Genomic DNA, 288,358 nt, shown 5'->3' on the forward strand with positions numbered 1-288,358 from the left:
TCTGTGTGTGTATGTGTGTGTGGTCTATTATTTATTTATTTTAAATTAATATCATTTATTTTTAAATCAGTTCTAGGGTTACAGAAAAATATTTCAGAAAGCATAGAGAATTTTCATATTCTTCCTTTCCACCATTACCTAGTGCTCCCTATTTTTAAAATTTTGCATTGGTGAGGTATGTTGTTATAATTGATAAGCCAATCTTGATACATCATTAACTAAGCCTCTTAGTTTACAATAGATTTCATTTTTGGCATTGCACATTCTGGGTGTTTTGACAAATGCATAATGTCATATATTCATCATTACAATTTCATAAAGAATAGTTTTACTCTCTTAAATATCCCCTGAGCTCCATTTATTTGTCATCACTCTCTGACCTGAACATTCACAAATTTTCCCCCTGTCTCTACACTTTTTACCTTTCTAGATCATCATACAATTGGAATCATACAGTATGCAGGCTTTTCAGATGCTCTTCTTTCACTTACTAATATTCATTTAAAATTCCTCCATGGTATTTTTTTTTTTTTTTTGGACTTAATAGTCTTTTCTCTTTATCACTGAACAGCATTCTATTGGCTGGGTGTACAAATGGTTTGTTTATTCATTCACTTACTGAAGAACATCTTGATTGCTTCTAACTTTTGGCAATTATGAATAAACCTGTTTTAAGTTTTTTTTTTTTTAATGTAGCTTTTGTGTAGAAATACATTTTAAGTTCACTTGGATAAATACCTGAAAGAATGATTCCTGTATCATATGTTAAGCCTATCTATTTAGCCTTGTTCAGTTCAGTTCAGTCACTCAGTCGAGTCTGACTCTCTGTGACCCCATAGACTGCAGCATGCCAGGCTTCCCTATTCATCACCAACTTCCAGAGCTTGCTCAAGCTTATGTCCAGCGAGTCAGTGATGCCATCCAACCATCTCATCCTCTGTTGTCCTCTTCCCCTACTGCCTACAATCTTTCCCAGCATCAAGTTCTTTTCCAGTGAGTCAGTTCTTTGCATCAGGTGGCCAAAGTATTGGAGCTTCAGCTTCAGCATCAGTCCATCCAGTGAATATTCAGGGCTGATTTCTTTTACGATGGACTGGTTGGATTTCCTTGCAGTCCAAGAGTCTTCTCTAACACCACAGTTCAAAAGCATCAATTCTTCGGTGCTCAGCTTTCTTTATAGGCCAACTCTGAAATCCATACATGACCACTGGAAAAACCATAGCTTTGACTAGATAGACCTTGGTTGGCGAAGTAATATCTGTGCTTTTTAATATGCTGTCTAGGTTGGTCATAGATTTTCTTACAAGGAGCCTTGATCCTTTTAATTTCATGGCTGCAGTCACCATCTGCAGTGATTTTGGAGCCCAAGAAACTAAAGTCTTTTACAGTTTCCATCATTTCCCCATCTATTTGCCATGAAGTGATAGGACCAGATGCCATGATCTTCATTTTTGAATGTTGAGTTTTAAGCCAGCTTTTTCAGTCTTGTCTTTCACTTTCATCACTTTAGTTCCTCTTTGCTTTCTGCCATAAAGTGGTATCATCTGCATATCTGAGGTCATTGATATTTCTCACGGCAATCTTGATTCCAGCTTGTGCTTATCCAGCCCAGCATTTCACATAATGTACTCTGCATATAAGTCAAATAAGTAGGGTGACAATATACAACCTTCACATACTCCTTTCCCAATTTGGAACCAGTCTGTTGTTCCATGTCTGGTTCTAACTGTTGCTTCTTGACCTGCATACATATTTTTCAGGAAGGTGGTTAGGTAGTCTGGTATTCCCATCTCTTGAAGAATTTTCCACAATTTGTTGTGACCTACACAGTCAAAGCCTTTGGTGAGAAACTCCAAATTTCATTTAGCTTTGTAAGAAACTGCAAACTTCTTCTAAAGTGGGTATAATATTTTGCATTCAGACCAGCAGCAAGTAAGAATTCCTGCTGCTCCATATCCTTTCCAGCATTTGATTTTATACGTGTTTTGGAAGTTAGTTATTCTAGTAAGTGTGTAGTAGCATTGCATGGTTGTTTTGCTTGTAATTCCCAAAAGATATATGGATATTGAACATCTTTCATATGTTTATATATGTATATTTGAGCACTGCCTTACTTTCTGGCATCACTGCATGTCTCAGGCTTATCTTATACATTTTCTGCCTAAGTCCTAGAATCAGCCATTCCTCCAGGGAACCCTGGTTCTTTATTAATGGATAATGGTATCAGAAACCAAGATCTGGGTGTAAGACATGCTGTTATTACTGAGTGTCACTGCTTCTAAGCCATCACAGCTGATAGAACAAGAACATTTATATGTCTATACTAACCTGTATAGATATGCATCTATATTGATTGCTCTATGCAGTCTTCAATATATACATTAAGCTAACATGCTGCTGCTGCTAAGTCAGTTCAGTCGTGTCTGACTCTGTGTGACCCCATAGATGGCAGCCCACCAGGCTTCCCCGTCGCTGGAATTCTCCAGGCAAGAACACTGGAGTGGGTTGCCATTTCCTTCTCCAATGCATGAAAGTGAAAAGTGAAAGTGAAGTAGCTCAGTCGTGTCTGACTCTCAGCGACCCCATGGACTGCAGCCTTCCAGGCTCCTCCATCCATGGGATTTTCCAAGCAGGAGTACTGGAGTGGGTGCCATTGCCTTCTCTGAAGCTAACATGAGTTCACATCAAATCAGTCAATCCTAAAGGAAATCAGTCCTGAATATTCACTGGAAGGACTAATGTTGAAGCTGAAGCTCTAATACTTTGGCCACCTGATGCAAACAACTGACTCCTTAGAAAAAATTGTAATGCTGGGAAAGATTGAAGGCGGGAGGAGAAGGTGACAACACAGGATGAAATAGTTGGGTGGCATCATTGACTCAAGGACGTGAGTTTGAGCAGACGCCAGGAGATGGTGATGGACAGGATAGCTGGGCATGCTGCAGTCCATGGGGTCACATAGAGTTGAACACAACTGAGCAACAACAACAACCCTTGTTTAGGGGCTTCCCTGGTGACCCAGTGGTAAAGAATCCACCTGCCACGGCAGCAGATGTGAGTTCAACCTCTGGGTTGGAAAGATTCCCTGGAGTAGGAAATGGTGACCCACTCCAGTATTCTTGCCTAGGACAGCCCATGGAGAGAGAAGCTTGGCAGGCACAGTCCATGGGGTTGCAAAGAATCGGACATAACCTAGCAACTGAGCACACATGCACCCTTGTTTTAACTCTAACTTCCCACTTCAAAAACTGTCTCCCACAATCTGCAAGAGTATGCTTATCTGTTCAATTACAGTACACTGTATAGGGGGTGTCAAAATCATTAACCATTACTCCCATGTGAAACAGTTTTGTCAGCTAGAGTGAAATGCTTACGCACAGTTGGTTTTGCCTGTAGTCTTACAGAATTCACTTATTTCCAAAATTACTTCTCAGTAGCTTTATCTTTTTTCTTGACTCCCTTCAGTGATGTTGTTTCATATATTTGTAATACAAGTAGACTGGTCACATTCTGGTTTTGATTCTCAGATACTCAGAACTTCTCAATTATATTTCAAAATTTGCACGTATAAACGTTTTACTCTTCATGCTGTAAAGTTCTGTGATTTTGAGTATTGTATTCTGTTATGTACCCACCTTTACAGTATCACACAGAATAGTTTCATTTCTCTAAAATGTGCCCTGTGCTTCACCTATTCAATCACACTAGCACTCCAAACTCCTTAAAACTGTTATTCTTTTTATTATCTCTATACTATTGCCTTTACCAGAAAGTCATAGAATTGGAATCATACAGGCTACAATGCACTGTTTTCAGATTGACTTCTTTCACTTACCAATAGACAAGTATTTGTGTGTGTGTGTGTGTGTGTGGTTTGATAACTTATGTGTGTGTGCTCAGTCACTCAGTGTTGTCCAACTCTGTGCGATCCTATGGACTGTAGCCTGCCAGGTTCCCCTGTCCATGAAATTCTTCAGACAAGCATACTGGAGTGGGCTGCCATGCCCTTCTCCAGGAGATCTTCCTGACCCAGGTATTGAACTGGGGTCTCTTACATCTCCTTCATTACCAGGCAGGTTCTTTACCACTAGCACCACCTGGGCTATTAGCAATCCATTATATGAATATACTAAAGCTAGTTAGAGGAATGTGAATTCTGCTATTATTGGATGGAATGTATACTAGAAGTGTCATTCACATCTAGCTGATTGATGGCGCTAAGTCAACTGTATTGTTATTGATGTCCTGCCTACTTTATATATCAATTACTGGCAGAAGACTCTTGAAGTCTTTAATTATAATAGAAGATTTCTGTATACTTCCCTCAGTTCAATCAGTTTTTGCCTCATGAATTTGGTGTTCTGTTGTTAGTCGCATAGATGTTTAAGATTGTTTTGCCATCTTGGAGAATGATCCCTTTGTCATAATATAATGTCTTGTGTGTTTGTTTTTTCTTTTTTTTTTTCTGAAGTGTGCTTTGTCTGAAATCAATATAGCTAATACAGTTTCTTTTTATTACAGTGTACATGGAATATCTTTATGTTGCATTACTTTAGCTTGTTTATTAGTCACATACAGACAAATGGTTAGGTCTTATTATTTCTTATGCATTTTGATAATGTCTTTTATTTGGTGTATTTAGAAAATTCACAATTAAAATAGTTATTGACCTAGTTGGACTAGTATCTATCATGTTGTAAGTACTTTATATTCATTATTTTTCTCATTTTCCCCTTTATTTTCTGCCTTGTCTGGTTGTATTTGAACTTTTTATATTATTACATTTATCTATTCTCTTTGCATTACAATTATATAACTTTAAAAATGTTTAGTGGTTGCCCTAAAATTTCAACTATACATTTTTAACTAATACAACTGTACCTTCAATTGGCAATATTCCACTTCATATAAAGTAAAAGTACCTTATAACAGAGTAAAACTGGAATTCTTAATTCCTTCCTCCCATCCCTTATGACATTACTGCCATTCATTTCACTTATATATGCTATAGTTAATCAATATACTATTACTATTATTCTCTTAAATATCTTTTAGATTAATTATGAATAAGAATAAAAGATTTTATTTTTCTTCATTTATCCATTTCCTGACATTCTGCCTTTCTTTATGAACATTCTGACTTACATTGTTTTCTTCCCTCTTAACAAACTTTTTAAAACATTTCTTGCATGACAATTCTGCTCTTCATGAATTCTCCGAGTTTTTGCTTGTCGGAGAAAGTCTACTTCTCTTTCACTTTTGAACACAAATTATTTTTTCAGAGATTTCTTGGTTGACAGAGGGTTTTTTTTCATGTTTTCCAACAATTTAAATGTATTAATCCATTCTCTTCTGGCTTGCATAGTTGCTTGGTTATTGATAGAAGGTCCATTGTAGTGTTTCTTTTTAAGTAAGGTTTGTTTTTCCCTGGCTTTTAAGGTCTTCTCTATGACATTAGTTTTCTGCAGTGTGAATAGACATGTTTGTTGTTGTTCAGTCACTAAGTCATGTCCGACTCTTTTTCTATCCCATGGACAGTGGTTTGCCAGGTTCCTCTGTCCATGGGATTTCCCAGGCAAGAACACTACAGTGGGCTGTGATTTCCTTCTCAAGTGGATCTTCCCAACACAGGAATCAAATGCTATCTCCTGCATTACAGATGGATTCTTTACTCCTAAGCCACCAGGGAATCCCTGTGAATATACAAACGTAGGTGCATTATTTTTTGTTTTGAATTTATTTTGCTTGATGTTCTCTGAGCTTCCTAAAACTGTAATTTGGTATCTCCTTAATTTTAGAAAGTTCTTGGCCATTATGAATTCAAATTTCTTTTTCTGCTCCAATCTTGTTTTTCTCCTTTCAGTGTTTCAATGACATGTTCCACCATTTTAAACTACCCCACATATCTTGTGTATTCTCTTCTGTTCTTTTTCTTGTTTGTCATATTTTATGTTTCATTTCAATTTAGAAAGTTTCCATTGAACTTTCTTTCAACTCACTAATTATTTCTTTAACTAAGTCTGTCCACTAATGAATACCTCCAAAACTTTATTCAATTTGATATAGTGCTTGTAGTTTCTAGAATGTCCTTCTGATTCTTTCTCAGTTTCTATCTCTCTGCTTATATTACCCATCCACTACTGATTTCATATTTCCATTAGAGCCTTCATCATATTAGTCATAGTTACCTTAAATTCCCTGTCTGATAATTTCAGCATCTGTGTCATATCCAAGTTCTGATACTTGTTCTGTGTCTTCAGATTTTTTTGTTTTCTTGTCTTTTGGCATACTTTCTAATATTAGTTGAAAGCCAGACAGGTTTAATGGATCCTCAAAACTGGGATTAATGGGCCTTTACTATGAGGATTTATGTTTTCAGGCTGGAATTAGATTGTGCATAGTATTTGCTGTAGTTGTAAATGCCAGAAGCTGTAAGCGCCTTTAGCGCTTTTGTTGTTGAAGTTGCCATCTTAACATGGAGTTTCCCTTAGTACTCCTCCTTAGAGGCAGTCTGCTTCTTGCTCCTCTTTCAGCTGCTGTATACTATCATTATGCTAAAGCCTGTTAGTCTGGTGGTCAAGTGTAAGGGAAAGGAAGCATTCTAAAGTCTTATGATTAAATCTCAGAGTTTTAGTGGGCTTCTGTGTCTGGGTTGTGACTTTAACAGTATTTTGTTTTGTTGTTGTTAGGTAATATAGTTTTTTCCTTTCCTTATCTGAGATGGGAAGTCTATGGGAGATGAAATTGGAGGAAAGAAAAGTTCTTCTCTCATTGAAATAAGGCTCTGAAAAAAATATTTTACCCTGGAGAATTTTTTTTTGTAATGGAGAATGCTCTAGGCATATTTCACAATGACTAATCTTTTCCCACTGTCAGCATTATGAGGGTATCTTTGAGAACTTGGTGAGTTTTCTGAAGATAAAGTTTACAAACTTGTGGAGATTAACCAAGACCATAGCCCCAGGTATTTCTCATTCACAACCTAGTCCACATTTAAACTCCAAAAATTCACCAAAATTACCTTTAAACATCCTTTCAAATTATGGCTACAGTGACTGTTCTCCAAGTAAGCAGATCTCAGCTCTGAATCTTTAGATTTGTCTTTTTCTAAATTTCAGAGTGGGTGGTTTACGCTGCAATCTCAGTCCTCTGACAGGTTCAAGAAAAACTATTTATTTTTGGTTTGTTAATTTAATTCTTGATATAAATACAGATGTGATGACTTTCAAGTTCCTTATATATTGGGACTGAAGTCCAAAATCGGAATTATTTTTATAGAACCAAAATTTATATACTTTTCTTTTTGGTTTAAGAAATAGTTGTCAACCTGAAGGTCATGAAAATTCTTTCTTATATCTTCTTTCAGAAGTTTTATAGCTTTAATGTATACATTGAGGTTTGCCATCTATGTCAAATTAATTGCTATGTGTGGAATTAGGTGAGGATTTAGAGTCTTTTTTTCCAACATTTATCTAGTTGATGCAGCATCATTTGTTGAAAAAACATTCTTTCATCCTGAACTTCTTGCACTTTTGTTGCAAATCAATTGTCTATACAAATGTGAGCTATTTCTAGTCTCTGTCTTCTGCTTCATTGATCAAGCTTACAAATCTTAAGTCAGTACTGCAGTGTAATCACAGAATCTTTAAAATATTTCAATATTTATCAACAGTCATTTATTTTAAAAAATAACTTAAAAAAACAAAAGTATTGTCTTTTATATTTATCCATATATTTACTTTTTTTGAGTGTTCTTCATTTTAATCCTCTAAGTCCAAATGTCGATTTTGTACAATTCCTCTTTTATTCTGAAGAGTTGTATTTAGCATGTTTTGTACTGCAGGGATTTCTTCAGTGTTTGGTTTTCCTAAATTGTCTTTATTTTGTATTCATTTTGGAAGAATGTCATTATTGTGTCTTGTTTCCTGGGATGGCAGCTACTTTTTGTTTTGTTCTGTTCTGTACTGTTTTATTTCTGATTTAAAATTTACTGTATTTCCTATCATTGTTTCTTGTATACAATGTGCTTTTTAAAAATCAATTTGAAAAATATTTCTAGCTTTGGTTTTCAGAAGTTTGCTTATAAGTCCTTTCTTCAACTTATATGAGTTTTACTAAGCTTCTCAGATTTTTAATAAAATATTTTCATAAATTTACAAGGCTTTTAGTAATTACTTTTTCAAATAATTTTTTTCTTTCCCATTTTCCTTTTTCTCTACTAATGTGGTTAATCCAATTAAATGTATGTTAGCCCAGTTGACAGTCACAACTCAATGAGGTGCTGTTCCATTCTATTTTTTACTTTTTGTTTTGAGTCTCTGTTTTAATTTTATATTGGATCTTCAGTCAAATTCATATTCCTTACTTTTGTCATCTCCAATCTACTGTTGAGTCCATGCATTTTTAAAAAATATTTAGACATTACAATTTTCATGTGATTGGTATAATTTATACTTTTTTCTGAAATAGTCTATTATTACTATAATTTCATTTAATTTCATGATTTAAGAATTGATAATACCTACTTTGTATTATCCTGGAGAAGGAAATGGCAACCCACACCAGTATTCTTACCTGGAGAATCCCATGGATGGACTTTATATTATCTTCCTATTGCTCCATACAAATTAGCTACTTTAATACCCATTCATTATCTTATAGTTTTGTAGGTCATCAACCTGGGTTTGCTTTGTTAACATCTACTAGATACATAGGGTGGATGTATTTCTTTACTAGATACAAAGTTGAAATCAAGATGCGTGCTAGACTGGACTCTTATCCAGAGTTTTTAGGAAAATACCCACTTCCAAGTTCATTCTTGTTTTTGACATAATATATTTATAGTTGTAGGACAGAAGTGCCCTTTTTTCTAGCTCCTGGCCTAAGGCTATTTTCTAGCTTTTAGAGAACTTTCTCACATTCTAGATTGGAGTGGTCCAATCCTTTATAGTGAGCTATTTCAAATCCTGAAAGATGATGCTGTGAAAGTGCTGCACTCAGTGTGCCAGCAAATTTGGAAAACTCAGCAGTGGCCACAGGACTGGAAAAGGTCAGTTTTCATTCCAATCCCAAAGAAAGGCAATGCCAAAGAATGTTAAACTACCGCACTATTGCACTCATCTCATACGCTAGTAAAGTAATGCTCAAAATACTCCAAGCCAGGCTTCAGCAAAACGTGAACCATGAACTTCCAGATGTTCAATCAAGCTGGTTTTAGAAAAGGCAGAGGAACCAGAGATCAAATTGCCAACATCCGCTGGATCATGGAAAAAGCAAGAGAGTTCCAGAAAAACATCTATTTCTGCTTTATTGACTATGCCAAAGCCTTTGATTGTGTGGATCACAATAAACTGTGGAAAATTCTGAAAGAGAGGAGAATACCAGACCACCTGACCTGCCTCTTGAGAAACCTGTATGCAGGTCAGGAAGCAACAGTTAGAACTGGACATGGAACAACAGACTGGTTCTAAATAGGAAAAGGATTATGTCAAGGCTGTATATTGTCACCTTGCTTATTTAACTTATATGCAGAGTACATCATGAGAAACACTGGACTGGAAGAAACACAAGCTGGAATCAAGATTGCCGGGAAAAATATCAATAAACTCAGATATGCAGATGACACCACCCTTATGGCAGAAAGTGAAGAGGAACTCAAAAGCCTCTTGATGAAAATGAAAGAGGAGAGTGAAAAAGTTGGCTAAAAGCTCAACATTCAGAAAATGAAGATCATGGCATCCGGTCCCATCACTTCATGGCAAATAAATGGGGAAGCAGTGGAAACAGTGTCAGACTTTATTTTTGGGGGCTCCAAAATCACTGCAGATTGTGACTGTGGCCATGAAATTAAGACGCTTACTCCTTGGAAGGAAAGTTATGACCAACCTAGATAGCATATTCAAAAGCAGAAACATCACTTTGCCAACAAAGATCTGTCTAGTCAAGGCTATGGTTTTTCCAATGGTCATGTATGGATGTGAGAGTAGGACTGTGAAGAAAGCTGAGCACTGAAGAATTGCTGCTTTTGAACTGTGGTGTTGGAGAAGACTCTTGAGAGTCCCTTGGACTGCAAGGAAATCCAACCAGTCCATTCTAAAGGAGATCAGTCCTGGGTGTTCTTTGGAAGGAATGATGCTAAAGCTGAAACTCCAGTACTTTGGCCACCTCATGTGAAGAGTTGATTCATTGGAAAAGACTCTGATGCTGGGAGGGATTTGGGGCAGGAGGAGAAGGGGACAACAGAGGATGAGACGGCTGGATGGCATCACCGACTCGATGGACGTGAGTTTGAGTGAACTCCGGGAGTTGGTGATGGACAGGGAGGCCTGGCGTGCTGCGATTCATGTGGTAGCAAAGAGTCAGCCACAACTGAGTGACTGAACTGAACTGAACTGAACTGAATCCTTCATGTGGCCCTTCCATCTTAAAGGGCAGTAGTAATGGGTCAAATCTTTCTTTTGTTCCAAATCAAGCAAGTAAAAACTATTTGCTTTTCAAGGGTGATTTTGCTTATAATAGTTCCAAGCAATAGGATATGTAGATGCAAATACACAAACATGAAGAACTTCATTGTAAGAAACTAGCTCACATGGTTATAAGCTAGTAAGTCCAGTCCTGCTTTGTGGCCCTACAGTAGAGCTAATGATGTTGTTTCAATCAGAAGGCCAGAATTCCACAGACTTTGGGGGGTTAATAGTATGGATAATGTACAAAGCAGTCTCCTGGATAATTCTCCCTTGTTCTGGAGGCCTGTATTTTTCTTCAGTTCAGGCTTTCAACAAATTGCACAATGCCCACCCATATTAGGGAGGATAATCTGCTTTACTCAAAACTCCACACATCCCTGGTGGCTCAGTGGTGATGAATCTGCCTACAATCCAGGAGCCACAGTATCCCTGGTTCAGGAAGATCTCCTGGAGAAGAGCATGGCAACCCACCCCAATATTCTTGCCTGGAGAATCTCATGGAGAGAAGAGCTTGGTGGACCACAATCCATAGAGTTGCAAAGAGTTGGATACAACTGAAGCCACTTAGTGTGCCCTGATTGAAATGTTTCTCTCATTCAGACGTTCCCTCTAAACTGATTTATAAACTGAATCACCATAATCTTTAACCTTAATTTTATCTGCTTAATCTCTTTTGCTGTGTTGCATGAAATGATCATTGTTGTTACATCTTATTATTGTTTTATACCATAAATATAGTCCCAGAAATTACAATGAAAGAATTTTTGGCCATTTTAGGGTTCTACCTATTACATTTTTAAAAATTCTTGTCTGTTCATTTTAACTAACCCATGTTATTCTCAATCCTATTTATATTGATTGCTTTTCTATGTACTTTGATAACATTTTCATGGATAGTATGTATGATAGGGTATACAGATTCTGAACTCTACTGTTTTCTTTGAACATATGTTTATGTTTGTTCTAGTATGAAATTAAGTTACTGATTGTCATCTTCAACTTAGGAAGTTTGGTATTAAGCTTTTGTTTTATGTATTTATTTTAGGACAATTCTTTTACTCAGAAAATGTAGTCTTGATTTTAAGATGTGGGAATTCTGAGTCTTAAATAATAAATCCAAAATTTTTACCATGTCCCTTCCAAAGTTTTGGGGCTCACACTCCATACTTTGTCTCTCCAAACCTTAGAAGTTTTAGCCTTCCAGTGGTTATCTTTGCACGGGTTTCTTGAAGTCTCTCTTTTACATGTGTAGGTCAGGATCCATTATTTGGCAAAACTAATACAATTATGTAAAATTTAAAAATAAAATAAAATTAAAAAAAAAAAAAAGAAACGTGTAAAAAAAAAAAAAAAACCCAAAAAAAGCTGCTCCTTTTGGGTGGCTTCTTTCTTTACAGAATTTCCTTCCTCAATTTCCAGCCAATCTGGGACCCAAGAACTCTATATTCTTACTCCTCAAATTACTTAGACTGCATCATTCTGCTTGAGTTCTAATCAATTTGTGCAGCATGGACCCAGAATTTCACTAAAATTTAAAGCATTTTAAGAATTTCACTTAATATGTTTCCCTCTTTCAGTGCTTTCGTTTTAGTGATTTTTCTATTTCCTTCCTTCAAATAGAACATTTTATTCATTTATTCATTTAATTAATATTGCATTTTGTCCAGAGGTTATAATTGCTGTCTGTGAGAAGATTTGTCTGATATTAGTTGATACTGAGCTGTGTTGCTATTAGCAACATCCTATTGGCATTTTATTTAACATACTAACAAGTATTTAGATAATTATGATAATAATAGAAATATTCATAAATTCTAAATTTTGATTTGTCCTTAAGTTTAGTTTGTCATTTAAGTTTATACACACAAACTTGCATATGCATTCACATATACATATACATACATACACACACGCTTGCTTCTTTAGTAAAAATAGAATGTCATACAGCTGCACTTTGAGGAAGTACTGAAATTATTATATGCCATTCAATTTGCACTATTCAAAATAAGTACAGCTGGTCTTTGCCTAATCATACATTCTAAACTATTCAAATTGTTGGTTCCTTTAAGATCTAATTCAATTTCTATCTGCCAAATAAAGAATAATTCAACAACTGTTAACACTCACTGATATTTAAAACATGATTTAGCACTATTTTTCATATTGGGTTAGCTTTCTCACTCTTTGAGTCATATACATTACTCATGCTACCTCAACTTGAGAACATACCTCTTCATAATAATGACAAAGTTAAAGGCTATTTTTTAAATGGCTCATAGAGGAAGTGAAAGAGATTAAAATTTATACTTAAACAGATATAAATCACAACTCTGGCTTAATGCTTGGCTTTGTGACTTTGACATATTTCCTATATTTTCTGGGCTCAGTTTCCCCTTCTGAACAATGTACTTCAGAGTGTTCTGCAGTCTAGCCTAGCTATGTTATTATTTTTCTAGGAAAATATTTTAATGTTGCAAACATACTTTGCTTTCAATAATCTTTGCTGATTGAATGATAATTCTATTTTCTTATTTTCTTCACTGTATTGTGAATACCCAAAGCTAATTAAATTTGTGTGCTTATGTTTATTGAAACACTTTCAAACAACCAAAATTTCACACTTTTTGAATAATATTGCTAAATGATAAATCTCTGTTATCAACAATAAAGATGACATAGCTATTTTAAGATCTTCACAGGAAATGAAATTGGTTACACAACTGTGGCTGAAAAATTTCAATGTGAAATGAGTAGGATGGTGAGAAACAGAATTTTTAAAACTTTAAATTTGCTTTGAAAGTATACCAGGCTTTATCAGTTTTGTACTTTGCCTCAAATATATGGATGAAACGTCTGACATCTAGTAAACAGATTGACCATTAAAAAATTTAAAAATTTTCCTTTAGGAAATTTTTTCTTGGAAGTGGGGTAGAGAAAACCAGTCTTCTATTTATCTTCCCCCCAAACACTTAATTATTATGCAAGCCATTTAAATTGTAAAATCTCTTAACTATAATAATTAAAGTTAGAGAAAATGGAAAGATTTTTTAAGATTACCATGCTAAATAAGTTTATATGTGATATGCTTTATCCCAAGACACTAACTTACCCAGTATCTGAAAAGTGTGAAATTATTTGCACAAATGCCATATTATATTTAGCTTATGATTTAGATAAGTTTAAAACATTCAATTGATTTAGTTGTGCTGTCATAATATCCTTCTATATTTTACTGTAGCTCTCTGTTAATTTCAGTCTTCTTATTGATCTGTTTTAGGTGAAAGCAAATCTGGAAAAATGTGTAGACCATATCCTGTCAATTATGGAAAGATAAAACAGATTTTTCATAGTCATGTTCATGCTTACTTAAATGGGATGATGAAATTATATTTTTTGGATTAGTGCATCTTTATAATTCTATGAAATTCTAATCAAACAGAAATTTGCAAGCATTCAGAATACAACTAAATGAAAACTTCAGGGAGATATACTAGATTTTGATCAATGCATTTATAACTACTAAAAAACATGTAGGGGTAATTGATAAAGCTAGAACACATTTTAATTTGAAGCCATTAATTATAAAAAATCTTCTTCCTTCTGTTTAAACAAAAATGTTATATTTTGTTATTGAACAGAAAAAGCTGACCAATTTTTAGTCTTTTTGTTGTTGTTGTTCCCATTTTTTCTTTCCTCTAAGCTCAGAAATAGCTAAATGGATTTTTCGAAGGGAGATAATGATGATAATGATGATGGTGATAAATATGATTTTTATCAGTTTACTTGAGGAGTGCTATATTATACTATGGAGCTTCCCAGTTGGCACAGTGGTGAAGAATCTGCCTACTGATGCAGAAGACACAGGTTCAATCCCTGGGTTGGGAAGATAATCCATGTACAGAGGAGTCTGGTGGGCTATAGCCCATGGGATCACAAAGCGCTGGACACAACTGAATGAGCATGCACGAATATTGTACTGTTGTATAATTGGAAAAAAATGTAAATAAACATTTTTTTTTCCTTTTGTCACTATTCTTTGGACAATAGATCACTAAAATTGTATTTGACAAGAAGAACAATTATGATGATATTAGTAACAGAAGAAAACAGAAAGATAAATTTCATTACACAGAAGCTGAGATTAATTATTGGTTCCATATACAGGCAATTTTCAGATGTTGTGTGTGGTGAAAACAGGCTTACATACTTCCTTTTTATTTCCATTAGTTACTTTATTCTGAGTATATTTTAACTCTTTTCATTTTTAAAACAAAGCTATGAAGTAGGGACTATTATGCTCTTCCATGTTATAGTTGAGAAAAGTAAGTTGCTGAAAAGATAAATGACTTCCCTAGCATCTCATAACTAACACAAAGCAAATATTTGGACTCTGGTATTTTGGCTGCTGGATCCATGCTTTTAACCATTTCATTATGCTACCTAAGAATAGGTGGGCTTTTCATGGACATGAGCTCTGAAAGAGCAGTTTGCTAAGCATGAATAGACAGAAGCTAAATGCTGAAAGGCCATGATGTGTGGCATTGAAGAAACACTTGCCTTCCTGTTCTGGGAGACTTCTAGGCTGCTCAAGTGATTGAAAAATAATGTTATCTGGTTTTTTCTGTGTGTGTGTGTGTGTGTGTGTGTGTGTATGCACTTAGCCACTCAGTCATGTCCAACTCTTTGATACCCCATGGACTGTAGTCTTCCAGGCTCCTCTGTCCCTGACAATTCTCCAGGCAAGAATATTGGAATTGGTTGCCATGCCCTCCACCAGGGGATCTTCTCAACCCAGGGATAAAACGCAGGTCTCCCTCATTGCAGGCAGATTTTTACCATCTGAGCCACCAGGGAAGCTCTTCTATGCATAAAACTGTCCATAAAACTGCTAACCACTAGGATAGATACTTTGGTAATTTTATTTTTTAACCTGGCATGTCCCTAGCTAAAGTGAAAAGATATATGCAAGTATCATAATGATGAAGAAAAAAAAAGGGGGAAATGCATTGTCAATACATTCAGCTAAAGATGGACACAAGAAAGAATAGAAATGGCAAGAACCTAACAGAAGCAGAAGCGATTAGGAAGAGGTGGCAAGAATAATGCACAGAAGTATTATACAGAAGAGGTCTCTATGATCCAGAAAAATAAGCTGGTGTGGTTACACAATCTCACCCACCTAGAGCCAAGACATCCTGGAGTATAAAGTCAAGTGGGCCTTAGAAACATTACTAAGAAGAAAGCTAATGGAGGTGATGGAATTCCAGCTGAGCTATGTCAAATCCTAAAAGATGATGCTGTTATTAAAGTGCTGCTTTCAATATGCCAACAAAATTGGAAAACTCAGCAATGGACACAGCACCAGAAAATGTTAGTTTTCATACCTGTGGCAGATTCATTTTGATATATGGCAAAACCAATACAATATTGTAAAGTTAAATAAAATAAAATTTAAAAAATAAGAAAGAAAACCAATGCAAAAAATATTCACACTATCATAGAGTTACTCTCATTTTACATGCTACCAAGGTCATGCTCAAGATCCTTAAAGCTGAGCTTCAACAGTACATGAGCCCAGAACTTCCAGATGTACAAATCGGATTTAGAAAAGGCAGAGGAACCAGAGATCAAGTTGCCAAAACCCATTGAATCGTAATAAAAGCATTACAGAAAATCATCTACTTCTGTTTTATTGACTATGCTAAAGGCTTTGAATGTGTGGATCACAAAAAACTGTGGAAAATTCTTAAAGAGATGGGAATACCAGACTACCTTACCTGCCTCCTGAGAAACCTGTATGCAGGTCAAGAAGCAACAGTTAGAAACAGACATAGAACAATGGACTGACTAAAAATTGAGAAAGGAGTACATCAGGGCTGTACGTTGTCACTCTACTTATTTAACTTATATGCAGAGTACATTTTGAGAAATACTTGGCTGGATAACTGACAAACTGGAATCAAGATTGCCGGGAGAAATATCAACAACCTCAGATGATACCGCTCTAATGGAAGAAAGCAAAGAGAACTGAAGAGCCTCTTGATAAGGGTGAAACAGGAGAGTGAAAAAGTAGGTTTAAAATTCAACATTCTAAAGACTAAGATCATGACATCCAGTACCATCACTTCATGGCAAATAAGTGGTAAAAAAGTGGAGACAGTAACAGATTTTATTTTCTTGGGCTCTAAAATCACAGCAACGGTGACCACAGTCATGAAGTTAAAATATGCTTTGTCCTTGCAAGGAAAGCTATGACCAACATAGAAAGCATATTAAAAAGCGAAAGATATTACTTTGCCAACAAAGGTCTGTATAGTCAAAGCTATGGTTTTTCCAATAGTCATGTATGGATGAGTTTTGGCCCATTAAGAAGGCTGAGTGCCAAAGAATTGATGTTTTTAAATTGTAGTGCTGGAGAAGACTCTTGAGAGTCCCTTGGACAGCAAGGAATTCAAGCCAGTTAATCCTAAAGGAAATCAGTGCTAAAGATGCATTGGAAGGACTGATACTGAAGCTTAAACTCCAACGCTTTGCCCCTCTGATGAGAAGAAATGACTCATTCGAAAAGACCCTGATGCTGGGTAAGATTGAAGACTGGAGGAGAAGGGGATGACAGAGGATGAGATGATAGAATAGCATTACTGACTCAATGGACATGAGTTTGAGCAACTCTGGGAGAAAGTGAAAGACAGGGAAGCTTAGTGTGCTCAGTTGCAGACTCAGACAAGACTTAACAAGAGTAACAACAGCAAAAATAAGAAAGACGTTTGTGAATAAGGGTTGATTAAGAGGGTAACTGAGGGCATATATAAGTAGCTACAGAGTTTGAGGATAATTCATGTAAGATAAAGAAAAACAGTAATATAAGAAATATTTCTCTCAATTACCAGTTTATTTTAGTTTTAATACATATATGTAAAAGCATAGAGTTGTTCATAAATTATTTTGTATCTTTTTAACACACTCTGATGTCGAACTGCAGAAGGAAAGCATGTATAGATACACATGCACACACACACTGACAGCCACATATGGCTCTCCACTCCCAAAAAACTCCTATTTCTGCTTCTGGAGCATACATCTTTAACATTTTCCTATGTGAAATCCCTGTGGCCACTGCTGAGTTTTCCAAATTTGCTGGCATATTGAGTGCAGCACTTTCACAGCATCATCTTTAAGGATTTTAAATAGCTCAAATGGAATTCCATCACCTCCACTAGCTTTGTTCATAGTGATGCTTTCTAAGGCCCACTTGACTTCACATTCCAGGATGTCTGGCTCTAGGTCAGTGATCACACCAACATGATTATCTGGGTCGTGAAGATCTTTAATGTACAGTTCTTCTGTGTATTCTTGCCACCTCTTCTTAATATCTTCTGCTTCTGTTAGGTTCATACCATTTCTGTCCTTTATCGAGCCCATCTTTGCATGAAATGTTCCCTTGGTATCTCTAATTTTCTTGAAGAGATCCCTAGTCTTTCCCATTCTGTTGTTTTCCTCTATTTCTTTGCATTGATCACTGAGGAAGGCTTTCTTATCTCTCCTTGGTATTCTTTGGATACGTGAACCGTGAACCGTGAAATTCCAGATGTTCAAGCTGGTTTTAGAAAAGCCAAAGGAACCAGAGATCAAATTGCCAACATCCGCTGGATCATGGAAAAAGCAAGAGAGTTCTGGAAAAACATCTACTTCTGCTTTATTGACTATGCCAAAGCCTTTGACTATGTGGATCACAATAAATTATGGAAAATTCTGAAAGAGATGGGAATACTGGATCACTTGACCTGCCTCTTGAGAAATCTGTATGCAGGTCAGGAAGCAACAGTTAGAACTGAACATGGAACAACAGACTGGTTCCAAATAGGAAAAGGAGTACGTCAAGGCTGTATATTGTCACCCTGCTTATTTAACTAATATGCAGAGTACATCATGAGAAACGCAAGCTGGAAGAAGCACAAGCTGGAATCAAGATTGCTGTGGAAAATATCAATAACCTCAGATATGCAGATGACACCACCCTTATGGCAGAAAGTGAAGAGGAACTAAAAAGCCTCTTGATGAAAGTGAAAGAGGAGAGTGAAAAAGTTGGCTTAAAGCTCAACATTCAGAAAACGAAAAATCATGGCATCTGGTCCCATCATTTCATGGGAAATAGATGGGGAAACAGTGGATGACTTTATTTTTGGGGCTCCAAAATCACTGCAGATGGTGATTGCAGCCATGAAATTAAAAGATGCTTACTCCTTGGAAGGAAAGTTATGACCAACCTAGATAGCATATTCAAAAGCAGAGACATTACTTTGCCAACAAAGGTCCATCTAGTCAAGTCTATGATTTTTCCTATGGTCATGTATGGATGTGAGAGTTGGACTGTGAAGAAGACTGAGCACCGAAGAATCGATGCTTTTGAACTGTGGTGTTGGAGAAGACTCTTGAGTCCCTTGGACTGCAAGGAGATCCAACCAGTCCATTCTGAAGGAGATCAGCCCTGGGATTTCTTTGGAAGGAATGATGCTAAAGCTGAAACTCCAATACTTTGGCCACCTCATGCGAAGAGTTGACTCATTGGGAAAGACTCTGATGCTGGGAGGGATTGGGGGCAAGAGGAGAAGGTGATGACAGAGGATGAGATGGCTGGATGGCACCACTGACTCGATGGACGTGAGTTTGAGTGAACTCCTGGAGTTGGTGATAGACAGGGAGGCCTGGTGTGCTGCAGTTCACGGGGTGGCAAAGAGTTGGACACAACTGAGCGACTGAACTGAACTGAACTGATGTGAAATCCCATCTACATGTCATTACGAAAAACTTTGATTTGAGTGAATGTGTCATTGAGAATCTGGGAAAGGAGTTTTAGTACACAAGAGAGTATTCCCCAGCTAAATCTCATTAGACGCACATCTCATACCAGCTCTGTCTAGGGAGCCTTCCTCCAAAGAGATTTAAATGTGAATTTTTGCTTTGTTTCTTTCTATACAGGTTAACTCACGCTCAGCTTCTTCAGATCTAGTTCCTAGTTGAACCACCAGACTAGAAGCCTGTCTGAACTAGTTTACAATGATAATCATCCAACAAAATTAGCTCCCTTCCTGGAAGGAAGTGTGTTACTAATCATTAAAAAGGTTATATTTGACCATATTGATGTATAAACATAAATTGAATATATGGTAAAATATAAAAATCATTTTTCAAGGAAATATATATGATATAGTCTTCTTATGTAAATAATTTAATCATGGATATTTAAGGGCTTTTTCTCCAAGAACTCTAAGAAACAAACTGTTATGTTTCTATATCCTTTAATTAAATATTTTATTTTATGTAAACAAAATACTGATTTTAGATATTTATATCTTCTGTCAAATGAAGCAAATCTAAAATCCTTTTAAAATACTAATGACGACTCAATTTAGTGTTAAAAAATATATTTGATTTTCTGATAACTAATATTCATATAGTCATTTTTGAAATCAGAAATAAAATTACCTTGGTTTTCAGAAGCTATTAATGCAAATAATTATGTATTTTCAAAAAATAGTATACTAGGTCTTATTTTCAAAGACTATTGAAATGAACTTACAGATATTTTAAAGTAAGCCAAAATATTAGAAAGTTTTGCTATATACCAATGAAGCAGTTGATTTTCAGGAAGACTAAGATTAACAAGCATGTTATGAAAGCAACACTATTTTTCACCAATGCAATGACCTGGCTCATTCCCATAAAACTAATGATTTCAAGTATCTTGTCAGGCTTTTGCAATGTTTTAAGTTTTATTTTATTGTGGTAAGAACACATAACATGAGATCTACACTCAAATGTTTAAGTGTGTAATACATTATTGTTGACAGTAGGTGCAGTTTGGTATAGCAGATCACCAGAGTTTACTCATTTTGCGTAACTGCAACTTTATTCCTGTTGAATAGAAACTCCCCTTTTCTCCCTCCTCTAGCCTCTGGCAACTACCGTTCTATATCTCCTTTTATGAATTTGGCTATTCTAGATACCTCATAAGTACTTATCTTTCTATGACTGGTTTATTTCACTTAACATAGTGTCCTCCAGGTTCATCTATGGTGGCACATTTTGCAGAATTTTCTTCTTTTTTAAGTCAGAATAATATTCCACTGTACATATGTACCACTTCTTTCCTTATCCACTCATCTCTTGATGGACATTTAGATTATTTCCACTTCCTAGCTATTGTGCATAGTGATTACTGAATGTAGGCTTGCTGATATATTTTTGATATCCTGATTTCAATTCTTTTTCTTTTCAACAACCCTGAAGTGGGATTGCTAGTTCTACTTTTAATTTCTTGAGGACCCTCCATACTATTTTCCATAGCAGCTGTTGTAGTTTTAAAGCAGTAACATTGCTGCAATAATACAGAATGAGATAGGGATATTTTTTTCCCCTCCATTTCATAGATAAGGAAACAGAAGTAGAGGGAGTTTAAGTCACCTATTCCATGTCTTGAAGCCACTGCATGACAAAGCCCAAAAGCTGAGAAGAGACCTGTTGTACCTATTCTCTAAAGTAAGATAATACAGTGAAACTTTTCACCTGTTCCGATCTGACCTGCTAAACTCTAATCACCACCATTATATCACTATCACTGTTTCCAAGATGACAGAGAAAAAAAGAGACATGGAAAAATAATACAGAGCTCTGCATAATATACTTACCTTTCCAATTATACCAAGATTGATACCTTATTTCCCAAACAAACATATCTCAGTTCAGACATTATCAATTAAGCACCAAAGACACATATAAATACTTTAGTCAGAATAGACCTTCTTAAATGAAACATGCTTATTCTACTACATAGACCCAGTCAGTGTCTACATTAAATCAAAATTTGCATAACATAGGACTAAAATCCAGTGGAATTTTTTCAAAAGCTGCTAAAAATGTTATTTGATATTTTGGGGAAAAAAGTTTACTGCATTTTTTTCAAGAATTTCAAGTAGTTATTGTGTTCTTTTGTTGATCCAGCCCCCAGTATATAAGTTGGTGTATTTTAAAACAGCAAAGCATCACTTTACATAACAACATTTTCTACATACTGTGTTATTTTATATAATCTCTTCAATCCCCTAAAAGTGTCGTTGAGTAAGTGGTTGTTTGGCAGTTTTACATTTATAATTGACCAGTAATGAAAATGTAAATGAGAGAAAAAATATAAAATGTTGTCAGATGGTGATCAATTTATAGCGGAACTTTTCCATGTAGTGTTCTATAAATGAAACAATATTTGGAAGGAATTATCTTAGAACAAATTTTTCCTGAGGGCATGCATATGGAGCATTTTCCAAATTGCTTTTGTTAAAATTTTATTGAAAGCAAATTATTTAAAAAGTTTATTAGTATTAACCCTTCAGAAAATGAGTATTACTTTTATTATGATAATAATATTGAGTATACAAACATCTGAAAATAACTCTATGCTTAAATATGGGTCTGCTATAAGAATATGTACTGAAAAATAGTTTCATGTAAGTCTCTCTAATTCTTAACTTTGTGTGTATTAAAAAAAAAAAACAACAACAAACAAAACAAACCCCCAAATTTGAACTAATAATCTCCCACAGGTCTTCATTATAGCTTCTAGCGTCTTCATTCAGTCCAACACATTAGAAACTTTCAGAACCTAGATTTGGGTGAGTTTTCTTTTCTTTTCTTTTTAAATTTTATTTTATTTTTAAACTTTACATAATTGCATGGCTTGCCTAAGAAAACTCACCCAGGTTGGGTGAGTTTTCTTAGGCAAGCCATGAAAGTAAAGAAACTGGAATCAACCGCCATTGGCTGCATTCCAGTTTATATATGAAAAATAAAGGCCAGTGTCCTCTTAAATTCTTCATTTGTTTTTGTTGTTTCTTGTGTGTTTGCTTTTTTTTGGGGAGGAGCCGGGGGGAGATGCATTACCTTAAGATAAAACTCTGTATTATTTTTGTTTCTTTATGGACTTATTATTCTATGTTTAATGATAAAAACTTCTTTAGGGAATTGAAAATACCCTGCACAAAAAATAATACTTCAAAATGCTGTTTCAGGGGAAAATTATCATGATGAACACTACTTTCTAGTATACATTGACCCATGTACCTTAACCTTTGTCAAATAAGTTACAGCTTACAGAGCCACAATAATTCTGCATAGTACATAAATACTGGTTTTTCAATTGGCGAGGTCACATTAAATCAGAACAAAACGGCCAAGGTCATTGGTTTGATTTCTACTGTCCCATTAATTTCACCCATCAGCTATGGAGCAGTACCCTAACCTTGGAAATTGAGCTTGAAAGTGTGAAAATATTTTTTCTTCGTAAATTTGGGGAATGAAGTAAGAGTGTAAATGGAAGTGTGCAAATAGATCATCAGTCTTTCATTAAAAAAAAAAAAAGATATAAAACTGCAAAGTCTACAAAGGAGGTTGATGAGTATCACTTCAAGGTATCTACAAAGTGTGCATTATTTACACACACACATGGTCTTGAAGATTTAATCCTATACTTCAAACAGATGACTCCAAGTTGGCTTTCGCCTTAGACCCAAAGGATATGTGATTTAGTGTGCTTTTAAATAATTCTGTGGTAGCATGCACAAGAATAAATAAATCCTAAAGTATCTGGTTATTTGGTAGGTCTTGATTTTGCTAAAAATCAACATTTTAATATCAGGCAAGGAGTAATACTTTGCTGACTCTGCTTATTCAACTTTCAAACAATGATTTTGGAGAGGCTCTCTCTCAAGGTTCCCACTCGACCTAAGATTTTATGATTTAGTGAGTTAGTTAACAGTTAATATGATACAAAGGAGGTCATATAATGTAGTCAAAGAATAAAATTAGAAGAAAAAGTAATCATGCAGGAACCAGAAAATATTTAAATAGCACAATTAGTCCTTTCTCAAAAGACATCAGGAAAATTTTGAGTTAAAGTGATAGACAGATGCCAATATAAAAACTAGTGATTTAATCTATAACTAAAAGGCCTGTCACAAACATATGGAATAAATTAAAATTAGTAACTCCATGATTTACTTTGGTGGAAAAAGACCTATACAGAGCAATTATTGATTAAATATATAGAGAGCAAAACTGACCATTTTAATTTTGATATCACTAAATTTTATTTACAGGAAAAAAAAAGAAAAAAACCTTGTTGACTAATGATAATCTTAACATGGGTAAAATTGTGGTCTCCTTCGCATGGCTATTGATCACTTTTCACATTAATTTTTAAAACACAATAAGGTTAATAGAAGCTATTCTGGGTTATTATATTTTTAGATGAGTTCAACAAATTAGCATAATGATAATTTAATTCTATTATTGAATTATTGTTTAAAAGTTCTGAATTTTGTAGAATATCCATGTTTTGTTGTGAAATAGAATTAATTATTTTTTTGGTATAAATTATAGTTTTATATTTAGACATAAATTAGTGAGCATATTTTATTATTATGTTATTAATTCAGTACCTAGGTAATGATTCAACTGATAGTAATATTTACTATAAACTGTTTATTATTTAATAGAATATTCTTTTTTTCCATCTACATGGTGCTCTTCATATTATATACTTATAAGAATTCGCCCAGATGTATATGCCTACATGACATCATCAAAGGTCAATGAATCTTATACGAATACACATTAGCCTACAGAAGGCTCACATGCCCAAGTAGGGAGAATATTATTGTTTTTCTTTCCTATAAGAACTTCTAGATAATACTTAGGATATTTGATGATAATCTACAAAATATACAATCAAAATAATTTCTTATGTCATTAAAAATATTTTCTCAATTGACGAGGTAATGAGTGTTTATGTTGACCAGTAAATGTTTAAAAATACTAGTTTACTAAAATATAGTAAGAAATATTCACATTTCAGTTACATTACAATAAATCTTATTTCGTGTATAATTTTTAAATTTATGTCTACATGATCAGGTACTACTATGTCTACGTCTTGGAGAAGGCAATGGCACCCCACTCCAGTACTCTTGCCTGGAAAGTCCCATGGATGGAGGAGCCTGGTAGGCTGCAGTCCATGGGGTCACCAAGAGTGAGACACGACTGAGCGACTTCACTTTCACTTTTCACTTTCATGCACTGGAGAAGGAAATGGCAACCCACTCCAGTGTTCTTGCCTGGAGAATCCCAGGGATGGGGAGCCTGGTGGGCTGTCATCTCTGGAGTCGCACAGAGTCGGACATGACTGAAGTGACTTAGCAGCATGTCTACGTCTATATGGGTCTGGAGAGAGTTTACTATTGAGATCTATTTTTCAACAATTGACAATTCTTGTAGATGTTTTCATTAACTACAAATTACTTGTGACTTTATTCTGGTTAATTTACTATTTAATAGTAACTTTGCAAATCTGAGGCCTTTGCTGATGGCTCAGCTGGTAAAAAACCTACCTGTCAATTCAGGAGATGAAAGAGACGCAGGTTTGATCCCTGGATCAGGATGATCCCCTGGAGAAGGAAATGGCAACCCACTCCAGTATTCTTGCCTAGACAATTCCATGGACACAAGAGCTTGATGGACTACAGCGCTTGCGGTCACAAAGAGTTGGACAAGACTAAACACATATGCCCACATGCATGCATGCAAATCTATGCCAACCACTCCTAGTACAATATTTTTGTAACATATTAATATAATGCTGACATTTTTAACCCATGAAAACAATAATTATTTTTAATGTTTGAAACCTATCACCTAATAGGACAAAAGTGCTCATTCTCATCTGGGAACCAATTGCCATGGCTAACAAAATCAAAGAGAAGAATTTTGTAAATCCGTCATTTTTCCCAATGAATTTTCATATACCTTCAAATATCATCTTTATTTAGACTTTCAAATCAGTTTTTGTCTAAAAAAGCTTTGACTGCAAACTAATCAAATGAAAAATGTATGATTTGCAGGGTGATTAGGAAGGCAAGGTAAGCCGAAAATGCACGAACTTACAAATTTCCAGGTGAGCAGTGCAGAAAGGGTGCATGCATGCATGCTCATCTGCGGAGGAAAAGACAGATAAATGCAATATATGTGAGGTATGGAAAAGAGTCATGTAAAAATAACAAATCAGACATTTTCAAATATTTTGAACAGCCCCAAATCAATTTTTCCCTCAGTTCTCATCTCAGTATGGCGATTCTATTCTGCAGCCAGAGTCATCTCTCTTTTATTTTTCCTAACACTAGCATATAATTCATCAGCAAGTCATATTATATTTATAGTCTATGTAAAATAGAGCTGTTCCTTCATGATATTGTCATCTTCTACTTGAATATCATCAAAGTCTTTATTTGTCTCTCAGTTTGACCAGTTCTACTGTTTTCTTTCCTACAGTCTGTTCTCCATGGAATGATCAAAATGACTCATTTTAAAATCTAATCCAGATGATGTTTTTTCTCTGCCCCAAATCTGCAAAATCTCCCTATCTCAGTTAGAATAAAATGCCTGGATGTAACCAGCCCCAGCAAACCTGACTCCTTGATGCCAGCAGTCATCTCATCACAGAGTTCTTTACTTTCAACTTACTGCTTTTCAGGCCTGATGGTCTCCTTGCTAGTCCTCAAACAGCTGAGCAAGTTTCTGCCTCTGGGCATTTGCACTGGCTGTTCCCACCTGGAGAGTTCTTCCCACATGTAGTCAGATGGCTGGCTTCACTTCATTCAGCACTGCTCAAGCATCACATCATCAAAGACTCCTTCTCTGCAAAAAGTCTCTCTTGATTGCCTGTATTAGTTTGCTATCACTCCTAGAACAAAGTACCTCAGATTTGATGATTTAAACAACAGAAATATATTCTCTCATATTTTCCATAGGTCAGCATTTCCACATGAGTCTCACTAGACTAAAATCAAGGCATCGGCAAGAGTTATGTTCCTTACTCTCTAGGAAAGAATCTCTTTTCCTGTGTCTTCTGGTTTCCAGAGGCTGACCACCTTCCTTGGCTTATGCGTCTTCTCATACCACCATCACACTGGTTCACTTATTCTATTTTCACACTGCTTTTTGAGCTAAAAAATAGTCTCTGCTTTTAAAGGCTCATGTAACTATATTGTCTGCCAGAAACATTCAGGATAAACTCTGCATCTCAAGATCTTTAACTTAATCACATCTGCAGAGTGCCTTTTACTATAATGTAACATATTCACAGATTTCAAATGAATTGTAGGCATCTTTGAGTGTCATTCTTCTGGGTGTCTTATTTTTACCTATAGTACTTATCACTATTTTTGGCATTATTATATGCTTGTTTATTTGTTTACTTTCTGTTTTCCCTTACCTGAATGCATTTTTTTTTATTGAGAATAAACTTTTCTATATTTTCTTTACTGCTCTATCTCCAAGTCCTAGAAGAGTCCCTGGGATACTGGAGGCATTAAAGAAATACTCGTTCAATGAATAACTAACATAGACATTTATGAGCAGGAATAAAAGATTTGATTTTGAAATTAAGAAATATTACTCAAGAAATCTGTAATTTATTTGAATCTAAGAACAGAATTCCAAGGTAAAGTGAAATAATATATATTATACATATTTCATTATAACAATCTGCCTGCAAACCACCACTCCTCCCATATCTATTCAAGGAATGGTAGGCTAAATACAGAAAAATGAACAAATCTCATATTAAAAGTCAGCAATCAGATGACACTTTCATTATGTAAGAAGAACAAAACACACAATAGCATATTAACCACTAAGCTAGATGGTACACCAAAGATACTCAAGTATAAATGGATAGGTGGTGGGGTCACTGGAGAACAAAAAATGAAGTCTAAACATTTCATACTACGAGCATAGAAGCTCACTGTCTTCTCATTGAAAAGTGTTAACACTTATTAAAATAATTACCATCTGAACTTTTCCCCTTTGGCTGTAATTATAAATCTATTTCAGATTTTATCATTTAACTCTTGATTATATTTTATTTTTTGAGAAATTGCATATAAGCAACATTATATTTTTGAGAGATTGAATGTAAACAAAAGTCTACATATTTATTTCTACTGGCTTAAAAAATGGGCATTTATAATCTTACTTGTGCTGTACATTGTAAGCTAAGAAGAACACAGGATAAAAGGTAATAATATTATGGGAAAGATTTTCAAAGCTCTTGTATTAATATTTGGAATGTATTTCCCTTTATGACAGCAAATAGCCATTTATATGTGACTGTACATTGTGCTAAATTTAAATACATTCATATATACGGTTCACCTAGCTGTGTCAATACTACTAAAATAATAAAGATTTAAATTTTCTAATCTGTATGTGGTTACCAATTGTATAATTGTTTTAGTGGCTTCTATTCATGTATAATTTTCTCCCTTCACAGAAAAAGAGAATTAACTAAATGACAGAGTATATTGATCATAGAGACAGAGATATTTAAGAATGTATGTGGAATGTTAAGATTAAATGCTAGGATTAAATCCTTATTTTAACTTGATCCTATGGATATTTAACTTGGTACTTGGATATTTTAACTTTTATCCTATATCTTGGTTTAATGAGGAGAAACAGCCCACTCTTGTGGTGACAACCACCTGTCCCAAGCCAGGACCTTCTGTGATGACGTCAAGTTTGGAAGCCTCCTTATCCTAGGACTTTGATTAAAGCAGTTATCTCCCATTTCTAGGCCCCTGCTTATGCTTCTCAATTCACACCTTCTCACATCACTACTGTCCTCTCTTAACCCCAGTGTAAGATATAGGAGCTGAAAACGTCTAGATTAATTAATATGACAGCAATCGGGAACTTATTCAAAAATATATCAAATATATCTGGAAGACATGAAGGGAGGTGTTTGGGAGAGAGAGAAAGGCAGGATTAAAAGACAGGAAAGAATTCTTTTTGATAAATAAAAATTAAAGATTATAAAGTTTAAACATACTTTGATGATTCAGTCCAGTTCAGTCACTCAGTAGTGTCCAACTCTTTGCGACCCCATGAATCGCAGCACGCCAGGCCTCCCTGTCCATCACCAACTCCTGAAGTTCACTCAAACTCATGTCCATCGAGTCGGTGATGCCATCCAGCCATCTCATCCTGTGTCGTCCGCTTCTCCTCCTGCTACCAATCCTCCCCAGCATCAGAGTCTTTTCCAATGAGTCAACTCTTTGCATGAGGTGGCCAAAGTATTGGAGTTTAGGCTTTAGCTTCAGTCCTTCCAAAGAACACCCATGACTGATCTCCTTTAGAATGGACTGGTTGGATCTCCTTGCAGTCCAAGGGACTCTCAAGAGTCATTTCCAACACCACAGTTCAAAAGCATCAATTCTTTGGTGCTTAGCTTTCTTCACAGTCCAAGTTTCACATCCATACATGACCACTGAAAAAACCATAGCCTTGACTAGATGGACCTTTGTTGGTAAAGTAATGTCTCTGCTTTTGAATATGCTATCTAGGTTGGTCATAACTTTCCTTCCAAGGAGGAAGCGTCTTTCAATTTCACCATCTGCAGTTATTTTGGAGCCCCTGAAGATAAAGTCTGACACTGTTCCCACTGTTTCCCCATCTATTTCCCATGAAGTGATGGGACCAGATGCCATGATATTAGTTTTCTGAATGTTGAGCTTTAAGCCAACTTTTTCACTCTCCTCTTTCACTTTCATCAAGAGGCTTTTGAGTTCCTCTTCACTTTCTGCCATAAGGGTGGTGTCATCTGCATATCTGAGGTTATTGATATTTCTCCTGGCAATCTTGATTCCAGCTTTTGCTTCTCCAGCTCAGCATTTCTCTTGATGTACTCTGCATATAAGTTCAATAAGCAGGGTGACAGTATACAGCCTTGACGTACTCCTTTTCCTATTTGGAACCAGTCTGTTGTTCCATGTCCAGTTCTAACTGTTGCTTCCTGACCTGCATATAGGTTTCTCAAGAGGCAGGTCAGGAGGTCTGGTATTCCCATCTCTTTCAGAATGTTCCACAGTTTATTGTGATCCACAGTCAAAGACTTTGGCATAGTCAATAAAGCAGAAATAGATGTTTTTCTGGAACTTTCTTGCTTTTTGATGATCCAGCAGATGTTGGCAATTTGATCTCTGGTTCCTCTGCATTTTCTAAAACCAGCTTGAACATCTGGAAGTTCGTGGTTCACGTTTTGCTGAAGCCTGGCTTGGAGAACTTTGAGCATTACTTTACTAGCATTTGAGATGAGTGCAATTGTGCAGTAGTTATGATACTGTAATTCTCACTCATGTACAAACACTTTAAAAGCATTAGGGCTATTATGATGCCATTTGATATGAGTTCATGCTGAAAGTCACGAATAATTCGGCATTTTAAATCATTCCTGTTGTTTTGGAATTCTATGTATAGCACTACTTATTTTATTAAATGATGTCGTTCTCTTATTTTTCTTAAATATTGATTATTTTGTTTGTTCTTCACAGAGACCAGTTTACTTTATGAAAATGATGACAAATAACAAAAATAAAGTGGATATAGAATACACATAAAAAATGTCCACTCCTGTAGCAGTATTTACAGAAACAATTAGGAATTTCACAAGTAATCATTCTTATGCTTTGATTTATTTTGTTTCTTAAATTTGAATTTAATACTTAAAGTAGGCAGTAATTGAATTGCTAATAATTTTAACAAATCACCTAGAAATTGCTTTTGATTTTGTATTTTTTTGCAATGACGTTGAATCATTTGCATTAATTGAGCTAGGATAAGAAATGCACAATGTTAAGCAAATGTACTTAGCTTGAAATCTTGTATCTAGTTGAATAGTTGCTGTATCAATTAAATGAAGAGATTTATGAAATATAAATCTTTATCTAAAAATAAAACTCTTCTAATCATTTATTTCATTTCTTGGTCTAACCATAGGCTGAATGAGATTGTGTTTTTATTTTTATTTTATTTTATTTTTTTTGATTTGGCCCATATTTTTATTTATTTTTTATTTTTTTTCTCTTTTTTTTCCTTTATTTTTTAAATTTTATTTTATTTTTAAACTTTACAAAATTGTATTAGTTTTGCCAAAAAGATCTAAATACTTGATAAATCTTGGTGACTTTTCAGCCAAAGGATATTTTGATTCACGGATCATGGTATCAAAAGTAAAAAAATCTTCACATAAAATCAAACAATGGTATAGTCACTGCTGCTGCTGCTGCTAAGTCGCTTCAGTCATGTCTGACTCTGTGCGACCCCTGAGACGGCAGCCTACCAGGCTCCCCTGTCCCTGGGATTCTCCAGGCAAGAACACTGGAGTGGGTTGACATTTCCTTCTCCAATGCATGAAAGTGAAAAGTGAACGTGAAGTCGCTCAGTCGTGTCCACCTCTGAGTGACCCCATGGACTGCAGCCTACCAGGCTCTTCCGTCCATGGGATTTTCCAGGCAGCAGTACTGGAGTGGGGTGCCATTGCCTTCTAGATGAATGAATTGCCCCAGCACGGATATATATATTTTTTTTCCTCCATGATTTTCATAATATATGATCTGATGCCCAAGAATTAACATATGGTTCAATAGATGTTTTGCTTTTGTTTTTGTGTGTTGTTTTGCTTGTGCTGAAAAGTGGCTGAAAAGCTGGCAAAGATTAAAGTACTCCTTTGGCACATTGCAGGAGCTGAAGTATGTTTTGTTCTATTCCAATGACCTATATTCCTGGCTTCCTTGGTGGCTCAGATGGTAAAGAATCTGCCTGCAGTTCAGAAGGTCCTGGTTCGATCCCTTGGTCAGGAAGATCCCTTGGAGAAGAGAATAACTACCCACTCCAGTATTCTTGCCTAGAGAATTCCATGAACAGAGGAACCTGGTTTGCTGCAGTGCCTGGAGTCACAGAGTTAGACACAACTTAGCCACTGAACAAACGGCAAGGGCATGAGAGCGCCCCCTTCTGGCTTCCTGACTATTCTGACCTAATGACTCCTAACATGATGTTCTTAGGTCAACAAAAGGGATACATATATGCTTAAAGCGTCTGGTAAATTGGGAATCCTTTGTCGCTGTAGTGGTTACATATATCTGCAGTAAGGAAATTATTTATACGTGGCCAATTAGGCACCGATGCTGCTAAGTCGCTTCAGTCGTGTCTGACTCTGTGCGACCCCATAGACGGCACTAGAAGGGTTGATTTTTAAGTGTCCCCAGGCAGCGCATACAATGCTTTCTTCTAACAGTCAGTATAGTAAAGGACATCCCCTCATGTTTCTAATTTCACCTCAAGCCTCACCCTCATCTAGGAAATGTCTCTGACCATCTTTCTAGCCCTTGTCATTTAAGACCCTTATAAGATGCAATAGAACTGTGTCTTCTTTCATAACACTTATCACAGTGAACAGTAATATAATCATTTGTGAGATTAAACAATGATTCTTTTTTGTACTAGAGAGTGAGCTCTGTGTAGTTGAGAACTGAATGAGCAATTGACTGTATCACCAGTGATAAGGAAAATATATGACACCGTGTAGCAGCTCCATAAGTAGCTGGAGAATGAATCACTGCATACATGGAGGAATGAAATTTTCCTACTGATATCTTTGAGGCTTGATGCCGGTGACTTGACACTAGAGAGCAAATGTCAAGCCCAGCTTAACAGGAGTCAAGTACACTTTATTGTCCTTGTTTACTAGTGGCAAATAGATTTATTGATGTGTTTGTCTGTTAAATGTCAACACTGATTACTGTTCAAACACTCACCTATGATGGGAACTTCTCAGTTCATGAATGACATCATAATGCATTAAAATTATAAGTAGTTCAGCTGCAAAATCATGGACCCCAGAGCAAAATGAAAATGTGGAACCTTTTGTTCAGAAATTATCAAGGAACTCAAGACTGTACTGGCAGGGCATTAAACCAAGTGTGTGCTTCTTCTAAGCATGACTACACAGGATACATGCCCACAAAACCAGCCCTCTGTATAAGGAAGAAGATATTTTCAGTTTTCTTTAGTTTTGGAATCTGAATTTATGAAACTCCTCTTCCTTCCCCTGTTCCTCTCCTTGTTTCTTTCCCTCTTCTTCTTCCATATTTTCACAAGAAGGATTACTCAGGGCTGAGTGTAATCACAAAAGGGACTGGAGTAAGAACAGACATTTGTATGCAAAGCAAGCTACCATCATCACTGGAGAGTGTAAGAGAGAGTTCAGAACCCCTCCTCCTCTGTTTGTTCTCCTGGCAATTCTGGTGGGACTCTGTTTAATCAACATGCTGCCAGAATGGAACATCATCACCACGCATTTTCACCACCATCCTCCCCCTAGCATGTTGATTGCTGAAATTAAAACCCAAACTGACATTTATCAGAGTTGTAATACTATATTTTGAAACCTCGAGAGGAACTACTTCCACATTCATGATACACTTGGCCAAGTTCCCCCTTTCTTCCCCTTCATTTACTTTCCTGTATCACTTGTCTTCATTTCTGTCTCTCTCATTAGATGGTTAAATCCTTATTTAGCCAGGATCATGATTATAGCTCTTCCCCACACTCTCATAAATAGCACAATGTTTTGCAGTGCTTCTGCATATAATATATATGTGTTAAAAATAATAAGTGATTGCATAAACAATTCTCTCATTTGTAAATCATGAGTTTTAAACTGGGGTTTTTTCTTTCCTAGACTGCTTTATAGTAACTCTAAGTCAGTGACTCTCAAATTCCAGCTTTCAGAATCACTTTAAGACATTTGAAAACATGAAGTATTGACCACCTCCATAGTTTCTGAGTCGGTAGGTCTGAGACAATGAGAATCTGCCTTTAAAACAAGGTTCCAGGTGATAATGATATTGTTGGTCCATAGACTACATTTTATGAACCGTTGTTCTAGACATTTAAAGAAAAGAAAATTACTACTTTTCCTCCAGTATTGATGTGTAATTGACATACAGCACTGACTAAGGTGTATTATGGCATAATGATGTGCTTTGCATATATCATAAAATGATTACCATATTAAGGTTAATGAAACTTCATCATCTCATACAGATGCAAAATTAAAGAAAGAGAAAAAAAGTATTTTCTCCTGTGATGAGAACTCTTAGAATTTATTATCTTGACTTTCAGATATAATCTATAGCAGTCTTCATTATATTTATCATGCTGTACATGACAACCCCACAACTTATTTATCTTATAAAGTTTTAACAGAAAAAGGTATCCAATGATACTTGATAAAGTACAGTAAAGAAGTCTTTATTCAAGGGGGCCATCAAGACGGATGTAGGGACCACTGCAATGGGGTCTGCTGTGGAGAAGAAAGGTTGGCCTTAACTCTGAATATAACATGTCTCAGTGGGAATAATTGGAGAAGGAAATGGCAACCCACTTCAGTGTTCTTGCCTTGAGAATCCCAGGGATGGGGGAGCCTGGTGGGCTGCTGTCTATGGGGTCGCACAGAGTTGGACATGACTGAAGTGACTTAGCAGAAGCAGCACTGGGAATTATAGAGAAGGAGCAGAATGAGGCCAGGAGATGGAAGATTACTAAGAGGAAAGAAACATCAGGGAGAAGCTGGAATTTGGGCTAAACTGACCTAGTGGGATTCTTACTGAAGGTAGAAAAGACTAATCAGACATCACTTGGGGAATGATGGAGCATGAGGAATTGAATAAAAAATTGAGGGTGATCAGGAAATGAGGGTGGGGAAATTTTGATTAAGCTGACTCAGCAGGATTCTTGCTAAAATGGAATAATGCAGAGATGAAAACACAAGTCCAAAAGGCAGGACTGGTTGTAAAAGAGTTCAGGGGAGCTGAGTAAAGTTTGATTAGTGACAGTCTTTGTTACAGGCCACATTGTTGATTCTATAGGAAGAATACCCTGTCATGTGCATGAATTTTCTAAAGACTAGGGTGACCACATGCTCATACAGGTGAGCTTCCAGTGGATATTTCTCATTGAATCAACAAATACTAATTTTGGACACAATTTTCCATATGTCTCTTTCACATTTTGGAATAAACTCCCTTTTCTTTATCTTTAAAAGACATTTGTACAGAAACACCCTTGAATCATGAGTTAATGTTCCCACCAGTGTAGAGAGATTTGCATGCTGTACAGCAACATAAAGGCAGTCTCTCCCTTTGGAGTTCAGGCAGTTTTGCTCGCAGTGCTTTATATAAAAAGCAGGGTTCCCTATACTTGGTGTCCCTCAGCTATAATGCCAACCCACTGCCTGTGCAACGTCCACCTGCCCGTCTTAGGCATTGCCCAAATGAGATGCGGGATAAAGAAAATTGACACAGATAAGCTGCCTATGCTGCTCCCTGTACCTTTTGTCTCTGACTCAGGAGTCTTGTTCTTCTGTCAACTTCCATCAAGCTCACAAGCTAATTTGATAGCTTACACATAGGGTGAAATATCACAAAACTAACATTTATTGACAAATAATAAGGAAAGGAAGAGAAGGAATGAAATATTTTGAAAGAAGAAATAAACATGTAGTTGTGACTTTTCTAGGCTTTTATAACATATATTTATTTTAAAATAATGCATTTTCTTAAAAAGATTCTAAGAATTCTTAGAATGGCTTTTCAAAGTGAAAATATTAATTATTAAAATGTAGTTTTAAACCACTCAGACCTAGTCTCTTATTAACTACACAACATAAAATCTAAACATAATGAGATATTTTTGTTCGTTAAATACAATTGCAAATATATAAGAATTGCTTATTGTTTCCCACTTTTTTATTTGAAAGTTTTTTCCTTTATTCGCTTTCTCAGGCATGAATATAAATCACAACCAAACAATGGATAATTCAGTCCTGATACTTCCACTTTACCAATGATTCAAAATGTAAAATAAGCCACTATCCTTATTCAGGTAGAGTTGGAAGCAGTCAGATTAAGTAAGAATTTACTTTTAAATCAACATGAAAATTATTCAATCTATTTTTTTCCTGCCTTGCAAAGATGATAAAAGTCAATTTATTTGTAAATCTCTTCATATGTAACCAAAATTTTTTTCACTAAAAATAGTTGAAAGAAAGTCAAGTAATGCAGTTCAGATTTTATCTAAGAAAGAAAACCAGCCCTGATCTTTATACCTAAAGCACAGAACACAGAGGCTTATAAACAGAAGGGGTTAGGAGGGTCAAAATAAATTTAAGATTAGATGTTCTTTCCTTAACTCTTAATTGTTTTTCAAAATAATTACATTTTCAGAAACATAATTGGCTATGTAATACCTTATTTGTCCCACTCCCAAATTAAACGATTTAAGAAATGTTGACACATGGTTAAAGAGTAGTAACAGAGGTTATCATTACCAATGGGTGTTAGTAACAGTTCAGTTGCAAATAACAGAATCCATTGAAGTGAAGTGCCTGCTTCAGGCAAACTAACTAAATAAAATAGTAATAACAATTCTTATTATTATTTCATTTTGAATGATAGATGGTAGTTTACAACATGGATAGAAAGAGAGGACTAGGTGAATATGAAGAGCACTTCTAGCTCCCAAACCACACATCTATTGGTGTGGTTCAAACCACTGCCTACACTGCATCAGGAAGGGTGACTGAAAAACCATGCTTCTTCAGTTATTATCTGCGGTGGCTGAATCAATGCCTCTCACCTTGCTTTTCTCTTTATTCACTTCAATTTCCAACTCAAAGATAATTAAGGACATTTGAGTAAACAGAATATGCATCACCCTAGACCACTCATCGCAGGACACTGTACTTTAAAATTTTGCAGCCTCTAAAGTCTAAGAAGCCAGATTGGTTAGAGATAAGAAAAAAACATGTCAAACATACGACGCCAAATTATTTTTCTGTCAATGTATTTGTGGAGAGTGAAGCAGTGTAGACAATCTCCATTCTCATTTCATAGCTGTAGAGAGAGAACCAGGTTTGATTAACCTCCTGTTATAGTGGAAAGTGATATAATCTCTAACACCATTAAAATAAACCTGGAAAATGTGACTAAGAAGCTATTGTTTAAAAACAAGTATGTAGCTGTTTAGCAAGTGGCACTTTAAGGATTGATGCTTATTGTTTAGTAACACTGAGACAACTTTTAGGCATACAATTCCACATGGAATGGAAGGTTGTTTTATTTAATTGGTTTTAACCAGATTGTGTCTTTTACATTTGAGCTGAAAGGGATCAGCCTTCAGAGGGTCCCTTATTGTAACGGAGGTAGCATGCTCTTCCCTTTCTTAGGATTTTACGAGTATAGTAAGGAAGTAAGGAATTTTCTGTGTAATTTAACATTTAGCTTTAAAAGTATGGAAAAATATATTTTTTTAAGTTTTCATCAGCTTATTTGCTTATAATGGTCATGTGGCCTTTCCCCACATTGAGGGATACTTTTGTGAGGCATTGACTGATTTGTCCCATTTATACAGAGTTTACTATTCCTTTTCCTGACTTTCTATGGGGTAACATTCCTAAGGTTGGTGACCATAGGGAAGAGTTACCCAATTCACAGGACTATGTTGCATACCATTTCCAGAGAAAACAAAAGAAAGAGAAATTTGCAATATCCCAAGTGAAACCACTTATAAAAAGACACAAAGAAAGGGAACTGAAAATGATATTGCTTAATAAAACTAAAACTATCAGAAGTTTTAATTTTTAGCCAGTTTTGTTTATGCTTTATTTTAATTTTTATTACTAAAGCTTTTATTCAATAGGATAGCTCAAGAGTCTCTCCTGCACAAAGAGGGCATTAAAAAAAAAAAAAAACAGGATAAGTTTTAAAATACTCATTGTTCAAATTCTCTCTCTTTCTCTCTCATATCTGCTTCTGTACATCCTGAATTTTAGGATACATGGATGTTTTGTTTATTATTTATTTAATACAGTGAAACGTGAAAGTGAAGTCATTCAGTCATGTCTGACTCTTTGGGATCCTATGGACTGTAGGCTCCTCTGTCCATGGGATTCTCTAGGCAAGAATATTGGAGTGGGTTGCCATTTCCTTCTCCATCTAATACAGTACCTGACCATAAAGTGGAAAATGCAATAACTGGCAATATCATTGTTTCAAATGGCAACCCACTCCAGTATTATTGTTCACAGAGTTGCAAAGAGTCAGACTCATATGATTGAAGTGACTTCACACACACACCATTGTTTCATACTTCAAAGTTCTTAAATGTTAGTAAAATGCATATTGCAATGGATACCATTCTGTAACATCATGACAAAATTTTATTTTTAAACCAAACAAAATTTTGCTTTATCTCTCTAAATACTTTAAAAATATGCTGCCATATGCTACATAGATATGGTGGCATTGCTGCTATTTTATCCAATTCTGTCATCTTCTCTAATAGTATAAGTAACTTTTAGCTGATCAAGTAGCTTTCCAGAGTAAATACTGTATCTCCAAGCCTCCCTTGAAACAATTTGTGGACAACTCTCTCATTTCCAGCAAATGAAACCATAGAAAATTCCAATGAAGAGGGCATCTTTTCCTTCTTTATTTTAGTCCTCTTTCTAGAAAGCAGATGTGGGTGTGATTGCTATTGTATCAAATATATGAGTTCAAAAAAGTAGTTGAGCATTAAGAGAAAAGTAACCCAAATTTCTGATGACTTCACAGAGCACAGCAATCATAACGACCCAGAAATTTATGTAAGAGAAGAATAAACTTCTATCTTGCTTAAACAAAACAAAGCAAAAAAATATTATTTGGGGAATACATCATTTCAATATGTATTTTCATTAATAAATGAAATGGTTATTTTCTCAACTGGACCAATTAAAATGTAAGCAACTCCTCATACTATGCAGTCATTTATTATGAAACTAAAAACAAATATACAAAAATAGTTAATCTAGTAAGAGACCATCATCACGTATGCACCTGACCTGTTGCATTTAATTAAACACTATAAAAATTTACATATAGACTAAGACATTCTATAGTTTCTCTTGACAACCAATTTTAATATGTCAAAGGCAGTATTATATTGAACAAACACATACATCATATTAACACAAATATATTACAGAAAAAAATGGAATTTTTATCTGACTCTAAGTTTAGCTGGTGGTGGTGGTTCAGTCACTAAGCTATGTCTAAATCTTTTGTGAATCCATGGACTGTAGCTACCCCCCACCCCTCCCTGGCTCCTCTGTCCATGGGATTTCCCAGGAAAGAATACTGGAGTGGGTTGCCATTTCCTTCTCCAAAGCATCTTCCCAACCTAGGGATCAAACATGAGTCTCTCATCACAGGCAGATTCTTTACCACTGAACCACCAGGGTAACCTCAAAAAACCAGCTGGCAACATTAAATGAAGTTGCTCAGTCGTGTCCAACTCTTTGCGACCCCATAGACTATAGCCTACCAGGCTCCTCTGTTCATGGGATTTTCCAGGCAATAGTACTGGAGTGGATTGCCATTTCCTTCTCCAGCGGATCTTCCGACCCAGGGATCGAACCCAGGTCTCCTGCATTGTAGATAGACACTTTACCATCTGAGCCACCGGGGAAGTCCTAGCTGGCAACATTGGTCCTATCATAACCTTGTAGTATACTAAACCTTCTTTGAAATCTTATTTATTAATAGTATCCCCATACCCTCTTTCTCCCCCAGACTGAGTTGCTTTCCTTTCCCATTATGCTAACTTTCTAAGGGGCCTGTGGCTTCCCAGATGACTCAATGGTAAAGAATCCTCCTACCAAAGCAGAAGATACAAGAGACAGGTTCAATCCCTGGGTCAGGAAGATCCCCTGGATTAGAAAATGGCAACCTGCTTCAGAATTCTCACCTGGAGAATTCCATGGACAGAGTTGCCTGGCGAACTGCACAGTCCAAAGAGTTCCAAAGAGTCCGATGTGGCTGAGCACCCCCCTACACACACATGTAAGAGGCCTACAGATGCTAGAATAATAAAATATGTACCCAGGCAGTAGTATGACATCTCAGAAACAGTACTAAACTGAAATTCTAAATACACTTAAGTATATATGTTATATGTTTAATATGTCCGTATAAATATAAATGTACTGTCATTCTAGTTTTTACTCTGTCACGAGTTAGCTCTGTGTCCTTAAGTATATCATTTACTATTTCTGAGCAGTAGTATGTATTCTAAAAAGTTATCTTCATAATCCTCCCTCAGCTTTACAGTTATTTTTATGTTATATTATTATTTTATAGTATGTTAATGTAATTTATTTATTTAAAAAGGAATCTACATGAAGCCAGAAAAATATAAAAACGCTCATTATTTTGTGGAGCTATACTGACATCCTTTGGTAAGGTTTTGGTTGATTCCAATCTAATGTTGAGATAAATAAATAGAGCGATGAACAGTTAGATGGTTAAGTAAACAGAACCACCCAAATGTATTATCTGCCCTCCTCCCCCCACGTTTGGGCATGACACTCAAGTTTCTGAGAAAACAAAAGTTAAGAAGAAGAAGAAGAACAAGAAAGGAGACGATGTCCAGCCCCAAATCTAAATATTTTAATAGCATTAATTGCATATTTACATCATGAATAAAATATTCTATCTATAAAATCAAAAGGCAAAGCAAGTAAGATTAAGCAGACAAGACTAGCTCACGAACATCCCCAAACGACGAGCAAGGTATGTTCTCCTATGACCATAAGCGATAAAAAAATAAGGTATTTGAAGAACCAAGGAAAAGAAAGTTCACTGAAAGCAAAAATAAATAATAATTCAAACCGCAACCAAAATCACTCCGGTAACGATTCAGATCTGGTTGCAATTTGACTTGGCACTCGCTTCATGGATTTCGGCGATCTGGAGTTAAGGATGGTGCAGGGATATATATGTCAGATGAAGAAGAAGTATCTATTAAAAAAGAATTGCGAGAAGCAGTCCCGTTCTTGAGATTGTGTTACGGACACAGCCGGATTAGATCGGGCTGATTACTTTAGCCTTGAAACAGAGAGTCTTTCTGCCCTGCGGGGGAGGGGACGCCTTTCATCCGAAGCCCTCCTCTCGGATGCGCCCTCCCCTCGCATTCACTTGCAAATCGCTGTGTGCGAGCAAAAGCCAGCACTTCCCCAGTCTCTAACCTTCCCATGGCGAGTGCTGCAGCTCTATCAGCAGAACCTTTCTCTCCGAGTGAGGAAGGGTTTTTCCCCCCTCCTTCCTTTTCTTTTCTTTTTTTCCCCCCCTTAATCAGAAGCACTGAATGAAAGCCAATCAGAGAGAACTCGCCCCCCGGTTTCTTCGGTTCCCTGCCGTCCAGAGTTAAAAGTGATGCTGAGAGAAAGCTTGAGTTAGATTGAAGTAGAATCAGTGATAGGAAATAACAGCCGAAAACAAACAAAAAGGGGATATAGTGACAATTTCTCCAGGGTTATTTTGGCTGGAACCAACTTCCGTTATCCAGAAGCTGATTAAAAAAAAGGTAGGAAGATTTCATCTCTCTCTCTCTCTTTTTTTTCTAACTCCCTTAAGGTCTCTTATTTTCTCTCCCTGGGGGAAAATGTTTGTTTTTAAGTTGTATTCAGCAGTTATTTTCAAATACTTATCTTTAATATGTAAAAAAAAATTACTAAGCATAAAACTATATATTGTATTCTAGAAACCACTGCTTTGAATAGCTGAAGAGGTAATGTGAAACTGAATAAATTACATATTTATGCTCAACAGTGGGTCATGTTGTTAGAGTTTGTGAATTCATTCACTCTGATCAAATGCTAAAGATATATTATGGACGGTAATTTGTTATTCTCATGCTTGTTCATCTTAATGTTAAAAATCCCTTGAAGAGAAGATTGTTGCTTTGAACTCTATCATTGAACATTACTTTGCATTCCATATGAATGGATCCCCTCTGCACTTATTTATAGTCATAGTTCATTGTAGGTTCAATATAAGGAGAAATGACAGGCAGAAGACAGATTCCTTGAACCTGTCAATGGTCACTAAGCATCCACATAAATAAGAAAGATTGGCATTTATCAGAAATAGAATAGGCATAATTCCTAGATTCGCATTTCGTATCTGAGTCAGAAGTATGAGAGAGGAAAGATGAAGAGGGGAGATGAAATGCATGTAGTCAGCAGTTGCAGCATTTATTGTCTCTGCTGCAATAAAATCCATATTTTATGTGGTTTTAAATTAATGCAGCACATTGCAAGACTAAATGCATGTCCCCAACAAGTAACTATTGATAGCACTGTAAGTATGGGCAAAAGCAGTAGTCCAAAAGTGTTTTCCTGCCAATGCAATAAAAACCTACCATCTCCTTATCATTAAAAAGAGGAGTCTACAGGTGCAAAGACAAACATCAATTTTAAATTGACCTCTCATCTTTTGCTTCCAAAAAACAGATCTATTTCCTGTAATTGTGGTTCTTTATTCCAGTAAAATCTTCTATTATCCAAAACTGCACATGTCTTGCTCTCAGCTGTTCGGAGATGCATGTTTTGTTTTCTTTTTTTTTCTTGTTGTTGTTGTTTTCTTGAAGGATTTCTATTAAAAATAGTCTGTCCCTCTGATGCTGACAACTGGTAAACCTCAATGTATATGTTAGTAGACTTTCTCCCTCTGCAGCATCTTCCTCTGGGTCCTCCTTTAAAATGTAACTACAAGAGCTTCTCTGTGGTGAATAACACTTGGCAAGAGTGTGCTCATTTTTTAGGTCTGGTATGGTGAGGATTTTTAATTAGTAGAACTTTCATGAAAACATTATGTCACTGACAAGAGCTCTAGATTCATTTTTAAAGTGATGAAGAAAATAGGAAGAGGGCTGTATCATAAAGAGGTAAATGACAAGTTGTATAGCAAATCTTCTTGCCCTTCTCCCTACAGCATAATAAAGGTGGCACATTTGTATTTAATGTGTAATGCATAAGGAAATAGTGATTTATTGGAAGTGGGGGTGGGCTGTGGAGCAAAGGCATTGGAGTGTGCTCCGAGCTAAGCAGAGTGTGTTTGTGGCTTAGGAACATAACAAACACAGATTCATTATGATCATGAAAACATAAAGAAATGCTTCTTTCATTTGCTTTCATTTAAAAAAAATTTTTATGTGTTTTTAAAGTATAAGTCAATGTCTGCTTTCATTAAATCAGATACTTCTTTGGTTTCAAATACTTGCTGCTAACAAATTGACTTCCCTAGTGAATGCGTATGTCTTTTCTGACTCCAATCAAAGAATAGAATTCCATACACTTAGATGCCTGAAAAGGGGGGAAGAAGAGAGAGAGAGAAATCCCAGGGACTTATGAAAGGAGCACATAATCTGTATGGCATCACATATGCATGTATATGTGTGAGGTCAGTGGTCAGATTGCTTGATTCCTGATTAATACTTCAGGTGATAGACCTAGATGTTTATAAAACCCAGCTGTTTATTGATAAGAATGGTACTATACAGGTATCAAATTTAGTATTATGCTGTTATATTTTCACCTATACTAAGATTTTCTAAAAGGAAAAAAAAAAGATAGAAAATTGACTTTCTATCTAGAGAGATATACATACTGGCACAATATTAAGAAACTTAGTGTATTGGAAAGAGGCTTTTTTTTTGCTTGAAGGAGAGTGTTTGAGACTGAAAAGGTTAATTAGCTGTGTGAACTCTGTTCAGAGTCTATAATGCCATTTTTTGATCTTCATTTAATAACACATGTAAACAAATGACGGAGGCAAAGTATGTATTATCTGGGGGATTCTGGACATATGACTTATTTCATATGTTTCTTAACCTACTTTGCAGTAAGTGATAAGCCAGTGCTCCTGGAATATGTCATTTTTATACCAAATCATTCCTCTAGGCTGCAGCACAGGAACAGCCTTCGCCCTAATGATGCTGAATCAGCAGCAAAGTGAACCATATTTTTAAGTGTTATTATAGGTAATAGTGTTGCATAGTAAGCAATTAATACAAAGCAGGGCTGTAAAACCAACTACCTCTAGTCTAGCCCTTTGGTTTCGAAAGCATTGTCCATAATTTAGTCTTTTTTCTGCTGTGCAAATTATATTCTAATGCTGTTGCCACATTAAGAAGTACTCATAAAATACTGAAACAACAAAGTATTAAGTAGAGAAATATACAACTGATTTATGCCAGTCATAAGTTATTGTACGCAGCTATTTGGTCTCCAGGTTCCAAATCTATTTTTGAAAACTCCACTTTTGATTAACCCAAAATCGTATCTGGAATAGGGCTTCAAAAAAGTGACTTCACTCACCATATTATGTTTAACAGTCGTGCCTGAAACAGGCTGAAGTTAAAACCCAAGTAGCAAGAAAGGTGCCCTTATTCTAGTTAGGCTTATACTGAGCAATGGTGGTCTCAATTAGGCCTTGTATTAAGTGTGTGGTCCCTATTATGAATATTTTGGAAAAAAAATCTGAGTCCAAAGAATAGCTTATGAATTTACAATTGAGAAATGCAAGTTAGCATAAAAATGATTTTCCTTTTCTTTACAAAGTGAGTTCATGAAGAAAATTTTATTTTTTCATAATTACAATAACTATAATAGGGAGATAGAAAAGCCCTGAATTTAAACATTTTAAAGTCTGCCTTCCCCACCCCCCCAATTAAAGCATTTGAATTATGTCTACAGAATAGTGGTATAACAGCCCATACTTTTACATCTAATAATATTCAACACTCAAAATTACAGATATTTTTATCACACATCTGAATGAAAAAATTTCAATCAACAAGGAGCGTCTGTTTTCTAAGATAACGGTATCAGCTCGGGGTCACCTCTTTCCTCTTCTATTCTTATCCTACAGCAGCTTCACCTCACTTGATGTTTCAGTATGAGACCTCGAGCCTTTCTATAATCCGGTTGTGCTGTCTTTCGTAAGGGTATCTAAAACCAATGAGGCCATTTTTGCCTTTGCCATAGCTTCTCTGTCCAAGTAACTCAAGAGGCAAACATTGTAAGAAAATCACATCTATCACATTAAAAGATATATATTTCTGGGAATGCATTATTTTAATGTCATATTAGCATTGATTGGTTAAAATTATGTTTCAGCATAACTTTTGCTTAACTCTTTATTATCAGTGCAACTTCTCACAAAAAAAAGTAACTTGATTTTTTTTTTTAAAGAATAAAGGTGCTTTGTTTTCACCGAAGTCTTTTTACTTTTATCCTATGTCTCTCTTGCCTTACGTGTGATTTTCTCTATATCACTAAGAGATGTTTGTTAAATATCACCATACTGGTGATGGATTTAAAGAAAGGGAAAGCTGAAAATTGAATAAGAATGAGTAAAATAGCATTACATTTTATGATATAAAGTGTAACATTCCTTGAGAATAATGACTGTGGGAGGCTGAAGTGCCTTCATATAGCAGTCCCTTATAACAGAGAGAATATATCCTTAGAGAGTTTGTCAGTAGCAGAATAAGCACTTCATCAAACCATGTGATCTCAGTGTTAAGCACCCCCTGCTTTTGTTGTTTTAGGAAGCAGCCTTGATACTACATACCCTAAATGATGCAGAAATATAGTTTAACAACACTTTCAGTTTCAGGACAGGATTAAGCAATAGGCTATCTGGGATAATATAACAACATTGCTTCACAACAGGAAATTCAGTATTAAAGGATGTGTCAAAGCATTTCAGAGCCCTACTGATTTCTCTTTTCCATTCCTGCCCCCATCACCTCCTTCTCCCTCTCCCATTTCTTCTCCCTTCCTGCCTTCTCCTCTTCCTCAATTTAGGACAATTACAAACATCTTTGAATGAGTTTTCTCTTGAGCTTTTTTTTTTTGTTGTTATATTATCCTATTGGAAATACAATTTCTGTAAATCTTGTGATTTTTATGGTCAGTATTCTATCATCTGCCACATTATACATTGGATTTATTATATTATCCTTTGCATTATACCATTAAGTATATGACAGTTCAGTTGACTAGAGCGTGTCCTTTCAAATGGAAGCAATTTTTATAAACATTATAACACCTAGGCGTTTAAGGAATTGAAATTGGCACCAATGTAGTTTACTGCAGTAGCAAGCAAAGTATGGGAATTCAACATGTATTAATGAAGTGACTTCTCTAATGTATCAGAATGTGGAATGCATAGGCATGAGTTATTATACTTAGTGCATCAGTTATTGATTGGGAATCTTTGTTGATTTACTGGAACAGAGGATATTGAAACAGTTTGAAAGAGACTTGATTTTAGATATAAATTAAACATCAATTGCATTCATTAGATATGTTGGTTCTTCTTTGTTGCAAAATAAAGATATTACCAGGGTGTAATGTAAAAATGTAAGCTGATTTAAAAATAAGCAAATGTCTATTCTAGATATTGTAAAGAATTGTCATTGTTCCTACTTCTTTCCAGCTGAAATTCTGGGAAACAAAAACCATAACAATAATCAAGGTTTTTCCTGGTAGCTCAGCTGGTAAAGAATCAGCCTGCAGTTCAGGAGACCCTGGTTCAGTTTCTGGGTCGGGAAGATCTGCTGGAGAAGGGATAGGCTACCCATTCCAATATTCTTGGGCTTCCCTGGGCTCAGCTGGTAAAGAATCTGCCTGTAATGCGGGAGACCTGGATTTGATCCCTGGGTTGGGAAGATACCCTGGAGAAGAGAATGGCTACCCACTTCAGTATTCTAGCCTGGAGAATTCCATGGACCAGCCCATGGGATTGCAAAGAGTTGGACACAACTGAGTGACTGATCAAATTAAGCAGATCATGTAGGTGATTTAAATAATCAGCAAACTGAATAAAGTAAGTGTTTTGACTTGGGTTATTCTAGTAATTCTCTGCTATGTTCACATGGTATATATAAACACAAGAATTGAAGTTGAATTTTGGCATAGTTATTTGAGTAGATCAAAGGCTATCAATGTATTTGCTAGGCTATTGAGTGCATTTTTGCATAATGCTAGTATCATAAGTTTAAAAAATGTGACTGATTCTCCTCTTTTTTGTGACTTATCTCCTAATAAAATCAGGTTACGTCAACTCCATTTGATACCCATTGTAACTTCTGGGACTTTTAAAAGGAAATGTAAAGAATGTTTCCATAACTCTTGCATCAGACGTCAAATTTAGATGAAGTACCATAGTGTTTCTTGATAATTTGACTTCTTAGCACCAGGTTGAAATTAATAGCCTCGTATATAGATTGACTTGAAAGCATTTGAACTATCTAAGGGCCTTTAATGGTTTTGTGTATACCATGTAAATCTAACTGTGCTGCTCGGTGGCATTTGACTCTTTACGGCCCCATGGACTGTAGCCCACCAGGCTCCTTTGTCCATGGATTTTCCAGGCAAGAATACTGGAGTGGGTTGCCATTTTCTTCTCCAAATCTGAGTGTATAGTATATTAATTAATTATTTCTTAAAATTATTTAAATATAATTTAATATGAATATTTAAATATAAAAATATTTTTAAAAATAGACCAGAGGTTAAGATTTATGACCTCAAACTTGCTGGTTTCAATCTAATACTAATAAAATAAAGACTATGAATTGCATATTCTTTTCATGCTAACAGTGATATTTATTTGCTTTGCAGTGACACAAAGAAAAGGTCCCATTGGGATAAAATCAGGTGTATATCAACTTATTTCATCAAATTGAGTACATAATGACTATCAGCCTAGTCAAATATAATATTTTGTTTTACTTCTTTCTGAAGCATTCTAAATTGGAGGTGATTCCTGTTCTGTAGCCTTGGTACCAGAGTGACTTTTTAATGTGTAGTCTCAGAGAGTGAAAACCAGAAAGGTACACATTTATTCTGTCTGCATCTAGCTTCCTAAATTTGAATAAAATCCTTTCCCAATGAATAAGTACCTATGGAAAGTCTTTATTGCTTTATCCACTCCCTTCAACAAGGCTTCAGTTAGTCTTTTGGAGATTTGTTGAAAATTGAATGCCAGCTCCAGGCAAATAATACTTAGAAGTATCCTTTTCTATTTCCTTTTTTTTTTTCCTTTTATTTATTTTTTCCTGATTGAATGAAGAATGGAGATTTTCTATAGAATTTCTATATTTTAACCTACCTACTAAGTTTTTGGATAGATGCATTTTAAAGAGAACTATGTTTTTCTAAGATTCTCTTCTGCCTTTTAAAATATGCTCTAATTTTTCAGTATTTACTAACTAGATAGTTCTACATCAGATACAAGTATTCACTTTTAATACTAAAAAAATTACTGGGGAAATGAAATGTCCCTAATATCTAAGTTAAGAAACATGATTTCTTGGCTAGACTTAGAGTTGGATTGTCCTTCATAATTGAGTATCTGAACAAAGTAGGTAAAAAACATGTTTTCTTTTTTAAGACAAAGCTATGCCAGAGAAGGCAATGGCACCCCACTCCAGTACTCTTGCCTTGAAAATCCCATGGATGGAGGAGCCTGGTAGGCTGCAGTTCATGGGGTCACTAAGAGTTGGGCACAACTGAGTGACTTCACTTTCACTTTTCACTTTCATGCATTGGAGAAGGAAATGGCAACCCACTCCAGTGTTCTTGCCTGGAGAATCCCAAACACCGGGGAGCCTGGTGGGCTGCCGTCTATGGGGTCACATAGAGTTGGACACGAATGAAGCGACTTAGCAGCAGCAGCAGCATGTCAGTGTTAGGTATATGACCTCTTCTGGACATCCAGTCTAGTGGAGATGTGAAGTTATAGACATGGCAACCACAATCTTGACCTCAGAGCGAAGACCTTAATTCACCATTTTATAGGTAAAGCTTGGATCCAACCAGTTTCTAGGCAGATTCAAGATGAAAAAAGTGTTAATGATAAATGCCTTATCTCCTCTAGAAGCAAACTGAAGCACACATATAAACCACTGCCCCCCAAAAAAATTACTAAGAGAAATGTTCTATTGTTAATAGTGTTAATAAACTAAATTATGATGATGAAAAATTCACGATCATTAATTTAACTGTGTTTTGATTTTAAGCTATCATATATACTTAAAATATGACTTTCTTGTACATGTATAACATTTTTATTTTGCCTTTTACTCAATAAATTTAAATGATCTCCTGGGTATCTAAACAATCTTTTTCTTAGCTTCTAAGTAACTGTATTTATTTTGGGGAAAGTTCTATCAGTGCCACACCCAGAGGCTCAATCTAATATAAATTTTGAGCCTGAGGGAAAGTGGTTTTAATGTGAGATGTTCACAATAAATATCATATAATTTATAATAGAAATATCAGTATTTATGTTCTCAATGTGTCAATTACTGTGGAAAAGTGGTAAATTAGCAGAATGTCATTGGGCAGTTACCTATTCCTCCACCTAACACAGATTCTTTAATTTTTATTTTCTTTAATGCAAACTACCTAATAAACTTCTCAGTATCTTATTTAATTATTTCATTTTTCTGTTCACTATTCTTTAAGTGCCTACCATGAGCCAGACTGTGCCAGCAGCCAGAGATATAAGATTGAGGAGAGAGAAAGACAAAACAAAACCTTTTTTGCAGTGAGGTGGGTTGTGTTGATGGTTCCGACGGTAAAGACCCCATCTGTAATGCTAGGAGACCTGAGTTTGATCCCTGGGTAGGGAAGATCCCCTGGAGGAGGGCATCTCAATCCACTCCAGTATTCTTACCTGGAGAATCCCAGGGACAGAGGAGCCTCTCAGGGTACAGTCCATGGGGTCGCAAAGAGTCAGACATGACCGAGTGACTGACACTTTCACTTTCATTGAATAATTACTCACATTATTCGGTATTATATTCTAGATTTGATTAATACAAGAATGATGAGTATCAGTTACTTTTCAGATGATAATATGAGGCTCTAATCTCATTTACTTTTTTAAGCCATATTGTTGTATTCAAGGCCACATGACATCATTCAGGAAACTATCAAAATGAGTAAGTAGATTAGTCCAAGATACATTTTTGAGGTTTGACAGAAAACAGCAAAATTCTGTAAAGCAATTATCCTTCAATAAAAAATAAATTAATTAAAAAAAAAAGATGCATTTTTGTGTAACCTCAGGTTCAGTCAGTGGAGGCCTGAGGGTGGGTTCTGAGTTGGAGCTTCAGTTAGGGGCAGTCATGGTAGTTGGTGATCCATGTTTGAGCTTTATGTGTACAATAGCCAATTGTCATCTTGCAGCAAGGCCTCAAATTTGAGACTAACATTCCAATCCTAAACAAAAAGCCCAAATGAAAAGCCAGCATATCTGAAAACCGGGTAAATCCTCAAATTATATTGCTAAAAATTCTTAGGAGCAAAAGTTTCCACACCCCCACAAGCAATTAAAATATTCACTACATAGAAGCCACTGAGTCACTCTGTCAAAAAGTTTGTTCCATATAATATTGTTTAATAGAGAGATAACACAATCATAAGGCTATATGCCAGAAGCACTGAGATTGCTTTTCTTAATAAATATAGTAACTCTTGCCTAAATATACTCACAAAAACTTTTGATGGATAAAAACATGAAAGGTGGCACCCAACTGGGTTCAAACCCTGTGTCACTTACCCTGTATTTAATATTCCTGGTAGTTTTTCAGCTGTAAAGTGGGATTAATAATTGAACTTCTGTGATAGTACAGTTGCCATGATGGTAAGAAACAATAACTCTAAAGTACTAACAATTCCTGTCACATAATAGGTGTTCTAGTGCTATGCATTATTATTACCTATTATTCTATTGGCATTGTTATGACTTATCTGTAAATTTATGTGACCTATGCTTTTTCATTGAGTATGTTTTATTTTAACCATAGCATGTGATGCAACTTGTATTTAACATGTATCATGTAATGATAATTTTGTGTTTATGTTCAGGTGAAAGCTACATAGCATTTTAAGTCTAATTTCATCACTAATTCTACCACCAGTATCATAAATTTCTCATTCCAGATTTTTTGTTTGTTTATGAAATGGGAGTTTGAACCATACAGTTTCCAAGGACACAGTTTATCTATTGTTCCCACTGGAAAGGGCTAATACAATCTATTGTGAAACTGGAAAGGACTCAATATATTACTGTTAAAATGCTGTCATTCCCTAATGATTGTGAAAGTGTCAAGAGAATGTAACCTGAAAACTTAAGCTCCTACATTCTCAGAATCACATTCAGTTAACTGCGTGAACTAGGGAATTAATGGATACAAGTTTTGAAAATGATGTGAAGGACCTAAAAAGGGGACAGAGGAGGGAGAAAACATTAGAAAGATGGACACTAAGTGTTGTGAGTTCCATAAGCCACATAAACTCACTCAGGTGAAACATGAACCGTTTCTGAATATACTGCAGTAATGATTCCTTTCACAGATTCTCCTTCTTGAGGTCAGAGTAATGAAAATTAGAACGAGAATGATGAACAGAGTCAGTGCATTGCAGAAATAATCCCATTAAAGTTTTGATACCTATAAATCTCAAGAATAGTTCTGCAGTCTGTATTACAAGCTGAAAGGTCAGTGGGTCAGAAAGACTATATTACAAGCTGAAAGACTAGGTTCAAGAAACCTTGTGATAGAGACAGCATCTGCTGCAAAATGTGAAAATTTTAACAGATTTTACTTATATAATTCATTTTTTTTAATTCTTCACATTTAAGGATATATGAGAATCAACTAAAAATAACTTTTTTAGGCCTTTTTGTGATTCTATTTAATATGGCTATTAAAAAGTCTCTGGAATTACATAAAGAAATCAGGATATTAAGATTAAAAAATATACACCTCTGTGAGTCCATAAGCTCCTCTCTCTTTAAAAGTTCATTTTAAAAATCAAGGATTGCGTCACATTTTTTATTTTTCAGTTTTATTTATAATTCAAGATCAATTATGTTTAATTTAGAAATTAACATATTTAAAGAATAAACTTAGCACTTTAATCCACCCACGTGTAGAGGTTAGGTGAGTCATAATAGAGACTACTAAACCTAGCCAACAAATACAATTTTGTGAACAAAGTAAAGATAATTCTCATTTTTTCTCTTAGCTATATATTTAAATTTCTTACATATTTGTTTACTACTTAATCAAAGACACAGTTTCCATATCATCTTCTTTAATGCTGTGGTCACTTAATCGTTTTGTCATGGCTTCCCTATAATATTTGACTAAATGATTTAACTTTATGGATGATTAATTAGAATGGCTATATTTTAATTTAGCCATTCTAATTAATCAGCCATAAAGTTAAATCATTTAGTCAAAATATATAATAAGATATATTTTATTTTACTTGATTTTCTAAAGACATGCACATTAGACCCAAGGGCTAAACATTAGGCATTATTTTCCTTTAGTTGTAAAATTCTTTATGCAAGAGAAAAAGTTTATTAATTTGTATATGTATTTCTTTTTACTTAGTTGGGAATCAAGTGAGAATAAAGAAGTGCAAAACTATAGCAGAAATTAATTTTAAAACCTAAGAAATGAAATGTCATACATGTATATAGACTAAATCGTTTCCTTTCAAAATCCATCAAATTCTTCAAGGTTTTCAGCCATTTAATGTGTTTTGAAAGACTGCATTTGAAAATAATATAAATTCTACCTAAAAACTTAATCAAAATGTTGAAATGAGTTTATATTTCTGAAGTATTGACCCATTTTTAGGGTAAATTGCTGCTTATTCTTTTTGGTAAAATTCTGTTTGCCTTACAAGAGGTAAAACATACTTAGGTGTTTGGAGCCACCTTGTGGCTGTCTCATAGTATATTAGGGAAAGTTCCCTGTCCAGATTCTGTCCAACTGAAGGTTGCACTTGGGAGCATTGAAATCAACATTGTGAACTTATATTACAGGCTTTACAATAGCATTACAAATGGTTCTTGTTTAGGCTGATGCAACTTCATATTTACATGTCTACATGAATTACAAAAATATTGTTTTTCAGAAGTCTAACAAAAATATTTTAACCAACCCTTTTGAGGCAATATATAATTTTTAAACTAAAATATATTTTTACTGTGCAGCTGCAAGTCGACTCTAATGACTCCTTACACATTTCACATTCTCAAAGCAAAATTCCATCCAGCATCCTTTGGTTTCCAACACAAAGAAACCAGGGGCTATGTTATTGTGATTTTTGCATTTTGTAAAACTTAAATATAAATATTCAGCCTGCATGAGAAGCATGGGACTGCTGCCAATAACCCCTGGTCGTTGAATGTGTTTTTCAGGAGGCTCACTGAAAATTCAGAGGGGCAAACTGTTTGCTCTCATTTTACATAAATATTAGGATAATTTATAATTTGTATAGTGCAATGTACATATTCACCAAATATATCTTTTCTAGGTTTTTTGTAACCTAACACAGGAGAGCAGGGCCCATGGTTACTGCTTGTCTTATAATTTTATAAGGAAGTGCCTGAATTTAGAAATAAAACAATACTATTATTTGCTTGAAATTCAGAATAGTCACTTTTAGAGTTTTAAATCCAGAGCTTTCATTGATTTATTACATGGTCTTACTCTTCACTATGTAATTTATTATCTGAGGACAAAAATTAAAAAAAAAATTGATCACCCATAGCAGTAGATGAGCAGAAGTTCTCTAATTTATTGCTAAGTCTATAGCTTAGACTTAGCTTATAGTTTCTCCCTCTCTCTCCCTCCCTCTCTCTTTCCATCTGTCTCTCTTTCTAGACATACTTGGTTACCATCATAAACGATTCCCGTTCATCATCATCATCATCATTAAAACCTCGGTAAGACTTCAGTTCCAAGACTGGACAAGAGTCTAGTCACATTTACAGGCTCCAGTGTGAACAGCTCTTAAATTGCCTCTCTTTGGGGGCACTGGGATGATTAACTGATTAACTTTAAATGGATGGAGATTAATGGAAACTGAAGACAAATTGATAAAATAGCAAAAATCTTGTGAATATTACCTGTATGTTCTGCATTAAAGCCATGAGTCGTCCATCTTTATAAAGGAAATCATTTTCTCTATTTTGAACATGCTAGACTGCCTCTTAATGTAAAACAAGTGGTCAGAGCATATCATTTCTCATGCACAGCCCAACAGTCTGACTGAAAGCAAAGATTACTTTGCTTCCCATTAACCCACATTCCCTCTGTCAACAAATGTGCTTCTACTCTAAGAGAAGAGATATTGCTGTTGATTTGCTTTATTCTCAAAAGACTGATAGGGTTTTCATTCAGTGCAATGGTTCACACTGTGTAATTTAAAAATATTAATATATAAAGTATATATTTCAATTCAAAAGGGAGACAGAAATTGAAATTGATGTATTTAAGAGATTAAAAATGTTTAAAGTTTAGAAGAATTCTTGTGATGATGTCATATTCATTCACATTTGATTTCTAGGTTGGGAAGATTCCCTGGAGGAAGAAATGGCAACTCATTCCAGTATTCTTGCCTGTAAAATCTCATGGACAGAGGAGCCTGGTTGGCTACAGTCCATGGGGTCGCAAAGAGTCAGACATGACTTAGCAACTGAGCACAGTTATTGCTATGGCAAAGTCTTTTTTGCAAAATGAATAGTAAATGCACAATCATAGATATCAAAAGAAACATATAGAACACTTTCCTCTATTGAGTAAGAACCAAGAAGTAATCCAAGACACTTTAGCCACATTTCTAAATTCCTTCTCAATTTTAGTCTAAAACATAGCATATCTATTTACCCAAGATAATTTAGCCTCAAGTGATAGGGGAGATTTCCGTAATTAACCATCATCCTGAGATGATTTTTAAACCTCTTAAAATTTTCTTCACTGTTCTAGAGCTAAAAATTCATTGTCAATGATCTTGTCTCCTCCACGCCCAATATACTTACTTGACAAATCTATTTAATTCTAACCATATAACAAATATAAAATTGGTATTTTTAAAACTTCAATTCAATACTACAGGAGAGGTTAAAATTACATCTTTCCTTCACAATTCAACCATATTTTAGATTTCTTAATACATATTCCAGGGTTTGCTAAGAACTTCGAGAAACAGTTGTAAATCATATGATCCCTTCCTCAATGAGATGAAAATACTGTAGGAAAGAGCAACATTTAAAGGTTAATATGTTGTAAATTACTTCCTTGGTGGCTCAATTGTAAAAATTCACCTGCAATGCAGGAGACACAGGAGAGACAGATTCAATCCTTCGGTCAGGAAGATCTTCTGGAAGAGAAAATGGCAACCCACTCCAGTATTCTTGCCTGGAGAATTCCATGGATGGAGGAGCCTGGTAGACTGTAAATTAGTGTTTTGCTTGTAGGATGGGTGAAATTTTAGGGGAATGTAGACAGGGGAACATGGAAATTTAATCCTAGGGGAGGCTTGAAAGGTGAAATTATGTAATTGCTTATTAAGAGATGAAATTAATGAAACAAGAAACATAACTTTCTGCATATCCAAAGACCTCTTAACCATTCTTCTCTTTTTTCCCCTCTGAAAGTCAAAGTATCAGTTGTTCAGTTGTGTCCAACTCTTTCCAAACCCATGGACTGTAGCCCACAAGGCTCCTCTGTCCATGGAATTTTCCAGGCAAGAATACTGGAGTGGGCAGCCATTCCCAGTTCCAGGGATCTTCCTAAAATATATTTTTCTTAATTTATTTTTCATATAATTGTTAATTCAATAATACTTAACAGTTTTCCATTGTGGAGAAGGAAGCATGTTTACAACCAAGATGTGATGGAAAATAAGTCATATTCAGACTTTTTGTCTTCTTTCTTCTTCTCTACAGGAGAGACAATCAAAACAGAAGCTACAGGATAGCCTGGTACTGGCAAGGAACAGTGTCAGCACAGGGCACTATGACATTAAAGATGTGGGCATATGCCATTGTCTGAGTGCAAGAAAGGGCTCTTTCAGGGAGGAGATTAAAGCTAAGCCCTTAGAACTGTGACATTCTGTGTATGTGATCACTAGCTCAAAAATTCTTCTGCACAAGTTCGTTTTGAAAGATATTGTTACCTAGTGGTAAATTCTCACTCCAGAGTTGGGCAGATGTATGTATTCTGTCCTACTTGAGAATCTTGGCCAAGATATTTAATCTAGCTAAGCCTCAGTTTCCTTGCCTGAAGGATGGGATCAACTGGCTACTTCTTAAACCTGCTGAAAGTATTAAATGTAACTATACTCATGAAGCACTTAGTAGAATTAACAAAGAAAACAAAAGACAACCTATGGAATGAGAGAAATTGTTTGCAAATGATGTGACTGTCAAGGGATTAATCTCTAAAATATACAAAAGCTCATACAACTCAGTATCAAAACAACAATAACAAAAAAATGCAATTAAAAAAAAAGGAAAAATAAAGGACAGAAGATCTAACTAGACATTTCTTCAAAGAAGACATATAGATTGCCAAAAGGCACATGAAAAGATGCTCAACATACTACTTATTAGAGGAATGGCCATATATATTTAAATTTTTGCTGAATGATTTAAATGTGCACACCAGAAAATTAATTGCAACTAGAAATTGCTATACTGTTTTTTATGTCTGAATCCATACACTAATTCTAAAATCAATTTTTAAAAAGAAGTTTTCATAAATACATTTACAGTATATTCTTGAAGGCAGGTGCATTAAAGGGGACATTACTCATTTTGAAATATGCAGATTCTTATTTCATTCCTTTTGACTTGTTTTATAGTCACTTATTGGAGAAGGAAATGGCAACCCATTCCAGTATTCTTGCCTAGAGAATCCTGTGGCCAGAGGAGCCTGGTGGGCTGCTGTCCATAGGGTCATGTAGAGTCGGACACAACTGAAGTGACTTAGCATGCATGCATGCATTGGAGAAGGAAATGACAACCCACTCCAGTATTCTTGCCTGGAGAATCCCAGGGACGGAGGAGCCTGGTGGGCTGCCGTCTCTGGGGTCGCACAGAGTTGGATGCGAGTGAAGTGACTTAGCAGCAGTAGCAACATAGTCACATATTGGTTTAAGCACATATGTACAGCATTTTATGTTGTACACTGAAATGAATATAATAGACTAAGTAAAAAGCATTGTTATTGATAAACAAAATAGCACAGGCTGTGAAATCTAAGCATTAAAATGACTCTAAACCAGTCAGTGTTAGGATTCATTAGTATAAGTCCAAAAGCTGAAGTAATGGGGGAGAGGAAATTGTTACTTGACCTTGGCTTGGAAGATGTATAGAGTGTGTGTAAAGGGCAGGCATTATAGAACTTATGCCTCTATGAGCAATGGTAGGAACAAACATGGGGGTATGGTTGGTCACTGAAGAACCAAAGTGGGTCTATGCTGAAGAACTATATTTGTGAAGAAACTTATATATTGGGTTAAGGAGTTTACATATGATTTAAAAGTTCATTAAAAGACCCTTTTAAAAGCTCATTTAAAAAGATATTCTTTTACCGTTAGCTCAACCAAAAACTGTTGTCTCCCCAAGGAAAGCCAACCTGAGAGTGCCAGTATAATTGTGCTAATAATACCATATCTGATTCTGCCCATTCTCCATCCCTAACAATAGTGCTCAGTTGCTCAATCATGGCTGACTCTTTGCAACACCATAGACTGTAGCCTGCCAGGCTCCTCTGTCCATGGAATTTTCTAGGCAAGAATACTGGAGTGGGTTACCATTTCCTCCTCCAGGGGATCTTCCCAACCCAAGAATCATACTCACATCTCCTGAATTGGCAGGCAGATTCTTTACCACTGAGCTAATATTCTCATATGTGCTCTCAAATACATATATGCTGTGAGTTATCATTTGATGTCTGCTATTGTCCTCCACTTCGTATATAGTTCCTCAAGGTTGATTGCTCTCTAACATTTTCTCCTACTGATAAAAATGTAATTTTCTCTGATCTATGCTTGCTCATAATATTCTGATGTCTAAAGCTGATGGTCACGCTAATGAATTAGCATCTTTGATGTATCAGATAGTTTGGTTTAAATTCTCCTTTAATATAAGCTTATTTGCGTGATGGGATTATTTATATCAAACTCCATTTTGTTTTGCTTTATTTCCTGAGGAAACTTGTTCTTAGTCTCATAACTAGTTATTGGCAAAATACAAAATAGAACTTTGTTATCATTACAAGGTTATGAGAATAATCAAATATTTCCTTACTTCAGAATGAAAGCTCAGACAATATTAATGTCATAACCTTACCTTCCTTTTTTTTATAGTTAACTGAGATAATATATGCAATACAGTGTTATATGGTATACAGTATGTACTCTTAATATAATAATTAAAGCTATCATTGTGATTTCACTATAATGATTATTTGTAAGAGATGTTATGTTATTACAGAGTTTTAAAGCACATGATTAAATATTGATAATACCCATAATATAGATAACTGTCATTTATTGAGAACTTAATAAATGCTGTACACTGTAGAGAATGGTTTACATCTATTATTTCTTTAAATCACATGATAAAGGAAACAGGTAATCTTATGATCTCCATTTTATAAATGAGAGAACTGAGGCACAGAAAGTTCATATAACTTTCACAAATTACAAAGCTAGTGAGAGACCCGGAGTGCAGACTCTGAAAATATGGTCCCTGCTCTTCTATTCTTCACCTCTACCCCATATTTATGTAAGTAATGTGTGCATTCCTTCAAGGAGATGTATCATCTTTATTTCTACTCCTATTTTACTTTTTATAAAATTTCTATTTATTAATAACTTAATTTTATTACTTCAAAAATATTTTTTTCAATAAGATAAGGTGGCACTCAGTTGTGTCCAATTATTTACCCCAGTTCAATTCCTGGGTCAGAAAGATCTGCTGAAGAAGGGATAGGCTACCTACTCCAGTATTCTTGGGCTTCCCTGGTGGCTCAGCAGGTAAAGAATCTGCCCGCAATGCGGGAGACCTGGGTTCGATCCCTGAGTTGAGAAAATCAGGCTACCCACTCCAGTATTTTGGCCTGGAGAATTCCACCAACTATATAGTCCATAGCGTTGCAAAGAGTCGGACACAATTAAGAGACTTTCACTTCACTTCTTCACTTCACTTCAAGGTGGCATTAGTGGTAAAGAAGTTGCCTGCCAATACAGGAGACATAAGAGATGCAGTAGATGTGAGTATGATCCCTGGGTTGGGAAGATCCCCTGGAGAAGGGAATGGCATCCCACTCCACTACTCTTGCCTGGAGAATCCCATGAACAGTTAGAGCCTGGCAGGTAGCAAAGAGTGGGACACAACTGAAGTGATTTAGCATGCACACAGCCTAAAAATAAGTAGGGTTTAGGATGTAAAATATTGATACAACAAATGTGCTGTATTTTAAGCACTGTTCTAATAATGTGTGCAATTCAGTTGTCAAAATATTTGGATGATAAAAACTTGCCTTTTAGGCCAGAAAAAGTTCACTAAAACAACTTAATTACTTAAAATAGCCATACCTTGCAATGTAGCCATAAATTTCTTAGTGGGTTTTTACAACATTCTCTTAGCATTATTTAGTAATTTTTTTAAAATGCTCCCTCTTGGAGAAATACGGCATATAATGATGTTTTTTAATTACGTAAGGTACTTTTTCAAGTAAAACTAGGAAATAGTCACAGAAGTTGCTTCTGTGAAGAGAGGTAAGGGATTCATATGTTGACAGAGAACCATTTTCATTGTATACACGTAATTTCATTAGAAAATATTATTGTAAAAGTGGAATAATTTTGGACAAAAATTAATTTTAAAACTTGTCACTTATCATGAATTGTATTGAGTATATGAAAAATGAAAGATTTTTTTACAAAAAAAACAAACTCTAAAAATTGTTTTTATAGCATACATTAATCTATTAATTATCTCTATATAAAGCAAAATAATACAATGAAAAATTAGCAAGTGCTTGTATATGCAGATACTAGTCACTGAGTTTTAGTAACTGAATAGAATAGTTATTATGATAAAAGCATTCAGTAATATTTATTATTCACATGGCTTAATCATAAGATTTTATGTATTTATTTTAAATAACTGATAAAATCATGTTAAAGTTGTGACATGAACCAGCTTTTCTCAAACCTGATTCAGGCTATATGAATTTGAAAGCTGTGAGATTTTGTATGATAATTGAATATAGTTCATATAATAATATATTTAAGGTGAATAGCTATCTTATAAGAAATACTTTTGTTATTTCAGTATCCAGTTTTCTGTTGTGATCATTGTTGCTTTCATATCATTTTTAAGTTTCTAATAAAAAGCAGGTAGAAATATTTTATATCTTATAGCCTTTTGCCAAATGGACTTCAAACAATACTGCAATGAATTATATGAAATTTATTTGAAAATTTTGCCACCTAAAGAAAACTGAACCAAGAGGTTACTTCCCTATATGTGTATTAATCTCTAAAGAATTTTTGTTTTAATTCTGGTGCCATATCCACTTATCAAGCACTTAGTTTTGGTGAACCAAAAGTATTTTTTTAATTACATAAGGTACTTTTTCAAGTAAAACTAGGAAATAGTCACAGCAGTTGCTTCTGTGAAGAGAGGTAAGGGATTCATATGTTGATAGAGAACCATTTTCATTGTATACATGTAATTTCATTAGAAAATATTATTGTAAAAGTGAAATAATTTTGGACAAAAATTAATTTTTTTACAAATAATATTATTAATATTATAATAAAATAATATTAATTTGAATGCTATTAGTTTTGAGAGCTTTGATTACAGTTATTTATTTTTTATGTTGTATTATAGACACAAATATTTATAATTTTATGAAAAATGTGTATAAGCTCTTATGCTTAGTTTATACATGTTCCAGTATCATTATTCTACAAATCATCATATCAGTGAAGCAGCAAGTATCATGATACAAGAACAAGATTCAACATAAATGCCCTTGATAAATTTGAGGTGATCTTTCAAACTTGGAAAAGGTTTCCATTAAAAAATTACTGAGATAAAGTAATACATAATGAAGGGATTTTATTCTGCACATGAAATTTAACATTTAAGAATGTGATGGAATGCATGGTATAAGAAAACTTGATAGATTCCTAACTGCAAGAGACTAAGATGCTTCAAAACAAACCTCTCTGTGTACCAAAATCTAGAATGTCTCTTTGGTTGAGATAGCCTTTAGTACATTTTCACGTCTGTGAAATTTGTGAATATATGTATGTGTGTGTATATATATATATATATGTGTGTGTGTGTGTGTGTGTGTGTGCGTGCGTGTGTGTGTGTGTATACACATACACACATCACATGTTTATAATGCTCATTTGGAAATTTTACCTTGACTGTAGAAAATTAATTTCTTCAATGCCATTGAGTCCTTGTTATTTGTAGAACATGTTGCCCATCAACTCTTGCTATTTAGCCCATGTTACTGAGACACTGGTTCTTTAATTTCAGGGTGAAAATGTTCAAGCTCAATCACTTCAAATATAACTATGGAACAAGGATAGCCCTGTACTGTGGCAAAGATAAAAGCCATATTAATGGCATATTGGGCCACTTCCCTTGAATAGTCTAGAATTGATTTATTGTATGTTTTTTATCTAAAGCTTTTATGAGCCTATTATATTCTCAGCCTGTGTTACTTCCATGAGCACTCCACCTAATAAATAAAGTAGTATGGCACTTTCCATTATTTGTCCTAAATTTATCTCTTTTAAACTTCAAAGAGTGCCCTCAGACCTAGTATAACTGAAGTATGTAGAGAGCTTGACATTTGCACTATCCACCTTCTTCATGATTTAATAGATGTCAGAGTTTTCAGATTGAAGATTCTAATTGTTGCCGTCTTCCTATACAGAGTGGTTCCATTTTTTAATGATAGTTCAATTGTCTTTCTATGAGCATTTTCTAGTTTCTTTGTATTTCTTTAAAGTAATGCAGTCAGCATTATGTGAGAACATTCAAGCAAGTGGTTCATAGAAGCTCATAATAGAAGGAGTAAACCTTTCAGAGTATGTGTCCTAATTCTGCACTTTTCATCAATCAAGGACTCTTTAACACTTATCTTAATAACCCTTGAGTTTATTTTGCTTTCAACAAAAATTGAGCATTTAGAAGAGATGACTCCTAAGTCCCTTTCCAAATCTGAAATCTCAGAAATGAAATTACAAAATTATTATTTATTAAAAAGAAGAAATAACTTTTGGATGTAGATAATACAACAAAGAATACAATGAACTGATTTAGACTTTGCCTTCCTGTAGTGGATAATGTGGAAATACTAACACAATTCTGTATACTGACATAAGAACTTCATACCTCAGTTATCACCATGGTGGTGGTGTTATTTAGTCGCCAAGTTGTGTCTGACTCTTAAGTGAAAGAGGAGAATGAAAAAGTTGGCTTAAAGCTCAACATTCAGCAAACTAAGATCATGGCATCCAGTCCCATCACTTCATGGCAAATAGATGGGGAAACAGTGAAGACAGTGGCAGACTTTATTTTTGGGGGTTCCAAAATCACTGCAGATGGTGACTGCAGCCGTGAAATTAAAAGACATTTACTCCTTGGGAGAAAAGTTATGACCAACCTAGACAGCATATTAAAAAGCAGAGACATTACTTTGCCAACAAAGGTCCGGCTAGTCAAGGATATGGTTTTTCCAGTAGTCATGTATGGATGTGAGAGTTGGACTATAAATAAAGCTGAGTTGATGCTTTTGAACTATGGTGTTGGAGGAGACTCTTGAGAGTCCTTTGGACTTCAAGGAGATCCAACCAGTCCATCATAAAGGAGATCCAACCAGTCCATCATAAAGGAGATCAGTCCTGGGTGTTCATTGGAAGGACTGATGTTGAAGCTCAAACTCCAATATTTTGGCCACCTGATGTAAAGAGCTGACTCATTTGAAAAGACCCTGATGCTGGGAAAGATTGAAGGCAGAAGGAGAAGGGGACGACAGAGGATGAGATGGTTGGAATGGCATCACTGACTCAATGGACATGAATTAGGGTGGACTCCGGGAGTTGGTGATGAACAGGAAGGCCTGGCATGCTGTAGTTCATGGGGTTGCAAAGAGTCGGACATGACTGAGAGACTGAACTGAACTGAACTGTGTCCGACTCGTTTGTGACCCCATAGACTGTAGCCGGCCAGGCTCTTCTGTCCATGGGATTTCCTAGACAAGAATACTGGAGTTGGTTGCTATCTCCTTCTCCAGGGAATCTTCTCAACCCTGGGATCAAACCCATATCTCCTGCATTGGCAGGCAGATTCTTTACCACTGAGCCACCAGGGAAGCCCAGTTACTATCATAACTCGTCCTTAATGTGTCACCTCATCATAGCTGTCTTTAAATGACTCCGACAATTTATGTTTTCCTTCCCCATTGCTTATGTTGTTTTCTCACTATTTGATTAAGTAATCTTAGCAATATTTGATATTTTTATTGATCCATTTAAATATTGATTGAAACAATGGAAAAAACTCCATATAAAAAATAAACTAAAATCTATAATTTTATGGACTTTACATTCCAAAATGGGATTCAGACTATCAAAACCTGAATAACAAACATATTTAATATGGCTGATTATAATAAATGCTGTGGAGGAAACAATGCAGAGAAGCTGGTATTATTTGATCAAAACTGATTTATTTCTTACAATAGGATGCTGCTTCTTTATGACTGGGTTTCTGTCTCTTACTATACCTTGGAGCACCTAGTGAGTTCTTTAAAAAAAAATGGTTGCTGTATGGTTATCTCTCTACATCCTTTTTTTTTTTCCTTCTAGTTGTTCCTGTACTTTGATAGTGAAGAAATCTTATAGAAATGTATTTCTGAGAAAAAAAAAATGAAAGAGGACTTTCATTCTCACTAGATAAGGTACAATTCAGAAAATGCAAACAAAAAATAGTTTTGAGTGATACATTTTTCATTTTCATCACTGATATAGTTGACAGTTGGGTGAAGGGGAAAAAAAAAGACATGAGCCGTGAGACAAATCTCTAAAAACACATATGCGGCTATTTAAAAGTACAGCTTACCCTGCAATTGCATTTGGAATTCAGCGTTGCCTTCTGCTTGCTTTGTTGTTGATAGCTTTCCTTTTCTGCAAGGTAAGAGATACTCTGACCAGAGGGTTGTTTGCTCTCATAAATATTTTTGTTCACATGATGCTTAAACGTTGTTGAAAAGCTCCTGTCAGACCTGTAAATCTCTCTGTTTGGGATTTTCTGATTCTCTGTTGCTAACTTTGCATCATTTTCCATTCACGTAGCTCCGAGGAGATTGAAAAGAGAGCATTTCTCTGATTGTTTAAATTATTTCTGATTTGAAAGAAATACCTTACTAGAAGCATGCTCAACGATGGTTCTCTTTCAAAATTTGTTATGCAATTTACACGTTTTGAACTGTCACTGCACGTTTGTTCTGTTGTATATTGTTATTACCTTTGCTCCTCATTGCATGGCATATTTTATATGCAATCATCAGACACTTTCATGCTCAAGTGGTCGTTAGCTCTGTGCTCTCCAGCTGTTCAAAACTGTTAAATAAAACTAGTCCCCCTGTCAGGAGTGTGCGTGACTGCCTTCGCTGCGTCTTTAGGAACCACTGGCTAGGAGCTGGCTGGGAGTGAACACATGCTGCCCGGAGCCAGTCGCTCCATTTCTCAGTCCTGTACCTGCTTCCTGTGTGACACAAAAGAAAGGTGAAATAATACTCACTTCTGGCAGAGGCATATCATTTTCTTTCTTCTTTTCCAAACACTTGACATTATAAGCACTGCACACTTTGAAGCTATCTCTCATTTTTTTATGTCCTCAAATGTGCCAGAGCTAAGGTCAAATAGGCAAGTCGCTTAACTTTATTTGGCTCAGAATCCTCTTTTTGAACTCAAAGAATTGAACTGGATGATTTCTGTTTTTTTTTTTTTTTCTGAGTTCTACAAAATGAAATGATTGGAAGCAAATATTTTATTTGAAAAATATGAAAGTAAAATATAAACCTGACACTAGAGGGATTTGTTTTCCCCAACTACCTGTTTGTTTGTTTTGTCATTAAAATACAGGAAGCAGTGTTTGATGTCTCATGAATATTGAGAGATGCTATGCTCTCAGTTCCAATACATGCCTCTTCCGTGCTAAAATTTAAACACCTGGGAACCTGAAGAAGAGTTATACAGAGTCTGTGTCCAAAAGTTGATGTTGCCAAATTTAAAGTTCATCATGATTATCACTGTCAAACTGGCAAAGATTGGGAATGGTAATCCATTCTCTAATCAGAAACTAGAGTTATTTGCCTAAAGCACATTTCTGATTCTGCACATTCTCATCCATCCTAATGTATTCCAAATTTTGCACCTGTCTAGAACACATCCTTTGGTATCAACAGAGATAATGAATCTGATGTAGCTTATCTAGGAGAATGTTCCTTCTTTCTTCATACTCCTATCCACTCCCTCCTGGCAAATTCTCACAGCCCTCTTATGATGAGGATCTTTTTTAACCCACTATTGTGCACTCTTGCCAACAACTTTCAGAAGCAGAATAAATTTGGTCATCAGTCATTCACCAAACCCCTGGAGGAGGGTATGGCAGCCCTCAGGCTCAAGAATGTATGTAAGGCTAATCTTTACCTTTGAAACAGAATTAGGAGTCTTTGTGACTAATTTATTGGATCCCTCTATGCTGTAGTTGGGGCTTCCCTGGTGACTCAGACTGTAAAATATCTGCCTGCAATGCAGGAGATAGGGGTTCAGTCCCTGAATCAGGAAGATCCCCTGGAGAAGGGAATGGCCCTCCAGTATTCTTGCCTGGAGAAGAATGAACAGAGGAGTGGTGGGCTTCAGTCCATAGCATCGCAAAGTGTTGAGCATGACTGAAGCGACTGAGCATACATACACACATTCACCAAATCAAGTGAAATGTTTTGTCAAAGGTCAGCTGTTGACTCCTGATTTTGATGTTGTGCTAACATTTTCTGGAGTCTTCATCCTGACTCAGTCAGTCAGTTCAGTCGCTCAGTTGTGTCCAACTCTTTGCGAACCCATGGACTGCAGCACACCAGGGCTCCCTGTCCACCATCAACTCCCAGAGTTGACTCAAACTCATGTCCACTGAGTTGGTGATGCCATCCACCATCTCATCCTCTGTTGCCCCATTCTCCTCCCACCTTCAAACTTTCCCAGCATCAGGATCTTTTCAAATGAGTCAGTTCTTCACGTCAGGTAGCCAAAGTATTGGAGTTTCAGCTTCAACATCAATCCTTCCAATGAATATTCAGGACTGATTTCCTTTAGGATGGACTGGTTGGATCTCCTTGCAGTCCAAGGTACTCTTAAGAGTCTTCTCCAACACCACAGTTCAAAAGCATCAATTCCTCAGCACTCAGTTTTCTTTATAGTCCAACTCTCACATCCATACATGACTACTGGAAAAACCATATCCTTGACTAGACAGAACTTTGTTGGCAAAGTAATGGCTCTGCTGTTTTATATGCTGTCTAGGTTGGTCATAGCTTTTTTCCAAGGAGTAAGCATCTTTTAATTTCATGGCTGAAGTCACCATCTACAGTGAGTTGGAGCCCCCAAAATAAAGTCTGCCATTGTCTCCACTGTTTCCCCATCTATTTCCTATGAAGTGATGGGACCAGATGCCATGATCTTCGTTTTCTGAATGTTGAGCTTTAAGCCAACTTTTTCACTCTCCTCTTCCACTTTCATCAAGACGCTTTTTAGTTCCTCTTCACTTTCTGCCATAAGGGTGTTGTCATCTGCATATCTGAGGTTATTGATAGTTCTCCCAGCGATCTTGATTTCAGCTTGTGCTTCATCCAGCCCAGCATTTCTCATGATGTACTCTTCATGTAAGTTAAATATGCAGGGTGACAATATACAGCCTTGTATATTGAACAATATATATATAAAGGACAATATACTCCTTTCCCTATTTGGAGCCAGTCCGTTGTTCCATGTCCAGTTCTAACTGTTGCTTCCTGAGCTACATACAGATTTCTCAAGAGGAATACAGGTGGTGTGGTATTCCTGTCTCTTTAAAAATTTTCCACAGTTTGTTGTGATCCCCAGAGTTAAACATAGTCAATAAAGCAGAAATTGATGTTTTTCTGGAACTCTCTTGCTTTTTCAGTGATCCAGTGGATGTTGGCAATTTGATCTCTGGTTCCTCTGCCTTTTCTAAAACCAGCTTGAACAACTGCAAGTTCATGGTTCATGTACTGTTGAAGCCTGGCATGGAGAATTTTGAGCATTACTTGACTAGCGTGTGAGATGAGTGTACTTGTGCTGTAGTTTGAGCATTCTCTAGCATTGCCTTTCTTTAGGATTGGAATGAAAACTGATCTTTTCCAGTCCTGTGGCCACTGCTGAGTTTTTCAGATTTGCTGGCATATTGAGTGCAGCACTTTCACAGCATCATCTCTCAGGATTTGCAATAGCTCAACTGGAATTCCATCACCTCCACTAGCTTTGTTCATAGTGTTGCTTCCTAAGACCCACTTGACTTCACATTCCAGGATGTCTGGCTCTAGGTGAGTGATCATACCATCGTAATTATCTGGGTCATGAAGATCTTTTTTGTATAGTTCTTTTGTGTATTCTTGCCACCTCTTCTTAATATCTTTTGCTACTGTTAGGTCCATATCATTTCTGTCATTTATTGAGCCCATCTTTGCATGAAATGTTCCCTTGATATCTCTAATTTTCTTGATAAGATCTCTAGTCTTTCCCATTCTATTGTTTCCCTCTGTTTCTTTGCACTAAGGAAGGCTTTCTTATCTCTCCTACTATCATCATTACTGAATAACCTCAAATAGATCTAACCAACCGTAAAATAGTTTCTGTTTGGACTTCTAGATGGCGACCAATCCTGGAGAGTTCAAGAAGATCATATCATTTCCGTGATTTTCTTTCTCCTCTCTACTGCTCTAACACTTTTCAGTTTTTTGGGTGAGGGGTGAGTGGCAGGGGCACTTATGGACCCCCTAAGGAGTTGCTCCCCTGACATGGCATTCTTACTTTCCTTGGATAGACAGCTGATGTTGGAGGCTCATTCCTGAACTGCATTCATCAAAGCTACCAATATTTGCTGCATGCTGGCAGATATATCCTAGTTTCAACCTCAGACTATTAAGTCAAATGCTGATAGGTTCAAATGTCTTGTATATTATGCTGGCAGCTAGACCTTGACGATAGGAAGAAACTAAAAAAGAGTTTTCCATAAGCCTTCAAAAGTTAGAGCAAACTGTCTAGAGCTAGTCAGACAGTGGAATTGATTGTTGCTTTATGGGGTTTGTATATTTTTTCTGTGCCTCTTCTGTCAACATTCTTTATGTCTAATATGAATACTGACTGCTACAGGGACCATTTACAAAACTGTGGCAATGAGAGAGAAAAAAAATTTTTTTTCTTTGTTTCTTAACTCTGATAATATATAACTGGCATATTCATAGTTGATTACTAAGAGTAATTCTAAATAATATATAAAGGTCAGAAAAGTCCAACTTGGACAACTTTTTGTCCTGTCCTTTCTACTTGCCTTAAAAAATAGTTGGATTTATATAATTTTTAATAAAATGCAGTGTTAATGTGCTTCTGCATTTTTAGAGACTTTCCCTCGTCCAAAGGTCAGATTTTGAGAAGAATACATTTTATATCTTATGCAAGGTGTTTTCTTATCATGACTGGTCCATAAATAAAGCTTCTTCATTTTAGAGAAAATGAAGACGTTTGCTTTTTAATACTATTATTTCTCTGTGTATTTGGAGGCTTGATTATTAAAAAAAAAAAAAAAGATTATTCATACCTTATAGGAGTGTGGAATCTTCTTGTAATGTACATAAATTTGTTGAAATGTAATAGATGTAAATAACTAAAGGCCACATTTTGAACTGTCTGACAGAAAGACAATAGGAAAAAAATCTAAATTCAGGAATATTCGAAAACCTATTGCTATGTATACAGTAGGGAAAATTTAGTGCTAGCATCTGTGAGAAATAAGGGCTTTATGTTTGTGACAGTAAGGTAAGATTGAAAAGAAAAGAAATTACAGTGTATTTTTGAAGAAATGTCTGTATCAATACATGTTAGTATACTTTATTTATTTTACTGCTATGCTGCCAAGCCACTTCAGTTGTGTCCGACTCTGTGCGACCCCACAGACGGCAGCCCACCAGGCTCCCCCGTCCCTGGGAGTCTCCAGGCAAGAACACTGGAGTGGGTTGCCATTTCCTTCTCCAATGCATGAAAGTGTAAAATGAAAAGGAAGTCGCTCAGTCCTGTCCGATTCTTAGCGACCCCATGGGCTGCAGCCTACCAGGCTCCTCAGTCCATGGGATTTTCCAGGCAAGAGTACTGGAGTGGGGTGCCATTGCCTTCTCCGATTTTACTGCTATAAGTATACTGCTAATAAACAAACATCAATGTCCGTTCCTCAACAAAGATTTAACCTCAACAAAGATTAAAAAAATAATAATAGTAATCCCAGTATGGTATTATTTAAGTGGAATGAATACAATATTAAATTACATGTTGTTTTTGGATATACACATTTTGGTAAAAATAGAAAAAGATGCGTATAAACACATACAATTTAATGATGCTAGTTATTTGTAGGAGAAGAAGAATAAGCCTTGGAATAAGGTTTATTTTGATTTATTAGAAAGAGACTTCTGAAGCAAATATGCTGCTTTACTAGCATGTCTAGTAAAACATTGTTTTTGGTTATTTGAAGTTTTGTTGCAGCATTTGCTATATTTAAAATATAGTCATTAACATAACCATACTTGAATGAATGGACAATATCATATACATTTTTAGAAGTTGTTACAAAATTTTAACTATTAAGCATTCCAGATATGTATAATTTCCTCTCCATGCATATTATTGAGAAGAAATTTCAGATTTTCCTTTTTCCAAAGTATTTATGATCACACATACAAGTATATTATAAAATTGTATTTCTACTTGAAACATAATTTGCTTTCTAGATACCAATGCACATCCCATATTTTAACATACAATATTACCAATATTATAACTGCTTATACTCTGATATAAATTCTAATATTAAGATATATATTTTTTCTTTTTAAAGGCATAAAAGGAGAAATATTTATAGTTTTTACAGTTGTCTTCAATTTTCATCTGAGAAGAATTCCAGATGCTTAAAAATATTAAAACTTTTAGTGATTTGTGTGAGTGTGTGTGTGAGGGTAGGGGTTAAAGTCATTGACAGTAAAAGATTATATCCTTTGTACCTTTATTTCACTTTATACTATTATTATTTTTCCAGATTTTTTATTCATAAATTTTACCACTTGTTTTAAAATCCTTTTAATTAACATGATATTTAATTAATAATTTAAATATCACTATTAAAACTCTTATGACTATACTGTTTTTATGTGCATGTATTAAGTGGATAAGCAGGAAATTTTTAGTGTGTTCTTTTAACTTTATATTTTCATTAAAATTCTAAAAGTTTATTAACTGTATCTTTTAAACCCTGGCCTAATTTTATTCTGACGTAGTAATTTCAAGAGGATACTGGTCCACCTAACTGATAATCATCTAACTTATTAAACAAGTGGTCAGTTAACTAGTTCTGGCCACTACATAGAATCAAAAAGGAGAACAATTATATTGTGTAATTATCTAAATAATATTTGAGTATTACAGCAGTTAAATCAAATGTTTGTCCATGGTCTTGGAACTTAGTGTCTACAGGAACACACCCTTTTCTTCAATTGGATTTCTTGTTCCTTTATAGAGGTTATTTTATACTGAAATTAAATGATATATTTATAAGTATTTAGAGTCTGAGTGAACTCCGGGAGTTGGTGATGGACAGAGAGGCCTTGCGTGCTGCGATTCATGGGGTCGCAAAGAGTTGGACACGACTGAGTGACTGAACTGAACTGAACTGAGAGGCATTTTGTCATGCCAGTGATAAATTTCCTATCATCTTAATCATCCTCAATATGTATTTGATAAAATAGTTACTTGATTATTTAATTTTGAGTTATTTGCAAACTTCAAAGACCTCTGTCAAAAGTGTGTTATTGTTGTTGTTCAGTCACTAAGTTGTGTCTTACTCTTTAATTATAAAAATTAAAAATTTTAATTTTTGTAGTTGTTATTCTTTGTTTTAGTATACTTAAAAATAACTCAAAGCATGAGTTTATTTTTGAATTGATGAGACCAGTTATATAAAATAATAATGCTAATTTTCCAATCCTTAAATATTTATTTGTTAACCTACATCTTTAAATTGGAAGGGCAGGAACACAGAAAAATATCTAAGCACCCATTTGCACATTTTAGCAAGATGTGCATTACACTCTCTTTTATGAAATTGAATATAAATTATATGTGAGCATGTAAGTTTTAGGAAGAAAACATAAGCATTAAGTTATTTAACTTAAAATAGTCGTCATTGTGTATTAAAAATATGAATTTTATTAATGAACTTGTAGGATTTAAACTGCTGGCTGGATAAAAATTGTGGTTTAAACTTAATATTCAAATATCCAAAGTTTCAAGTCCTTACTTATGCCTTTTTAAAATTATTTTTTAAATCTTCAAATAACAGGTTAAAACTAGGACAAAATGCTAATAAGTCCACCAATAAATTTGAAAACTTTCACAGAATGTCCTGGGAATAAATCTTAATACTACTGCTTCTAATGAGGTAGATATTACCTGTATTGAAACACATCCTCAGGGATTCAAATGGCAAATTCTTAGAAAGTATTAATCCCACTGAAGTGAACATTAAATGTCATTGTGGCTGGAAATTTATTTAGAAAAATCTCACACTTGCCAAGTAATAAATGATATTAAGATTTTTTTTTCAAAGTATTATGTTAAGATGGCCAACATTCTTTTTGCTTAATGAGAAAATTGCTTTCTTGTGAACAGAACTTTTGGAATTTTTTGAGAACAAAGGAAAACATTCAGAAATTAAAAAAAAAATACTTTATTTTATATGGAGCTAAACTAACAAAGATTGTTTCCTTTCCAGTTATACATCTAGAGCTTGTCACGGGAAGTTAAAATGATTTGTTTTCAAGTTTTAGTCAATCTCCAGGTAGTGAATATAGTTAGATTCTTAAAAAAACCTATTGGATCTGTAAAGTAGAAGGCCAGAGATAGATCAACTGTACAGTTGCCGAGAGTAGGGATTCTGTGCTAGTCAAGGAGAGGCGTTCTTCTGGCTCTGGTCTCTTCCACTCACAGTTCTGAATTCCTCCAGTGATAAGACCCTGGGATCTATCAACCAGAGATATCACTAAGAACTGCTAAGATCCTTTCAGAATCCTATGCATGAATCAGTCAGGAGCTAAGGACATGAAATTATAGGAATTTATAGATTTCAATGTGGTGAAGTCTCTGCCTGTGAGATAAGAGCTGATGTGGTGTAATATATAAAAATCTAAATATGAGATTAAGAAAATGGTAAAAGAATGAATACCATCTAGCTGTTGGAAATTTTCTTCTAGTTTTTGAGCATGTTTATTCCAACTAACATTCCTAGAAACTGTCACCATTGTTCTTGGATTGGGTTTGAGGCCTCACTGAGTTGATCATGAAGTGAAATTTAGATAAAAAGACCACTTTAACATATCGATCCATGTTGGGAAGATCCCCTGGAAAAGGAAATGGCAACCCATTCCAGTATTTTTGCCTGGGAAATCTCATGGAGTTAGGAGCCTGGTGGGCTACAGTCCATGGGCTTGCAAAGATTCAGACATGACTGAGCAACTAACACTTTCAGCTAATGGATCCAAAAATCTTTTAGGTACCAAGATATTATCACGAACTTGAAACTTTTATTAACATTCTCAAAATGTCCAGTTTTTTCTGTCTCCCTAGTTCATAGTTAGCCTGGAAAATGTCCACAGTCTCATTTAGAAATCTAGGGAGCAGATATTTGTGCTGTTACCATGTTTATCACTCAGGTGTACTTAAATAGTTAATCATTCCCCGGAGTCTGAAACTTTGAAATGACTCAGGTCCACAATTTGGCTGAAGAGCTATACATCTTTGTTTTAGTTCGAGCATCATTTTTTTCTGCCTGACCAACCACAAGGTTTTCCTGTTATATAAATCATGTGAACTTTAGAATTCTGCACATATATTTCAGTTCTAGAGATTCTATGATCAACCAGCCATTGAAAAATGCACTTTTGTGGCACCACTATTTAATTACAGAGATTACATTTTGCATCTGATGGTTTATTGATATTATTTGGTCTCAACACCCAAGAATTTCATTCTGCCATGGAATAAGTGAGCCTATTTACTGCAGAATCTCTTAGCAGCAGTTGTAGCTAGGAGAACAAGCTCTACAATACTTTAAAAGATATTGATGTGCGATCATCCATGTATTTCTAAATACACAGGATAGAAAGCATTTGCCATCTTCTCTTAAGAGATTTAAGGAATCGTTGAGTGAATTACACACAAGAAAACCACTCTACCATTCTTACTTCTGTAATTAAATGACATTTTTAATATACAAAATGTCAAAGAGTTTGGGGTTATCTCAGAGTATTCATTAAGTCCATATTTTAATTAGCTAACTAAGCAACAAAGCAAACCTATTTATGTGCTGAGGTTAGCACACCAATTCTAAATTTCTAGGAGAGACAACCATATTAATAAATGTTGCATTCTAAAATGATGTACTGCAGTTTTTGCTTTAGTACATTCAAAATGTATTCCTGTATATATTTTCTAGATTTCTGTTGATACAAATCCAAAATTATTACAATGTTTTCATGCTTCATCATCTCTTCTAGAATTTTAGTTTGTAATTGGTTCCCTGCGGCATGTTGAGTTCTGATTCTAATTTAGATCAGGAGATAATTAGAAGTGGTGGAGGATGGGAATAATAAAAATAGCTTTCCCTGTTAAGGGAAATTTCAGATTAGGTTGTTATTGGATTTTAAGCAAAAGAGGCCTTCTTGGACTTGGAAAAAAAGGCTGTTTCTGCTAACAGGGAAGACTCAGAGACGTTTGGGATTTTGGGGGACACTGAGTCATCTAGATCCTACCACATTTTTCTGCTCCAGTATTCAGAATCTCTCTTAGTCTATATCAGTGCATTAGCTTTCCTCTACTGTGGTGGTAGGGGCATCCCAGGTGGTGCTAGTGGTAAGGAGCCCACCTGCCAATGCAGGAAACTTGAGTTCCAGCCCTGGGTCAGGAAGATCCCTGGAGGAAGGCTTGGCAGCCCACTCCAGTATTCTTGCCTGGGAAATCCCATGGATAGAGGAGCCTGGTGGGCTACAGTCCATAGACTTGCAGAGTTGGACACAACTGAAGTGACTTAGCACTTAGCATGCACGAATACTGCAGTAGTAATGAGACTGTGTATGCAGCAATCTTTTAAATTTTATAATTGGTAGGATTAAACTTTTGAGTTTGGAGTTCTGAGTTAAGTCTACAGTTATAGGTGATACAAGATTATTTTATCAATCATAAAATTCCCATGGTTTCTCTCTGTGCCTTCAGCTAAGACTTAGGGATTCATACTTGTTATTTGTTTCCTTCAAGCTGTCAGTATAGCTTGAAACAACAAATTCACCTTCACAGTTTACACATTCCTTCTGCCCTTTAATATTGTTCTCTGAGAACAGCCACCTGATCCCTCAAAGTTTTGTGGCTCAATGGGCATTTTACTCTAGGTCATAATTTAATTAACTATTTTGCTACTGCAAACCATAGGGTGATTAAAATTTTATTGTTAATTTCAGCCAATTTTTTGTTTTGTTTTGAGCCATCAGCTGTGTCTTGCCTTGTAATAAAGTGGACGTTTCTTCTATTGCCCTGAAGTTCTGTTGCCTGCAGCCACTCCTACCAATGTGTGTATCACTGAGAATTTTGATGCATCAAGTTTGTAGAGATGAATTCACATATGGATTTCTGAACTGTAAAAGAAGCTAAGGAATCTATTGTTTGGAATTCTTCCTTGGGAGTCAGGAACTATGAAGCAGGATATTCAGTCTACATTGGAAGGCTATTTGAAATAAACTTGTCAGCAAAAATAATGACAGACATATAATACTCTGATTCTTATCTTTCCATTGGGCATTGTCTATTTATTTTTTCCTTATTTTTTCATTGTGATCCTTAGTTATTTTCTTATTAATTTGTCAAAGTTCATTGAATGAATTACAAAGTCCCTTAGAGATATGAGCTCCTTTATCATATATTTTGCTGTATTTTTCCCAGTGTGCATTGTTTTTAAAATGCATAGGCTTGTTATTATTAAAACTTTTACATTTATTACATTTACATTTATTACTTATTACATTTACAGTTATTTACTGTCTCCTCAGTTAATGTATTAAATTTTTCTTTAAAGACCTTTTAAAAATCCCTTAACTTTATTTGTGGTATGCTATTTTCATAATTACCTTTTGATTTATTTTGATTTAGATTCCACTAGGATCCTAAGTTGTGTTATGTTCTTTTCTCCAAATGTCTCTTAAAAAGTACCAGTCATCTTTTTTCTACTGATATGAAATTAATGTATATTTGGAAATATAGCCAAAACTTATATTTAAGTTATTTCTTTGTTGTTTTTGTGTAAACAAGACAAAATCCTAGTAGTTTTCTTGCTCCTGGTTCTTAAAGGCAACTGACCCAAACAAGTTATGTGGCCAAGATGAAAGTGAGTGGCGTGAGAATGTGGGTGTTATTAACCTAACAACTTCCCTTTGGAGGTACATGGCAAAGGGTATAGATATATAATCCTAATAGAAGAAGCAATTGAAGACTTAGCAATGCTTACTTCTTTATTTCTTTGTACCATCTTCCTTTAATTTATAGCTAGAGGTTTCTCTATTCTTTTGTTTCATTTTCATTCTGCCATCTGAAAAATATTAAACAATATTTTCCTTTTACTCTTTTTTCTTCCAGTTTTATTAAAATGTAATTGACACAGTACTTTGTAAATTTTAGATGTACAGCATAATGATTCAGATGTACATCATGAAATGATTATCACAGTAAGTTAGGGAATGTCCATTATCTCATATGTATACAAAATAAAAGAAAAAAATATTTTGCAATAAAAAGTCTTAGGATTTACTCTCAAAATCTTTCATGTATATTTACTCTTTAAGTCATTTGGATTTTGTTGACATTCCTAGGTGATGAAGATCTAATTTTATTTCAAATAATCAACTAATTTTATCAGCCAACTTAAATGCATGTATGTATTTTTCATGCTTTAAATTAGTATCAACTGTTTCTTTTTGAATTTGGAAAGGTATTTGTGAGTATTGAAAAATATCAAATAAACCAAGATCACTTTAGTCATCAAAAATACCACAAAAGATATTTTAATGTCATTATTCACCAACACCAAAAATCAATACTTTTTCACTTGTTGAGTAAATGCATTTCAGTGAAAACCAAGATGAAAATAAAGATAGAGACTGAGTCAGGATAAAACCTCTAATAAATGTATTCTGTATGCTGTTGCTTACTGAAAGTCACTGAAAGTGACTTTTTGGACCCCTCCTAACCTAAATTATTCTTGACTCTGCCTTCTCCCACATAAAACTTCCTGTCAATTTTTGCAGCTTGTGTCTCTGCCAATTAAAACAGAATAGAGCCTTACTAAGCCTTAACAACTACACACTTGAGTGTAAAGAAACTTTTCAGTATTTTTCTGAGTTTTGGTTCATTGTATTTCTGGAGAGATCCTATGTGTAAGCTTGAGGGTATACAGAATGTTTCAAGGATTTTAGTGTGAGACTGGTGTCTTGATTTTTGAGTGACTGGATCAGCTGTACTAGTATGAGCCTTTGGGGACTGATGACTCATATTTTGCATTTGTACAATTACTGATATGGATTAAATTAACCCTGAGGTCCTTTTGAAGTACATGCTTTTATGAAAATAGCTTAGAAATGGAAAAATAGAAAAATATGCTATAAAAATATTGGCTTCCTTTGTAAGATTGCATACAAATTAATTAGCAAACATATGCTTAAGGCCTACTTCTTTTTAGGACTTTAGCCAGGTGCTGATTTCAGTCTTCTTTTTCCTTTAAATGTGCACATTTTGCTTAGAGTTTGCTTTCAGAGCTTAATTAAATTATCCATCTAAATATAAATATTCTAGGCAACTTTGCAATTTGTGGTTCTTAATTGGGGGCGGTTTTCCTCCTCCTCCCCCAGAGAATGTTTGCACTATACAGAGATATCACAGCTAAGCAGGGGGCATTGCCGCTGGCCTTAGGGTTTGGAGGCCAGGGATGCATTCTATAGAATGGCCTCCCACAAACAAGAATTATTCAGTTCAAAATATTACCAGTGCTGTTGTTGAAAAACTGCTATAAGTTCTCTAGGCATACACAACTTGCATTTGCAAGGGGCTGGATTTGCCATTCTTTTCAGGAATGGCCTTGCACAAAAGGGATATGGGTTTTAAAAGGATGAGATGCCTTGGAGAGATGGGATGGAGAGGGGAGGGGGACTATTGAGAGAGCAGATGTACATATAATTATGGCTGATTTGCATTGTTGTTTGGGCTTCCCTGATGGCTCAGACAGTAAAGAAACTGCCTGCAATGCAGGAGACCCCAGTTCAATCCCTGGGTTGGGAACATCCCCTGGAGAAGGGAATGGCAACCCACTCCAGTATTCTTGTCTGGAGAATTCCATGGACAGAGGAGCCTGATGGGCTACAGTCCATGGAGGTGCAAAAAGTCAGACACAACTGAGCAACTAAGCATGGAAAGGCATGGCAGAAACCAACACAACATTGTAAACACTTGAAAACCATATATATATGTGTGTGTGTGTGTGTATATATATATATATATATATATATATATATATATATATATATATACTGCATGGCATTTAAAAAGAAAAAGACATTGCAATTAAACTAGTTTGTTTTTTTTTTTTTTTTAAAGAAATTCAGGAAAAAAAAAAAAGGGGGATGTTAAATTAAATGGAATCATACTATGAGAGATTTGGGTTTTTCTAAAATCACTATCTTGCTTAGACATTCTTGAAAAAGAAAGAAAGCATGCTCATAAGAGAGATACTAGAGGAAAGAATGATGCATGTACTCTGAGCATCAGTGTAATCTGTGGTCATAGCATAGAGTAAATTTAGCTGACATACAAATGGGTAAGCACAAGATTTTGGCCTTAGTCCAGTGGTCTATTTGATATATAAATTTGATACTTCTGTTTATCTGGAATCAATTAAAGCATCTGAAGGCCTACCAAAACATTCTGGAGAACAAATTTCATTTTGTTTCACACCAAATTCTCAAAGAATAATAATTGATCATATAATACTTTTTTATTAACATGGAAAGTATTAGTTATGTTCAGATTTTCCAAAGCAATTCGAACTTAGTAATAACTCTTACACTCTAGTGACTTCATTGATATGTATCAGTGCTAGACTTGTTTTTATATTGATTTATTGTGTACTTCTCCTTTGTTTTATCATCTTTCATCTTTAAGACATTCTCAAGTGTAGAACACGTATTCAGTGTTCTTCCCTTAAAATGGAAAAAAAAAAAAAGACCTCTTAATACTAACCATAATATTAACCATAATACTAACCACAATACAAATGTATTGCTGAAGAAACAAATTTCTGATGCTCATTATCCTCAGAAAACACATAAAATCATTCTCCTTTCAGTAACTTAGTGAACATTTAAATATTGTTTGCAGCAGAAAAATGAAATAACTAAAGTCCACCTTTTTACTCAACCTGGATAACTATTAAAATTGCTAAAACTAGACCCTCCCTCTTTTTTTAACTCACCAAAGAAAGCCTAAGTCCATGCATTGTAATGGAATATATACTTTTTTTTGAAAAAGTATAACAGATGATTATAAGCAACATTTGTGTTAAAAAGTTTAGTTGTCATGGATATAATCTGGAGTAATTAAAACAGAAAGCATGCTTGTACCTTAGCAATGTGAAAAGATACATTAAAAATTCTATGCTGCTAAGTCACTTCAGTAGTGTCCGACTCTGTGCAACCCTATAGATGGCAGCCCACCAGGCTCCTCCGTCCCTGGGATTCTCCAGGCAAGAACACTGGAGTGGGTTGCCATTTCCTTCTCCAATGCATGAAAGTGAAAAGTGAAAGTGAAGTTGCTCAGTCGTGTCTGACTCTTAGCGACTCCGTCGACTGCAGCCTACCAGGCTCCTCCATCCATGGGATTTTCCAGGCAAGAGTACTGGAGTGGGTTGCCATTGCCTTCTCTGAAAAGAAAAACAAAACTCTATTGTCAAATCATAATCTGTATTTGCCAAACATTTGAGTAGTGAATATCTGCTATGCCTGATCACAGTAAGAACCACTTATTGCTTCAAGCCATAATTTCCAAAAGATATGGCATACTCAACCTTGACCACTAAGTTGAATTACATAATGAATCAATTTATCACATAAACCATATAAAAAGAATCAGTCTAATGGGTAGATTTGAAAGTGAATCCACATTTAATCAGAAATCAAATAAAGATTGAAGTCTCAGAAAGCACCATCCGTGATAAATATAAAAAGTTTCAGGGAAGCTCCCAGGCCTTAGAAAAGAATTAAATTTATTCTTCCTTTCTTTGTTTTATTTGATTTGTTGCTAACATACATTGTTCTGCAAACATGCCAAGACTGCTTTGTGCATTGTGGCTGAAACAAAACATAATAAATATTAGTTTCTTGTATTTGTGTAGAATGTATCTTAGGGACAGATAATACATAAACAGTAGACCAAATTAACAATAATATTACCCTGTGAAAATATAAAAGTAATGAAGGATATGAAGTGAAGGAAAATGAAAAATATAAAAGTAATGAAGGATATGAAGTGAAGGAAAATGTCTCAGGGCTAGTTTTAAGTAGAATCATCAGACATTTTTGAGAAGGTGATATTTAAGTTGAGATGAGAAATGTGAAATGTGAGGTATGTGAAATGTGAGTAGAAGAGCTCTCAGTGCAGAGGGAACAAGAAGCGTAAAGATCCTGATACAAAAATGGACTTGAAGTATTGGGTGAAATGAATGGAGTCCACTGTACTAGAAGAAGACCAGTCAGTACGAATAGATGGGAAATGAATATAGAGAAATAGGCAGGAACTGTATGATAATGCATTGTGAGTACTTGTCTAGTCTGAGAAGATGTGGCAGAGGAAGAAATGAGGAGCTGTTTAATGGGTATAAAGTTACATTTATACAAGATGAATAACTTCTAAAGATGTGCTATACAACATAGAGCCTACAGTTAACAATGCTGTGTTGTGCATTTAAAAACTTGCTAAGGAGGCAGATAGCATCCTCTAACCACATACACACAAGAAAAGCAAGGAGACTCTAGAAATCTTTTGGAGGTGAAGGATAGGTTTATTATCTTGTTTACAGTGAGGATTTCATAGATGTATGCATATGTCCAAACTCATCAAAATGCATGCATTAGATATATGAAATTTTCTGTCTAATGTGTCCTCAATAAAGTTAATTTAAAAAGAAAGCAAGCAGAGTTAAGAATGAATGTTAATGAGTTGTGGAGGTGGTCACATGTACCAGTGACATCAGAAGGTGCAAATACCTGCAGACACTTGATCCTACAGTTGAAGGTGACCTGATGGTTGAAGCCAAAGACCACATCTTCTTTCCCTATTATTCTAGGCAGTAGGAAAATGACAGAGAAGGCAATGGCACCCCACTCCAGTACTCTTGCCTGGAAAATCCCATGGATGGAGGAGCCTAGTAGGATGCAGTCCATGGGGTCGCTAAGAGTCAGACATGACTGAGCGACTTCACTTTCACTTTTCACTTTCATGCATTGGAAAAGGAAATGGCAACCCACTCCAGTGTTCTTGCCTGGAGAATCCCAGGGACGGGGGAGCCTGGTGGGCTGCCGTCTATGGGGTCGCACAGAGTCGGACACGACTGAAGCTACTTAGCCACAGCAGCAGCAGGAAAATGAGGGAGAAAACTGTAGAAAATGAGCCCTACTGTCTTGGATTTTCACAGAAACAGCCAGTGGCGAAATGAAAAAATGAAAATGAAGGTAAACATAAGTTTTGTGCTACACCTCAGTATAAACAGATTCCCAGGATCCATCCACATATACAACCTTTTAGTCTAGTAGGCAGAGAGAATTATTATAGACATCATTAGCCTTTTCAGGTGGCTCAATGGTAAAGAATCTGCCTGCCAATACAGGAGACACAGGAGATGTGGGTTTGATCCCTGAATGGGGAAGATCCCTGGAGAAGGAAATGGCAATCTGCTCCAGTATTCTTGCCTGGAAATCCCATGGACAGAGGAGCTTGGCTACAGTCCATAGGATCGCAAAGGGTCGGACATGACTCAGCTACTGAGCACACATGTGCCTGGTTCTCTATTTACATTGTCTGAAAAACAAAACTGAATTATTGCTTCATCAGATGGTGACCCCAACAATGAGAAGGTTGTGAAAGGCAACAGCAGAGAAAATATGGTGAGATTGATCCCTGACCCATTTCACAGGCTTCTGCAAATGTAAAAACAAAACCAAAAAAAAAAATGGTGAAAAAAAGTTCATCTGTGCTGTGTATTGTATCTTCATAAAAGACTGATTCATGAATACCATTAAATAATATGCCCCCAAATTAGTTTATTTTAAGCTTGAGATAATCACCAGGATGCCCTAGGTAACAATATTGCCCAATTCCTAAATACCAAGAATGTCTTCACCACCTACCCCCTATATTTCCAAGGATTTTTCTTTCATTTTTGTGGTAGATTAAAGCTATCAATTCCATTTTTTCAGTGAAGAGGATGCTTGCAAACCAAACAATAGAAGAATACAGTGAAAACAATGAACCAAATTTTGAAAACTGAAGAAAAGAAAGCACATAGAAAATAAAGATGATTTAGTCTCTCTCTTTGCAAGAAAGGCTATAAAAGTGAATCATACTACAATGAAAATGAATCTTATCTAACCACCCATTTATGTAAACTTGCTCATAGATGTATTAACAGCAGCAAGTACAAATGTATCATTTCTCCTGAGTTATTTCAAGGTGCTTTCACTAACTGCATAGTCAAACAAAACAAGTAGTAAAGATTTGGTGTTGATACCTAAGTGACTCTCCACACATTTTCTACTGCTGATTTGCACTTCAATTATCCATTTTAGATTTGAGAAACAGACACCTCCAGTAAGAGTAGAGTGAAAATCACTGAATTGCACTCTTTAGCATTTTGTCTCTATGGAAAAGCTGTAGGATTATCCTAGATGATGACAACAAGTTCCACCATCAGTTACTTGCAGTTTGTCTCAGAGCAGTAGATGTGAGTTATATCTCTCAGGGGTGTGTCTTCAGGCTTTGCAAATAGGTACTACACAGTCTTGATAAAGAAATCCAATCATCCTTTTAAAAAGACTCAAACATATAAGAGTAGTATTCCATCAGAAGATGTTATTACCGCATGTGTTTTTGATGGACTACAAAACTATCTTATTATTCCCAAAGTTCAATTTGTGTCACATCAGTTTCACTATATTGATTAAATGGGATCACACCAATATACCTGAACAAAGGCAAAAAAATTACTATTTAAACTGCTATAAGAAATATGTGTATAAAGTTGAGGGCTATATATTTTCAGGAATTGATTTCTTAATTTCTAAATACCATTGTTTTCATGAACCTTTTTTTTACACCAATATTATAGAACTATAAAGAATATTGAAAATGTATATTAACACATTTGTAAGTTATTATAATTCATCAGATGTGTGAGCACTGTTATTTTGTGTTAATTGAAAGAGATTTTCTGTGTTCAAAGATGGTGAAATGTGGAAAAAAAAAATGTATCTTTGAATTAACTGGATGAATCCATAAGAAATGGAATTTATACCCAAATAATTTTTGTTTTTAAAAAATGGCACACATTGCAATTAGAACCACAATAATTACAGCATTTATTGGGGTTTAGAAAACCATTGTCACTTCCAGTGGGCCACTAGGACACTTTGTCTCTTTCCTGTTTTTGTATAATCATAAGCAACTGAATAGATAGTTCTTGGCAGGATTCAGTTCCTTACTGGTTATTGGACTGAGGGTCCCAGGTTTTTGATGGTTACTGGCCATAGGCTGGTGTCAGCTCCTTGCAAATGATTCTTCCCTTCATGGCAACTTAATCATGCAAACATGCAAGCAGAGGAGAGAGTAGAGAGAACCTCTTAGTAAGACGTAAGAGGCAATTTTTGAAATTAATATCCCGTCATTTTTCCTGTATTGTATTGATGAGAAGCAAGTCACTAGGCCAGCTCACATTCAAGAGGAAGGAGCTACACATGGGTGTGAAGACCAAAAGGAAGAGATCTTTGGAAACCATTTAGATGCGTACCTACCACTACTATTAAAAAATCTACTCTGGAAAATAGACAGGAATTTAACAATTTGTCTAATGATCCTGTTTATTCTCTCTTTTATGTTTTTGCTGTTGTATAAGTAATAAACAGTCTACTGTTAGAAGATAGTATAATTAACAGGAGAGAATGACTTTTAAAATCTGAGTTTTGCTATTTACTAGCTGTATTGCATTAGATATGTTACTTAATCCCTCAAACTTCTTTATCAAGTCAATGTGATTAATATTTAATATAACTTAGTTGTAAGTATTCTATTAGGGAAATATATAAATTGTTTTGTAAGAATTTGTTGAGTGACTATGTGTTCAAAGATCCATGCTAGATCTTAGGGATAAATATTAGAACAGTAAATAATCTAAGATGAAAAACAGCATTTAAACTATGTAGAAATGATATGATAGCAGTCAGTGTTGGCTCTGAAGAAGCTTTTTTGTACTTTTTTCTGTTTTCTTTTACTAAACACTAATTGTTGATCCTTCAGTGACAGCAGAGAAACAGTTAACATACCTTGAGATCAATTAAAGGCCCAGCACCCTCCCTCAATCTCACCTCTTAATTTACATTTCTTTACCTCTTTATCATATCCCATCTTTCTTCCCTACCTTCTAAGTGCAAGTAAGTACAAGGCACTTAAAATTTTGGGGTTTAGACTGGGAAAAATAAAACCTTGAAAATGAGAATATTGCCAGAAAATATTGATGTTAGTATGAAGATTTCACCAGAAATAAATTAAATCAATATATAATCTCTATATTCAGGGATCCTAATTCCATTTGGTGGATCTATTTAACTTTGCCATTCAGAGGAAATGTAATGTTTTATTCATAAGTGTTTTTGAAATAGAGGCCAAGCATTCGTATTTATAATATGAAAAAAACATTAATATTTAAATATCTATCTCTAAATTTAATCAAATGCAATTAGCATAATGGAAGCAAAAATACAGATGACCCTGGTTAATATTTTCAGATGGACTATAAAACTACTGTTTATTGAAATTAAGATTATATAATTCAATTTATATTTAAGAAGTTATTTAATATGATGCTATTTTCTGTAGCCCAACTCATGTATCTTGAAGATTCTTTGCCTTATTTCTCTGATTTGTATAATTAGAAATTAATTTACAGTAGTTTAAGAATGAATTGAGACTTCCCTGGTGGCTCAGATGGTAAAAGCATTCTGCCTACAATGCGGGAGACCCAGGTTCCATCCCTGGGTTGGGAAGATCCCCTGGAGAAGGAAATGGCAACCCAGTCCAGTACTCTTGCCTGGAAAATCCCATGGATGGAGGAGCCTGATAGGCTACAGTCCATGGGATCGCAAAGAGTCAGATAGGACTGACTGAGCGATTTCACTTTCACTTTCTAGCACTTGTGAAAATACCTTGCTCAAAAGTTAGCATATGATAATTGCCCATATAAAAGTTGGTTTTCTAGAACTGTCTCAAAACAAAACTAGTTCTGGAGTTTCTTCCTCACAATATGCTCAGTTATATAGAGCTCTGTGAGGCTAGAAACATTCTTCATTTTTTTTTTTCTACCACCCAGTCTGTGCTTCTAACTTTTCCTCCTTCAAGCCTCAAGGATGTTGACTTAGTCATGGAAAAGGAAGAAGGCGCCAGGGGCCAGGAGACTGACACCATTTGACCACTGGCCATTATACATTCTATTTCTTATCACGGGAGCCATTTTTCAGAATCTATGGTGATCTCTCCCTTTCCAGTGATGTGGGAATTATCCTACATTTTATCGTTAGTTCTCTCCACACTGAGGTAATTAGGAAAGCTTTGCAAATACAATAATTACTGACTTTCAAGGCACTTATTTTGCAAATACTGATGTTTTTGCTGAGGAAAATACAATTTAAAATTCCATGCTAAGTATTCACAATCTTATTCTTTCCACACCCTCAGAGCCTGATACTTGAAATCTCTAGCCCAAAGAATAATGTTAAATCAGTTGGGGTGTGGTAACAAGGACATGTAATGGGAATTTTTTAAATGCTCAAAGTTTAATAACTTTAAAAATGCTGCTTATTCATTTTCTTCTATTTTCCCTAATGAATTTTAAACATAGGTAAAAGAGTATCATTATACCTTTTAAATCCTGATTATTTATCACAGTATCTGGTTTTTACAACATACACTATTAAAGAGTTGTTCATTAAAATGTTTAACAGAATGATAGAACTGTTAATGGTTTCTTTTCACTGAAAGATCAGAATAGTAAAATTTGCACTATTTTGAACTTGTTTGCTAAAAAAAATAAAATAAAATAAAAAAGTAAGTTAAAACATTAGAGAGCAACATGTATTGACAATAAGAAAAGTCAAGAGAGATGGCTTAGTTTCCTAACAAATCAATTATTATTCCATACCTTTTCTCATTAGCCCTGGTTTAAAATGGGATCATGCTGGGGATTTCCGTGTCAGTCTAGTGGTTAAAACTCCACATTTCCAATGCAGGGGACACAGGTTCAAAGTCTGATCAGGGAATAATATTTACCATGTGGTACAGCCAAAAATTTAAAAAAAAAAAGGAATGCCTTTTTAAAAACAGGATAATTCTGTCTACAATTTACTTTCTTTTGTAAGAATACGTCCTCGTTAGTATTACAAAAATACAAAACATTACCTCATACACAATGTTTAGTAGTTTCCTTTCTTCTAATAACATTTCCTGTCAAAGTATTTCATAGCAAACTGAGGATTCAAACTTTACCAGGCAACTAAAGTTTCCATTTGATGTTATCAAATACAAAACAAATGAATAAAAATTGAGGGCTTGCTTTAAAAATATAAAATCATCTTTATAATAATACTGAGTAAATAATTTTTATCACCAGATAATCTTTAATATTTAGGTCAGGTTATGAGATAAAATATTTAAAGTATTACAACCCTTTAATGAAAATTATCACAGAGATTTGCTTTTGCTTCAGTATGAGCAAAGCTTTCATTTGTATGATCTTAGGTGAAAAGCCTCTCCTAACTCTGTGACTAATATATAATTCAACTTCTTTTGAGATATCATTCATTTGACTTTTTTGAACATAATCATAAAAGGTAAAACTAACAGATGTCCTGAGATAACAAAGTGTAAAGTCCAACATATGGATTTCAGCTCAGAGGTCTTGAATTTTTCTAGGATTTACAAGGAGTTGTTAAAAAGCTTAGCACGTAAGCCATAAAAATATTAGTCCTTCTTCATAATTTATGTTAGAAATTTATGTGGGAATAAAGTAGGAACAATAGAAGCCTGGTGGTGACTTTTATAACTTTTGTTCTTGTAAATAATGCAGCTGTGTCGAGTTCATTTCCCTAGTTGGCCGCCCCTGCAGTGTGCCTGTTCCTATTTTGGTTCTGTCCCATCAAATACTTGTAAATTGAAAATACCTTTGAGAATAACTCTCTCGCCTTTGTGTCTATCTCCAAGGGAAATATAATCTTGCTTCAGTCATCTAATTAGCAGTAGGAATCTCTGTGCTGCAGGCTTCGACATCAACACAAGTGTGATGAGTCAGTGTGCTGACATCAATGAACACTTTATTAAATTACACACTCCCCTAAGCAGGCATGGGCTTTCAGAGCCCTCATATTTTATGCACTATTGCACTGACTCCCTCATTTTGGAAACTGTGAGTGTCCAGGTCAAGCTGAGGAAATAAAGTCCTGAACAGATTATGGAGGTTTCTTTCCAAAAGAGATTTGGCACACTGTTAGGTGCTAGGTTTAACCAGTTGTTTTGACAACTGATAACTAGCTAGAGTAAAATAATAACAGGAAACGAGATGGGGCATAGAATTTAGGACTTTTTTTTTTTTTCGTAATGCCAGCCTCTCAAAGTAAAATAAAGGATCCATTGATAAGAATAAAATTTCAGAAATTATAAACTTTTTCTAGAAATTGAATATTTAGATGTATAAATATTATGCAGTACTTTTTTGTCTCCTGAATAATTTATACAAGTGCACATTCTTAAATGCTTAATTATTAAAATACTTAATAGTCCATAACGGAAAGTGCAATAAAGGTGAATATACTTTTTAAAAACTGGCATTTATAATAGTATTTATCCTTTTACATAATAGGCCTCTTGACAGGTGTGAGGTGAGATTTCAATAGTGGTCTTGATTTGCATTTCCCTGATATTTAGTGATGTTGAGCACATTTTCATTTGTCGGTCATTTGTACCAAGATGTAATTTGCAAACCGTAAAAATCATCCTTTTTAATATAAAATTCTATAAATTTTGACAAATTTGTACAGACTTACAACAACCATAACAGAATAGATAGAGAATGTTGCCATCATCATCAAAAGTTTCCTGATGTCAATTTGAGATGACTGTGCTCTAGAAACCATTATTAATCTGTGGTGTATGTATCTCTAGACTTTTACTTCTTCAATAATGTTATGTAAATGAGATCATGTACCATATATGTATTTCGAGGCTGGTTTATTCTACATCTGTCATTTCAGTTACTTAGTCATGTCCGATTCTTTGTGATCCAATGGATTGCAGCACACTAAGCTTCACTGTCCATCACCAACTTCCGGAGCTTGCTCAAAACCACCTTCATCAAGTGGGTGATGCCATCCAATCATCTCATCATCTGTTGTCCCACCCTCCTCTTGCCTTCCATCTTTCCTATCATCAGAGTCTTTTCTAATGAGTCAGCTCTTCACATCAGGTGGTCAAAAGTATTGGAGCTTCAGCTTTAGCATCAGTCCTTCCAATTAATTTTCGGGATTGATTTCCTTTAGGATTGAATTATTTAATCTCCTGGCAGTCCAAGGGACTCTCAAGAATCACCACAGCTCAAAAGCAGATTCTCACTGCTCAGCTTTCTTTATGGTCCAACTCTCATGTCCATACATGAGTATTGAAAAAAACATAGCTTTGACTAGACAGACTTTGTTGGCAAAGTAATGTCTCTGCTTTTTAATATGTTGTGTGGGTCTGTCATAGCTTTTCTTCCAAGGAGCAAGCATCTTTTAATTTCATCACTGGAGTCACCATCTGCAGTGATTTTGGAGCCCAAGAAAATAAAGTCTGTCACTGTTTCCATTGTTTCCCATACTATTTGCCATGAAGTGATGGGACTGGATGCCATGATCTTTATTTTTTGAATGTTGAGTTCTAAGCCAGCTTTTTCACTCTCCTCTTTCACTTTCATCAAGAGACTCTTTAGTTCCTCTTTGCTTTCCACCATAAGGGTGGTGTCATCTGCAGATCTGAGATTATTGATATTTCTCCTCACAACCTTAATTCCAGCTTGTGCTTCATCCAGCCTGGCATTTTGAATGATGTATATAAGTTAAATAAGCAGGGTGACAATATGCCCTTGATATACTCCTTTCCCATTTTGGAACCAGTCCATTGTTCCATATCCAGTTCTACTTATTTGAACTACATATAGATTTCTGAGGAGGCAGGTAGGGTGGTCTGGTATTCCCATCTCTTTAAAAATTGTTTCAGTTTGCTGTTATCCACATAGCCAAAGACATTAGTGTAGTCAGTGAAGCATATGTTTTTCTAAATTTCCTTGCTTTTTCTATGATCCAGCAGTTTGATTTCTGGTTCCTCTTCCTTTTTTTAAATCCAGCTTGAGCATCTGGAAGTTTTCAGTTCATGTGCTGTTGAAGCCCGGCTTGGAGAATTTTGAGCATTTCTTTGCTAGCGTGTGAGATGAGTGCAATTGTGTGGTAGTTTGAGTATTCTTTGGCATTGCCTTTCTTCATGATTGGCATGAAAACTGACCTTTTCCAATCTTGTGGCCGCTGCTGAGTTTTCCAAATGTGCTGGCATACTGAGTGCAGCACTTTAATGGCATCATTGTTTAAGATTTGAAATAGCTCAGCAGGAATAGCTCACCTCCACTAGCTTTGTTCTTAGTGATGCTTCCTAAGGCCCCCTTGACTTCCCACTCCAAGATGTCAGGCTCTAGGTGTGTGATCACACCATCATGGTTCCCTGGGTCATTAAGATATTTTTGTATAGTTCTTCTGTGTATTCTTGCCACCTCTTCTTAATCTCTCTGCTTCTGTTAGATCCATACCATTTCTGTCCTTTATTGTGCCAATCTTTGCATGAAATATCCCCTTTGTATCTTTAATTTTCTTGAAGAGATCTCTGGTCTTTCCCATTCTATTGTTTTCCTTTATTTATGTGAATAGACCACTTAGAAAAGCTTTGATTACCACTGGCCATGCAATGTTAGGAACCCCTGTCCATAGTTCTTCAGGTACTCTGTCTACTGGATCTAATTCCTTGAATCTCTTTTTCACTTCCACTGTATAATCATAAGTGATTTGATTTAGATCATACTTCAATGTGGAGAAGGCAATGGCACCACATTCCAGTACTCTTGCCTGGAAAATCCCATGGATGGAGGAGCCTGGTAGGCTGCAGTCCATGGGGATGCTAAGAGTCAGACACGACTGAGCGACTTCACTTTCACTTTTCACTTTCATGCATTGGAGAAGGAAATGGCAACCCACTCCAGTGTTCTTGCCTGGAGAATCCCAGGGATGGGGGAGCCTGGTGGGCTGTTGTCTATAGGGTTGCGCAGAGTCGGACATGACTGAAGTTACTTAGCAGGAGCAGCAGCAGCATACCTCAATGGTCTAGGGGTTTTCACTACTTTCTTCAATTTAAATCTGAATTTTGCAATAAGGAGTTCATGATCTGAGTCACAGTCAGCCCCCAGTCTTGTTTTTGCTGACTGTATAGCTCTTCTCCATTTTCGGCTGCAAAGAATATAATCAATCTGATTTTGGTATTGACCATCTGGTGATGTCCATGTGTAGAGTTATCTCTTATGTTGTTGGAAGAGGGTGTTTCTCTGAGCAGTGCATTCTCTTGTCTAAACTCTTGTAGCCTTTGCCATGCTTCATTTTGTACTCCAAAGCCAAACTTGCCTGTTACTCCAGGTATCTCTTGACTTCCTACCTTTGCATTCCAGTCACCTATGATGAAAAGGGCATATTTTTTTAGTGTTATTTCTAGGAGGTCTTCATAGAGCCATTCAGCTTCTGCTTCTTCAGCATTAGTGGTTGGGGCATAGACTTGGATTACTGTGATATTGAATGGTTTGCTTTGCAAACAAGCAAAAATCATTATGTCATTTTTGAGATTGCACTCAAGAACTGAATTTCAGATTAATTCGCTGACTATGAGGTCTACTCCATTTCTTCAAGGGGTTCTTGCCCACAGTAGTGGACATAATGGTGATAGCTTATGGTGAATGTTGTCAGATTTGTGATCTCCAAAGTAACGAATTTTGCTTCAAGATCAGGGACTCAGCTTCAGTCACTCAGAGCTTTGTATGGCAAAAGTTTTATTACAGTGTAAAAATGATACTTTGGCCACCACATGTGAAGGGTTGACTCATTGGAAAAGACTCTGATGCTGGGAGGAATTGGGGGCAGGAGGAGAAAGGGACGACAGAGGATGAGATGGCTGGATGGCATCACTGACCCAATGGACATGAGTTTAAGTGAACTCTGGGAGTTGGTAATGGACAGAGGGGCCTGGCATGCTGTAATTCATGGGGTCGCAAAGAGTTGGACATGACTGAGTGACTGAACTGAACTGAAAAATGATACAGAAAACTTCTGACATAGACATCAGAAGGGGGGTGGAGACTGACCCACTTACTAGTTTGCGTGGGGCTTTATATACTTTTTCAATGGGTTACTAGCAATAGAAAGGTCTTACCAGACCCACTCTCACATATACATATACATATACATCTTAAGATAACAGGATTATTCTGAAGTTTCTTGTTAAAAATAAGAAACATGTCCTCCAGTGAGACACATTCTTGTTATATAATCATTGTGAGTGAAAATCACTCAGTCATTTCCAACTCTTTGTCAGCCCCATGGACTGTAGCCCACCAGGCTCCTCTGTCCATGGAATTTTCCAGGCAAGAATATTAGAGTTGCCATTGCTTCCTCAGGGAATCTTCCTAACCCAGGAATTGAACCTGTGTTTCTTGCATTTCCTGCACTGGCAGGCAGATTCTTTACCACTTTCACTAACTAGGAAGCCATGTGGTGGTAGAAGTCAGGAAAATAAAATGGCTCCAAAAGGAAATGCGTGGTATATAGTATTGATACTTCGTTTGATTAACTTAGTCCATTGCGGGCCATTTATGGCACACAGACACACACACACACAGACACACACACACACACAAAACAGTAGGAAAATGGTGTTTCCTCAAGATGCAGAATACCTATTTAGAGGAATGATTTAAATGTCAGGGTATGTGAAATAGAAAGCCAGTGGGAATCTGCTATATGACATAGGGAGCTCAAACCTGGTACTCAGTGACAACCTAGAGGGGTGAGATTGGGTGGGAAGGAGGTTCAAGTGGGAGAGGACGTATGTATACCTATGACTGATTAATGTTGATGTATGGCAGAGATTAACACTATTGTAAAGCAATCATCATCTAATTAATAATAATTTTTTTAAAAAAAATCAGGGTATAATGCCATATAATAAGTAACTTCATGTAAAAATTCAAATTTTTCATGTCCACGTGGATGGAGTATACATAGAGGTTATACCAATTATCCCAGGGACCTAGGAAAGGTTGAGTAGCACTCTGCCTTAAAATGATATTTTGCAATTAACTGAATAGATGGCATTTTATAGATTGAGTCCTAATGGTCCAGTTCTGATGTACTGCCTTTTTTCTGACACTGGTCTTTACCTGCTGAGTTCTTATTGAAATGATGAATCCTTCTGGTTCCCACAGTGATTGTGACTGAACGTATGTCAAGTATTTAATTGTTTCAGGGGCCGGTGCATAACCTCTTTTAATGTCTAAAAGCTTCCGGCTTTAGTACCTTCAATAAATATAGGGATTTTTGTTATAGTGATTTTTTTTCCATTGGATTTGGATATCAAATGATTCAGTGAAGCTACTGTAAAGGTTAAAAATAATTGCAGGTAATAATTTCCCCATTGATGTTTCCACTACCAAAAAAGTCATATACACATATGCAGACACCAAAATTTTCTAAACTGGGTAATCATAAAACTTATTATGTGAAAGACTGCAAGTTGTATTTCATTTGGAGTTCCAAGAGACCTAGGAGGGGATTGGTGGTAAGGCCAGGACCTGGATATGAGTTAACGAGGACAGGGAATATCAACCTCTGAGTGTAATCATGCTCTTAAAGGAAAATTTCAAAATTCTGTCATTTTTGTTAATTTTTATTGGGATACAGTTGCTTTACAATGTTGTGTTAGTTTCTGTCGTGCAGCAAAGTGAATCAGTTATATGTAAAAAATCCCCTTTTTAATAGCTACTTTACAGTCTTAACCAATTCCAACTTGCTTTCCAGAGACATATTCCTTAGAAAATAAAAATTATCTGTTGAATCTTTGTTCTCAAGGGGACTTGAATAATAAATTTATACATAAAATTCAACATGTCAATGATGTATTTCAAGTTAAAAGCAATCTGTAGAATTTATAAGTCTTCACACAATATTTTAGTAACATTTTAACTAGATATTCTTTAGGCATGGCAACCCACTCCATTATTCTTTCCTAGAGAATCCCATGGACAGAGGAGCCTGGCAGGCTACAGTCCATAGGGTCGCAAACAGTTGAACACAACTGAAGCCACTGAGCATGCGTGCACGCACCCAGAAGCTTACTGCATGTGTCCCAAGACATCCATGGTCTGTAGTTCCCACACCTCCTGCGGTGACAGAAATCTCCCATTCCCAATGGATCTGTCTTACTTGTGCTCAGCACACTGGAAACTAGCCAGGATGTCTTCTAGATAGAGCATTAAAAGTGTAAGTTTTAATCATAATAACATCTATTCATTACTAAACAATGCAGGACATTTCAGAACTGTGCAAGGGAAATCTGGTGACCTGAGTTATATCTCTGGTTATGACACTAACTCTTGGAGACTGAGCACATCACATAACATTACTCTTGAAATTGTTTCCCTATCCGTCAGCTTAAGTTCTAAGAGAATAAAATTATCTCTGAAGTTCAGTTTAAAAGTACTTGATAATATATTTGCTGCTAAGGTCAGGGTTGATTTCTCTATTAGGTAGAATAGGAGGGCTACAGTCCATGGGCTGGTAAAAAGTTGGACATGACTGAGCGACTAACCACACTAAGCACAGAGTAGGCACAGAGCTTAGGATCCTCATTATTTTGGGGGAAGGGGACCTTGAAAAAATGTTTGTATTTTTTAAGTCAGAGGAAATATTGAATTTTAAGTCAAAGATAATATTTCAATAAATAATATTAACATGTGTGTCTTTATATGAATACTGTTGAAAAATAAATTTTCTAATATTATTTTATCAACAAAAAAGCCCATGAAGGCAAACTGTCCATAGAAGTCATAACACAGCCCTAGCTATGATGGAGAAAATTGTGGCTGAAAGGTTAGAAGATTTGGAATTCACATTGTAATAGACCTGGGCCTAAATTTAGATTTGAATTTAGTCATCTTAGAATTGTGTCAAAGAAAGTGAAATCATTTCCTTTTATCAGTGCATAGTCTTCTTTTTTTCTCTGAGCTTTGCACATTTTCCCCTTATTCATGACCCATCATGTACTTATGACCCATTTTTCTAATTCCTGGAACACAATTCCATCCCATTGTGTTCCCACAACTCAGTTTAATTCCTGCACTTATCTGCAAACTTGTGCATATGTGTGCTCACACAACATGCACACACATACACACACAGTGACACCCTGCTTCCTTTTCCCTATGTCAGCTAAATCATGATTTCCTCCAAAAAGATGTCTCAGACCACCTGTGTTTAGATTAGATGTTCCTTTCACCCATCCACACTGTTCATTCTTGGATGCTGAGAACCATCTAGCTTATCACTGAAATGTAACAACTTTCATATTGCAAAATATAAGGCACAGAGACAATACTCCATAAACACTGCCAAGAGAATAATTCTGAACCTCAGTAGCCTCATTTATAGAATGAAAATTCTAAACCTACTCCACTGAGATGGGTAAAAACACATGCACACGAAATTCTGTGACTTGTTCATTGAGGAGTTCATCATACTATCACATACTACACCAGGATTTAAAAAAAAAACAAAAAACAATAGTATGCTTTAGTCTAGAGTCTATACTTAGGCACTGATAGCTTTTTAAAAAGTTTAATAAGTATGAGAAGATAAATCTTATATTATATTTTTGGTTCAGTTGAGAACTATGATGAAATTACTACTTAGAATTGAGCCAAGCATTATGAAAAATAGACATAAATGATGACTAGTCTCTTTATGTCCTTGGAAGTTGAAATATAACTCATGCAATGCTATGCCAGTTGTATATTTCAGCTATAGATACATAATTTTGGAGTTAATTCTTTTCATTTAATGGGCCTCCATATAGAGGTAATATAGGCTGTCTACAATGGCCTTTCTAGTAATGTGCAAATATTGAAACATGTTTAGGGTTAAAAAGTACTGTTGACAAAATTTACTGCTTCTTTAAGCCTGACCATCTAGCTCATCAGTGCCACCAAGATCTATCTTTTATCACTGTGCTTATACTCATGTAATAACTATACTTTTATGTTAACTATATTTTATTGATCCATAGTGTATCTCCATGTGTGCACTAATTTTGACTAATTTTCACAAATGAGTATCAGGTATAGTTTTTGCAGTTTCAAGTCTAACGATAAGAACTCATTTTGCAATACTCAGTGAAGTACCTATGTCACACATTCACATAGTAAAGTAAGCTGAAGTAAGCAGTGATTGTTTATACAGTATTAGTGCATGCACAGAAGGTCTTTATAGAAACAAATTTGAATGGGAATGATGTTTAATGGGTTCTTTTTTCAGCTATGGATATTTTTTCTTACATTCTATTAATAATGTGAAAATGAGAAATGACACCCATTGTGGGTAGAAATTCCTAATCAAACTCCCAAACTCTCTCTCCCTATCTCTTCACTCACTGCTTCGTAGAAACAGTTCAAGTCCTGGATCAGAGAAAATTGGGTACCAGATGGCTTTTATCCTAACATCTTCAAGTTACCCTGAGAGCATTCTTGCTACCAATTGCCACGTAATGAAATAAATCCTACTAGAGCAGAATAAGACTTCCAGGAAGCAGCAGGTGTAATGTCACAGCTGTATTAGCAGTGCTAACTTGCTCGTGGATCAAGTTACATCTGGGACTGTCACGCTGGCTGCTGAAGTTAAAAAGACTGCTGAGAAGGTAGCAAAAACTCTTGGGTGCTATTTTTACCTTATTAGCAAGAATCTTAGAGAAAAGTGGCCTCACTAAGTTACATGTTTCACTCGGCAGCGCTTCTCTTTACCCCAGCATGAGCTTTATCCAGCCATTGCCTAGGATTTATATGGGTTATATCTATTTTTGCAAATTATCTTGTTAGGATGTTAGCATGTATAGCTGGAGAAGTGTATTGCTGGTTTATGTGCAAGCCATGTGCCTGGAGAATAAAATTCATTTGGAAAGATTTTGCTTGAGTGGGGAATCTGTGAAGATTTTGAATTGGAGAAGAATAGCAGGGATCAAGCTTCTTGGAATTCTGTCTGTATTGACAATAATCCTCACAATTTTTGGTAATTTATCTGAGACTAGCAAATCTTAGAGTTTATTTTTCATTCATTAATGATATGTCGATTGTCTGTTTGACTAATATCTTGTGTGAGGGCTGTGATGTTATATATAAAGAGAATATAAGCATAAAATGGTACAAATGGTCCTCGACATGTTGTTGTGATTTTTTTTTCTTTTTTAGGTGGAGGAACCACATTTCCCTCTCGTTGAAATATTTTAGAAAAACAATAATATTCAACCCAGTTCAAAAAAATTTACTGAACACTTGTTGAATCTCTGGGCTTCTCTGGGTGGCTCAGTGGTAAAGAATCCACCTGCTAATGCAAGAGACACAGGTTCCATCCCTAGGTCAGGAAGATCCCCTGGAGAAGGATATGTCAACCCACATCAGTATTCTTGCCTGGGAAATCCCATGGACAGAGGAGCCTGATGGGCTGCAGTCCATGGGGTCACAAGAGAGAGGGACACAACTAAACAGCAATTGTACAATCCCCATATTAGCAACTATGGATGCAAGACATAGATTCTGCTTTAAACTTACAATCTAAACAGAGATACATATGCAAATACATACTTAAAATAGAGTGATAAATATTCAATGTAGAATTATGTATTTTCTATGACATTAGAGCACAGTAGGTAATATGTAATGAACTCTTGGAAAATATGATCAAGCATATGGACTCATATTATTTGAGTCCTTAGTGTAATGCTTTGATTCAATTATCTTGCAAAATGCTTCATACTAGATGCACAAAATGGTATCAGCTGCATAAAAAGGAAGTATTTAGTATGCGCTGGCTCATTTTAATTGTATAAACACACCTGAAAAATGTTCCTTTATTTCTCAGTGCTGAAATTTCATTAAATTGTATTGGTGCTATGAAACTCTAAAAGGATTAAAATTGTTCATCCATGGAGGCTTGGGTTTGGTCTCAATAATATTTAGCACTTTCTATTATGATTACAAATGGTAAAATTAAAGGGAATAAAAACTGGAACATTAAGATTCTAATCAACATAATCAACTGACTCGAAGAATGACTAATTCCCTTTATTAAGGATGGATTCTAGTTTAATTGATCACCTGTTATGTATGGAGACCTAATTAATAATTGAGATAAGTCAAAATGCCTATTTTATTTTGTGATCTGCTGTTCTTGGCTTCCTATGTAATAAAATTAACATTCTATAGAAAAAATAATGGTAATAATAAATATTTCAGAAGAATAATAAAGGCTGTGATTACAGAAATAGAATAATATTCAATGGGACAAATGCATCAAAATGTACATATAGAGGAAAGCATAGTTTGTAATATGACCATGAGAATAATTGCTGTAATGTGTGTTGGTTTGAATCAAACAGATTTTTCTAGTTAAACATATCCAAAAAATGATTGATTATTTAGAAAACATGTTCTGATCTTCCTACAATTGGAATACAACATCTTATGTGTTATTTTTATTTTTCCATCAGTGTAATAAGCAGCACACCAGGTCTGTAAAGCATTAAATAGGAAAACGTCAAATGTTTTCATGATGAACTTCCAAGCAGGTGGTTCAGCTGTATTGACATTACAGGGTGGTTGTTAGAATTGCAAAATCTATGCCTCACCCAAGACATGCTGAATGAGATCATGGATATTTAACAAAAGCCCCGGGAGATATGATTATGCATTAAAGTTTAGAATTGTGAGAAGGCAGAATGCTAAGGGATGCTAATGTATTGATCTTAAACTTCACGTGGTATTTGTATTAAATTATTTTTGAGAGTAAATAAATGTAGTTTTACAAGAAGTTCTTCAAAATAAAATATGTTAACTAAATGTGAAGTTATAGAATTTCATTAATTTTTAGCATTTTTTTAACACCAAGCAATATTTCAACTGCAGTCACAACCCAATTGATTCCTTCTAATTATAACTGTTTAAAATTTCAAACAAGTGTAGCTTCTTTATATACTATTTTTATACTCTAAATTTAGCTTTAGTTTTTTACTGTGAGTAGCCCAACTTATTCAGAAAGGCTATTTTATAAACATATGAATTACTTAATTCAAGAAATGTTTAATCACACACACACACACACACACACACATATATATATCATCACCAACTCACAGAACTTGCTCAAACTCATGACCATGCAATTATCTAATTCTCTGTCATCCCCTTCTCCTCCTACCTTCAGACTTTCCCAGAATTGGGGTCTTTTCCAATAAGTCAGTTCTTCACATCAGGTGGCCAAAGTATTACAGCTTCAGGTTTAGCATCAGTCCTTTCAATAAATATTCAGAATTGATTTTCTTTAGGATTGACTGGTTTGATCTCCTTGCTGTCCAATGGACTCTTAAGAGTCTTCTCCAACACCACAGTTCAAAAGCATCGGTTCTTTGGTGCTCAGATTCTTTATGGTCCAACTCTCACATCCATACATGACTATTAGAAAAACCATAGCTTTGACCATATGGAAATTTGTTGGCCAAGGACTTTGTTGAAAAGTACTGTCTCTGCTTTTTTATATGTTGTATAGGTTTGTCATAGCTTTTCTTCCAAGGAGCAAGTATCTTTTAACTTAATTTCTATAGTCACCATCTGCAGTGATTTTGGAGCCCAAGAAACTAAAGTCCATCCCTGTTTCCATTGTTTCCTCATCTATTTGCCATGAAGTGATGGGACCGGATGCTATGATCTTCATTTTTTGAATGTTGAGTTTTAAGCCAACTTTTTCACTTTCCTCTTTTACCTTCATCACAAGGCTCTTCAGTTCCTCTTTGCTTTCTACCGTAAGGTTGGTGTCATCTGCATATCTGAGGTTATTGATATTCCTCCGGGCAATTTTGATTCCAGCTTGTGCTTCATCCAGTCCAGCATTTCACATGAGGTAATTTGCCTATAAGTTAAATACACAAAGTGACAATATATGACCTAGACCTACTCCTTTCCCAATTTGAAACCAGTCTGTTGTTCCATGTCCAGTTCTAACTGTTGCTTCTTGATCTGCATACATATTTCTCAGGAGGCAGGTAAGATGGTCTGGTATTCTCATCTCTTTTAAGCATTTTCCACAGTTTGTTGTGATCCACACAGTCAACAGCTTTTGCATAGTCAATGAAGGAGAAGTAGATGTTTTTTTCTGAAATTCTCTTGCTTTTTCAGTGATCCACAGATCTTGACAATTTGACCTCTAGTTCCTCTGCCTTTTCTAAATCCAGCTTGAACATCTGGAAGTTCTCAGTTCACATACTATTGAGCCTAGCTTGGAGAATTTTGAGCATTACTTTGCTAGTGTGTGAGATGAGTGTAATTGTGCGGTAGTATGAACATTCTTTGGCATTGCCTTTCTTTGGAATTGCAATGAAAACTATCTTTTTCCAGTCCTGTGGCCACTACTGAGTTTCCCAAATTTCCTGACATATTGAGTGCAGCACTTTCAGAGCATCATCTTTTAGGATTTGAGATAGCTCAGCTGGAATTCCATCATCTCCACTAGCTTTGTTTGTAGTGATGCTTCCTAAGGTCCACTTGACTTCACACTCCAAAATGTCTTGCTCTAAGTGAGCTTCACATCATTGTGGTTATCTGGGTCATGAAGATCTCTTTTGTATAGTTCCTCTGTGTATTCTTGCCACCTCTTCTTAATATCTTCTTCCTCCTTTAGGTCCATATCATTTCTATCCTTATTGTGTCCATCTTTGCATGAAATGTTCCCTTGGTATCTCTAATTTTCTTGAAGAGATCTCTAATCTTTCCCATTCTATTGTTTTCCTCTATTTCTTTGCATTGATCACTTAGGAAGCCTTTCTTATATCTCCTTGCTATTCTACATTCATATGGATATATCTTTCTTTTTCTCCTTTACCTTTCACTTCTCTTCTTTTCTCAGATATTTGTAAGGTCTCATCAGAGAACCATTTTGCCTTTTTGCATTTCTTTTTCTTGGGGATGGTTTTGATCACTGCCTCCTGTACAATGTAACAAACTTCTGTCCATAGTTCTTCAGGCACTCTATCAGATCTAATCTCTTGAATCTATTTGTCATTCCTACTTATAATTGTAAGGAATTTTATTTAGGTCATACCTGAATGGCCTAGTGGTTTTCCCTACTTTCTTCAATTTAAGACTGAATTTGGCAATAAGGAGTTCATGATCTGAGCCACAGTCACTTCCTGGTCTTTTTTACATTTTTGCTCACTGTATGGAGCTTCTCCATCTTCAGCTGCAAAGAATATAATCAATATGATTTCAGTATTGACCATCTGGTGATGTCTATAATGTAGAGTTTTCTCTTGTGTTATTGGAAGAGGGTTTTTACTATAATCAGTGCTTTCTCTTGGCTAAACTCTGTTAGACTTTGCCCTGCTTCATTTTGTACACCAAGGCCAAACTTACCTGTTACTCCAGGTATCTCTTGACTTTCTACTTTTGCATTCTAGTCCCCTGTGATGAAAAGGACATCTTTTCTTAGGTATGTGTTAGTTTTAAAAGGTCATGTAGGTGTGGTGGCACATTAAGGGGGGGAGTGGGGTAGGAAGAACTTAGAGCCATGGAGGGAAAAAAAAAAAGCAAGGGACTATATTGACTGACCATGTAATAGGTGTACTTGGTTAAATGGAAGTATCAGTGTGTGTATGTGTGTGTGTGTGTGTGTGATTCCATCAGTTGTGTCTGACTCCTTGAGACCCTATGGAGTATAGCCCACCAGGCTTCTGTGTCCATTGGATTCTCCAGGCAAGGATACTGGAGTGGGTAGTCATTTCCTTCTCCAGAGGATCTTTCCAACCCAGGGGTAGAAACTGGGTCTCCTGTACTGCAGGCAGATTGTTTACTATCTGAGCCACCTATTAAAATTCTATATTTTGAGTCTGGTTACTGGAGGAATGTTTAGTCCCTAAACTGTGTTCGACTTTTTGCAACCCCATGGACTGTAGCCTGCCAGGCTCTTTTGTCCTTAGGATTTGCCAGGCAATAATACTGGAGTGTGTGTCCATTTCCTTCTCCAGGGAATCTTCCCAACCCTGGAATTGAACCTTCATCTCCTGCGTTGAGAAATCAACTCTAAATATTCATTGCAAGGACCATTCCTTTGGCCAACATATGTGAAGAGCTGACCCATTAGGAAAGACTTGGATGTTGGGAAAGATTGAAGGTAAAAGAAGAAGGGGACAGAAGAGGATGAGTTCGATAGATAGCATCACTGACTCAATGGGCATGAATTTGAGCAAACTCTGGGAGATGGTGGAGGACAGAGGAGTCTGGCATGGGGTTGCAAAGAGTTGGATGCCACTTAGCAACCGAACAACAGCAAACTGGAATAATGATTATTTGTAGCATTTATAATGAAGTAATAATGTTTTGAAAAAGTTAATGAGTAGGTTTCTAGCAACATAGAACATACCTGGAAAGAATTAACATTAAGCAAACTAACCTGGTTTGTTTTGCATAATTTCCTACTTCTATTTCATTTTGTGTGTGTTATGAACTGCTGATTTTTTTTTGGAGTAGTTTTGTGTTTCCAAGAAAATTGAGAAGATGCAGAGTCTTCCCATATACCCACTGCCTCCACAACTGCATGTCCTCTCTCATTATCAATATCCCTCTCCAAAATGCAACATTTTTTTTTACTGAGGAGGGACCTACTCTAAACTATCCTCAAGGTCCTTAGTGTTCACTCTTGGGTGCTGTGCATTCTGTGGATCTGAACGAATGTTTAAGGACAAATGTATAAGCTTTTTGAAGATTCTGTGGATACATCCTTTTGTTCAGAGATTCTTTCCTCAGCCAAACTGAATCTACCAATAAGCCCATCAGATGTGCTCTTTACTTACAGTGTTTTTTGTCTCTCATGTTTATTTTTAGTTCTTTCTTAGGATTTCCATGATTCTGCTTATATTGATCATCTGTTCTTACATGCTTTTATTTTGTTCTTTAGAGTCCTTAGAATATTAATCAAAGTTGCTTTAGATTTCTAGTTTGATAATCCCAACACTCCTGCTATGTCTCATTCAGATGCTTGCTCTTATCTCTCCAATTTGCACTTTTTTGCCTTTTGGCATGCTTTGTAATTTTTTTTTTTTTTTTTGATAACAGGATATGATGCACTAGGAGATGGAGCTGCTGTAAATAATGCTTTAGTAATGCTAGTGGAGGTGATAGAATTCCAGCTGAGCTATTTCAAATCCTAAAATTTGATGCTATTAAAATGTTGCTCTCAATATGTCAGCAAATTTGAAAACCACAACAATGGCCACAGGACTGGAAAAGTCAGTTTTCATTCCAATCCCAAATAAAGGCGATGGTAAGGGAAGTTCCAACCACTGTACATTTGCACTCATTTCACACACTAGCAAAATATTGCTCAAAGTCTTTCAAGCTGGGCTTCGACAGTACATGAACCAAGAAATTACAGATGTTCAAGTTGGATTTAGAAAGGCAGAGAAACTAGATATCAAATTGCCAGCATCTGTTGGACCATTAAAAAGGCAAGGGAATTCCAGAGAAGCATCTACTTCTGCTTCATTGACTATGCTAAAGCCTTTGACTGTGTAGATCACAACAAACTGTGGAAAATTATTAAAAGAGATGGAAATACCAGACCACCTTACTGCATCCTGTGAAACCTGTATGCATGTCAAGAAGAAACAGTTAGAACTGGGTGTGAAACAAATGACTGGTTCAAAGTTGGGAAAGGAGTAGGTCAAATCTGTGTATTGTCACCCTGCTTATTTAACTTATATGCAGAGTATATCATGTAAAATGTTGGGCTGGCAGAATCACTAGCTGGAGTCAAGATTGTGGGGAGAAACATCAAAACATCAGATATGCAGATAACACCACCCTTATGGCAGAAAGTGAAGAGGAACTAAACAGCCTCTTGATGAAGGCAAAAGAGGAGAGTGAAACAGCTGGCTTAGAACCCAACATTCAAAAAAAAAAAAAAATGACTATGGCATCTAGTCCCATCACTTCATTGCAAACAGATGGGGAAAGAATGGAAACAGTAACAGACTTTAGTTTCTTGGGCTCCAAAATCACTGCAGATAGTGACTGCAGCCATGAAATTAAAACATGCTTGCTCCTTGGAAGAAAAGATATGACAATCCTAGACAACATAATAAAAGGAAGAGACATCAGTTTGAAGACAATGGTTCATAGAGTCTAAGCTGTGGTTTTTCTACTAGTCATGTATGGATATGAGAGTTGGACCATAAAGAAGGCAGAGAACCAAAGAACTGATGCTTTTGAACTATGGTGTTGGAGAAGACTCTTGAGACTCCCTTGGACTGGAAGCAGATCAAACCAATCAATCTTTGAGGAAATCAACCCTGAATATTCTTTGGAAGGACTGATGTTGAAGCTGAAACTCCAATACTTTGGCCACATGATGCAAAGAACCAATTCATTGGAAAAGACTCTGATGCTGGGAAAGATGGAGGGCAGGAGGAGCAGGGGGCAACAGATGAGAGGGTTGGATGGCATCACTGACTGAATGGGCATGGGTTTGAGCAAACTCTGGGGGATAGTAGAGAACAGGGAAGCCTGGTATGCTGCAGTCCATGGGGTCATGAATAGTCAGAGACGACTGAGCAACAATGTGATAGATCTTCCTGACCCAGGGATTGAACCAGCATCTCCTGCTTTGCAGGCAGATTCTTTACCAGTTGAACTGTCAGGGAAGCCTAGGGATGGGGCAGGAGAAGCATTCTATAGTTTGTGACTAGTTCTTAGTCTTTCAGTGATTCTGTGCCTCTGGACTGAACTTCACAAATGTTTCTCAAGGTTTTGTTTCTCCTTAGGTGGGCCAGAATGTATTTCCTCCTTCCCTCTGTAAGGTGGTACTAGTGGTACAGAACTTGCCTGCTAGTTCAGGAGACATAAGAGACATGGGTTCAATCCTTAGGTTGAGAAGATCCCCTGGAGCAGGGCCTTCCAACCCACTCCAGTATTCTCACTTGGAGAATCCCATGGACAGAGGAGCATGGTGGATTACAGTCCATAGGGTTGAAAAGTCATTACTGAAGTGACTTTGCACACGGGCAGTACTCCAGCAGGTTAGGCTCTTATTGATTAGTTTCCCCTGAGGGCTGGCCTTATTAAGAGTAGAATGATCTGACATATGTAAAAATATTTCCTTTACCCTCTCCCTGGGGAAACACAAGGGGATTTTTCTGATATTTACTGTGGAAACTTGGAGGTGTTCTTGATGGTAAATCTCACCATGTTGAGGACTTTCCCCTTGGAGTTTTTAAATTTCCGAGTTATCCTCCCTGAACCTCCAGCAGTTTATCAATTACAGTTCAGGTTTGCCACTCCATTACTGGTTCCGGCTGATTTCTGCTCATGAGTCTCTGGTCAGTTAAGCCGCTCTTCCTTCTGTTCATTTATCTATCTTCAATCATGGAGGCAGTAGTCCTTGAGTCCCCCTCCATTGTTATGAATCCAAGAAGAGTTGTTAATTTTTTAAGTCTGTTCAGGTTATCTTTGTTTTTAGGATGGAGTGGTATTTTTCTAAGCTCCTTCCTTGCTTATGAACTTAAAATATCATTCTTTTTTAATTGCTTAGTAACATTCCATTGTATATAACACAATTAGTTTATCCATTCACCTGTGACATTGACTTTTCTCTAGCCTTTCCCTATGCACATTTTAGATGAATATCCTTTATTCCACTTGCATAAATGTCTAAATCTGCTTATCTTATTGGTACTGTAACAACTCACAAACGGAATGACTTAAAATATTACAGATGTATCTATTAGATTTCTAGAGGTCAAAAGGGCTGCCCTGGTAGCTCAGTAGTAAAGAATCTGCCTGCCAATGCAGAAGACATGCACTTAATCCCTGGACTGGGGAGATCCCCTGGAGAAGGAAATGGCAACCCACTCCATTATTCGTGCCTGGAGAATTCCATGGATAGAGGGGATTGGCGGGCTACAGTCCACAGGGTCACAAAAGAGCTGGACAAAATTTAGCAGCTGAACAACAGCAAGAGGTCAAAAGTCTAAAATCAAGATTTCTGCCTGGGTGGAGGGGAGGGCGATGCTCCAGGATAGTATCCATTCTTTGGCTTCTTTAGCTTCCAGGGTGGCCTGTAATCCTTAGCTACTGCACTCTTACTTGGGACACTCTATCCTCCAGCATCTGCGATCATCTCTTTTACTGACTGATCCTCCTACCTCCCTCTTATGAGGCCCCCTCTGATTACCTTGTATGTGTGTGTTCAGTTGCTCAGTCGTGTCCACAGTTGTGTTCAACTCTCACAACCGCATGAACTGTAGCCTGTTAGGCTCCTCTATCCATGGAATGTTTCCAGGCAAGAATAATGGAGCGGGTTGTCATTTCCTACTGCAGTTGATCTTCCTGACCTAGGGATTGAAACTGTGTCTCGTAAATCTCCTGAATTGGCAGGCAGATTCTTTAGCCCTGCACCACCTGGGAAACACCTGTGATCATATTGAAAGAAAATGAAAGTGCTAGTTACTCAGTTGTGTCACAAAGTGACTCTTTGTGACCCCATGGACTGTAGCCCCCACAAGCTCCTCTGTCCATGGGATTTCCCAGGCAAGAATACTGGAGTGGGCTGCCATTCCCTTCTCCAGGGGATCTTCCCAACCTAAGGACTGAACCCAGGTCTCCTGTATTGCAGGCAGTTTCTTTACTGTCTGAGCCACCCTTGATTTTGTCTAAATGACCCAGGATAATCTCCTAAATACCCAAGATTTTCAGTGAATCATATCTCTAAAGTTTCCTTACCCTGTAAAGAAGCATATATATAGATCCATATTTTAGAATTCAGGATATAAACATCTTTGAGGGGCCATTTTTCAACTTACTACACTGTGTTTCAAAGAGTTTATCTTATTTGACAATCCCATCAAAGGTGTAAAAGAGTTCTCATTCCTCTACATCCTCACTGGCATATGCTAGTCATCGGTCATTTTAGTTTAAATTTCTCAAATGATGAATGATGTTGAATATCTTTCAATATATTTTTTGCCCTCTGTCTTCTTGTCAATTCAAATCTTCTTCCAATTTTTATTGGGTTTTGTGTGTTTTGATGATTTTGAGAATTCTTTATATATCTGGATACAAGTCTATAATTATCATATACTCATGCCAGACTCAGATGTGTCTGTATTTCCTCTTAACAATGTCCAAACTCATCAAGTTGTATACAATGAATATTTCAGGTGTTTATATTTCAATCTCACCTCAAAAAAGTGGTTAAAAACAAAAATGTGATAAAGTGATAGCATGAAAAAAATGAAAACACTCGGGTTATATTTAACTAAAGGTGGACAAGGCTTATATACTGAAATATACAAAATATGCCTGAAAAATACGTATAGTGTTCATAACTCAGGAGAGTCGATGTCATTATGATGTTCATTTTTCTCAAATTTATCTATAGATTCAATGCAATCCCCATTAATATCCCCACAGATTTTTATATATAAAATGCAAGGTAACTATAAAATTTAATGGAAAATGCAAGAAGTTCTATAATAACCAAAAAAAGAAAATTAAAAGACTAAAGTTGGAGGACTAAGATTATTTGATTTCCAGACTTACAAATTATAGTGATCAAGAGAGTGTTCTATGGGTATAAAGATGAACAAACCAGCAAATATATTTGAGTCCAAAAATATATAAACACACATAGATATACAACTGATTTTTGACAAAGTTACAAAAGCAATTCAGTGGAGAAAGGATGCACTTTTCAGCAAATGCTGCTAGAAAAATTGGATATTCATAAGCAAAACATCAAACTGCAATTCATATATTGAGCCATATACAAAGCTTGATTCAAATTGGACCATACATGCCAAGAACTTAAACTATAAAACTTCTAAAAGAAAATATGAGAGAAAATGTTTTTGACCTTAAAGTTATGCAGAGATTTTTAGATATGAGACCAAAAGCCCAATCTATTAATGAAATAAATTCATATATCTAATTAGTCATGGTTAAATGTATTTTTATTTAATCTTGTCATTGCTTGAGATGGTTTTATCAAATACATTTATGGAAAATATATTTAAATATATTTTAATTATCTTCAGTTCAGTTCAGTCACTCAGTCATGTCTGACTCTTTGCGACCCCATGAATTGCAGCATGCCAGGCCTCCCTGTCCATCACCAACTCCTGGAGTTCACTCAAACTCACGTCCATCGAGTAGGTGATGCCATCCAGCCATCTCAAATCCCTCCCAGTATCAGAGTCTTTTCCAATGAGTCAACTCTTCACATGAGGTGGCCAAAGTACTGGAGTTTCAGCTTTAGCATCATTCCTTCCAAAGAACACCCAGGACTGATCTTCTTTAGAATGGACTGGTTGGATCTCCTTGCAGTCCAAGGGACTCTCGAGTCTTCTCCAACACCACAGTTCAAAAGCATGAACTCTTTGGCGCTCAGCTTTCTTCACAGTCCAACTCTCAAACATCTTAAATCAGTATTAAAATGCATTTAACTATATATTCTTCAGAAAATATTTTATGAAATAATATAAACTAAAATAATAAAGAAAAATGGTGTCTGTATATATATATAGCTCCAATTGTTTACTAATAACTTTTAAAAATGCAATGTCCTCATCCTGCTTCCTAAAAATATTGATAATTAAGCTTCTAAACTTATAGGTAAAAGTTATATTGTATAGAAAATAATCAATAAAGCAAGTGCTAGCAAATAGTTTTAAATTGAAAAAAAAAAGAGTTGAAATGAGAATCTTGCTTCAATAAGTTTTAAAGCTTTCATAGAAGATTAAAGAAACCTTCAATTATGCAAACTCTCCTCTAACTCTTAGGAACAGTATAAATTTCTGGAGAATACTGACTAGCGTGTTCTGATGCATTTAAAAAGTCAAATATCATTTTGGTAAATGTTCGTATTACTTAGAATCCAATCAATCTGAGTTTCTGTAAAGTCAGTACTTTGTGATGTAAAACCATTTTATGCATCAGATAATTTCCTTTCTCCCAAGTATAGCATTACATGACAGATTTTAGTACAGGTTATATCTGTCATGTTGAATGCTTCATGTGCTGTAGGGAGTTCCACAGTCATTTAATACACTCTGGGGAAATACTGCTTCATCATTAATCTTACTTCTGAAGCATATTTGCATTAACCTTTAAATCATCTGAATAATAAAACAAACACACAAATAAGTAAACATATTGTTTAGAAATCTTTGTGAATGAAACCATACATGTAAATGCTGGAGCACTTAAGAATACATTGTCATATTAAAGAAATGAAACTCAATCCTCTTGGTCCTCCAACCACTTTTTATAACATTTTTGGTTTCCCAACCACTTTGTTGTATTTTATCATATCCTGAAATAAAATGCATACCTAACTGAAAATAAAAAGAAAATAGGAAATTTTAAATAAAAATAGCTTAAGAATAATATAAACAAAGAATAAAAGTAATTATGATTTTAAAATATTATTTTCATACCTAAATATTTGGGCTTAACTTTATAGAGGAGTTAATGATGCTCAGATGTTTGAATCAATATATAATTCATGCATTCATTCAATCAGATTGTTTAATGAACATATACCATGTGCAAGAGTCTGTTCTAGGTACTGTGAAAACAATAGCAAGGAAAAGAGCAAAATTCCTTTTTTTTCATGATGACAGGCAGAATATGTGCACAATAAATAATAAATAATACAATAAATAAATAAATAAAACACATGTATATTGAAATCTAGAAAATATTAGGGGAGGTTTCAAGAAAGATCCAAAGGAAACAGGGGCTCTACCTATGTGGATAACTACATGGAAAAACATTCCAGTTGGAGAGAAAATGTAGAGGTCCTGGTTGAAGAGAGGGGTATATGAGGTATGTTGCAGGCTGAAGCAAGAGGGACACTTTGGCTGGAAAAGAGTCAATTTTGAGTAGTAACCTGATGATTGAAGTATAGCATGAGGTTAGAGAGGAGACCAGCAGTTATGAAAAGGAATACTCAATTGTAGGTCTTCATGAGATGCTGGGTTTTAATCAAAATGAGGTGTGAAACCATCAGAGTGTTTTGTGCAGAGAAGTGACATGATCTGATTTACATTGCAGTGGGACTACCGGAAGTAATTCCTGGGTAGCTCAAATGGTAAAACAAACAGTAAAGAATCTGCCTGAAATGCAGGAGACTTGGGTTCCATCCGTGGGTTGAGAAGATCCCTTGGTTAAAGGAATGGCAGTCCACTCCAGTATTCTTGCCTGGAGAATAACATGGACAGAGGAGCCTGGTGGGCTACAGTCCATTGGTTCACAAACAGTCAGACATAACTGAATAAGTAACACACACACACAGGATTTACCAGAGATACACTGCTGAGAAAAAATAATTGCAGGTGGAGAGCAGTGAGAAGGCTGGGGCATCATGGAATTCCAGATTAGCATAGGGGCAAGTCTGTGGTGATACATTGTGCAAATGTATCAAAGCTGGAACTTTCAGCATGATTAAATCCTTATAGACAATAGTGTAAATTATGTCCCATGTTGATTTACTGTAGTTGTGATTTTTATTTTCTGCTCTAGGAAGCCCTATTTGTTTCACAGATCTACCTAAGAGAGGAGAGAAGAAAAGTCTTCAGCTGAAGACACTTAGATTTTTTTTTTATTTTGGCTTTACTTTTATCTTTGAGGTGGATGAAAATTGAAGAAACTGTGCTGCTGTTTAAAAAAATTATTTAAATATCATTGCATTGCATTATAAGTGTCTATTTCCTGTAGTTATTAAAATAACTATTTTGTTTTCAAAATTTTAATTTATGTTAAATTACTCTGGGAAAGTTGATATGTAAAATTAACTACATCTCCACTCTATACAGGGGTTATAATTCCTAAAAACTAGTAAAGTTCCAAAAGGAAAAAAAAAAGGCTTACTATGTCCTTTCTTTGGAATTTGTTTGAAATTATTTGCAATCATCTTTTCTTATATTATAGACATCTTACTAGACAAGTCATGTCTCCAAAACTAGCAATTACTTTATGTAAGAGAGGGAAGGTACATATTTTGGTTGCTATCATTAATTAATCTTTGTCACATTAAATTTAAAGTGACAGGTAACATTCATAATGTTGTCAACTGACTTTTTTTTATTTATTTGTTTGTTTGAAGCTTTTGGAAACATGTCCAAAACATTGATGAAATGTTGGAAACCAGTTGAAATACAGTAAAATTCAACCGAATAAAATAAGACTGCTTTTTCTTCATCCACGTTGGAAATTGTCAAGAAGTGAACTATGACAATATATCAATTTTTGCTACTATTTCTACTCTGGGTATGCCTGCCACATTTCTGTTCTCCAGAGATAATGTTCAGAAGGACTCCTGTGCCTCAGAAAAGAATTTTAGGTGCACGTGTACCGAGGAGTGATGGCAAAATACTTCATCGTCAAAAGCGTGGTTGGATGTGGAATCAATTTTTCTTACTGGAGGAATATACAGGATCTGATTATCAATATGTGGGCAAGGTAAGTCTGTATTGAAATTGCAAATATTTACATTCTTTTATATATGTATGTATATATGTCTCATAAGGAATACTTGAAGTTTATAAAAATTTCCATTCTTACAAATTTTAATCTTTAGATATTCCTAAAGCGATATTTGATTATGGAATACAAACTATGTAATGAATATGGAATGATAAATGTAAGAGTTCACTTACTAGAATTAATTCTGCCTAAAACCTCATGGATTAGAGGTAACAAAATTGCAGTTTCAGAATTTGTATTTAAAAATCAATGATTGGAAGAAAACTCTATGTCAATCTAGTCACTTAAATTGACAATGCATGAATATTACACATATCTCATTGCTGTTGACTTTAGTGAGGAAGAAAAGATGTATTTAGAAGTTCTTTGATATTTTGCAGAATGAGAAAGCAAATGTCATTAGAAACATGACCTAAGGCCAAAAAAATACTTACTTCTAAGAAAATTCCAGATATAATATTCCAGATATAATATAATATAATTCCAGATATAATATTCCAGATATTAATGTTACTTATTTTTCTAAAGTCCTACCATGGGGACATTTATGTAAGGAAGAAACAAATGGAAAGACAAGCAGTTAAAAGTAGTTTTCTAATCAGGATATGATCAAATGAGATTTCATGCTGTTCAGTTATAAAAGTTTGGGAAGAAAATGATCTGTGGTTAGGAATGGAAGGATAAATGTGACAAAAGTAACAATGCTTTTATACACTGGGTTGTATTAATTTCAGTTTTCTTTCTTGACACTATCTGAATCTAATCAAAATTAGGTAATTTCTTAAAGAAAGAATTCTTTTAATGGTGTTATTATTTTTATGGACAGTTTATGAAACTATGTTAAAGGGAAAAAAAAGTTAAACACACTCACAAAAGGCAGATATAATCAAATGTTCTTATAGCTCAAGCAAAGACTATAAAATTAGGATAGCTCCATGACTGTGTTAGCATTTATTGCATCAACCTAATGCTTTTGTACTGTGGTGTTGGAGAAGACTCTTGAGAGTCCCTTGGACTGCAAGGAGAGCCAACCAATCCATTCTAAAGGAAATCAGTCCTGGGTGTTCTTTGGAAGGAATGATGCTAAAGCTGAAACTCCAGTACTTTGGCCACCTCATGCAAAGAGGTGACTCATTGGAAAAGACTCTGATGCTGGGAGGGATTGGGGGCAGGAGGAGAAGGGGACGACAGAGGATGAGATGGCTGGATGGCATCACCGACTCAATGGACATGAGTTTGAGTGAACTCCAGGAGTTGGTGATGGACAGGGAGGCCTGGCATGCTGCAATTCATAGGGTTGCAAAGAGCAACTGAACTGACTTAAACTTCAGTAGAGTCATTCGCATAATTAAATTCATGCTTGAAGTTTTTGTCTTCTAAGAAAAAGAATTTGAGAAAATATATGTTCATTGATTTTTTTAAATACTTTGGTATGTTTTTTCATGTTCCAGTTATTTCAATCCTTTTAAAATCTCTGGCAATATAAGAATGATGGCATTAAAGGTTAAATGTCATATTGACTGGAAGGAGAAAAAAAGAAATGGCAACCTAAGCAATTTTACCAGAAAGCAAGCAGTAGTGGACTTATCACAGGTGTCATCTGATCAAATGCCTGAGATCAGAAGGTGAAGGCAAATTTTATGGTTGCTGCAATAGGCAGCTTTCAGTTTATGAAACCAACCACATGAAAATATAATAACTGAAATTTGATCCATAGAAACTATAAATGGTTTCATTTGGTTCTTCCTAGACATAGCAGTTATTTGCATAGATTTTCCTTCATCTAGTCCTTAATGAGTAATAAATGTTGCTAAATTGAATTGCATTATGTGCTGTTGTGATGATAGTCAAGCTACTTTATGTGCTTTCATTTGTTCTTTCTCCAAAGAATATCAATAACATGAAATCAAGAACTTCATATCTCCTTTTCTATCTCTTAGATTTTAATATATAGTTGATTGGATTAACCTGAGTTGTATTGAACTGAATTCTCAGAGTGGTCTGGTACCACTTAGCTCTTTGGTGGGGAACACTAATGTAGAATTTACATTACTATGGGGTATTAAAGCCGGTAAATACTTAAAAGATGTATGCATTTTGATAAACAACTCAAATGCTGCTTCCATAGTCTGCTCTATAAAAGCAAGTCAGAAAACTCTTTAATAAGTAGAGTCATAAGGAACTTAAAGAATGTGCTCACCAGTTTCTTCTGTGTCCTGAGCTACCAGATCAACAGAAATAAATATATTTGATGTTGTAACTCTGACTTGACTTCTGATATTCAGAGCATCTGTTATTTAGCTTATATTTCAAGTCCATTTTGTATTTCTATCATTTATTCATGTAGTGATCTGTGAGTGTGTATGCTTAGTCTCAGTCATGTCTGATTCCTGCAACCCCATAGACTGTAGCCTGCCAGGCTCCTCCATCCATGGGCTTTTCCAGGGAAGAATACTGGAATGGGTGACCATTTCCTTCTCCAGGGGATCTTTCCGACCCAGAAGTTGAGCCCAGGTCTCCTGCATTTTAGGTGGATTCTCTAATGACTGAACTACAAGGGAAGCCCAACCTGTGAGATACCTATCTTTAAATGTCCCTTGTCTATAGTATATATGTGTATTATATATACTTGTCTATATATATATAATATATATATTATATTGCCTTGTACAATATAATATATATAGTATATATGTATATTATCATTGAATGTTTATATTGCATTAATTACTTATATAAAGATCTTATTTTAGAGATAAACATATCAATGTGTGTATGCAAAAAAGATAATATGCAACATAGAATATTTTTAAATGTGCATTTTAATGAATATAATAGGAAGCTAAGATATATTCTCTTCATGAGATATAATTTTTTTTGAAATTTCCTAGATAATCTTTCCAACATTACTTATAATAAATGTATTACATATTCATCCTTTCAGAAATTCTGGTTCTAGTTTTTACTTTGTTTAAAGTAAATATGTGATATTGATGCTAAGTGATTCAATGAATAGTTTAGTTTAGAGGTAGAAGTTATAATTGTCCCAATTACTAGACACATGGGAAGACAATGACAGAGACTCCATTGTTGTGGGGAACAGTGGGAGCTCTGAGTAAAGCCAATGAAGAGACTTACAATGGGGAATTGAGGACAAAACTGAAAAGCACATGCATAAAGAGGGGGACGTTTAAATACCGAGCAGCCAATGTGAGCAAATGAGAAAGTGAAAGTCGCTCAGTAGTGTCTGACTCTTTGCAACCCCATGGACTATGCATTCCCTGGAATTCTCCAGTCAAAACACTGGAGTGGGTAGCCTTTCCCTTCTCCAGGGGATCAAACCCAGGTCTCCTGCATTGCAGGCAAATTCTTTACCAGCTGAGTCACAAGGGAAGCCTGTAGAACAGCCAGTCGATCCTGTAAAAAAATGGATGGCATATAATTTTTTAGATAAAAACCCATTACTGCTTACAGAATTAAAGCAAGGGAAAGAACCCCTTAGTCCTCATTGGGTTAAAGCAGAAAAAAGCTTAGGAAAAACATGTTACTGCCAGTCTAAACATTCATATATATCCTTGCTACTGCCACTATTTTCCTCTCTCAGTGGTTAAATCAGTTAACTTCTTCTAGCCTTCATTTTCTCACCTATTGTATGATCATATCAGTGGTTTTGCATTATATATAAATATATATTTATATATTTACCACTGAGCCACCAGGGTAGCCTATAAATGTACATTATATATATATTCAGTTCAGTTTAGTCTCTCAGTCGTATCCGACTCTTTGCGACCTCATGAATCGCAGCACACCAGGCCTCCCTGTCCATCACCAACTCCCAGAGTTCAATCAAACTCACGTCCATCGAGTCAGTGATGCCATCCAGCCATCTCATCCTCTGTCGTCCCCTTCTCCTCCTGCCCCCAATCCCTTCCAGCATCAGAGTCTTTTCCAATGAGTCAACTCTTTGCATGAGGTGGCCAAAGTACTGGAGTTTCAGCTTTAGCATCATTCCTTCCAAAGTAATCCAGGGCTGATCTCCTTCAGAATGGACTGGTTGGATCTCCTTGCAGTCCAAGGGATTCTCAAGAGTCTTCTCCAACACCACATTTCAAAAGCATCAATCCTTCAGCACTCAGCCATCTTCACAGTCCAACTCTCACAACTATTCATGACCACAGGAAAAACCATAGCCTTGACTAGCCGGACCTTTATTGGCAAAGTAATGTCTCTGCTTTTGAGTTGGTCATAACTTTCCTTCCAAGGAGTAAGCGTCTTTTAATTTCATGGCTGCAGTAACCATCTGCAGTGATTTTGGAGCCCCCAAAAATTAAAAAAAAAAAAAAATATATATATATATACTATATATATATATACACACACATTATATATATATATACATATATACATTATATATATATATATAATGTATATATTATATTAATGCACAACATTATAGGCTACCCTGGTGCCTCAGTGGTAAAGAATCTGTCTGCTAATGCAGGAGATGCAGGTTCAATCCCTGGGTCTGGAATATCCACTGGAGAAAGAAATGGCAACCTACTCTAGTGTTCTTGCCTGGGAAATACCATGTACAGAGGAGCCTGGTGGGCTACAGTCTGTGGGATCACAAAAGAGTTGGAGGGAACTTAGCAACTAAACAACAACAAATGTACATTATATTTTTAATTTTATATGATTACATTATAAATGTGAACTGAATAAGCATTTAAAAGCCCATTTATTAAGAAAAATTAAAAAGAATAAGAAGAAATAAAGGAAGACTGAGGAAAAAAAAGAAGAAAGCCAGTGGTGGAATTGCTACTGCCATGGCTTTTATTAAGAAACTAGCTAAACCCATGATGAACTCAAAGCTTTTCTTTGTTCACCTCTCAGTGATAAAAAAAAATCTTTTCCTCTAAATAATTTAATCAAATGTATTCTAAACCAAAATACATTTCGCATAAGTTTTTTTTTTTTCAGTGAAATTATCACAGTATTGACCTTTAAGATGGGATAGTGTCTGCTAACCTTTCTCTACCTTCCAAAACAAGGGGTTTAAAACTTGAACTTCAGGTATCTAGTTTGCTCTATGCTGCTTTTATATCTCAGCTTCCTATGAACATTTTTAAATTCCCCAATTTAAGATTTGAGAAATATTGTGTTTATCAACTATTTTTATTAGTTTAATTTTTTTTTACATATAGCTTATCACAGATTTTCATTGCCTGTTTCAGTTGCTCTAAATAATTTCAAATCTCTAGGCTTCCAAAAATTCAAATAATGACATTAAGCTAGATATGCTTGAATTTACTTTGAGCTGTAATAAACACACAGTTCTAAGTGAATTACTAATTCTATTTACTGTCCAAATTTTTCAGTTTATATAATAATTATTCTGAAGTTGAGAAAAACATGTTAAAAATATATTTTGAATCAAAAGCAAGAGAATGAGAAAGATCCCCAAACACCAAAAACTTAATAACATAATTGAGCAACAATAAATATGATTTTGAGTCAGCATAGTATCAATAAAATAATTCACTCTAGGAAGTCAAAACATAATAATTTTAATAAACAATTAGGACAACTGTCTAACTTCTTGACTTAATGTAAAAATATACCATCTGGACACATGAAAGAGATTCTTGGGGCCTCCAAGTGATTCAGACCTGATAGTCTCATTGATGTCATCATTCTCTAAATGTAGAATACATTTGACACATAGATTCTTTTTTTCCTGGTGATTGATTTTTTTTAATTATTATTATTGAAGTATAGTTGATTTACAATGTTGTGTTAAATTCAGGTATATAGCAAAGGGCATATATATATACACACACATATATATTCTTTTTCAGATTCTTTTCCCTTTTAGATTATTATAAAATATTGGTGTGTCTGCTACATCTCCTGCATTGGCAGGATAACAGAAAGTTATGGGACCCTTTCTGTCTTAGATACCGCACAGACGGCAAAAGCCTGAAATACAGCAATATTTGGCACTTACTATTTTGTCTAAGGCTTTTGGGATTTGTGCTCTGTCTGAGATAAAAAGAGTGTCATAACTTTTTGTTATCCTGACTTAATTTGAGATTTGCATTACATGAATCTATGCTACTAAATGTCGGAATGGGGAGGGAGGAGGGAGGAGGGTTCAGGATGGGGAACACATGTATACCTGTGGCGGATTCATTTTGATATTTGGCAAATCTAATACAGTTATGTTAAGTTTAAAAATAAAATAAAATTTAAAATAAAAAAAAAAAAAATAAATAAATGTCGAGCCTGGAGAGGCAAGTTATTTTTATTTGTTTATTTCTTTGGAAGGGGCTTTTAATGTGCAACAGTTTATAATTAAGTTATCATTGGAAATTTCTAGAAGAAAGGTGTTCCAAAAACTGGAAAACAAAAAAAGTGTTATTCATAAGAGAATCACCTGACTTTAAACATTCACAAAGTCAGAAAGTACCAGCTGCGCTCACCAAATTAGACTGTATGTGTTTTGTCCTTAATAATATGGGTACAATCAAATCAAACCTAGTTGCAACCAGGGAAGGACTAGTTGGAACTATGGTAGAATAAACTGTCCTGACCTCCCCACTGCAATCTTCCTATGGAGGAAGAAGTTCTCAGGTGAACTTGTGGAAGAACTTTATATCAGAGTTTAGAGAGTTAGAAGCACTCCCTTTGACATTTTAAAAACTGTGCTGAGGCCGAAAGTTCCCAGGTGATTTTTTTCTTTTTTTTAAAATACAAACATAATGAAGAGAACCTACATAAAACACACACACACGCACATTTAGCTGTTTCATACATATAGGCTTGCTTTAGTGCTGAGATGGGAGAAGGAACGGTCTTGTGATAGAGTTATTTTCTATCTGAACCCCAGTAATGAAAACCATAAAAGGAGTGAATTTAGTTGGAAAATATCCCGGAAGAAAATAAATCAGGATGACTTGATAGACATCAACAGAAAATCCTTTAGATTAAATGATTAATTGAAACCTTCCTGATGAGACATTTGGACTTTTGAGCTACTTCACTTTCACTTTCACATAAATGTTATTTCCCTAATATAGGTAAAGGGAATTTGCTCAGTCTTGTCTGACTCTTTGCGATCCTCATGGGCTGTAATCTACAAGGCTCCTCTGTCCATGGAATTTTCCAGGCAAGAGTACTGGAGTGGGTTGCCATTTCATTCTCCAGGGGATCTTCCCAACCCAGGGGTCAAACACGGGTCTCCTGCATTGCAGGCAGACACTTTATCATCTGAGCCACCAGGGAGGTTAATATAGGTAAAGACCACAATTAAAAAAGATGAACCTGAATTAGAATTTATAAAGATTCTACTAATCCTCAAGCATTTTTAAATAGAGACATGTCCTGCAAAACCCTGATACTGTTTTCCAGGCAGACCACCTTTGGTTTTTCATTTTCAGAATGCATCCAATGTCTATATCTCTCAATATTTCAGCTAGAAGTTACATTGGAAAATTATGCTCACATCCTCAAAGCTCACTATAACATTTTAACAAAGTAGTTAAATTGAGGAAGATCTTAAGCTGTGTTCCACATATATGTGGTAGAAGTTCAAAACCACCCATAGGTGGTTTAAAGATAAGAGAGGCTATAAAATAGAACGTGTACCTAAAATTTTGTAAGCTTTTTTGGGAAGCCATACTAATTCATGTTAACTCATAAGTGATCAGGTAACACCGATTTAAGCATTTTATGTATTAATGTTATAGCATGCTATTCTTACATAGAGATTTTACTATGTTTTATTTACTTTTTAAAGAAATTGGTTTTGAATTTGGGTTTAATGTGTAAGCATTCTATTTTTTCCCATTTAAACTAAGGGGAAATAGACTTCTTGTTAGCATTTTCCAATAAAATATCCAATGCCAAATATCAAGTTAAAAAAAAAGATAAATGGAATTAAGTATGGGATACTTATATATAAAAAAACAACTTCAATCATTCTTTTACTTAAAAGTTCTTACTGGTAGTAGTGACAGTATATAATTACTAAACTCTTCCATGAACTTATTTACATAACATGCTATATCACCGTATAACCCTCACAGAACAACAGTACATCCACATCACCTAAATAATTTACCACGCTCGCTGCCCTTACCGTACTCTAGTGATCTGTGGGAAGTCTATCTTTCCACTCATCTTTATACCCTTGATTTAGTAACCTGGAGAAGCTGTTTCCATCTTTTCTTTCCCACCAGCCTTATTTTTATATACCCTTCTCTTGGACTTACCATTTTATAATCCCATCCACACAGAAGCTCTCTTGTCTCTTTTTTCTGCTTCTTCAGTTTGTCTCCCAGCATCTTTTAAAATCTACGTCTCTATGCTGTGTCCCCTGAATTTATTTTTATTGGGTTATGTTTTATATAATAGATAATTATGGATTTATTTTCTAAAAATATTATTTCTATGCTTTTAGACCAATCAATTCACAAAGATTAGTAACAGTTGGAAGTAGATAGAAGCACTTTGATAATAATAATAGATGGGTAATAAATTTTTAAAAATGACTCAATTTCTCTGTGCCAAATAAACTTTTAAAAACATTAACTATTATTTTAAAATATTAAATTTAAGAAAAATTTAGATATACAATTTAACCCATCATTTTTCAAATATGGAACTTCAAGAAATATAATAATCTTCTAATGAAGATTATGTGAAAATTGAGTCAGACTTTTGGCTAAAGTTTGAGAGAAATTTCTGTAAATGAAAAATGTATTTAAATCTCACTTAAATTTGTTCTGTAGAAAATCTCTTAGTATAATTAATCAGTAAGAGGTGAGTGTATAATGGCCATGAAGCATAGGAAATTATTATTATGGCATTATGAATTTCTACCAAAGCCCTCTCATTTTCTTTCTTTGACAATATACAATTATATTGTCAATTAAATTTTTGTCCCCTTTGTACTAAACAATAATGTTCTTTTTAGTAAAGAAAATGAAAAAAGGGGATGCATGTTATTATGCTTGCTCATCAATGTCTCATACTTGGAATATGTTCAAATATTCAAATTCTCTGTTGCTTCTTATGAAAATCTGAATAGAAAAGGACAGTACACTTCAATAAATTTTCTGAAGTGAATTCTTAAATATTTACAGAATATAGTTATGTCTTACTTTTTGCAACCCCATGGAATATATAGTCCATGGATTTCTCCAAGCCAGAATACTGAAGTGGGTAGCCTTTCCCTTTTCCAGGGGATTTTCCCAACCTGGGGATCAGACCCAAGTCTCCCACATTACAGGCGAATTCTTTACCAGCTGAGCCACAAGGGAAATCCAATATAGTTAAAATTCTACTTTCATTTTATCAAAGAATATGATTTAATCTGAATTTTATTATCATTATTAATATTGTTGGTGGTGGTATTACTATTTTGCTAATTGAGTAACTGCATTTCATGGGCTCCTGGTAATTATAAATAGAAGTTAAAGAAAAACATATTAGTTTGCAGGTAAATGAACTAAGTTTATAAAAGGGAACAATGAATTGCTGGGATATAATATACAAACCTTTGGTTTTCTCCCTAGAACTCTAATCCACAGGAAGCAAAAACACTTTATGCAAATTTCAGATTCTCTCTGGTAAAATTCTTTCACTAACCTCGCTTTTAAAGCTATACTTTATGCATTTATAGATTACATAAAGTTATTAAATTTAGAATTTTAAATGAAGATATTAAATCTCAGTGCAGGATTAAAATTATTTTATCAAATAGGAAATTAAGCTATAAGAATGTGTACTTCTTGAGATAGCATTTATCTCAAGGAACATTTCCTATTTTGACTGCTGTTTAGCTTAAATTCCCTCAGTGAACTCTTCACTTCAGTGTTGTATCTTCCAAATATCCCCAAAAAACTCTAACAAAATTGAATTCTTCAATTTTCCCTGATACTAGTTCTGCCACTGGAGAAGGCAATGGTACCCCACTCCAGTACTCTTGCCTGGCAAATCCCATGGACGGAGGAGCCTGGTTGGCTGCAGTCCATGGAGTCACTAAGAGTCGGACACGACTGAGTGACTTCCCTTTCACTTTTCACTTTCATGCATTGAAGAAGGAAATGACAACCCACTCCAATGTTCTTGCCTAGAGAATCCCAGGGACGGGGGAGCCTGGTGGGCTGCCGTCTATGGGGTGACACAGAGTCGACACGACTGAAGTGACTTAGCAGCAGCAGCAGTTCTGCCACTATGTACAAAACAACATCATAAGCTTAGCACCAAATCTAGTTTGTAAATGTTGGGTTATCCTGAGATCAGAGAAGCAGAGGGATAATGTTGTGAATCATGAACTGAGTGTATGCATTCCTGAGAGGCCATATTCCATTTCAGGGCAAAAAGATACACTTCATTTTTAAAAGCATTTAGTAGCTTTATAGTATTATTTCCAGTGAATATATTGTAATTTATTTTACCATTTCCTTCTGAAGGACTTTTATTATTAAAAAAAAATTAAGCGATATAATCATATGTTATTTCACACAGTGCTGGTATAGCTTTAGGAATATGACTAGACTTGAAATGTTGAAGCAAAGTTTGGAAACTTTAAACTTTCAGAGGGATTGCTAAATTGCTCTCCATTATGTTGTTTGAATTTATCATGCTAACAGCAAGGTACTTCAGCAACTTTTGTTGTTCAGTTGCTAAGTCATGTCCGGCTCTTTGCGACCCCATGGACTGCAACACACCAGGCTTCCCTGTCCTTCACTATCTCCCGAGTTTGCTCAAATTCATATCTATGTAACTATTTAATTGTTTAAATCTCTGTACTATCAACATTTGAAATAGTTTTTCAATCTTGTAAATTAAAACACTTCTCTTATTTTAAGTGAGAATGAACATTTCTTCATGTGTTTAAAGCATTTTTTATTTAAATTAGTGTTTATATCCTTCACCAAATTTTCTATTGTTAAACTAGTTTTTTTTTTTTGACCTGTAAGTTCTCTTTATTAATTGACCCTTAATTCTTTTTTTTACTTTCAATGTGATACATGCTGAAAGTTGAATAAAACACACATATAAACTTTAACAAATAAATGTATGACCTCAACTCCAGTCAAGAAATGGAAAATTAGTGACCCCTAAGAACCTCTGTGTGTCAGCAACAAAATCATTCCTCCTGTATAAAAGTGGCAATTACATTCATTTGGGGTTAATAATGCCTTGTGTTTCCTTATAGTTTGAGCCAGTCATAAACAACATGTGAGTTTTAAATGTTTCTGAAATTTAAAGTAATCATTGTTCACATATTCTTTTGTGTCTTTTGCCCAAATGGGGTTATGAAATTAAACCATATTTTGTGCAGAGGATCTCTGTGTTTGGATTTACTTCTACATTATTATCAGTAATGGAGATACAGTGTTGTGCCTTCACCTTACTTTGGTTCTTGCTCACAGTACTTCTGTGAATGTTTCTGTACATGCACTGTCTTGCTTATGTACATTGAAAGAGTATATGATTAAGAGTAAATGTGCTGATCTTTACTGGAGAAGGAAATGGCAATCCACTCCAGTACTATTGCCTGGAAAATCCCATGGACAGAGAAGCCTGGTAGGCTACAGTCCATGGGGTCGCAAAGAGTCAGACATGACTGAGCGACTTCACTTACTTAATGTGTGCCTAGCTTCAATTTTTCCAAGTATTGCCATTTTAGTTTCCTCGACTTTAACCAGTGCATACTCCCACTGTCAGTATACAATGGTTTCTTTTATTCTAAGTAGAGATTCAATTTTGTTATTTTTAGACTTTTCTCTTTTTAAATCTGATGTTTTAATTGGCATTTTCCTGAATAACAATGAACTTTGTGTGTGTGTCAACAAGTTTTTCAAGTGTTCTATCAACCATTTCTTTTATTTTTTTAATTTTATTTTATTTTTAAATTTTACATAATTGTATTAGTTTTGCCAAATATCAAAATGAGTCCGCCACAGGTATACATGTGTTCCCCATCCTGAACCCTCCTCCCTCCTCCCTCCCCTTACCCTCCCTCTGGGTAGTCCCAGTGCACCAGCCCCAAGCATCCAGTATCGTGCATTGAACCTGGACTGGCAACTCGTTTCATACATGATATTTTACATGTTTCAATGCCATTCTCCCAAATCTTCCCACCCTCTCCCTCTCCCACAGAGTCCATAAGACTGTTCTATACATCAGTGTCTCTTTTGCTGTCTCGTACACAGGGTTATTGTTACCATCTTTCTAAATTCCATATATATGCGTTAGTATACTGTATTAGTGTTTTTCTTTCTGACTTACTTCACTCTGTACAATAGGCTCCAGTTTCATCCACCTCATTAGAACTGATTCAAATGTATTCTTTTTAATGGCTGAGTAATACTCCATTGTGCATATGTACCACTGCTTTCTTATCCATTCATCTGCTGATGGACATCTAGGTTGCTTCCATGTCCTGGCTATTATAAACAGTGCTGCGATGAACATTGGGGTACACGTGTCTCTTTCCCTTCTGGTTTCCTCAGTGTGTATGCCCAGCAGTGGGATTGCTGGATCATACGGCATGTCTATTTCCAGTTTTTTAAGGAATCTCCACACTGTTCTCCATAGTGGCTGTACTAGTTTGCATTCCCACCAACAGTGTAAGAGGGTTCCCTTTTCTCCACACCCTCTCCAGCATTTATTACTTGTAGACTTTTGGATCGCAGCCATTCTGACTGGTGTGAAATGGTACCTCATAGTGGTTTTGATTTGCATTTCTCTGATAATGAGTGATGTTGAGCATCTTTTCATGTGTTTGTTAGCCATCTGTATGTCTTCTTTGGAGAAATGTCTATTTAGTTCTTTGGCCCATTTTTTTGATTGGGTCATTTATTTTTCTGGAGTTGAGCTGTAGGAGTTGCTTGTATATTTTTGAGATTAGTTGTTTGTCAGTTGCTTCATTTGCTATTATCTTCTCCCATTCTGAAGGCTGTCTTTTCACCTTGCTAATAGTTTCCTTTGATGTGCAGAAGCTTTTAAGGTTAATTAGGTCCCATTGGTTTATTTTTGCTTTTATTTCCAATATTCTGGGAGGTGGGTCATAGAGGATCCTGCTGTGATGTATGTCAGAGAGTGTTTTGCCTATGTTCTCCTCTAGGAGTTTTATAGTTTCTGGTCTTACATTTATATCTTTAAACCATTTTGAGTTTATTTTTGTGTATGGTGTTAGAAAGTGTTCTAGTTTCATTCTCTTACGAGTGGTTGACCAGATTTCCCAGCACCACTTGTTAAAGAGATTGTCTTTAATCCATTGTATATTCTTGCCTCCTTTGTCAAAGATAAGGTGTCCATATGTGCGTGGATTTATCTCTGGGCTTTCTATTTTGTTCCATTGATCTATATTTCTGTCTTTGTGCCAGTACCATACTGTCTTGAGAACTGTGGCTTTGTAGTAGAGCCTGAAGTCAGGTAGGTTGATTCCTCCAGTTCCTTCTTCTTTCTCAAGATCGCTTTGGCTAATCGAGGTTTTTTGTATTTCCATACAAATTGTGAAATTATTTGTTCTAGCTCTGTGAAGAATACCATTGGTAGCTTGATAGGGATTGCGTTGAATCTATAAATTGCTTTGGGTAGTATACTCGTTTTCACTATATTGATTCTTCCAATCCATGAACATGGTATATTTCTCCATCTGTTAGTGTCCTCTTTGATTTCTTTCACCAGTGTTTTATAGTTTTCTATATATAGGTCTTTAGTTTCTTTAGGTAGATATATTCCTAAGTATTTTATTCTTTCCGTTGCAATGGTGAATGGAATTGTTTCCTTAATTTCTCTTTCTGTTTTCTCATTATTAGTGTATAGGAATGCAAGGGATTTCTGTGTGTTGATTTTATATCCTGCAACTTTACTATAGTCATTGATTAATTCTAGTAATTTTCTGGTGGAGTCTTTAGGGTTTTCTATGTAGAGGATCATGTCATCTGCAAACAGTGAGAGCTTTACTTCTTCTTTTCCAATTTGGATTCCTTTTATATCTTTTTCTGCTCTGATTGCTGTGGCCAAAACTTCCAAAACTATGTTGAATAGTAATGGTGAAAGTGGGCACCCTTGTCTTGTTCCTGACTTTAGAGGAAATGCTTTCAATTTTTCACCATTGAGGATAATGTTTGCTGTGGGTTTGTCATATATAGCTTTTATTATGTTGAGGTATGTTCCTTCTATTCCTGCTTTCTGGAGAGTTTTTATCATAAATGGATGTTGAATTTTGTCAAAGGCTTTCTCTGCATCTACTGAGATAATCATATGGTTTTTATTTTTCAATTTGTTAATGTGGTGTATTACATTGATTGATTTGCGGATATTGAAGAATCCTTGCATCCCTGGGATAAAGCCCACTTGGTCATGGTGTATGATCTTTTTAATGTGTTGTTGGATTCTGATTGCTAGAAGTTTGTTAAGGATTTTTGCATCTATGTTCCTCAGTAATATTGGCCTGTAGTTTTCTTTTTTTTCTTCAGGTCATCTATTCCTTGCTTATTGGTTGTTTCATTCTGAAATCCATAATAGGTGTGTAGCACTTATTATTTTTAGATACGCTCTAGGTTACCAGGTTACATCTCTGAATAAAAGACAACACATCCTGCGTCATGAAGCTCACTTTTTTTTGGGGGGGGGGGTGTGGGAAATGCAGGAAATTAAAAATAAATATAATAAATATAGAAGTCTTATAGTATGTTAGATGATAAAAGTTGCTATCAGAAAAGAAGAGAGAGGTACTTCTCTGGTGGTCCAGTGACTAAGACTCCATGCTCCCAATGCAGGGGGCCTGGGTTCAATCCCTGGTCAGGGAACTAGATTCTATATTCCACAGCTAAGAGTTCACATGCTGCAACTATGAGATCCCACATGCTGCAGCAAAGACCCAGTGTAGCCAAATAAAGAAAATATTTTTTTTTAAAAGAAAAGAGGAGAGAAAGCCAGGTAATAAATATTGAGAGGTGGAACAGATCAGATGATGGTAGTCAATACTTCATCACTAAAAAGGTGATATTTAAGCAAAGGATTTGGAGGAAGTGAAAGGGGTAACTAACAGCTATTAATGGAATACATTTTTCTTTCTTTTTTTTTGCATCAAGATGAAATAGTTACTACAAACATTGTAAATCAAGAGATTCTCCATGAATATTCAAGGAAAGGCAAGGAGGTATGTGTGCCTGGGGCAAAAGAGGCAACAACAACAGTAACAACAGAAGGGGAAGACAGAAAGGTTAACAGTATGCACAGATGCTACAGAATGTGGCAGACAGAATAATTCCCTCAAAGACTCTTGTTATTGTTCAGTCACCCAGTTGTGTCCAATTCTTTATGACCCCATGGACTGCAGCACGCCATGCCTCCCTGTCCCTCACCATCTCCCAGAGTTTGCCCAAGTTCATGCCAATTGCTTTGGTGATGCCATCCAGCCAAAGCATCCTCTGACACCCAAAGATATCCACATCCTGATTCTCAAAATTTGTGTATATGTTATTTTAAATTGCAAGCAGACTCGTAGCTGTAGTAAATTTGAAGCTCTTGAGATAGGAGAGATTATATCCTGGATTTCCTGTGTGATCCCCATGTAGTTCCATGGTTCCCTGTAGGGGAGTAAGACAAGAGGTTTAAAATCAAAGGAAAGGGATGTCACAATGGAACCAGAGGTTAGAGTAACAAGCTTTGAATGTGGAAGGAAGGAACAGGGGCCAAGGAATACATAAACCCTCCAACAGCTGGAGATGGCAAAGAAACAGTCTCATCTGGAGCCTCCAGAATGAGCAGAGCCCTGCTAACACCTTGCTTTAGACTTCTGACCTCCAGAACTGTAAGAAGATAAATTTGTGATGGTTTAAGTAACTAAAGTTTGTGATTTTACAACAGCTATAGGAAGCGAAGACATAAGATACTGTATTTTGTCTTTGACTCTGAGTTGAAATGGGATGATATTGTAGAATTTTTAGCAGAAGATTGACATTGTATGAAATAAGTTGTTAAAATATCAGTCTGACTTCTGGCATTAAAGTTGGCACAGTAGAAACCGGTGTAGTTTCATGCATAGATGTTAGGGAGCATTGTTACAGATGACTCAAAACATTTTGGGCTGAGCAACTGAAAACTGACTTGCTTTTATTTGCAGTAGTAGGGCATTAAGAGTAAAACCTCGAGTTCATCTTTGGATATGTTAAAATAAATGGAATTTTGTGATTATATGAGTTCAGGAAAGATTTCTAAACTGATCTCTTAAAAGTCATCAGCATATAGATGAGAGATGGGACTGTAAGATATCAAGAAATTGAATGTAGTCATAAGTGGAAATAAAGCTGCTTTCAAGGGCTAACCCACATTAAGATGTATGCGTGAGAAGGAGGAGGATGTGGGACAAAAGAACAGAAAATAACAAATACAATCAAGAAAGAATATTCTTTGAACTGTGAGGAAAACTAAGACCTTGGAGTGTCTTAGAAGACTGGCAAAGAACATATTTGGAGAGGAGAATGTGTTAACTGAGTCAAAAGCTGCTAAGTCAAGTACGTGGAGAGTCCTATTGACTTTAGTTTCATGGAGATTCTAGGTGAACTTACTTTTATGGTTCCAATGATGTGGGTCCAGAATTCTTACCATAGTGGATCTCAAAGGGAATGGAGAGAGAGAAATTGGAAAAGTCACACACAGGGAACATTAGAGTCTTGCTGTAGCAAGTCTCTAGTCTTTTTGTAGCACTATCTGATGGGGAGAGTGTGAGTTGGATCAAAAAAAAAAAAAAAAAATAGGAACAACTCTTTTTTGACTTGTCTTTCTGCATTGAAAAAAAACTCCAATAGAATATTGAATAGATGATATGAGAGGGACTATATTTTGTTCTTAATTTGAAACAGTGCTCAACAGTTCAGTTCAGTCACTCAGTCGTGTCCGAGTCTTTGTGACCCATGGACGATGGCACACCAGGCCTCCCTGTCCATCGCCAACTCCCAGAGTTTACCCAAACTCATGTCCATTGAGTTGGTGATGCCATCCAACCATCTCATCCTCTGTCATCCCCTTCTCCTCCTGACCTCAATATTTCCCAGCCCCAGGGTCTTTTCACATGAGTCAGCTCTTCACAGCAGATGGCTCAAGTATTGGAGTTTCAGCTTCAGCATCGGTCCTTCCATTGAATATTCAGGACTGATTTCCTTTAGGATGGACTGCTTGGATCTCCTTGCAGTCCAAGGGACTCTCAAGAGTCTTCCCCAACACCACAGTTCAAAAGCACAGTGCTCAGCATGTTATCATTAATTGTGAAGTTTCTTAAGGTTGTTTTAAAATATATTTTTATCGGACTAAAGGATTTTCTTTTAATCCTAGTTTGCTTTGCTTTTAAATCATAAATGAGTATGAAATATTGTCAAATATATGTATCCATCTGTTGAACTGTTTATTTTCCCTTCAGTATGTTACCAAAGGATTGCCTTATTTTTCTTATTTGAACTAAACTTGAAGATTTGGAAATAGGCCATACTGGTAATGATATAAAGCTTTATATTGTCAAATTCCATTTGCTCTTTCTTTGTTTAAAATTTCTACTTTTATAAAATCATTCATTTTCATACAAGATATCTCTCAGTAAAATTACTGTTTCTATTATATCTAGACATCAAAGTTACAACACTCATATAAAATGAGACCACTTTTTATTACCACTTTTTCTGTTACCTTATGTATTAATAATTTGTGTTTTGGTGTAAACACCAATACAGTATACTAACGCATATATATGGAATTTAGAAAGATGGTAACGACAATGCTGTATGTGAGACAGCAAAAGAGACATAGATGTATAGAACAGTCTTTTGGGCTCTGTAGGGGCAGGGATGATGTGGGAGAATGGCATTAAAACATGTATAATATCATATAAGAAACGAATCGCCAGTCCAGGTTCGATGCAGGATACAGGAAGCTTGGGGCTGGTGCACTGGGGTGACCCAGAGGGATGGTATGGGGAGGGAGGCGGGAGGGGGGTTCAGGATGGGGAAAACGGTTACACCCGTGGTAGATTCCTGTTGATGTATGGCAAAACCAATACAATATTGTAAAGTAAATTAATTAATTAATTAATTAATTAAAAATAAAAATAATTTGTGTATGCAATTGTATTAATGCTTTCATGAATGTTATCTAGAATTCATTTAGAAATTTCTTCTGTACAATTGTTTTATTATAGGGAAATGGGGGCGATTGACTTATTTTCTTTAATGGTTATAGGACTTCTCAAGTTCTCTTTCCTTCTTGACTTAGTTTTTTCTAAATTTCATTTTTGGCATCTGTTAAATATTTGGACATATAGGCTGATGGGGTAAATCTAGAAGGCTTCTTAGCTCATGGTCTAAAAAGAATTTGTATATGTTTTTAAGGCTAGATATTTAAGAGGAAAAAGAAGAAGGATATGGTGCAGAAATTGTGTGTAGCCCTCAAAGTTAAAATATTTATTCTCTGCTTCTTTACACAAACACAAAAGTATGTGGAGGCTAGGGTTAGAGGCTTTTTTAAGAGGAACAGCACAGAAAGTCCTCTTTTTCTATGGTCATATGGGACTATAAAAAGGTTTGTGCAAGCTGAAAACATACAGTATCATTTTAATAATCAATGAGGAAAATTAAAACTGTTCTGTTATGTTAGAAGTTTTTTTTTTTCAAATCTTCAAAACCCATTTAATATTTGCTACTAATTTAGTGAGTGAAAGTGAAGTCACTCAGTCGTACCCGACTCTTTGTGACCCCATAGACTGTAGCCTACCAGGCTCCTCTGTCCATGAGATTTTCCAGGCAACAGTACTGGAGTGGATTGCCATTTCCTTCTCCAGGGGATCTTTCCAACCCAGGGATTGAACCCTGGTCTCCCACATTGTAGACAGATGCTTTACCGCCTGAGCCAATAAAAAATATATAAAACTCATATTGTTTCAGTTCAGTTCAGTTCAGCCGCTCAGTCGTGTCTGACTCTGCGACCCCATGAATTGCAGCATGCCAGGCCTCCCTGTCCATCACCAACTCCTGGAGTTCACTCAAACTCACATCCATCGAGTCGGTGATGCCAGCCAGCTATCTCATCAATCTGTCGTCCCCTTCTCCTCCAGCCCCCAATCCCTCCCAGCATCAGAGTCTTTTCCAATAAGTCAACTCTTCGCATGAGGTGGCCAAAGTACTGGAGTTTCAGCTTTAGCATCATTCCTTCCAAGAAATCCCAGGGCTGATCTCCTTTAGAACAGACTGGTTGGATCTCCTTGCAGAGAGTCCCTCCAAGGGACTCTCAAGAGTCTTCTCCAACACCACAGTTCAAAAGCATCAATGCTTCAGCGCTCAACTTTCTTCACAGTCCAACTCTTACATCCATACATGACCACTGGAAAAACCATAGCCTTGACTAGACGAACCTTTGTTGGCAAAGTAATGTCTCTGCTTTTGAATATGCTATCTAGGTTGGTCATAACTTTTCTTCCAAGGAGTAAGTGTCTTTTAATTTCATGGCTGTAGTCACCATCTGCAGTGATTTTGGAGTCCCCCAAAATAAAGTCTGACACTGTTTCCACTGTTTCCCCATCTATTTGCCATGAAGTAATGGGACCAGATGCCATGATCTTTGTTTTCTGAATGTTGAGCTTTTAGATAACTTGTTCACTCTCCTCTTTCACTTTTATCAAGAGGCTTTTTAGTTCCTCTTCACTTTCTGCCATAAGGGTGGTGTCATCTAGTATGCTATAATTTAAAAGAAATTATGCTATAATTTGGAGAAGGCCATGGCACCCCACTGCAGTACTCTTGCCTGGAAAATCCCATGGACAGAGGAGCCTGGTAGGCTGCAGTCCATGGGGTTGCTAAGAGTTGGATACGACTGAGCGACTTCACTTTCACTTTTCACTTTCATGCATTGGAGAAGGAAATGGCAACCCACTCCAGTGTTCTTGCTTGGAGAATCTCAGGGATGGGGAAGCCTGGTGGGCTGCCGTCTATGGGGTTGCACAGAGTTGTACATGACTGAAGTGACTTAGCAGCTGCAGCAGCATGCTATAATTTAGAAACATTGATAATTAAATAATTTTATTTTCTAAAGAAAGAGTAGCTTGAATAGTGCTTACATTCTTTTCTTCATATATATGAACTTTTTTTTATGCCTTGGCCAGATTCTCATATTCCTTCCCAAGTATTTTTCTAGTGAAATATCTTTAAGAGTTCCTTTAATATATAATGTTACCTGGAGGCTGAATTGTAAAAGTACCACAGACTATTTTAATCACTGTTCACCCCCTGTCCACCTGACTTATACTGTCATTGACTTTTATGTTCCTTATTTGTTTGGATTTATTCACACATTTTACATTTTCTTCACTATTTCTCCTTACATATTAGACTTTCAGTGAGAGATCATTTGCTTTTGCTATGAAATAATTATATTCATTAGTGTATGTGCTAGTGATGGTATCTTCAACTTGATTTTATCTGAGGGTATTTTTGGCTTTGTGTTAAAAAGTTAATTTTTGTGGCTACAGAATTTGAAAGTGATAGCCATATCAGGTAACATTTCTCTGCTCCCTGGATTATGAATGGATTGCTGTTTCTGAGAAATCAGCTGACCTCCTTCTTCTTTGAAGATAATTCACATGTTTCTATCTGACTTCTTTCAAGTTTTATCTTTAGGGTTCTCTGGTTTACTGAAAAAAATTTAATCTGGCTCAAAATATTGTTGAGGGTCATCTTGTCATGGTCAGTTTTTTTTTTTTTTTCTTTACCTTTAATTACTTAACCCTTTTCCCCTCTATTCCTCCAAGTTTGCTTACAGTAAGGCAATTTTCTTTCTAATTCCATAGCATGAGCAACTGGTTTTAACTGTTAAATGTTTGAATGTTGAGTCTACATCTTTGGGCTTGAATTGTGTACCTGTTACACAAGAAGTGCAACAAACCTGAAAAACAAATTTTCTCTTATAAACATATTCACATAGTAAAAGCAGCTTTAGGATTTGCTATTCTACTTACAGACATATGTGACCTAAGGTGTTTATTTCCCATTATACGTGGTTCTGTCATCTCACCTTGTCTTTATTACTTTAAAAGAACTGTTGTTTATATTCTCTCCAGCATTTCAAATTGTTTTTAAGATAATTTTTTCCAAATAACTTCTCTACCATTTCTGAAAATGAAGATTTCTTCCTATGAGTTTTATTAGGAATTGCAAATATATATTCCCTAGTATAAACTGTGTTTTACTATTTGAGTGTGTATCTGTAAATAAATTATTCAGTTACTTTTATGGAGTTAAATTATTTATTTCTTTTGTTTTCTAAGTTGTTTCCTTTGTTGTTCTGATCTCTTCTTGGAAGCAGCTTCTTTCATTCTTTTCATTTCTCTCTAAATCATGTTATTCCAAACTCAAGTAATTTAGTGTTTATTTCCTATATAACCACAACATACCATCAAATCAGGAAATTAACACTGGTGCATTATAGACATTACTTCAGACCCCATTCAAAGTTTGCCACTTTTTCCAGTATCATTCTTTATGGAAAATCGAGGCAGTTAATCATACATGGTTTTTAGTTGTCATGCCTCTTTTTTTTATTTCTGTTTTCTGACATAGTTCTCAATGATTCTTTGATTTCATGATCCTGAGACTTTTGAAGATTACAAGCCACTTATCTTCTGAATTGTGAAATGTTCTTCAATTTGTTTGTGTCTGATGGTTTCTCATGATTAGATTTAGGTTATGCATCTTTAGCGGGAAATCACGCAAGTGATTCTGTTCTTCTCATTGCCTCTTATCAGGGGGTGCAAGGTTTCAAATTGTGCCATTCTTGGTGATCTCTATGATTATTGGATTAAAATGGCATCTTCACTATAAAATTATTGTCATAAATTATTTTCTTTTTTTTTTAATTTGCTTTTTTAAGCCTTTTATAAGAGCAGTTATATGTTCACAAAAAGATGGAGAGGATGGTGCACATATTTTACATATATCTCTTGCCTTGACATGTGCATACCCTCCCAGTTATCAAGATCCCCTACCAGAGTGGTGCATTTTTATGACTGATGAACCTACAGTGACACATTGTTATCACTCCAAGTCCATAGTTTACTTTGTAGTTGACTTTCCATGCTGTACATGCTATGAGTTTGGGCAACATATGACGATACATCTCATTGTGATGAAACCATAGGGACTCTACTCTCCTTATTCATCCCTCCTCATCCCCTAAATATGACAACCAGTAACCTTTTACTCTCTCCAGTTTTGTCTTTTCCAGAATGTTATATAGTTGGAATCACACAGTATGTAACCTTTTCAGATTAGCTTACTTCATTTAGTAATATGAATTTAAGGGTCTTCCTTGTGTTTTCATGGTTTCATAGCTCTTTTTCTGTGTGTGCTGAATGATATTTCTTTGTATGGATGTGTCATAGTTTTATCCATTCACCTACTGAAGGGTATCTTGGTTGCTTCTGAGATTTGACATTTATAGGGAGAACTGCCTATAGGTGTTTTGTGAACATCCGTGTGTACATGTTCTGTGCACATAAGTTTTCAACTCCTTCCTTGAAATACTGAGTTGGATCAAATGGTTAAAGTTTGCTTAATTTTGTAAGAAATCAACAAAGTATCTTCCAAATTGGCTGTACTATTTTGCTTTCCCACTAGCAAAATATGAGGCTTCCTGTTGTTCCACATCCTCACCAAAATTGGGTATTGTCAGTGTTCTAGATTTTGGCCAGTTAATAGATAGTGGTATCTCATTGTCATTTAGATTTGCATTTTCCAGATAACATATGATATGGGAAATCATTTCATATATTTATTTCCTATCCATGTATCTTCTTCAGTGAGGTGTCTCTTAAGATTTTTTTCCTATTTATGCTTGAGTTCTTTGCTTTTACTGTTGATGTTTAAGTGTTCTTCATGTGTTCTGGTCCTTTATCAAAAACGTCATTTTCTCAAATATTTCCTTCAGGTCTGTGGCCAGGCTTCTCATTCAGTTGCCATTCTCTTTCACAGAACAGACATTTTTAATTTTGATGGAGTCCAGCTTGTCATTTATTTATTTCATGGTATTATATCCAAAATATATCACCATATCCAAGGTCATTGAGGTTTTCTCGCATGTTATTTTATAGGAGATGTATGGTTTTGCTATTAGGTCTGTGGTCCACTTTGAGTTTGGTTTTGTGTTGGATATATGTCTGTGTCCGGATTAATATTTGCATGTAGATGTCCAGTTATTCTAACACCAATTTGCTGTAAAGACTATTGTATTGCTTTTGCTCCATTGACCAGTTAAATATATATGTAAGTCTATTTGTGGGCTCTTTATTCTGCTCCACTGATCTATTTGTCTCTTCTTGCACAAATACTTCCCTATCTTGATTACTGTAGTTTTATAATAAGTCTTAAAGTTGGATAGTGTCTGTCCTTCAATCTCATTCTTTCCCTTAAGTTTTGTTTTGGCCCCAAGGCTTTTACCCTTCTATATAAACATTGGAATCAATTTGTCATTATCCACAAAATAACTTACTGAGATTTTTATTGAGATTGCATTGAATCTCTAGATCAAGTTGGGAAGAACCAATATCTTGATTTTATTGACTCTATCCAGGAACATACAATTTCTCTTCATTTATTTAGTTCTTATTTGATTTTAGTCTTCAGAATGTTTTTAGTTTTTATTCTGTGGATTTTGTACGTCCTTTTGAGATTTATATACAGGTTTTTAATTTTGGTAATGATACTGGGGCTTTCCTGGGGTCTCAGTCAGAGGTAAAGAATCTGCCTGCCAATGCAAGAGATGTTGAGCTTGATCCCTGCATCAAGAAGATCCCCTGAAGAAGGACATGGCAATCCACTCCAGTGTTTTTGCCTGAGAAATCTCTTGGACAGAGGAACCTGGCAGGCTACAGTCCCTGGAATCCCAAAAAGTCAGACACGACTTAACAACTCAACAGCAACGACAAATGTGATGGTGTCGGTGTCCTTACTTTCAGATTTTACTTGCGCATTGCTGGTGTATAGGAAAATTATTGACTTTTGTATGTTAACCTTGTATAGCAACGTTGCTATAATCACTTATAAGTTTCAACAACATTTTGTTAATTCTTTCAGATTTTCTATATAGTTGGTTTTGTCATCTATGAATAATGCTATTTTTTTTTCCTCAATATGTACACCTTGTATTGCTTTCTCTTGTCTTACTGCACTAGCTAAAACTTCTAGTATCATGTCGAAAGGCATGGTGAGAGGAGTCATCATCTCACTGACCCTGATCCTAGTAGGAAAGCTTCAAGTTTTCCACCTTTAAGTATGATGTAAACTGTAGGCTTTTGTAGATAGTCTTTATTAGGTTGAAGTTCCCCTCTGCTCTTTATGTACTTAAATTTTTTGACATGAATGGGTGTTGTATTTTGTCAAAAGATTTTGTGCATATATTGATATGATCATATGATTTTTGTTTTTCAGCTTATTCTTGATGAATCTTTTTTACTTTTTCTAACTCAGTTTGCTTTCTTTCCAGATATAGTCTTCTCTTTTATCTACTATTTTTATAGCAAGTTCTACTGTCTATTTTATTGTTTCCTTTATTGTTGTCCCATTTTGTTCTCTTCATTCTTTTTGCATAAATTCTGTTTATATTTTAATCCCTTTCTCTGTTGTTAGATTATCTAATATCAACTTTTATGTCAATATTTGGACTCTTGTTTCATGAAACTCATTTTCTGTTACTTTTTCAAAAATAATTCATTCCTGCTATCCTGAATGTTGTGCTCATCATTCTTATGTAGTTTAAAATAATTTATTATGTAAATCATTATCTGTATGGTATTTTGGAATTTCACATAAATTGCTTTATACTTTGAATTGTTTTCTTTTTTTTAAATTTTATTTATTTCTTAACTTTACAATATTGTATTGGTTTTGCCATATATCAACATGAATCCACCACAGGTATACATGTGTCCCCCATCCTGAACCCTCCTACTTCCTCCCTCCCCTTTACCATCCCTCTGAGTCGTCCCAGTGCACCAGCCCCAAGCATCCAGTATCATGCATCGAACCTGGACTGGCGACTCGTTTCATATATGATATTATACATGTTTCAATGCCATTCTCCCAAATCATCCCACCCTCTCCCTCTCCCACAGAGTCCAAAAGACTGTTCTATACATCAGTGTCTCTTTTGCTGTCTCGTATACAGGGTTATTGTTACCATCTTTCTAAATTCCATATTTATGCGTTAGTATGCTGTATTGGTATTTTTCTGTCTGGCTTACTTCACTCTGTATAATCAGCTCCAGTTTCATCCACATCATTAGAACTGATTCAAATGTATTCTTTTTAATGGCTGAGTAATACTCCATTGTGTATATGTTTTCATAAAACAAAACAAAGTACATGCTTGTTACATCATAATATCCTAATAACCACTTTTTGTATTTGTCTATTGATCCTATTTTTTGCTCTTTTTTTTCTTATTCCAGTACAATTATGCAGATTTAAAGCTGGTCTATTTCTACTAATCAATTATTATGTGTGTCCTAGTCTAGTTATTTACAGGCAATGTGTGAAGCCGAGACAAGAGTGCAAGTCAGTAATTCTGTGTACATGTGAGTATGATGTGAACAAAATGTGAGTGTGGTGTGAATAAGATACAAGGCTTTCGTTTGTTTAATTTTACTTCATTGCAGCCAGCTCAAATTAGTGGCTCTCAGACTTTTCAAAATATAATTTCTTTCCCCTTCATCAGTCTCATGCTTGCATAGTTTCCTACAAATTATGACTTTCTTGTTTGATTCATTTTACTGCCATTTGTGTGTCAAAACTGATCCTCTTTACTGCTGTCATCAGTCCATACAGCCATTTCCTTTTTGCTAAATAAGGGGGTCTTGATTTTTTTTTTTTTTTGGTCATGTAATATCAAATATTTTGTCAACTTGAATTCTGCCAAAATTTTCTTACATCCTCAGCTCCAAGTATTCTTTCTTAGTGTCTTTTCCTCCTGTCAGTTAAAAATCCACCACATATGGGTAACTTTAGGGCATTTTTTGGTTTCTTTAAACGTGAGGCTGGCATTTTTCCTTCTTGATCTCCTAAATTTCTTTATGTGTTTTAAAGAAGAGGAAGAGGGAAATCCTCTCTACATATTGTTCTTTTTAAACTAGAAGTTGTAAGGCAAGTTTCAAAGGCTTCATTCTGGATGTCCAGAGGATGGTGGACTTTATTCTTCTAACTCCATTTATTGGGTTTCTCAGGTGATTTTAAGTCTTTAATTAATTTTAACTTCTAGCCCAGCCAGAGTACTAGGAATATATGATTTCTCCACCCCATTCTAGACAATTTTTTGTTTTTTATTTTGCTTTTCCTAAAGACTGGAGAAGGCGATGGCACCCCACTCCAGTACTCTTGCCTGGAAAGTCCCATGGACGGAGGAGCCTGGTGGGCTGCAGTCCATGGGGTCGCTAAGAGTCAGACATGACTGAGCAACTTCCCTTTCACTTTTCACTTTCATGCATTGGAGAAGGAAATGGCAACCCACTCCAGTGTTCCTGCCTGGAGAATCCCAGGGACGGGGGAGCCTGGTGGGCTGCCGTCTATGGGGTCGCACAGAGTCGGACACGACTGAAGTGACTTAGCAGCAAAGACTGGTTAAGTAAAAATATCATGTAGTTTTGAATCAGAAAAGCTTTACATAAAGTCCACCCTTGTCTGCCTGGATTTATAATTTGTATTTATGTTTTTCACTTTTAAATAGACATAGAAGTAGTAGTATGCTGGAGCTAATTCATGCCTACTAGATCCCATGCCTGTTAATGTCTTGGTGGTATTTTAAAGTGAGCATGGTGTGGTATTTACAGCATGGAAATTGGCAGACTGTAACAATCAGGCCTCCTTCCTCCAGAGAGTTAGTTGCTAAAGATTACCACTCAGCAGCAACATTCTTTTCATGAACATATTGCTAGTATTGAATATATTAATTTATGGAATATATTAAGTGTTTTCTGGCATGCTGTAAATACTCAGTAAACATTAGTCATTTCTTGCTTGCTTGCTTTCCTATTTCTGTTCTCTAACCAGTGTCTTAACTTCAGTTCTTATGGATCTCATGGAATTTCCTCTTAAGTTTTTCATTGTTCTTATACTGACTTTGACTCAAAGCTGAATAATATGCTTGCCTGGCCTCTGACTTAATTTATTCTCCTTTCATATCATTGTTTACTCTTTCCTTTCTCTGAAGTACTTTCTTGATGCTGACCCCTGTGGCTTTTAGCATTAATCAATTTTTTTTTAGTTTAATTAAAGCTGTTTCTGTTATTTCTCACATCTTTTTGTCCAAGTTCTTTAAATCTTTCCTTCATCTCTACGTCAAGGTTCATCATGAATCTCACTGTAAAATGTGGTGAAGCATATAAATTATTAATATATTTACCCTATATATGCAACCCACAACTGACCACTGAAATGCTAATTATGATGAATGCCACAATAAACTGAGAGAAGATTGAAAAGTGATTCTCCTCCCACACTCTTAAACTAGGTCTTTTCTGATGCAAAATTCCTTTTCCAGTAATTTGCAACCTCTAAGAGATGAAATGAGCTAATGGACACTGCTTCTTTTCTTTTTCTCAGAACACATTTTGAAAAAGGCTAGATCAGGAACAAATCTTTATTAAAATAGGTAATAAGCTAATAGGATTTCAAAATCAGCAGCTATGAATAAATTCTTCATCTCACACTACCATGAGTCTGGCCCAGATCATAACTTCCTTTGGCAAAGTCAATATTATTTCAAACCTTTCAAAAGAGTAGTATTTTTCCTTGTTGGAAAAACTTAAATGGTTCCAAAGCAAAAACGTATCACAAGCAGACATTTTCTAGATATTCTCTAGAGATAGTCTTTAAATTTTGGATATGATTAGATAAAAGTGCAGAGAACATTTTTCTGTGTCAATTTTAGCAGTAATCAGGTAACAATCAACAATAGTATATATTTTACATGTTGCATGAGATAACCTTTCAAAACATGTGTGAGGAGTTTCTTAGGCATAAACACTTGTGAAAGAGAGATGTGAGAATGAGGAGAATGAAGAGAATTAGTAAGTGATGCAGGCCCTATAGCCTCAATCCACCTCTTGGGATCTCTGGAGTTTAAATATCCCATCAGATGTAGGATTGAAATGGCTCAGCCCTTACACCTCTGTCTCCATCAGATTAGCGATGTGAGCTTCCTTCACAAATGTAACTTTGGGTGAGATGGCTCTCTGAAGTTGAGACAATTCTTGAAGGTGATTTCATACAGTTGGAGCAATATTCCCTTCTTCCAGGCAGAACTGGGGCTGATGACTCTACACAGACCCCACGTAAATATTTTTAGCCTTATTGTTTTCAGTGAAAACGAATTGAATACAAAGACTTCCATCACTGTTAAAAACATACGCAAAATGAATCCGCCACAGGTATACATGTGTTCCCCATCCTGAACCCTCCTCCCACCTCCCTCCAAATAATGGATTCACAGTGCAACGAAATTTGGATCTTTTTCAGGCAAAAATATATTTCAAAGAAAGCAGACATCTGCCCACATAAACACACACAGATGACAATATCCCCACAATAAAGAATAACAATTTGGAAAAAAAAAAAAGGTAGGAATTTGAAATATATTTAGTAAGTCTACTAAAATTTTGTAACAATAAGTAATTGAAATTAGGAAAAGGATGGAGTCATTTGAAATAATATAAATGTGCACAAATTATTTTAGAAATTTCTCTTAATGGTTCTGAGGCAAAGCTGTGTTTCTGACAATAAAAGTTATTTTCAAAATACCTCAATAAAACTTTAGAAGCATATGTTTATTACATTTCTTTTCACATAAGTATAAGCAGCATTACACATCAGCTATATTAAAATTAGTATACTAATAAAAAGTTTCTAAAATAATTTGTTTTATTATTGTGGTAAAACATACATAACAAAATTTACCATCTTAATTATTTTTAAGTATGCAGAACAGTGGCCCTAGAAACATTCATAGTATTGAACAACCATCATCAGTATCCATCCAAAGAATTTCCATCAACCCGGACTGAAACTTTGTATCTATGAAACAATAATTTTCCTTTACCCCCTACCTGAACACCTAGTAACCACTATTCTCTTTTCTCCCTGTGAATTTGCCTATTCCAGGCAACTCATATGGTCACACAATATTTGTCCTTTGGTGTTTGGCTTATTTCACTTAACATAATGTTTTAAGGTTCATCATATTATAACATGTTTTGGTAATCCATTCCTTTGTAAGTTGAATAATATTCTGTTGTATGTACATACCATATTTTATTTATCCATTCATCTGTCAATGAACATTTGGGTTGTTACCACTTTTGACTATTGTGAATAATTATTTTATAGAAATAAATATTTGACACTCAGCTGTCAGTACTCCTGTATATATAACCAGATGTGGACTTTCTAGATCATATGATAAATCTGTATTTAATTTTTTGAGGAAGCAACATATTGTTTCCACAGGGACTGCATCATTTATATTCCCAGCAACAATGTAAAGTGGTTCAAATTTCTCCACATTGTGCCAACAGTTGTTGTTTTCTTTCTTGTTTTGTTGATAATAAGCATCCTAATGAGATCTCAGATGTTTTGATTTGAATTCCCCTAAGGACTCCCAGGTGTTTGTTGTTGCTTAGTTGGTAAGTCCTGTCTGACTCTGCAATCCCATGGACCTTAGCCCAGTAAGTAGGCTCTTCTGTTCATAGGATTTCCCAGATAAGAATACCCAAGTGGGTTACTATTTCCTTCTCCAGGGAATTTTCCTGACCCAGAGATTGAACCCACATCTCCTACACTGCAGGCAGATTCTTTAGCACTGAGTCCCCAGGTGGTGCACTGGTAAAGAATCCGCCTGCCAGTGCAGGAGACACAAGAGACGTGACTTGATCCCTGGGTCAGGAAGATTCCCTGAAGTAGGAAATGGCTACCCACTCCACTATTCTTGCCTGAAAAATTTCATGGACAGAGAGCCCTGGCAGTCTACAGTCCATTGGGTTGCACAGAGTCAAACACAACTGAGCACAACACAACACAGCAGAAGGATGTAGTGATGTTAAACATTATCTCATGAACTTATTGGCTCTTTGTATATATTCTTTGGAGAAATGTCTATTCAATTTATTTGCCAATTTTTAATTGGAATGATTAAGATTGTTTTATTCTGAATTATTTTTATTGTCAATTAAGAATATATTCTCTATGCTCAAATATTAACATTTTACCTTTGATTTATATTCTATATTATTTTTATAATACACCTACTTTTAAAAAAGGTTTTTTGAAATTGCTTATGCTAAACACAAGAGACTTCCCTTGTAGCTCAGTTGGTAAAAAGTCTGCTGCAGTTCAGAACACCCGGGATCGATCCCTGGGTCAGGAAGATCTCCTGGAGAAGGAAATGGCAACCCACTCAAATATTCTGGCCTGGAGAATCCCATGGACAGAGGAGCCTGGCAGGCTACAGTCCATGAGATCACAAGAGTCAGACAAGATTTAGCAACTAAATTACCACCACGCTAAACACAAAATTAAAAAATATACAGTTAAGACAAACAACCTTGTAGGTATTTTTAGGGAGAGTGGATCACAAGAACTAAGTTGAAATCCATCTTCTACAACTAATTCCCTATATGATTATGGGAAAGTAACTTAATTCCCTGTTTTATTATCACTAAAAATGCAGTATTTGGCTTAGAACAAATTTCAGAATATATAGTTCTATATTAACATAACTGATGAAAAGCAAAGGAAGAAACAAATATGCATAGTTACATTGTTATAGGAATGGGGAGATAATATTTGTTGGCATATTTAGACTTCATCAATAAATCTTAAGAAAAGCATTTTTTAATTTTAAAGTATAATTTACTTACCTGTAGCAAAACATGCTGCCCTTAAATATGATTTGACAAATTTTGACAAATGCACCTACCGGTACTCTTGCCTGGACAATCCCATAGATGGAGGAGCCTGGTGGGCTACAGTCCATGGGGTCTCAAAGGGTTGGACACGACTGAGCGACTTCACTTTCACTTTTCACTTTCATGCATTGGAGAAGGAAATGGCAACCCACTCCAGTGTTCTTGCCTGGAGAATCCCAGGGACGGAGGAGCCTGGTGGGCTGCAGCCTATAGGGTCACACAGAGTCGGACACGACTGATGTGACTTAGCAGCAGCAGCAGCAGCTGCAATCACATGAGGATGTAAAATATCTGTCATCCTGGAAAATTCCTGTGTTACTTCTTAGACAACCTCCTACCCACAACAGGCAACCACTGTTCTAACTTCTTTCAACAGAACATTGATATTTCCTCATTTAGACTTTTATGTAAGTGAATTTATAAAGCAAATATTCCTTTGGATGTGATTTTTCTCAACATAATATTTTCTGAGTTTCTGCACGCTAATCAGTGGTCTGTTCTTTGTTATTGCTGAGTGGTGTTCCTTGTACTAGTATGCCACATCTTGTTTATACAGTCACCTTCTGATCAGTGTTTGGGTCATTTTGTGTATACATGTGTGTGTGTGTGTGTGTGTGTGTGTGTGTTTATGTGTTTGGCAAATGCATAGAAGTGAAGTTTCCGGCCATGGATTAGGTATATGGTTAACTTAGTGAAAAAAATTCTAAGTTTCTGAACTGATTGTATATACTATTTTAAACCCTTAGCACTAAGAGAGGTTCTATTGTTCAATGTTCTGGATGACATTCGTGTTGGCAATGTCATTGCCAATTGAGCCATTCTGTAGAGTGTGCAGTGAAATTGCAGTATGGGCCTTTATTTCCATTTATCTCATTTCCTTCAGGACTAAGAATGTTGACCATCTTTACTGGGGCTGCACAAAATGGTTAATGATTATATAACATATATATATAATCCCTTTGTGCAGTTCTTTTCTACTTTAGCCCACTATTTTATTAGGTTGTTGAGATTTTATAATTGAGCCTTGAGTTGTTTATATTTGCATGTAAGTTTTTTTATCAGATATATAGTTATTGCAAATAATTTTCTGCCAGTTTCTGGTTGTCTCATTCATTTTCTTTATGTTAAGAAGTTTTTAATTTTAATGAAATCCCTTTTATCTTTTTGTTTTTCTCTTTATGGTTAGTGCTTTCTGAGTCTAACAAAATACTGATTACCTTAAGGTCATAAGGTTATTCTTCCCCCATATTTTCTTCTGGTAAATGTATAGTTTTATATTTTCCATCTCAATCATTTATACATTTTTGTGTATATCATACCACATGACATATAGTTTTTTATTGTTTTTCTTTTCCATATGGAGATCTATGTAATGAACCAGTTGTTCTAGCATAATTTATGAAAATACTTTTCTGTTTGAAATATCATATGCCTTAGTTAAAACTCAATTGACCCTATTTATTAGCCTGTTTATGAATGATTGACTCTGTTCCATTGATCTATTTGTATATTATTTATGTTATCATCTAGCTTATTGTACCTTTAAGGTAAGTCTGAAGTCAAGTGCACCAACTTTGATATGTGTAAGAGAATTCACTTGTTGATAAGTTAACAACTTAACACTCAAATAGCTAAGAGAAAAATAATTTTTTATACTATAGTTCCAACTTTCTATATTTCTGTGTTTAAAATGTTTTAACAAGTTTATTTCTTTTGCAATTAGTACACCTGTGACTGTATTTTTATTTATGATTTGTGATGGTTAAGATCTTCAGTATGATATTAAATGGAGATGATGAGAATGGAAAATTTCCTGTTTTGATCTTACAGTTAAATCATTATGCATTTTTATATCTTATATGATATTAACCACAGGAATTTTGTAGAATAAGTAGAAAATAAGGTTTTGAAGCTGCTTATGATGAAAGAATAAAGTAAAAAAACACAGTTAAGGATAAGAGTTTTACAGCTATTTTTCTGGAGTGTATTATGAGACATGTTTTACCCATGCTCTTCTATAATTATTATGATTATGGGAAAATCATTTAATCCATTGAGTTTCTGGTTGCATCTCGACTAAAAGCAAAATAAGTATGTGAGGTTAAATTTGAGACACACTTGCATTTTGTAATTCTATATGAACATGCTAATAAAATAAGAAAACCTACATTCATAAGTATAAGAAGAAAAGATAATAGCTCCACTTATTTTGCCTTTCTCTATAAATCTTTCCAATAAAATTATTTCCAAATTATTGAGGTGTAATTCACATATTCCATGTTTTCTAATAAAAATTAATATGTATTTTAAAATATATAGTATTTTTATTTTTTTAAATATAAATTTATTTATTTTAATTGGAGGTTAATTACTTTACAATATTGTATTGGTTTTGCTATACATCAACATGAATCCGCCATGGGTGTACACATGTTCCCCATCCTGAACTCTCCTCCCTCCTCCCTCCCCGTACCATCCCTCTGGGTCGTCTCAGTGCACCAGCCCCAAGCGTCCAGTATCATGCATAGAACTTGGACTGGCGATTCATTTCATATATGATATTATACATGTTTCAATGCCATTCTCCCAAATCATCCCACCCTCTCCGTCTCCCATAGAGTCCAAAAGACTGTTCTATACATCTGTGTTTCTTTTGCTGTCTCGTATACAAGGTTATCATTACCATCTTTCTAAATTACATATATATGCGTTAGTATACTGTATTGGTGTTTTTCTGTCTGGCTTACTTCACTCTGTATAATAGGCTCCAGTTTCATCCACCTCATTAGAACTGATTCAAATGTATTCTTTTTAATGGCTGAGTAATACTCCATTGTGTATATGTACCACTGCTTTCTTATCCATTCATCTGCTGATGGGCATCTAGATTGCTTCCATGTCCTGACTATTATAAACAGTGCTGTGATGAACATTGGGGTACATGTGTCTCTTTCTCTTCTGGTTTCCTCAGTGTGTGTGCTCAGCAGTGGGATTGCTGGGTCATAAGGCAGTTGTATTTCCAGTTTTTTAAGGAATCTCCACACTGTTCTCCATAGTGGCTGTACTAGTTTGCATTCCCACCAACAGTGTAAGAGGGTTCCCTTTTCTCCACACCCTCTCTAGCATTTATTGCTTGTAGACTTGGATCGCAGCCATTCTGACTGGCGTGAAATGGTACCTCATTGTGGTTTTGATTTGCATTTCTCTGATAATAAGTGATGTTGAGCATCTTTTCATGTGTTTGTTAGCCATCTGTATGTCTTCTTTGGAGAAATGTCTATTTAGTTCTTTGGCCCATTTTTTGATTGGGTCGTTTATTTTTCTGGAATGAGCTGCAGGAGTTGCTTGTATATTTTTGAGATTAGTTGTTTGTCAGTTGCTTCATTTGCTATTATTTTCTCCCATTCTGAAGGCTGTCTTTTCACCTTGCTAATAGTTTCCTTTGTTGTGCAGAAGCTTTTAATTTTAATTAGGTCCCATTTATTTTTGTTTTTATTTCCAATATTCTGGGAGGTGGGTCGTAGAAGATCCTGCTCTGATTTATGTCGAAGAGTGTTTTGCCTATGTTCTCCTCTAGAAATTTTATAGTTTCTGGTCTTACATTTAGATCTTTAATCCATTTTGAGTTTATTTTTGTGTATGGTGTTAGAAAGTGTTCTAGTTTCATTCTTTTACAAGTAGTTGACCAGTTTTCCCAGCGCCACTTGTTAAAGAGATTGTCTTTTCTCCATTGTATATTCTTGCCTCCTTTGTCAAAGATAAGGTGTCTGTAGGTGCGTGGATTTATTTCTGGGATTTCTATTTTGTTCCATTGATCTATATTTCTGTCTTTGTGCCAGTACCATACTGTCTTGATGACTGTGGCTTTGTAGTTGAGCCTGAAGTCAGGCACTGTATTAAAAATATGAATTAAAAACATATGAATGATATTTTGCTAAACTAATTACATTTATTTTTTCTTTTTGTATGTTTGTCTTTTTAATACACAATGTATTTTAACAATTTATAATATTATAAGTTTAATATATAATACATAATTATAGTATTGAATTTAACTGTTTAACAGTTGCACACTATTTCATTGTATGCATCTACAAAATGTAAACAAAAATGACAACCAGTCCTGCTCAGAAAGATTTATATTCAGTTGGTCAACATTAAGAATCAGATGTGCTTTATGTTTGCATTTTTTTTGGTTTTGTTTTTTTAATTCCTATGGAAGATTCTATGCATGGAAATAGAAACATGAGCCTAGCCTTCCCTAAAGTTTTGAATCTCTGTTTTTAATTAATTATTATCGTCATTGTTTCATGCCTTTAAAATATGATTTGTTGCTTCAAGCTTAAGCTTCTTCAGGATTTGTCAGGGATTAATTGATCTTAATGTCATTTTATGCTGTGGTATTAATTTGCTTTAATTTCCCATCATACATGGCCACCTAATGTAAACAGCTGACTCATTGGAAAAGATCCTAATGCTGGGAAAGACTGAGGGCAAGAGAAGGGGGTGGCAGAGGATGAGATGATTAGGTAATGATTACTGACTCAGTGGACATGAGTTTGAGCAAACTGTGGGACATGATGAAGGACATTGAAGCCTGGCGTACTTCAGTCCGTGGGGTCACAGAGTCAGACATATTACAGTGATTGAACAACAACCCAGCAAGGATATCTTGGTTGCTTCCAAGTTTTTACAGTTACAGATGAAGGTTCCATGAACATCCACATGCAGGTATTGTGTGGACATAATTTTGCAGCTCCTTTGGGTAAGTACCAAGGAGCATGATTACTGGATCACATGGCGAAAGTATGTGCAGTAGTGTCAGAAACCTTCAACTGTCTTTCAGGTGGCCGCACTATTTTGCAATCCCACCAGCAAAGAGGAGGAGTTGTTATCGCTCTACATCTTTACCAGCAAGTTTGTTGTTAGTGTTCCAGATTTGGGGCATTCAAATAGATGTGTAGTGGTATCTCAAAGTTATTTTAATTTGCATTCCCTGATAACATATGAAGTAGAGGATCTTTTCATGTGCTTATTTGTTGTTTATATCTTTACTGTTGATTTTAAGATATCTTATTATATTTTATCAAATATGTCTTTGCAAATTTTTTCTTCCAGTCTGCATTCTGACATCTCATTCCCTTGACATTGTCTTTTGCAGAGCAGAAGTGTTCGATTTTAATGAAGTCCAGCTTATTAATGTATTCTTTCATGGATCATGCTTTAGATATTGTACCTTAATGTTATTAACTAACATACCCAAGCTTCTTTACAATTTCTCCAATACTATATCCTAAATGTTTTGCATTTACACTTAGGTCTGTGATCCATCAAATCAAATGCAGATTTATATCAAATACATATTTCTTAAGTGACTATAGTCACTTCAGAAATTTATCTTAATCCTCCTGAGATTTTATTTTTTACTTTAAAATGACATGAATTTTCTGTTCTATTCATATTTTGACTATATGTATAAATACAATGTGTGCTCTGTGTGTGTGTGCTGAGTCCCTTCAGCCATATCTAACTCTTTGCAAACCTGTGGACTGTAGCCTGCCAGGCTCCTCTGTCCATGGGGTTCTCCAGGCAAGAATACTGGAGTGGGTTGCCATGCCTTCCTCCAGGGGATCTTCCCAACCCAGGGATTGAACCCAAGTCTCTTAAGTCTCCTGCATTGGTAGGTGGGTTCTTTACCTCTTGCACCACCTGGGAAACCCATAAACATAATATTAGCACTATAGTTACAAAAATGAAATATATGTAATATGTTTAAGCATTAAATAATAAAAATAGTACTAATTTCTGTTTATTATAGCTTCTTGACCTTTTAGCTAAGATTATGTATAATATCTGTTTTTATGAGTTTAATACCACTTATTGAGGATATAATGTATGCCAGTTATTGCTAGCCAACTTACATACTGTAATTTATAAACAATTGCAATACAAAAGATTGTTGTTCCTATTTACCAAGAGGAAACTGAAGCTTTGAGAGGTGAGTTATTATATCTAGTTACTAATAAATTTTCCAGCTAGAATTCAAATCTGGTACTATCTTATTCTTTACTATCTGAGCCACCTGGGAAGCCCATCTTATCAAGAAACTTGGATTAATTCACTCTAGTGCAATAACAAATCAGTAAATAGATGTAAAACATCAGAGAGAAAACACAACTTCATTGTATTTTATTTTTGTGGGTAGACTTCTTATTGAATACATAAATCTGTCAGCAATAAATTTCAACCTGAAATTGCTTTACTCTTAAAATAGTGACACCATTTATAGAGGAAAGAACCCTGGAGTGTCTACTTCAGTGCACATTAGCAGCCACGATTCCTTGAAAATATGACCTAATCTCCCAGAGTCTCAGTTACTCTATTTTTAAAAGAAATAATAACATCTATTTATGTGAGTTGTAATTTTGGAAATCAAAATTTGGAGATGAATATGCAAATTATTTGAAATCTGTCAAGCTCCTTTCAAATGCTTAGTATTATTGCAATTTAGGACACACATTAATGAAAAAGCACATCAACTTCTAATGAAAGCATATTTAATTCAGTGCAGTTTTAATTACAAAATGACAAGAGGAATCGAAAGGAAATACCCAAAAATGGAAGTGACAGCATAAGTAGTAATTACATGTTGACCATGTGCTGTGTTGCTTGTTGGGTATTCTTCCCAACATACTTTCCTACTGGCCTGTTTAATATGCTGGAAACATGGAAACCAAAAGAAATGTGAAGAGTATTGAAACACACACAGATACAGAATTGGAAATATTTCCGAATGAAGCATCATCATGTTTTTAATTTAATCAACAGAAAGTAAAGAAAATCTTGTCTTTAGTTAAGCAGCTGAAATCATAGATTACTAAAGTAAAATCATACACAAATGTTACATAAAGGCAAGACAGAAATAGTTAGATGGTCATAAATTTGGAGATAAAGCAATGAAAACTGGTAAGCTCTTTAACAGCAACCAAATGAAATTAACAGAATAGTAAAAAGTCATACTTTACAACGTGAGTTTAAACATATGTTAAAATACTTTAAAAGCATGAAATAAATGTATGACTGTAAATTTAATTTGTTCTCTGGCCAAAAGCAATATAGCAAGTGAAATCTGGCCTATAAAATGAACTGTGTTTTTTTTGGGGTTTTTTTTTCCGTTTTTAAACAGTTCCAAATGGAAATTTTGATTCTCCATTTTTTGAACAGCAATTTAAAACAAGACTGTAATAGTTCTTTCTTAGGAAATTCAGACCTTGTTCTCAAAGCCTCACTTTGCAACCAGTTTTTTGTTTGTTAAATTTACTGTTTTGTTTTCAGATGCATCCATATTTTGTAATATTGTACCCAAAATTTTAAGAACACACTCTCTTTCCTGCAGCTGATAGGTTTTTAGTCAACCAGAAACCTTTAGAGTTTTCTTTTCCAATAAACATATTTCTTAATGTAAATACTCATGTGTGAATCAACTCAGTACTGAAATATTTTAAGGAAGTGTTGTTTGTTGATTGAATATTGATCTGAGGTCAATTTATACATGTTGTAGCTCTACATTTTTTTTTAAGGGTAATTCATTAAGATAGTTTAAGTGCCCAGATATATATTTGTGTACACAGATTAGTAGCTAAGAAATGTCACAATCAAATAATTAATTCCAAGAGCTATTACTAAAATTGGATGTGGTATACACCTTGGTTAAGTAGGTTTATAGGATGAATTGCCTGAAGAGTCAAATGATCTCAGCTTTCTTTCTTTGCCTGTTTATTTCTACTAAACAAGAGAAAAATAATTCCATTAATACCTAACAGCATGTTTATTTGTGTGCACTAGTAAAACAAAATTATGAATCAAATATATGTTTTTATGAGAACCATCTTGCTAAAAAAGACCAGTTAAAACAAATGTTTCATACTAGGTAAACCCTCCCAACTACACACCTTAAGCAAAATGTTTGCTTTTAAAGGATAAGATTAAAAAAAAAAAAAAAACCCACTAATAAATAAATAAAGTGCTAAGATGCTGAATGAGGTAGAACTAAGCTCATGAGAAAATACACTGTATCTTAAAACACATAAATGCAAAATACTTGGATAACTAATATATGTTATCTTTCATATTGACAGATCCCCACAGGGTAAAAATGAAGTCTTCTCTATCATTGAACACCTGGATTCTAATATCATGCACATGAGTTTACTGAACCAAACTGCTATAAATTTTAATAATTGGGATATCACTTCTTACAATATTTCTTTGATTTCTTTTCTTCTCTGCTCCTTTTTCTATTCTAAATTTTATGCTGACATTTTTATTTCTTGACTCTGATTTGTTTTCATTGTTAAATCTCAGAAGCATACCCTGTGAAGGGTCATGGATTTTAATATCTCTTAAAATATACACTATTCCTTTGGAGGATTAAATAGTGTTGTCCATATAAAGTGTGGTCATCTAAAATAAAAATATATTTTTCTAAATTAGTCTTCCAACTAACTATGATTTTAAAATTTTCACCCCAATAGATTTTACTACTTTACTTAAATTCTTGTAATTATTTTGTAACAGTGAGCTTACTTGCTAAATATAAGTAATAATTTGGAAGAATATTTGAAGTTGTGAACATTGTGGAAAATTCACAATTCCAACCATAGCTTATAACAGTGAAGTTTCAAACAAAATTAGTGATGTAAATTGTACATTATTTTTCTATAAACAATATCCTACAATGATAAAATATATTCAGTTCAGTTCAGTTCAGTCGCTCAGTCGTGTCCAACTCTTTGCGACCTCATGAATCACAGCACGCCAGGCCTCCCTGTCCATCACCAACTCCTGGAGTTCACTCAGACTCACGTCCATTGAGTCAGTGATGCCATCCAGCCATCAATCCTCTGTTGTCCCCTTCTCCTCCCGCCCCCAATCCCTCCCAGCATCAGAGACTTTTCCAGTGAGTCAACTCTTCGCATGAGGTGGCCAAAATACTGGAGTTTCAGCTTCAGCATCATTCCTTCCAAAGAAATCCCAGGGCTGATCTTCAGAATGGACTGGTTGTATCTCCTTGCAGTCCAAGGGACTCTCAAGAGTCTTCTCCAACACCACAGATCAAAAGCTTCAATTCTTCAGCACTCAGCCTTCTTCACAGTCCAACTCTCACATCCATACATGACCACTGGAAAAACTATAGCCTTGACTAGACGGACCTTTATTGGCAAAGTAATGTCTCTGCTTTTGAATATGCTATCTAGGTTGGTCATAACTTTCCTTCCAAGGAGTAAGCGTCTTTTAATTTCATGGCTGCAGTCACCATCTGCAGTGATTTTGGAGCCCAGAAAAATAAAGTCTGACACTGTTTCCACTGTTTCCCCATCTATTTCCCATGAAGTGGTGGGACCTGATGCCATGATCTTCGTTTTCTGAATGTTGAGCTTTACTTTTTCACTCTCCACTTTCACTTTCATCAAGAGGCTTTTTAGTTCCTCTTCACTTTCTGCCATAAGGGTGGTGTCATCTGCATATCTGAGGTGATTGATATTTCTCCCGGCAATCTTCATTCCAGCTTATGCTTCTTCCAGCCCAGTGTTTCTCATGATGTACTCTGCATAGAAGTTAAATAAGCAGGGTGACAATATACAGCCTTGATGTACTCCTTTTCCTATTTGGAACCAGTCTGTTGTTCCATGTCCAGTTCTAACTGTTGCTTTCTGACCTGCATATAGGTTTCTCAAGAGGCAGGTCAGATGGTCCGGTATTCCCATCTCTTTCAGAATTGTCCACAGTTTATTGTGATCCACACAGTCAAAGGCTTTGGCATAGTCGATAAAGCAGAAATAGATGTTTTTCTGGAACTCTCTTGCTTTTTTGATGATCCAGATAAAATATATTAGCATTGTATTAAACAGTTTCATTTACAAAAAAAATTTGTCCAGGAATGTAAGTAATTCTCAACCATATTTACTGAAAATCTTACAGATTTTAACATTTAAATAATCTGGTAGCTCAGTGCTTAAGCAGTGCTTCTGCCAAGCAGAAGACCCAGGTTCAATCCCTGGGTCAGGAAGATCCCCTGGAGAAGGAAATGGCAGCCCGCTGCAGCATTCTTGCTTGGAAATTCCGTGGACTGAGGCACTTGGCAGTCTGTAACCAATATGGTCTCAAAGAGTCATCGACTTTCCTTTTTTTTTTCTTTTCAATCTTTGGTTACACTGTACATTTTTTGCTTTCAGTTTAAAACTTATAATTTGACTTGTTTTTCCTTTTACTAGCTTATTTTCCTTGGCTTCTCTTGTGCCTCAGCTGATAAAGAATCTGCCAGCAATGCGGGAGACCTGGGTTCGATTCCTGGTTTGGGAAGATCCCCTGGAGAAGGGAAAGGCTACCCACTCTAGTATTCTGGCCTGGAAAATTCCATGGACTGTATAGTCCATGAGGTTGCAAAGTGTCTGGCAGGATTGAGTGACTTTCACTTTCCTTTTCCATGCTTAGTTTGCTTAACATCACATACAAGTCTAATAGACACAAAAGTATTTTATTTGTATACTTTCCCTCTTGTTTTTAAAAAAAGAATCTTGAATTCTAGGGTTGGTTAAGTTTTAGCAAAATATAAAATTTATGTAATGATTTCTAATAGGAGTTAAAAACAAGTTAAATTCCTGCTTGAGAAAATCGCTAATCATCATTAGTTGTATCTTCAATCCATTCCATTCATCATATTTTGTTTAGTGACTGTAACAGTTTTTAAGTAATTGTCCAATTCATCAGGGAGGGTTTAGTTGGGACATCATCTAGTTTCTGCAGAAGCTGAAGTAGTTATTTTTTTTTTACAGACAACCTCAGGTCTTTTTTTTTAACTGACTAGAAATAAGCTCTGTAAATTTATCTCATTACATTTTCCCTTGACTAATGACTCAAGGATGCAAGCAAATAAGTTAGCTGAATAATGAAATTAAACTATGGAATTTTAATGATGTGTTGCTTTTATTTTAAGGTGAAAAAGATCACAAATGAAATTAAACACAAAATTACATGGATATATATTGAACCCTTTATTTAAGCAGCATTCAGTTCTATTTTACTAACAACAGAATGTCTATAAATTGAAAACAGCACAGTGGAAATAAGAATGATAATTTAATATATAAAAATAAGAGAACAAATAGTGAGCCTTTTGTAAGTGGCAATAAAATCAAATTACAAGTAATGCCAAAAAAGCAGAAAATTTCAACTTAAATTTTTTTTAAAATATTAGTGGTAAATAGAAAGCATATCTAAATTGAAATATAGAAAATAAAATATTAAATGCAAAATAAAAAAGGAATGCTCCTGCTGTGTGCATGCTCAGTCGTGGCTGACTCTTTACAACCCCATGGGACTTTAGCCCTCTAGGTTCCTTTTTCCATGAGGAATAGATTTTAATAACTCCATTCTCATCTGTGTTCAAAGCTGTACTATAGAGTACTAACACCCAAAGGCCATCCATTCTGTCACCATATCACCACCACAACTACACATTAACATTTTCACAGGATTCAGGCAAAGGAAATGATTTAGGCAAACTTGAAAAGAAGAATACCTTCAAATATAGCTTATAGTTATGATTTTAAAAATAAAAACATGAAAAAATATTGAGATTAAAAATTTATCAACTTGGTTTTAAATCATTTCAGATATGTGAGAGCATATATAAAAATATGTTTGTGATCAACTCTAGAAAACAAGTGAATGTGCAATAATTATGAATGTGTAGTAATAAAAATAATATTCAATTAATAACAGATTGTCACATGTACTTTCATATGTTGATCTCTGTTATAGACCAATGAGCTGCTCTCTAATAAAGATGTATTAAATATTCTATTAAATTGTATTAATATTTTAAATCTATTCCTTATAATTTTTATTCATTAAATTTTTAGAAATCTTTCAAGTAATTACTATTTAATAGACAATTCATCAAAAATTTTGTTAACCATTAGTGCTAAAGAGAACTTTAAGAGATTTTTCAGTAAAGATGGAACATAATAGTTTCAATTAAACCTTATGAGAAAGACCTCTTGAACTAATCATATAAAACAACTACGTTTTGTATTTTAAATATCCTTCAAATTTGGAGATTCTACAGCAAAAAATAAAAACTTAACACAACCTTCACAGTTATACTTTACTCAATAATATAAAGTAAACCACAATTATTTGTGGAGAAGTTGGAGCCTACAGTTTTCATTTGACTCAGTATAATGCACTATTTTCTTAGGGTAAGTTTCCTTCAACATGATAGCCTCATCACTCTTGGTTATTTCCTTTGCCACATAAAGAAGAAGAAAATGAAATGATATGTGTATGTAAGAAACACAAGGAACAAACTGATGAGACTTCAGATGAAAAAAATGACTAAAAGTGTAGTGCGTCACCATGATAGGCCCACCTTATCACCAGAACAGAACGTCCAGAATGGACACCATTAATGTCCACACATTAATGAGAGCACTAGGGAGAAAGCTGAGATGGAAGTATTATTTTAAAGTATTATTCTTTCAACTTTAATTTGGACTCATTGGTTAATTAGTTTACTTCTTTCTCGATAATCCACTGTATTGATGTCTTCTCCTTCCTACCCCTCCACCTCCCACCTCTACTAAACAGAAGCAAGGCATCTAATAAGATATCTTCCCAGAAGTGATTATGGCTCTCAAATTGGGCATTACTAATGCCTAATATTTATGTACAGTAGTGGAGATGGGAGCTCCTCACCTACATGTTTCCCATTTGCACAGTTTTAAATTTCTTATTCCAGATAGATTTAATCCTTGTTGGAAGACCTTTTTTTTTTTTTTTTTTTTTTTTCATAAATCCCTCATGTTTCTTCACTTCCCCATATTAACAGCCAATTTGCTTAAGTTAATTTGTACAAACAGAATAGTACATTCTAGAACAGAATAGAAAATAGCTCACTCCCCAGTGATATTACAGGAGCGTAGATAAAAACCTCTGCCTTTCATTCCTGATGAGGATTTGCTGACATCCCAAGGAAATAAAAGTAGTGCTAGAAATCTTGGGGACTTCCTGTGACATAGACCCAGTATATGCACAGTAGGTCTGTGATACGCCATCAGCCCTTGGGACCTGGTAAGCCAGGGGAACTGTACAAGCATGAAGTTTAAGCTGTCTGCTCTACTTACAATAATAAACTGTCTAAGTCGATTTGGGCTCATCGTGTCCTTAGTGGCCAAATTTATGGAAGTGTGGCAAGCCAACCTAGCAGCTGCCACCGTGCACAGCTTGCAAACAGCTTGGCTGTCTGACAGTCTCATTTGGACAGCATGTAGTCCTCATGGTCAAGCTTGTAAGGAAGAAGAAAAGTCATTTAAGCCTCTAATGAATCTTTTACACAGAGGGAAAAGAATAACAAAATGTCACCAAAACTTTAGAAAATCCCACAACACAAAGAAAAGAGAAGAACCTCATTTAATAAATAGAGCATCACTCTTTGGGGGAACAAGAAATAAGTCAGAAAAGTAAAGAACTTTAGAATAATGAAATTGTCTTCTAAAAAAGTGGGAAAATGTAAGACATTTTTATAAAATGACTTATTTGGAACAAAAAATGTATTTCAAATTGTAAATAGTCAAAGCAAATTTAAAATTTATTATTTGAATAAAACTCTCAAGGATTAATCCAGAATGTCAATAAGGTTCTAACAGAAAACCTAGAAAAAGAAGAGAGAAAAGAACAGAGAGAGAGAAGGAGAGGTCAGAAAATGTAGAGATAATGAAATATTAGGCAATGTAGTATTTTTTCACAAAGCTGAGGAAAAATATCAATGATCAGACTGAAAAGACCCCATAAAACATTAAAGTGAAGGACCTTAATTTCTAGAATTATTATAATGAGATTTTAAAACTATACGGACAAGATCTTCAGTGTAAATACCATATAACCAGATCATTTTTTTTCCTATAACTAAATGAAAATCAGGTCCTGAGTAAACTTTTCATTAACAGTATTGAGTGTTAAAGGAAAATGTCACAATTTCTAAAATTTTCTGAGAGAAAAATTATTTGGAACATGACATTATATATTTAGTTAAATTATCCATCAAGACATTTGAAGAAAGCTGTTACTATCAATCATAGAAAAAAAAAAGAGCGAGAAAAAGCAACTTGAAAAAGTTAGAGAATATGTAAAGAAAAAGCTCATAAATAAGCACCAGTTTCCAGGTATGCAGACTTATTATATATTAATATATTATATATTAATATATAATTCATATTAATTAACATCTTTCATTCATAAAATAGATTACCTTTCTGGCTAGCCATTGCTGCCTAATACTAGAAAATTTAATTACCATGGCAACAGCAGTTTTATGATTTGACATATCAATTCAATTGTTGGGTTTGTGGCCAATTACCTGTGTCTAGTTCTGGGTTTGGAGAAGGCAATGGCACCCCACTCCAGTACTCACTTGGAAAATCCCATGGACGGAGGAGCCTGGTAAGCTGCAGTCCATGGGGTCACTAAGCGTCGGAAATGACTGAGCAACTTCACTTTCACTTTCACTTTCTTCTATAGTTCAGGATGTTAGGAAGGACTTGACTGGGTGTGTCTGGCTTTGAGCGTCTTGTGAAGTTTCAGGCAAATGATAGGTGAAGAGTAGGGTACCTGGGGTGGTATGGGGCTGTCTGGCTCCCAGACTTCGTGTTTTTCCGTGTGGTCTCCATGCCCAGTTGGGGTTCCTCAGTGTCTGGTAGCTTCAGGACAACAGAACTGCATACACAGTGACTCACTGGCTCAAGCGTTATGGCTCACAAAGCAGAAGTCTCTTCACTTTTTCTGACTCAGCCTTAAAAGCCATGCATCATCACCCTGACTACATTTTGTCTATTACAAGATTCAAAAGGCGAGGAACTTGATTCGACCTCTTGTTAGGGATTCAAGAGGAGGGCTTTGGGCATTTCCTCTTGACAGGGGAGAAGTAAGTTCTTGGAAGAGAATATAGAATGGAAATATTGTTGCAATCACCTGTGGGAAATACTGCCTGCTACATATACATGATTTCTTTTTTTAATAAATGAATTTACAGAGAAGAAAAATACATACTTGGAATTCAAAGATATGATAACAAATATAAAAATCTCATTAGATGATATGGAGAGTAACATTCAGAACACAAATCGAAAGTAAAGCAAGAAGACAAAAAGATGGAAGATCAGAGCTAAAGAACAATTAAAGGGAAAAATGATGAGGGCGAGAACAAAAAAAAAAAATGGAAGAGAGCAATATCAATAAAAAATTCACTAGAATAAACAGAATGGTATAGGATTGAAGAATGAAAGAGCCTGGTGTGTATCCTGCAATTCTAATAGAAATGTACAAACATGAAAGAACAATACCATGCATTTTCAGAAATCTGGACAGACAAAAGATTCTACAAGCCCCCAGAGAAACACAGAATCATGGGTCTTATACAAAGATCAGGCATCAGAAATACTGCAGACTTCTTAACAGCGATACTAGTATAAAGATGATAGAGTGTTGTATTCTATATTGTCAAGAAAAAAAAGAACTCAGCCTTGATCTCCTTGTCCAACAAGAAAGTGCATGTGTATTCAGTATTGGATTTCACATCAAAATCAGAGTGAAAAACAATGAAAAATAGAAAAGATTAAAGATTAAATTAAAGATAATACTAAAGATTGTGATAAGAAAAAAAATCAGAGGCTAACAGCTATTTAATATAAGTAAACTTTGAATCTCAAACAGTCCCTTTCAAAACATGTAAGAAGGATCTGGGAAATTGTCTTCAGAAAGATGAAACCTATTTAGCCTTTGCAGCTTGAGAGGAAATTAAGGCAGTGGTGGAAGATGTTATGGTTGAATAAAAGGGAAAAAAAGTATAGAAAGTAAAGAATTTAGACAATTTATATTTGTGAAGAAAGGAGAAATTAGAATGGTGTCAAAGACATTGTGTTGGAAAGGAAAATTAACCATTGTGGGACTGGAGGATTAGAACCAAAATCAACTCTGTGTTTTTAAGAATCTAATGGCAATCCACTCCAGGACTATTGCCTGGAAAATCCCATGGACAGAGGAACCTGGTAGGCTATAGCCCATGGGGTCGCAAAGAGTCAGACACGACTGAGCGACTCCACTTTCGCTTTAATCATATTTACAAAGAAAGGTTGAAAATAAGATTCAAGGTAAGAAAATATTTTTCTCCTAGGTTATTTGGCCTAATTACTAAGTTGATATTTAACAGGTTAACAAGAGAAAAACAAATTTAATTTTGGATGTACCGCAGAATCCTAAAGATACGAGGTTCAAATAAGTGACTTAAGCAAGCTGCTTTTATACCTCTTAGACAAACAATACTTTTTCAAGAACTGGCAAAAACAAAGGGGCCTGGCCTCTGGGTAGCACATTAATGAAGAAGTAGTAAGATTTGTGTATAAAGATTTCTTAGTCCTGAATACATAAGGCTGAGCTGATGACTGTGGAAAACAAAATTGTTTTAGTAGCTGAGTGGTAAGAGATCAGCAAATATCTGAGGGAGAAAAGAACTTAGATTAGAATGAGAATGAACAAAAACAAAAAGGATCAAATTGAAGCATATATCCCCACACCCCATTAACCCAGCCTCCCAATCCTAGGAATAGATCAGTCCAATAAAATTGGCTCTGCTTCATTTATCTGATGGGAAGTGTTAATCTTCTTTTTGAATAGATATAAGTTAGACAATATTTGTTTCATTTGCTTTAATAGAAGCAGTATTTTCCCCAATGATTGTATACTCTCCTCCTTGCTGGGAAGTCAGTGTATCTATTAAGTATGTGCTCAGTTGCGTCTGACTCTTTGTGACCCCATGGATGGTAGCCTGCCAGGGTCCTCTGTCCATGGGATTTCCCAGGCAAGAATACTGGAGCAGGTTGCCATTTCCTACCTCAGAGGATCCTCCTGACACGGGTCCAATCTGCATCTCCTGAGTTTCCTGCATTGGCAGACAGATTCTTCACCACTGTGCTGTCTGTGAAGCCCATATCTATTAAGGACATACCATAATATTTGGAGTTCAACAGAGGATAACCTGTTTATTACTCACTGCAGTAGTGCTTAGGTACACATATTGAGCACTGGTTATGTTACCATAGAAAGGTATAAGATTGCATTTTTGAATTCATGAGTTCCAAAGTTTGGGACTTAAGTCCTCAACACTGAAACCACCTTGGGGTGTTGATATAGAAGCTGATTTTTTTTTTTTATAAATTCCCATCCAATTCTACCACTTTTGTGATAGACTTTTATGGACAAAGGAGCTCAAGTTTGTAATTTGGTTAGTATTTAATGTAGAGTTTTCTGGTGGCAAAAGAAGCTAAGTATCTGAGTTCAGAACATCCTGATCACTTAGGTGGGGAACTTTTACATATCTTGTCACTGCATAATAAAGATATTGTGTGTGTGTGCTCAGTCACTCAGTCGTGTCCAATCTGTGATGCAATGGACTGTAATCTGCCAGTCTTCTCTGTCCATGGGATTTCCCAGGAAAGAATACTGGAGCAAGTTGGCATTTCCTCCCACAGGGGATTTTCCCGACCCAGGGATCCAACCTGTGTCTCTTGTGTCTTCTGCTTTGGCAGACAGATTGAAAGATTAGATCAGATCATTTCAGATCAGTCGCTCAGTTGTGTCCGACTCTTTGCGACCCCATGAATCGAAGCAAAACAGGCCTCCCTGTCCATCACCAACTCCTGGAGTTCACTCAGACTCACGTCACTGAGTCAGCGATGCCATCCAGCCATCTCATCCTCTCTCGTCCCCTTCTCCTCCTGCCCCCAATCCCTCCCAGTGTCAGAGTCTTTTCCAAAGAGTCAACTCTTCGCATGAGGTGGCCAAAGGACTGGAGTTTCAGCTTTAGCATCATTCCTTCCAAACAACACCCAGGGCTGATCTCCTTCAGAATGGACTGGTAGGATCTCCTTGCAGTCCAAGGGACTCTCAAGAGTCTTCTCCAACACCACAGTTGAAAAGCATCAATTCTTCGGTGCTCAGCCTTCTTCACAGGCCAACTCTCACATCCATACATGACCACAGGAAAAACCATAGCCTTGACTAGATGAACCTTTGTTGGCAAAGTAAGGTCTCTGCTTTTGAATATGCTATCTAGGTTGGTCATAACTTTCCTTCCAAGGAGAAAATGTCTTTTAATTTCATGGCTGCAGTCACCATCTGCAGTGATTTTGGAGCCCAGAAAAATAAAGTCTGACACTGTTTCCACTGTTTCCCCATCTATTTCCCATCAAGTGATGGGACCAGATGCCATGATCTTTGTTTTCTGAATGTTGAGCTTTAAGCCAACTTTTTCACTCTCCACTTTCACTTTCATCAAGAGGCTTTTTAGTTCCTCTTCACTTTCTGCCATAAGGGTGATGTCATCTGCATATCTGAGGTTATTGATATTTTTCCTGGCAATCTTGATTCCAGCTTGTGTTTCTTCCAGTCCAGCATTTCTCATGATGTACTCTGCATATAAGTTAAATAAACAGGGTGACAATATACAGCCTTGACATACTCCTTTTCCTATTTGGAACCAGTCTGTTGTTCCATGTCCAGCTCTAACTGTTGCTTCCTGACCTGCATACAGATTTCTCAAGAGGCAGATCAGGTGGTCTGGTATTCCCATCTCTTTCAGAATTGTCCACAGTTTATTGTGATGTACACAGTCAAAGGCTTTGGCATAGTCGATAAAGCAGAAATAGATGTTTTTATGGAGCTCTCTTGCCTTTTCCATGATCCAGCGAATGTTGGCAATTTGATGTCTGGTTCCTCTGCCTTTTCTAAAACCAGCTTGAACATCAGGAAGTTTACGGTTCACATATTGCTGAAGCCTGGCTTGGAGAATTTTGAGCATTACTTTACTAGCGTGTTAGATGAGTGCAATTATGCAGTAGTTTGAGCATTCTTTGGCATTGCCTTTCTTTGGGATTGGAATGAAAACTGAGCTTTTCCAGTCCTGTGGCCACTGCTGAGTTTTCCAAATTTGCTGGCATATTGAGTGCAGCACTTTCACAGCATCATCTTTCAGGATTTGGAATAGCTCAACTGAAATTCTATCACCTCCACTAGCTTTGTTCGTAGTGATGCTTTCTAAGGCCCACTTGACTTCACATTCCAGGATGTCTGGCTCTAGGTCAGTGATCACACCATCGTGATTATCTGGGTCATGAAGATCTTTTTTGTACAGTTCTTCTGTGTATTCTTGCCATCTCTTCTTAATATCTTCTGCTTCTGTTGGGTCCATACCATTTCTGTCCTTTATCGAGCCCATCTTTGCATGAAATGTTCCTTTAATATCTCTGATTTTCTTGAAGAGATCTCTAGTCTTTCCCATTCTGTTGTTTTCCTCTATTTCTTTGTATTGATCACTGAAGAAGGCTTTCTTATCTCTTCTTGCTATTCTTTGGAACACTGCATTCAGATGTTTATATCCTTCCTTTTCTCCTTTGCTTTTCTCTTCTCTTCTTTTCACAGCTATTTGTAAGGCTTCCCCAGACAGCCATTTTGTTTTTTTGCATTTCTTTTCCATGGGGATGATCTTGATCCCTGTCTCCTGTACAATGTCAGGAACCTCATTCCATAGTTCATCAGGCACTCTATCTATCAGATCTAGGCCCTTAAATCTATTTCTCACTTCCACTGTATAATCATAAGAGATTTGATTTAGGTCATACCTGAATGGTCTAGTTTTCCCTACTTTCTTCAATTTAAGTCTGAATTTGACAATAAGGAGTTCATGGTCTGAGCCACAGTCAGCTCCTGGTCTTGTTTTTGCTGACTGTATAGAGCTTCTCCATCTTTGGCTGCAAAGAATATAATCAATCTGATTTCAGTGTTGACCACCTGGTGATGTCCATGTATACAGTCTTCTCTTGTGTTGTTGGAAGAGGGTGTTTGTTATGACCAGTGCATTTTCTTGGCAAAACTCTATTAGTCTTTGCCCTGCTTCATTCCGTATTCCAAGGACAAATTTGCCTGTTACTCCAGGTGTTTCTTGACTTCCCACTTTTGCATTCCAGTCCCCTATAATGATTGAAAGATAGTGTGATTCAAAAGCAAGGTCGGAAAAGAAACTATAATTTCCTAGACCTGAGAATTCAGTTACTAGTAATGTTTGTCAGATAAGGCAGTGGCACCCCACACCAATACTCTTGCCTGACAAATCCCATGGATGGAGGAGCCTGGTAGGCTGCAATCCATGGGGTCGCTAAGAGTCCGACATGACTGAGTGACTTCACTTTTACTTTTCACTTTCATGCATTGGAGAAGGTAATGGCTACCCACTCCAGTATTCTTGCCTGGAGAATCCCAGGGACAGGGGAGCCTGGTGGGCTGCCGTCTACGGGGTTGCACAGAGTCGGCCATGACTGAAGCAACTTAGCAGCAGCAGCAGTAATGTTTGTATCTAACTAATTATCTCTACTTTTCACGTACTCCTTTCACTTAGTAAAAGCAGAACAGATTGTGGAATATCTGATACAGGTCTGAAGTCTGGCTTTGGCAACAATAAAGCTTAATTTTATCATCTGGCCAACTTTGTGCATATTTTGAAGTCATCTGTGTAGAGTTTTGGGGTATTGGAGAGTCTAATCAAGGGAGCAGCTGACAAACCTCAAGTTGTACAAGGGTGATTTGGCATTTGGTGATTTGGCAAACATCTGTGCCATACAAGGTAGTATTGGAGTCACTTTTCATCTCCTTTACGGGTTGGAAGATGCCATCTGTATAACTAAGCCACAGAGTTTGGCTGTTGTGCTGCCCTGATATGTCACCCAGGAAAGGTCCAGTGGCAGGTCTGTTTTCAACACCAAGGAAAAAGTTTTCACCTATTGTCTTTATCAAGGCAAGGAACAGCCTTGAGTATCTGTAGAGGTTTTTCTGAGTCCAGATAACTCACTAGAAAGAGGCAGACTGCTGTTCTTCTAGCCATGGAGAGCACACCCTGTTTTTCCCCATCTTCCATGCTTCATCCACTATGTATTCACATTGGCAGGAATTAAAGCTAGTTCAGGTTCTTTTGTACTATAGATGTTGATAACAGATTGATTATTTAACATGACCAGGCATCAGTAAACTGACATAAAGGGACATTTGGTTTGCCCCTGACCTGTTGAAAAAGAATAATAAAAGCAAGATACAGGTTGAAAGACAGCCCATAATAGAAGTGTAGAGGGGAAATAGATGGAAACAAGCAACCTCTAGCCAGCCTTCTAATAAATGATTCATTAATGTGGGGGGGGGAGTGTTCATTAATAAGAAAAGGTACTTTTGCTTTGTTATGTTGTATTTATTTTTTTATTTGTGTATGGGGAGACTTTAAAGGCAGGGAATAGCTGAAAGTGAAGTTTTTTCATCCCTGGATCTAGGGGAAAGTTTTCTGCTTCACAACACCATCTGCTTCTGGAGACTGGGAACTGGATCTGGAAAAGCTAACTTTAAGGTCGCTTGTAGAGATTTTCTCCATGCTGTCCTGGTCATGATGACCTAGCTGTATTTTGGTGTGGCTTGTATGAATCCAGGGGGATTTTTCTTGTTTTAATGACAGAGTAGGTGATTAGCAGTGCCCCATTAGGTCCTTCCCAGCTGGCTGACAGTGCATGCTTTCCTCTAAAGACCTTGATGTACACCTGGTCTCCTAGCTGAAAGGGATGGCAAAGCTTGTCTATAGGTGGGAATCGTGCCACTTTCACCTGTTGGCAACATTCTCCAAGTTACTAGTTAGTTCTTATATTGAGCTAGGCCTAGCATCAGAATGTTCATGTAAATTCCCAGTGTTCTCTTAACCTAATAATAGAAGGTTTAGTGATGCCAGTAGGCATAAAAAGGACTTCAGGAAAAATCTGTTAAAAAACTGGACAAATGACCAGAAGCATTACCCCTGACCCTTATAAAGTTCCAGAATGTTCCAAATAGGTGACATGGATTAACCCCTTTGGAAATAATGTTTGGACACCAGATGCCACAGGGTCTAATTGGCGTGAGAAATATGTTATAGGGTGTATCTGAGAGGCTGAAGTTTGTCCTAAAATACCTGCCGCAATTCCATTATTTTCATGGCAGTAAAGAGGAAAAGGTTTGGAAAAATTAGGTAAGCTGAAAGTGAGGGGTATGGATAATTTTAATTTTAAGACTTCAAAGGGGATTAATACCTCTGATACTCAGGAAATTGGCTCCATGTGGGATGAGGGCATTGGAGGTTTAGCAAGGGTAGCAAAATGAAGAATCCATTGGCTGTGGGAAACTCTGCTCAATATTATGTGGCAGCTTGGATAGGAGGGGAGTTTGAGGGAGAATGGATACACATATATGTATAACTGAGTCCCTTTGCTGTCCACCAGAAGCTGTCAGAGCACTGTTAATTGGCTATACTGCAATATAAAATAAAAACTTAAAAAAATTGGCTGTAGTGACCAATTACTCCTAAAAATTTATGTAACTTATTTCATTCGGGGTAGAGGGACAGACAAAGTTGATCAAGGAGTCTTGGGGTGAGCATCTAAATGCCCCATATCTCAATCTCATGTCTGTCCTTCATGGATAACAGTATTACACCCATCGAAATTTAGTTCAGAACGCTTTATGAATTAGTTTAACTGGTTCCCTTAGATCACTAGAGATCAAAGAGTTCCACAAATTCAGATGGAAAAAGTGAGCTAGATATCACAATAAAATATAAAATTATACTGAAGAGCAGCTATATGTCCTTAATAAATGCAGATATATTTCTGTATATATATATATTTTTTTTTCTTTAAGGGAGTAATGGAATTGTGTGTTAGTTTTTGTTATTTTGATGGAACAGAAGGGAAGCAAGAATGTAATTTTGGATCTGTTAAATGTGAAATGTCAATGAGACATCCCATTGAAGACAGATGCATATTTAGAGCTGAAGTTGAGAGGAGAGGATTGAGTTAAATATATACATTTGAAGGTCAGTGTCATATACATTTCATTTAAAGGAAATGAAAGTTGAGTTTTAGAAGGGAACTGAATAGGAACAAAATACACCACCCCAAAATATGCCTCCTTGGAATATTATTTTAAGCTGATTGTTTTTAATAAACAGCAGACATAAGTGAAGCTCCAAAAGCTGAGTACAGTTCACCCCCACTCAGCATATTTAAGAAGCTGGGAAAATTCTGAGGGGCTGCATGTGTGCATGCTCAGTCACTCAGTCATGTCCGACTCTTTGCGACCCCATGGACTGTAGCTTACCAGGTTACTCTGTCCATGGAATTTTCCAGGCAAGAATACTGGGATGGGTTGCCATTTCCTATTCCAGGGGATTTTCCCCATCCAGGGATCGAACCCGTATCCTTTGCATCTTCTTCACTGTCAGGTAGATTCTTTACTACTGAGGCTAACGTGGGTCCATTTTTCCTGGTTTGTTATGGTGGGGGCAAGGAGTTCTCTTATATACCAGCTGAGGAATGATTTATTCAGATATTTTATAGAATTTATGCTTCAGAGTTTCTGCATAGAATATGTCATTATAAAATACCTAAATCTTTCCAAAGTATGCAATATGTCAACAGGAAACATGAAACCACTGTAGATATGCACTTATAGTTTCCGTAAGGTATTAAAACACTTAAAACATCAGCAGTCAGAGATTAGGATGCTAATTATAGGCCCCCAGGTAGCTAAAGAAGTTGAAGTATACTATTTTAACTTCAGGACCTATAGGAAGGTCCCAGAAAATTTTATTTAATTGACTTAGGTTATGGTATAGGCATTTGGGCTTTTTAAAATCTCACCAGGTATTTCTAAGATTAAGCTAAGGCTTTGGAGATGCATGCAATTTTTGAGACTAGGAAGATTTAATGTTTAAAGTGATACTTTCTTCAATTTAATCTGTAAATTCACTGGAATACCAATAAATTTTTTAGCAAGATTTTGGTTCTTTATTATTTGTTCTGCTTTTTAATAGAAAGTAACCTGCTGATGTAAAACTACATATGGTTAATGACCAAGAACCCTCAAGACAATTTTTTAAAAGACAGATAAGGAAGGGTACTTATTTGAACTGATATTAGCAGTCATTTGCAAAGCTTCAGAAATTGAGTGAATATTCAATTAATAGTAATAATATTATATTGGTGCCAGATGGAACAAAATAGAGGGATCAAAAACATACCCCTGGTTATATAGAACATTTTGTTTTTTGTCCTCCTGGAAATGTCCTGAGGCACAGACCAGCTGTGACCTCTGGAGAGCCATCCTTGGACTGGCAGCATGTCTATGGGTGGCTACAACACTTCCTGGGGGCTCTCCAGTCCTGCCCCTGAGCCTCACTGCCTCACATTCTAGGAGGAACAGCCAAGGTGCGGAGCGGGCCTATGCTGCCCCACATGGGTGGCCATGTGTGGCTCATCCTGGGAGGTAGTCCAGTAGGGATCTGCCTGGTTCTGGCAGTTTGAAGACAGTCAGAGGAGGTGGGCCTCAGGGGCAAGGCAGCTCCTTGGGCTGGATGTCTGTGGTCCAGAATGATTCAGGAGTACCACGTCCATCACTGGCTTCTGGATGCCAAAGGCCATGAAGGAAAGTTGACTAGGATGATGCTAAAGATCAGACTGGTGGCCAGCTTGCTGAGAAAGTCCAGCTTGGCATGCTTGGGGGGGGGGGGGTGTTGTTGTCGTTGTACTTGAGGAGGAAGATGAGCATCTATAGCCCATGCAAGTCTGTAGCATCAGGTAACTGGAGGAGGTGAGGTGGGGCCCTGCTCTATGATGGTCTTCAGCTGGGAGGTAGTCACCATCAGCAGCCTGATGCAGCATGAGTGTGGCCTTGGCTGTTTACATAATGGTTAAAATTAAAAAAAAAATGGTAAAGCATATCTGTGCTTATACAGAAGGGCTTCCCTGGTGGATAAGATGGTAAAGAATATACCTGCAATGCAGGAGACCCAGGTTCAATCCCTGGGTTGGGAAGATTTTCTGGAGAAGGGAATGACAACCCATTCCAGTATTCTTGCCTGGAGAATCCCATGAACAGAGGAGCCTGGAGGGCTACAGTCCATGGGGTCACAAAGTGTCAGACGCAACTAAGTGACTAAGCACACAGAAAAATTTTTAATGAGTTGGAATTAAAATCCATGGTTTAATAAATATGTATTGTAAATCCTTAGAAAAAAAAATAGATCTCTTCCTAACACCACACAAACACACACACAACATAATATCCAGATGGTAAAAGTGAACTACATGTCAAAGAAAAAGCTTTAAAAATATTAAAAACAAAGAGATTATATGAAAACATAAGTATGAGTTTTGGTTAGGAAATATTTCTTGAATAAGATACAAAAAGGAATAACTATAAAATAAATTATTGATGAATTTAAGTATGTTGAAATTAAGTACTCTCTAAGACAAAAGGAACTACTGCCAGTGTTAAAAGAAACTTCCCAGACTAAAAGAAGAAACTTGCAATTATATAACCAATAAGCTATTAATATTCAAGTATATAAAGAATTTGTTACAAATTGAGAAGAAAATGACAGAACAAGAGGAACGGAGGGATAAAAAAGGTATCAAAGCACAAAAGAGATACATGAAATCACCTATGAAAATTAAGTGAGAAGTATGTCTCATTCAAAGGAATAGCAAGTGTTAAAACAGGAGATGGAATAAACTCAGCATGTTCAAGAAACAGGAAGGTCAATGTGATTTCAAGTAGTTAAAGGGAAAAATGGAAAGAGTTGAGGCCAGCATGACAGGCCAGGACTACGTCACGATGAATGTTGTGAACGATGGTAAGGCATTTAGACTGTGTTCTAAGTGTGATGAGAAACCATGGGTGGATTTTGAGCAGAGTTATGGCATGTACCGACTTGTATTTTTAAATGATGCCTCTCGTAGTGGGTGGAGGGTAACCATAGAAAGATGGAGCTAGAGCTGTGGAGGCTAGGTGGACAATTTAGTGACAGGTTTTAGTGACTTGTATTGGAATGGTGGTGTGGGGGCTGTGAGAAGCAGTTGGAGATATATTTTCAGTCCAAAAAGATTTGCTTATGGAATAAATGGGTAGAATTGGGGGAAATAAATCAATGGCCTCTAGGATTTTAGTTTGAAAGCCTGGCTAGATAATCATGCCGTTTACTAAAATGAGAAGAGTTGGTTTGTGGGAAAGATGAAGATTAAACATTCAGTTTGGAATAAGTACTATTACTCACTTTTCAAAAATATAAAATATGGAAGGAAAAGATGCACATAAACTTCAAGATGATTATATGTATGAAGGTGTGAGGAAAGGAATGAAAGAACAGAGAAGGCTTCAACTGATGAATTACAGTTTATTTTAATTTTATTTTCTTTCTTAAAGCAAAAAGAATCCAACATAAATTTGCAAAATATTGACATTTATGGAATCCTGGTGCTCACTTTTTGCTTTATTATTCTCTATTTTTCTTTATATTCCATTATATTGGCATCCATTTCCTTTAGGAGTTATAGCCAGACTTAAAAGCTAAGTGTTTTTGGTGGGTGAAGGTGGTGGGGTCAGAGGGAAGGTAGGAAGATATCAAGATAAATTATGCTAACTTTGAACTGAGGAATAATAATCATAGGAAAATATGTATATTAATACTGCACATTTCAATGTATTTTCACAAACCAGTTTAAACTTAGAATTCTTTGAATTTTTATTCCCTCTTCATTTCTATTACGTTACCATCATATACTTTATTCCAGTATCCAAAGATAGTATGATTGTTTTGTATATTCAGTAGTTATTTATATTTACCACATAATTGCAGTTCTGATGTTATCATTCCCTTCACAAGTTTTATTTGATGTTGTTTTCTTCTGTAGAAACTTCAGTTTAACATTCCTTTAACTGAATGCCTATTGGGGTAAATACCCTTAGTTTTTGTCCAAAAACACATTTATTTCACCTTTCTTTAAGAAGCCTATTTCTGCACAGTGTAGATCAGGTAGCTCGTTATTTTCGGTAAGATGTTGTTCCATCATGTTTTGGCTTCCATCATATCTTTTCGGAAACAGGCAATTAGACTAATACTTGCTGCTTTGAAGTTAATTATCTTTCTTGCTCCTGAAAACTTTTAGTTTTCTTTATGTTATCAAATTTCAAAAATGTGACTATAATGGAATTATTTGTAGTTTTACTTTTATTTGAGCTTCCCTGGTGGCTCAGTCAGTAAAGAATCTACCTGCAATGCAGGAGACCTGGGTTCAGTCCCTGGGTTGGAAAGATCCCCTGGAGAAGGGAATAGCAACCCACTCCAGTATTCTTGCCTGGAGAATTCTACAGAAGAGGAATCTGGCAGCTACAGTCCATGGGGTCGCAAAGATTCAGACATGACTTAGCGACTAACACTTTTATTTACTCTTTTAGAGTTTCTCAGATCTTACTGAATCTGCTTCTTGGTATCTTTCACCAGTTTTTAGAAATTCTTACCCAGTTTTTTGCTTCAAATATAATTTCATTTCATTCTCCTTTCTTTTTTCCTAGATATCCAATTTCATGTGTGTTGTACATTTTGAGTTTATTTCACAAGCATCCAAGGATCCTAATTTTTTCTCATGATTTTTTCTTTCTTCATTTCAGGTTTGCATTATCTATATACCTAACTCTAATCTGACAATCTCTTTTTACCTTCCAAAACATTAATCTTATGTTTTACTAACCCAATCTGCTATAAAAACTCTATAGATTTATGAATGTCAGATATTGTATTTTTGGTTTAGAAAGCTCTTTTTTTGATTCTTTTCTCAATTTCCATTTTTCATCTGTTCTTTTCTTTACATTTCAATACCTAGAATTTAAGGTTTTAATTTAGTGGGCTAGGGCCATATTCATAACTCCTGATTCTGCACATCACATTGCTTTTGTATTTTATGTACACACAAACACACACACACACACAGACATGAACAAACGGATTTGTGAGGGAGGGGGATTACGATAGCATTCATAGCCCTTTTTTGGATTTCTATTTTAGTCATTTCAGTCAGTACTTTAAAAAATGCGACGACTGTAAAGATCCAAACCCCTTTTCATTTTCCCCTCCTTGCCCATAGCCCATAGAGACAGCAGGCAGTTGCCTGGTCCTTCTCCTTTTGGCATCCAATTATGTACTTATCACTCTATAATTTTCAAGATAAAAGCAGCTTTATAAGCCTCACAAATACAACAGCTTCAAATACTGCCTCTGTTGCAAAGTCTCCAAAACTTGTAAGTCCTAAAATGGCACACAGAGAATTCTCATTAGTCTCTTTAATTTAGTTTAGTTCAATCCAATTCAAGAAATAATTATTTAAATAAACTCCTTCTGTAAATACGTATCTCTAGCCCTCTCCTTCCCTTCAAATCATTGTATCTTTCTTGATTAAGAGGAGGAAGGAAAGATTATCAGCTGCCTGTGTCACTCATTAAGAAGAGATGATCACTCTTCATTATTTCTTCTCTGATTTCTGTAGACCTTATTAATCAAAAATGGATCTCTTGGTTTTAAGTATTTTGCACATACGACAGAGGATGAGATGGCTGGATGGCATCACTGACTCAATGGACGTGAGTCTGGGTGAACTCTGGGAGTTGGTGATGGACAGGGAAGCCTGGCATGCTGTGATTCATGGGGTCGCAAAGATTTGGACACGACTGAGTGACTGAACTGAACTGAATCTTTTTAGACATGTATTTGTGCTCACTGTGTGTGCTCAGTCGCTCAGTTGTATCTGACTCTTTGTGGCTCCATGGACTGTAACCCTCCAGGCTCCTGTGCCCATGAAATTTTCAAGTTAAGAATTCTGATGGACTCTGAGAGAGAGGGAGAGGGTGGGAAGATTTGGGAGAACGGCATTGAAACATGTAAAATATCATGTATGAAACGAGTTGCCAGTCCAGGTTCGATGCACGATACGGGATGCTTGGGGCTGGTGCACTGGGACGACCCAGAGGGATGGTGTGGGGAGGGAGGAGGGAGGAGGGTTCAGGATGGGGAACACATGTATACCTGTGGCGGATTCATTTTGATATTTGGCAAAACTAATACAATTATGTAAAGTTTAAAAAATAAAATAAAATTAAAAAAAAAAAAAAAAAGAATTCTGGAGTGAGTTGCCATTTCCTACTCCAGTGGATCTTCTTGACCCAGGGATCCAACCCGCATCTCTTGTGTCCCCTGCACTGGTAGGCAGATTCTTTACCATTTGTGTCACCTGGCTAGACATTATTTACATATATTCCTTTATTACAAGTCTAAGATGCTTAAGAAGACTTCAAGTTGTGGAGAAAAATATGGTGTGAAATGTTCAATGTCATTTTCACACCACAAGGGAATACTTTGCATAATTTAGTGATTTTCAAAACAGTAAGACAGACTATGCCAGGCTTCTGAAAGAATATAAACTTTCTCTGAAGTATTTCCCCAATAACTCTCTTTGGAGAGGAAAACTAATACATAATTAGAAAATAACATGTCTACTGTGGGTTATGCATACCATTTAAGATTGTGAAGCAGATAATGCCCTAGAAAAGTATGTTTACAGAAAACTTAAATAAATGCCTTCAATGAAAGCTTGGTATCTTCACAGTACTGGGAAAGAAATGTATAAGTTGAGACACTGTGTGACCATGAATTGGCAGCATTCCTTGCAGGAGATGTCTTCTAGAATTTAATAGGACTCTCTGCAAAGAAGTCCGACCTGCTGCAGGGTCTTGAGTAATTCCCAACAACTTCTAAGAAAGACCCCCAAAATGCAAGATAATCCTAAACTGAACTTACCAGTTAAGGTGGCCCAAAAGCACAAAGCCAACTTTCAGTAGGCTGAACTCTCAAAAGACCAAATGGGAAGAGGAATCTCTGGTTTTTGAATGTGGGCAACCCCTGGAGTTTGGACACTTGAAGGAGCTCTCTAGAGACTCTGTCAAATTTGGATAACAACCACTTAAGTTTTTTCCAGATCCTAAATTATTCAAACAACATTGTCTATCAATCACTTAACCCTCTGTACTTGCTTCTGGTCCCAGAGAGAAATTGTTCAGAAAAGTGTTTATTAATCTGAGTCATCTGTGTGGGCTATTTTTAAACTATCGTATTTGGTTTTGCAATCCATTCCATTGATAAGCTTTATTTCTCATCCCCATTTCTATTTTTTGGAGGAAAAATTGTTTCATTGGGATTCATAAAAAATTATGTATATTTTTCTCTATCATTAATAGGAAAATAATATTCAATTTTACTCTGTAAACTTTGTACACTCAAGATTTGCAACCTCTCTCACCCTTTTTTCCCCTACTTTCAACAAAATGAGTAACTACCTATTTATTTCTGGCCAGATCCCATTTGCTGTAGTAAGCTTTCAGCTGCATTCTGGTCTGAGACCATCTTCATTATCTTTTTTAATTGGATGCAAATTTAAAGTTACTTGATTCAGTGCCTTAACTTCCATTTGATATTATAATATCAAATGTTTTATTATGTTAGTCGCTAGAGCAATTAGAGCAAAATGCTAATGATGATGGTACCAGAATAGCATAGCATATTTGCCACATGCTGAATTTTTTAAAAAACAAATATAGGATATATTGGCTGTTTGAAAGAACAGCAGGCATAAAATTATCACTGTATATTAGAAAATCTATTCAACAGTTTCTGATATTTTGAAGTTAATGAATACACACAAATGAGAAATTGTTAAATTCAGATAGTGCTTCTTATAATCCTTTTGATTCATTTATCAAAATGTGTCCTTCAATAACTAGTCCATCTGTGTATGCTCAGTCATGTCCAACTCTTTGCAACCCCATGATTGTAGCCTTCTAGGTTCCTCTGTCCATGGGATTTCCCATGCAAGAATACTGGAGTGGGCTGCCATTTCCTTCCCCAGGGACCCAACCCAGGTATCTAACCTTCATCTCTTGCATCTCCTGGCAGGCAGATTCTTTACCACTGTGGCACCTGAGAAGCCACTTCAATAACTATTAATAGTCTAACCATTATAAATACAATCATAATATAATTCTGCAAGTATAATTCTGATTTTCTCAAACCAAATACCAATGATAACCAATATCCAAAAATGTATCAATATTCTGAATGAGGAAGAATCCCACCTAACAATATAAATTCCTCAGACTTTTACTGGCAGATTGATAGATACAATTTTTTACATTTTAAAACTTGGTCAATTTTTCTTCTAGCCAAGGAGAAAAATACAAGAGAAAAATTTTTTATTAGTTATCCTTTTGGTGACAAATTAAATTCCCGGTACTTCATAGACCAATACTTTGACTGCTTTTATATTTCCAAATTTATGTGAAAAACTGAAAAATAAAAATGACTGATATTAAGAAGTAAAATTTCCACCAATAAAGTACTCATCCTGAAGTGTAATCTTAAATTAACTCCTATGTGACAAAAATTGATTGGATCTCAGTTTCTTCCTCTTAATGTAAAGGTGGTCTTAATCTATATAAACCACAAGACCCCTTTTAGCATACAAACTTTGTTTTAGACAAGTACCTTAAAACGAACATGAAGCTTTACATGAAATGTTTTAAAATTATCAGAAATCTGCCACATTTAAAATTACTAGCCTTTAATTAAATAATTTGTTGCTAAAATATTTATTCAAATTCAATAGATTGTTTAGTTTTAATTATTAAACTAATCAATATGAGCAAATGAGTTATAATAACCACATCCAAATTTAGAAAGTTTAATAATAGGAAAATGACTTATAAATGTGCAGCCAGTATCAGTTGTTCTATTTTCATTAATTGTCATGTATCTTGCCATGTCCTTTATCTACTTGTGAATTTACAAGTAACACAGCAGGTTGTGAATTTTTAATAGGCTTTCCTAAAGGAAAGAAAAGGTCAGTATTAACATAAAATTCTTCTTAAAGATTTGTGGCACAAATGTTTCACACTGGAGAACAGGTGTTACCGAGGAACTAAAGCTTCAATAATCTGACATTTTTTTTTTTATGTTTAAAGAAACTTTAATATCTCACATACTAAAATAGCACAAGGTCAAATCAATATAAAATTTATTTCCAGGTAGATGGTATAAGTTCTTTGGCACTTTTTCCATAATCTTTCTTCTCAATAACACAAACAACTGATTTTGTTCAATTAAATGTTTAATAAATCCAAGTACTGATAACTAATATCTAAACCAAAAAATGTAAGAGTAATGAGAAAACTACAATTATAAAAGATTAAATCTTCCCTGATCTTTGCTTATTATAATAAGTGAATTGGAATGTAAAATAAAATTTCTATCACACACACAAGAAATGAGGGAGACAAACAACAGCAGGGTAAGAAGAGAAGAGAATGCAAAAAAGAAATAATTACGGTAATAAAGAGAAGCTTAAAAAATAGAAGCCTAAAAAATAGTTTAGGCCAAGGACTATAATTAAAGAACTTTGTCCGTTGGTCCTTTTCTATAACTTTTAGAAAATCAGCATCATCGTCATACCCTTTACTAGTTAACTCTCATCTCCCGTTAGGTTTATCTAGAGTAAAAAGCAACTTGCCAAGTCTCAGGACATGTAGAAATGCATCTTTCTGCCTTATAGTATGTATCTGTTTTATCTCTTTACTTGTCCAATTCTCACATGTGTCTATTTAAATAATATTTCAATAAACATAGACTAACACAAAGCCCCCAAATATGGTCATTTTGTCCTTTTAGTCTAGTGTTAGTGTTCCATTGTTTCCTTCTGTGAGAAAAGAACGTTTTTTTCTTTACTTTTATGCAAGTTCTTAGAGTTCAAGAGAAATATATTATGTCTAGTTTCTTAAAACCAACACTTATAAATCCATAGATCTAATTTGTTTCTCTTACATTTGAGAGGGAAGAAGTCTTTTCATTTCTGAATCACGAAACCAGCAGTCCAGCTTCCAATTGACATCTCTTTGATTCCCAGCTATCATGTTCAATTTTCTAATCCAACGGAAACTCCCCCAGTATGTGGTCCAATTACAAGATTTAATTTTCACTCTCTGTAGTATAAGTGAAGGTAAGAATCCTGCTGTGATTCATATTCCAATACTGAGCTTTCAAAAATTAAAATCTCACCATACCAGCAACTTCTTTTTTGTATGTCTAACTGATTAGAAGAGCAGAACTGGTCTTAATGATTCCCATCTTGCCTTATTTCCATCTTCACTCTGAATCTGTGTTCTATATTCATCCAGTGTTCTTTATGAGATATAAAATTTGTAAAGTGCAGAAAAAAAAATCCCCAGGTTTAAACCTCTACTCCTTCTTTACCACGGGACTTGTGTGATGTATATTTAAGGAACTCCACTCTTTTCCATAAGCTAGTTTAGGGACTCTCTGTGAATTTCTATTACTGTGTTTAAATCCCCCATAGCACTAGGATGAAACTGTTGATTTCCTTTTAGAAAGACTTGATTCTTATGAGACTAGCTAAATATTTCTCAATTAAAATTGTTGAATGAATAGACAGTAAACACTGTAAATGTCTAAAAGACATCATAAAGTTATCTGATGAAATGATTGATAATATCAATAATCTTGTTTTGAACTATTTGTTTCCCAGACAGAACAAGAAATATGCAATGCTTATATCTGTCATTTGGAAAATTGAAGCTGTATTGCACATTCATATAATTGGAAAGTTTCCCAGTAACTATGTGCATTTTCAATTACTAAAATGCTTCAATCTCATGACTTTTTTTTCCCCTGGACAATACAGTCATATGTTACTTCTGAGAGCTGTTTTGTTAAACACAGATATTTCTTATTTCTCAAGTTTACTTTGTTGTTTATGAATAGCTAAAAATGCAGTAAAAAATTGTTACCTGACTTCTAGAACTTCTTCTCCAAAGTACCTATCCATTTGAGATTTTCTTTTTTTATGTTCTATCTGTAATAATGAGGCTTTTACCCAGAAATTAGGAAAATTAAGTTTGATCCAAATTTAATGGCTAAATGATGATTACTACAAATAATTGAAAAATAAACTGCTTTTATAAACCAAAGAGTAACCAGTAATGCAATATAGTTGGGGGGAGGAATTAAATATTTGTTTAATTTAAACAATTTTGATGTCCACTTCAAAATACTTTCACAGGCAAGTTCTTTGACATAAGCACCTATAAAGCAAATGAACTTTCAAATAAGGGAAAATATTCTACTTTAAAGAGAATATAATCAGTATAATATTTCTACAGGCAATTAGATAAAAATTGTTGCTGGTTTAAGTAAAGAGGAAAAAAAATCAAACCTACTTAGGTAAATATCTGATTCTATAATATTTTGCATAATTGAAGGATATTGTCTCCAATTTTTATTTCTCTAGGCTACAGGTAAGTATGCCTATTCTTATTAATGACTACATTTTATACAAGTATTAAAAAAAAAAGTGTAACCAATAAACTTATTTACAAAGCAGAAACAGACTCACAGACATAGGAAAAAAAAAAAAACTTACTGTAACCAAAGATGAAGGAGGGAGAGAAATAAATTACATATATGGGATTAATAGATACATACTACTATATATAAATAAACAACAATGACTTACTGTCTAATACAGGAAACTATATTCAATATCATAATAACCTATAGTAGAAAACAATAAAAAATAATGTATAACCAAATTAATTTGCTGTATACCTGAAACTAACTATATTGTAAATCAACTATGAAAGTGAAAGGGAAAGTCACTCAGTGTGTCTGACTCTTTGCGACCCCATGGACTATACAGTCCATGGAATTCTCCAGGCCAGAATACTGGAGTGGGTAGCCTGTCTCTTCTCCAGGTGATTTTTTCAACTCAGAGATAGAACCTGTGTCTCACACATTGCAGACGGATTCGTTACCAGCTGGGCCACAAGGGAAGCCCAAGAATACTGGAGTGGGTAGCCTATCCCTCCTCCAAGAGATCTTCCCAAGCCAGGAATTGAACTGGGGTTTCCTGCCTTGCAGGCAGATTCTTTACCAACTAGGCTATCAGGGAAGTCCAAAACTACACTTCAATTTTAAAAAAGACAACATGGACATGATGATGTCTAAGTAATAGTACATGCTTTACCAAAACTTCAAAAATCTACACATTGTTTTTCTATTTCTTACCAGATAAAAAGCAAAATAAAAAATTTAAATGGTAATCTCTTACTATAAATAATCAAACCATGATCATAGCATTAAAAAAATGTTTATTGGTTGGGTGATACAGTTAGACAAAAACTTACAATCCTTGTGTTTTACAGAGCCATGCTCTGTTTATCTTATGGCTAAGTCTCTACCTTCAGGGGAAGAATTCTGTGACAAGAAAGGGAGTTTTCGTATCTGAAACTGGCACATCCATTTCCAGACCATGCTCAAAGTACTTGGGACTCATTATTCCCTCCCCAGACATCCTTAAATTGTTTCTAGATCCTGAAGAGTCCCTTCTCCAGGTCAGGCTACCAAAGGCCAGATTTACCCATTATTATATGAAGCTTTAATTCTGAGGCCGGTCTAGTGTGAATTTGTTAAAAACAATATACAGTCACCCCTCCACAACTGTGAGCTCAGTGTCTGTGAAAAGTGAAAGTGTCAATCATTTCTGACTTTTTATGACTTCATGGACTGTATCCTACCAGATTTCTCTGTCCACAGAATTCTCCAGGCAAGACTGCTGGAGTGGGTAGCCATTCCCTTTTCCCGGGGACCTTCCCAATCCAGGGGTGAAACCCAGGTCTCTTGCATTCCAGGCAGATTATTTACCATCTGAACCACCAGGGAGATTCAACCAATCGCAGGTGGTAAAAATGGTGCACAATCCATGGGTGGTAGAATCCACAGATGCTCAACCTATAGATACTGAGGGCTGAGGGCTTCCCTGGTGGCTCAGTTGGTAAAGAATCTGCCTTCAATGAATGTGACCCAGGTTCAATCCCTGGGTCAGGAAGATCCCCTGGAGGAGGGCATGGCAACCCACTGCAGTATTCTTGCCTGGAGAACTCCATGGACAGGGAAGCATGATGGGCTACAGTCCATGGGGTTACAAAGAAATGGACATGACTGGGTGACTAATACACACAGGACTTCACTGTGCCATTTTATGTCAGGATTCAAGAATCTTCAGAGTTTGGCATCCACTGGGATCCTGGAATCAATACTCCATGGATACTGCAGGGCAATTGCTGCTGCTGCTGCTGTCACTTCAGTTGTGTCCGACTCTGTGCGACCCCATAGACAGCAGCCCACCAGGCTCCCCTGTCCCTGGGATTCTCCAGGCAAAAACACTGGAGTGGGTTGCCATTTCCTTCTCCAATGCATGAAAGTGAAAAGGGAAAGTGAAGTCGCTCAGTCGTGTCTGACTCTTAGCGACCCCATGGACTGCAGCCTACCAGGCTCCTCCGTCCATGGGATTTTCCAGGCAAGAGTACTGGAGTGGGTTGCCATTGCCTTCTCCAGGGCAATTGCCAAATGGTACATGGGCTCCTGGACAATATTAGGACTGGAATGGGATGTGCACAGGGCTGAATCCAAATGAATGCATGTAAAGCTCTTTGATGTGATGACTAGATTCTGGAAGATTAGTGCTGTTGCTCTGTATTGCATTGTTTCTGTATAAAACTTTTTTACGCTTGTTAAGAAGATAGATTTGACAGGGTAGGAAGCTAGATAGAGCATATATTATTTAGTTGTTTATTAGCTTGATTTATATCTTTCAAATATTTAGACTGGTGTTATATAGATATCTATTCATACTCTTGTTCTGAACTCTACAAATATTTCTTGGGGCAGCTGCTGTTTTTTGTATGAATCAAAGAACAATGGGTAAGTTTCCTAATGTAGGAGCTGTGTCATGCAACTTGCCTGTCCTACAATCCTTAAGATATTGTGAATTCCCCAACAGAAATACAGTAATTAATAATAAGTTTACAGGAGATAAATGCTCTGTGTAATATGAGAGTAAAAGTATTTTCCATTCACAGCAAGAGATGAGAGCAGCAGAGTTTACATCAGCATATCAAGACTGATGCCTTATGTCTTTGTCAGGAGTTATTTGCTTACAGAAATGGTTATACACCAAGCTAAGCAAAGAAAGGAGCTGTGTTTGGTTTATTTTATTATTTTTTCCATTTGGAATAAAAATCACACTGATATGGAAATGGCTAGTCCTATTGTTTAAAGTATATAGATGAGTGTGATCATACTTATTCAGCTCTCATTTCAAGAACTAAGATAACTGGCCCCATTATTCAAAGATGGGGCTTGAGAGACCTTCTTTGAATTCTTTCTGCATTATGTACCTTTAGACATTATCATGGATATGCTCATTTTTATTTCCCCTAGCTTCATTCAGACCAAGATAAAGGAGATGGATCCCTCAAATATATTTTATCTGGAGATGGAGCTGGTACTCTTTTTATTATTGATGAAAAAACAGGTGACATTCATGCCACAAGAAGAATTGATAGGGAAGAAAAGGCCTTTTATACTCTACGTGCACAAGCTATTAACAGAAGAACTTTAAGGCCAGTAGAACCAGAGTCTGAGTTTGTGATCAAAATCCATGATATCAATGACAATGAGCCAACGTTCCCAGAGGAAATTTATACAGCGAGTGTTCCTGAAATGTCGGTTGTAGGTGAGTTCATTTACAATGTTTATGGCGGCATTCAAAAAATATAAAAAATAGATATCAAGAAATTCTTAGAATATTGCGGTCAATTAACTGAACTCATGTTTGATTTCCTAAGAGTACATACTTAATTTTATGAGTAAAAAATGAGTCAGAAAAAAGATTAATGCATTTTTCACCTCCTATGGGTTTGTAAATTTCTACAATATAATAAATAGACACTTCCCTCAAAAATCCAAGAAAATACCATTGAACTTCAGTAGCAAACTATGAAAACACAAATGTTTGTCACATGTATTTGGAGAATAGTTGTGTAAAATTCTGACTCCAAATATATTGTAAGTACACTTAGAACACCATAAATGTAATCTGGAGTCTTTATATGTGTACTCTCATTGTAATTTGTCTAAAGAGTTTGTATTACCTAAATGACATGAACAATGAAATTAATTAGATTTTCTACTATACTTCATATTAAATTTTTAAAAATATTTCACTATAGCCATTATATATAAAACTTTCCTGATATAAATCTCTTATTCAAATAAACCAGTTAAAAATTAACAGCTAATGACAAATGGATACACAATTACAAAATTAAGTTGCAAAAGCTGTGAAACAGAATGTGTGAAAAAACTGGAAGTATAACATTCAAGAAAATAGAATTTGCTTTTCAATAAATAAATAGAAGTTGTTGGTAGGCGAAGAAAATTAAGACTGATTTCATGTTTTTGTTAAATAAAGAACCACAGAAAAGTAAATAGCAAGAAACAATGATAACATTTATAGAGATACGTATTCAGATTTAGTAAAATATATTCATTTCTCAAATGTAAGAGAAGTTAACTGATGAAGTAAATCTGATATATTTTCCTTGTAACAAGTATAATAGAAAATGTCATACTGCTTTTCTCAAAAGCATTGTTCAGGGATTATTATTTAATATTTACTTCACTAAATCCCAAGGACTTTTGGCAATCACCTTAATATAAAGCCCTTTTATATATTTTGAACTTTATTAAATAGCTTTTAATAGTTCATGGAACTTGGGATCATCTTGGACTGTTTCTAAATTTAGAATTTAATCTATTCATAAAACTGTATTCTGGAGCAGATGTTAATTATTTTTATGGTTAATTAGTGGAGAGAGGGAAAGAAAAGCATACTTACTCCTTTGTGCTTAGATATGCCCTTTACACGAAACAAATCTATTATCTGAAAGTGAATTTAAATATCAAACCGGAGCATTTCTAAAGTGTCTGCCTTTACTATAATCTGATACACTGTCAGCATTATCTATTACATGAATGAAATACACCTGTTGGCTAAATAAAATACCTAGTTGAATTCAAAGTTTACCTATAATAACTCTCTATATATTTTTTCATCTAAATTATACACAAATGTTTCTTTAAGAGGTCATTATTAAAGCCAAAAATCATTCAAGTCGTCCATGAAAACCAGTGCTTTTGCTCCTCCTTCTGGTACTGTGCAGAACTAAGCTGAATTTGGATACTTCAGGTACTTCTGTGGTGCAAGTCACAGCTACAGATGCCGACGACCCTTCCTATGGAAACAGCGCCAGAGTCATTTACAGCATACTTCAAGGGCAGCCATATTTCTCTGTGGAGCCTGAAACAGGTCAGGAATCATGAATCAGTGTTTATTTATTTAATAATCTCTATTATCGTTATAAGTTTAAAAAAAAAGGAACAACACCTGAACATTATACTCACAGAAGAGTGATGATGCCAAAATTAAAGGTATAAGAACTCGAAGTTGAATGATTGCACAAACTAATGGGAATATACCTGCTTTTATATTTTTCCATCCGGGTTTAGGGCACTAGGTAGCATATATGACATTCTTTAGAAAACAGAAGAATGTCACAAACTGGAAAATTTTTACTAAGAATCATTTTTACAATCTGTAGACAATAAAAAGCAATGAAGAAAACATTTTTGTCTTTCAAAAATCACTACTTTGGATTTGCAATTTGTGAGCTTAATCAAATAACAATTGAGATTTTAATGACTGTAATAAAAGTTTTCTTTTTTTTTTCTTCAAGGTATCATAAGGACTGCTTTACCAAACATGAACAGAGAAAATAGGGAGCAATATCAGGTGGTAATCCAGGCCAAAGACATGGGCGGCCAGATGGGAGGCTTATCAGGGACCACCACGGTCAACATCACGCTGACAGACGTCAATGACAATCCCCCACGCTTCCCCCAAAGTAAGCTTTCTTTAACGGCCTTTCTGCAGGGCAAAAGCTTTAGAGTGAAAAAAGAAAAAAAAAAAAGCAACTGTCATTCATTTCCTTTAAAACAGATTGAAATGTGCTACAAGGATGAAGAAAAAAGATGTATATTCTGATGAATTCATTGTTTTTTTTGTTTTTTTTTTAATTTTATTTTATTTTTAAACTTTACATAATTGTATTAGTTTTGCCAGATATCAAAATGAATCCGCCACAGGTATATATGTGTTCCCCAGGTTCAGAATTCATTGTTTTTAAAAGATAAAAATTAAACATTTCAAACATAGTTCTTTCAGAGACAGAGGGCTCTATGATCACAAACTCTCTCCATATATAAATATATATATATGTACCTATATGTTCTATGTCCATGGTTATCATCTAAGAACTATTTCTATCAGTTAGCAAAGAAAAAAAAAACTAAGTTATACTTTCACAATGAATGTGTTTATTTCTACTTAGAATTTAATAAGGAGGATTCTAATTTGAGGATAAAATTTTTCAGTAAAATATCTAATTTTTCATATTATAAAGACTTAGCCAAAAAAAAAAAAAAAAAAAGACCTAGCCAAAAAGAACTACATAGGTAGAAACTTACAAACTAATCAAACTTCCATTTACTATCACTATGCTAGGCTTGCAGGTGTTTGGAATAGCAATCTTATTAAAACAGTTTGTATTTCTGATCTATTTATAGATTTATTTTGTGGTTTAAAATGAATCCTTCAAACGCTCAAAACAGGTCAGGAATAGGTTAAGAACCATTAGCATCTGACCATATAATTACATTTGTTTATTCTCTTTTATACAAATTTTTTAGAAAACATGCAGCTAGAGCAGATGATATTGGGTCTTAGAGGACATTGCCAAGACTTGGTCAATTTCCTGTTAATCTAAAAGACCCTTTGTTTCAAGGTGGATTCTCACATTGTTAGGAAATGTGGTATAAAACAGAGGCTTTGGGATGATTTATGTTTTTAATTTTTAACATTTGCTGCATATAAATTTCTAAATTGATCTCCCAATTTTAGCTTTTTTTTTTGCCTTATGTAACTTTGTGTTTAGATATTAAAACGTAAAAAGCAATAGCTTTACGTGATATTTATATGTTTATACTAAAGACCATTACACAGAAAGAATTATAGGCTAAGAATTACTGTGTTGTTTTGACTCTTTAGAAGCATTTCACCTTTCTTCTTGTACCAGTTTTATCTAACTTTGACTATTAATAGTGCATGATTTTAATCAAATTGTTTAAAATCCTATGTGTTGAAAGATTATAAAATTCATATAGAATAATCTAGAGTGGACTAATCCTATACTCATGTATTTTTGATGATATTTTGTTAGATATTTAATTTACATGTCCTTCAGCCATTGCTATTGTGGTATTTGACCCAAAACACAGAGAGAAGAGGGTCTGCTTATCCTGTTTTCCAATTATCAGGCCTCAACTTCAGGGTAATTTTAGTATTGGCAGGGAAAAGAAAATCAAGAATAAATCTTTATAGTTCTTTCAGAACAGCTGTAAAGACATGCCTGTACACTAAAACTTGACTTTCACATTTTACATTTCTGACTACCTTTTAGCATGAGCCTCTTACCAAGAGAATAGAATACAAATCCGGAAAAACAAACTGTAACTAGCTGCACAGTCCACAATGAGCAAAAGTATTTGTGAGAAAAGTATTTTGAGTAAAAGACAACCATTAAAAGGATTATTACATTTTTTTTTTTTACATTTTATTCTTAATGTTAATTATTTATTTGGCTGCATCGAGTCTTAGTTGCAGCACATAGGCTATTTCGTTTTGGCATGCAGGCTTCTCTCTAGTTGTGGCCCATGGGCTTATTTCCCTGTGTCATGCAGGATTTTAGTCCCCTGACCAAGGATTGAACCCATGTCACCTGCACTGGAAGGTGGATTCTTAAACACTGGACCAGCAGGGAAGTTCCAGGATTATTAGAGTTTCAATTCTCAAGAACATATATGCACATGTGTCAAAAATACACAGCCTATTTAAAATTTATGCGTTTTATAAACAAATTAATAGATTCTAATTAAATGGAAAAAATAGACATTTGAACACATGAAAATATCCAGTAAAATTCATTGTATCATTTTTCTTCTACTACAATACCTTTATTTATTCATTCACTGGTTATGTTGTTTTCTTTTGTTAAGTCAGATTTTGTGGTTGGTATCTGGTAGGCATATTACACAAACCAGGATATAATAGTAATAGTAATAATAATAAAATAATAGTAATGAAAAGAAAGAGCATAGCATATTTTCTGAATAGCGTTTTCATTTCACCATTTAACCATACATCAAGTTACTACTTTATTTTGTCATAACCCATTGAGGTTAGTATCTCCATTCTACAAATTAGAAAATGAATGCTATAGACATTAAGGATGAACTACAATTAATGGCAGAAGTGGTTTGAAATCCATGCCCAACTCCAGATGTACACCATAATATGTTAGAAGAAGTTTTAGAGCATCCTGTATCCTATCTCATTATTTTTAAATTATAAATGGAAATATAATTTATGGATTTTTATTTTCTCAATTATCTTTTCTCCTATGAATATTTGCAACCATATCTTACTATTGGGAACACTCAGTCATGGCAATTAGAACGTTACTTGATAGTCTAAGTTACCTAACATGCAGAAAACTAGTTTTTAATTTCTCATCTCATTTCATTAAATAGCCAATGTTTGGCAAGAGTTCCACAGGTTATGAAGACCCTCATATGTAGCATATCATTGACACTCACAAGTTACTTGTATACACACATTGCTATTATTATCATATCCAATATGTAGAAGAAGTAAAGGAGGTTCAGAGTGGAAATAATAAAGAGAACAAACTAGTACTGCTTAATAAAAATAGAATGTAAACCAAGAATGTGTGCCACAAATGTAATTTTAAATTTTCTATCAGCCATACTTAAAAAATTAAAATAAGCAGAACATATTAATTTTAATCATATATTTTAACCCAATATTATCCTTTAAACATATCATTAATATAAAACTTATGCAGATGTTTTACATTCTTTTGTCACATGAATCTTTGAAATATCCTCTTTCATCAAGTATTTTCCAGCTGTATCAAACTCAAGCCAGACATTTGCAATCAGTAACTGCATGAGGGCTAATGACTTAACTGGTGTCTGCCATATGAGACAGTTTAGGACAGACTATGGAGTCATTCTCATGAGCCCAACTTTGTCTTCTTCATTTGCGGGCTTTCTCACGTTGGTCCATTTGAATGACGTCTTAATAGAAGGGGCCATTCCAGTGCCATTCAGTAAAACTGGATGGCAGTGCATAACCCATGGAGTGGTAAGACCAAATAATTTTAAGTATATGAAGTACTTGACTCAGTGGCTGGCTAATAATGTATTTATGTGCTCTATTATGTTAATGTGTGCAAGTACCGCTCTATTTTTATTATTATTTAATATTATAAAAGTAGGGTTAAAACTTAAACTTCCATGCAAGTTAATCCAAGTTCAACATTTTCTACAATGGTACATCTGTAGGAGATAAACAGTCATTTGGAAGGAACAGAAACAGATGAAGGGCCACGTGTCCTTCATTGCTTATCTTATTTATTGTGTGGATCTGTAAAAATCATCCTCAATCAGACAGTTTTGTCCCCTAAAATATATTTAACAATATCTTAAAACATGTTTGTTTGTCTCAACTGGTCACTACTACTGGTATCTGTTGGATGTAAGCTAGAAATGCTGCTAACCATCCCTACAGGTCACTTGACAAAAAATTATCTGACCCAAAATGTCATCAGTAGTGAGGTTGAGAAACTTTGATATTATTTGAGGATCTCAAGTGAAACCAGAAATTCTTTCATTTAAAAATATTTATTGAGAAGCTCTTTTTCCAAACACTATTGTAAATATATATATATGTATATATGCTTTTTGTCCCTATGATCGTTCATTAAAATGGGAGAGGCAGATGATACATAAAAAAAAACAAAAACAATTATACAGACAAGGTATTCACTTAGTTCTAGGTAAAAAGAGAAACATGAGTGTTCCAAGGGGGACGATAAGGGAAGATCTTGCTCATGAGGTGATATTTCATCCAAACACTGCAAAATGTAATAGTTCACAGTGGTAAAGGATTTGCCTGTCAATGCAGGAGATGCAAGACATGGGTTCAATCTCTGGGTAAGGAGGATCCCCTGAAGTAAGAAATAGCAACCTGCTCCAGTATTCTGGCCTAGGAAATCCCATGGACAGAGAGGCCTGATGAGCTACAGCCTATGGGGTCACAAAGAGTCAGACATGACTGAATGAGCACACACACACACACACACACACAGGTGGGAAAGTCTTTCAAGCAAAGGAAACAGCAGATGGGAAACTCTGAATAGGAAGTTGAATGATGTTGAATGAAAGTTGATGGTCAAGAAATGAAGACCAATGTGATTGGATCATACCAAACAACAAGGTTGCTGGGGGAATAGATCAGCGAGCCCTGCACTCACAGAAACATTGGCAACAGTAAATTATTATTGAAATTAAAACACACACACACACACACACACACAGCTACATGTGTGACCTAAGTTACCATTGTGGTCTTGTACTTTAGAGGTATAAGCATGTGAACATTGGTAAGACATGTGCACCTTAGCATGGTTCTAAAAGAGAAGCAATGGATTAGAAGGTTGAGGTGCACCTAAAAACAGTTCCAAAAGGATTTTAGGGTTTTTCTCCAGATAGTAAATTGCATTTTCACTACCAAAACAATGTATCTGTTGAAATTATTTCAGAATCCTAGGTTGTTTCAAGCGACTTTGATTTTAAAAACAATTAGTGAAAAAAAAATATATTGCTTTCCTTCTGATGATAGGCATGGTGCTTGCAATTAAGCATATGAGGGTTAATAAGTTTTTGTTACCAGAAAGAGGACTTTTTTCAGGGCCTGAGAGTGGGCTCTTGACTAACACTTGGAAATGAATTGTCTGAGGAGACAAACATACTGACGAAGCAAAAGTCTATTGGGAAGGAACCCCAGGTGGAGAGCAGCAGGGGAAGAGGAACCCAGGAGAACCAGAACCGCTCTGCCGTATGGCACAGTCTCAGGTTTTACTATAATGGGGTTAGCTTTCCAGGTTGTCTCTGGCCAGTCATCTTGCTTGGCCCTGGTGGTGCATGCATCTCAGAAAAGATGAGTTTTAGCTTCAGGGTTTCTGGGGGGTTGACAAGACATTTTAGGAGCTGGCGTCTCTTCATCCTTTTGGCCCCTCCTAAATTCTCTCAGTTTTCCACAGCAGCACTCTGATTTCTTATTGGGATCTCCCGTTGTGAGGCAGCTCGTGCAAGCAGTTATTATTGTACCTGGCCAAGGCCGGTGTTTTTGGATGTTAACTGTTCTCTAACATCTTGAATCCTGATTACAAATGGCTTACTGTCTAACAGGGGAGAGAATATTTCAATATGAAATGATACATGTGATAAGGGAACTTGGGACAGAATTTAATGAGCAAAAAAAGGAGCAGCACTTTTCCAAACAGAGGGGAGGAGAACTGAGTGCATCCTTTACAATGGAAGATATTTTTGAGAGAATTTATCTTTTGATATAAACCCTTTCTTCGAACTACTACAAGCCATAAAGGCAGGGAAAGAAGGAGAGTTTATGAAGTTGGAAATTAGCAAAATTAGCAATGTAGAGTATTCAGATCAGATCAGATCAGATCAGTCGCTCAGTCATATCCGACTCTCTGCGACACCATGAATCGCAGCACGCCAGGCCTCCCTGTCCATCACCAACACCTGGAGTTCACTGAGACTCATGTCCATCGAGTCAGTGATGCCATCCAGCCATCTCATCCTCTGTCATCCCGTTCTCCTCCTGCCCTCAATCCCTCCCAGCATCAGAGTCTTTTCCAATAAGTCAACTCTTCACATGAGGTGGCCAAAGTACTGGAGTTTCAGCTTTAGCATCAGTCCTTCCAAAGAAATCCCAGGGCTGATCTCCTTCAGAATGGACTGGTTGGATCTCCTTGCAGTCCAAGGGACTCTCAAGAGTCTTCTCCAACACCACAGTTGAAAAGCATCAATTCTTCGGTGCTCAGCCTTCTTCACAGTCCAACTCACATCCATACATGACCACAGGAAAAACCATAGCCTTGACTAGACAAACCTTTGTTGGCAAAGTAATGTCTCTGCTTTTGAATATGCTATCTAGGTTGGTCATAACTTTCCTTCCAAGGAGAAAGCGTCTTTTAATTTCATGGTAGCAGTCACCATCTGTAGTGATTTTGGAGCCCAGAAAAATAAAGTCTGACACTATTTCCACTGTTTCCCCATCTATTTCTCATTAAGTGGTGGGACTGGATGCCATGATCGTAGTTTTCTGAATGTTGAGCTTTAAGCCAACTTTTTCACTCTCCACTTTCACTATCATCAAGAGGCTTTTTAGTTCCTCCTCAATTTCTGCCATAAGGGTGATGTCATCTGCATATCTGAGGTTATTGATATTTCTCCTGGCAATCTTGATTCCAGCTTGTGTTTCTTCCAGTCCAGCGTATCTCATGATGTACTCTGCATATAAGTTAAATAAACAGGGTGACAATATACAGCCTTAATGGACTCCTTTTCCTATTTGGAACCAGTCTGTTGTTCCATGTCCAGTTCTAACTGTTGCTTCCTGACCTGCATACAAATTTCTCAAGAGGCAGATCAGGTGGTCTGGTATTTGCATATCCTTCAGAATTAGCAAAGGACATATTCTGTGCAAGTAGAAAAAGAAAATGGTAAAAGATTGCTTCAAAGTGGTGGTGAGAATTATCTATGGTGATGCTTTTAATGTTTACTTTTCTGTATTATCTATTTTCTATCTATTTTTATAACTTGATACAAGAAAACCAGAATAACAAATGATAGAAAAGAACAAGAGTGACAACTGCTTCAAAGTCAGATAAAATGAGTTTTGAGTAGCAGCTATTGGAATTTACATAATGGGGTTAATTGTGGATGATCTTCCCCAACTGCTTTTAGTAGAAATCATTTAAAGAAGCTGTAGGATTGTAAACTGAGGAATAAAAGAGAGTCAGAAAGAAGATCAAAGAAATAATGCCTGAACTTTAAAAAGCTTAGGTGAACAAGAAAATAAAATAGAAAAGGAATATATTGTAATAGTTAAAAATAAATCCTAGATTAAGGGTGAATCAGTAGATAATTTTTGAGAGCATCCTTTCTCCATACTCAAAGCAAGACTTAGGACTACAGTTAACCAAGGACATGAGCTACTGGTGGAAGGTGTAGAAAATTAAGAAATGATCACATCAAAGTACAATATGATGTCTGGTCATGGGGTAAGTACATGAACAACAGAAGGAAGAATAAAGGACTAGTTATTTTCAGCATGAATAGGAGAGGCCTCTCTCTAAGGAGGCCTGAATAATTTTGAAAATAGAAAATGCATACAATTAGATAATTTTGCTTCTCTAATTGTCATTTCCTGCTTATACAGTACTTCAGTTCAGTTCAGTCGCTCAGTCATGTCTGACTCTTTGCGACCCCATGAACTGCAGCATGCCAGGCCTCCCTGTCCATCACCAACTCCCGGAGTTCACTCAAACTCATATCCATTGAATCGGTGATGCCATCCAGCTATCTCATCCTCTGTCATCGCCTTCTCCTTCTGCCCCCAGTCCCTCCCAGCCTCAGTCTTTTCCAATGAGTCAACTCTTCACACGAGGTGGCCAAAGTACTGGAGTTTCAGCTTTAGCATCAGTCCTTCCAATGAACACCCAGGACTGATCTCCTTTAGAATGAACTGGTTGGATCTCCTTGCAGGCCAAGGGACTCTCAAGAGTCTTCTCCAACATCACAGTTCAAAAACATCAATTCTTTGGCACTCAGCTTTCTTCACAGTCCAGATTTCACATCCATACATGACCACTGGAAAATCCATAGCCTTGACGGACCTTTGTTGGCAAAGTAATGTCTCTGCTTTTGAATATGCTATCTAGGTTGGTCATAACTTTCCTTCCAAGGAGTAAGCGTCTTTTAATTTCATGGCTGCAGTCACCATCTGCAGTGATTTTGGAGCCCAGAAAAATAAAGTCTGACACTGTTTGCACTGTTTCCCCATCTATTTCCCATGAAGTGACGGGACCAGATGCCATGATCATAGTTTTCTGAATGTTGAGCTTTAAGCCAACTTTTTCACTCTCCTCTTTCACTTTCATCAAGAGGCTTTTTAGTTCCTAGAATGCTGCAATTAACAAATAAGGTCACTTATATTAAATGTTTTCAGTAGTAACCATAACATATCGTTTCTCCCCATGTACATGCCTGCTAAGTTGCTTTAGTTGTGTCTGACTCTTTGGGACCCCATAGACTGTAGCCCTCTAGGCTCCTCTGTCCATGTGATTCTCCAGGCAAGAATACTGGAGTGGGTTGCATGCCCTCCTCCAGGGGATCTTCCCGACCCAGGGATCAAAGCCACGTCTCAAGCCTCCTGCTTCTCCGTACATAATGATTTGCCTCCCCTTCCTTATTCCTTCTCCATGAGAATGTACAATGTTTCTAATCTTGCGTTTTGTGCTCTGATGCTGTGCTGTTACTCACTGATGGCCATAAAGAAAATAAAAGTGCCTTACGTCTAAAGTACCTATAACTTCAGCAAAATGAATGAACTTATCTCATATGAATAAAAGAACATCCATGGATGAGGACTTCAGAGCAAATGTTTCTGCTCTTCAGGCAGTCAAACGTTCAATGGTCCTTGAATTTTACTATGTTTCATTGTGCTAGGATAGACAGACGTTATATTCCATCACCTGTATTCTATCCACCTGGTATTTTCAATTGAGTATTTTAGTTTCTTTTACCCCACGTACTTCCTTCTTTCCCTAAAAATCAGAAAACAAAATAGGCTTTGTGGAAAAGGACTATGAAGAGATTAAAGTACTGAAACCTGATCATTGTAGGCTTGGCAAAAACACCCAGGACAGTGGAATTTGTGCCCAAATGGTCTTTTTAAAAAGCACCTCTGGAAAAATGCTAGGATACTGTTTCCTCTTGAATCAGAATCAGTGATTAAGGAATAGATGATCTGCAGAGACAAGGCTAGTCTCATTGCCTTAATACAGAAGAAGATATTGTATGATAAGACTCTCTCAAATACATTCTAAAAAGAGAAAAATAGAAATAGAATGACAAAAAAATAGACATCAGAAAGGAAGGTCCACTCCTAGAGAAAAAGAGTTTACGAAAGCAGTTATGTGGATGATCAAGGTTTTAGTCAACCAGCTGATGTCTAGAAGATTTGGCTCTAGTACTTGGATAGGACAGTATTTCACTAGAACTCAAGGAGGGGCTTCCCAGGTCATGCTAGTGGTCAAAAAAACCCAACTGCAATTGCAGGAGATGAAAGAGATCTGAGTGTGATCCTTGGGTTGGAAAGATCCCCTGGAGGACAGCATGAAAACCCACTCCACTATAAAACTCCTAGAGGAGAACATAGGCAAAACACTCTCTGACATACATCACAGCAGGATCCTCTATGACCCACCTCCCAGAATATTGGAAATAAAAGCAAAAATAAACCAATGGGACCTAATTAACCTTAAAAGCTTCTGCACATCAAAGGAAACTATTAGCAAGGTGAAAAGACAGCCTTCAGAATGGGAGAAGATAATAGCAAATGAAGCAACTGACAAACAACTAATCTCAAAAATATACAAGCAACTCCTACAGCTCAACTCCAGAAAAATAAATGACCCAATCAAAAAAATGGGCCAAAGAACTAAATAGACATTTCTCCAAAGAAGACATACAGATGGCTAACAAACACATGAAAAGATGCTCAACATCACTCATTATCAGAGAAATGCAAATCAAAACCACTATGAGGTACCATTTCACACCAGTCAGAATGGCTGCGATCCAAAAGTCTACAAGTAATAAATGCTGGAGAGGGTGTGGAGAAAAGGGAACCCTCTTCCACTGTTGGTGGGAATGCAAACTAGTACAGCCACTATGGAGAACAGTGTGGAGATTCCTTAAAAAACTGGAAATAGACCTGCCTTATGATCCAGCAATCCCACTGCTGGGCATACACACTGAGGAAACCAGAAGGGAAAGAGACACGTGTACCCCAATGTTCATCGCAGCACTGTTTATAATAGCCAGGACATGGAAGCAACCTAGATGTCCATCAGCAGATGAATGGATAAGCAAGCTGTGGTACATATACACAATGGAGTATTATTCAGCCATTAAAAATAATACATTTGAATCAGTTCTAATGAGGTGGATGAAACTGGAGCCTATTATACAGAGTGAAGTAAGCCAGAAAGAAAAACACCAATACAGTATACTAACGCATATATATGGAATTTAGAAAGATGGTAACAATAACCCTGTGTACGAGACAGCAAAAGAGACACTGATGTATAGAACAGTCTTATGGACTCTGTGGGAGAGGGAGAGGGTGGGAAGATTTGGGAGAATGGCATTGAAACATGTAAAATATCATGCATGAAACGAGTTGCCAGTCCAGGTTCGATGCACGATACTGGATGCTTGGGGCTGGTGCACTGGGACGACCCAGAGGGATGGAATGGGGAGGGAGGAGGGAGGAGGGTTCAGATGGGGAACACATGTATACCTGTGGCGGATTCATTTTGATATTTGGCAAAACTAATACAGTTATGTAAAGTTTAAAAATAAAATAAAATTTAAAAAAAATACTATATAGCCACAAAAAAAAAAAAAAAGAAAACCCACGCCAGTATTCTTGCCTGGAGAATCCCATGGACAGAGGAGTGTGGCAGGCTGTAGACCACAAGGTCACACAGAGTCAGACACAAATGAAGTGACTTAGCAAGCACACACTCAAGAATATAGCAAGCACACACTCAAGAATAAAAAAGAAACTAAACATCTGACTGAGATCCAGCAAAAAAAAACTTTAGAACATAGTTTGAGAAGACCACAGCTTGTTATTCATATGTGACTGCTTTTCCACACATTGTAACACAGAGAAAAGAAAAGAGATTATTTTATCTTCTAGTTAGTAATGCATATGGCCTCCAGAGAAATCCAGTTATCCTAGAACTATGCCCCTGGTCTATTTAAGACACAGACCTCTTTGCAGACATCTTAGATGGACAAGTAGAAATCAGGAATCAGTATCAAGTACATTTATGTAGTAGTTGAGCTGGGAATTTATGAAGAGAGAGAATTTATAAGCTCCAAAAGTGTATGATTGAGTGATGCCATCCAGCCATCTCATCCTCTGTCGTCCTCTTCTCCTCCTGCCCCCAATTCCTCCCAGCATCAGGGTCTTTTCCAATGAGTCAACTCTTCATAGATAATTAATATCAAATTTGTGACAATGTGATATATTTATTATGCAAGCTTACAGATCTATCCCAAGTGCCCTCAAAAGAGTAAATTTATTGCTACTTACTCTTTTTTGCTATGACATTGAGAATTGTAACAAAAATCAGTTTTTCATCATTTGGTTGTTGGTTCTGAAAACTAGCCGAGAATTTTCACTTATAAGAAAGTTTTTTTTTTTTTTTTAAGGTGATGGGACATTGGATGTACATATAAACTTGATGAGACTAGTTTTCTGAGTATTTTGATGCTAACACTTTTCAATAAAATTATATTTAAAGATTATACAGAAATACAGCCAATTCATATACCATAGCATGCAATTCTAGAATCACTCAGAGCCTGGAAGAGGTTTCACAGCTATGTTTGTTTGTTTTAACTGAATGACCTTTATTGGCTATGTTTATTTAGCTCATTAAATAACATAAATATGGATTGTCTGGTTTGCCTACACTTAAATAAAATACAGCAACAGTATGAAAATAATAGTAATAGGTACAATGTTATAATGTGGATTAAACACTGTACAAGATAATGTAAAATTAATTCACTTAATCTTCATATCTGTATAATTATAATAATATAACATTTATCTCCCCTTTTATTAGTTCAAAAAAAACATGAAACTTAAATCACTTTCTCATAGTTTTACAGCTGGAAAAGAAAGAACAGTTTCGATGGCTCAAAAATCTGTACTTCTAACCATTATATTCAAAAAGAAATCGCCACATCAAAGATTCTCTTTGTCTTCCCTGATGAATCTTTCCTTTAGTTAATTCAGTGGTTCACTAGTTGCCTGTAAATGGGAACAACTTCAGATGGGACATAATGAATTCATAAAATGTCCATGCATTTTGATACAAACCCAGGTAAATCAAACCTTTGTCAGTTGTTCATTTGCTAACTCATGTCTGAATCTTCACGACTCCATGGACTGCAGCACAGCAGGCTTCCCTGTCCTTCCCTATCTCTCAGAGTTTGCTCAAACTCATGTCCATTGAGTCGATGATGCCATCCAACCATCTTATCCTCGGTTGCCCCCTTCTCCTCCTGTTCTCAGTCTTTCCCAGTATCATGGTCTTTTCCAGTGAGTTGACTCTTCCCATCAGGTGGCCAAAGTGTTGGACCTTCAGCTTCAGCATTCCAGTGAATATTCAGGACTGATTTCCTTTAGGATTGATTGGTTTGATTTCCTTACTATACAAGGGACACTTGAGAGTCTTCTCCTGCACCATAGGTTGAAACCGTCAATTTTTTTGGTGCTCAACCTACTTTGTGATTCAACTCTCACATCTCTACATGACTACTGGAAAAATCATAGCTTTGATTATATGGATCTTTTTTGGCAAAGTGATACCTCTGCTTTTTAATACACTGTGTAGGTTGGTGATAGCTTTTTTCCCAAGGAGCAAGCGTCTTTTAATTTCATGGCTGTAATCACCATCTATAGTTATTTTGGAGCCCAAGAAAATGAAATCTCCCGCTATTTCCATTTTTCCCATCTATTTGTCATAAAGTGATGAGACTGGATGCCATGATCTTAGTATTTTGAATGTTGAGTTTTAAGCCAGGTTTTTAACTTTCATCTTAATCAAGAGGCTCTTTAGTTCCTCTTTGCTTTCTGCCATGAGGTTGGTATCATCTGATATCTGAGGTGTTTTTGCAATATCTAAGGACCAAACACAAGTGAATGCTTTATTGGATCCTTCTACTGCTTGGTGGGTAAATAAACAAGTTTGCATGAGACAAGGTCTTTCAAGGAAATGTCTATATGATACACAGAGAGATTTTAATCATGTACTTTCAATGAGTTGTGAGACTACCGTAATCCCTGCCTGGTACCAGGGAGGTGTGATTTAATAAGTGCGGATTTTCACTTTGTAAATAGAGTCAGCTTCTCCTCTACTGGGGATTCTAAGGTAATGTAGACCCCAGGCTGATCTGCATATTTTAAAATTATCAAACACATTTCAAGTAGAGCAATAGTCAGGTGTGTCCCAAGGAAGATGCTTTAGCCTGAGAAAGGAGGGAATGGAATTAAAAATGTCTCTTTCCCCCCCTTTTTAATGTAGAAAAAATGGATATTATTACAGTCAAAAGCACTGTTCTACTATTTATATAGGTTAGATAATGGCTCTGATTTTTACTGTGATCACAAAAATATCCACATATATTTGTAGGATTTCCCTATGCTCCTAGTACCTATAATTTGGGAGAATTACAAAGAAGTCATGCTATTAAAGCATTCTTTGATTTATTAAACACTTACTACTACATGGAAGGAAGTATGATAAAAAATAATAACTAATAATATTATAGTGAGAAATAAACAAAACATTAATAAATCATTTGCATTTTGAAAGATTATAAAGTCATAACACTTTTTCTCACACACATATACATGCAGTTTTATTTTACTGCATTGTAGATTCTCTCACACACATTGTCTCCCTCACTCTTTTGTTTGCTTTTGTCTGTAGATGTAAGTTATACATAAGTTACATAAATATAATATACATGCACATATAGGTACATATGCGTGTAAGCTTATTTACAGAAATATAAGTGGAGAATGATACAAAACATTTATGCTATAAATATATTTAACACCCAAATAATAAAATGATCAACTCTTCAGATGTAAGGAGACCAGAAAAGAGAAAAATATTTAAGTATTTTCCAGGAAAGAAGACAGGCATTGAGAGGGAGAGCATTTCTGTTAGGGAGGACAGAATGAACAAAGGTGACATTTGGAAAAATGCGTGTGATTTGGTATGGCCAGATCCCAGGATTTGTAGCAGAGGCTGTGCAAAATGAGAGTGGAAATATAGCAAAGTAAGCATCATGAAGAGGGTTGATACAAAAATAAAATGCTACCTGTAGTATCTAAGGGAGCATTTTTTAAGAAAGCACCAACTACATACAGTTCTTCATTTTGTCTAATTATTCTGGCAGCAACAGAGCACATTGCTTGGATCGGAAGAGCAAGGGTTGATGAGTGTCTGAACTGAATCAGAGGAGAGGAGGGATTTGAGATACAGTTAAGTGGGTGAGCCATAGGATTTAGTAATTAGGTCGACAAAAGGTTTGAGGGAGAAAGAGAGCAAAAGATACAGTCTCATTTTCTACCAGAAGAGCTTGTGTGAAGAGAGAGGCAGGGATTCAATCTGATTCGAACATTTTAAATTAAGATGCCTGCAAAAAGATGGTGGGTTTTAAATACCTAATACGTAGTGAATAATATATACTGTGGGTTTTTAAATATCTAGTAGATCATGAACTATATACACATGTGAAACATACGTGAGAATAGACATCTCAGCTAAGTTCAACATTTAGTGTGACATAACTGAGGAAATGGGCTTCCGAGGTGGCGCAAGTGGTAAAGAACTCACCTACCAATGCAGGAGATGCAAGAAATGCAGGTTAGATTCCTGGGTCAGGAAGATCCCCTGGAGGAGGGCATGCAACCCACTCCAGTGTTCTTGCCTGGAGAATCCTATGGCCAGAGAAGCCTGGCTACAGTACATAGACAAACAGGATTGAACGTGACTGAAGTGTCTTAGCATGCACACAGCAGGTACTCACACAACTGAGGAAATATACAGTTTCCAAATATGTTGAAATATATAATTTTCTAGAAAAACATAGTGTGTGGAAATTATACAAAAATCCACCTGGAACTCTCCAGTGAATCCTGTAGAAAGTTACCTTAGACTAAATGATTTAGCATTTTGTTAAATGGGATTCAAAGCCCCTCTGTGTTACGGTGTCCTCTAGAACACACTTGGAAAATACCCCTGGGTAGGTACAGATAAAGATCTATAGAAATAAAGCTAGCTGTACAAATTAGTTTAGGCTCAAATGCTGTTAAAAGTTTTTAGTAAGCCTATAATTTCAGGGGAGACACATTGCAAAGCGACTGAATACCTAGTACAATGCAATATGTTTATGAATGACTCATTTAAGGTTATCTTAACCTTCCCGATTCTATATACTTTTTATGTTCCTACACATTGCAGTTGTATGTATCTATTGATGCCAATTAACTTGGAGACAATTTCAAAGAAATGAATCAAGATGGATTCCCTAGACTCTGGGGATCAATGACAGCGTCTCTAAAAGCTTTGTCCCATTGCTTTCTTCAATGACATGAACAGGAAACTAAGACACTTTGCAGCATCTTGTTTTGCTCTAATTTAACTTAAATGCCTTAAGCTAAGTTCGTGATCATGTCTCCAGTGTTCACAGATTTAGGTTTCTGCCTTTCCTCTGCTGAGTGTCTTCAGTTCCAAAGCCTCAGTCCCTTGTCAGTCTCTGGTGTGACTTTGAGCTCTCCTCTGCTTTTCCTAAATGCCCATTTAGCATTGCATAATTTCCTTAACTACTCTGCAGTTTCCTCTCAGGAGCTTTATCTTGTTTTTAATTTCTTCCTGTTAAGCTCATTAGAAAACATCTTTTAAACATTATACAACAGAATGGTTTATAAACGTGCATAATTGTGTCATTTTTCTTAGAGCAAGTATTGTTTGAGATTATTATGCGGCGTAGAGATGTTACAACAAGATTATATGCAAAGCAAATAAAAAAATTAAACTAATGTTAAATTATTTTGTTGATTCACATGTGTGGTGCTTTATTCTCACAACTCTGGAAAAGTAGAGAGGTTCTTAATGTAAATGTGAATAGAAATAAGGGCAGGAAACAAAAGAAAGAGTCAAATTATATCTCTTTGAAACTTTTTTTTTTTTTTAATCAACAAACGGCAGCTATTTGTTGCCACGATTCAAAACCTGTGTCTGCCCTCTTTGCTCTCCCATTCATTTTCTGGCATCTAATTTGTTGCCCCTGAGGAGGTCACCCTGTCACAGCTATAACTGTGCCCATCTTCTGCCTTTCCTCCTAAGTCTCTTATATGAGCTGTCAGTTATTTCTAATTCTAGTAAACAAATCTGCAGTGTTTTTCATACTCAAGTGCAGAGGTCCTACTGATTAAATTTTAGTAGGACAAGTGACCTGGAATATTTAGTCCTGAATCAAAATTAAAAAAAAAAGTGCATCAAAATTCTTTAAAATCATTAATAAACGAAAATTTAGATGTTGTGTGAGGGTGTCAATAATAGCCTCAGAATACACTTATTTAAGTAGCCTTATCTTTTGGCCAGTCCCTAAGAAGTATTCTTTGCAATATCACCATTTAGGTTTTATTTCTAAATGCAAATTTGCACAGGCAATTTGGAAATGGTAATTGCCTTTCTCCTCCTTGCATTCATGCCTTTGTGCTTAAGTCAATAACCAAACTAAGAACATACTCACCGGGAAGAAATATTTATCTGCCCTAAACATTAAAAGAGGAGCAAATGATTCAATCTGACACCTGGGAATGAATTGGAAACAACCATAAATTGGAATTGATAGGAAAGCGTACCACATAATTAAAGCTTCATCAACTGTAAGGTAAAAAATAAGAAGCATGCAAATAGATGCCTTAAAGGAAACATGAAATGTAAGATGGATGGCAGGTGCTACTTTGCCTTTGACAGTGAGTGCAGTACAGTCTGTCTCCTTTCTGGATCCTCTCCTGCTGCTCCCCTTACATGGTAGACACCTTTGCAAGCTCTTCATTAAAGCAATTTCAGTTTGCTTGACAAACTAGCATACCTGTGTTCAACAGATGAGTTTTGGAAATAAATTTAAGAGTATGAATGAATAGCTCTCTCATACCTTTAAAATATAGAAATGCACTTTTTAAACTTTGAAGTAGATGCAATAAATCTCATCCTTGAATAGGTTTCTTAGCATAAACACAATTCCAGAGAAAGTGTTATCTAACTATGCATCGTGAGCACTGAATAAAGATTTATTGAATAAATGAATTACTGAAGTAGCCATATAATCATAACAATTATGAATGTATATGTTCTATATGTGGATACAACATATATGTTTTTTATTGTATGACTATCTGAATTATTTAACAGAGGAACTAAATCTATGGTCTTTTAATGAATGAGCTCAATCTTAGTCTTTGCTTTTCTGGAAAGAATAGAACTCCTTGAAAACAATTTGATTAGTGTTTCAAAAAAAATAAATATATTTTTGTGCATGTATAGAGGAGCCTGGCAGGCTACAGTCCATAGGGTTGCAAAGAGTCCCTGATGTTGGGAGAGACTGAGGGCAGGAGGAGAAGAAGGCAACAGAGGACGAGATGGTTGGATGACATCATCGACTCAATGGACATGAGTTTGAGCAAACTTCAGGGGCTAGGAAATGACAGGGAAGCCCGACGTGCTGCAGTCTATGGGGTCACAAAGAGTAGGACTCTACTAAGCAACTGAACAACAACATAATATGAATCAATGGAGAATGATCACTTCCCTACCAAACCTCAGAAAGCACTGAAAATTAACATGGATAATGCTTACTCTCATGAAAATGAAATAACCTGATGGGAACAGTCTCTGCACCTATGAAAGAATAAAACAAAGAAATAAAAGGTTTTGGATCCTTGACCAGAACTATACTAATGACAAGTTCAAAGCAGACAGATTTTCAGACTCTAAGCCGGTGCCTAAAACTACAGCAATCTCAAAAAAAGTCCAAACTAAAAATAAAAAGTGGGAGAACAAATTCCCAGAAACAATACTCCCAGTGAAATCTATGAGATGGTAAAATTAATGAAACAAACAAACAAACAAAAACACTTTTTTTTTCTTTTTTTCTATCTCCCTGCTAAAAGATCCATGATGCAGAAACTTTCTACCATAACCTGATAATCTCCAATTTCATCAGGACAATTTTCTATTTAATTTTTTGGAAAAAAAAAAATTGCTTCAGGGAATTTTCTGTCAGTCCACTGGTTAGGATTACATTTTCACTGCCAAGGTTGTGGGTCAGTCCCTGGGCAGGGAACTAAAATCCCACAGGCCACATGGTGTTGCCAATTATAATAATCATAATAATAATAACTTGCTCCAAAGTATTAAACTCATAGATAAAATTTTAAAATAGAAAATAAGCCACCCATTCTGTTCTTCCTCCCCATAGCTCTAATCATCACAGAAAACGATAAATTGTTACTCTTTTTAGTTCACCTAGGTTAACTGTAATTAAGTAATATTTTCTTGTTATTTTAAAAATTTTTGTAGATTTCCTTTTGACTTCTTTTCATCATTCTCGAAAATGGAGCTCAGTGGCATCTCAATCTATTCTCCCCTTAATATAACACATTTCAAAATTTCTCTATTGGTTATCTCACCAAGTTTAATTGTTATGAAATTTCTTTTATATCCACCATTTTCACCCTTCCTCTCTGCCTTTCTATCCCAATAGCATTTTCACTGAAGCAGTAAATATATCTAATAAATTTTTAACCATGTCTTAAAAAAATTCTTTATAATTTTTAAAATGCACTTTTCAAAGTATTATGCATGTAAACATAATTATTAAATTTAATACAAAGTATTAAACATGTAAAACATGTTTTACATTCAACATGTAAAAGTTGAATATTTAGTTCAAAACTGTAAACCAAAGCATACACCAGCTCTTAAAAGTCTTAGGAGAAAATAAGCCAGATATTTTATTTTCCATGGAATTATTTCCACTATTGACAAAGATCCTGTTTAGTAAAGTTGTATTTTCAGAGATGTTACAGATTTGCACTTTAGAGGTGCTATTCAAAAGTTATTAGTGAAAAAACCTGATAGCACTTAGCTTAATTCTAGCAACATTCAGAGATATAAACCTAGGTCCATCAGTATTCCCCCTTCAGCATGGGCTGGCTCATCTCTGGAGTTCAGGAAAGTCTGCTATCCCAGACAGTTCTTTTTCATTTTCTTAATTCAGATACATAGCTCTCTAGATCTTCTGTATTCCTGTTTCTTGATTTAACTTCTTGTTTTCCTGGAATATATTCTACATCAGGTTATTTTAAAAGGGCCAAAGGGAAAGAAATTTGCTGAGTCTAAAACTATCTTTATTGGGCTATCATACTTGATTAATACTGTGGCTATAGTGAATATTCAAGGTTCAAAATAACTTTATCATCAAATTTTGATGACATTGCTCAGTATCTTTCTAGGATCAGAGGTTACCTTGAAAGGTCCACTGACATTTTGATCCATGTCTTTTATTTTTCCCAACCTCACAATTATATATTAATTTTTAATCATGTGGACTTCCTTCCACTGTCCTCTAGCTCACCAGATCTGTCCTTTGTGATTTTAATTTTCTGTTTAACCCATCCATTATTTTTTAACTGCTTCAACCTTGACTACTACTAGATATTGTGTCTAGCTTCATATCAGTATAGGAAGCCACTTTTCATTCTCTAGTAAAAATCTTATAACTTTCATTCCTTAAAACATAATGAGTATATTTTAAAAATATGCTCCACCTGATGACTGTACGTTATTTGTTTTGTTGATATGATCCAGCTAAAGTGTTTTACTTGTCTTGATTTTGCTTTTGAATTTTATGTTATTGTTGCTTTTCACTGTTGTTGTTTTTTTTTCCTGCTGACTCTGCTTGTGATTCTTTCTGTGTTATTATGTATGTGGGATCGAACCCACATCTTCTGTATTGCAGGTGGATTCTAAAACCACTGAGCCACCAGGGAAGCCCTGAATTTTAAATGGAAGATATTTATTTCCATCAAGTGCCAGTAAAGACTAATAACACTTTTAAACAAAGCTGTATTTGACAATTATTTATGGTGTATACGGGTTTGCTTGTTTATGTTTTCATATAGCATGCAGTAACTATAAGAGAACATAAGTATCACTACTTTAAAGCATTACAAGGACTTTAAAAATAGCTTGCATTCACATGCAAGATACTCAAATTGTGTGTGTGTGTGTTTGAGAGAGATTATTCACACACACACAAACACATATGTAGTATTTATGGTTTTCCAAACAGAATAGTGTTGAGGTCTTGTTAACGTTTTATAAAAATAATGTCCCACTGTGTATAATTTTCTGAAATTTGCCTTTTTCCACTTAATATAATGCAACTAAGATTCATCCATATTTTTGATGTAACTATAGCTCATATTTTTCAATTTTATATTATGTTAGGATGTGTGATAATGTAACAGTTTATTTACCTATTTTCAGGCTGTTTGACATTTGGGTTCTCTTCTTCTTTTTTTTTTTTTTTAACTTTACAAACAATAATTCCATATGGCATTTCTGCAGCTATTCTTCTCAGAACATTGGTGGATTTTATTACTGATAACATTTAACTTCACATCAGAGTATCCTATTATGGGTTGAAATATGTTCCATAAAAATATAGCTTTAAGTCCTTATGTGAAAATAGGGTCTTTATAGAGGTGATCAAGTTAAAAGGAGGTATGTAAGTTTGGGGCCCTTTTCCAATATGACTGGTATCCTTAAAAAGGGGGCAATTAGAATACACAGAGGGACATGCACAGAGGGAAGACAATGTGAAATTACAGGGAAAAGATGGCCACGTTGTTGGAATGATGCATTGACAAATCAAGGAATGCCAATGATTGCTGGCAAGCACTAGAAGCTAGAAAAACCAAAGAGGGATCTTCTCTAGAGCTGTGGAGAAGAGAATGGCCCTGCCAGATACCTTGGTTTCAGAATTCTAGCTTTCAAAACTGTAAGACAATAAATTTTTATTGTTTGAAGTCACCTAGATTTTTTTAAGCTTTTTTATTTTATATTGAAGTCAGCCGATTAACAATGTTGTGCTAGCTTCAGGTGGACATCAAAGGGACTCAGCCATATACATACGTGTATCCAAAGGAAGAGACAGAGGTTGCCAGGCAAAGAGTTGTGTAGAAAATCTTTCATAAGGAAGAAAACTGCATTAAATTGAAGAGGAAAAACATATTTGAAAAACCTAAAGAAGACCAGTGTATGGAGACTATTAATTAAGGGTGAAAATGACAGGAAATAAGAATCTATGGAGGGCCAGCCTATCTATGTTTTAAGTACAAAGTGAGTTGTCAAATAATTTCAAAGCTCTGAATAACTATTGATCAAGTTATTGTTTTCAAAGGGGTGATATGGCTGCAGTGTGCACTCAGAGTATAAAAGATTTAATTGGATTTGGCCAATTATAGGACCTGACAGATGAGTTAGGTAGTTTCTCAGATATCCAATATAAGAAAAAGTACACAGTGGCTATTACGTTCAAAGAAATACAATGGAAATATGGTGGTGAGAAAATGCAAAGTCGTCCCTGTCTTGTTTAATATCCTCATGGTACATACAAATAAACAAGTAAATCACATAATACCTAGCAGTGGTAAGTGATAGGAAGAGTGATGCCTTCTCAAAAAGGTCATTTCCAGTAAAATATTAAGCTTCCGAGGGGTCATAGTTGAGTAGTCACCTGAAGAAGAAAGAGGATGAACCATCTTATTATCCAAGAATAGGTGTTTCTAGGAGTAGAAATAGCAAAGGCAAAGAGAGCCAACAAGACAGTAACCAAGGACTAAATTGAGAGTTGCTGTCAATGTTGTGTAACCAGAAATTAATGGAGAGAAAAAAATGTAGAAAAAGAATTGAAAAATACACATTAAATGACCAACTAGGGTGTGGTAGAAACTGAGTCCTAATGGTGTCTCCTAGGAAAGGACTTTTCAAACTGAGAAGTTGTTGGCCTCTGTATTAGTTTGTTAGGGCTGCCCTGCAAGGTACCACAGACTGTATGGCATTTCTCTTCTCACAGTTCTTAAAGTTGGGAGTCCAAGATCAAGGTGGTTTCTCCTGAAGTTTCTCACTGACTTGTAGATGGCCATCTTCTTCCAGGCTTCACATGGGCTTTCCTCTTGTGCCTGATGGTGTCTAAACACTTGTCATGTTAGATTAGGGCTCAACCTAACCTTCTCATTTAACCTTAATTACCTCTGTAAAGATGTTATATTCTAGTAAAGTCATATTCTGAGATCCTGAATAGGGTTTAGGAGTTCAACATATGAATTTTAAGGGCCTTTAGCCCCTCAAACACTCAACACATAAGAGAGCCATTTTCTCAGATTTGGTAAATTGTGTTATAATTATTTGAGGACAATGGGGGAAGAAGTTTATGTGAGGGAAATAGTATGTGAAAATATAGAGAGTAGGAAATTAATTTTTGGCAAGAAAGACTTTGAAAAGTCCAGTTTGGTATAAAGCTTTCCTGAAAGTTACAGAAGGAAAGACACATTAGGAAAGATATAGTCAGGCCAGAGTATGACTAGCTAAGAGGTCTGGACTGTATTATGTATATTAAGGAGAATTACTTAAGGTTTATGAGCGAGAATCTGCTCTAATCAGAAGTGTGCTTTGGGTCAATTAATCTGTCAGAAGCATGTAGTTTATGATCAGGTGCTAAAACATAAATCTCATTTAGCAGGAGAGCTGGTTCATGCTGGAAGCACGACTAGAGTCAGGGGCTTAGATAAATTCTTGTTTTGCTCTTTATGGAAGGGAGTTTGTCAGAATTTAGTGTTTTCACACTGACACTGTGAAGCACATCTTTGTATTCCCCACAGACTATCCTTTGTGTCTCCCATCACAAACAGAAGTGGGGTTCCTCCCCACTACGGCTGATCGCATGGAATTTTGTAATGTTCTGCTCTGCAGCTGCAATAAACTGAGTAGTAAATAACTGAAAACAAGAAAGGAAAAACAATTTAAAAATATGTTCACTCACTGCAATATAGAAATATTTGTGGTATATTCTGTGATTTGCGGTGATTGTATAAACACATACAGGTACATATTTGTACTCAAAGCTAATCTCTAGTTACTTATGCAAATGCAAAAGAAGACAACATACTCTTTTTAAAACCAGAATTCTTGGTATAGGTTGTTTCACTAGTAAGCACAGATCAAGCACCCTATATTTCTACTTTTTCTGTCCCCAAACTATATATTATACATATTGTATGTATTCAACTTATTAGTAAACATCTAATGTAAAGTTTAAGATTTATAATATTTTCTCATACACATTTTACCTTTAAATATTCTATCGAGGAAATCTCACTCTCTCTCTTCTTTTCTGTAATCTGTACAGACACCATCCATCTTCGAGTTCTTGAATCCTCCCCAGTTGGCACAGCCATTGGAAGCGTAAAAGCGACTGATGCTGACACTGGGAAAAATGCTGAAGTAGAATACCGAATTATTGATGGTGATGGGACTGATATGTTTGACATTATAACTGAGAAGGACACACAGGAGGGCATCATCACTGTGAAAAAGGTGCAGAACAGCCGTGGAAATAATCATCTGTTTAGAAAGTAGATATTTTGCTATGTGTTATCCACTCAAGCATTGTCCATTAAGAAATATCCCTATCATGTTCCAGTGTAAATGCATAAGTATGAGGGACATAAAGCCAAAGATCACCTTGGACGTTCTGACCCAGTGCTTTTGTTAATTAAAACATGAAACCTGAGATTTTACAAAATTTAAAAGGCAAGGTAATATATGTGTGATTGTATTTCTGAGTCACATTAATTAAAGCCCCTTATTAACATTGTTTCCTTAAAAATAGCTAATAGCTAATAATAGCAATATATCATCACAGTTGGAGGCATAAAAAGTAACATGCCATCTATCCAGATGTATGAAGCAATAATTAGAGTTGCTAATGAAAAGAGACAGCATGGATTGGAAGATAATTTCATTGTTCACATTTTCCCTTCTGCTACATAAATTAAGCTTTTCTGCTCACATATGCTCAGTGATACAATTTAAAGGTAACTAGTTTTTTATTGCAGCATCAGTACCATCATTATAAGAAAAAGTAAGGCCCAGTAGAATTTAGGTCCTAATAAAATGTCCTGCATACTATTTGCATAAAGTAACCACTAGTTAATCACAAAACTCTCCTCAGGTTCTATTACGAAGTTCAAAGTAGGCAAAGACAATGACCAGCAAAGGAGGGGCCAACTTGATACTTAAGTTTCTTTTTGTTTCGTAATGTAACCTAATTACCAATTACTATCAGAATTTTTCTCTTTACCTAAGGTTGTTATTTTCAGTGTTTCACATAACTGCTGAAAGGTTTTGTATTAGTCTTCAAACTTTCATCAAATTTAGGTACTACCGTGGGCCTGTTAAACAGAATGGAAATATCACAGCAAATACTTTAAAAGATTACTGAATTTTTTGCTTTGAAAAATTTAGCTGTAGCCAGCAACTCAGCACACACACATATACACACAAACACACACACAATCCACCAACCCATGTTTTATAATGGGTTGCCAGCATATAAGATAGATATTAATCTCCATTTCAGTTTTTCTAAGATTTAGATTCTCATTTTCCTATGTTCTGATGTGCTACATTTCAAGTACATGAAAATAAAACTGAATTCCACCCAATATATAAAAGTAGTTTCATTTTATATTTTTATTACTTTAATTATTTACAGTTAACGAACAACTTGACAGAACTCAATTAGGCTTTAACAGTCATACTGTAACTTGGAAAGGACATATGATTCAATTGCCTTCTATCTAATTTGATGATTTATTTACTTATTTATTCTTAATACAGCCACTTGACTATGAGAGCCGAAGACTTTATACTCTGAAGGTTGAAGCAGAAAATACCCATGTGGATCCACGTTTTTATTACCTAGGACCTTTTAAAGATACAACAATTGTGAAAATCTCGATTGAAGATGTGGATGAACCCCCTGTTTTCAGCAGATCCTCCTATCTGTTTGAGGTTCATGAAGATATTGAAGTGGGTACAATCATTGGTACTGTAATGGCAAGAGACCCAGATTCTACTTCTAGCCCTGTTAGGTAAGTATGCTTATGCTTACAATGAAAAGAAAGGGAATTGAAGTAAATGGAGAGATGATGAAATTTTATTTAAAGCACTAAATGCATTGAAATTGTGCATACATTTGCTGAGTACACGTATTTAAAATAAATTGTTTATGTTCTGGGGCAGGGTAGGCATAAGGTTCACAGTTTGCTTCAGTTTTAATCATGCCAGTTACTGAAAACTGGCTTGCATCATCTTCCTATCTCTTTAAGGTATTTATTGTTGTGACTGATGCCTGATTCAGGTAAAGGAGATGTTTTTCAGCTGTGCATTTGCAGTGTAACCAAATCGATTTATTTGTAAATTTGCAGTGTTACAAATTTGCAGTGTAACCAAATCGATTTATTTATTTTCGGGTTCTTAAATAAAATGTGAGGTTGAGAGAAGTTTTAATAATTAAAACGAATATAATCATAACAATGTCATAAGGCACTATGATTTTAGAAACTCTTCTTTATTCCTACTGGGAAAGGGGAAAGTTTTTCGTTGTTCTTTTGGTTATATCAGACAATTTAGAACATTCTAGAAAGATCAGAGTCATTTCAAATTTTTCTTTTGCTTTGTTTTCTTATGGCCCCTAAAAACATATAAGATGTGATAAATACATACAAATGAGAAGGACAAAGTTTTCGTTGACATTTGTTCTCTCATTTTTAAAAATGTACCAAGTACCTATATATACAATATTCAGCATCAAAATGACTACTCACTTTAAGCTGTTAGTTCATCAGTTGTTTTAGATTTCATTTGCTTCCTTAATCCTGAGAAGACTGGTTTTGCTTACTCTTTTTATAATGTGGGCCAGTCAAGAAGTTCAAATGGTTGTACAGTTTCCAAGTACATACCTCTCTGACTCCTAACTATGCAGTAACAGAATTCTGGGAATATCTGATTTTATGTGCCATGTGACTCTAGCTCAAAGTTTAAATTCTCCAAGTCTTGTCATATCTTAAGTGCAGTCATTCATATATATATATATATATATATATATATATATATATATAATTTATATAATTTTACCTAAACATTTTCTTATAGTCACATACAGCATGACAGGTTACATATTGGCAGCCAAAACTTGCATATGGTACTCAAGTATAGCTCCCACCTGCCAGCATGACTTTCTCATAAATGTCTTTTCTCCCATACATTTGTCTTCACTAAAATTGCTGCATTCCTTAGATTTTTTTCAAGATTTTTTTGTCATTTATTTGGTAAACATTTATTGAATATACACTTTTATTTTTTCCCTATTAAATACAAGCTTTCCCTTGACATAGCTCCTAACTGACTTTAACAGCCTGTGTTCTGTGCTTCTAGTTTTCAAAGAGCCTTTTTAAAATAAAAAATAATATTTTTTAAAAGTTCAGTTTGTTGCTGTTGCTGCTAAGTCGCTTCAGTCGTGTCCGACTCTGTGCGACCCCATAGACAGAAGCCCACCAGGCTCCCCCGCCCCTGGGATTCTCCAGGCAAGAACACTGGAGTGGGTTGCCATTTCCTTCTCCAATGCATGAAAGTGAAAAGTGAAAAGGAAGTTGCTCAGTCGTGTCTGACTCTTAGCGACCCCATGGACTACAGCCTACCAGGCTCCTCCATCCATGGGATTTTCCAGGCAAGAGTACTGGAGTGGGGTGCCATTGCCTAAAAAAAAAATTAAATAAATAAATAAAAAATAAAAGTTCAGTTTACATCTAGTGACATTATAAAGTGATGATATAAAGATCTATTTCCACTTAATGAAATAGATTCTGACTGCATGGACTGTAGCCTGCCAGGTTCCTCTGTCCAAGGGATTCTCCAAGCAAGAATACTGGAATGGGTTGCTATTTCCTTTTCCCAGGTATCTTCCGAACCCAGGGATCAAACCCACATCTGTTACATCTCCTGAATTAAGAGGTGAGATTTTTGCCACTAGCACCATCTGGGAAGCCCCATCTTATAGACTAATGGTTATTATATGTTAAAATATGTCTGTGGATTCTTTTTTAATTAAATTTTTCATCAGGATGCAAATCTATGGACCAGGAGAAAAAAATCCATTTATATCTACTAAGCAACAGAATTAATGACTTCATTGCTTGTTAATGACAGAGTCTAGCCATGTTCTTTGTTATATATTTGAATTTATACTAACAAGGCAGAAAATGAACATGAATTTTTTGGATGTTAATCTTGATATACCATGGAGATTTATATATACATATATATGTATATATAATCAAAGAAATAAAGTAATTTTACTAAACCAATGCATTTAGAGATGGATAACCCTCTCTAGTACTCTTGCCTGGAAAATCCCATGGGGAGAGGAGCCTGGTAGGCTGCAGTCCAGGGGGTCCCTAAGAGTCGGACATGACTGAGCAACTTCACTTTCACTTTTCACTTTCATGCCTTGGAGAAGGAAATGGCAACCCACTCCAGTGTTCTTGTCTGGAGAATCCCAGGGTCGGCAGAGCCTGGTGGGCTGCTGTCTATGGGATCACACAGAGTCAGACACGACTGAAGCAACTTAGCAACAGCAGCAGTAGCAGCAGCAGCAGCAGCATGGGGCTTCCAAGGTGGCACTAGTGGTAAAGAACCTGCCTGCCAATACAGGAGGCATAAGAGACCCGGGTTTGATCCCTGGGTTGGGAAGATCCCCTGGAGTAGGAAACGGAAACCCACTCCAGTATTCTTGCCTGGAAAATTTCATGGACAGATGAGCCAAAGGGCTACAGTTTATGGGGTCATAAAGAGTCGGACACTACTGAATGTGCGCGCGCGCGCACACACACACACACACACACACAATAGGATAATACTGGTCATATTATACACTGTCCATATCATATATCATTGATGCTAATGCAATAATCAAAAGGATTTACCTAAAATATGTCTTCTGGAACTGATTTCTAAAGTGAAAATGTTAGATAATACATAGAATTTATCAATAGAGAATTTAAAAATATACAGTTGACCCTTGATCAACTTGGGAATTAGGGGTGTAGATATCCCCTGCCCCCGTGAAGTCAAAAATCTGAGTATAACTTCATAGCTGGCCCTCTGCATCTATGGCTCTGCATCTGAAGAGTCAACCTCAGATTTATTTATTTTAATAAATGCATACTCTAATTTATATTTATAGTAAAAATGGACCCATAGAATTCAAACCTATGTTGTGCAAGAGTCAGCAATAATTACGTCAACTGTGGAAAAGAACTAGGATTTCTCTGTATCTTCCAGATAATTTCACATAATCATTTAAATTTATCATTGTTTTCTAAACTGAACTACCAAAAAAAAAAAAATACAAAACACATATAAAATGGCTTTGGCAAAGAATATGATTTGATTTACAAGCTTCAATTTCCTGCCATAATTCTATAGAAATAAGGATATTTATTACTTGCCAAAATGCCAAAGGAGTCATTATTTCTTGTATTCAACAAATATTTGTGGGTGACCATATCAGTTACTAATATGTTTCTCAAGAAATTCTCAGTTTGTTAAGAAAGTAGATTCAGTGTGAGAAGTAATATTCATTGAGTATGTACTAGACACTAAGTATGATGCTTGCTGTTTTCATGTTTGACTTCCTGTTTGAGATGTGAGATGAACTCCTAATACAATATGGTAAATGGCAAGGTGCTTTAGGATGGAAGGGGACAGATAGCTTCTACTTCAGGTAATAACGGAATACTCCAAGGAGGAGGTAAAATTTATGTTGGACTTTTCAATAGTGTAAAAATTTTGTCAACTTGAAATGTAATTTATGAATTATTTTAGATACAATATTTTTCTTTATTTGTGAATGGCTAAAACATGTAGTTTGAATAGAAAACTAAATTCATGTTATGTTGTTAGAAACGGATGGGGTTTTTATTAAGGAAACTTGTAAATTACTAGACTATTCCACTTAGAACAGACTTAAAATAAAAATCTAAAATAAGCCATCTTCAAACATAAAATCACATTAACTGTATTGGTATGTTAAATTATTTTTCTAATGCAATTTATTCAAAATCCAGCATAAAGATCATATATTTCAACTGCTTTTTGGAAACATTATACACGTTTGGAACAGGAAAAGAATAAAAAGAGTTTATGGCACTTTCAAAATGATTTTGTATTATTTCTTGTAAAATGTAATTTAAAATACTATTTCATACATTTTCATTAAATAAATGACCATTGTGGCTTAGGAAAATATGTGCCATAACATATTACTCCTAGTTTTGTCATGTCTATCTTGCTTTATTTTTAAAATGTTTTAATAGGGAACATTAAAGATAACTTGGGGGATTATGCTTGCTACCTCCAGAATTTCAAGATATTCATAAACCACGAGGAGTGTGAAGTGGCAGGAACCACCAATGAGAGTTACTCTTTTAAACCTTGATTGACAATCTCCAAAATAATGGGATTTATACCAACTACATCATCCTAATGGATAAACCTGTTGTTAGGCTTTGGAATAACACTCAACACTATGCCTTTAATCAATTTGCAGAATAGTTGTCTTTTAAATACATACACTAAGATTTTATTTGATAAAATATCTAGAATCTCCTATCCCAAATATTTTTACTCAAAATATTTCTGGTTAAAATGTATACATTTTATAGTGACACATGTAGGTAAGAAACTGAGGCAAACCAGGTGTTATATTGAAACTTTGAAACTTTGGAACACTGTCATAAATTGATGACCTACTACTCTGAGGAAACTAACATCTCCAATATTCTTACTCCAAAACTTTGCTTCTGGGAATGATCTTTTGTATTTGACCCATGTAATAATTCTCTAATAGGATTAACAATCATTAGGTAAATTCAATTGGTAGGGTAAAACTTGTCATTCTAAGCTTTGTGGAAAAAATACATCAGGGCCAGTTAAATATGCAATACATAATGACTTAATAACATAAAACATTGAGAACACCAACATTTAAATGCACAGTAAAAGTCAATTCAGCCTTAGGAAGAGGTTTTGGGGAGATTGTAGAGGGTCAATGTGTGTAAGTGTATGTATGTGTGTCTGTGTGTGTATGTATGTATGTGTGTATGATAAATCCATGACACAGTCTGCATTCTGGATCAGTACTTTGCACTTTCCTAAAATTATTAAATATCACTATATGTGTGTCTCTGCATTTCACCATTTTCTCTTGCAAGCCATCAATAATACTGCCATGTATTTTTCTCTGCCTTCTATGTTCAGATTTTCCTTGGATCGCCACACTGACCTTGACAGGATCTTTAACATACATTCTGGAAATGGATCCCTTTATACATCAAAGCCACTTGACCGTGAACTATCTCAGTGGCACAATCTTACTGTTATAGCTGCTGAAATCAGTAAGATGAATTTTATGTGTATCATATTTAGCATAATTTTAGGTTTTATTTTATATTAAGAATAATTCCATCTCATTGCACAAATGAATTGTAATTTTAATCTAAGGTTTGAAAGGCTCCTTAACACCTATAATTTTTTTTAATAGTTTCTATATATACTGAGAAATAACTGTGGGCATCCACAGATCTACATTTAGTATTAACTAATAAAAATGATCTAGAATTAGAAACTAAAGATATTCTCTTTGGGAGAAAGGGAAATGCATTAAATTCATCACATGGACACAATGAATTAAAATTTATGCTGAAATGCTGGAAGTCCATTTTTTAACATTAAACACAGAGATAGATATGATTACTTCTTTTTAACAGGTGAAGAAACAAAGGTATCCATAATAATAGCTAACATTAAGCACTCTAAACAGGTATTCTAAGAAATTTAAATCAGTTTTTTCTTCCTAATATTTGTATTGACCTTATTTAACAAAGTATGAAGTAAGACTCCAGGGATTTTAGTAACTTATCCAAAGTCACAATGCCAGAAGTAATAAAACTGGGATTTGCAACTAGTCATTCTGTTTTTAGATCTAATACTTAATTCTATACTTAATTTATAAAAGTTCACCCAACTAGTATCAGACAGAGCCAGCATTCAAAGTCATGCGTGCATGCTAAGTCACTGCAGCTGTGTCCAGCTCTCTGTGACCTTATGGACTGTTGCCCACCAGGCTCCTCTGTCCATGGGACGCTCCAGGCAAGAATACTGGAGTGGGTTGCTATGCTCTTCTCCAGGGGATCCTGACAGCACAGGAACAGAGCCCGTGCATCTCTTGTGTTCCTTGCACTGGCAGACAGGTTCTTAACTCTAGCACCACCTAGGAGGCCCATTCAAAGTCTTATTTGTCTCCAATTGCAAATGTTCTTACCCATATACAGGACTGGGATACTTAATCTTTAGAGCTCACTGTAAAATGAAAATCTCAGGCCTCATGTTAAAATATGATGAAGAAATTTAAGATGGCAACAGCAGAGCATTAAATAAAAGTGGGGCCTTCTGAATGTGAGGCCCTGCTCCATTGCACTTGCCCCTGAAGCAAGCCCTGTCCACACATGCAAACGTGTTCATGGTTTCTGATTCCTGTATTATGATATGTGCATGGAATACAGCAACTCTGTCTTACATAGAAGCATTAATGAGGGACTAAATCATGGGGTTTAAAAAAAAAGACCATACATTTCAGATCTGAAAAAGTAAGCTGAATCCACAAATACATATCAAGGTCAAGTTATTTGAAGTAATCATCCCAAGATTTGGAAGGCAGGGCACTGGATTTGAAATATCAAGCTCCAGAAGGATGGATCTGGGGTAGGCTGATTTTCAGCAATGAACTTAATGCCGCAAGAGAAAGTACTAGACTTAATTTTTTTCTTACATCTGGCTCTGAAATATAGATGAATTCTACCATCCAAACGATCCAGTTTTTCCATAATGAAATATAAATGGCTGTACCTCTCAGAGTGAACTGAAGAATTTTTGAGGTTTTCTTAAGGAAAGATTTTATTTCTGTATCTGTATCCATATCACAATGTTAAATATGCCTGACAGGATCCAGTCTCATTATTCCAAAATCACGATTGTTTGTGCTCTCTGCTCTAGTCAAGCCCCTTATTCAAGCCTAATGAGCTAGGAATTGCATTTTCCGTTTCAGATACTTTGAGAAATTTAACTTCTAAAGCTAGTTGAAATAATTACAATTCTGTAAAAAGCTAAGTCAATTATGTTCTTCGTTTTAAGAACTAAACCTACTTTCTGCCCTTAAATAAAACCAGTCTATGTAGTAACTGCTGGAAATGCCTACCTGCCAAACCACACACAGTGAGGGGCCCATCACACTGTTCCGATTATTAAATGGAATGAGGGTGAGAGGGAAAACAGCATATAGGACATGGTTTTTGCTAGATTTTGAACACTGGTAAGTGTGCCATTCATCCAGAACAGTGCAGAATGACCTAAAAATGTACATCTTATCAATGTTTTTCCAGATCCTGCCTCTAACAGTTTAATTCTACATTCCTTAGCAGTGTATCATATCATATGGCAAGTTCTATTCTAGGCAGTCATTTAGTGCATTATACTATGGAGTAATTTATTCTTCTTGGGGAAAAAAATTAAATGCCATGTGGAGAATATAAAATCTAAAACTAAGGTCACCATCAGGGATTGTAAAACACAGGGTTGTAGAAATCAATGAGTTCCTATAACCATATCTGAGAATTAAACTATAAGCATTGCAATACATTCTGAGAACAGCAGAGCAAAGTTTCTGACTAAGGGCTCCATTTTCCATACCTGCTTCCTTATTAGTGGAAACTCTTGCCCTAAGGAGGTACAAAAGGTACTTCTTTCTAAAGCCTGGGATTTCTAGATGGCGATTTATATTTTCTTCTTCCTGGAGGTATAGAAAAGCCTGTGACTATGTGGCATGGTTTTACCTTAGGACATAGATTTTAAGATCCTAGATTGCTCACAAGTTCTCGGTACACTAGAGTTTGCCGGACGGCCGAGAGGCTCAGGTGGTAAAAATAAGCCAGCTCCTATTCAGTATGATGCTTCCTGGGAAGGCTTTATATTTTTATTTATACATAAGCTGCCACATCTGCCAGTAAAAAGATTAGTGTAAGCACTGTTTTTTTTTTTTTTTTTTTTTGAATAGATGACTCCAGGCCTGATGCTTTACAAAGCATGTTTATCCCTGTGGATTTAGCTTTTGATTTGAAGAGCCTTGAGTTATGTGTAAAGAGGCTGGAGAATCTGTATTGTGTTAGGGAAGGGACTGACAGTGCAGTTTTTTTAGATGTGAAACTTTTCTGTCTTTCTTGGCTTCTGTGGCACAGTTAGAAAGTGAATTGCTACCAACAAAAGAGTTATTTTTATGTCAAGACTTTGTATTGAAAGAAAACATTTTGCTTATGTCCACTAACTATAAAAAGTAGGTTAAAGAGCACATTCTAGAAAATATGAATCATACCTCCCCACTCTTCCCCATAGCAACAAGTAACTCTGGGTAGTTGAGGATTCATTTATAGGTGAATCACTATGCCTCTGGGTATTAGCAAATGGTTTAGGAATAAGAGAGGTAGAAAAATAGTGGAAAAAATAGCATTTTTCTCTTTTTTCTCTTCTCTCCATTTTCCCCCAAAAGTACTCCTCCTGAGACCCACAGGAACTGTAAGAAAACTAGTTGAAGTATTTTTATTGTGTAGATGCTTTGTATGGAGAAAGATAGATTAAGCTTTTAAACAATGTAAGGAAATTAAGAGCATATGACAGTGATAATGAAGACAATCTTAATAACATTAGTCAATGTGTATTGAGAGTGAAAGTCACTCAGTCGTGTCCAACTCTTTGCAACCCCATGGACTATACAATCCATGGAATTCTCCAGGCCAGAATACTGGAATCTGTAGCTGTTCCCTTCTCTAGGGGATCTTCCCAACCCCGGAATCAACCCGGGGTGTCTTGCATAGCAGGCAGATTCTTTACCAACTGAGCTGTCAAGGAAGCCCCTGATAACAACGTGTATTAGTGTTGAGTGTTTACCAACAAACTGATACTTTGATAAGAAATTTTCTTGTATTCACTCACCTAGTTATTCAAATAACTTCATAAGATCAGAAGTTCTATTTTGATTCATGTTGAGTAAACTGAGGCATTAGAGAAAGAGTGTAAACTGGACAAAGTTAAACACTGAATGAATGGTGAACCTGGGAATCAAGCCTGACTCCAGAGTCTAAACTCTAATAACCACCTGACATACTAAGAAGTGAAAACATGTAGCAGTAGATGGGCAAATATGAAATTAGAACCTGAGAGCTGAATATTTTGGGGTTAAGAAGGTTGAAGGAGGACTGAACAATAGTGTTAAAGAAGGGAAGTGTTTTAAATCTTCTCTTGAAAAGAGGAAAGAAAGGTAAATCCATTTCAAATGGATTTAGAATACTGTCTGCCTCCCTGCCAAACAATTAGTTTGAGATGTTACTTTTTGAAACTGCTGATTTCATTATTTTAGTTACATTATAATTATATGAAGAAAAGGAAGGAGAAATAAATTATTTTGTGTCGTGAGGTACTCCGTGTTTGTACCTGAGAAGATTGTTTTAACCCTTGTATCTGAAAACTATTTAGATAAAATTAGAAATTCAAATAAATTTCACAAAGGGAAAATCATTATTCATAACCCATGTAGATAGAGGCCATTTAATAAGATGGTTACTATCCCCCAGCTCACCTACTTTTTGTTTGCTTTGCTTTATTTTTTAGCTAATTACTCCTTTCTTATTTTATATTGATCTTGAGTTTGATTTTGCCAGAGTTCACAAAGAACTTGGACTATATCCAGAGACAGATTTTGAGATCATGAAGGCTGATGACTATAATCTTAATTTAAGATGCCCAAACACTCAGGATATCAGTGCAAGTTCCTGGAAAAATCCTTAGAGGGGAAAATACAGTTATGATTAATATGAGTTTGTTACCCAAGGATAAGCTAAACAGACATGTTTTAAAATTACATTTTAAAATTTACAAAAAATGCATGTTTTTATGTGAAAACTTTGATGATCTTGATTTTGGCAAAAAAAATAAGGATTATTATACTACATGTAACTATTGAACTAATATTGTTATACAAATTTGAGCTTATATTGATGAAATGGTACAATTAACAATTTTATTAATGAAACATTTAAAATCTTGTGTTTTGTTATAAATTTCCATTCAATTTGATAGTAGGTATATAGTAAAATTTCCAAAAGGATAGTTGACTGTAGTTGTTGAAATATATTTTAGTGATAAATGTAGTCAGAAGGGTAGGTTGTAATTAACAACTACCACATAGAAGATGACCTCAGGCGAATTACTGATTTATCTAATACTACTCTTTATCCAAAAAAAAAAAGGTATAAATTAAGAAATCTAATGATCTATAATAAAGATTTAATAAATATTTGTTCTTATATTGTACATTTGGAGAGTGAAGACACAAATATTACATGAAATCAATTACACTGGATCGTGCTTTTAAAAAGATTTTTCAAAATATTAATAGTACTCTTGAGCCCAATAATAGCTGAATTCATGACTACTTAATTAGGCTCTCTAGTAATTTTCTTTATTGCATTTGTTCATTACAATAATAGAATTAAGTAGATGCTTATTTGAACATGAGCACTTAATATCTACAAGATGCTTATATAAAATAAATCTGGTGTACAAATGTATCTTCCTAAACAAACTTTTCCTCTCCTTTTTCAGACAATCCCAAAGAGATGACTCGAGTGGCTGTTTTTGTGAGAATTTTGGATGTTAATGACAATGCCCCACAATTTGCTGTGTTCTATGACACTTTTGTCTGTGAAAATGCCAGACCAGGACAGGTAAGCACCCATAGGATTTAAAAGCATAGGAAGATTTTTAACGGGCACTTCAAATATTTTTCTTTTCCTAATCTTTAGAAGAATGAGCAGAGATAAAATCATTCATTGAAAGTCCCAGAAATATAATTAGAACAAACAAATAGCAAAGCCAAGTTAGTTAGTGAGTATTAGTCACTCAGTTGTGTCCTACTCTTTGAGACACCATGGACTGCAGCCCTCCAGGCTTATCTATCCATTGAATTCTCCAGGCAAGAATACTGGAGTGAATAGCCATTCCTGTCTCCAGGGGATCTTCCTGACCCAGGAATCGAACCTGAGTCTCCTGCATTGCAGGCAGATATGAAATAGTAGCTGCAAAACTTAAGGTGTAAGAGGAAATAACTTTTTAACTTTCAAAAACAAAGACAAATGTATAAACAAAAGGGGAAAGAAATGCTGATGTGTCATTAGATAAATATTTATAACTGCTTGCAAGACAGGAAATGAAAGTTGGGGAAAACACAAATACCTGAGATCATCAAAACATTCCATCACTATTCCAACATATGCAAATACAATTTTGAAGCAGGGCAAAAGAACTCGCTCCTAAGGCTTAGACTTGTGTTTCATCATTACAGCAACACATAAAGTCCTTAATGACTTGGTTTTCATCCTTTAGAACATTCTTCCTATACCAGCTTTGTTTATAACTCTTCGAATCTTTTCCTCAGTGGGCTCATTCTGTTGTTTGAAAAGCGCCAGCCTGTATGGTTGAAAGAAATGCTCTTAATTGGTTTGAGTGCCGTTTTCACAGAAGGGAGCTGCATGTTATAAATAATAATTGGAAATCAAACGTGTTTTATTAAAGAAAAAGAAGCCATTACGAAACTGTATTGTGTTTAGACTTCGTTTGATGCTCTTTATAAACATCAATGTCATTGTTACATTTTTATGCAAATTATATTGTGAAATAAATTCTTCCTTCGGAAGATTCTAACAGGAATTCAATAGCCTGTCTATTGTCTGAAATGGTAAAATTGCTGCAATTGGATTCTTTTTTTTTAGTTGAAAATGTTATGGAAATGTTTAATTTGGAATATTTAAAGGACTTAGCTACTTCCGACCTACTTCTTCATGAAACAGTGCGCCCTAAAAATACCATTCCAAATAGTTCTGTGCTTGGCAGGCTCAGCATGATATAAGTTGAAGCCTTTTCTGTAGGAGATGAATTACCCACTTTGAAACTGCTGCATACATTGCTCCCTCTATGGTTATTCTATTTGATTTTCAAGAGCTATCTTTTCAGAGCATTTGAGTCATTATAAATATTCACTCCCAAATGTATTCAAAATACACAAAATAAGGGATTGTGTTTGTTTATTTTCCTTATGCCTTTTTTCTTTTTTTGAACCTATATCTAGCTCAGTAATTTTATATTCTTTGAACTTTTAAAAACAAATTGGTATATTGAGGGAAAATAATCAAATCAAAGATGATGTTAATTTTAAAAAGTCGTATATTTTGACAAACCTGACAGGAAGAATATGATTATTAATTTTTGTCTAATTGGCTGCATGTGCAAACCCCTCCCATATTAGTTACTTTTAATAAAACCAGCTTGTTAGATGTCATTTTGGTCTCATAGGCAGAAACATGTTTGCTTGAACTAAACTCACTGATGGAATTCTAGGTTACATCATCCTAGCAGGCAAAATCAAAATAGTTATTTGATAAAGTCTTTCCTTACTGAACCTTTCTTGAAATTAATTTGTTAAGTCTGTCTTCCCTCCTTCCAGGGAAGTAGGAGCTTTGGGGGACTTCTGGATTTGCTTTAGTTATTTATATAGTAGTTCAGTCCACCCAGAACTTCTCTAAATTATGTGCTCTTTAAGAGCAGCATTTAATCAATATGGAACATAATTCCATTCATTTGGGGGTGTGGACATAGTGAGAGTATGTTTTGTGTGCTAAGTTGCTCAGTCATGTCTGACTCTTTGCGGTCTCATGGACTGTAGCCTCCAGGCTCCTCTGTTCATGGAATTTTCCAGGTAAGAATACTGGAGTGGGTTACCACTTCCTACTCCAGGGGATCTTTCCTAAACAGGGTTCAAATCCACATCTCTTGCATTGGCAAGTGGATTCTTTATCACCCGCGTCACCTGGGACGCCCCAATGAAACAGAAATAAAGCTAAGTGCCACCCCTCCTCCTTTCTTGGGGCTTCCCAGATGGTGCTAGTGCTAAAGAACCAACCTGTCAATGAAGGAAACATAAGAGACACGGGTTCAGTCCCTGATCTCTGGGTAGGGAAGATTCCCTGGGAGAAAGAAATGGCAACCCACTTCATTATTCTTGCCTGAAGAATCCCAAGGGCAGAGGAACCTGGCAGGCTACAGTCCAAAGGGCTGCACAGAGTCAGACACAACAGAAGTGATTTAGCACGCACCACACTCTTTTCTTGTCTATTCTCCGTCTAAAGGGTAGAAGACTTTCCCCCTGGAAAAAGGATGTAATTTACATGTATGAATAGTCCCTTCTTATGCTTGAACAATTAAAGGCAAAAGGAGAAGAGGGCAGCAGAGGATGAGATGGTTGGATAGCATCACAGATTCAATGGCCATGAACTTGGGCAAACTCCAGGAGATAGTGAGAGACAGAGAGGTCTGGTGTGCTGCAGTGCATGAGTTCGCAGAGTCAGACACAACTTAGTGACTGGACAACAACAATTATTGAATGAGGCAACCAGACTCCTAATTTTTCCATTTCACAGTCAGAGGACCTTGGGAAAGGGCAGAAGAGAGGACTGGCTATTTCTCTTTCTTCCATTTTCTCTCAGGCATGCCTTACTCTTTTAGTAAATAAAATATATTTTAATAATATTTAATATCATTGACTCAATAACATTAGTTTGAGCAAACTCTGAAGGATTGTATTAACTGCTTTATATATGTACCATCTTTTGTTTTTTATTAAATGGATAAGTCATTAGCCATAAATTCTTGCTTTATTTAATCTTAAATTACCACTAAAAAATCATAAAATGATGTTATATTTTTAAAGAAATATTTTGAATTATTTCAAGTTTTATTTTTCTGCTGCTGCTGCTGCTAAGTAGCTTCAGTCGTGTCTGACTCTCTGCAACCCCATAGACGGCAGCCCACCAGGCTCCCCCATCCCTGGGATTCTCCAGGCAAGAACACTGGAGTGGGTTGCCATTTCCCTCTCCAATGCATGAAAGTGAAAAGTGAAAGTGAAGTCGCTCAGTCGTGTCCGACTTCCAGCAACCCCATGGACTGCAGCCCACCAGGCCCCTCCGTCCATGGGATTTTCCAGGCAAGAGTACTGGAGTGGGTTGCCATTTTTCTGCTACTTATTTCTAAATGATAAATATTTCTCTTTGTTTGGTCCAGTTATATTTCTTGCATCACTTTGAAGTAAATAATTAGGGAATACTTCCATTTTTATTTTTATAGAACAGTATAAGAGAAAAAATAATTTAATATGGAATAGTTAAAATAATTTATTTTTATAATTATTTTAGTTTTAAACTTCATTTCAGTTCACTCAGTCATGTCCGACTCTTTGAGACCCCATGGACTGCAGCACACCAGGCTTTCCTGTCCATCCACCAACTCCCAGAGATTGAGTCCCTTTTTAATCAACAAAACACCAGTAACAAACATTTCCATCAAATATCCATGTAATATTAAATTAAGTTAATGCAGTAAAAAGTATATTCCTTTAAGAATAAATTTGACCATTTATATAGGCATTGACATATTTAACAACTTTGAAGCCTTCTTGAAAAACATGCAAAAACACATAAAATGTTATTATACATATAAGTTGAAGAAAAATTGATATATATGCAACAATATATAGCTGTTATATATGTATAATATTAATTATTATACAATATGTTCAAAGTAGTGATATGATCATTGTATAAGGTGTTATATTTTCTTTGTTACTAGTCTCTGATATTCTCTTATCCTAAAATAAATCAGAGCTAACCCTTATAAAATAACCATTCTCCATAGTATGTATATGTTGAATTAAAAAATATATAATTCTATTGAGAGTGCAAATGAATGATTACTCTAAAATATATAATGTTTTTCTTTCCTTTATAAAGTTATGCATAATGATTCTATAAAATTTCCACATTCTTTGAATAGTTTTCACTTTATTTTTGATGAAGAAGGAAGCTATAATTATAACTTTCTAAATTTTCCTACATTAAATAACTCCTCTAGATAAATGTTTAAACATATATGAAATACCTATTTATCTCAAATGTTATATCTAAATTCTTAAAACTATAAAGAATACTATGTTATTGCTCATTATTTTAATTAAAAAATGGATAGTATTTAGGAGAAATTGACAGTGAGAAAAAAGAGACAGAAACAAAATCGAGAGAGTGAGAGTGTTGCTGTTGTGTAATAAAAGTATAGAATAACTGAAATAAAGGTGCATGCTTATAAGGAAGAAAAATGTTTTTAAAGAAAAATGTCTTTAAAAAATGTTGGACAAATTGGATACTAAAAATTAAATATTATAAAGAAGATTCTAGCCGTGGAAGCTTGATAAATGTACATTTTTTTCTCTTCTGCAGCTAATACAGACTATAAGTGCAGTAGACAAAGATGATCCTTTAGGCGGACAGAAATTTTTCTTCAGTTTAGCTGCTGTCAATCCAAACTTCACAGTACAAGACAACGAAGGTAAATTTTGTAATGGTTCATTATGATTTAAGGTGACTTAACAAGAAATTTTCTCCAAGTTAACAGCTACATATACATAATATATTAATTTATAGATCTGTTTGCAAAGGTTTGTTTTCATTAGATTTTTAATAAGATATTTTGGTAATTTCTTACGTAACAGAGTTTACATTGTTGAATTTTAAATAATAAAATACATGAAAGAAGACAGTATATGGTTATTAATGAAAACATTGGATCTTGCAAACTTCAGAAAGGCCAGAAATAATCAGTTCCTATAACAAAATAGTAAGCCACACAGGGAAATGAATGTCTTGGTGAGACTCTTGTGGAAACTTCAATGAGATTTAGCAACAACAGATTCACCATAGTCAAAAGGCCTAGAAGAGACAAAGAAAAGAAAAGAAAAAAGCAGCCATATTAGCCTGTGAGGGAACTGAGAGCAAAAACAGTTGGCAAAGACGAAATACACTATTTTCCTATGTAACATATGAATTTTATATGTGATCAAAAATACTAAACATATTTATTAAATTCTTTTTTTTTAAAAAAAAAGCAGAAACAAAACAGGTATGCTTGTTTTAGACCTGCTATAGATATAATTATATATTCTTGCAAGAAATCTAATAACTACATTGGCATATGTACAATACTTTCCATGTATGTATACTGGCAGAGCGAGGTTGCTATAGTACATCTGGTTGGCTTTCAGAATGTCTGAAAGCAGTTTAGGATAATGGATAGTTTTACACTGAGCAACTACTCATTTTTAAAATCATAGGATTTTTGCACAAATCAGTTGAAGGGATTGCATCAGTTGGTAACATCTGTTTACTAAATCTGAGCTTTTGAAATGTCTATGTTTTCTATCCCTCTGTGTGTGTTAGTCACTCAGTCGTGTTTGACTCTTTGAGACCCCATGGACTACTTTGTCTGCCAGGCTCCTCTGTCCATGGGATTCCCCAGGCAAGAATACTGAAGTCGGTTCCTATTCCCTTCTCCAAGGGATCTTCCTGACCCAGGAAGGGAACCTGGGTCTCCTGCATTGCAGCCAGATTCTTTACTGCCTAAGTCATCAGGGAAGCCATTCTACTCCTTTGGACTCCTAAAATAATTGTGATTGGAAAAATTAACATAGAATTGGTAGATAAAATGCAAAATGCCCAATTACATCTGAATATCAGAAAAACAACACCCATAATTTTAATTTGCTGAATCTGGTAACTTATACATAGTATTTAGACGTGGCATTCTTTGTACTGAGTTGACAATATTGAACCTCTTTCTAATTGTATTTTAACTTGTATTATATTCTTGTTAAACTGAGCCCTGGATCTCAACAAGCCACTTCTCAATTTTAAAAAGGAATAGAGACTTAAAATAGTACTGTCTTATCACGGCATTTCACAGTTACTGGGGAAACAATTTAAGGCTAATCTTAATTAATTTTTGATAAATAGTACCATTTTCCTATATTAGGTATAGTTCCTGATCCTAAGGCTGAAGCCATATGAATACAAACCTGAACATAACTAGAATACCAGTAAAGTCTGATGGAATATTTGATCTAATCTTGCATAAATTCACGACTTTCTATTAATGGGTGAATTTTGAAAGAAATTCCAATGACAGACATGACCTTAAAGTTGATCTTCTTGAAAAAATACCCTTGCATTTATCTATAGCCTCATCTTAAAAATCTTTTAATTTTTCATCGTTTTAAAAATACATTTCCTGCCTCTGTGATACTACACTTGGTATCCCATGCTTAAGAATCCCTCACTTTCCACTAATTTACAGGTCAAAGGCTTTATTATATGATGATTTTTCTGAATACTTAATAAAATGATTTGTATAGAATGGTTAAACTGGAAGTCACTCAGTCGTGTTTGACTCTTTGTGACGCCCATGGACTGTACAGTCCATGGAATTCTCCAGGCCAGGATACTGGAGTGTGTAGCCTTTGCCTTCTCCAGGGGACCTTCCTAATCCAGGGATCAAAGCCAGGTCTCCCTCATTGCAGGTGGATTGTAAAACTTCTGTTGACTCTTTAACATATCAAAGCTATTGTAGGTAAAATTAAGATTTTGAAATTTTTGAAAAGTTAAAAAAGTCTAAGCAAGAAGATTATAAAAATACTCACATGCATATAAATGATTTATTTTAGTGTAGGTTTGTGAAAGGAAGAGCTGTATCCTAACACTATTGGAAGAGAAGTCAAAATTGCAAAATTTTTAGGGTTACAGTTGATTTATTAAATTTGCTTGTGCCCATCAGTTTTGCTAGTCTACTTTCCTAGCTTATGTAGTAATCTACTGATGTAGTAAGATTTAACTTCTTGCTAAAATTTTGGAAATGATTACTTTATGTTCAACCAGTATATTGGAAAAATATTTTCACCCCTCTTCTTTTACAGTTTTGCTAACCTGCTTCTTTGATTTAGCAATTGCTGAACATTCCCTTACCTACACTGGCATCTTAAACAGCCCTGTGGGGTGGCTAAACAAGACCCAGCACATTGGACGAAGTGTGAAATTATCATCCATGTATATTTATTTTTCAGTATTTGTTATATAAAGCTAAAGAAATATTATTAACTCACAACCCAGATTTGAGGATACTGGATAAGTTATCAGATATAGGACATATCAGTAGCAATGTACTAGGTAGTAGGGGCTAGATTAAGTCCCTACTTCTTTCAGTATGTCTGTCAGGTACTCTTACATTAGTGTCTTCCACCAGCTATTTAAATTATGCACTAAGTTAATTTTAATGGGTGGAAATCTAAGTTTAAAAAAATAAGTAATTAGCTCACTGTTCTTCTTATATTGGGACTTTTGAAAGTGTTTGACTGTTTTATATTGATTCTAAAAGTACTACTACCTAATATTTTTCTTCATGAATATTAAGATTAATGTGTGCTTTGTGTGTGGACACATATATTTGTAAACAAAAACCATTTATTATGATTTTTTCTTTGGTATGCATAATATGTTATGTTTTTGAAAACTCTGAAAAATCATATGCTACGATCTTTATAGTCTTGATAAATAATCCGCTTATAAAAATCCACCATTTTGAACACGTGTGAGAATTAGTTAAAAGTTTAATAAGTAATCATGCTATTAGATTCCTCAAACTATCTTATTTATTTTATGTATATTGCCTTGACTCCTCGAACTAGCTTATTTATTTTATCTATATCCAAATGCCGTGTATACATTTGATAACAATTTTGTGTTTTAAAAAGACACCTTTTTATCATATTTATGTGTTAAACCATGGTGATCGGGATGAGACAAATCCATTGTCCCCAGCTAATTTTAATACGTTAAAATTTATTTTAGATAATACTGCCAGAATTTTAACCAGAAAAAATGGATTCAATAGACATGAAATAAGCACTTATCTCTTGCCCGTGGTGATTTCGGACAACGATTACCCGATTCAGAGCAGCACGGGAACACTCACCATCCGAGTGTGTGCCTGCGACAGCCAAGGCAACATGCAGTCCTGCAGCGCCGAGGCCCTGCTCCTGCCTGCCGGGCTCAGCACAGGGGCTCTGATCGCCATTCTCCTCTGCATCATCATTCTGCTGGGTAAGAAAGGGTAGGGAAAGTGTGTTTATTTCCTAGATGGCTTACTTCACTGTGTCTGTAAGAAATGTTTCTATCAAAATTGCTGTTGTTGTTTAGTTGCTAAGTCCGGTGATGGACGGGGAGGCCTGGCGTGCTGCGATTCATGGGGTCGCGAAGAGTCGGACACGACTGAGCGACTGATCTGAACTGAAGTTCCCCTTGGTTGGGGGAAATAACCAAGATGGAACACCTCTAAAGCTTTTGTAGTGAAGAAAGTAAAAGTGGTATGGTCTCAGTTGTGTCTGACTCTTTGTGACCCTATGGAATGTAGCCCGCCAGGCTCCTCTGCCCATGGAATTTCCCATGCAAGAATACTGAAGTGGGCTGCCATTTCCTTCTCCAGGGGATCTTCCCAACCCAGGGGTCGAACCCCTGTCTCTCGCGCTGCAGGCAGATTCTTCGCTGCTGAGCCACCAGGGAAGCCCGTCTATTAAAATATTTCCCCCCAAACAAACCCCCGTCCACCCCCCCCCCCGGCCCCCCCCCCCCCCCGCCACCCCCGCCCCGTCCCCCGCCGTGAACGTAAGTTAGATATCAATTAACCAGGACTGTTGTTTATATTAAAATACATCTGATCAGAGAGTCATGACCTGTCTTTCTTAAATAATGAAACTGAAAGTTGGAGATATTTAAAACATTTTGCAAGATTTCTGAGTGGCTAAGCCAAGGCCAGGCAACTCACTGTTGTCATTGTGTACATAGTTTTTCAGTAAAGTATATTTCTACTTTTTTTCTCATTATAGCTGGATGAAGGCCTCACTATGACACCTCTTTACTGTTTAATGTTAACAAAACCCTTTATCTGGTTCACTTGTCCCTAAAACAACAATAGTTGATTCTATAACCCAGAGCAAATTGCTTTATAACTGCTTTTGAATTAAAAATCAGATTGCTTACTCTCTATTGCATTATCTTAAAACTATTGTGAGTATTCCTGTAACCCTAATCACAAAACATTGTACCTGACATTTTAAGAACCAGTGAAATGAACTGGGATTTTGAAGCCAGTCTTAGTAAGTTTAATTATCCTCATTATTAGGAACTTTTTTATTGCATAAGATCATTTAGTTGATAACAAGCTGTCTGAGGTTTTAAATCATTAGATCGCAAGTATATATGTGGGCACAAATTATGAATTTAGCCAAAATAAAAGGTCATATTTCCTCAAAAACTTGTAGAATAAACAGTTTCTTTCTCTTGGTGGTGGCCTATTTATTTTTTAATCACTTTGAAGGTCAAGAACAGTTGTCAGTGGATTAAAACTTTCTTTTTTGTTGCATTTAAAAAAGCCCCTTGTTTGCTCTCGTAGACCAGCTTGAGGGCTAGAAGTCTTACAGTTCTAAGTTAATAAAAGAGAAAAATGTAACTTAATGCTACTTTACATAATAATATAATTGCCTTCGTTCAGGCTGCTACACCAGAATGCCTTAGACTGGTAGCTTGAACCACAGAAATTTCGCAGTCTGGAGACAGGGAAGTTCAAGATCTAGTCCAAGATTTTATGTTTGGTGAGGGCATGCTTCCTCTTTCATGAATGGCTGTCTCATCTTATATCCTCACGTGGAAGACAGAACCATCTCTCTCGTGCCTCATTTGTTCTTTTAAGTTTTAAAATTTCATTTATTTATTTTTAAAATTACTTCATTTATTTATCTTATTTTTGATTGTACTGGGTCTTCCCTCATTGCTGCACGGAGACTTTCTCTAGTTGCAGAAGTGGAGGCTGCTCTCTAGCTGTGGTGTTTGGGCTTTGCATTGCGGTGGCTTCTCGTTGCAGAGCATAGGCTCTAGGGAGACCAGGTTCATTAGCTGTGGTACACACGCCTAATTGCTCCATGGTATGTGGAATCCTCCCAGACCAGGAACTGAATTCATGTCCCTTGCATTGGCAGGCAGATTCCCATTCACTAAACCACCGGGGAAGTCCTTGTATCTCTTTTTATAAGAACACTAATCACACTCACTCATGAGTATTCTACCTTCATGACTTACCTCCCTCCCAAAGACTGCACCTCTATGTACCATCACATTGGGAATATATTTAGGCTTTAAGATATGAATTTGTAGGTGACATATTAAGTCCCTGATAGCTCAGTTGGTAAAGAATCCACCTGCAATGCAGGAGATCCTGCTTCAATTCCTGTGTTGGGAAGATCCCCTGGAGAAAGGAAAGTCTACCCACTCTAGTATTCTGGCCTAGAGAATACTATGGACTGTATATTTGCAAAGAGTAGGACATAACTGAACGACTTTTACTTCACTTCACTTCATTAAGTCTCAGTTCAGTTCAGTTCAATTCAGTCACTCAGTCATGTCTGACTCTTTGCGACACATGTATTGCAGCACACCAGGCCTCCCTGTCCATCACCAACACCCGGAGTTCAAGCCAACTCATGTTCATTGAGTCGGTGATGCCATCTAGCCATTTCATCCTCTGTCGTCCCCTTCTCCTCCTGCCCCCAATCCCTCCAAGCATCAGAGTCTTTTCCAATAAGTCAACTCTTCACATGAGGTGGCCAAAGTACTGGAGTTTCAGCTTTAGCATCATTCCTTCCAAAGAAATCCCAGGGCTGCTCTCCTTCAGAATGGACTGGTTGGATCTCCCTGCAGTCCAAGGGACTCTCAAGAGTCTTCTCCAACACCTCAGTTCAAAAGCATCAATTCCTCGGTGCTCAGCTTTCTTCACAGTCCAACTCTCACATCCATACATGACCACTGGAAAAACCATAGCCTTGACTAGACGGACCTTTGTTGGCAAAGTAATGTCCCTGCTTTTGAATATGCTATCTAGGTTGGTCATAACTTTCCTTCCAAGGAGTAAGCGTCTTTTAATGTCATGGCTGCAATCACCATCTGCTGTGATTTTGGAGCCCAAAAAAACAAATCTGACACTGTTTCCACTGTTTCCCCATCTATTTCCCATGAAGTGATGGGACTGGATGCCATGATCTTCATTTCCTGAATGTTGAGCTTTAAGCCAACTTTTTCACTCTCCTCTTTCACTTTCATCAAGAGGCTTTTGAGTTCCTCTTCACTGTCTGCCGTAAGGGTGGTATCATCTGCATATCTGAGATTACTGATATTTCTCTCAGCAATCTTGATTCCAGCTTGTGCTTCTTCCAGCCCAGCATTTCTCATGATGTACTCTGCATATAAGTTAAATAAGCAGGGTGACAATATACAGCCTTGACGTGCTCCTTTTCCTATTTGGAACCAGTCTGTTGTTCCATGTCCAGTTCTAACTGTTGCTTCCTGACCTGCATATAGGTTTCTCAAGAGACAGGTCAGGTAGTCTGGTATTCCCATCTCTTTCAGAATTTTCCACAGTTTATTGTGATCCACACAGTCAAAGGCTTTGGCATAGTCAATAAAGCAGAAATAGATGTTTTTCTGGAACTCTCTTGCTTTTTCCGTGATCCAGCGGATGTTGGTAATTTGATCTCTGGTTCCTCTGCCTTTTCTAAAATCAGCTTGAACATCTGGAAGTTCACAGTTCATGTATTGTTGAAGCCTGGCTTGGAGAATTTTGAACATTTCTTTCCTAGAGTATGAGATGAGATGTGCGGTAGTTTGAGCATTCTTTCTAGACCTGTAATAAATCCAATATCCTTTTAATGTTGTTCTAATGAGGTTAAGAATATATATATATATTTATATATGTACCTGGTAAGATCTTTTCCTTTCCTTTCTTCATTTAATTGAATTGACATCTGTTTCTCCAAATCATAATTTTTAAAGGATTATGATCAAAATGTTTGGGAATACTGATGAGGTTGGGAAACTAACACAACCAGCAGGAAATTGATTTTAACTTTCTCCTTTTATGCTCTTACCATTATTATGATTACTAAAGTAATAAATATATTATTATTGATACCTTCCCACAGGAGTAGGGAAATATCCTGTGTGAGTGATACACATTTCTACTTGTGGATCTATACTTATTATTAAGATATATCTAGTTGAGATTCATTTTCTATTGATGGGTGGAGCTGTGTTCCCTCCCTGTTATTTACCTCCAGCCAAACTATGGTGGAGGTAATGAAGATAATGGTGACCTCCGTCAAAGGGTCCCATGTAGACACTGCTACATTCAGTGCCCCCAACCCTGCAGCAGGCCACCACCAACCCACACCTCTGCCAGAGACTCCTGGACACTCAAGGGCAAGTCTGGGTCAGTCTCTTGTGGGGTCACTGCTCCTTTGTCCTGTGTCCTGGTGTGCACAAGGTTCTGTTTGTGCCCTCCAAGACTCTGTCTCCCAAGTCCTGTATAAGTTCTGGTGGTTCTATGGTGGGGTTAATGGTGACCTCCTTCAAGAGGGCTTATGCCATAGCCAGTTATGCTGCAACTAAAGCCCCTGCCCCTGCAGCAGTCCACTGCTGACCCATACCTCCTCGGGAGACACTCAAACACAGGTCTGTCTCAGTCTTTGTGAGGTCTCTGGGTCTCTGGGTCATGGTGCGCACAAGGTTTGTCTGAGACCTCCAAGCAAAAGGCAAGGGAGAAAAGGAAAGATATACCCATTTGAATGCAGAGGTCCAAAGAACAGGAAAGAGAAATAAGAAAGCCTTTTTAGGTGATCAATGCAAAGAAATAGAGGAAACAATAGAATGGGAAAGACTAGAGATCTCTTCAAGAAAACTAGAGATACCAAGGGAACATTTCATGTGAAGATGGGCACAATAAAGGACAGAAATGGTATGGACCTAACAGAAGAAGAAGATATTAAGAAAAGGTGGCAAGAATACACAGAAAAACTATGGAAAAAAGATCTTCACAATCCAGATAATCACAGTGGTGTGGTCACTCACCTAGAGCCAGACATCCTGGAATGTGAAATCAAGTAGGCCTTAGGAAACATCACTAAAACAAAGCTAGTGGAGGTGATGGAATTCCAGTTGAGCTATTTCAAATCCTGAAAGATGATGCTGTGAAAGTGCTGCACTCAATATGCCAGCAAATTTGGAAAACTCAGCAGTGGCCACAGGACTGGAAAAGGTCAGTTTTTATTCCAATCTGAAAGAAAGGCAATGCTAGAGAATGCTCAAACTACCACACAATTGCATTCATCTCACACTCTAGCAAACTATTGCTCAAAATTCTCCAAGCCAGGCTTCAATAGAACATGAACCATGAACTTCCAGATTTTGAAGCTGGATTTAGAAAAGTCAGAGGAACCAGAGATCAAATTGCCAACATACGTTGGATCAAAAAAGCAAGAGAGTTCCAAGAAAACATCTACTTCTACTTTATTGGCTATGCCAAAGCCTTTGACTGTGTGGATCACAACAAACTGGAAAATTCTGAAAGAGATGGGAATACCAGACCACCTGACCTGCCTCCTGAGAAATCTGTATGCAAGTCAGGAAGCAACAGTTAAAACTGGACATGGAACAATGGACTGTTTCCAAATCGGGAAAGGAGTATGTCAAAGCTGTATATTGTCACCCTGATTATCTTATATGCAGAGTACATCATGAGAAACTCTGGGCTGGATGAAGTACAAGCTTGAATTAAGATTGCCAGGAGAAATATTGATAACCTCACATATGCAGATGACACCACCCTTATGGCAGAAAGTGAAGAAGAACTAAAGAGCCTCTTGATGAAAGTGAAAGAGGAGAGTGGAAAAAGTTAGATTGAAGCTCAACATTCAGAAAACTAAGATCATGGCATCTGGTCCCATCACTTCATGGCAAATAGATGGGGAAGCAATGGAAACAGTGAGAGATTTTATTTGGGGGGGCTCCAAAATCACTGCAGATGGTGACTGCAAGCCATGAAATTAAAAGACGCTTGCTCCTTGCAAGAAATGTTGTGACCAACCTAGACAGCATATTAAAAAGCAGAGATATTACTTTGCCAACAAAGGTCAAGGTTATGGTTTTTCCAGTAGTCTTGTACAGATGTGAGAGCTGGTCTATAAAGAAACCTGAGCATCGAAGAATTGATGCTTTTGAACTGTGGTGCTGGAGAAGATTCTTGACAGTCCCTTGCACTGCAAGGAATTCCAACTAGTCCATCCTAAAGGAAATCAGTCCTGACTATTCATTGGAAGGACTGATTCTGAAGTTGAAACTCCAATACTTTGGCCACCTGATGCGAAGAGCTGACTCATTTGAAAAGACCCTGATGCTGGGAAAGACTGAAGGCAGAAGGAGAAGGGGATGACAGAGGATGAGATGGTAGGATGGCATCACCAACTCAATGGACATGAATTTGAGTTAACTCTGGGAGTTGGTGATGGAAAGGGAGGCCTGGGGTGCTGCAGTCCTTGGGGCCGAAAAGTTTGGACAGGACTGAGAGACTGAGCAAGCAGGTGAGTTGAGATTCATATGTTATTTTTGTAATTAATTCAGTGTAGTAATTTGAATTCACTCTTTGCCATCATGTGACCCAGCATTTCCTTTAATCTCATGAGTCATATATATTTCCATGGAAAATCTGGTAAATTTCTAAGCCAATAATGTCTAAATAATGTGGTCTTTCCCCCTCCAGTACTTAAGGTGCTCCAGGAACAGCAAAAGAAAAAAAAAAGTATGTAAATCCATCATCAAAGCTATTTAACAGATATGAATACTTTATATCTTGTGAAGAAAGCTGCCTTTTTAATATTGCATACAAATGTAAAACTATGGGCGTATGTTTGCCCTTCTCAGTTGTTTTATTTGAAACTGAATTTGATTTGGGTCTTTTTTATACAATATCTTATGTCACTATTTAATGCAAAATATAAATGATATCTACCATCAGGAACTATCTTTAAACAGTTCTCAGAAAAATAGGCAAGTCACAATATTTCAAAAACTCTTACACATTGCTTTAAAAATAATTCAGAATCACGGTTCTTAAACTTTGACCATCCTAGTAAATCCTTCAACATTCCCCTCTCCTCTCACCATCACCCCCTCCAACCCTGCAACAAAAATTAAGGAAGTGCAAAATTAATCCTAAATTCTAACCTGTTCAGAAAAGCCTAAATAACTTAAACTGGTGTATAGTACCTCCCCTTGTTATTTATAGAGTGTTTCAGACTGATGTCTAACGCATCTTTTTTTTTTTCTTTTTTCTTTTCTGAAGTTATAGTAGTACTGTTCGCAGCTCTGAAGAGACAGCGGAAAAAAGAGCCTCTGATCTTATCTAAAGAAGACATCAGAGACAACATCGTGAGCTATAATGATGAAGGTGGCGGAGAGGAGGACACTCAGGCCTTTGATATCGGCACCTTGAGGAATCCGGCCGCTATTGAGGAAAAAAAGCTGCGGCGAGATATTATTCCAGAAACCTTATTTATCCCCCGGAGGACTCCGACGGCCCCGGATAACGCGGACGTCCGGGATTTCATCAATGAAAGGCTCAAGGAACACGACCTGGATCCCACGGCGCCTCCCTACGACTCGCTCGCTACCTACGCCTACGAAGGGAACGACTCCATCGCCGAGTCTCTGAGTTCCTTGGAATCAGGTACCACTGATGGAGACCAAAACTACGATTACCTCCGAGAATGGGGCCCTCGGTTTAACAAGCTGGCGGAGATGTACGGCGGCGGGGAAAGCGACAAAGACGCTTAACCAAGGATGTCTGTTCTGCTCCGGCAAGAGGAAGTTAACTTGACCCACACCGTCTCCACTTCACAATGTTTGATATTCCAGGAGAATTTTCCTGCCACTCAGCACAATTTTCTTTCCCCATTTCCTTTTTAATTTGTTCAGTAATTACATTAATTCTTCCCTGTAGGATGTCTCATGGAATATATACGACATTTTATTTAATCACTTCCAAGAGCCAAAGCTATGGAAATTTAGTGTCGTTCATCTTAGGAAATAAAAGATAATTTCAGAATCATGAACAGGATAGTCGTCCCTTAAACAACCTCACAGACAAGCCGCTTCTGTTAGGTACATGCCCTGCCCTTGCAAATGAAACTTTTAAAAAGGTGAAGAAAAATTTTAAAGTATATCCTGTTCTGTATATTAAATTAAAAAACAAAAACAGAAACATGTACATGTGGTGTTAGTAGATGTGATATGCAACCTGGTATACAAACGTTTGTGCAATTTCATTTCATCAAATTCTATCTGCTAATGTTTTATATTTATATTTTTGTATTTATTTTTAAAAAATAAACCAGTTTTTACAACTACCTTGTCTCTAGCTCTTTTTTTCCCCCCTAGGAAGAAAGCATTCTCCAGGGACTAAATATTTTGGTACAGAATTACACTGAATGCAGGTAAGAACACAAAGTCGTTATAATCACTATTGAGTAACCAAATCCATATGATTTACATAAGAATTATTTTTCCAATCAGTCTTGCTATTTTGTGATATGTGAAAAACCCTTCACATTAAAAATGATCGTCATTTACAGATCACCTAAACATTTACCATGTAAGAAAATTTAAAACATGACCATCTTGCTGCTAAATATCCCCAAACACCAGCAATGCAGTCATTTCATTTTGTTTTTAACTCACTAAAATAATATCTGAAAGAATGAAACGTTTTCTTATTTTTGTATGACATTTGTGCTATTCAGGTTTATGGGCAATAATAGTTCAGACAGATTTCATACTGAAATAATCTTTTAATGGAAAATATGCTTACCTCCCACAGTGACTTTGAAATGCTAGTAATGACAGTACTAATGCTGAGTATTCCATTAAGATACAGCAATGTAATTATGTAAAGTTTCCAGAAATCCATTACATATTACATATTTGTAACAAAGTCTGTTTTTCTGTCAATGAATGATTGAATAGAAAGGAAAAGAAGTACTGACTGTTAATTATCCAGAGTTTCTGAGATTCAGGGAAGCCAACTACCATTAACTGATGTCTCTTTTCTCAAGATCCAAACATGATTTATTCATAAATGGAGCACTTTGTTGGGTCTACACTAGGAAGTCACATTCCCTGCCGAGTTTATTGTAAACAATACCAAAGATCTCTGTGCTTTCCAATTAGTGAAAATGGTATGCTTTTGGAGTGAGTCAGAGGGCAATATTGACATATCCTTAATGCAGAATTAATTTTTTCAATCTTCTTGAATGATATTTTTCCCCCAGCTTCCAGACTAAAAGACGTACATCCCTCTGACCACAGAGGTTTTAGTTTTCATAGTAATATAATCATGAAAGAAAAACAACCCATGTGTTTTAATTAAAATTACAGTCACATTAGAAAGCTAAGTGACACATCAGACCATAGTAAAGCCTAAGTTGGTCAGCTTCCTATATTCCAAGAACTCATTCTCACACTCAGAAAGTTGACTGTCAGAAAGACAAAATTTAAGGGAAATAGAACATTTGATCATATATGCTGAACTAAAGAGAAAATGCTATATTCAAATAAAATCAGCAAAAAATAGAAAAGATAAAAGAAAGTATATCTCATGAGCATTTTGCATTAGTTTATGTTCAAACTATAGTGTTCATCTGATTGAAAATTAGTTTAAAGAGTTCCAGCATTAGTTATTTTTATTACTATTAGATGTCAGTAATTAGAATTTGAATATTTATAATTATGCTCATTCAGATAATTTCAGACATTAACTTGCTCTGCCATTTACTTTGTCATCCAATTTTTATATATTTTAAGAATCAGTGAGCTATCATTCAAACCAGGCTTACAAAAATTCTTTTTCAAAAAGATTGATTAACAGGCTTCTTTGGCAATATAAAATCTGTGTTGCACAGAAAGCATTTTCAAAAGTATTGAGACAGTCCTTGGTATCAGATACTCTAATATTTTTTGATAATGAAGGTGATGTGTTATATAAATAATTTCTTGGAAACTCTGAAACTAAAATGTATACCTATAATGATGGGCTCAGACTGTAAGTTTCTCTTACACTATGCTCTCCCAAAGGCATGCCCAATATATAGATTATTCTATATCCACAATTTCTTTTATATGCGCAGTGGGGAAAAATGTCTCTCAGTGACATGCTGATTTTCTGAGACAACTATGCACCTATTCCTTCATTCATCTATCATTTTGATCACTTATTATAAAAATCAGAATATTCTAGATACTAGAGATGTAATATTAACAATCATATGTAATTTTTATATATGCATGTAATTCCTCTACTAATGCAAATGGAAGGGGGGGTAAAATAGTTACCCAAACAGAATTTGTAACAAAATACCTATTACTAACTTTTTAAAGCACGATGAAAAGTAATTATTTTGTTGTCCTTTTTCATGTTTTAAATATTCAGATAACAGAAATAAAATGGTTTACAAACCTTTGGTCATTAGAAATGGTGATTAAGTTAATCAGTTCCCCTTTTTCTATTTTCAACAAAATATCTAAGAAAATTTATGTAACGATAAAGTCATGCTATTAGTCTGAGTTTTTCTCTGCATAAGTAGATATTGTCACACAACTGCAAGAGTTCCAGACACTTTTTGGTAGACTCAAACGTATAAACCGTGAGTAATTAGATGTTTGGGCTTCCCTGGTGGCTCAGATGGTGAAGAATCTGCTTGCAATGTGGGAGACATGGGCTTGATTCCTGGGTTGAGAAGATCCCCTGGAGGAGGGCATGGCAGCCCACTCCAGTATTCCTGCCTGGAGAAGCCCAATGGACTGTAGCCCACCAGGCTCCTCTGTCCATGGGCTTGCAGAGTCGGACATGACTGAGTGACTAAGCACAGCACAATTAGATGTTTGAACATGAAGTTGCTCAGTCGTGTCCGACTCTTTGTAACCCCATGGACTGTAGCCTACCAGGCTCCTCTGTCCATGGGATTTTCCAGACAATAGTACTAGAGTGGATTGCCATTTCCTTCTCCAAGGGATCTTCCCAATCCAGGGATTGAACCCAGGTCTCCCGCATCGTAGACAGACGCTTTACCGTCTGAGCCATAAATACCAAGGCTCAAAGTCTAGTGAAAGTTAGCTCCGCCATCTTGGACCTAATTGGCTCTAACCAGTTTTCTTATGGCTGTGTCATTCCTAACAAAATCAATTTATCTAACTAATTGTAATCTAATTTTAGAAAATCCTGATCATGCATAACTTTTTAGTATTTTTCATAGCTTTTTTTTTTTTTTTTTTTTTACTGAAAACACACTTCCTACTTTCCTTTAGCAACCAAGAACTAACTTTATATTAGCATTTTATAGATTGGTAAGCATAAATACTGGTGATAATTTCTAAAACCTTTACTTTCTTAGAACATTTTAGGATGGCACCAAACATTATTCATTTATAGTCCCAAATCTCTTTAGTTTCTCTGTAATAGGAAATTAGTGTTTAGTAGTAAATTAGATGTTTAGGATGGTCTAAAATAAATAATATTAAGAATTGAGAATTAGGGATGTCTACATATTCAGGTTCATTTATCAACACATCTTCTAGGAATCTATAAATAATGACTTCACCATGCCTTCACCAGCTACAGCCCTCCCTGTGGGCACTGGCTTACCCTGTACTGTACCTCCCTACCCAGTGGCCTTGCTCCTGGGTGGGCACCACTGGGTGGCTCTGAAGAACTAGGCAAGCTGCAGTTGCTGGTGGCAGTGAAGGGAACCTCCCTGACTCACATGTTGCCCCTCCAGACCTACTACAAATGCCCTCTGTTCCTGAGCTTGAGGTAAAATAGGCCCTTGGTATCCTTTTTCACCTGGCTGTCAGCCCTTCCTATTGCTCTGTAAGAGTTCTGGACTGGCCTAGAGAGAGGGCGCTCAAGCTTCGACATCCTGTAGGTTTAAAATAATGTTAAGATAGTAGCATCTAGTTAATTTTGCTTAGCTGCTGGAGACAGCTGAGTCTTTCCTTCTTCACTCCAATGCTTCATTCAACAACAAGACTTTTAGTTGTTGTGGACCATACCTTTTGAGCAAATTCCCCATCCAAGAAGTTGGATACCTTTCATCTTCAAAGCATTCACAAAATCCCACCATTTTTCACCATTTCCATTGCTAACCTGAACCATCTACATCTACTTTCTTGATTATTAGCAGCACTTAACTTGCCTAACTGTTCTCTCTCCTGTCACCTTTTCCCACTCACACTCCACCATCAGCACTGAGATCAAAGAAATATTTTTAAAAATGAATTTCCCATTTGATTGTTCCCTGGTTCTAAACTCTCTCCTTCCTCATTTTATTCAAGAGTAGAAGGCAAGCTCCTTATAATGTCCTAAAGTCCTCACCAGAACCATTGACCTCATCTCCCATTTATTTACTCCAGCTCCCAGTTATTTACTCTCACTCTTTGCTCTTCCCCTCTGACTTCATGTGTGTGACCATTCCTTCTATCCCCCACTGTGTCCTTACTTTCCTCAGGTTCTTTATGAAATGCTATCTTAATTCAGATCTGCCCTGTCCACCTTACTTAATGGAAAGTCCCTCAGTCATGTGGGACTCCTTGCGATCCCACAGTCCATGGAAATCTTCAGGCCAGAATACTGGAGTGGGTAGCCTTTCCCTTCTCCGGGGGAAGATTCCAGTTGGGAAGATCCCCAACTCAGGGACTGAACCCAGGTCTCCCACAATGCAGGTGGATTCTTTACTAACTGAGCTATCAGGGAAGCCCTGAGCTATAAGTGAAGCCCAAAGTCGCTCAGTCGTGTCCGACTCTTTGTGACCCTTACTTAGAGTTATAGAATTTCCCTAGGCTGACCCATTGCTCTTATACTGCAACGGTTTTCTCCCTAACACTACCACCATTTAAATGTGTTATATGACTGATTTGTTACTCTGATTATTTTCTGTCTCTCTCAAATAGAATGTGAAATTCACGACAGCATGGATTTTGTGTTTTGTTCATCGTGCTGTCCGATAAACAGAATATATCTGTCTGTTTAGGTATTCAATAAACATTTGGAAGAATTCATAAATATTGTGCTGTTTATCACACATTATTATATTAAAATTTTAAATGTATATGTATACATATTATGCTTATTATATTTCTGTCTCCTTTTTAGATAGTGAACTACTCAAGGTTATAGGAGGTGTCTCTTAGTTCATTTACCAAGAACCATTTTACTTCAAGACTGACACAGTACTTAGTACTTGAGTATTGTTTTAGGATAAATGTTGATTAGCCATGATGATCTTGGCTAATTGTCCTAGGAAACTAGAGGTTCATTTTTTTTTTAATTTTAATATGAAAATTTTATGTCATATATTTACTTTTGATATGATTTCAGATTCAACATTGTAGCTAACCTTTAAGAAATTACCTCTTACTGATTTTTTGTATAGTATTATAGCAAAGAAGACTTTTCACAATTATCTGAAAAGACTTTTAAGATACTTCTGTCTTTTCCAATTACTTATCTGGGTGAGGCCAGATATTCATTATATCAACCAAAACAAAATATCACATTAAATTAAAGACAGAAGCAGAGAAGGACACACAAATCTGTGAAAGTCAAAACAATGTTTTAAATGAAGTTATATGGTAAATGTGTTTGGAATATTTACAAAGTGCTGGAAACCATAATAGTGGGAATTGACATAAAATAAATTAAGGGCTAGAGGAAGAAACTGACTAACTTTTCAGGTTCTGTTCTGATGTGGCTGGAGTCTGGGACATGACTTTCAGGAAATTAAGACTGCAAAAAACTCAAGTAAAGGGACAGTTGATCAGGGAAGGTTTTGAGAAAAATTATAATGACAGAGAACAGAAGACCAGAGCCCTGAGGAACATTATCCTGCTTCTTTGCCAAAAGGCACTGGCGTTCAATGTTTGAATTGATCTGCTGCTTATATTCTTTTCTTGTTTGTTTCCTACTGGCTGTGATTACTAACATAGAGTTCCATTTGTATTTTCTGGATTTCTTTTAAATGTCTCACTTGTTGAAACTGCCAAAATATACCAAGCTACTGATATGCAAAGAGAACAGCCTGTAAACTGACCTAGGCATGGATGCTTCCTCCATGGCTCATCGGTAAAGAATCCGCCTGCAATGCAGGAGATGCAGGAGATGCTGGTTCAATCCCTGGGTCAGGAAGATCCCCTGGAGGAGGGCATGGTAACCCACTCCAGTATTCTTGCCTGGAGAATCCCATGGACTGAGGAGCCTGATGGGCTACAATAGGGCCCCAAAGAGTGGGATATGACTGAAGATACTGAGCATGCAAGCACAAACTCAGGAGACAACCTTGAATAAAGAACTCACACACAAAAAAGAAAATGATCCGAGGGAATTAATGTGAATGAACAAAGATACTTGGAGTTAAAGGTACACTGATGGTTAAAGACAAAAATAAAAACACATAGGAACTCAAAACAAATAAAACAAGCCATCAAAACTCTATAATTTTTCATCCACTCAAACATTTTTTTATACATATTATACTCTCTTCATCCACTTTCCACAATAATTTTTATTTCTTTAAGATTACAAATATTGTATTTACTTCCATGCTGAACTAGCTAAGTCATTTTCAGATGTGGAAACAAGCTAAGCAAAAGAAGAGGAGAAAAGGCTCATTTCACAACTCAAATTAGTAAGAGCAAAAACAAACAAAAAAAGGCAAATAAAATTACTTGGTTTAACCTTACTTTCTATTTCTTTCCCATTATAGATGGGATTCTTTTAGAATATGCATAAATTAGTAGTGCAGTAGACTTTTTTATTAAATTATTTTCATAGGAAAGAATTAATAATAACATAAAAGAGTTTTGGTAGACAACCCATCAAAGTTCTTTTCCAGCTGTGGAACTATCCTGAGTTTGGAACATGACATTTACAACTCCACAGGAAGAATGGCACAGCAACTTCGTTCCCAAATTTATCTGAACAAACCTCCTACACAATGTGAAATATTTAGAAGCTTTCCTAAGACTCTTGCCATGATCTTTGCCTCTCTCCTTTTACAATCAAGAGGATTTTAAATGAGTTTTTAATCAATATGTAAAATCTATGCCACTGTGTTACAGTTTACATTTATTTCCGTTATCCCCACTATTAATATAGCTTATAATAAATCTTTGCTAAATGATTTTGTCAATGTCAATGAAACGTTGTGAAAAACGGTGAAACAGTGATTGATTGTACTTCTGGCATATTCTACTTTTCTTTTAGAAGAGCAGCACTTTAGCACTACAAAGTTATTTATTTGAAATTATTATTTACCTTTTCCCATCTTTATTGAGATATAATTGATACATAACATTGTGTAAGCTTAAGTGTACAACATAATGATGATATATGTATACATCTTAACTACATAACCTTCATATTTGTTTATTCAAAGAGTTAAACCTTTTTACAGGTAGAATTTATCTCTGCCTTCATAATGACTCTGAGCAAAGAAAATAGTTTTTCAAAAGGGAGTAGGCACTTTAGTAGTGCCAACATTTGGAACACTCTATGCTAGACCTTTCTAATTTAGATTAAAGCAACTCCTTAATTTTTAGGTTGCATTTGGTTAAACACTTTAACCTGATAAAATGCTAGTTCCAACCAATGCATTGGACACCTAAATAGGTATTACATTAATACTTGTTGAGTGATTGATTAATCTTGGCATTCTAATCTTTTGTTTTCTAATTTTGGCACTGTGGAAAATGTCAGGTTCCATGCCTTCTCTACCCTCAACCAAAAAGGCAACATGTTTCATTCATATTTGAAAAAGCATATTCTAGAAATGTCACAGTAACCTTTTAAGATGACAGTCTCTGCCTAGGAATTCTTGACAGCAGCTATGCACAATTATGCCAGCTATATATCGAAACTTTTTTACATCATCTTCCAAAAGCGATAGTCTGAGCAGACAGCATTTAGATGATGGGAGGAAATGCAAACTTGATGCACACTTTTATAAGCTTTGAGATAAGAATAGAATAAGTAAAGTTCCATTTCTGGTTTATTCTTGTTGAAATTAGTAATTTATTTAAAGATAATCATAATAGGTTTCCATTCCTTTGTGAAGTTTATCTCAATGCCTTATTAATATAAAACATTGAACACAATTAATTTTTGTGCCTTGATGCTATCATTGATGTATTTTTTTCAATTTTATTGAAAAGTAAGAAAAATAAAGACAAATGGCAGAGTTGTTCTCCAAATCATTTAAAATATAGTGATGCATCTCTTAAGTAGTAAACATAAGGACCTAAAATATCAATGATTAAGAATATCTTTAATGTGTGTTCTTATACATAGAATATTAAGGTTATGTATAATTTATGATAATAGTAATGAACCTGCCTGCCAATGCATCAGGAAGATCCCCTGGAGCAAGAAATGACAGGCCAATCCAGTTTTCTTACCTGGGGAATCCCATGGACAAAGGAGCCTGGTGGGCTACAGTCCATGGGGTCACCAAGAATCTGACATGACTGAATCAACTTAGCCCACATGCAATGATTAATATGATAGAGATGATGATGATAAGGATAATTTTAAGTAACATTTGTGTGCCTAATATTCCAGAGTTTGCTCAAAGTCTTACATATACCTTTACGTGTCACAGTGTCTCTGTAAGGTAAGTACTACTCTCATCTCCATTTTATGTATGAGGAAATACAAGTGAGGATTAAATAAAATTGTCCAAGTTTCTACTCTTTTTATACAGTGGAGCTGGGAAACACAATTGGCTCAGTTCTAAGGTTGGTGCTCTTTAACCCAAGCTTTTATTCTTGGTAAGGATAAAATAATAGAATCTTTATATCTCAGAGTAGTAATGATAATGAGGAGATTTCTATCAAGTGTTGTTTATAGAAAATGAACTTTTTAATTAAACAATAGGTTGTTGCATTTAAAACACACAATTGGCTTTAGCTTCATGGTTGGGACTGGGCTATCATCTAGGCCAGTAAAATTTCTGTAATTCTGAACTCTCAGTTTAGTTGGGTTTTTTCCCCCTGGGTTCTCTAACATAGGAGGGTCATATTCTATAATCTATTCCTCAACTGGGCCACAAGTGTGTGGAGAGACCATTGAAAAATTGAAATAGTAAATAGAGTATTTCTCTGGTAAGTGGACATGAATGATGTCCTTTTTAATGTTAGGGGGGTGGGAGTTTCCTGTAAGCATGAGCAAAGGAGTCCTTAGAGAAGACTAGTGTGTGTGTTGAGGGGTGGAGACCCCAGGGCGAGAAATTAAGCAATACTGGAGCAGGGAAATCAACCCTGAGTACTTGTTGGAAGGACTGATGCTGAAGTTGAAATTCCAGTATTTCGGTCATCTGATGCAAACAGCTGACTCATTGGAAAAGTCCCTGATGCTGGGAAAGATTGAGGGCAGAGGGAGAAGACGACATTTGAGGATAAGATGGTTAGACACATCAAGGATGCAATGAACTTCAACTTGGGCAAACTTCGGGAGATAATGAGGGAGAGAGAGGCCTGGCCTGCTGTAGTCCATGGGGTTGCAAAGAGTCAAAGATGACTGGGCGACTGAACAACAACAGCAACAGAGCTTAGGGTAAATATATCCACTTGTGGGGGGGCACTTATGGTTTAAAAGCTTGAAGAGCATATATCTGAATAAAGCACTGTGCTTCTCTATAAGTTTGGTAAGTTAAATGGCAGTTCCACAAGTGTCCGTGGTCTAGAGCCCAGTGACTGCACTGTGGGAGAAGAAATGAGACCTTGATTTGAATCTCTGATTCCGGTGGCCCCACGGGGATGAGCACATACCTGGCTGAGGAGATCTTGTGATGAGATGGAGCATTTTGAGGGAAATTGATCAGCAAAGCCTAGTGCAAGGATCCAGTGATGATGGTTGCACACCTATTAGCTCCAGCAGAGGGAACCATGTCTATTCTCTCCGTGGCCTCCAGAATGACATAGGAAGTCCCCACAAAGGGGAAGGGCACAAACTCTATAAGAATTCTTTGGATTCAGAGTTGACTGGGGCCTCCTCATCATTGGAGATGAAATCTGGTTCATCTGGGTCGCTCTCTCAAAAAGAGTAAAAGATACTCTGGACCTTACCAACCTAAGGAGAGTTGCGCTTCATCCAATCTCTTCCTTGAGCTTTGAGCCTTTGATATAACAACTGTAATAGATAGGGCGAGCTTCCTGCAAGTCATAAAAATCCTAGTAAGCAGGGGAAGGGATTTTTTTTCTCTCTTATAGGGCTTGTGCCTTCGGTTTGGACTCTCCCTCCTCATTTGAAGACTTGGTGATGACATTGGGATTCTTGGTGGCAGCTCCCTTGGCTTTAATTCTCATTGACCTGGTCTTGGGGTGGCCCTTTATGAGTGGGTGGATTGAAGATCATCAGTATCACTCAAGAATTTGGCCCTCAGGCTCTGGGAGTCTTTTAGAAGGTTATGTATATTGGGGTCAGCTTCCCTCGTGGCTCAGCAGTAAAGAATCTGCTTGCAGTGCAGACTCAGGAGACACTGGTTCAATCCCTGGGTCTGGAAGACCTCCTGAAAGAGGGCATAGCAATGTGTTCCGGTATTCTTACCTGGAAAATCCCATGGACAGAGAAGCCTAGTGGGTTACAGTCCATAGGGTTGCAAAGAAATATGACTGAAGCGACTGAGCACAGCACAGCACAGCACATTTTGGGGTCCTTGGAAAACCAGACAATTGCCTCATTTTTGGGGAAGTGAGTAACAGTTCAGAGTTAGTATTAAACACTATCCTACCAACTGTCAATCAGGCCCCTAGCTACCCACCGTCCCCTCTCCTACTGTACCAGGTCTTTTAAAATATTTTGCATCTGAAGACAGATGCTCCCTGAAAAGATCTGCAGTGGACATCCCCTGGTGGGGGAATAGGTAGTCACTTCCCTCTCCAGGATGTTTCAATAGATCTCACAGAGATGTGGTCAGCCTTCCCTAGAGTGATGGAATCAGGATCATTCAGACCTAGACCTGGAGAGTGAAGAATTAGGGTTTTGGGATGTGGGTATGCCTGGGTGCTGAGCAGTGCCCAGGCTGCTTTTATGGGCATTTCCCATTTGGTTAGGAGTTTGATGGGCTTTCCTGGTAGCTCAGACAGTAAAGAATGTGTGTGCAATATAGGAGATCTGGGTTTGATCCTTGGGTTGAGAAGATCCCCTGGAGAAGGGAATGGTTACCCATTTCAATATTCTTACCTGGAGAATTCCATAGACAGAGGAGCCTGGCAGGATTTAGAGCTCAGTGTTCTGGTACAGCCTGAAAACACAACAGCAAGGGAAAGAGAACCTCCCCCCCTCCTTCTAGGGTCACTGCCTGGCACATTTATACAGTATCCCACACTTAGGAGGGAGGAAGTTGCCACTTTCCTCTCTTGACCACTAACTAACATCATTGGACCTTGTGAAAACTTAGCCAATTGTCCTAAGAGTTGGTAGTTGGGTTCTTGTGTACCTTTGGGAAACACACCTAAAGTCTAACACCTGCGGAGGAACATTACTCCCTTTCCTGTAGGTGGAAAACACATCTGTAGCACCTGAAATCAGCTCCAGTTATCAGTGCTCTGAGGTTCAGGAGGATTCTGGTTGTTTTTTTCAGAGTTTGCATTTCTGCATTTTGGAATGGGAATTTGAGATAAAACTCAGTAGAGTCAGTACAATGCAGTGAAAAATAGCACAGGTAGGCCAGTAAGAGTGGACCTTTTCTAGATAGAGTTATCCACTCGGGAGAGCCCCTCAGTAAGGCATGTGTAGCTAAAGAGCATTCCTCATGGTAATAGCAAGCTTGATTGGATCCACTCTACTCATAAAACCAATTGTTCTGAGGTAACATTTGTAACATAAAGTCCTAAGGTGTTGGGTGGTGAGCCTAGGTTCAACATGGGAAGTGAAATAGAGAAATCCATTACTCATAAGTCCTGGAAAAAAGTACAGAGTCTGCCCTGAGAGGAAACATGAAGCTCAACGCAGGTAACAAGTAGAGAGAGTAGGGCAGGAAATGGGCCCATGATTTTATTAGGGTCACAAGTGGATTGCTTGGTTCCTAGGCTAAGGAAGTGTTGGACAATTCAAACTATAAGGAACAGGGTTTTGATATGCTACTGTTACAAATTATCACAAATTTAGTGTCATAAAAACTGCAAATATTTATTAACTTGCAGTTCAGAACTTCAGTACTTCAGTGATCTGATGGTTGTTGTTCAGTGGCAAAGTCATGTCTGACTATTTGCAGCTTCATGGACTGCAACAAACCAGCCTTCATTGTCTTTCATTATCTCCCAGAGTTTGCTGAAACTCATGTCCATTGAGTTAGTGATGCCATCCAAACATCTTATCCTTTGTTGCCCCTTTCTCCTCTTGCCCTCATTTCTTTCCCAGTATCAGAGTCTTTTCCAATGAGTCAGCTCTTCCCATCAGGCAACCAAAGTATTGGAGCTTCAGTTTCAGCATCAATCCTTCCAATGAATATTCACAGTTGATTTTCTTTAGGATGGACTGGTTTGATCTCCTTGCAGTCCAAGGGACTCTCAAGAGTCTTCTCCAGCAATGTAATTCTAAAATATCAATTCTTCCTCACTCAGCCTTCTTTATAGTCCAACTCTTACATCCATACTGGTCTTAAAAAGTTAAAATCAAGGTGTCCATCAGGTTCAGTTCCTTAATGCCATCTGTAGGGGAGAATCTGGAGAAAGCAATGGCTTTCTCTCCATTCACTCCAGTACTTTTGCTAGAAAATCCCATGGACGGAGGAGCCTGGTAGGCTGCAGTCCATGGGGTCTCGAAGAGTCAGACACAACTGAGCGACGTCACTTTCACTTTTCACTTTCATGCATTGGAGAAGGAAATGGCAACCCACTCCAGTGTTCTTGCCTGGAGAATCCCAGGGACGGGGAAGCCTGGTGGGCTGCCGTCCATGGGGTTGCACAGAGTCGGACACGACTGAAGCGACTTAGCAGCAGCAGCAGGAAAGAATCTATTTCTTTGACCTTTTAAACTTCTGAAGTCACTTGCAGTCCTTAGTTATGGTTCCTTTTCTCTATCTTAAAATCCCCCAGTGATGGGCTGAGTCTTTGCATTACATGATTTTATTGACTTTTTATTACATGATTTTATTGACATTACATGATTTTACTTTGAAACTTTCCCTTCTTCTATTACATGATTTTACTGATATTACATGATTTTACTCTGATTTTCCCTTCTTCTATTATCCATTGCTAACATTTGCTGGATCATTGAAAAAGCAAGAGAGTTCCAGAAAAATATCTATTTCTGCTTTACTGATTATGCCAAAGCCTCTGACTGTGTGGATCACAATAAACTGTGGAAAATTCTGAAAGAGATGGGAATACCAGACCACCTTACCTGCCTCTTGAAAAACCTGTATGCAAGTCAGGAAGCAACAGTTAGAACTGGACATGGACAACAGACTGGTTCCAAATAGAAAAGGATTACGTCAAACCTGTATGTTGTCACCCCGTGGCACCCCACTCCAGTACTCTTCCCTGAAAAATCCCATGGAAGGAGCCTGGTAGGCTGCAGTCCATGGGGTCGCTAAGAGTCTGATACGACTGAGCGGCTTCACTTTCACTTTTCACTTTCATGCATTGGAGAAAGAAATGGCAACCCATTCCAGTGTTCTTGCCTGGAGAATCCCAGCGATGGTGGAGCTTGGTGGGCTGCCGTCTATGGGGTCGCACAGAGTCGGACATGACTGAAATGACTTAGCATGCAGAGTACATCATGAGAAATGCTGGGCTGGATGAAGTACAAGCTGGAATCAAGATTGCCGAGAGAAACATCAATAACCTCAGATTTGCAGATGACACCACCCTTATGGCAGACAGTGAAGAAGAACTAAAGAGCCTCTTGATGAAAGTGAAAGGAGAGTGAAAAAGTTGGATTAGCTCCAACTGGAAAGCTCAACATTCAGAAAACTAAGATCATGGCATCTGGTCCCATCACTTCACGGCAAGTAGATGGGGAAACAGTGGCTGACTTTATTTTTCTGGGCTCCAAAATCACTGAAGATGGTGACTGCAGCCATGAAATTAAAAGACACTTACTCCTTGGTAGGAAATTTATGACCAACCTAGACAGCACATTAAAAAGCAGAGACGTTACTTTGCCAACAAAGGTCTGTCTAGTCAAGGCTATGGTTTTTCCAGTGGTCATGTATGGAAGTGAGAGTTGGACTATAAAGAAAGCTGACTATATAAATTTATTCAAGAAAATTAGAGATACCAAGGGAACATTTCATGCAAAGATGGGCTCGATAAAGGACAGAAATGGTATGGACCTAACAGAAGCAGAAGATATTAAGAAGAGATGGCAAGAATACACAGAAGAACTGCATAAAAAAGATCTTCACAACCCAGATAATCACGATGGCATGATCACTGACCTAGAGCCAGACACCCTGGAATGTGAAGTCAAGTGGGCCTTAGAAAGCATCACTACGAACAAAGCTAGTGGAGGTGATGCAATTCCAGTTGAGCTATTCCAAATCCTGAAAGATGATGCTGTGAAAGTGCTGCACTCAATATGCCAGCAAATTTGGAAAACTCAGTAGTGGCCACAGGACTGGAAAAGGTCAGTTTTCATTCCAATCCCAAAGAAAGGCAGTGCCAAAGAATGCTCAAACTACCGCACAATTGTACTCATCTCACACACTAGTAAAGTAATGCTCAAAATTCCCCAAGCCAGGCTTCAGCAATATGTGAACCATGAACTTCCTGATGTTCAAGCTGGTTTTAGGAAAGGCAGAGGAACCAGAGATCAAATTGCCAACATCTGCTGGATCATCAAAAAAGCAAGAGAGTTCCAGAAAAAACATCTATTTCTGCTTTATTGACTATGCCAAAGCCTTTGACTGTGTGGATCACAATAAACTGTGGAAAATTCTGAAAGAGATGGGAATACCAGAACACCTGATCTGCCTCTTGAGAAATCTGTATGCAGGTCAGGAAGCAATAGTTAAAACTGGACATGGAGCAACAGACTGGTTCCAAATAGGAAAAGGAGTACGTCAAGGCTGTATATTGTCACCCTGCTTATTTAACTTATATGCAGAGTACATCATGAGAAACACTGGGCTGGAAGAAGCACAAGGTGGAATCAAGATTGACAGGAGAAATATCAAGAACCTCAGATATGCAGATGACACCACCCTTATGGCAGAAAGTGAAGAGGAACTAAAAAGCCTCTTGATGAAAGTGAAAGTGGAGAGTGAAAATGTTGGCTTAAAGCTCAACATTCAGAAAACGAAGATCATGGCATCCGGTTCCATCACTTCATGGGAAATAGATGGGGAAACAGTGGAAACAGTGTCAGACTTTATTTTTCTGGGCTCCAAAATCACTGCAGATGGTGACTGCAGCCATGAAATTAAAAGATGCTTACTCCTTGGAAGGAAAGTTATGACCAACCTAGATAGCATATTCAAAAGCAGAGACATTACTTTGCCAACAAAGTTCCGTCTAGTAAAGGCTATGGTTTTTCCTGTGGTCATGTATGGATGTGAGAGTTGGACTGTAAAGAAGGCTGAGCGCCGAAGAATTGATGCTTTTCAACTGTGGTGTTGGAGAAAACTCATGAGAGTCCCTTGGACTTCAAGGAGATCCAACAAGTCCATTCTAAAGGAGATCAGCCCTGGGATTTGTTTGGATGGAATGATGCTGAAGCTGAAACTCCAGTACTTTGGCCACCTCATGCAAAGAGCTGACTCATTGGAAAAGACTCTGATGCTGGGAGGGATTGGGGGCAAGAGGAGAAGGGGACGACAGAGGATGAGATATGTGGATGGCATCACTGACTCGATGGACGTGAGTCTGGGTGATCTTTGGGAGTTTGTGATAGACAGGGAGGCCTGGTGTGCTGTGATTCATGGGGTCGCAAAGAGTTGGACCCGACTGAGGACTGAACTGACCTGAATTGATTATCACATTGACCTCAACTAGAAAATCTGGGATAACTTCTTATTTGAAGATCAGCTGATTTGTAACCACATTTCCATTTGCATCCTGAACTTCTTGTCCAGTAAAGAAACATGCAAGATTAAGATGTTTTTACCTTAAGGAAGCCATTATTCTACAATTTTTTTTTTTTTTTTTTGTCTTTGTTGGTTCTTTGTTGGTTTGAGGTCTTTACTCAAGTGAGGTATGGCCGCTCTCCAGTTGAGGTGCATGATCTTCACCTTGCAGGGGCCTTTCTTATTACTGAGCAGGGGTTCTAGGGCACACAGCCTTAAGGTGGGCTCGGTAGTTGCAGCACATGAGGTGGGTTCAGTAAGTTGTGGCTCCCAGGCTCTAGAACACAGGCTAAATTGTTGTGGCACACTAGTTTACATTGCTCTGCAACATGTGGGGTCCTACCAGATCTGGTATCAAATCCAAGTCTTCTGCATTGGCAGGTGCTTTCTTTACCATTGAGCCACCAGGGAAGTCCCCTACACAGGTCTGAAGTTCAAAAACATCCACTTCTGTCACTTTGTATGTGTGTATGCATGCTCAGTTGTGCAATTGTGTCCAACTCTTTGCATCCACAATGATTGTAGCCCACCACGCTTCTTTGTCTGTGTAATTTTTCAGACAAGAATACTGGAGTGGGCTGTCGTTTCCTCCCCCAGGAGATCTTCCTGATCCAGGTTTTAAACCTATGTCTCCAGTGTCTCCTGCTTTGGCAAATGGATTCCTTACCACTGAGCCATCTGGGAAGCCAGTTTAGTTTATACTAGTCAAGTGATGACCTCTTCAGTGTTGGATGTAAGCAGGGGAAGGTAAACAGTTGGTGAGTTTTGTTTTTACCTAATTTCTTAGAATCCTTAATCCTCCACCCCTTATCCCCTTTTTCCTCTTCTTGATCTATTATCTTCTCTAGAGAAATGTTTCCACATTTCTCTCACTTCTGGTCCTTTTCTCTTTCAAGCAACCTTCCTATAACTGGTGTTGTGAAAACTATCAAATCCCAGATATGTGTTCAGTGTTTTGGCTGTTAGTACTGGAATTTCTCTAACTGAAGGTAATTTAGTTTATGATTTGTTGAAATTTTCCTCTTTCCCTTGTGCTTTCTCAAGAAACCTCTTAGATTTCCTCTCTTGCATAACTACCTTTGCTCTCTTTACCTGCAGGCTGCAGCACTGTGAAATGTTAGTGTTTATGTCTCTACTCACAAGTAATGAAAATTTTATCATATGGTCTGTTTCTTAGTAAATTTGAAGGTGTGGCAGATGTGTGCATATGTGTGCTTTACCACTCATTGGTCTTAAGATTTTGGTGGGGAGAATACATAGAGAAAATGTGATTCAAGCAAACATTATTATCTTTTAGAGTCCAAGTTTTCTTGTATATTTATTCTTTACAGCTAAAGAGCTGATATTCTTTCTGATGAAGATGAATTTCTTTGCTTAAAACTAAAATATACTAGTAAAGATAAAGCTTTTAACAGGGATTTTAATGTTTTTCTAAGTGGCAAATCCTTCTATGCCATCTTTTTTTCTTTTTTTTTTTTTTTCTGTAACTTGTTGAGACATAAGACTGGCTAAAATTGAAATCATTTAGTAAAGCAAAAATATGTTTCTTTAGAACTAAATAAAATTGCTATTCCTAGAATATCTCAGAAACATCAAAAAGGCAAAACAAAATATGTCATATGCAAATTCAAATGTTCATATATTAATCAAAAAATCATGCAGAGATATGAAACAATTAATTCCTATCTCAGTTTCTAGTCCAAAATTATCTTTGAATAAAAGGAATTTGAACTAGATGATTTCTATTTCAATAATTATAGCTTTATACCTAATAGCTCTGTTTGCTTTCTATTACTAAAATTGCTTTTTATTCCTACTTCATGTCTTCAATATGTTCTTTTTCCTTTTTCTTTTCCATATTAACACATATACCCACACATTAACTCTGATTATCTTTAATGGTGATTTATATTCATCATGGTATTTAACTGTGGTTGTCTTTCTCATATGTCATGTTTTTATTTTGAATGCTCATGGAGTTTTGCTTTATTCCAGCTAATTATAGCCAACTGGGGCCAATGGAAGGATTAGTTTCTAAGCTTTGTCTTGTTCTCTTTTAGTTAAAATTATAACATATTATTTCAAACTTTTGTTTTATTGCAAACAATCATGGAAATATATTTTTCATAGTGTATTTAATAAAGTGACATATACTTGTATTTATTAAAATATTTATTAAATGTCTACTGAATATCATGTATTCAATAAACACTGAATAATAATAATACATTGTATTGTGCACAAGTACAATCTGACTCTAGGTGTCAGGACTGAATAAAACAGACTAATAGGTATGTCTTCAGGGAGCTAACATTAGACAAGAAAATAAATATATGGTAACTATATACACACAGAGAGCCACATATAGATATACAGCTAGAAATAGATACAGATACACACACAAGGAGCTCAAATCAGTCCCTAAAGAAAATCCACCCTGAATATTCACTGGAAGGACTGATACTGAAGTTGAAACTCCAATGCTTTGGCTGCTTGTTGGTCAGAGCCGGCTCACTGAGAAAGACCCTGATGCTGGGAAAGATTGAAGGCAAAAGGAGAAGGGAACAGCAGAGGATAAAATAGATAGCGTCACTGACTCAATGGACATGAATCTGAGCCAACTCCAGGAGATTGTGGAGGACAGAGGAGCCTGGCGTGCTGCAGTTCATGGGGTCACAGACAGTCGAACACAACGTAGTGACTAAACAGCAACAACACACACACAAATTTGAAAAGTTTAACTTACATTTAAAAACTTAGTGCCACTCATGTGATACACCTGTGTTTCAATTCACTTTCATTTCATTTACACACGTTCATTGTGGCCCACTAAGCTGGTTTTCTGCAAACAAGTATTTCTCCAACTTGCTCTAACCTTAATGTGAGCCTCTTGTCCTGTCCCTCATCAGGGCAGTGATTTCTCCAGTGCTGGGTTCCACATAAGTCACCATATATTCCCACAGAGTTTTAAGAGTCCAGCTGTAATTGTGAACAGATCCTTCAATCCTCCTTCTCATGGGTTCAGGACAGAGCTTTGGAGCAGATGCTTGTTTTTCATTTGGTCAAAATCGTCAATGCTAGCTTAAGTATTTCATGACTCTAACTTTAATGATTTGAGAAAATTGGATTTAAGTTATAGGGAAGGGATTTCCCTGGCAGTCCAGTAGTTATGACTTCACTTTCCAATGTAGGGGGTGTGGGTTTGATTCCATGTCTGGCAGCTAAGATCCCACATCTCAAAGCCAAAAAAAAAAAAAAAGACAAACAGAACAGAAGAAATATTGTAACAAATTCAATAAAGACTTAAAAAAAGAAGATGGTAGTCTAATATTTTAAAAGTATAGAAAAATAGGAAGATTAAAGGAAATATTAGTCAATCATTGATTATTTTTGCAAAAGAAGAGAAACAAGAAGCAATGGCATATTTACCCACTAAGTTTTTAAGTACATTTAAGACCATAATAGCATATTCAAAAGCAGAGACATTACTTTGCCAACTAAGGTCTGGCTAGTCAAGGCTATGGTTTTTCCTGTGGTCATGTATGGATGTGAAAGTTGGACTGTGAAGAACGCTGAGTGCCGAAGAATTGATGCTTTTGAACTGTGGTGTTGGAGAAGACTCTTGAGAGTCTCTTGGACTGCAAGGAGATCCAACCAGTCCATTCTGAAGGAGATCAGCCCTGGGATTTCTTTGGAGGGAATGATGCTAAAGCTGAAACTCCAGTACTTTGGCCACCTCATGCGAACAGTTGACTCATTGGAAAAGACCCTGATGCTGGGAAATATTGAAGGCAGGAGGAGAAGAGGACAACAGAGGATGAGATGGCTGGATGGCATCACTGACTCAGTGGACGTGAGTCTGAGTGAACTCCAGGAGTTGGTGATGGACAGGGAGGCCTGGCATGCTGCGATTCATGGGGTTGCAAAGAGTCAGACATGACTGAGCGACTGAACTGAAGACCATAATTACCAAGAATATTTTAGGATTGTCCTTTAAGTGAGGAAAAAACTATCATTCTGTTATTATGATACAAAGCAATAAATAAATAAATAAACTACTTCTTAAAAAATATTAAATTAAAAGTAAAACCCAATCTATCTTATCTGCATAAACAAAATTACCAAGATATTAAAAATATGCTTTAAATTATATAATTAGATAGGGCTGACCTAGCTGTGGAAGAATAATGACTACAATATTTAAGTATGTAAACATCATGCTTTTTAAGATATAGTTGAATATACTGATATTCAAATTAACATATGATTGAAATATTAGAGAATATCCAGACTTTACAATATATTTAAATATGTATTGAATTTTCTTATTCTTAGAAATCTTTTTATAGTTTATTGGCGTATCTTAACAAATATATATGTTACACACACACCTTTATATATGTACACACATTTAGATACAGTTAAAGAGTTTTAAACAGATATTTAATGCCATTATATGTATACTATAAAATTGTTATATACACACATGTAGTTTTATATATCTATATAATTACACAGATAATTATGTATGTATTTTTACACATAATACTTCTTTGTAGCAGTTTTTGTTGTAGATCAGTATTCATAGATTAAATCCATTATTTTGCTTTGAGGTATGTTATTTTTTTAATGTATAATTTATGTATCAGGGTTTTAGGGTTTTGCCATATATGTGTACAGTATAATCCTCACCTCAATTAACCTATAGAATATTTTCATCATTGCTCTAGGTTTCTCATCCTGTTTTAGTAAATCTATACTCCCAAGTCCTCCAGGGCAAAACAGTTTTCTGATTTCTATCACCATCAATTAGTTCTGCCAGTCTAAAACTTAATATGGATGAAATTACACAATGTGTATTATATTATAACTAGGTTCCTTAACTTACCACAAAATTTTGAAACTCATCTGTGTCATTGCACGCATCAGTTGTTTGTCCCTTGTTTTGTTGGATATGAAGTGAGTAAATGCCATAATTTCTGTATCTATTAATGGATTTAAAGCATTAATAAATATTAGTGTAATTTTCCTCTTCTGACTACTATGAAAAATTTAGGTGACTATTCTGAGAATAATCGTTGTGCCATGTATCTATAAGTTTGGATAGATGGCTCATAGTGTAGGTCTTCTTTAATAAAACAAACAAAAAACCTGCCAAATTGCTCTGAAATGATTGTAGCAGCATATACCCCAGAGGAAATGTGTGTGTGATTCACTTGCTACACATACTAACTTTTAATACTATCAGCATTTAATTTTAGTAAATAAAATTAATATGAAATAACATATTGTTGTGGCTTTAATTTATATTTCCCTGAAGACTAGTATGTAAAGCATTAGTTCATCCAATTCAGAAGTAGTTTGCAAATTTTATAATTAATATTATTATGATTCAATTATTAGATATGCTTACAAACATAAAGACACATACATAAATATTCTGAATACAATTCTTTAGACAGCTTTCAGTTCAGTTCAGTTCAGTCACTGAATCATGTCTGACTCTTTGTGACCCCATGGTCTGCAGCACACCAGGCCTCCTTGTCCATCACCAACTCCCAGAGTTTACTCAAACTCATGTCCATTGAGTCAGTGATGCCATCCAACCATCTCATCCTCTGTTGTCCCCTTCTCCTCCCATCTTCAATCTTTCCCAGCATCAGGGTCTTTTCCAATGAGTCAGTTCTTCACATCAGGTGGCCAAAGTATTGGAGTTTCAACTTCAGAATCAGTCCTTCCAATGAATAGTCAGGACTGATTTCCTTTAGGATGAACTAGTTGGAATTCCTTGCAGTGCAAGGGACTGTCAAGAATCTTCTCCAGCATCACAGTTCAAAAGCATCAATTCTTCAATGCTCAGGTTTCTTTATAGACCAGCTCTCACATCTGTACAAGACTACTGGAAAAACCATAGCTTTAACTAGACAGACCTTTGTTGGCCAAGTAATGTCTCTGCTTTTTAATATGCTGTCTATGTTGGTCATAGCTTTTCTTCCAAGGAGCAAGTGTCTTTTAATTTCATGGCTGCAATCACCATCTGCAGTGATTTTGGAGCGGAAGAAAATAAAGTCTCTCACTGTTTCATTTCCCCTTCTATTTGCCATGAAGTGATAGGACTAGATGCCACGGTCTTAGTTTTCTGAATGTTGAGATTTAAGCCAACTTTTTCACTCTCCTCTTGCACTTTCATCAAGAGGCTCTTTAGTTCTTCACTTTCTGCCATATGGGTGGTGTCATCTGCATATCTGAGTTTATTGATATTTCTCCCAGCAATCTTGATTCCAGTTTGTGCTTCATCCAGCCCAGCATTTCTCATGATGTACTCTGCATGTGAGTTAAATAAGCAGGGTGACAATATACAGCCTTGACATACTCCTTTCCCTATTTGGAACTTGTCTATTGTTCCATGTCCAGTTCTAACTGTTGCTTCCTGAACTGCATACAGATTTCTCAAGAAGCTGGTTGGGTGATCTGGTATTCCCATCTCTTTCAGAATTTTCCGCAGTTTGTTGTGATTCACACAGTCAAAGGCTTTGGCATAGTTGATAGGGCAGAAATAGATGTTTTTCTGGAACTCTCTTGGTTTTTCGATGATCCAGCGGATGTTGACACTTTGATCTCTGGTTCCTCTGCCTTTTTTAAATCCAGCTTGAACATCTGGAAGTCCACTGTTTAGGTACTGTTGATACCTGGCTTGGAAAATTTTGAGCATTACTTTACTAGCGTGTGAGATGAGCACAATTGTGCTGCAGTTTGAACATTGTTTGTCTTTTAGACAGCTTTACAGTTATTGAATCTTTTCTGCAAAATTGTGACTTGCCCTATCATTTTCTCAATATTTATTTTGAGGAGTTGAAATGTATAATTTGATAAAGTCTAATTTATCCATTTCTTTCTACATTTAATGATTTTAGTGCCTTTATAAGAAATCTTGACCTTGAGGTCACAAAGATAAAATCCTAAATCTTCTTCTAAGACATTGTTGTTTGAATATTTATGCTCAATTTGATTATCCATTTCAATTTAACGTTTGTGAATCATTTGAGGTAAGAATATTAATCCTCATTTTCCCTTGTACAAACACCAAGGTGTTTTAGAACATTTCTTGAAGGGAAAAGCCTTTCCCTGGTTAATTACCTTAATGTTTAATCAAGATTTAATTGCTCATATATGGTTATGTCTACTCCTAGACTCTTTATTCTGTCCCATTGATCTTTCATGTACCCTACATTCTCCTAATTTAATAGATTTCTAGTAATCGTGGGGCTTCCTTGGTAGTTTGGACAGCAAAGAATCTGCCTGCAATGCAGGAACCCGGGTTTGATCCCCGGGTTGGGAAGATCCCCTGGAGAAAGGAATGGCCACCCGCTCTAGTATTCTTGCCTAGAGAATCCCATGGACAGAGGTGCCTGGCAGGCTATAGTCCATGGGGTTGCAAAGAGTGGGATACAACCGAGAAACTGACACTGTATAGTAATTGTGGTATTAAAATCAAGTAGTTTACACATTCTATCTGTGTCCCTTCTGTATTCTTATGTTCATTTTAGAATAAACTTAACAGTTTCTATTAAGAAAACCTGTTGGATTACTCCACGGTTGACTTTGAATTTGCATATTATTTTTGGAAGGATTTACATAATATGTTTAAATTCTTTAAATTTATGACATGATCTATGCCTCCATTTATTCAAATCTTTCATTTCTCTCTGTTCTATTTTATAGCTTTCATTGTAGTAGGCTTGCCATATTTTTTCCAAGTATTTTTTATTTGAAGTTGCTGTGAATAGTATTATTTTTAAAATGGCTTTAATTTTCAATAGTTTGTTTCTAGTGTAGTAAAATACAATTAATTCTTTCATGTTGATTTGGGTCTTACAATGTTGCTAAATTTATGTGTTAGTCTTATTTTTTCCTGATTAGTCTTTTATACAAAAAGCAATTGAATTTTCTGAAAACAAAATAATTTCTTCTTTCAATATTTACTAAACAAATTTATTTGTTTTCTGTTTGCATTGGCTAAGAACTCCAACAAAATGTTGAATAATACTGAGAGCAGGTGTCCTTGACTTGTTCCCATCATAGGAAATGTGTGGTCCATACACTAAGTATTAGGTTAGGTACTGGTTTTCATGGACATCTTTTATTATATTAAAGATGTTCCCTTTGATACCTAAGTCACTGAAACTATTTCTCACAATTGGGTATTGAATTTTGTCAGATGATTTCTGTGCATTTCTAAAGATAATATTGATCTTATTTTTTATTCTGTTAATGCTGTTAATTACATTGATTGATTTTGAATGTCAAATGTATCACTCTAAGTCATTTACAGATGTCAACTCTTTAAATCATTAGAATATTTCAGTGAGAGAGCTCTTATTAATTTACCCAAGGTCGCTCAGATAAAATTTGTCAAAATAAGATTTGACACTGAAAGTTTAATACCTGAGTCAATGTTCTTAGCCACTCCTATATTTAATGATAAAAAGACTATCTCATCAGCAACATGAATAAAATCACTTAATACTCTTATAGCAAATATAAATGATACAAATCTATATTACAAATAAAGCAATATAAGCATTTTGAACACTGTCAGATGATACAAAAATGTACTAAAGGTCACAATTCTTTGTAAAATCTCCTAGAAATTATAGTGTTTATGGAATTAAGGTGTCTAATCTCTATTACCTAGTTCTTAAGGAAGAAAACACAAATGTCTCGTCTTGGCAGAAACCCTCATTCCTGTCAGCTTCACTTGGTTTAATGATGAGAAAAACAATACATGTTTGGCAAGCATTTAAACATGTGACTACAGTTTTAAAAGCTGGTGGTAAACATTTTTTCAACATGAAAAGTTAAAATTATAACAGCTCAGCCCTCTTGATGGCTTTCATTGACTTCTTTAGTTTGCAAACAAAGTCCTTCTGCATAAAAACACCAGAATATTACAGAAAATACGAAATTGAAATTAGTACATTTGTATTTTCATACTAAATAAAATAATTTTGAGGATTTTTCTCATATCAACCTTACCCAATAAAGAATATTAACAGAATTAGAATGCAGTTATTTAAATTTTTTCACAAAAGAGCTAAAAGATACTTATTTCTATGATAAATAATATTTTACCTTATATAACATGTTATTCCAAAGTATAATAATATGCATTATTTTATTTGATCTTTAATAATTCCTATGGGGTTTTCCTGGTAACTCAGTGGTAAAGGATCCACCTGTCAATGCAGGAGATGTGAGTTTGATCCCTGGGATGGGAAGATCCTCTGAAGAAGGAAATGACAACCCACTCCAGTACTCTTGCCTGGGAAATCCCATGGGTAGAGGAGCCTGGTGGGCTACAATCCACAGGGTTGAACAATACTTAGTGGCTAAACAACTACAACAACAAGTGTTTCTATAACTGGTAGATCCTGTTTCATATTTACTAGTCACATTTCAATGGCATTTGCTTTCTGCTGATTTTGAGGTGTTTATTCCCCTATCGATTACCTTTCCTAAGTAATTTTTGTCAATTCTTAACCCTTAAGAATTATGTATAAATCAGCTAATTTCTGGACATCACTAAGTTCTCAAATTTCCTGAAGAATTTTGTTCATAGGTCTTAAAAGGATAAAATTGAGATGAGGGGTCCCTTCCTCCCTCAAAATCTTTACCACCCTGCTGATTATGTCAGCTCTGTGTCCAGTCTGACAGGAAACACCATGTGTTAGAACATTCTGCTGTCCTAACCTGCCAAATCCTGCTTCAGTGTCAAAAGGAGGAAGTCTCTTTTCCCAGTGTGGTGCTCAGACAGGAGCTTCAGTCCAAAGTACATCGAGGTTCCCACAGTAGAAGCGCTAAGCAATCTGTAATTAAGCTCATTTCATGTAACCATAGACTTATGTGGCAGGGTCTAAAAAGACAACAGCCATATCACATTTTTTCTGCCCTAAAACATGTCATTCTCAATTACTCAGCTCTGGCGTTTGATGTGAGTCACCATCACATACTATAACCTTTTTAAAAGTGACCCTTGGAAGGGCATCTTCCTTTCCTAGATTTGGCCCCTTTTAGGGTATACTTACCCTGGAGAAGGGAATGGCAACCCACTCCAGTATTCTTGCCTGAAGACTCTCACGGACAGAGGAGCCTGATGGGCTACAGTCCCTGGGGTGGCAAAAAGTCGGACATGACTGAAGCAACTTAGCACAGCACAGGGTCTACTTAGGACTTCCCTGGTAGCTCAGCTAGTAAAGAATCCACCTTGAAGGCAGGAGACCTAGGTTCAACTCCTGGCTTGGGAAGTACCCCAGGAGAAGAGATACGCTATTCACTTCATTATTCTTGCGCTTCCCTGGTGGCTCAGATGGTAAAGATCCACCATGCAGGAGACCTGGGTTTGATCCCTGGGTTAGGGAAATTCCCTGGAGGAGGGTATGGCAACCCTTTCCAGTATTCTTGCCTGGAGATTCCCCATGGGCAGAGGAGCCTGGCAAGCTACATCCATGTCCATGAGGTCGTAAAGAGTTGGACATGACTGAATGACTAAGCACAGCACAGCAAAGGGTCTACTTAACATATGCTTTAAAACATCAAGACTTATGGTGAAGTGGAGAACAAAATTTCTAATTTTAAAGGCGATGATGAGGGTTTCTTAAATAAATGAGAGCTGCCTTCTATCTGAATGGTAGACAAGAGTCCTCTCAGGAATCAGAAGTGGTAAAGCCTGGTGGGAATGCAAAATGGCACCACCACTTTGGAAGACAGTTTGGTATTTTCGTATAAAACTAAATGTGATACTACTACCATATGATTCTACAATCATGCCCTTGATATTTATCCAAGTGATTTGAAAATTTAAGTGTATACAAAAACCTGCACATGCAACTTAAAAACAGCTTTATTTATAATTGCCAAAGCTTGAAAGCAACAAAGATGTCCTTCAGCAGGTAAATGAATAAAGAAATTGTGGTACATCTGAACAATGGAATATTAAGAAGCATTAAAAAGAAAGGAGCTATCAAGTCATGATAAAGACATAGAGAAGCCTGAAATGCTTATTATAATTGAAAGAAGCCAATCTGGAAAGGCTATATACTATATGATTCTAAATATATGACAAAAGGCAAAAGCTATTGAGATAGTAAAAAAAAAATAAAAAATTGCCAGGGCTTGGGATAAGGGAGGGAGAGGTGAATAGGTAGAGCACATACCATCTTTAGGACAGTGAAATTATTCTGTATGTTACAATGTGAAGTGAAAATCAGTCATGTCTGACTCTTTGCAACCTCATGGATTATACAGTCCGTGGAATTCTCCAGGCCAGAATACTAGGTAGCCATTGCCTTCTCCAAGGGATCTTTCCAACCTAGGGATTGAACCCAGGTCTCCCACATTTCAGGCAAATTCTTTACTGTCTGAAATCACCAGGTAGCCCAAGAATACTGGAGGGGATAGTCTATCCCTTCAGTAGATCTTCCCGACTGAGGAATAGAACCGGAATCTCCTGTATTGTAGGTGGATTCTTTACCAACATTAACTTGCTGATATTAGATTAAGCCATATAAAATAAGAAGTTTAAAATTTTTTCTTGGTCAAAAAAGTCAGATTTGGGAAACTTTATGTAATTTATATAATCATATATGTGATTTATTATATAATACTGTACATAGTAGGTTAAATCACATACAGTTGCCCATCTCTGATTTTCTGACCAAGAAAAAAGTTTTAAGCTTTTAATTTTGCAAGGATCAATCTAACATCATCAAGTTAATGTTAATTTGTATTTATATAAGGGGATGAAACACCAAGGTGATTTTTCTAGGTTGATGGTCAATATAAAGCTTCAAAGAAGGGTGAGCCCAGTGTACTACTTACATTTTGCTGAGGAAGTCTTTTGGTTTTGTTTTTGGTTTTGCTTAATGAGAAGCATATGGAAGACTGAGGCCAGAAGCTAAATACTTGAAAAAACAAAAACAGGGGGAAATTTTAGATAATGGAATCAAGAATCCATTGGTTCAGCATTTGGTTTCTGTATTCAATATGTATTCAAAAAATATTTAGAAATATCTTTCAGAAGAGGTATTCTTTTACAAGATTTCTCAATTGAGACAGTCAGGATACAAGAAAGAGCATCGAGAACCAGAGGAGGGGAAAAAAAAAAAAAAGACTCCAAATTTAATGGATTCCAAAAATCAGAGAGATGAGCAGAAAATCATGAAGAATCTTTTGCTCCATCTATGATGACAGGTCATCCTCCAGATCCATTGGGGATTTCTGGGAAAACACATCTGATTTATACTTTAGAAGTAATTTTATTTGCTGTGAAATAAGCTGATTAGTTTGGCATGTTAAAAAAGGCAATAGCCATTGAGGTGAATGCAGTAGACCAGTCAAGAAATGATGGATGTGGAACCAAAAGTGAAAGTGGGAATAAAGAGGGAAAATTTGAAAATATTTCACATAAAAGTATCAGGAAAAAAGGGACTTCCCTTGTGGCTCAGCAGTAAAGAATCTGCCTGCAAATGCAGGAGACACAGGAGACAGTTTTGCTCCCTGGGTCAGGAAGATCCTCTGGAGGAGGAAATGGCAATCCACTCCAGTATTCTTGCCTGGAGAATCCCAAGGACAGAGCAGCCTGGTGGGCTACAGTCCATGGGGGCACAAAAAGTCAGATAGGACTGAAGTAACTGAGCACTCACACACGCATATCAGGAAGAAAAGAACAGTTACACAGATTATGAATCTCAGGTGTGGGCTTCCCTGGTGATTCAGTGGCTAAGACTCTGTGCTCCCAAGGCAGGGGACCTGGGTTTAATCTCTGGCCCTGAAACTAGATCTCTTGTGCTGCAACTAAAGATTCCACGTACGGTGGAAGATCCCACGTGCTGAAACTAAGACCCAGTGCACCAAATGAATAAATAAATAATTTTTTTTTCTTTAAAAAGAGAAAATCTCAGTGGTTAGTTAACATGGAAAGAATAGGTTTCAAAGAGAAAACAAAGACTTTGCAGTTTGGTGTAAGGAATGGGGGAATGTTGCTGTCATTTCCTAAGAAAAAGAAAGAAAGAATCAAGGAAAGCAGCACATTTTCAAATAAAGTCTCTGTATTAAAGTTAAAAATCATATAAAAAAGTACAATATTTAAGGTTTTGAAAAAATATAAACCTACATACAGACAATAGCAAAGTAGAGATTGTTAAAATATTGGGGCAAAAAAATGAAGTGAGAAAAAATACACTCTGTCTTTCATTTACCATCTCATGTATGGACCAAAAAGATTATTTCACAAAAAGAGAATAAATCTATAGAAATTCAGCACAATAAGAAAATTGATATCTCTTGACAAAAATACTGACGGGAACAATAGAATTAAGAAAATAGACTCAGATCTCAAGCCTGAAGAAATGTGTACAATACTTCCACTTCCCAGAACTTGTACAACAGACAATTGCTTCAAAAGTAGTAGGAGAAGCATCAGTGTGCCAAGCTGAGTCAATGCATGCAAGATGCAGAAATGGACTTGGAAACATTTGTTGTCAAGGTGACTAATGGTAAAACTAGATTTGGAAGAACTAGACTGTTTAAGTCCCTCCCGTTTCTGCTCAGAACTAGCAGTAGTGGCCCTTGATCTTGAGCTGGAGTAATGAGTGTCAGCCCTGAGAATTAAGAGACAGAGAAACTTTCTTGGGAGCTCATTACACCCAGGAGATAGGTAAAAGCTCATATCCAAAAGAAATGACCCGGGCATATCCTCTCAGTAGTAGCAGTACATAATGTCCATTTTATATGGCACCTCGGGACAATCACAGCAAATCAAAACAGAAGTAGGATTTCCAAATAGTCAGTACTGATAATAATAATAAAATATATTAAATGAGTCAGCGAATATGGGGAACAACTTTCACAATGAGACTAAAGAAACAAGGTAAACTAATAGAATTAAACAGAATGGAGATAGGAAATTGGAGATTTTAGGACGAATATAATAACAAAAATCTTCAGAGAGATGTCTTTGGATATGAAGTTGGAGATTAAATTTTTCTTTTCAAAATAATATAAATTCCCGTATGTGTAGGATTTTGTATCAGTTAAAAATATTCACCTTCTTTTAATGGACAACATTTATAAATTGGGTTTTCCAGGTGGCTCAGCTGGTAAAGAATCCCCCTGCAATGCAGGAGACCTGGATTCAATCCTTGGGTTGGGAAGATCCGCTGGAGAAGGGAATGGCTACTCATTCCAGTATTCTGGCCTGGAGAATTTCATGGACTGTATAGAATTTATAAATTATTTTAAAAAGTAATTGTTTTTACCTTACAGTTTATTTTCAGTTAGGAGCATGCCAAAGTATTTTCAAAACAGTATTGCATAGCAGAAAGAAAAATAGAACTCCTTCATAATACATTGTCAAGACACCCAACAGTATTTTTTTAATCTGAATTTTTGTTTTAAGATTGCATCAGTTCAGTTCAGTTCAGTCACTCAGTCGTGTCCGACTCTTTGCAACCTCATGAATCACAGCACGCCAGGCCTCCCTGTCCATCACCAACTCCCAGAGTTCACCCAAACTCATGTCCATCGAGTCGGTGATGCCATCCAGCCATCTCATTCTCTGTCGTCCCCTTCTCCACCTGCCCCCAATCCCTCCCAGAATCAGGGTATTTTCCAATGAGTCAACTCTTCGCATGAGTTGGCCAAAGTATTGGAGTTTCAGCCTCAGCATCAGTCCTTCCAATGAACACCCAGGACTGATCTCCTTTAGGATGGACTGGTTGGATCTCCTTAAGATTGCATATGCTTAGTTAAATAAACATAATCTTATAGTCCATGCTATTTATCTTTTTTATGTGAAAATTTTCCAAAAGTGTAGAAATGGATTATCAAACTTTATACTGCCACCTGGAGAAGGCAATGACACCCAACTCTGGTACTCTTGCCTGGAAAATCTCATGGATGGAGGAGCCTGGTGGGCTACAGTCCATGGGGTAACTAGGAGTCGGACACGACTGAGCGACTTCACTTTCACTTTTCACTTTCATGCATTGGAGAAGGAAATGGCAACCCACTCCAGTGTTCTTGCCTGGAGAATCCCGGGGACAGGGGAGTCTGGTGGGCTGCCGTCTATGGAGTCGCACAGAGTCGGACACGACTGAAGTGACTTAGCAGCAGCAGCAGCAGCAGCAGCATACTGTCACCTAAGTTCTGGCTTTCGTGATTGAGTATGTAGAGTTCACATTTCAATTTGTATTTCTGAATGTGATTGTGATGTTAATTTACTTTCCCTCAGTATAAATTCCTTGAGGATAGGAATCATATTTTTATTTGCCTTTTTTTCACAGAAATTGTGCCCATAATCTCCCTTTATGTGGATATGCCAACAATGTTTTATGAATGAATAAAACAAGATTATTTACAAACTTCTTTATATTTTCTTCTGTGTGAACAATGTGACATCGTCTACAAATGAGTCTTTAAGAGAATCATTACGTTGTGCATTACTTTGTTACTCAAAACCACTTTTTAAAGAAATAGTGTTATAATTAAATCAATTGTGAAGTCAGCTCCAGTTGGGAAGTGTTTATGAAGTAGGCTACTTGAACATTTTCAAAGAAAAAAATAGCAGAAATCAGCTCATTCTCATACTATCTTCTTCCTTGTCTCATTCTTTTCACAAATGTGAAGATAGTTTCTTGCAATGATTAGGAGATTGTCTGACACCTAGTGGACACTCACTAAATGCTTGTTAAATTATGCTGTGAAAATACAGGAGAGAAAGAAATGAGGCCAGTATCAGCAGAGGATGTAAAGCACCATAAAATGCCTAAGGGTACAGCTGAGAAGAGAGAAGGGGCTGGCTTCTTAGAAGCTTCCAGAAGGCACTCTTTAAGAGCATCCTCCTAGAGGTTAATACAAATGTCTTGACTCGTTAAAACTAAAAGGAGATTAAGAACAAGACCTCCTAATCCAAATATGCACATTCATTTTAAGAAGTGGATATAATAACCTAATTATAATTTGTAATTTATCCACATAATTGAATGATTTAACATAACAGAGAAAATATGAGGTTTTGATCTGAATAGAAAATATTTTGTATTACTATTTCACAGATTGTTATTAAGTTAGCAATTCAGTTTATTTAGAGGCTTAAAATCAACCACACATGTTACACAAGGAAACAGTGAAAGAATAAAAGGATACAGACACAAATATTTCACCTACATCAGTTTAAGTCAAATGTAACTAATTCAATCACCTTAGAATACTCTGCCCACTATTTTAAATCAAAAGCATTCTTCTATCTAAAAAGGTTTTTCTTTATACTTTTAAAAATTAAGTTGTCATAAATGAACATATCTGTGCATTTTTATTTAAAATGAATTGATTCTTTAATGAAAGTTAGTGAATATTTTATTTCTCTTTCTTGGATTTTATATGCTGACATTAGTCAAATTTAAGATAATATAAAACATAATCCTATCTATACACCCAATGTGTCTTCATTAATCAAAGTCTATGCTTATCTATTTATTTTTGGCCCCAAAGCATATACAGATGCAAACACGAATAAGAAGTTGGCTTTAGCTGAGAGAAGAGACCTGTGTTCAGTCATTGATGTGTGTGCCAAGTATGCAACCTGCCAGGCACGATTTTACTAAACATCTATGTGCCTTGAAAGAGTCTGACCTACTTGTGATGGGGCCCAATGCTGCACAGGCAGATTGAATTTCAGAGCCTCAGAAGTGAATGTAAAAATCAGCTTTCATATGGACTTGCTCTTCCTTCAAAACAGATTCTGGTTCATTATAGTTTGAGCAGAGTATAGACTTCTAAAGTGAAAAGAAAGTGTTAGCGGTTCAGTCATGTCTGACTCTTTGTGATCCCATGAACTATAGCCTACCAGGCTCCTCTGTTAATGGAATTCTCCAGGCAAGAATACTGGAGTGGATTACCATCCCCTTTTTCTGGGTTTCTTCTCAACCCAGGAATTGAACCTGGGTCTCCTGAATTTCAAGAACCTTCCTGTCTGTTTGAGCCATCAGGGGAAGAAGGATATACTTCTAAAGTTGCCGTCATTAACTAAATTGCAATGATTAGAATTGGCATCAATTATATGATAATGAAATTTTGTAACCCCTCAATGAAATAACTTGACCCCCTCCACCCCACTCAAAAATAAGAAACAAAATACAATGAAGGAGCACATGGGCTACAAGCCAGAAAAACAAAAATATTGTACATAAGGCTAATTTGCTTGCCTGTTTCAATATGAGAGAAATTGAAACCTTTTTAAATGCTGATATAGTAAGGTGGTACATACTGTTTCTTTTAGCCCTTTAAGTGTTTTTAGGTTTAGTTCAAGTTACACCATAATCAACACTGACATGTATCAGTGGTATTTTTTTCTATCACATCTAATCACATAAATATATAAGCATAAGAATGATACATAATTTGGAGTCAATGCTGAGACTAGCCAAACAGAGAGAGATATGATTGAGTCCAGGAACAACATTTTACACAGTCAATTGTACTTTACAGGACAGTCCGCCTGTTAGTTCATATTTAAAGCTGGATATTTAAGAGGATTTATAAAGCTGTCATAGTATCTTGTACTCCAGAACAACCATAGGCATATTGATATAAATAAAATGAGAAGACTAATCTATAATCATTCAGCAGTGATTCATGGCCTGGTGATGGAGTTCTAGTATTTTGTTAGTTTCTGGGTATTTGAAGCTGGATCAGACAAGGGTCCTCACCTCAAGGTCACTGTAGAGAGTGCCAGCATTAACAGAGATATGTCCTATAAAAGCACAGGGAACCATGACTATGTGTGCCTGGAAATTCACAGAAGGCTTCACAAAGAAGACTCTAGCCCATCTAAAATTTGGAGTTGTGTGGATAAATGTGGAAAGACATTTCATGCAGCATGGATGACATTTGAAAAGGAAGGAGGCAAGGAACAATGGTGATTTTTTTTTTTTCATGGAAAATTTTTACTTAGAGAAGTACCATGTTGATCTTAAGGTCCTGTAAGACTAAAACTTACCTGACTTAAAATAGACCATTTCCTCATCCTCCACAATCATTTCTTAACAGATTCTCTCTACCAACCACTTAATGATTTAAAATAAAGTATAGAAAACAATTGTTTCCCATTGTTTCCTCTTCTTCCTCATTTTCCACATATAGACATGGCTCACACATGTTTTCTCTCCTTCATATCTTCTTCTGTTAGGAGATGGTACCACATATGGGTAACTCATGCTGAGTATGGAATCAGATATCCTGGGGCTTGAATGTCAAATTCAAGTTTCCACAAACTCTTGGCTATTTCACATATTATCATTCAGTTGATTTCAGTCGTTTAATAGTGTTTGGCTCTTTGTGACCCCATGGCCTTTTGCATGCCAGGCTTCCCTGTCCATCACCAACTCCTGGAGCTTGCTCAGACTCATGTCCATCTAGCCATTAACGCCATCGAACCATCTCATCCTCTGCTATCCCTCTTCTCCTCCTGCCTTTCAGTCTTTCCCAGCACCAGGTCTCACCAGGACTGGGCATCACACATTATAAATTAAACATAATAATTTTGGTTTCATCAGCCCTATTGTGATGGTTAATTTTACATGTCAACTTGAGTAGATTATGCTGTCCAGTTGTTTGGTCAAACACCAGTCTGGATGTTGCTGTGAAGTCATGTTTTTAGATGTGATCAACATTTCTAATCAGTGGATATTGAATAAAGCAGAATCTTGCATAATGTGAAGGCCAATCAGTTAAAGGCCTTGGGAGCCAAAACAGGCTTTCTGAAGGAGAAGGAATTCTGCCAGAAACTGTAACAGAAATTCTTCCTGCATTTCAAGCCTGCTTGCTACCCTACAGATTGCAGACTTTCTAGCCCCCACAATCAAGACAGCCAGTTCCTTAAAATAAATCTGTCTTTCCCTCCCTCTCTGTCTGTCTCTGTCCTCTGTTTGTCCCTTTCTGTCTGTCTTTCTCTGCTTTTATGTTTCTCTGGCTCTATCTCTTCATATGTGTGTGTGTGTGTGTGTGTGTGTGTGCATGCTCAGCCACTCAGTCAATATTATCTGAATTTATTTAAGTCCTGCTATGAGGCACTAAATCAATTCAGATAGTTTCTCTTTTTGTTATAAATATTGTTATTTTGCTAACTTTGTTCTATACAGTGGATGACTGTACTATAGGAAGAGATTCTATGAAGAGATTCCACAGCCTGCAGCATCTTCCTGTCCCAGCAAGTCCTCTACACAGCTGCTGGAAAGATGGAAAAAGCCTAATAATATTAAAGCAAAACAAGTAACAATAGCATTGAAAACTGAGTACAATTAGGCACTGTGTTTATCACATAAATTTTATTATTTTACTTAAACCTGAAAAAGCCATAAAGGTATATGAATATATTAGTTTAAGCCCATATTTCAGTATGGAAACCAAGTCTTTGAGCTGTCAAGTAATTTGTCCAAGGTGAAACAGTTATTACAGGCTAGAAGCAGGATTCAAGCCAAGTTCTGCCCTACTCCATTGCCCACAATTCCTCTATACCTCAATGTCCCTTTCATATTTAACATTTAAAAGTTCTTCTCCAGCTAAGCCACCTGGCCCATAACCTTTACTTTCCTTTTCTTTAAATAATGTTTTACTCACTCTGCATGAAAAATCCTTGCATTTTAAAATATCTGATTTTTTGTGCCGTTTCCCTATTTCCTGTCTGGTACATCTGGCAAACTGTTTCAAACACTATAGAATTCTGATTGAAAGCAACCTTCTCTGGGAAAACTCCCCTGACAACCAATCCATCTGAAGATGGAGTGTGTCCTCTTCATCCTCTGTGTTATGGAAGTACCACATACACCCCTCTATTATGGCATTTATTATATTCTACTGTGGCTATTTTTCCTGCTCATTTAGAATCTGTAATATAGAAAGGCAAAACAAGGATATGCCCTATTTATCTTCCTATTCAATTATATAGTAGAATAGAATGCATATTTGATAAATGAATGTAAGAATGAAGTGAGGTTGGGAACAAAAGTTGTAAAACTGTTTAAAATAGATCTTGCTTTTTAAAATGCCAGCAATGTGGCAATTAAAATAAAATTTTAATTAATTTTTTACTATAGGCTAAGAATGTTGATAATAAGAACTAGGTTAGGCGGAGTGAAATGAAAGATGATTTTCTGATTGAATTATGTTGAAAGGGCTTTATATTTTCCTGAATTTACAGATTTTGAAGAAAGAGAAAAAACTATTTCATGACTTAAATTGATTAGACATTATAGAACTTTTGAAACACACAGAATAATTATATAAATTTCTTCTTAATTTTGTATCTCTGACCCTAGAGTCAAAAAGGAAGAAAAATGAAATGTCTAACTTTAAGCAAAAATAAGCATCCTGCTAATTACAGTGAGGCAATTATATTATATAAGCATAAAAATCAGATACTAATGAACTACTTTATATAAGCCTCAGTTCAGTTCAGTTCAGTCTCTCAGCCGTGTCTGACTCTTTGCGACCCCATGAATTACAGCACGCCAGGGCTCCCTGTCCATCACCAACTCCCGGAGTTCACTCAAAATCATCTCCATCGAGTTGGTGATGCCATCCAGCCATCTCATCCTCTGGCGTCCCCTTCTCCTCCTGCCCCCAATCCCTCCCAGCATCAGAGTCTTTTCCAATGAGTCAACTCTTCGCATGACGTGGCCAAAGTACTGGAGTTTCAGCTTTAGCATCATTCCTTCCAAAGAAATCCCAGGGCTGATCTCCTTCAGAATGGACTGGTTAGATCTCCTTGCAGTCCAAGGGACTCTCAAGCGTCTTCTCCAACACCACAGTTCAAAAGCATCAATTCTTTGGTGCTGAGCTTTCTTCACAGTCCAACTCTCATATCCACACATGACCACTGGAAAAACAATAGCCTTGACTACACGGACCTTTGTTGGCAAAGTAATGTCTCTGCTTTTGAATATGTTATCTAGGTTGGTCATAACTTTCCTTCCAAGGAGTAAGCATCTTTTAATTTCATGGCTGCAATCACCATCTGCAGTGATTTTGGAGCCCCAAAAAATAAAGTCTGACACTGTTTCCACTGTTTTCCCATCTATTTCCCATGAAGTGATGGGACCAGATGCCTATATAAGTCTAGTTATTCCAAAAAATGGAAATGGGTTTGTGAAAATACAAGGACTCCATGGCTATTATAAAAGAAATGCAGACATTTTGGGGGTTTGATTGTGTAGAGTTATTTCAGATTCTCCAGGAAAATATATTTCTAATTTTCTTTTAATTTCAATAAATTAGTGAAAATATAAATGCATGAAACTGCTGATAATGAAGGAAAGCCCTATGGAGTACTGTCAAGAGTATCATTTTTCTAAGCTTTTATTTAAATATCTCTAATTCAATTTCTGACCTTTTCTTTTAATATTTATGGGCTTAAAGACACACTATGTCCTTAATATGCTTCTATTTTTTAATTCATAATACGAGGATAAGAACAATTATTTTCAAATCTCACTGAGCTGATATCAATGTCAAAAAATATTATTCCCTATGAAAGTGTTTGAAAATAGTAAAATACTACATTTATATTGCTAATGCTCTTAATCATGTTACTTTTATAACTTTTGTTTAAAAAAGGAAGATATTATACCAGTGATATAACCACCAAAAAGTGAACTATAATGGGTAAAAAAATAATTTAAAAAATTTTTTGTATAGCATAGGGAACTGTACCCAATTATCTGTAATGGTCTATAAGATGAAAGGATCTTAAAAAAGAGTGGATATATGTAGATGTATAACTGATTTACTTTCCTGTACATGTGAAACACAGCATTGTAAATCAACTGTACTCCAATATAGATTTTTTTAAAAAAAGAACAAATATTGAATTTCCCTGGCAACTGTGTATGTGTGTTTTAACTTGGGCTTAGAAGTATATGCTATGCTAGACTTTAAGAATGGTAGTGTGACAAATGTGCTTGGAGGAAATACTTCTTTGAGGGAGGAGAACAAGTCATAAATTCTTCAGATTAGCTGACTTAATCCAAATATTAAAAGTCCCTGTAGAAGGCTGAAGCAATGCATTTTTAAATAAACTGTTATTGAAATATAGTTGATTTACAATGTTGTGTTAGTTTCAGGTATAACAGGAAAGTGATTCAGTTTGAATATATATATATATTCCTTTTTTTATATTCTTTTTCATTATAAGTTATTATAAGATGTTGAGTATAGTTCCTTGTACTCTACAATAGGTCCTTGTTGCTTATCTATGTATATATGCTGTGCTGTACTAAGTTGCTCTAATCATGTCTGACTCTTTGTGACCCTATAGACTATAACCTGCCAGGCTCCCCTGTCCATGCAATTCTCCAAGCAAGAATATTGGAGTCGGTTGTCATGCCTTCATCCAGGGGATCTTTCTAACCCAGGGATTGAACCCTCATCTCTTATGTCTCCTGCATTGGCAGATGGGTTCTTTACCATTAGTGCTACCTGGGAAGCCTCTATTTATATATAGTAGTGAATATAGGGTGCAGGAGGGCCAAGAGGAGCTATCCCACCTTGAAGGTCAGGAAGGGCAGTGGTGAGGAGATACCCCTCGTCCAAAGTAAGGAGCAGTGGCTGCGCTTTGCTGGAGTAGCCGTGAAGAGATACCCCACGCCCATGGTAAGAGAAACCCAAGTAAGACAGTGGGTGTTGCAAGAGGGCATCAGAGGGCAGACACACTGAAACCATACTCACAGAAAACCAGTCAATCTAATCACACTAGGACCACAGCCTTGTCTAACTCAATGAAACTAAGCCATGCCCGTGGGGCAACCTAAGACGGGCAGGTCATGGTGGAGAGATCCGACAGAATGTGGTCCACTGGAGACAGGAATGGCAAACCACTTCAGTATTCTTGCCTTGAGAACCCCATGAACAGTATGAAAAGGCAAAGTGATAGGATACTGAAAGAGGAACTCCCCAGATCAGTAGGTGCCAATATGCTACTGGAGATCAGTGGAGAAATAACTCCAGAAAGAATGAAGGGATGGAGCCAAAGCAAAAACAATACCCAGCTGTGGATGTGACTGGTGATAGAAGTAAAGTCTGATGCTGTAAAGAGCAATACTGCACAGGAACCTGGAATGTCCGGTCCATGAATCAAGGCAAATTGGAAGTGGTCAAACAAGAGATGGCAAGAGTTAATGTCGACATTCTAGGCAGTGAACTAAAATGGACTGGAATGGGTGAATTTAACTCAGATGACCATTATATCTACTACTGCGGGCAGGAATCCCTCAGAAGAAATGGAGTAGCCATCATGGTCAACAAAAGAGTCCGAAATGCAGTACTTGGATGCAATCTCAAAAATGACAGAATGATCTCTGTTCATTTCCAAGGCAAACCATTCAACATCACAGTAATCCAAGTCTATGCCCCAACCAGTAACGCTGAAGAAGCTGAAGTTGAACGGTTCTATGAAGACCTACAAGACCTTTTAGAACTAACATCCAAAAAAGATGTCCTTTTCATTATAGGGGACTGGAATGCAAAAGTAGGAAGTCAAGAAACACCTGGAGTAACAGGCAAATTTGGCCTTGGAATACGGAATGAAGCAGGGCAAAGACTAAGAGAGTTTTCCCAAGAAAATGCACTAGTCATAGCAAACACCCTCTTCCAACAACACAAGAGAAGACTCTATACATGGACATCACCAGATGGTCAACACTGAAATCAGATTGACTATATTCTTTGCAGCCAAAGATGGAGAAGCTCTATACAGTCAGCAAAAACAAGCCCAGGAGCTGACTGTGGCTCATATCATGAATTCCTTATTGCCAAATTCAGACTTAAATTGAAGAAAGTACGGAAAACCACTAGACCATGCAGGTATGACCTAAATCAAATCCCTTATGATTATACAGTGGAAGAGAGAAATAGATTTAAGGGCCTAGATCTCATAGATAGATTGCCTGATGAACTGTGGAATGAGGTTCGTGACATTGTACAGGAGACAGGGATCAAGGCCATCCCCATGGAAAAGAAATGCAGAAAAGCAAAATGGCTATCTGGGGAGGCCTTACAAATAGCTGTGAAAAGAAGAGAAGTGAAAAGCAAAGGAGAAAAGGAAAGATATAAACATCTGAATGTAGAGTTCCCAAGAATAGCAAGAAGAGATAAGAAAGCCTTCTTCAGCAATCAATGCAAAGAAATAGAGGAAAACAACAGAATGGGAAAGACTAGAGATCTCTTCAAGAAAATCAGAGATACCAAGGGAACATTTCATGCAAAGATGGGCTCGATAAAGGACAGAAATGGTATGGACCTAAGAGAAGCAGAAGATATTAAGAAGAGATGGCAAGAATACACAGAAGAACTGTACAAAAAAGATCTTCACGACCCAGATAATCATGATGGTGTAATCACTCATCTATAGCCAAACATCCTGGAATGTGAAGTCAAGTGGGCCTTAGAAAGCATCACTACGAACAAAGCTAGTGGAGGTGATAGAATTCCAGTTGAGCTATTACAAATCCTGAAAGATGATGCTGTGAAAGTGCTGCACTCAATATGCCAGCAAATCTGGAAAACTCAGCAGTGGCCACAGGACTGGAAAAGGTCAGTTTTCATTCCAATCCCAAAGAAAGGCCATGCCAAAGAATGCTCAAACTACAGCACAATTGCACTCATCTCACACACTAGTAAAGTAATGGTCAAAATTCTCCAAGCCAGGCTTCAGCAATATGTGAACCGTGAACTTCCTGATGTTCAAGCTGGTTTTAGAAAAGGCAGAGGAACCAGAGATCAAATTGCCAACATCCTCTGGATCATCAAAAAAGCAAGAGAGTTCCAGAAAAACATCTATTTCTGCTTTATTGACTATGCCAAAGCCTTTTACTGTGTGCATCACAATAAGCTGTGGAAAATTCTGAAAGAGATGGGAATACCAGACCACCTGATCTGCCTCTTGAGATATCTGTATGCAGGTCAGGAAGCAACAGTTAGAACTGGACATGGAACAACAGATTGGTTCCAAATAGGAAAACGAGTACGTCAAGGCAGTATATTGTCACCCTGCTTATTTAACTTATATGCAGAGTACATTATGAGAAACGCTGGACTGGAAGAAACACAAGCTGGAATCAAGATTGCCAGGAGAAATATCAATAACCTCAGATATGCAGATGACATCACCCTTATGGCAGAAAGTGAAGAGGAACTAAAAAGCCTCTTGATGAAAGTGAAAGTGGAGAGTGAAAAAGTTGGCTTAAAGCTCAACATTCAGAAAACGAAGATCATGGCCTCCAGTTCCACCACTTCATGGGAAATAGATGGGGAAACAGTGGAATCAGTGTCAGACTTTGTTTTTCTGGGCTCCAAAATCACTGCAGATGGTGACTGCAGTCATGAAAATAAAAGACGCTTACTCCTTGGAAGGAAAGTTATGACCAACGTAGATAACATATTCAAAAACAGAGACATTACTTTGCCAACAAAGGTTCGTCTAGTCAAGGTTATGGTTTTTCCTGTGGTCATGTATGGATGTGAGAATTGGACTGTGAAGAAGGCTGAGCACCGAAGAATTGATGCTTTTGAACTGTGGTGTTGGAGAAGACTCTTGAGAGTCCCTTGGACTGCAAGGAGATCCAAGCAGTCCCTTCTGAAGGAGATCAGCCCTGGGAAATCTTTGGAAGGAATGATGCTAAAGCTGAAACTCCAGTACTTTGGCCACTTCTTGCAAAGAGTTGACTTATTGGAAAAGACTCTGATGCTGGGAGGGATTGGGGGCAAGAGTAGTAGGGGATGACAGAGGATGAGATGGCTGGATGGCATCACTGACTTGATGGACATGAGACTGAGTGAACTCCGGAAGTTGGTGATGGACAGGGAGGCCTGGCGTGCTGGGATTCATGGGGTCGCAAAGAGTCGGACACAACTGAGTGACTGATCTGGTCTGATCTGATCTGAGTGAATATATTTTACCCCCAAACTGATAATTTATACCTTTTTTCCCCTTCGATGGCTCAGTCCATAAAGAACCTTCCTTGCATTACAGGAGACTTGAGTTCAATCCCTGGGTTGGGAAGATCCTCTGGAGAAGGGAATGGCTACCCATTCCACTATTTTTAACTGGAGAATCCCATGAACAGAGGAGCCTGGTCCATGGGGTTGCAAAGAGTCAGACACGACTGAGTGACTAACACTTTCCCTTTTGGTAGCCATAAATTTGTTTTCTATGTCTGTGAGTCTATTTCCATGTTGTAAATACATTCATTTGTATCATTTAAAAAAATACATTTTAAAGGACTCTGATACGGTAATAAGATGCAGATAGAGTGCAAGTCATTTGTGCTATAGAAAGGTGATGTCTCAACTCAAGTCTTCTTGCCAACTTCAGAGACAAATACAGGATTGAGTTTGGCATTTCCAATGATTGTTGAATAAATCTGAAGAATAAAGGCAAAAGAACACTTCTTGGTATTCTCATTCAGATTCTTTTTTTTTTTTTTTTTTTTTTTTTTTTTTTTTAAATTTTATTTTATTTTTAAACTTTACATAACTGTATTAGATTTGCCAAATATCAAAATGAATCCGCCACAGGTTTACATGTGTTCCCCATCCTGAACCCTCCTCCCTCCTCCCTCCCCATTCCATCCCTCTGGGTCGTCCCAGTGCACCAGCCCCAAGCATCCAGCATCGTGCATCGGACCTGGACTGGCAACTCATTTCATACATGATATTTTACATGTTTCAATGCCATTCTCCCAAATCTTCCCACCCTCTCCCTCTCCCACAGAGTCCATAAGACATTCAGATTCTTAAAATAGAAAATGAGAAAATGAAGAAAGGAGCAGTACCTTCAAGTAATCCTCTGCCCATTTCTCCACACTTTTTCTTTGAACATTTGATTCTTAACAGTCAAATCTTCCAACTTGGTATGCAGGTGGCTCATGATATGTGTTGGCAGTTGGCAGTGTACACAGGGTCACTGCCTTTGAGCTACCCACTAGAGGCATCTGGGTGGATGGGAACTTGATTTTCAGCTGGATGATCTGAAGAAGCATGATGCTATGGCCTAAATTGTGTCCTTCCTTCCCCAAATTCCTATGTTGAAGCCCTGATTCCCAAAGTGATAGCTTTTGGAGATAGGAATTTGGACATGTAATTAGGTTTAGAGCAGTCATGAGGGCGGCATAGACATGATGGGATTTGTGTCCTAATAAGGAGAGACCAGAAAGCTGTTTTCAATCTCTCTCTCTCTTTTTCTTTTTTTCTGCCATGTGAGAACACAGGGAGAATGTGGGCATCTTCAAGCCAGGAGGAGAGCCCTCATCAGAACCCAACCATGCTGGTACCCTGATCTTGGACTTCCACACTCCATAACTGTGAGAAATAAATTTCAGTTGTGCAATCCATCCAATCTTTGGTATTTTGTAATGGCAGCCCAAACTAAGATAAAATATCCAGTGATGTAGTCCTAGACTGGATGTAGGTTTCAGAGTATTTAGACTAATATTTCTGACCAGATATCTCATAACCAGATATTATCTCATTAGATGTCTCTTCTCCTTCAGCTTATTGTATAAGAAGGGCTTCCCTGGTAGCTTAGCTGGTAAAGAACTCACCTTCAATGCAGGAGACACCAGTTTGGTTCCTGGGTCAGAAAGATCCCCTGAAGAAGGGATAGGCTACCCACTCCAGAATTCTTGAGCTTCCCTAGTGGATCAGATGGTAAAGAATCCAACTGCAATGTGGGAGATCTGGGTTTGATGCCTGGCTTGGGAAGGTCCCCTGGAGGAGGGCATGAAACCCACTACAGTATTCTTGCCTAGAGAATCCCCATGGATAGAGGAGCCTCACGGGTTACAGCTTATGGGGTCACAAAGGGTTGGACATGACTGAGTGACTAAGCACATTGTATAAGAAGTGGTGGTGTCACTCTTGATTGATTAATTCAACTACAATTTTAACTCATCAGAAATAAAAATTCTTTCAGTTCAGTACAGTTCAGTTCAGTCGCTCAGTCGTGTCCAACTCTTTGTGACCCCATCATCGCAGCATGCCATGCCTCCCTGTCCATCACCATCTCCAGGAGTTCACTCAGACTCATGTCCATTGAGTCAGTGATGCCATCCAACCATCTCATCCTCTGTCGTCCCCTTCTCCTCCTGCCCCCAATCCCTCCCACCATCAGAGCCTTTTCGAATGAGTCAACTCTTCACATGGAGTGGCCAAAGTACTGGAGTTTCAGCTTTAGCATCTGTCCTTCCAAAGAACACCCAGGGCTAATCTCCTTCAGAATGGACTGGTTGGATCTCCTTGCAGTCCAATGGTCTCTCAAGAGTCTTCTCCAACACCTCAGTTCAAAAGCATCAGTTCTTCGGCCCTCGGCTTTCTTCACAGTCCAACTCTCACATCCGTACATGACCACTGGAAAAACCATAGCCTTGACTAGATGAACCTTTGTTAGCAAAGTAATGCTCTGCTTTTCAATATGCTATCTAGGTTGGTCAAAATTCTTTGCATTGGTTTAAATATTTGATTAGAGAAAGTGAAAGTTAGCAAAATAGGATTAAAAATAAAATGTTTAAAACTGAGACCTTTGGATATATCATATAGTTTAAGTTTTCTCCTTTATCTCATTAACCAATCTGAAGAATGTATCATAACAAAATGAAAGAGTCATGTAAAAACATTTAATGCAGTAACATTTATAAAGAGAATTGTTAGAAATAAAATCTTTGCAGTGTACAAAATTATTTACTAATTTTATAGAAAAATTCCTCAAGTGAAATACTATACATCTATTAAGTTTATTATGGAAAAGTTGCATAAATGTCATATATAAATTATATGTGTGTATATATACACATATATATTTGTGCATGCTAAGTTGCTTCAGTTGTGTCTGACTCTCTGTGACACTATGGACTGTATACCAGGGTCCTCTGTCCATTGATTTCTCCATGGAGTGTGTTGCTATGCCCTCTTCCAGAGGATCTTCCCAACCTGGGGATTGAACCTGTGTCTCTTATGTCTCCTGAATTGACAGGTGGGTTCTTTACCAGTAGTGCCACCTAGGAAGGCATATATATATATATATATATATACTCATCTATACACACAAATTTACATATATAAGCATATATATATCCATTATAAACTAACTACAACTGTAAAATATCAAACTATCAATAGTTTTTTTTCTGGAAAGGATATTTTTTGTAATTTATTTCAAACTCTAGCTTCAAAACTTTTATGATAAGCATCTCAGTTCAGTTCAGTTCAGTCACTAGTGCTTGCCTAATAGAAAAGTTATTCTTATAAATAAGGTTATACAGAGAGAGGTATTACATGACTATGAAGTATGTTATCAAATGGAAAGTCAGTTTCCCTTGACATTTATGGCAAAGAATTCCTTTAATACCCTAAAGTTGAAACATTATAAATTGCTTGTATGTATTTGTATCCAATTAGCATACATGAATTAAATATTTGCAGTATCCACCCTGAAAAATGCTCTAAAAGAAAAATTTAGGTAATTTCTATTACTATTTTAAAACTAGTCACAGATTAAGAATTGTATACTTTGAGTTTTGCTGAAAGTCTCAGGAGTTCAGTGATTATGAAATGAGACATGACTAAATATTTCTAAATAAAAAAAACAATGGTTTTTGTTTCCCAAAGAAAAACAAATGCAAGAAGGTGAAGTGGTTGTCTAAGCAGGCTTTACAAATAACTGAAGAAAGAAGAGAAATGAAAAGAGAGGGAAAAAGTTCAGTTCAGTTCAGTTCAGTTGCTCAGTCGTGTCTGACTCTTTGCGACCCCATGAATCACAGCTGGCCAGGCCTCCCTGTCCATCACAAAGTTCTGGAGTTCACTCAGACTCAAGTCCACTGAGTCAGTGATGCCATCCAGCCATCTCATCCTCTGGTGTCCCCTTCTCCTCCTGCCCCCAATCCCTCCCAGCATCAGAGTCTTTTCCAATGAGTCAACTCTTCGCATGAGGTGGCCAAAGTACTGGAGTTTCAGCTTCAGCATCATTTCTTCCAAAGAAATCCCAGGGCTGATCTTCTTTAGAATGGACGGGTTGGATCTCCTTGCAGTCCAGGGGACTCTCAAGAGTCTTCTCCAACACCACAGTTCAAAAGCATCAATTCTTTGGTGCTCAGCCTTCTTCACAGTCCAACTCTCACATCCATACATGACCACTGGAAAAACCATAGCCTTGACTAGAAGGACCTTTGTTGGCAAAGTAATGTCTCTGGTTTTGAATATGCTATCTAGGTTGGTCATAACTTTCCTTCCAAGGAGTAAGCGTCTTTTAATTTCATGGCTGCAATCACCATCTGAACTGATTTTGGAGCCCAGAAAAATAAAAGTCTGACACGGTTTTCCACTGTTTTCCCATCTATTTCCCGTTAAGTGTTGGGAGCGGATGCCATGATCTTCGTTTTCTGAATGTTGAGCTTTAAGCCAACTTTTTAACTCTCCATTTTCAGTTTCTTCAAGAGGCTTTTCAGGTCCTCTTCACTTTCTGCCATAACGGTGGTGTCATCTGCATATCTGAGGTTATTGATTTTTCTCCCGGCAATCTTGATTCCAGCTTGTGTTTCTTCCAGTCCAGCGTTTCTCATGATGTACTCTGCATATAAGTTAAACAAGCAGGGTGACAATATACAGCCTTGACGTACTCCTTTTCCTATTTGGAACCAATCTGTTGCTCCATGTCCAGTTCTAACTGTTGCTTCCTGACTTGCATACAGATATCTCAAGAGGCAGATCAGGTGGTCTGGTATTCCCATCTCTTTCAGAATTTTCCACAGTTGATTGTGATCCATGCAGTCAAAGGCTTTGGCATAGTCAATAAAGCAGAAATAGATGTTTTTCTGGAACTCTCTTGCTTTTTTGATGATCCAGAGGATGTTGGCAATTTGATCTCTGGTTCCTCTGCCTTTTCTAAAACCAGGGAGGTGTTGTTAGAGGGAGAAAGGAAAAGGTACACACAACTAAACGCAGAATTCCAGAGAACAGCAGGGAGAGACAAGAAGGCCTTCTTCAATGAAAAAAGCAAACTAATAGAGGAAAACAACAGAAAGGGTAAGACTAAAGATATCATCAAGAAAAGTGGAAATATCAAAGGAACATTTCATCCAAAGATGGACACAATAAAGGACAAAAATGATAAAGTCTGTATAGAAGCAGAAGAGATCAAGAGGAGATGGAAAGAATATACAGAATTGTACAAAAAAATATCTTAATGACCCAGATAACCACCGTGGTGTGATCACTCACCTAGAGCCAGACATCCTAGAATGTGAAGTGTAGTGGGCCTTAGGAAACACTGTTGCCAATAAAGCTAGAGAAGGTACTAGCATTCAAGCAGAGTTATTTAAAATCCTGAAAGATGATACTATTAAAGTGCTGCACTCAGTATGTCAGGAAATTTGGAAAACCCAGCAGTGGCCATAGGACTGGAAAAGGTCAACCCTCATTCCAATTCTTAAAAAAAGCACTAATAAAGATTGTTCAAATCACCAGACAATTGCACCCATCTTCCATACTAGTAAGGTTATGCTCAAAATCCTCCAAGCTAGGCTTCAACATTCCATGAATGGAGAACTTCCAGATGTTCAAGCTGTGTTTAAAAAGGGCAGAGGAACCAGAGATCAAATTGCCAACATTTTCTTGATCTTAGCGAAAGCAAGAGAATTCCAGAAAAAAAATCTACCATAGTTTCATTGACTATGTTAAAGCCTTTGACCATGTGGATCATAACAAACTGGAAAACTCTTAAATAAATGGGAATACCAGACCATCTTACCTGCCTACTGAAAAACGTGTATGCAGGTCAAGAAGCAACAGTTACAACCCTATATGGAACAACTGACTTGTTTAGGATTGAGAAATGAGTACGGCAAGGCTGTTTATTTTCACCCTGTTTATTTAACTTATATGCAAAGCACATCATGCAAAATGCTGGGCTGGATGAATTACAAGCTGGAATCAAGATTTCTGGGAGAAATATCAAGAACTTCAGATATGCAGATGATATCACTCTAATGGCAGAAAATGAAGAGAAACGTGAAAGCCTCTTGATGAGGGTGAAGGAGCAAAGTGAAAAAGCCAGTTTAAAACTCAATATTAAAGAAAACTAAGATCATGCTATCCAGTCCCATCACTTCATGGTAAATAGAAGAGAAAAAGGTGGAAGCACTGACAGATTTCCTCTTCTTTGGCTCTAAAATTGCTGCAGATGGTCAGCACAGCCATGAAATTAGTAGATGATTGCTTCTTGGCAGGAAAGTTATGACAAACCTACACAGTGTGTTCAAAAGCGAAGACATCACTTTGCTGACAAAAGTTCATATAGTCATGTATGGATGTGAGAGCTGAACAATAAACAAGGTAGACCTCTGAAGAATTTATGCTTTCGAACAGTGGTGCTGGAGAAGACTCTTGAGAGTCCCTCAGAAAGTAAGATCAAATCAGTTAATTTTAAAAGAAATAAACCCTGAATACTCTTTGGAAGGACTGATGCTGAAGCTGAGGCTCCAACACTTTGGCCACCTGATGCAACCAGTTGATGCATGCCAAAAGATCCTGATGCTGGGGAAGATTGAAGACAGAAGGAGAAAAGGGCAACAGAGGATGAGATGGTTAGATGGCATCGCTGATTAATTGCACATGAACTTGGGCAAACTCTGAGGGATGGTGAGGGACAGGGAAGTCTATTGTGCTGCAGTCCATGGGGTTGTGAGCATTAAAATATGGCTTGGTGACTGAACAACAACAATAATAAAATAATGATCACTGTTGTTCAGTCACTAAGTCATATCCAATTCTTTGCAACCCCATGGACTATATAGCACATCAGCCTTCCGTGTCCTTCACTATCTCCTGGAGTTTGCCCAAATTTACGTCCATTGAGTCAGTGATGCTATCTAACCATCTCATATTCTGTTGCCCCCTTCTCCTTTCACCCTCAATCTTTCTCAGTGTTAGGATTTTTTCCAGTTAGTCAGATCTTCACATCAGGTGATCAAGATATCAGAACTTCAGCATCAGTCTTTACAATGAATATTTAGGGTTGATTTCCCTAGGATTGATGGTTTGATCTCCTGCAGTCCAAGGGATTCTCAAGACTCTTCTCCAGCACTACAATTCAAAACCATCACTCAGGTTTCTTTATAGTCCAACTCCCAGACCTGTACATGACTACTGGAAAAGCCATAGCTTTGACTATATGGATCTTTGTAGGCAAAGTACAAAGTTTCTGTTTTGAATATGCTGTCTAGATTTGCCATAGGTTACTTTCCAAGAAGCAAGCCTTTTTTTTTTTTTTTAATTTTCATGTCTGTAGTCACTGTCCACAGTGATTTTGGAGCCCAAGAAAATAAAATCTGTCACTCATAATTGCATTGTAGAGACTCAAATATAGCCTTATGTCAATGGTAATAGTATTAAAAAGGAGGATTATGTGATGATAAAGGAGAAAGAGAGGTGAGCAGGACACTGAATTTTTCAGTCTTCAGGTCTTTGTCTAGATTTCTTTTTCCTGACCTTATGAAAACTAGTGTACACTGCTATAGAACCTCTAGAACATGCTTTCCTGCATTGTATTTGTTTATTTTGTCATTTTTTCCCCTCCACTGTAGTGTAAGCTAGAAGAAGGAAAGGATCATGTCTTTATTGCCCAGATCATATGCTCACTATGTATCACATTGTCTAATGTACTGGAAGTAATCAATCGATATTTTGAAATCATTGAGGAAGAATGCACAAATCAAACAAAATGAAGTAGGCAGAAAACAGGGAATAAGACAAAAAGGAAAACATCTATATTGTTGACATTGTTTTCAAGTAGAATTACTGACTAATAAGTTGGGTTCCTTTATTTTTCTATTTTGTCTTTAATCTAAAACAGTGTAGATGTAGACATTTGATATATCTGTAAGAGGTTTTCAGGGGTTATTAGTAAAGTCCCTTAAAATCAGATTGAGACAACAGAAAGCAAGATCTACTACTTTGTGAATTCATACTATGTAGATAATATAGCTACTTTAGCAACGTAGATATCAATCCACCAAAAATTATATCAATATTTATTTTCAGAAATTGAAACACAAAATACTTAGCTATTCAACATTCCTGATGAGTCAAGAGACCAAAGAGCAAGAAAACATAAAGATCAATTAACTACAAAGGGGAAACAAACAAACACACTTAGAGAAACAAGAGTGGTGCGTAGAATTTACTGAATGTGATAGCTGGCTATTTAAGGTCAAATTATACTTGTGGTAAATGTTAATATAAATGAAATATTATAAAATCTCCATCAGAACCTCTGAAGACATAAAAAGCAAATATTTTTCTTTTGTTTATTATAAAGTCAGTTACAAATGAAACTGAGAAGAATATTGTCACAAATCGCTGGCCATGGTGGGAGAAACACAAAGCCACAGGAACTTTCAATTAGTCATGAGCTGCCTAAGAGGTCATGCTCGACTGGGACAATGGATTTGTTTCACTTTAGGTCTGTACTGTTAGGTAAAAGGAATTACTGTTTGAGATATTGTACACTGTGCCAGTTTCAATACACCAAGAACAGAGTGGCTGTAAATTTTAGAAAATCTATTCTGGGGCACCATGGGGAAAAGTTGCAATAAGGCTGATGAAGGTTAAATAGACCATATATTTTAGTTGGGGCTACAAATCTATAGCAAGCTCAAGCCAAGAGAAACAGGTAATGTCTCCAGTTGAAACAAAAAACCTTATTTTGGATTATTGTAAAAGACAAATTCTCTGAAAAAAAAAAAGCAAAAAGCAATAATTTATGACTTAATGAGAACTTATTTTCTATGGCTTCTATTTTATCTGAATTCATTTTATTCTGTGTATATTCTCTAATATTTCTGTCTATCTTCTACAGGAAGATAGACACAAATATTAGATTTTTTTTTTTTAAGGAAAATAAATGTTAGTCATTCAGTCTTGTCTGACTCTTTTGCAACCGCATGGACTGTAGACCACCAGACTCCTCTGTCCATGGAATTCTCCAGGCAAGAATACTGAAGTGAGTTGCCATTTGGGTCCTTTGAAAAATGATTGCGACTTGAATTACTTTGGTTTACAACATCTACACCATTTAGTGTGCAAGTATTAGTCACAAAATACTTCAATGGTGATAAATGGAATCTGTTGATACTTTTAGTATGACTAATGAATTAAATAAAAGATCAACAGAGCAGAAGACTCCCTCGCATATTCTGGCAATGCAGAAATAAGAGAACTTTAAAAAGCCATAGGAAGGAAGCTGCTACTGAGAAGTTAGATAATGACTACCACTCAGTGTTGACTGGCACATGCAGTGTTGAAGAGGGATTAGCTTTCTTCTTCTACCTGATTTCACATTTTTATCCGGGAAGTCCTCTCTACTGCTTTATTTCTTAGTTAATTTTCAAATATTTTGATTTTTGCTTATTTCAAAGGCAATTCTCAATGGTGTGTTTACATGGCCTGTGATAGCTTTGATTGTCAGCTCTACTTTCAAGGATGTTTGTACAGCAAAGAGCCTTGAAAGATAGAAATAGATAGAAATATCCTTTGTGGATAGAATGCAGATGTGTTTACTGATGAGTCTGATAAAGATAATGGCTCTATCTGTGGCAAAGTTTGGGCAACTTCCCTAGGGACCTTCTCATAAAATGGGGATTTTCTTAACCTTGGAGTTCCTCAGCTTGGGTACAAATCCACTTATCCACTCTAAGTGCAGTGTATAACTGGGCCTACTTCCAGGTTGCTGTAATGGGATTTGGGAGGCAAGTAGAAGCCAGTGTAAATATAAAATCAGGCTGCCTATTGTTCAGGGAATAATTAACTCCCTTATTTGTGGCCCAGGAATTACCTGTTCCCTGCTAGAATCTGGGAAACTGTGGCAGATTCACTTCACAGTTCTTTACATCTATAATGACAAATTCTTTTTGTGATTATTCATTTTGAGGAATGACAAAATTAGAACACATATAGGATGAGTTTATGATCTGCAAACCTGATGACAGAAAGCAGAAGTAATAGCCTTTTGTGTGTGACTAGAAGAATGTTACATTAAATATTTTAAAAATATCTTCTTTGAGTAAGAAAAGTCCTTGTTTCTAAATAAGAGGTATTTTGGGTCAACGAGAATTTTTTTTTTTTTTTCAAAAGTATCTGCTTTTGATGGGAAAGTATTTTTCAATGGCCAGAGATGATAAACCTATATTTTTCTAATTAGGTGAGGGGTGTTCTTTACTATAGGAAACCTTAGCTAAAATTAAGCTGATCATTTTCAAGAATTGTTGCAGACTCCACTGTTTCAGTTAATATCTTAAATAAAAAATTCTCCCCAATTTTCCATTTCAAACAAACAACTGAGGAAGAGTCCACAGTCAAAACTAGTGCTGAGTATTGGTCATTATCATTTCCTATGTCTCTTAGCCACATTTATCGCTAAGGTCAATGTCCAGACCGTGAAAGCCTTCTGTCCTGTGAAAGAAGTTAATTGGATATTACCTGTAAGTCCTTCCTTAGGTGTTGTGCATGATTAAAAAGAAAGAATTCCACCCCACCTATTTTTTTTATTGTTTAAAATTATTTTTAGAAACTAATATGGAGTAATACTTTATAATGCACAATTTTGGGTTTGGGGAAATCCCTCAAGATTCTCAATAGCCAACTAAAATGTTACATCAGTATGTCTGATTATTTCTTGTTTCATTGGTCTGCTTTTTCCTGACATACCTATTAAAGGATAGTGGTGATATTTTATATAAAAGGAGAACATTCATAATTTAAAAATACATTTTTTTTGCAAAGTCTAAATTTGCAGTGGTTTATGATAAGCAAAAGCTTATATTTTGCTATAGATTATGTTCAGTAGGATTCAGTAGGTTTTTTTTCTTTTTAATTATCACAGTGTTCTATCTACTCTCTGTGTTGTGTGATTTATATTGACTAGACCTATAACACTATGCATAGTTCTTTATGATCATGGACCCCCTTCTTGATTGTCTTTCATAATTAAGCAATCAAACAACTGCCTTTTATCTTCACATGTTAATCTTCCATCAGTCCATAATCAAAGAAGTCTTTTATTTAACTAATTACAAATATATGAGGCAGTCATCAACTATTTTTCTATAGTGAATCTAAGTGAAAATTCTCTCACAGAATTTTTAACTCTGTTCAACTCATCTTGAGTATTTAAATTTGTTTCTCAGCCCTAAATATATTCCTTTCCTCTCCAACCAAAATGAGGTAAATGTCAGGCCTTGGATTTGATTTAAATTTACACCCAGCTCTTTCATCTCAAATGCACACATCTCATCTGTGACTGCTTATCAGTGAGATGACTGAAAGCAATTGCTTTAAGTGCCTAACTCTATATATCTGAATCCATCTGTAGAACTTTGGTGCCACACTCACATATATCACCATGCTTGAAGCTTCTGTGAGTCTCTCCATGTAGAATATAAGTTTTATAAGACACACACTTCGCATTTGTCTTGAATCACTGTATTAACCTAACTTATTTGCCATTCTCTTACAAAATTGGATGAAAAAATTATAGTCAAGTGTCAAAAATTGAAGACTTGGGAAACGAATAATGAAACACTGAGTATTTGTTATACATTTGAATGAAAGTTAATACATACTACTGAAGAAAAGATGTCGTTTGAGCAGAGTTTATTCCTTTAAGTATTAAAATGTTTTCCCTTGTCCACTAATCACATTTGCTATTTGTCAACCAGAGCTGACCCAGTATAAACTATACATTTAATGTTTATCCATATTTTTAAAAAATACAAGACAGGGAGATTGAACAAAACAAAAAATCCCAAATTCTCTTAGACTAATAAATCAATTTCAACATGTGAAACCTAAATATGAATGTCAAAGATCATATTCACCTCAACAATATTGTGGATTAGTATCATCACAGCAATCTGAAAGCATTTTGTGAATAGTAACTGTATGGAATTTAAACTTGTCAAATTCCTTCCCATACACAAAAACATCCATCATATAACACTCTCAGTGGTCTGTGAGATAATTATAGATTCTGATTCAAACTAGAAGTAAGCAAAGTGGGTTATTTTTAAAAATTGCTACTATGTTTTTCTCAATAAATTCCAGTACTCTGGTATTTAAAAAAAAATGCTCAGTAGTCTAAAAAGACTATAGAATATGCTTGTGCTTACAGAATATAATTATCATCTATTATTTTATTAAAAATTGGATTAGCTTAATATTCATTACAGCAAACCAAATACTAATTACTTTCAAATTTGGAGAGTTCTCTCATAGAGTTTCAACCTTTAAAAAATTGTTCTATATGATTGAATTAAGTGTGAACATATGTCACTAAATCTTTCTGTAAATCAATTCCAAGTAAGGTGGCATTTACCATTATGTTACATGTTGATCTATTTCCAAACATGATCTATTACCAACTAATCTTTAAACCTGCTCCTGGCTCTGATGTCTTAGTTGAAGGTAGCAATATTTCTTACCCTGAAGGTAACAAGATAAGGATACACTGGTGGTGGGAGGAGGGGAGGCTGAGAATCCAGGGACCCCACGCACGTTCAAGTCTAGGAGTAGTTCTACCTTGTGTCCTGGGAAGGACAGGTAGAGAACCCGTCCTCTCTGAGAGAGGGCTCTCTGGTCTCCAGTCCAGGGCCTGGCTTCTTGAGCTCTGAAGAGGCCAGTTTAAAAGTCTCTCTTCCCAATTTAGGAGTTAGGGTGGAACCATAAACACCTGCCAGGATTGGGTGGGGCAGCTTTAGTTCACTTGCAGAGAACTGCTCCTTTTATTCCAGCCAGCCAGTGTTTTCATCAGTAAAATGCAGAGAAGTCATTCTCAGATCACCTGTCCTGTTAATACTGCTTTTTAACATTTAGTCAGTGTACCTACAACAGCCTGAAAGGGAATGTAGATTCATTTTCTGTTACTTTGTAAAAATTAAATCATTTACAAAGTATTTTATTTTTGAGTGTTTTTATGAATGGTAGATTCCTGGATGCAGTGTTATTCATAATATATGGAAGAAAATATTCTTTTTTTTAATTTAATTTTATTTTTTAACTTTACAATATTGTATTGGTTTTGCCATATATCAACATGAATCCGCCACAGTTATACACATGTTCCCCATCCTAAACCCTCCTCCCTCCTCCCTCCCCGTACCTTGCATGAGTAAGTAATGGACACAAAAAAACACAGTACATGGCAGTGTGTGATGAGAATTATCAGTTATGGAAGGGAAAAGTTGGTGTCCTTCAGGCCTTTGATAGAGGCTGGATTTTGAGCAGGAATGGGATTCAGCTAGCATTCTAGAGAGAGGAAACAGTAAAAACAAATGCTCCGGCAGAA

General features: G+C 36.2%; 1 protein-coding gene across 1 annotated transcript; it reads left to right on the forward strand.

Annotated features, from left to right (window-relative positions):
• Positions 1–40,351: 40,351 nt before the first annotated feature.
• On the forward strand, positions 40,352–233,146 carry CDH10 (cadherin 10). Its single transcript, XM_055554902.1, has 12 exons — positions 40,352–40,817; positions 109,437–109,792; positions 178,183–178,477; positions 179,993–180,112; positions 180,540–180,707; positions 204,175–204,362; positions 205,668–205,921; positions 211,149–211,285; positions 216,600–216,721; positions 221,318–221,426; positions 224,774–225,025; positions 232,146–233,146. The coding sequence occupies exons 2-12, from the start codon at positions 109,562–109,564 to the stop codon at positions 232,634–232,636; spliced, it is 2,367 nt and encodes a 788-aa protein (XP_055410877.1). The 5' UTR covers positions 40,352–40,817; positions 109,437–109,561; the 3' UTR covers positions 232,637–233,146.
• The last annotated feature ends 55,212 nt before the right edge of the window (positions 233,147–288,358 follow it).

This window comes from Bubalus kerabau, chromosome 18 (genome assembly GCF_029407905.1).
Source record: "Bubalus kerabau isolate K-KA32 ecotype Philippines breed swamp buffalo chromosome 18, PCC_UOA_SB_1v2, whole genome shotgun sequence".
Taxonomy (NCBI): Eukaryota; Metazoa; Chordata; class Mammalia; order Artiodactyla; family Bovidae; genus Bubalus; species Bubalus kerabau.

Bases quoted from the DNA above. Each gene is read 5' to 3' on its own strand.
- CDH10 (XM_055554902.1), top strand. From the start codon at position 109,562: ATGACAATATATCAATTTTTGCTACTATTTCTACTCTGGGTATGCCTG. The intron at 205,922-211,148 runs GTAAGTATGCTT...TTCTATGTTCAG, and splicing joins TCTACTTCTAGCCCTGTTAG to ATTTTCCTTGGATCGCCACA. The intron at 211,286-216,599 runs GTAAGATGAATT...CTCCTTTTTCAG, and splicing joins TGTTATAGCTGCTGAAATCA to ACAATCCCAAAGAGATGACT.